This window comes from Chamaea fasciata, unplaced genomic scaffold (assembly GCF_029207755.1).
Source record: "Chamaea fasciata isolate MVZ Bird 193981 ecotype frontalis unplaced genomic scaffold, bChaFas1.0.hap1 SCAF_1, whole genome shotgun sequence".
In the NCBI taxonomy this organism is placed as follows: Eukaryota; Metazoa; Chordata; class Aves; order Passeriformes; family Sylviidae; genus Chamaea; species Chamaea fasciata.
Window position 1 is genome coordinate 11,559,135 of NW_027094086.1, and position 287,512 is coordinate 11,846,646.

At 42.3% G+C, this 287,512-nt stretch overlaps 5 protein-coding genes across 25 annotated transcripts; 3 read left to right on the forward strand and 2 right to left on the reverse strand.

The window, feature by feature from the left end:
• The first annotated feature begins 32,609 nt into the window (after window positions 1–32,609).
• On the forward strand, window positions 32,610–159,088 carry MTSS1 (MTSS I-BAR domain containing 1). 14 transcript variants are annotated; one of them, XM_066176130.1, is made up of 16 exons: window positions 32,610–32,973; window positions 33,145–33,281; window positions 49,652–49,713; window positions 52,460–52,533; window positions 124,390–124,474; window positions 125,897–125,988; window positions 127,674–127,748; window positions 138,710–138,867; window positions 140,118–140,225; window positions 141,213–141,310; window positions 143,285–143,495; window positions 150,951–151,070; window positions 152,058–152,252; window positions 154,317–154,481; window positions 154,835–154,997; window positions 156,138–159,088. In XM_066176130.1, the coding sequence occupies exons 2-16, from the start codon at window positions 33,210–33,212 to the stop codon at window positions 156,827–156,829; spliced, it is 2,370 nt and encodes a 789-aa protein (XP_066032227.1). In that variant the 5' UTR covers window positions 32,610–32,973; window positions 33,145–33,209; the 3' UTR covers window positions 156,830–159,088. The 14 variants fall into 14 exon arrangements, with proteins under 14 accessions (XP_066032227.1, XP_066032289.1, XP_066032254.1 ...); XM_066176192.1 differs by having other exon boundaries at window positions 156,285–159,088; XM_066176157.1 differs by having other exon boundaries at window positions 143,288–143,495.
• A 2,631-nt stretch (window positions 159,089–161,719) lies between these two features.
• Window positions 161,720–165,031, reverse strand: NDUFB9 (NADH:ubiquinone oxidoreductase subunit B9). The gene is made up of 3 exons (XM_066203499.1): window positions 164,822–165,031; window positions 162,800–162,913; window positions 161,720–161,851 (listed from the first exon to the last, which is right to left on the reverse strand). Exons 1-3 carry the CDS (start codon window positions 165,029–165,031, stop codon window positions 161,720–161,722), a joined length of 456 nt encoding a protein of 151 aa, XP_066059596.1.
• TATDN1 (TatD DNase domain containing 1) lies at window positions 164,705–182,186 on the forward strand. Of its 5 annotated transcripts, XR_010719414.1 has the most exons (13): window positions 165,153–165,355; window positions 167,049–167,114; window positions 167,655–167,704; window positions 170,549–170,612; window positions 171,823–171,966; window positions 172,068–172,110; window positions 175,868–175,953; window positions 176,059–176,099; window positions 177,498–177,574; window positions 178,258–178,328; window positions 179,201–179,327; window positions 179,819–179,885; window positions 182,073–182,170. XR_010719414.1 is itself a non-coding variant. In XM_066176311.1 (12 exons), exons 2-12 carry the CDS (start codon window positions 167,075–167,077, stop codon window positions 182,173–182,175), a joined length of 846 nt encoding a protein of 281 aa, XP_066032408.1. In that variant the 5' UTR covers window positions 164,705–164,779; window positions 167,049–167,074; the 3' UTR covers window positions 182,176–182,186. The 5 variants fall into 5 exon arrangements, 4 of the variants coding, with proteins under 4 accessions (XP_066032408.1, XP_066032379.1, XP_066032390.1 ...); XM_066176311.1 differs by lacking the exons at window positions 165,153–165,355; window positions 179,819–179,885 and adding an exon at window positions 164,705–164,779 and having other exon boundaries at window positions 182,073–182,186; XM_066176282.1 differs by lacking the exon at window positions 179,819–179,885 and having other exon boundaries at window positions 182,073–182,186.
• RNF139 (ring finger protein 139) lies at window positions 180,816–190,117 on the reverse strand. 2 transcript variants are annotated; one of them, XM_066176267.1, is made up of 2 exons: window positions 189,779–190,117; window positions 180,816–184,908 (listed from the first exon to the last, which is right to left on the reverse strand). In XM_066176267.1, the coding sequence occupies exons 1-2, from the start codon at window positions 189,957–189,959 to the stop codon at window positions 183,098–183,100; spliced, it is 1,992 nt and encodes a 663-aa protein (XP_066032364.1). In that variant the 5' UTR covers window positions 189,960–190,117; the 3' UTR covers window positions 180,816–183,097. The 2 variants fall into 2 exon arrangements, with proteins under 2 accessions (XP_066032364.1, XP_066032355.1); XM_066176258.1 differs by lacking the exon at window positions 189,779–190,117 and adding an exon at window positions 188,343–188,859.
• A 38,604-nt stretch (window positions 190,118–228,721) lies between these two features.
• Window positions 228,722–258,365, forward strand: TMEM65 (transmembrane protein 65). Of its 3 annotated transcripts, none has more exons than XM_066176327.1 (8): window positions 228,722–229,146; window positions 231,812–232,051; window positions 249,738–249,782; window positions 251,858–251,925; window positions 252,686–252,740; window positions 253,927–253,969; window positions 254,603–254,708; window positions 256,218–258,365. In XM_066176327.1, exons 1-8 carry the CDS (start codon window positions 228,828–228,830, stop codon window positions 256,308–256,310), a joined length of 969 nt encoding a protein of 322 aa, XP_066032424.1. In that variant the 5' UTR covers window positions 228,722–228,827; the 3' UTR covers window positions 256,311–258,365. The 3 variants fall into 3 exon arrangements, with proteins under 3 accessions (XP_066032424.1, XP_066032432.1, XP_066032441.1); XM_066176335.1 differs by lacking the exon at window positions 231,812–232,051 and adding an exon at window positions 236,135–236,215 and having other exon boundaries at window positions 228,726–229,146; XM_066176344.1 differs by lacking the exon at window positions 231,812–232,051 and having other exon boundaries at window positions 228,729–229,146.
• The last annotated feature ends 29,147 nt before the right edge of the window (window positions 258,366–287,512 follow it).

A 287,512-nucleotide genomic window follows, 5' to 3' on the forward strand; every position in this document is an offset into this window, starting at 1 on the left:
CTGTGTCACACTCTCCTAGCATGATGCCAAGGACTGTGCCCCAGTACGGGCAGAGCCTTGTTTTCCTCTCTACTCAATTTTCTTCCAGATAGCAAAAGCAGCTTTGCCAAGGTTGCTCTACAGCTTCTACTGCTGCCAGTAATCTGGGTAATCTCTTATCTCTTCTTACTTTGCTGTTTATAGCCATGACAGCTGAACCCTAGACAATGTGTAATGGGTGAGTTATGTTAGACATTGTCGAGCCAACAGTGACCTGGAGCCAGGGCATTGCAAGCTGTGTACTAGAGCTCAAAGCACCAGGGGTGGAAATCAGCAGTGGCAAGTGATTTGAGAAACTGCTTTGTCCTGGCTTCAGTTTACTCATTCGGTGCACAGTCTACTCCTTGGGACTGATGGAGAGTTTTGCCTAGAGGCAGTTGAGTGTTACTAGTTTAGAGAGACTCAGCCACAACTTCAAGCGAAAGGCTTGTTAGTCATCTTTCTTTCTATCTCTTGTATCATCATGGTAATAAACCTCTCACAGCTGCCATTCAGGATGCTGGGAAGTTAGGCTCTCTCCATTTGAGCCTTCACCATCTTGGGGTGTTCCCTGCACATTGTCTGTATTTGTGCTGGTTAGGACTGACTGAAGTGAATCTCCTACAGCATTTGGAAAAGATACAAAGAAACCCTATCTTTCCTAGCTGAAGTGACTCCTGAGTTTTGGCAGGACTAAGGAACTCTTCAGTCACTATTGAAGCTGCTAATATAATCAGTTACTCCACACAGAGCACCATCTTTTGCATGTAAACATATTTGTACAGTCCCTTTCTGAGTCTTAATGACTAGGTGGATCTAAAGATAAAAGCGATTAAAAAAATTCATCAGTCATTAACTGACATCCTTCTGACATCAAAGAAGTAGATCCACATTTCTATAATATCATGAAACCTTAACACAAGCTATCACTGTAGAATTGGTGATGCTGATGGTCTTTCTTATAATAAATGGGGAACAAGAATTCTTTTAAAGACCTGATCTAAAGTTAACCTGAACATCTCATGAGTTCTTTCCTGGAAAGAGCTCAGTACATTTCTGATCAGTGGCTGAAAGAATGATGTACTGTGAAGACAAGGGTCTGGATGTATGAATTTTCTCAGATACAGCCATAACCACATCCTGAGTTAGGACACCATGTTTGCAGTCATCTTATCATGCAGCCCTTGCTGTTATCACCCTATCAGTGACAGCAAGGCACAAGTGTTGAAGTAGAGAGAAAGATAAAGGAAAAATTCTATGAGCAGCCAGCTGGAAAGACAAATAATGGCTTGCCATAGCTGGTTGTTCTCTCTGTGTGGGAGGGTCCCCCCATTATAATGTCCCATAATAACCAAACAGTTTTAATCAGGAACTGTTTTGGGGAAATTTGTGTTTTATTCCTGCTCACCATGCTGTTAGGATATCCATTTGACCAGGGTGGGTATTGCAGGCCTGCTGGTTGTTAATCTGATTAATTTTGGGTATCTCATTGCAAGATACCCCAAAGAGGAAGAGAAAGGGTGGGCATGAGTCTCATCCCAGTGGTACTTTCTCCCCTTGGGAGAACACCTAAAGAAAAGTATAAGATTGGTAGGTTCAAGGCCATAAGAGTAGCAGCATGGGAATAACAGTAGTGAGAACAACTGACAACAGAGGAAACAACCACTCCAGAAGTGCTGGGAAACATTCCTGTGGCATCCTAGGAGGAAGGGTACAAAGCTGCAGGTGAGAGGCAGGCTGTGGAATGGCAGCCTGAAGGCCCTGAGGGTGACATGGGCTAAGGCACCTACAGCACTGCCACAAGGAGGGGGCTGGCAGCCCAGAATGGGGCTCACAGCATCGAGAGTTCTGAGCAGGACATTGTGAAGAGAGACTGAAATGTGAAGAAGTCAGTCCTGAAAATGCTGTCTTTGACTTAGGTATTTATCTGAAAGCTCAGATCAGGTGTCAGTTTGGGACATGCAGCTGAGTGGCTGCAGAAGTCGGATGATCCACAGTTCGTAGACCTCCATACAGACAAGCCAGGAACTGGCTGGGGCAGGCCATGACTTCCAACACACACACCCACATCTTCTTCCCATGAAATCCAAAGAGTGGAAGAGAATGGAAGGTTACTACCCACCTTGGTGTCCCCATGGCACAGTCAGGATGTGACAAGGGCAATCATCCAGGCTGGGGATTTGCAGAGCACTCCCACACATCACCATAATCCTCCCCTTGGCTGGAGATAACCAGGTGGCTCTTTTTTTCTTCCTGAATATACCTGAAACAGGTATTTCTTTCTTTTTGTAGAAAAACCTGCTAATTCAAGCACTTGACCAGAAATGGCAAGACGTGAGTTTCACCCTCAGCCTGAGAGATTGCAGTGCCTCTGCTTCCCTTTCCACTTGAGCATCCTCACAGGTTTCCTGAAAGTCAACGAGAGAAGGAAATGTTCTGTACATCCACTTCCCTAATTGTATCTGATCTATTGTCTATCTTGGTCTTTCTTCATGAAGGTTTCAGCTCCAACAGAGAGGGTAAGGAAGAGTCCGTCCTGTTGTTGGGGTGCTCCCAAAGTTGGCAGCTTTGGACCTCCCATTATAGTCTTCACTCCTCAGTTGTAAATTTTTCTAGACAAAACTCAGATTTTTTGTGATGTGTCTATAAATCATCTAGAATACCACTGCCAAGCGCCTTGTTATTATGTTGTTCCTGTCATTAATTACCTAATTAAAGCCAGTCATGATATGTTAATGATAAACCTCAGCTTGATTTCTGAGGAAAACAGAAAATTGGCTTAGTTTTCCTAGCTCTGGTCTCATTTAAGCCTCATGCCATTCTCATTATAATAGGATTTTCATTACTTAATCCATTATTTACTGGAGGGAGAATCTGAAATGCACAGAACATATTTACAATGCAAAAAGGCTACTTGAGTACTGGTCTTTGAACCAGTGGTTTTGTACAAGGAATTTCTTTACAAGTCTGTCTTGTGGCTACTTTTAAAAATAATACTATTGAAAATAGATATTTAAAGGATGAGTAACAAGTCTTGGCTTTGCAAACGCAGACATTAGATCACAGTGACCCTCTGCCTCCTGGGAACAACTTCCCTCTCACTTCCAAGCCATCAGATAATGTGTGTTGAGTAAAGTGAACTTAGGTCAGAGAGCTACTCACATACACTGCTAATTGGTGAACTCCTCATTTAGTGTTTTAAGGGATCTGGCACCATGCAATGTTTCAGCCTAACTCCCCAGAGGACTCCTTGATCCTGTTGAGCTTGCTCTTTATTATTTTTCATTTCAAAGAACAAGGTTTTCTCCACAGAAGTCTTAGTATCCACAATCCAAGGTGGTTTTTTTTCTGTTTCATTCAGAACATGGTACCTTGACAAGCACTGTGTTTTCCCATCTCTGTGATGGGTTCAGTGGTGACTCAGAGTGACACGCAGTGAACAGTCAGCGCCGCTCCCGGCGGTGTCTGGCCATTCTGAGAACTCCCTCACCTCCCATACGTCTTAGTGGTTTGAGAGGTATGACAAGTCTGCCATCAAAAGTGGAAAGTTCGGAGAAGCCCAACGTTGTTTTGACATCAGTCATTGGTTTCAAATGCCAAAGCACAGAGAAAGCAAATCCACAAAGATAGGGCAACTGCAACACAACTGTTGCCAAGGTAAATCAAAAGCATGGGGTTTGCAAGCTCAGTTTTTCCTTACAGTCTATCACAACGTATATTTATGAGGATGCCGTAGGGGAAATGGCACAAGAATTCCCTTCCTTGTGTGTACCCAGTGAATGGGCCACCAAGAGCCATGTCTCTTGCTCTCAGCAGGAGATGTCTGTCATGCCCAAGAGAGATGGAAGGTGCAGGAACAATGTCAAACTCTTTGTCAAGCAGGTCCTCAGGGGACAGGTGAGCAGGCTTGAAATCTTTTAGCAGTCCTAATGACCAAGCTTCCTCACAGCCACTGCCCTCCTGTCCCTGGCATCTATGGTTAAATCTGTGGATGTTTGATATGCTCAGAACTGATCAGCAAGAGTCATACAGTCTCATTTTGCCAAAGAAAACAAGTGTCCCTTATCTTCAAGGCATCACATAGTTTCCAGTGCCAACCTACTTGAATATCAACCCTGAAGGTTTTTTTTGGTCAGATGCTTAATGCCCCTGAACTTCACAGCTATAAAAAGTGTTATGAAGCACCATGGTGGTTCAGTGTTTGGGAGGAAGCAGATGCCTGGAGTTAAAACACACCATTTGAGGTAGTCTTTTGAAACACAGGGGAAAGGCAATCAGCTGTTGTCTTTATGTAAAAGGAATAGGAGAGAACAGACCAAATCATATTGGGTCTTTGCCTTCACCTTCAAATCCAGCCATTCATGATGCCTTCTTTTTACTCAAAAATGCAGCATGCCTTGAGATCTTGCTATCTGCTCTGTTTCCTCAAGGAAAATCTGCTTAATTTTACCTCCCTTAAAAATGAATATCATAAAGAAGAATGCACTTTGCTGTACTGTGTAGGAGTACACCAGGAGACAAAATGACCCCCAAGTCAATATCCTTGACCAAATTTGTAATATCTTGGCATGGATGTATTTATAACCTCTAAAAGGTATCCACACCAAGTGATTAGTGGGCTGGAGCAGCAGTGCCAGAAAGCCACCTCTCTGTGCTGAAGGATCATCTCTCTTCAGGGAACTGGTACTGTGGGAACATTAATAACTGCACAATGTTATATATCAAGCCATTGCCTGTACTTGCATGCGGTATCCCAAAGCTTCTGCCCCTTCCTAAAGAGGAAGAAGGGATGACTTCTCTCCAGTCATGGAAATCCCACCAAGAAGAGTCTCAGGTTATGTGCTGAATGCCTGGATGTCCCCATCTGGCCCACAGGTCTGCTGAAGGTTTGGTAGAGGCTGGAGTTTAGTGGTATTTGGGACAGGACCCACAGCATGGTGTAGACTGGCAAGTTATAACCACACGTGTTTGGCTGAGGATGACATGAAATGAAACATGGAAGCAGGAGAAAGAGGAAAGCAAATGCCAATGTGGAAGTAACCCTTCACCACCTCTTTCCTCACCCGAATTACAACACCAAGGGGATTTCTGGTAGAAAACAAACCACCTGCAGTGAGGAAGCTGAAAATATAATTTGAAGCAGGGAGGCAATGGGGAAAACCAGGATGGCACAGTCATAGCCACATATAAGCCAGCATATAGAGGTGTCTCTCAAGCTGCTGCCCAGGCAGGACATGGTGGTCAGCAAATTCTCAGGAACAAGAGGACAGGGCAAAGATTTCAAGATGGATTTGAGTCTCAGCCAAGATTTTGTGGCAGAGATCGTGGAGATATCATTTCATGCTCCAGGTGAACTAGAGAGAACTGAGTTATTTGTATGTGATCATGCCAAGTGTCCTGGACAGTATGAGAACACCCCCACTGCCAGCAGGAAGAGGAAACCCAGCAGTGAAGAGGTGTTAAAATTCTCCACACCAGCCTCTGTGGAAGTGAACTGGTATTTGGTGCAGTAAAATGCAATCAAATATTAATCCAAATGGAACTTTGGTTTCTTTTTGTAGGGCCTGATCTCATGGTGTTTAATATAAAAAAGGGAGGCAAAGAAAAAAAGAAAAAAAAAATTGTGTTTGATTTCCTGATTAAAACTGAGCTCCATTTGTTTTGAAAATTTTGTCTCTACAACAATGACTCATAAGCTGCAAGTCAAGAAGAAAAAAAAAAATTATTCACAAGGGAAGGAAACACAAAAACAAAACCAAAAAACCCATAAGCTCTTCAGCTCTATGGGGCTGAGGGAATGAGTGTGTATCTTGTGATGCACTTGGCTTTATGCAAGCGGTTTTCCTCCTGCATTTTCATCTCAGTAAAATTAGAGGTTGGAGTGTGGGGGATGTGAGCTCAGCTTTTGATTCTCCACAGCTTCCTGTGAGGCATAGGATGAATTTTCAAATCTCTCTGGGTCTCACCTGTAAAACACTAATAACATTCTTTGTCTATTTAAATTACTTGTTCTTCCTATGAGTTTCTACTAGGCTTAGAGTAACAGGCCCCTAATGTATCATTAGAATCTCTAGCTGCCACTGTGCTATGAATAATAATGTTTATTAATCATAATAAACATGTCAGTGCTCTCAGAGTATGTGCATGGAGCAAGCAGAGCAGTGTCTGACAACCATATCCTGCCATGTAAGGCTTGGGGTGGAAAATAAGTCTCATTTTGCAGGCAATATAAAACCTATGAATGGCCAAAGTCTTCCTGCAGGCAATGCTGGAGGAAAAGAAAAAGGTCATGTTTGTTCTAAAAAGTAATGCAAGGGTATCACAGTGTCCATCTCTAAAGTGCCAAGATAGCTCCCCACATTTCTAGACTGCAGTACTGAGGGATCCAAGTATTCCAATCCAAAATATATGTAACATAAAACTAACTTACATATTGCAATTTCCAAAATCTATTTCTTAAATCTTCCCCCCACTCGCTCTCCTCCTCTTCCTCCTTTATCCAAGTCTCTGTTTTGGTGAAGAGGCAATGAAGGGCAGAATTCAAGTCATTCAAGACAGTCCTACAGTCATTCAAGTGATCCAATGATCTAAGTTACTGGTCCCTCCACCTGTGTGCCTGCACGGAACAGACCAGGTCTTATTTCTGACTCACCATACTGAGAGAAAGGTGGGATGGCAGCCCACCTAGGAGAACCTCATACTTTGCATGCTCAAGAAGCTGATCTTACAGTAAGGCACAATTTTAAGTGGGTCAGGTTATCCCAAATTAGACCTGGCTTACCAGAGTGGTGTCAGAAACAGAGATCATTCCAAAACCAGCTGGGGTAGGATCCACCCTTGCCCATATGAAATCATTGCTGCTGCTGACAGCAGGGAGGTCAGCTCAGATTTTGGATTATTTATATTCAAACAAGATACATAAAGTCTTTGATGCTCCTGGAGTTACTTGAGAATCCAGCTGGTGTAAAGGAGGTTAGAACCTGCTTCTAGGTCCTTTGATTGCATCTCATTGCTTGATCTATGCTGGAAATACTTGCTGCAGGGTTAGTCATCCTTGTGTCCTGAAGAGACCTCACAGCACCTTGTATTACTCAGAAATACCTGCTGGAAGAAATTGTCTGGTGAACTATAGGACTGGAACAAAAAAAAAAGGAAATTCTGTATATTGAGAAAGAATCTAACCAACAAAAACTCTGTAAAAATGGTGTGCTGTGAAATGGGGAAACAGTCTCTGTCCTTGCTTGATTGCCTGTGGGTAATTACTGTGGCTGATTTATTCTCCCCTGGAGCACTCCTGGTCCCTTGCTCTGGTGTAATCCATCCCTGGCCACTCCTGCCAGCCCCACCATCTGGGAGCCAGACAGGCCACTGCCACCCTGCATCTACCAACATGAACCTTTGACTTTCAGCGACAGCATCTTCTTGGTGCTGCAGCCCAAGCCAGCAATCACTGGTCTGAACGGAGGAAAGAGCATAGTTGCCCATTTTCATATTAAATTCAAATATTAATTGTTTGTTTTTTTAAAAGCTGAAAGGTGCTGGGCACTCAAAACTCACTGAAAAACTATAGGATCTGAAGACCCAGCTCTCTTTTGTTCTTTCACAAATTCGAGCTTCAGAGGTGTCCTGGTATGTGAACTCAGTCAACACATCACGTGTGACTGCCTTTATAATTTTCTCATTGTGGCAGTGCCAATACCTTTGTGCTTTTGAATCACTCCCTATTTGTTTTGAAACAAACATTATTTGTAAAGTATGTCTGCTCAAAGCAATTCTCAGAACTGTTGACACTGTGGGCATCATCCATGCCAGGAAAATAAGTGTCTCCATGTAAAAACTAACTGTGCACCCTAACTTCCCATGCTCAGCCTGTGGCCCAACACCTCCATTACACCACAGGACAGTGATGATGTATTCACTGCTGTATTCTAGTGCTGACAGGCAGCAACAACCACAGTGAAACAAAAATAGCACTTTTACTTAACCCATGTCCTTGCAGAGGACAGTCCCTGGAATTTCCAGCAGTGGCCACATCATGCCAGGCTATTGGTACACCTTGCTAATTTTCCAGCACCAGCATTTCTGCAAGGCAGGAATGTTTGATACAGGCAAGAGGACATCAAGAAAAACAAAGCCTTGCCCTAAGCTACCACCTCAAATCAGTGGTGGAAACTAACAAACGCCAGGAGATTCCCAGTCCCTTGTTTCAGCCATGAGGCCAATCCTATTTTTGCAGTGACATCAGTAGCTCACTAATACCTCTTGACTGCAGTATCCAATTCTTTTTTACAAGCTTTGTGGCACTATGGTTTGCCAAGGAATCTAGAGTGAACAATGCGGTGGTTCAGTGCTGCCTTCGGAGAACTCGTGTCCCGTTCTCCGGCGAGCTCTTGCACCAAGCTCGCATTAAAGATACAGTTCAGTAGGCTAAGACACCTTCTGATCCAGTGGGTCTTTGTCTTGGGCAGAAGCGTGGTGATGGTGAGGAATCAGGAGCGGACTCTTGTGGGTTTGAACAGGGATTTATTCACCAGACCGGGAACCCACAAAAAGCCCCTTTTCCCCTCTGTTCTCACCTTAAGTACCGGGGTGGGGATAGGAGAAGGGTACAGCTTGGAATCAATCTCGAAGGAGAGGGGAGTGACCCAGGACAAAAGGACCATCAGTAGAACAATTAGATACATGGAAAGAGGAGTGGGAGAACTGAGAACCTGCCGAATCACTCTACAGTCTCACTAGAACTTTCCAGTTCTCAGGGCGGGGCTGCAGAGTGATGGACAGGACTCATGACTCGGGAAAGACCAAAGGGTTTATCGTAGGGTTATAGGGAGGAACCATTTCAAGGCAAGGAACAAAAGCATGCAGAACTTGGCAAAACCCAAAATACACCACAATAGAACCATAATTTACAATTGAAGCATTTTGCAGCTGTGGATATTAAAGACATAGGTGACTGGAAATAACCCCACATGGAGCATCTGTCATTTTCCCACCATTTTCATTGTCTTTGATGTGGGAGCTGCACCACTGTGCCCTCCATGTCACTACATCTTCTAATACATTGTTTAAAGGGTTGCTGAAATGTCTATACTAAAGAGTGAAAACATGTCAGCTTATGTTTTATTTAGACTGACAGCATGAATGTTTACTCTGCACTGCCTTTGGGAGAAGTAGCCATGCCCAGGACCAAAGCTGTGGTGCCACCCAAACCTCTGCTGATCCTGAGATGTCACCCCTGACATACACGTTTGAAGATGCTATTTCCCAAATGTGAATGTGAAAAGGGTGGCACTGGTTCAAAAATCAGCCCCCTGCCTTTGTTGACTGTATGAAATAGCTGTGAATATGTTTAGAAGCAGGCCAGGTCCCTTACAGCAGGCTGTAAAACAGATAAATCTGGGCTAGGAAGGAAACAATTTAGAAAGAGGTGAAGAGGCCTGAGACAGGGAGAAGGGCCCTGCCAGCTGTGCCAGTGACTGTGTGTGAATGTGGTATCACCATGAGATGAACTCACTTCCTAAAGCATCCTTATTTGAGGATTAGCTCTGGAACAGCATCATCTGTTCTTGATCCTTTCCAACCTGGCTTAGCTGCCATTTGGCTCCTGCTCTCCCCATGCTGAGGGCATCTGGGAGTCACACAGATGGAGTGGGAGCACTTACACTGGCACCTCCTTACAGACCATGCTATAGGGGCACTCAGGGCCTGACAGCAACATAGGCCAGTTCTTCACCACCACGTACCAAGAAAACACCAGACATCCCTGACACCCTTTTAAATAGCATGGAGGGAAGGTCTGTTCCTAAAGTATTTCCAGATCCCAGCTTTCCAACAAAATAAATCACAAGCATGAAGCACTGGGTTAGCCCCCCTCCTCTTGGAAGCATCATCCCACTTGGCCAGCAGAATGGGATGACACAATAAGAACTATTCTGGATGATCTATGTGACAATATTAAGCATTTCTTTTTTCTTTTCCCTTTTTTTTTTTTTTTTTTTTTTTTAATTTTATTTTGGTGCTAGATGAGATTGCTTCTGGGATGCTTCTGTAGCTTTTGGCTCTGGCTAAATAGGAGAGCTCCCAATAGCAGGAGTCATATGACCATGCTCTTGTGCACTTGTGAATGGAAAATCATGTGTCTTCATAAATCACAGGGATATAAAGACCAGATGTGATATTCAGAGCTCCCACATATTCACACGAGAATGAGCCAGTGCTAGCAAAGAAATATGAAAGGTGAATTATCTGCACTATGTATTTTACTTTGCTTTAATACTGAATGTAAGTGGAGAAGGGAAAAAATACAAATAAAAGAGAATGTCAAGAATAATGAAAAAAAAAAAAAAAAAAAGTGTGTTCCAGGCTCAGAAAAATTATTTTGACACCAGCTTTCACATTTTTTATTATCACCCCTTTGGGCAAAGTCATTCAAAAGAAGAAACAGAAAATCATACCTCAGACTAGGATACAGAACCTACCTCTCTTAGCAGACTGGATGTGACAGCAGGAATAAGACCCCAGGATCCAAGCATGGTGGAAAATGAAAAGGTTATTTTAAAATATTAAAAAGATCCCAGGATCCAAGCATGGTAGAAAATAAAGAAGTTATTTGAAATTATTTTAGTAAGTGGGGAAGTGCGGGGTGAACCCTCTGTTATTAAGAAGGTGATTGCCTTACCATTACCTTACCCTATTTTTTCCCCAGTTTTAATACGGGCAGATTGAACCACCACATCCTGAATGTGATAAGCATCTGCCAGGATTTTTTACAAAGGGAAAAAAATTTAAGGGACATAAACATTGTACAGTTTAGGTTGGAAGGGACCTCAAAGATCACCTAGTTTCAACTCCCCCAAACATGGGCAGAGACACCTTCTACAAGACCAGGTTGCTCTGAGCCCCATCCAACCTGGCCTTGAACACTGCCAGGGGCAGAGTATCAACAGCTTCTCTGGGCAACCTGGACCAGTGCCTCACCACTCACACAGTAAAGAATTTCTTACTAATATCTAATCTGGATCTGCCCTCTTGCAGTTTAAAGTAATTCCCTCTTGTCCCATGCCTTTGTTAAAAAGTCCCTCTCCAGCCCTCTTGTAGCCCCTTTACATACTGGAAGGAGCTCTAAGGTCTCCCTGGAGCCTTCACTTCTCCAGGCTGTACAACCCCAACTCTCTCAGCTTGTCTTCATATGGGAAGAACTCAAGTCCCCTGATCATCTCCATGACCCTCATCTGAAGTCATTGCAACAGGTCCATGTCCTTCTTGTACTGAGAGACCTGGAGCTGGATGCAGTATACCAGGTAGAATCTCATGAGGCCATCACCTCCTGGGGTCATTTTTTTTTGAGAAAAATGTGCTCCAGGGGGTGCTGTGCTGGCTTGTCTCTTGGAAGAGCTGTTTCCACATCCTGTTCAGATTTCCCTCATGACCTTTAGTGAGCTATTTAGGACCTGATCCTCCAGGCTCTTAAAACTTTGGAATGCCTGGGGGATAGGATGTATCTATTTTGCAGAAATATCAGCTGGATGTGCAGCCTGGGATTCAGCAGGGGTTGATTTATCTTGCTGCAAATAAATAAGGGAAATTGTGAACAATTTTTTTTATTACTTTAAACCAGAGATTTCTGTTGTATCTCTACAATACTGCTGCCATTTCTTAATTGTAGATACACACATAGTGTTGCTGCAGATATGCCAAGGGACACATGCACTGAAAACTGGGATATAGTGAGGGGATTCACAGAAATTAGCACCAGCCAAACAGGGAAAAAAAACCGGTCATGTCTGGAAATAAGATATTGCTACACCGCAAAGGAAATCAGCACTCATTTGCTGGGGAGCAGGGTCAAATACTGGAACATCAACACTGCAAAAGCTCTGGAGTGGTCTTGGCCACGACTATGGCCCAGGACAACCAGCAGTCTCCTCAGCAAAGGATTTAGCTGGACCAGGGACTAATAGTAGTAGTAGGAAGTTTGCAAACTTGTTTGGGAAGCAAAGCTAAAAGCAGGGAGATGGCCAGATGATGCCAGCTGGCCCCAGCACCCAAGGGTGGGCACTGGCACCAGTTCCTCAGCACAGGTGTAGCCAGGAGAGGCCAACAGGCCCCACAGCCATCAGCAACTTGGCACTCGCCACTGCTGTTCATCAGCTACTTGGCCTCGTTCTGGGCTGTAATTTTTTTATGCCCTAAAGAGCAGCTGGCACCTCCAGAGAGCCAACAGGTTTCTGCTCCACCGAGTATCTGTTAAGGTGTAAAGGAGATGTATCTGGGCCAAGGATGGAGGATGAGACACAGAAGGATATCACAAAGCTCTGAATGCTCAGTCTGAGTGTAGGCATATTTCAGGTGAATAAAAAGTGATGGTGCACAAACTGTGGGCAAAAACGTGTAAACACAGCCCAGTGAACATAACAAGGAAGAATATTAAAGAATCTCAGTAAGTATTTTTGCCAAGTCCATCCTGGTTTCAAAGTGACTGTGCCCTGCACAGACTGGAGGAGTAAAAGATAAGAGAGTTTTTAATCCATCTCATTACATGAGCTGTGGGACGACCAACCAGGTCAAGCTAGCTTTGCACACGAGAAGAAGAAAACCTCTGTGGAATCTGGCAAGGTTTAGACATGCGCTTGATGTCTACAGAGGCATTTTTGGTCTCACCCCAAGTCACACCTTGTGATGCAGTAAAGAACTGTGGTTCTAGGTTATCTCCCCACCCTTTACCTCACTCGCTGTGTCCCCCTTTATCACTATGTTACATCCCTCACCCAGAAGGTACCTAAAAACAGAAATACACTTGAATTCTCATAGATGAGGCCTAATATTTTGACTTAGATTAAAATGTCCTTCATAAAGAGAGCTAATTTTTTCCTTATTTTCCAGTGGACATGTCACTGAGGTGTATCTTTTAGGCGCACCTCTGGGTACAAGGCATCTATGTAATAATCTGTGTAATAGAGGAGTTCTGAACTCACAGCTCTGCTTAAGCATGGCCAGAATCTTCAGAATGAAGCCTCTGATCTGCATGTTGATGATTATCCAGAGAAAACTGAATGGACTTTGAAACATTTGCCAAGGCTCACAGTAAAGATTCAAGGGAAAGGATGATTCACAGCAAGAATAAATTTTCCCAAGCAAATCACCCCTTCCACCAAAAGACACTTTTTGGGAACATGGAATTGAAGTTTAAGCAAAATACTTTGTTAAAAACAGTTATGAAAGAACTCATTTAGTGCTTGAAATATGTGGCCTTGCTGTACTTTCACCAGCAGTTGGGCTGTATCAGCTGCAGGTGATGGTTTTTCTTGGTTAAATCAACTTGATTGTCTTTGTAACACTGGCCTCCATGGAAAGTGTGAACAGACCCTCAACAGAGCCAAGTATCACAAACTGCAGCAAAGTGACACTTAGGTCTGAAGGGGGACAGGGAAATGGAAAAATATGAATTTGAGGATAAAAAAAGTACTCATAAGCTCATGTGGCTGTATTCTTAGTTTGAGTCCTGTTTGGGGTTTGTCATTGTTAACTTGAGTCCTGATTTCCCTGTGTAGAAATATGATCCAGAAGAGAAATTCTGGTTTTGAAGTTTAGTCCCAAGAGTAATGCATGAACTTTTCAACTTAGCACTGGTTTTCAAACGCTAACTGCAAGTTTGCAGTTTTTCATCAGAACCAAAGGAAAAAAACGAAACATAATTTGCACAAAAACTGTATTAAGGCTGTCACAGTGGAGTACATTAGGATGGAGTTCCTTAGCCCCACACTCACAATGTGAATGATATTCACATTACATCAACAGTGAAGGGAAGTGAAATAGGGAAAAAAATAATCTCTGCATCAGTGTGCAACTGTGCTGTATTTTATAGATGAATGATGATGCTTAATGGCTTAGAATGAAGCAAGGAGCTCAGGGTCTCCATTGAATGTCACCATTTAGGGCTGTAGTTCTATATTTTTGATATAATTCGAATCTGTGAAGGTCTAATTCACCCATGCTTCAGCCCCTGAAGTGAGGAGGAGCATGAGTAGGGTCACAGACAGAGTAAGAGCAAGTCAGTGAATTTAAAAGAAAATTAGTATCAGTAAATCAGAACATGGGTTTAGTCTAAAGATCCTTATGAACGGTTCCTCTCTCTGCAGCACTCGAGCTCAATGGATTCACAGATGTAAACTGCTTTCAGATTTCAATGGGAGAGGAAAGCAGGTGTCAAACATTGTATTTACACTAAGTAATTGCACAAAGAAAATCCCAGTATTAGATCTTTGTTCTACATTCACAAATGTACTCCCTTAATGATTTCTTTTCAAGCATTTCAAGCTATAAATAGGTTTTTAAGTTTAAGAGCTGGAAATAAGCCATCAGCAATTGTGACTGGGTATTGTGAGAAAGGTTTCTTAATTTTGTGTTGGGGGAAGGAGCTAGGCTAAATCAGAATGAAGCAGATATGGTGAAACCAGCCTATGCCTGTTGGGAAGGAGAGTATGGGCTAGGATCCACTGAGGAGAGGGGGCAAGGAATGAAGGGAATAGTGAACAAAAAGCAACACAAAATAATCAGGACTAATATGATAGTACATGTTAAGGTTTTTGAAAATAAGCAGAGATAACAATGGAAAGTCCTTGCTTAGCTAAAAATAGTTATAGGTTATGCAAACAGAGGAAAAACACAAGCACATAAGAGTTATGCTGTAGGAATTTCTTGATGCAAGTGGCAAGGGATTCTGTTTCTCACAGCTAAAAAAGTGTTTCCCCACTAGACACTGTCTTTGCAACAATGGGCCAATGTAGCCGAGCAGGAGCAACATGTGAGAAGTGAGTGGCTGTGATGGAAATTAGGGGAAGAGGGTCTGCTAAAGGATCTCTTCTCTCCCCAGCAATTTGTGAGTGCTCTGCTTACCTTGCCAACTCCACAGACTCCAGATACTAAATTCAGGATATCATCTGCTGAAGATCAGCTGGAACAAGCCAGCACCTGGAAGGAACACAGCAGAATCCTGAAGCATACAGCATACTACTGGTGCTTCTCTCAGGAGTGGTAGCCAGGCTTTGGGCTTTGGACCATTTTACCCCTATTTGACAAAAGTTTTGTAGCTCTTCAAGGTCACAATTCTGGTGCTACTCATTGTGAATTTAGTAGAGACTAATCAGCCTTTCCCCATGCAGGGAAATGTTTGTTCTCATGTTGTAACTCACAGAACAAAGAACTGAGTAACTGTGTCACCAAGGACATTTTTCAATGAACTGTGCTAGCAAAAATAACTCTAATAATCTCTGGCATCTTGGATGCATACATTTCTCTGGCCGAAAACTGTCTGAAAGGGACTTCAAACCCATCCTCCTCCAGCATTGCTCACAACAGTGGAGGGCTGAGGTCTGCAAAATGTCCCAGACTCCACAGCCAGTGTGACTCCTGTTGGAGACACCAAAGTAGATTTAGTGATGTCAGTAGGAGCCTTTGATTCATCATCCACCTTCTCTGTCTTTCAAAAGTATTTTTAATGAAATTTGCACTTAACTATCAGCTCCATGATAGAGTTCCCTGTGCATTGCACCAGGATTCTGTCTCACAGTGGGACAATGTTGGGGGTTAGGTTTGTTCCTTCTTTCTCTAAAGAATTTTTTCCCCATAAGTTACCAAGGAGACCAAGTGTTGGATACTTGAGAGTACTTAACCGAAACAAAGAGGTGGACAAAGGTGGAAGGGGGAGATAACGCAGGTAAAAGACAGAGCTTGAGGCAGCTGGGGGCTCTTCTTTTTCTGGCGTTTGGCGTTCGGGGAGAGAGAGAACGGCTGTTGCTGGCTGGAAGAGTTTCACTGTGGCCAAAGGGATCCAGTCCTGGGAAATCTACTATCACCGGTTCGGCCTGAATCCTGAGTTTTCTCCGCCACCCACGGGAGCTGGGCCGGTTCTGCCTCGCCTTCGGCTTCTTCGGCGCTGCTCCTCTCGCTACAGCGTGACCCTGCACTCCCTGCGCTGCCGGGACATCCTGCCCCTGCCTGCCGGGACACCCTGCCATCCCAGCTACCAGCCCGGGACTTTTCCACTGTTTCAGCTTGGTGCTCTGAGGATCCTGCAGGGACACCGAAACCAAACTGCCCTGGGTTTTGTGAAACAAAGCCCTCAAGGTTCTTGGTACTGTTTTCGTTTGTTATTAATGCTGTAGTTGTTTGGTGGGGGGGGGAGGGGGTTTTGTGTGTTTGTTTGCTTTGTAATACATACTGGTAAAGAACTGCTATTCCTATTTCCCAAATCTTTGCCAAAGAGCCTCTGATTGTAATTTATAATTGGAAAAAGAAAAAAGAAAAGGGGGGAGGGGGTACACTCTCCATCCCAAAGGAAACTGCAGGTTTTTTTTTTTTTTATTACCTGGCAGATACCTGTCTTCCCAAACCAAGACAGACAACCAAGTTTGTTTCTTGTGCTAAGAGATATACAACGGCCCAGGGAGACAAGTAGAGGTTGTGGGGATTAGATAGCAGTGGGACAAAACAAGGGAAAGAATTTTTTTCTAGTTTATTTTTTCTCTTCCCTTCTGGCAATGTTCATAAGATCAGTTCATAAGACACTCTTGACCAGGCTCTTAAGTTATTTTAATCTCAGTAGGTCAGTTGCTTTTTTAGCCTTTAAATACAGAGAACAGAGAAGATACTTGCCCTTAGAGCCTCATGCAGTGAGTCCACAGCAGAGGTGGGGATGTCTCTGAGCATCCTGCTCCTGCACAGCCAGTCTGTTCCCCAGTCCCAGAGCACACAGCCAAACCAACCTGAAGCTGGGTTTGGGGGTGACAAAGCAGTGCAGAGAGCAACCTCACTTCATCACATCACCTCTGTGTATAAAATGTATAAAAGCTACAGTCCCATCTTCTCTCAGAGGCTTCCCGAAGTGCTGCTGTCCCCCGCTAGAGCTGAGGTCTGCAGAGAGACACAGGTGCCAGGCAAGCTGTGAGACAGGAAAGAGGCAGGCAAAGGATCCTCTGCAGCAGGCTGAGAAAGGATTGCAAGGGGAGATCCACTCTGGGTGCCTGGCTGCTGAGGGTGGTGCTACGTGGGCACACATGAGAGACTGGCAGTGGAGGCAGATGTTGTGTGAGGAGCGGCTGCCATTCCCACTCTCCGAGCAGACGTGTTTGCACACACGGGCTGGTTACTCCCTCTCGGAGTCGTTGTGGGAGGCTTGGCTGGAAACCACTTCTCACTGCTGAGTCACCCCTTGCTGGTGATACACTCCCCAGTCCCAGGCCTCTTTGAGGATGGTGGAACAAATGTTCCAGAAATGCTTTTGAAAGGTAGAGTGGAAGTGAAGAAATCAGTCTGAGTTCTTCTCGGAATGTGAAAGGTAAAGGTCAGGGTGAGGAAAAAGATAAAGCCATTGGACTTCACAAATTTGGGTGGTTCCTTGTTTGGATCCAGCTTTTGAATCACCAGTGTCTGGTCTCATTTGCTGAGAAGTTAAAGACCACCAGCTTAAGATCCTCAGATATTTGAATACCTTGGAAAATCAGGCCAATCGCATCAAAATCGATGTGCGTTTATGAAAACATGGGCTCTGCACATTACATTAGAAGCCTGTTGTCAACAGACCCAGACTTACACTTACCAAAAGGAAAATGCTTGTGCTTTTTCAATCATTAGAATTATATTGTAAATTCAGAGCTACACTGCTATTGGAAAGAGCATAGAAAGTGAAATATAGCGTACATCCCACTGGGTAACACATTCCTTAATGGTATTTTTAAAGCATTTCACATTGGCAATAAAATACAGAGAGAGGGAGAAAAGAGCATAGCCTTCACTGAACATGGAAGAAGAAAAAAATAATAATCACAAGGGCTTTTCACTGATGTGGGCTGTGGCATCATGCTATCTGCTTCTCAGAGCAGACAGTGTTTCCAAAATATACACAGCACAAATCCAGCGGAGCAAAACTTGAATAACTAGTCATGATCCCCTGGATTTAAATAGGTTGCAAACTCCCTATGGAAAGGGACACCAAAAATAACTAAATCTGGATCACTGGAATATTCCAGTTGTCCCTCAAATAAACAACCTCTGTAGTAATATGTGCTTTCCAGCAGTTTCCCACTGAAGCTACAAAGGTCTGTTCATGGTGTTCAGTGACATATGACACTGTTGATCCCATTTTCAGGATGAGTAGGGGGCATTTATTTGTTGTTACCCCTGAGAGGAGGATGTGATTTATCACAAAAGAATGGTGAATTTCACAGGAGGGTACCAGGCTCTGTTCAGCTGTGATAGAAAGGTCAGCATTGAGCAGGCAGTGCTTTTGGGACAGCCCTGGAAATGTTTAAGGACAGCATTACAACAAGGTGAAATTCAGACACCATTGAAGTTGATTCCAAAACTCCTCTTGACTTCACCAGAGCTAAGATTTCCTCAAAAGAATCCCTATGAATATTTTAAGTCCCTGGAGCTTTACTTTAATGGCAATGGTCTCCTCATGGAACTAGAAAATACAGAGGGAAAAAAAAAAGGAAGTGAAGGCTTGTGAGAGAAAGAGGAATCAAAGCTTCCTTTCCCCACCTCTTTCATGGGACGATGCTCCTGATTACCCTCAGAAGTCCATAGCTCTCTGCTCTCCTCTTCCTTTTGCTCCTACAGGCCTCATCCATTCAAAGCAAAGGAGCCCATGGGCAGCCTGAGCCTGGTAATGCTCCACTGCTGGCACTTCTTGCTCCGTGAGATCAGCCAACAGCTTAACAGCATCCTGCTTTCTTGTTCCCCTTTTTACTTAGCCATAAAAGGTTGACAAGACAGAAATGTGATGGCTTTACTGCACCACAAGTGAAGAAAAGACAATGACTTCTTCTTTCAAGTGAGTCCTGCTAAAGGTCCAGCTTATAAATGGGCCGAAGTGGGGCTTTAGCTGAGGTACCTAAGACTCCTCACCAAATTCCTCAGTGTGTTGTAGGGTGTCAGTGCTGAAGAGAGAAGAAACATGACAAGCTGTATCTATGACAGTCTGTTTCTCATTAATGTCTTACCTTTAATTACAAATAATCAGAGCCTGACTTAGTCCCCAATGAGGAAACTTCTTTCTTCTTTTCAAAATGTTATTTATTGCAAGCTGTGATTAAATGGCCTTGCTACCTATAGAATTGGCAAAGTCTCTGATTTGATTCCAGAGTCAACCTACAGCCAAGCTATCCACAGCCAAACTCTATGTGAAATAAAAACAATTTCCTTATTTTGGTGAAAGCTATTTGCTATTTCAGTCACATGACTGATAGTGCTTTGAGAGTTTGAGGATGGCAAACATCAGAGAATGTTTTGCCAAGAAATCACCCATCAGAGAAAGCTGCTTGCAGCAGTACACCTTGCCTCTCCTCCCTTTTTATCTTTTTTTAATCTATTTTTTTTTCCAGGAAGTCATCATTCCCCCAGCCTGGGGAAGGAGGGAGTGCTGCATTCATAAGACCAGCAAAGAGCTCCTGCAAACACATTGCAGCAGATGAGCAGCAGCACTGTCTGTCCCTGTGAGCAGATCCCACCAGCCAACTGATGGTGATTTCCTGCTTCTGGGACAGGCTGGAGCAATTGGTTTGTAATCCAATTGAATTTTGGCCAGAATGCAGCCCAGGAGACTCACTGCTGAACCATTCCACTTTGACAGCTGGCAACGATTTGTGGACCACAGCAACGCCTGCTGAGTTCTCTGCTCGGAGGTGGATGCAGGCTTTCACAGGGCTTGCCAAAGTGAGAGACACCTGCTCCTGCCTCCCAGCTCCCACCTGCAGATAAAACACTTAGTGTCTCTCGAGACAGAAATTTTCCTATCACTTGTGAAATGCAGGAGCCCCTGGCATACAAACCATCCCTTTTTCTTTTTTCTTTCTTTATTTTGGCCATTGCAGAAAACAATTTTATAAAAGTCTGCTTTAGTTTCAAGGACTTCATTAAGTTTAGTGTCTTAATGCAGATCAAGGCATGTCCATTAAATCAATTAAATAATGGAGTGCTATATCAACAAAATCCTCATTATCAGATTTCACATGCAATACGCCTTTATCACAATAGACAGTTCCTCCTCCCAGCATTTTTAAGTGGGAGACTTGCCATTAGCACCAATAGAAAGTGCATTGAATACTGAAGAAATAAAATAGCAGCCTGGCAAAATAGGGCTCAGGCATTACATAGACTGCAATGGTATAAATAAACACCCGCATCTTGAAAAATTAATGCTCCAAAAGCTCTGTTTTATTGGGATATCAGAGAGACAAGCTGACACAGTGTTACAAAGAGCTTATGCTGCAGCAGCTGTGCACATACTGTGCCCTCTGTGCTTGGTCCATGTGGGAGCAGGAGGACCAGGCTTCTCAACACAGACACAAACCATCGTTCCTCCTTGGCACACTCAGCTTCTTGCCTGGGGTGGAGGCATGGGATGGAGAAGGAAAGCAAGCCCAATGAGTGATCACAGTGGGAGAGAAATAACAAAACCTGGAAGCATATTTCCTGTTTGGTACCACTATCTCAGATTGCATTGGCAATCAATGAGTGATTAATGCAAGGGAATATTATTGTACTCCTTTTAAAATTACTTCATGTAGCTGCATTAAAATAAATTCATAAATAAAAATGGGGGAATGGAATATATCTATTGTGCTAGCCCTGATAAATATTTTAAATGCAATGCTTGCCATCTTTGCATTTACTTTATTACTTGGAAAGCTCAGTACCTTTCAGAGTAAAGTTGCTGAATTCAACTGAAAGTTAAACTCGTGGCAGGTGACAGAAAAATCAGCTCACTGACTTCTCACACTACCTTATTTTTAATCCACTGGTGCCTCTGCAATGCTATGCAGTGGATTTTGAATGCAGAAATAAACCATCTACGCTTTTCAATGAGGTAATCAATTCAATAATTTGAATAGAACAGCTTCTAATAACATCCCATCCCTCAAAAAAAAACAAAAACCAAACAAAAACCTACAAAAAACACCAACAAACCAACAACAACAACAACAAAAAAACCCAAATATAGTCTATACTGTTAAATCATATATGCCTGCTTAAAACAGCCTCCAGACCTACATCTCTGATTACATTGCACTGTCTGCCTTTGCAGCCCGGGGACGATGGGCCTTGCAATGTGCACTGAGAGGTGGGGAAGGCAAGTCAATTCCCAGCTTCAGGAGCCCTTTATGAGAAAGATGGAAACAAGATTCAACTCATTTGTCCTGGGGCAAGCTTCACATCAGTTTGGTTTTGCTCAGCTGAAATAAAGCTCTGTGGGCATTGGGCAGCATGAAGCCTTTCCCCAGAGTAGTGGAGTACCAAACTTTCAGAGCATTGTCCTCTGTCATCTGACAATCTCCACAAAAGTCAGCTGGGCACTGGCTTTCAAGACTGTCAGTCTTCCTTTGACGGAGTCCAGCCTCAGTCCCTAACCACACAAGTGCTCTGAAGTCTTCAAGGAATGAGAAAACATCCTGTAACCACTTGTTCCTTGGGGATCTAGTCGCAAAACCCAATCCTGTTGCCACACAGCTTTTCCATCACTCTCTCCTGCCACCCAACTTTGTTACTCTGACTCCACTCTGCATTTGAGGATTTGGTTCTGGCAAGACTGTGGATGTAGAAGAAAGATCAGAGGTTAATCAGAGGTTAGTGAGAGAGGAAAAAGAAGTGGCTTGAGGTACAAATGAGGCTGACATTTTCCCGGACCAGTCCTTGTCACAGTTTCTCCATTGGCAAGAGAACTTCAGGAAACACTGCTTTTTTATTATCTCAAGAAGAAAAGCAGCAAAGATTGTATGCCAAGGTTCTCAGAGCTCATATAGTTTCAGCTTCCCCCTTCTTTAGGAAAAGATGTCTCCTGAAGTTAGGGAATCCCTCACTTTTCTTGAGATGCTCATTTTTTCAGCATTGGGTTTTTTACATTCTAAGAAATTGTCAAGCTCCAAAGTAGTATTTTTATATATCTCGGAATAAGGCTGCATTGTTTCCCCTGGCTTCTGCATTATTCACTTTGCCCTGCAAATCCTGCTGAGTGGATTACAATGTTTATTGCTCTGCCTTGCAGTATTTTCTTCCAATTTATCTGAAAAATCTTGTCTGCAAGAAAACCAGTCAATAGTGGTCTCTTCTGTCCTATGTGGCTGAACAACCAGTCCATCGCTTCATGCCACAAAACACGAAGCCAAAACCATATTGTCCATCCTGCTGGACAGAAACCACCACAGCTCTGGTGCAGCTCTGAGGAACCTCTGAGGCTGCAGCAGCATTCTAATGAAGATAGGAAACCAAGGGATGGAGTTTGAGCACTCTGGTCCGGATGATTCATTTCAGGACACACGGAAGTGGCATGGAGGAGCAGGGAACCAAGCCTGTGGCCCCACATGGCTCAGAGCAGAAAGGAGTGCAGGGATTTTATTCAGAGCAGTCAGTAGTGCACCAGGTTCAGCCAAGGAGTCTCCAGGCCCAGGCAGCTGTACTCTCCTTGTACTACCAAGGTGGCAAGGAAGTACAACACTGTGCTTCATCCTGCTGCAACATGCTGTGTCTTCTCAAGGTCTTGTGCTGTCACATGAAGTAAACCAGGAGGAGGAAGTTTGGCTTTTGGGGTCTTCTGCTGGTGTTGCCCTGTAGTCCTCTACAGGAAGACTACAAAGATGAACATTCCCCTTTACTGGTGTTCCCAGATATATCTTTATACCTGTAAATTTTTTAGAGAAAAAAATTAGATTTGGCAATGTAATTTGAATCTAGTGAAATTTCAGAGGCAAGTAAAGGTTTGCTTTTTGGCTTTTTTTTTCAATTCCTCTATAGTAGAGACTAGCAGCTATAAAGACACTTTCATATTATCCACTATACTTCTTAAAATGTCAGAAGCATTAAGGTTGGAAAAGACATCCAAGGTCATCGAGTCCAACCTTTGACCAACCACCACCTTGTCAAATAAACTACAGCACTAAGTGCCACATCCAGCCATTTTTTGAACACTTCCACCACTTCCCTTGGCAGTGCACTCCAATGCTTAACAACCCTTCCCATTAAGTTCTTCCTGCTGTCCAACCTGAATCTCCCCTGGCAAAGCTTGAGACTGACCTCTTTTCCTGTCACTCATTGCCTGGGAGAAGAGCCCAACCCTCACCTGGCCACTCCTACTAGTAGTTGTAGCAATAAGGTCTTCCATGAGCCTCCTTTGATCCCGGCCAAACACCCCCATTTCCCTCAGCTGCTCCTAGTGTGACTCGCTCACCAGCTCTGTTGCCTTTCTCTGGACACACTCCAGCACCTCAGTGTCTTAAAGTGAGGGGCCCAGAACTGGACACAGAACTCAGGGTGCATCCTCACATGCTGGCCTGAGTGCCCTGTTAACAATACACCCCTGGCGTGCAACGTGAACATCTCAGGTGGCTGCTGTCAGGGGCCCCGGCTAGCCAGAGCTCTGAGCTCCCCTCTTCAGCTCATAAATTGCTCTCCCTGCTCTCTGTTGACATACTATGGCACACATGGAGGAGATGCAAGGAGAGCAGAGAATGGAGATGGCACATTTCTTTTCTCTTAAGGACAGCGTATGTTAGAAATGTGTCAGGATTCCTGAGTTAAACCAGCATAATGAGATGTCAGGGAAGGCAAACAGAAGGGGAAAATGAAGGCAACAGATTTCCCTGGGAAACTCTGTTTTGCAGAAAAATCATTGGAGGCAAATGCTATTCTGATTAACATTAATTTGTCCCTTTTTTATTAATTTTTATTTTATTTTATTTTTAATTTAATCTCTGAGGCAGGATATAGGGCAGAACAGAGACCAGGGAAATGGCAGCTCTGTCGCTGAGGCAGCGCTGCAGCAGAGCTGATGGAGTATCTGGGTCAGCGTGCAGCAATTCTTCGCAGATGACTGAGATCTACAGAGCCGAAGGCCAGCCTTGGCAGTAGAGCCAAGGGCTCCTTTTGTAACTGAAGGGATGTAAAATCTGCTCCCCCTTTCAAGCAGCATTTGCAGGAGGGAACCCCACACTGCAGCCCCCGTCAGCTGGAACTAACGCCCGTCGGCTCCGCTCACCCATCCCTGCTCAGCAGAGCACAGGCTGGGAAATCAGTGTTGCCATGGGATTCGGCTACAAAGGCCAAACGATGTGGATGTCAACCAAGTACCCAGATATACAGGGAGGGTATTTTCCACTCTAAAACTAAACCTGATGTGGAAGCTCTTCTCTAAGAAACAACATTTTTGTATTTTAAATGTCCTCACTTAGCTTTGAAGATCTTTGTGTTTCAGGCAGGTTTTAGGAAAAGCGCATTCATCGATTCAAACATTTGGCTCCTTTTTCCAAATATCCTGCTTGGCCTAATGAGAGACATTACTTTTGCTGACAGCTGTAGTGCCCTCAGAAGAGATTCAGCTTTGGAGACCAGCACACTGCCCACTGAGCATACACAGATCATGTATCATGGGATCTTTCTCCTTTCTGCTTCTATGCCTCAACCCACTGGGACAGGAGCATGAAAGGATCAGTGCTCTCCTTATATATCATCCCTGATCATCAGTAAGACTGGCAGCTGACTCTCAAGATTTGTGCTAAACCCTTTGTTAGAGATTGATTCATGCAGCCACAGCCTTCAAAGTCAAATGGCACTGCTAGATCATCCTGTCAGGGAGCACAAGCCATCAGGATTTGTGCTGATTTGTGTTTTGTTAAAACATGTCCTTCAAAAAAGTGTAGTCCGCTCTTAATTTGACAGAAGAGGGAAGTTCTGTTATTTCCGTGTACTAATCAAAGTTTAGAAAGTCATTCAGGAGGTTTTTTTTTTTCTCAGATGTTGAAAGCACCAGGAGAATTTTTCTGATGATCTTGATTCCTGGTAGAATACATCAAGTTTCGTGCTCAGGACCTAAACTGGTAAAATGTGATGCCAACCAGCTAAGTGCCTTGTCACTCAATGTTTAAGGACACAGTATAAAAGAAGTGCCTGATTTTCAGCAGTAATGTTGAGGAAAGGTCAAGGCCAGAGGAAATGTTTGTGTTTCTAGGATAAAGGCAGCTGCTTCTGCATATGCTTAAAAGGAGGGTGGATATTAACACAAGGATTTTGAGTAAGTAGCTATTTACTACTGGAATTTTGGATGACAGCTGCCACATTATAGGTGTTTATCTAATAATATTCACCCTAATTCTGGTATGCTTTTTCTGAACTTGTCAGCCTAATGCAGATGACTCCTTTGTTTCTGCCATAGCAGAACTTGCTAGAACAGCATTTATTATGAACATTTCTGCTTAAATCCTTCATGTTCTGATGCTGGATAATTTCCTCTTCAAACTGATAATACAGGGCAAAAGACAAAAAGATCTGGAGCAGAAAACACTTAATTTAGTGAGTAAATAGTATCATACTCTTTTTATGTGGACACACAGAGGTACAGCATTTGACAAGGCATAAGGATTCACACCAATCTGAGACCTGTCCATGCACTTTTGCCTTGGTCCATAGAAATGACCTCATAAATTAAATGCAGGGATGGTTGTTCACAGTCTGAGTGATACAGAGACATGTTCTGAACAGCACATAATGCACATTTAATTGTATTTATTTAGTGGCCATGGTTACAGAGATGTGACTTCTGTACTTTTTTCACATTGTCGACATGTTACTGTCCATCACTAGCTCCTGCATAGGTATATACCTGTGAGGGCTTAGCAGAAAATAAGAAGGCAGGAAGGACTTCCTGTAATCTCTGCATCCTGCTGAGGCTTCACACATCTGCTTACTAAAAAAATAAAGGCTTTTATATTCCCAGACATGTTAACTCAGAATCTTGGTGAGTCAGATATGGGTTTTACCCACACTCTGAGGGCCAGCCTGGCAGAAACGTGGCTATAATAATGAACAAGACGGCATGATCGAAAGTGCCTTGAAAAATCAAAAAGGTTTTAATAAAGAAGGAAAATAATACAAAAACCAAAACAACAAGCCAAGCACAGCACAGAGACAAACCTCTTGCTCGCTAAAGCACCTTTAAAAAGCGTGGAGTCTCTTTGTTCTCTCACTTTAGTAATTAATAGCTTAGGTGGGCTTTTTGGCCCTCGGCCCAATGAGTATTACAACAGACTTTGAGTTACAGTCCCAGAGTCCAATCCACACTTCTGTGCTGGCTCCGAGCCAATTACAATGAGAAACCCATAGAATCTTCTAGCTAAACTTCCTAACATGTCAAAGGTAAATTGAGACTCTTTCCCTATTTGAAAGCACCTGCTAGAGGTGTAGGGATTGCATTACCACAGTCAGGCCTATTGCAATCCATGTGGTAAAACTGGTATAAAATGTTGCTAATCAAAGACTTGGAAAGATGATGAAGGGAAAAGGGAATGAAGCTGTGATTGCCCACTATTTTGACTGCTGAATCCGGACTATTCATAGTAACACACCAACTGTATCTATCCAATTGCAGTAGCAAGTGATAGCTCACAACTCAACAATTATGTTTTCCTTCCCCACCTCTGCAATTAAGGTCATAACCTTTTCTATTTACTTTTGGGATGTGGTAAATTAGAGCTTTGGCTTCATTACAAAAATTAATTAAAATAGTCACACAATGGCACCATTCATGGCTGTGCTTGTCCTTCCCTGCAGTTTGTCCTCATGTCAGCTCTCATTGGTTTTAGTCTTGAATTCCAGTACGTGCTAGTCTGCCTCTATTATCTGGATCAGTAGACTAGATTTTTCTTTTCGTCCATCTTCTTTGATTCATTGGAAGAGCTCTTCTTGTTTCTAATCCCTTTGTTTTTTTTTTTTTTTTTTTTTTTTTTTTTTTTTTTTTTTTTCTTTTTTTTTTTTCTTTTAAGAAAGTGTACACTAGCAGGCTCTCAGCATGATCTGATGTCCCCAAAATGCTTTCTGGCCACAGAGTTTGCAGTAAAGCTTTTAACTTGGTCTCACAGCAGAGACCTCTGCCTAACAATTTCCCCTTGCTGACATCTCAGGTGTCTAGGTCTGAAAAAGAGGATTAGTGCTCTTTTCCTCAGAATTCCATAAACTAAACAGAATTACAGACATAGGAGAAAAAAAGCCTGACTATTCCCTGGTTAAACAGAATTGGGAGTCTACCCATTGAAATAAGGTGTTTTTTTTCTAAGCCATTTCTTTGTGAATGTAGTGCTTGTTTTAAAAGCTGGATTTATGAACTGGCAAAAAATAATATTTTCTTTTGTAAGAGAAAGTGTTGCATTATGTTTCACATGATCATGTCCTGAGGTGGTTCAACATACTGAGTTCTGCGCATACCAATAAATACAGATCTTTGAGATTTCAGGAGTAGTGATTTACAAAAAATTATTGCTTGATGGGAAGTACAAAAGAGCACAGATCCATTTATATAAAATCTAAAAGGAGAAATGGCCAACAAAGGCTTGGACTAATATACATGCTGGTGATAGAACTCAACAGGCAACTTTGATACATAGGTGTAATTTTACTGAAGTCAAAGTTGATGTTGCTCTGAAGATGAGGACATGAGATATTTGCTAAAGTGACACCTATTATAGGCTTTATTTCTTCAGAACATTTAAGGATGTATGTAACTGGAAGTATAAGTTGATTTTTTTTTTTAACTTACTGCTTGACTACATAGATGCACTCAGGAAATTGTATCCAAGTTAATTTAGGGCATGACTTCAAGATGCATCTGCTGAACAGCTTTAAAATGTAAAAGGGAGGCCTGGTTTTGTGAAGTGTCCACACCAGAACCTGATATAAGGTAATGAAGCCAGTGTCAACATGGGTTCAGATCAACAGTTCCATTTCTAAACGTGTATTGGCTGCAGATGAGAAACAAGAAGGTATCTACTGGGGAATGAGCATGGGAAGGGTTATACAAGCTGCCACTTCTTTGTAAAACATAAAGAGGCAGGGTCCTCCTCTGGGCCAAAATGATCTTTCCTTGTAGACTTAGTTTTCAACCAAATCATGTGTGATCCATCCCTTGGGTGCCTGAGCTGGTGCTGGTGGCACGAGATGGTGCAGGAAGGAGGCCAGGGATGGAAGGTGACTGTGGAAATACACTGTCAGTGCTACTGCGGACTTCCAGGGGGTGAAAGCACCCATGTAACCTTGGCTATGGAATCCCCTTGGCCGTGGAACCTCCTTGGCCTTTGACTGAGGTTGATCATGGGGGAGATTCAAAAGCAATGACAGAACCACTTCTTGGAAGGAGGTGATGGACCTGAGCTCCTTTTCTGAATCTACCAGCCTCAGATGGCCCATGTGAGCAAGGACATCCCACCTTCCCACTATCGCAAAATGTGGCCTCTCTCTAAAGCTCTTGATATAATACACAAACCCCAGTTTTCAGATTTTGTGTCTTGCATGGAGATAGCTGGGTGCAGAACTTTTTTCCCTATTTGTTGGTGAGGGGGAAATGGAAGACAAGTTTAGTCCCTTAAAAATAAGCATCTTGTCCTCTATGTGCCCTGAATAAATGGCATCCCGTGGTGAACTTTGCTGAAAATGCTTTTTTTCCTTCTGAGAAAAGCCGAAAATGAGACTGCATTGATATTTTGCTGCAGAGTTGTTGCCTGTAGGTAGGCTTTAGATGGAGCTGTTCTATGGAAATCAATCCTGCTAAAGCAATAACAGCTGTTATTTTGCCAGCACACAGCAAGGAGAAACAATTGCAGAGGTAGCCCCACTACAGCAACGCCACTTGGTAGTTAAAAAACAATGCATGGCATAAAATAACCCGGATAAGGCTGGGAAACCACAGCATTGTTATTTCTCCTGTTCTGAAACCGCAGACTGTAAACACACACTCATGAAAAAAAGGGAATTATCCTTCACCTCAATGTATGGCCAGTGAATCATATAAAATTTATAATGCTGTTGGGACAGCTGTGTGAAATGGATTCTGTTTGGTTTGCTCCATTTTTCATCAATTCCTTTTGTCACCCTTCTGGCCATGTTGCCTGCCATCCTACCTCTCCATCCAATAAGGCACTGTAACGTGAGCTCATCTGCTTCCATGGACAGAGCAGGATTGTACCCTGTGAGCACCTTGAGGACTGGAGGGATGTGAGAGACTCCATTTCTTGGAAGTTCTTGGGCTCTTTTTTCTTAATCTATAAATATGAAAACACCGCCATCCTTCAAAATATAAATCATTATTAGAAAGCCTCAAATGGAGACAGAATACACTGGTTTCAGAAAAAAATAAAGTATTCATTTGTTTCTCAAGTTTATTGATGTATTTTATGAAGGCTCAAGGATGAAAGATTCTGAGGCAATATAATGGAGTATTATAATATTAATTTGCATAAATTTCTTAAAGAGATAATTCAATTAAATAGTTCAGCATTTAGCAACCTATTCTTTTAAAATCGTATCTCTTTTTGAACTGTCAACCACTTGAAGGAACAGCCCTTGATTCTTTCTTGATTGTAAGCTAGATGAGGCAATTTTTCCTTGGGGAATAACATTAGCTAAATTAGGAACACTGTAATTTAAAGGTGATTAAGTACCTTTTGTGATTATTGTTCTGCGACTTCAATCTGATAACACTTAAGTGCATGTGTAATCTAGTCTTCCACAGGGCTACTCTCATTCATAAGTGGGTTTAAATCCTCATAAGATCAGGACCTAAATAAGTGCCACTGTTAAACCTTCTATGGCACATTGACAGAGCATGTATTTGTTCTGATTGCAATGACATTTCACACTTGTGCTTGGTGCATAAACAGTAGGAATGCTTTTGAAAATTGGGATTTTCATTTTACAGGAGGAGAAAGCAAGAAACAGGAATGTGAATGGATAATTCTGGTCATAAGGCAAGTCTGCTGGAACACCTGGGAACACACTGTGGACTCCTGACCGTCATGCATTTGTGTCCAGCTTCACTCCAGCTGTACTTTGTGCCTTAGTGCTGAGCATGGGAGGAGCAGCAGGAACCATCCAGGCCAGGCAAAGTGACCAAGTCATTGCTCAGCCTGCCCACTTATGTATTCTTGGGGTTTCAGTGGAATTTTTTGCCAGCAGAGCACCCAATGTGTTGATGAATATCAGAACATGGGCTACTATTGCACCATTGACAAATTTAGGGTTGACATCTGTTGGGGGCTGCTGAGCAAGATGCACTCAGCTGACCCATTGTCAAGAAGTGGTGCTGGCATTTGTCCATGCACCAGGATATTTTACAGAATGTCATCACTTGGTAATGAAATGCTCCCCAGTAACGATGGCTCACAAACACAGAAATAGCCTTTGCCCATAATAAAGTTTTGCAAATAATGCTTTCAGGAAGTGATTTGCTACGAATCAATCAAGCAGATCCCAGAAATAATGCAGCAGATGGTAACCCGACATTACTGCAACATCACCAAACTACTTCTTACTCACACTTTAAACAACCATTTGGACTCAGGTCTTTAAAGAAAAATGTTCACTCTCACTCTACAGCTGGCTGAAGCTGAATTGTCACCCCACAGAAAATTCTATCCTTAGAAGTCAGTAAAAGGCAGAATAAGATTAAAAGTCTGAAATGCCCGTCAATGCAAAAGAAAAAAAAAAACAGTTATCAAGACTCTATTTTTATGCCTTCAGGCTATGTGCCCTTTCTTTATTTTTAGCTATGCTAGGCTACAAACAAATAATAATTTTAAAAATAAAATGAACAAAATCTTTGTTCAATGTGATATATACAAAAAAAATTAACAAAATAGACTTGAAAAAGAAAATGCTGGAAAGAACAAACACGGTCCTGTTTGTGTTTTGATTTTTTGTCCTATGAATATAAAAGTTTGTTGAAATCATCATGTCTCCATTTTTCACACCCTAGCACCTTCTGAAGAAAAAAATACTCCACCTGAACAGTTTTAATTAAGTCTTTCTAGGTTGTGACCGGGTACACTGGAGTTACAGTGGTTTAAAAAGTTACTCATCCTAATCAGTGAGGTGTACTTCCTTAATTGCAGGGTAAAACTCACTATCTTACATTGTACGCCTAACTTACTTGTTATAACTGAGCTTTAAAACTATTAATTCATTTTTCTGTTTATACCTGCATATTCTTTCATCACTGTATGAAGACTTGTTGCATGCCATAGAGCAGGCAGCCCTAATTTATTTACTAAAGCATCAATGGAGTCCTTAAACAACAGCTTTACTTACAGAAGGAGATTTTTCACCCTCCTCTCCCAGGTGCATCATTGCACTCTGAAACCTTTCCAGAAATGAGGTTAGCCAAGCCACTGTTTGCACTAAAACAAGGATCATCCCAGAAATGGGGTGGCTGAAGAAAGCAAAGTAGGCCACCAACTTTCCCTGCTGGATTGCTGGCTGCGACTCTGTCCCACAGGAACGCTGTCACACTGGTTATGTGACAGCACCTGGAGCTTGGCATGAGATGAGCAGGTGTCATTATCACGAGCTGCTGGGGACATTTGCTGGGCTCATCTTTGGGAGTGAGGGTCATGCAGAGCTCCAAATGAATCGCCTGGTCAGACCCATGCGGGTCAAAGCAGAGGGAAATTGCTGCCGCAGCCTGTGCTGCCATGGCCCTGCTGGAGACAGGGCACCTGTCCAGCCTTTTCCCTCAGAGATAAATTAACACAGAGGATGCAATCCCTCATGTGCACCTATCTAGGTACTGGCTGAAATGAAGCCAAACGCACTGGCACAGACACTGTCTCTTTTTGGGCAGAGTTTGTAGGCTATATTTTAACAACTTGAATCCCTATATTTCCAAATCAGCCACTGTTGCTCATGCACCACTGTGTGTATGAACGAAAAGACAGACCCCTTGCACCTGTCTCAAGGTCTAAGGCTTATTCTTCCATACATCCATGTTCCTGGTTCTACAGCAGTCTCTTACTAAAGACACGTAGCAGCACAGCTCGCCTCCCTCGGTGTGCAACTTCCCTGGGATGAGCAGCAGCTGGACCTTTGGAGCTCTGCACCCCAACCCACGCGGGCAGCGCTCCATTTCCACACACGGAGGGTCCCGTACCCTCGCTATGCTCGGCGTGTGCTGCCTGTGCCGGTGTCACACACGTGCAGGGTGTGAGCCACCGCCCGTCTGCGTGCGGAAATAGAGCATTTTGACCACGATGTTTCGTAAAATTTGGCAGAGTTAATGTGCAAACTGAATTACTTTAAACCCCCACGTTTTATACAACCCACTCTCACAGTCTTGCCTATCGTCTGGCATTTGTGGGAGAGGATGAATGAGCAGCCTCGCAGCTGCTGCCGGCTGCACTCCTCAGGCTGCAGCTTTGCTGACGGCTCTCAGCTCGGTATCGGGGGGCTCAGCTAGACACTTGTCACCAGAAACAGCCGAACTTCGGCCATTTCGGCGAATGTCACCAAAATAAAACAGTTTTCTTCGTCGAATGCTAAACACGCAATTTAGCTTCTGCCCTGAAGAACGGGACCAGGGCCAGCGAAATCCTCGGGGCCGCCCCGTCGGCAGCGGGGCGCGAACCCGCGGTCCCCGGGCCACCGGCCGCGCGGGGCCAATCGGCGGCCGCGCTGGTGACGCGGCGGGGCGGGCGGGGCGCTCGGCGCGGGGCCGGGCGGGGGCGGGCGCTGCCGCCGCGGGAGCGGCACGGGCGGGCGGAGCGGGCTGTTCCCGGAGAGGGCAGGCAGCGGGTCGGGTGGTTTGGCGGTAGTCTGGTCCGCTGGGGTTGCCAGAGACCCCTCCAGGCTGCTCCACGAGGACCGGCTTGACGCTTGATCCCGCTTTATAGAGACCGATCTTTTTCCCCCTTGTTTTTTCGGGGAGCGCTTCGCCCGGCGGCGCCCGCTGCCCTGAGCGCTGCCGTGCCGGGAGGCGCGGGGGGCCGGGGCCGCGATGCGCAGAGATGGGGCCTGTGGCTGCTCCCGCATGGGGTCATAGTGCCCGCTCGGCGCTGAGTGCCCGGGTGCCGGGGAGGTGCGTGTAGGAGAGAGGCGCTGGTAGCGCTGGATTTTATCCCGTTGTAGAGGTGCAGGCAGACAGGGGTTCAGGTGTGTTGGGGTGTGGTGTTTGTTTTTTTTTTTTTTTTTTCCCGTTCGTTGCCTATATCGGCTTGTTTGCCCCTTCCCCCTCCGTTTTTTGGTTTTTTAGGTTTTTTTTGGGGGGGGGGTTTTTTTTTTTTTGGGTGAGGTGGGAGCCCGGGGTGTCTGATTTTCCTCCAGCTGAACAGTGCAATTGCGGTGGTAGCGGTGAAATCCTGCTCCTCCTGTGAGCTCGAGCCAGGAAAATGGAGGCTGTGATAGAGAAGGAATGTAGTGCACTCGGAGGGCTCTTCCAGACCATCATAAGCGACATGAAGGTAAGAGGCTGAGGGGTGTGGGGCAGCACACGGGAGGGGAAGCGTCTTCCCACCTGGCCCGGCGAAACTTGGCCCCGGGCGGTGCAGCCGCATCGGGGGCTGGTGGCGGCGCGACCTCCCCGCGGCGCTGGGGGGACGCTGCCCTGGGGCTGGGTCCGCGTCCCCGGCGGCGAGACCAGCCTGGCAGAGGGGCTCCCTGGCTTCACACCCAGGGTTTGGGGCTTGCGAGTTGGTTGCAGGACACCACCTCTCCTTCCCTCCTCCTTCCCTCTTTTCTCTATTTGTCCTGCTCAAACATGCAAGCTGTTACCTTGCACCAGGGTCAGCGATTTCCAAGCCTGCCTCTTTATTTGACAAATATTTTTATTCTCCTTTTTTCTCCCCTGGTGTGGGCTGTCACATCGGTAGCAGAATGAATGCAGCGGGGCGGGAGCGTGGTGCGGAGGAGCCGGGCACGGAGCATGTCAGCCGTGGGGTGGGGCTGGGAAGGGCAGTGTGAGTATTTCGGTGCCAAGCTGATGGGCGCGATGGAAAAAAAAAAAATCTCTGCCTGGAGATGCTCAAAAGTTGATGTGTGCGTGAATTAAAATTGCGGCTCAGTCCGTTACGTGGTATTATTTTCACGCTGTGTATGCTCGTGGAGGTGGCGTTTCCTTCTTTCTGTGAATGGATGCAAAGGTTTCAAGTCCCCGGGTCTCTCCACCAGCCTCCAGAAATCTGACTGTGCTGATCCCGTCTCTGCCAAAGGGTCCCTTTGAGAGAGGCGCTCCCGTTCTATCCTTGGCAGCCAAGGGCACTTCTGCAGGGTTTTCTTTGGGTGCGCGGGTGCCTCCCACCCTTCTCTCGTGGAAGTAAATAGCGTAAAAGCGTTGCTGTGTTCTGCCCGTCATGTCTCCCCCAAACCCCAGGGCTCGAGGCGCCCAGCCTCCGGCGCACGGCCGTACTGCAGAATACTGCAGTGTTCCCCTGGACAAGGGCAGCTTGTCTGCCTGCCAGGGCCGACTGGGAAGGATGCAGTTGTCGGGAGATGTTGAGGGACGTGTCAGATAATGGGGGACTGCCGTAATTTAAAGGCGGCAACCGTGCAAGCTGTGCTTTTCCCAGCCCGGGCACGGGATTTCTCTGGTTGTTTTAATCCGTGCAGGGCTGGTGGGCAGGGAGGACTGCAGGAGAAAGAGCTGCCAGGTAGTATTGGAGGACAGGATCTGCTCTAAGACGGAGCCTGGCAGAGGTGAATGGCTTCTAGTGTGTTTTTTGGGAGGGTGGAGAAGCTGTTTGCACTGGAAGTTATTTTTTGGCAAGTGTTCATATGCACTTTCCTCTCAACAGAGCTTAGGAGACATTTAATTAAAAGCGTGGCTTGTCAAGAGCAGGCAGATTGCAGAGAGGAGTGGGGAGTCTGTGTGTATCTGTCAAGACAATGCTGCAGATCTGGCAGTGGTGGTCCTCAAGCTCTCAGCCCTCTTGGATTTTTAATAATAACTGCACTTTAAAATAAAAGATACCCCCCCCCCAAAAAAAAAAAAAAAAAAAAAGGCAGGAAACTATCACAAATCCTGGAATCATTTTAGTGGCCAGTGCAGGGAACAGGCAGGAGATGTTCTGTTCCAGATGAAGTGTGGTTTTGGGTTTCCTCACAGAGGGACACCGAGTATGTTTATTCTTTCCTTCTTTTCATAAGTGATGCATTTGGTTTTTCTTGCTCTTAAGCCAGTGGGCCTCTGTGTGGATTAATTTTTTTTTCTTCTACACATTGCTACTTGCATGGGAATGCTGCTCATCAGAAAACATGTTGACATGAGCATATGGAGATGGGCACAGGTGTGAATATTTTTTTTTTTAATGCTCCATAGTAGCGGAACCTGTTTTGTGAACTGGCAGTTACTGAAGGGGGAGGTCTGGAAGGAATCGCTGCAGATCTTTAGCAGCATGGTAGTTGTTACGGTTTAAAAATACTACTCATTATTTAGCATGAGTAGAACAAAGAATTTTTACCTGTAGTTAAATTTGATGCAGCTGATGCTGTACTACTGATGAGATGCACTAGGATTCTTTGTGAATTGTGCACAAAGGAGCACAACAATTTCTAGGGAAAAGTAGCTATTTTTTGATAGTTAACCAGAACCTTTCTACTAATCATACCTTTAGTAGTAAAGTGAAAATTAGCATGTTAAGTGGTGTTTCATGTAGTCAGATCTGTGTGGGCGGGCTTCTGGCAGGATCTTGGAGATACTGCGTAGGGGTCTGCCCACGCATACCCAAGTGCACTATCTGTGCCTATTTCTCATCGCAGGCTGTGATCAAGGCCCCACATGCCCTGCAGTGCTGAGGGATTTGATGCAGCATCTGCCTTTTTTTAAACTAAATGGTTCACAGGTTCTTTTATCATATGCATTACTCTGCCGTAAACTTTGTTATAAAGATGTTAGGGTTAATCAACAGCTTAATTACTCTGAAGTCTTGCCAGTGGTGCAGATGGGTGCTGCAGCTGAGGTGATGAAGATACAGTACATGTGGACTGATTTCTCTTTGTTCACAGTAACACAGAACTGGTTCAGGTGTACCTGTTGTTAATTTTGAGCTCTGCCTGATCTTGACAAGGTTACAGAAACTGGAATTATGATTCTGAGCAATGTGATTGCTTCCAGTTGTCTCCATATACTGTGTTAGATTTGAAACTTCATTTGGGCAATCTATGTCTATGTGACTAACACATCACAGTTTTTGACAGCAAGATTGTGTCTTGCTGGCTGAGGTCTCTTGAATGACATTAAATGTTTTCTCCATATACCCCAAATTTCTCCAGCCTCTACAAAAAATATTTTTGTGGCTAATACTCAACAAAACCTGCTTCAAAACAACTCGGCATAAAGCTAAGTGATTTGAAGAAATGATGTTACTGAGTAAATGTAAGAACAGTTAATAAACATCCCATTTGTACTGCACATTATTGTACGTCACAGAGTCACAGAATTTTCTGAGTTGGAAGGGACTCACAAGGATCATTGAATCCAGCTCTCAGCACTGCACAGGACACCCCAACAATCCCACCATGTGCCTGAATGCTTCATCCAAATGCTTCTTAAAATCTGTCAGGCTTGGCGCTGTGACCATTTCCCTGGGGAGCCTGTTCCAGGACCCAAACACCCCTGGGGTGAAGAACCTTTTGCTAACATCCATCCTAAGCCTCCCCTGACACAGTGTCATGCTGTTCCCTCGGGTCCTGTCACTGTCACCACAGAGAAGAGATCAGTGCCTGCCCCTCCTCTTCCCCTCCTGAGGAAGCTGTGGACTGCAGTGAGGTTGCCCCTCCAGGCTGAACAGGGTATCTGGAACTTCAGTCCCCTGACAAGGGAATGTTTTCCATGCCAAATAAGGGTCAGATTTGTTGAGTAATATGGTGGTGTACATGATGACAGGTTTGTTTGTGTAAAGTCCACAATGGGAACTGTACTTGGCCGTTGTGCTCTAGAATTGGATTTCTGTGCTTTGAGATTTCAGGATCTGATTAAAGAATCATAAAGGTGGGAGCATGTGTGCCCATCCCATCCTTATTTTGATCCATTGTCACAGCCCTGATGTTTCCTATGGTACATAACTGAGCATGTGGCACTTACAATTTGTTACACCCTTATGCAAGATCTTTCTCAAAGCAATCAAAGTTTATAAAAATAAAATGTGCATGTCCCCTCAGAGGAGTAGTCTTGTGTGCTACGTGCAGGTGCTGTGTGACTTGTTTTTGAATGTGGCGAATTTTCTGTAGCTCTCCGTGGGAATGGAGTATTTGATCTGAATGGTTTGTAACTCATTTCTTGCAATTGAGAAATGAGATGCTGCAATGTGCTGTTAATTTCAATATCTCTTCTAGTGCAAAGCAAATGATTGCAGTTAATTTTTGGGAGGGCCTGTTGCGGATGGGTTTCAAAAGAACTTGTCTTCTCATGCAGAGCAGATTTTCTTTAATGCTTCTTTTCCTTCTGAGTTGATTTTACATTCCTTTTAATCACATTGTTCTCCGCTATCCTGAAGAAAAAAAAAACACCTCTGAAGACATTGAAATTGGCTGTGTTTGTAGTTCATCATTTGCTTGATGGTGTTTCTTTGGCTTTTAGGATTCTCTTTATTTGTCTTGCCTCTTCTGCCTGCGTGTGTTTTGACACAGCAGGGGCTTGCTGTGTATATACAGCACTTGTCACCTGTGGGGTGGGCATGGGTGGAAGATGAGTAATGAGCAGTTGTTGAACACAGGTTGTCTGTGACTTCATTTATACCAAGTCAGAGAATTTACTAAATTTTTATGGGTCAGGCGTGTATTACCAATTAGTCGAATTCATCTCCCTGCATGTGAGGGGTGAGCAGGTTTTGTTCTAAAACAAGGGTTTCAGTAGATGTCTGAGTTTTTGGGAAAATTTAGAAACTCTTTTATTGTATGTGTATGTGCCTTATTTATATTTGTTTAGCCGAAAACTCAATAAAATCAACTTTTTGCTTCTGGCAGTAGCCTCTACTTTAATACTCTAGAGGAGGTGCGGGGACTCCTGGTCTAGGCAGTGGTGCACTTTTTCTTTCAGCCATCCAAAGCTCAGAAGCAGAAGAGAGAGAGACATAAACATATAGGCCTGAGAAACATTTATGTTTTTGCAGCCTCATACCTGCTTTTAGAAAGTGTTCTGTGAGAGGCAGCATTTTAATCTTGCTTTTGTAGAACTTGGGACCAGGCGTGGCCACATCCAGGATTGAGAGTTGTTTGTTGAGTAGCCCTGTTTGCTTGCAAGGGATGGCCTTGTGATATTCACATAAATAATATAAACTGAGGAAAAGTATTTGACGGAACAAATAGAACTGCTGAGACAGTTACTACAGCAAGTACAGCTGCAGGTCCTCAGCGTTTATGTTAATCCAAGGAACAGCACACGTGTACCAGAGAACCTGGGCAAATTTATTTTACTGTGACATGTCCTAGTGCAACAGCTCCTCCCCAGATGTGCTTTATTTGAAGCTTGAGATCTCTGTGGAGATTAGGAATGTTCAGTTGGATGATTTTAAGGGCTAGTTTCATTCCAGCTGTTAAGGATGATAACCACCGTAAGGAAAAACAAATGTGTCGTGTATTGGGACTGGTGCTATTTAACATCTTTGTTGGTGACATTGACAGTGGGATTGAGTGTTTCCTCAGCAGGTTTGATGATGTCACCCATCTGGGTGGTGCAGTCACCATGCTGGAGGGGAGCAATTCCATCCAGCGGGACTTTGACAGATTGGAGAGGCAGGGCTGTGTGAACCAGGGAGACCTTATTGCACCTTGAGTACCAAAAGGGGTTTGCAAGAGAGTTGCAGAAGGACTTTTGACAAGGGCATGTAGTGACAGGATGAGGGAGAATGGCTTCATTAAAGAGGGCAGGGTTAGATTAGATATAAGTAAGAATTTTTTTAGTGTGTTGAGAACAGATTTTCCAGAGAAGCTGTGGTTGCCCCTCCCTGGAAGAGTTCCAAGGGTGGGTTGGATGGAGCCCTGAGCAACCTGATCTAGTGGAAGGTGTCCCTGCCCATGGCTAACCCCCCCGTTAGAGCTGATGATCTGTAAAGCCCCTTCCAACCCAAAGCATTCTGTGATTGTCTGTGTAACAGACAAGTAGGTAGGTACAGGCTTGGAGAGGAAGCACACCTGCCATGTCTCACTGGCATGTCCCTTACACAACAGTCTTCAGGACAACTATCTATTTCAAATGTAGGAAACTGGTCTTTCTTCCCCTTCACAAGAAGTCTGAAATGAGTTAATTTGGAGCTTTTCTTCCCACTTACTTTGTTCCTCAAAGGTTTTACCACCAAGTCATTTGGATCATAGCTGGCTGCTCTGAATTCTTATCCCTCTGCCTCCCAACAACCTGCTTGCTCAGGCAGTTGGTTTGTGTACACTGAAATTCTTGCCTTTTCCAAGCAGCTGCAGTATCTTCCTGTAAACATCTTGGAGAGGGAGGGATTGACATGCAGCAAAGGCTGAAAGATGACGCAGGAAGAGAGCCACTGCATGCCTGCTAGACTGGAGTTCAAGCAACAAGGCACAGCTGGGAACATACCTAGTCACAAGTAGTTTGTATTTTAGGGACACGTGCTTTCTTGATGCAAATACTCTTGTGTGAGTGTTAATTTATACAACTGCTGAACATTTGCTACAGAAGTGTGTACGGGGCTGCCTTATCCTGTGACATACCCAGAGCAAGGATTTTTAATATCTGTTAAGAGTACTCCTTTTGGACCTGGCAGGATACCAAGAGCTGCACAGTAAGGCTTATGAGGTTCTAAGTGTGGAAGGAGTTGTGCAGTGCTGCATGAAGCACAATTGACTGAACAAATGTTGGAGAACAAGAAGTCTGTGTAATTATGGGCTTAGTGCTGGTTAATACCTAACAGAGGGTGATACTCAGTGAAGGTTGCTGCTTCCTTCCTGAGTTCTCAGTGTGCATGAACTGAACCCAAATCTTTTTTATAAAATACATGAAAAGCTCAATTTTTTTTTCTCTTTTTTCTTTCTTTTTTTTTTTTTAAGTATAGAAGTTGCAAGAGTTGATGGAGTATTCTTGTGAATCTGTGAATAGTATCTTCTGCACAGCAGTCTATGTGTTTTCAGCTTCTGCAGAACATTTTTAAGGTTCGTGATCTACCCAAAGACAGTGTGGTCTTGAAGATAAGCAGAGAGCAAAATAGGAACTACATCTAAAGAGGCTTTTTGTCTACTTCAGAGTGTGCGAAGATGAGTACAGAGAAGTTTGAGTTAATATCATAAAGAGGCTACTCTTCAGAATAACATGGTCTCTTCAGGCTACATATATAGAAATGCATTTTCCTTTTTAGTGGTACGTTTTCAGTTTGAGAATTACATCTACCTTGATGCTGTAAGGTGCCAAGCGCTGCTTTGTTTGCTGGGATCTATGCTGACCTTTAAGGACATTGATTGTCTTCTTCCTGCTGGACTGAGATAGCTTGAATGCCAAGATGTTTGGAAGGATTGGAGACAAAATGTCTGGTAGCTTTGTGGCTAAGACCGTAGCAGCTTTCATCTTCAAAGTGCTCTCTACGTGACTTGGCTCCAAAGAATGGCTCCCATTTTACAGAAGGGCAAGCTATGGCTGCAGGTTTAGTGAATTCTACTCCCTCCCCCTAGGACAAGAAGAAATTGGGTGCATCTAAAACACGTAGTTACTGAGGGGATGCTGTTTATGCTCCCAGTATAATAGGTTTCTATCTTCACATACTTTGTTTTTACTGATTAAGATGTGTTGCTGTTCACCCCTGTGATAACCCGGTGTTTGCAGGCAGAAGAGATGACATCTAAAAATGACTGATAAATTCCCAACAGAAGTGTCCCGAACTCCCCTCCTGTAACTGAAACTACAGGACCTCTCTCAGTTTTTAATGGAGAAGCCTGACTGAAGCATCTTAACCATAAGCTGGTTGATCATAAGGAATTTGTGTCTTACAGGGCTTTGTGTGAGCTCTGTACTTCTCACTCTTTTGGTCAACAACCATAAGTGATACGTAGTTGATTTGAATTCTAGGACGCCGGCTGGAGTACAGTCATCCTTTAACAAACGATTCTTGCAGGAATGAGCTTGTGTTGGTGTTACAATGCTACTGATGAGTGTGTAACTAGAGACACTTGGTTCATGGTACAGAAAGGTTCACATTTGTTCTTATTTTGTCTTCCTCATAAACTGCCACCATGCTTCTCACCCGAGCATGAGACGTGTCTTTTTTTCTTTTCCCCACAAAAGTCACATGTATGCTCTGTAATGTCTCTGTGTAGAGGCATAATTTGGAATTTTTTGTTAATAAAGCTGTATTTGTGATGTCTCCTAACACTACCATTCCTAAACAAACCACATAGATCCTCATTGCCCATGAGCAAACCAACGGTCTGATTTGGAGCTTGAAAGGAATTATTTGTCTTTTCATGAGTAAAATGGAAAGAAAGTAGCCTCAATAAGCATACTTGCACTTCACTGAATGTCATGAGGCAAAGTTCAATATGCCTTAAAAACTTGGGTACCTGGCTTCTCCTTTCTCCCAGTAGATACTTTTCTAGTCAGCTCAAGTGCTTGTTTGTAGTTTGGGTCCTGGAGATTGTTATGACTGCTTGTGGGATGGAAATTGTGTTGAACGGATGGTCAGAAATTAGGGTTTCTGCTTGCTTGAAAAGAAGTGATGAGACCCCAGTGGTGTTGGTGACATTACCAGCACAGGGCTGTTGGCTTGAGGCTGTCCTGTGTAGGTATTAACTTGACTGACTGCCGCCTGATATTTTAATTATCTTCATTTTGATCCAGCTGAAATATTGTGGGTTTAGAAAATAGCTGCTGAGTATGCACAGTGGCCGCTTAATGATTGAGTGGATGAAAGGCGGTATTGATGAGTCTCTGAGGAGAAATCTGCTATTCAGGCTTGCAAACTTGTTCAGACCTGCAGTGAAGAATGTGTAACTAAATGCTTCCTCTGGAAGACTACTTAATGTCCAGCTTTTTTAATGTGGCATGGGATAAAAGGTCTCTAGAAGCTGTGGCTAGTTGTTTCCCACCGCCCCCCCATGTCTTGTGAATAACTTCCTATGTTTAGAGAAGGAGAGACTGTATGTCTATGCATGATGTATTTTCTCACAGTATGAGCCTAACTTTTGTTTGCTAATTACCCAATCTTGGATTTAAACCATGAAGTGGCTGCTTTGGAGCTGAGTTTCTTCGTCTTATAAACCATGAAACTGAGCTGTGGATAGTACAGATTTGACGTGGTTCCTATTGACATAGAAGGAGGGTCATGAGTTGGATTTGTAAGCCAGGATGAGTTTTAATGGGTCCTTGCTGTATTACAGTTTGGAGTCACAGCCATAGAGCAACTGATCCTCCACTGGGGATGTTTAAGCATGGGCTAATGCAGTGCAGGTGTTATTATAATACAAATTAAAGACTCTGGAGCTCTGACAAGAGAATGGTACCAGACTTAGGTTCCCTCCCCCTTTAAATGGTTAGTGAAATCTAATAAATATGTATGTTCTTGCAAGGTAGTGCTGCATTTCAGTGCTGCTAAGGGAAGTGGGCATTCTTTACAGTTCTTCAGGTGGTTTGAGAATGTAGAAAAAATGGGTATCTGTGGTGCTGTTGTTCGGGTTTTTTACCCCAGTGGTGTGAATACCCTTTTCTGGACTTTCCTGACTGGATTTTAGTCTTGATTTTTTTCATGTCATTATCTGTTTTCTTCATTGTCCTTATGTACTACTGCAACTAAAAACTAAACAGTTTTGAAAATACTAAACGTGGTTCTATGATACACAGAAGAAATACCCAGCTGACAGCTTTTTTTAATAGCATGAGATGTCTTCAGTAGTGTTTTGTTGCGTAATTTTCGATGTTGTGATAATGTATCACCTGGAAAAGCAAAGCTTGGTATGCCTGTTTATACTATGCATGCTGAGGGAAACTAGTTTCTAATCCTGCCATTCCCTAAACAAGAGGCAGAAATAAAGGAAGTAAATGTATGGATACAAGACTATGATTTTAATTACCCTGCTTTCTTTCCTGAAGGGTAGTTACTGGTTAAATGACATCTTACTCTGGTCTTTGAAGTGCTTTTACTTTCACCTGCATGCAGTATAATCTCTCAGACCCTGCATCTGTACCTGTCTGCTCCTCTGTTCAGTAATGTGTGTGCTCAGCTCTTGCTGTGAAATCCCGTGAAGTTCATGTCTTTTGCTGTTGGTGCCTTTTCACTCCTGACCCAGCACAAGTTGAGAGTCCCTCTTGCTGATGCAGCTAAGCTCAAACTTCCCCAACGCATGGCAATACCTTTGTCTTAGAAAGGAAGAAGGGACTTTGAAGTCAGGTGATCCCTTTCCTTGTCTTGTGGGAGTATTTCTGCAAGACCTCTATACAAATGTGTTACTCTTCCTGAAAGAGTTCCAGTGAAAGGAAGCTGCCCGACCTTTCAGAGTTGCCTGTTCCCTGGTCTCATAGTTGAATGGGTTGCGCAATCTGAAACTTCTCTGCTGAAGCCAAACTGATTGTTTCTTGTCCTGCATCTCTGGAAAAGAGATGATGGACAGCATCAGTCTATGGGATGCTCTTGAAATCAGTATTTGGACCTGGCTAACTGAGTTTTCATTCTGAATATAAGAAATAGGGAGTAGATAGTATAGACTTAGATTGGACACAAATTGATTTATTTTACAGTGAAAAAGGTCCCCCAGAAAAATTGTGGTTTCTCTGTCATTGAAAGTGTTCATGTTCAGTTTGGATGGGGCTGAGAATAACCTGATTTAGTAAAAGGTAGTCCTTATCATGGCAGGGGACTTGGACTAGATGGTTGTTAAATGTCCCTTCTAACTTAAGCCATTCTGTGTATTTGAAATGAGGTGGGTAAAACCAAAGGACTAATGGAATAGGTTGGAATAGGTTTCGTATACACCTCCGTGTCACTATACAGAGTGAAGTCTCTCTTGCCAGCAAAATTCCTGTTTCAGTGTGTTGAAAGATTTGAGACTTTAGATGCAGCTTAGAAACATTAATGAGACAGGCTCTTGGTACTTTTCAGAGTAGAAAGAGGCAAAGCCAACTAGCAGAGTTTTTTGGATGAAGAAGAGCAATTATGAACTTCAGGCAAGATGGTTTTGTGCTCATCGGTATGTTGCAAGACTTTTTGTGTTTTGTTATGGGTCTAGGCAGTCCTATCCGTGAGTCGTGGACTTGGTTAAATGAGTGGATTGTACAGAGGATGTATTAATGTTTGGTAGCACTTTGTAATTATTGCAGTTATGGCCAAGTGCTCTTTCATCCAGGTGACTATTGATTCTTCTAGAAAAAAGGAAAAACTTCTAGTGGCAAATGTTACCTGAGGAGGGAAATTCACTGTGAGCCATTGTGTCTTCCAATGTGTTGAGACATCTGTGGCTGGAACCTCTTTTTTTTTTTTTTTTTTTTTTTTTTTTTTTTTTTTTTTTTTTTTTTTTTTCCCCTGCCCCTCCTTCTTTTTATTTCAGGCTGTTATTTTTCTCCTGTGCTCTTCCCCTCCACTCTTTCCTGGTTCTGTCTGTTAAAGGACTCTGGAAAAGTGGTAGTCTCTATGTGCAAACCGTGCTTGTTGATTGCCATTTGTAACATCTGTGACCTTGTGTGGTGTTAAGCACAATAAAGTCTCTTTGCTACTTGGTGGTAGTGTAGCAAATGCCACATAAATGAGACATTCATAATAATCCTTGTGATTCTGTTATCTGGTAAAAATACAAAAAGCAATCTTTTGTTTCCAGCATAACTTACTTTGGAGGGGTAGGAGGACACATGCACAAGCCAAGTTACAATTTTTATTCCAAAAATAGATATACGGCATTTGGATGTGTTACTGGGGCATGGAGCTCAGTAACACTGTTGTGTGTGTTGTGTGTTTGGGACTCAACTTTTTAGCTTATCATAGCTGAACAACAACACTAGGGTGGAGAAGTTCTAACTTCTGTAGCCTGTATAGTTGGGGTTTTTTTTTCCATTTCATTGAAGTCTTGCAGTTAGTCATTGTTAGTACTTTCCTGGAAGGCATACAGCTCTCGGTTTGATAACCCTTGAGAAAAAACTGAGGCACTGCTCTTGCCTGGTTCCTCTCTCTGTTACCTCTCTAGCTGAAACAGCCAAAATTAGATTCTGGATTTGCTTTACTGAAGAGCACCTCTCTGTCTCTTTGCCCCTGCCCCAGAAGTTTAGATGGGTTGTTGCTGTGAACAAGGTTCCAAACTGTTACTGCTGCTTTTGTACTTGATGTCCCAGCAAGAGCTGGTAATTGGGCTGCAAAGCCTTTCTGATAAATGAAAGCACTTAAAACAACACTGTCAAGGGTTTTTGAAGATGGAATGAGTCTTATCTGTGGGAATTGGGGTGCATGGAAATAAATTAATAAAGTAAGCATCTTTTTGCTTAATGGGAAAAGAAGAATTATAACTTCTTGGCAAAAAGAGTGACAGAACATTTTAAAACTGTCAAGCTGCTGATACTCAAGTTGTAATCTTAGATACAACAATCTGGGTTTCTATTTTTGTCATTAGATGTCATCAGTAACAATTTCAGTAAATAGGATTCTTTGCTGCAAGTCTACCCTTCGTTTTTTTGAGAAATCATTGAGTTTCTTAGTTTCTCATGTGTCTCTTCTCACTCCTGGTGTGGGATCTACTGGCCTGAAAGGAAGGGAAAGACTATCTTCTATGAATCTTTTGTAGAGTTGTGTTTGTGTAGGATGATTGTGCTGGTTCACAAAAAAAACCAAACAAACAAAAAAACCCAACAAACAAACAAAAAAAACCCCCAAAAAACCACACCACCAACCGTGCAAGTCTTAAATTCTTTTTCCAGGCTGCATCTTGGTGATAATTTCCTGCTCTTCCCTGGTGTGGTGGGCTGACCTTGGTCAGCTGCTTTTTATCTCCTCTTCCTCAGTGGGATGAGGGAGAAAAAGCTCAATGATTGAGACAAGGACACAGAAGAAATCAATTTACTAGTTATTGTCACGAGCAAACCAGACCTGAATGGAGAAGATGAAATTTATTGCTAATTCAAATAGATGTGAATGGTGAGGAAGGTGGACAAAAATAAAGACATCTGCCCATGGCTGTGGGTGTTGGATGGGATTTCACTGGGTGATGGTGGTCCACCCTTTTCCCGGTGGCAGTCCAGGAGCTGTGGCTTCAGAGGACTCCGCCAAGGTCTGGGTGTTGGTGTCTGGCACTTCCAGACGCACTTGCTGTCCCTGAGGGGAAGTTGTTTCATGTCTCTAATTGTGGACTGGCTACCTGAGGGACAGGCGCGAGGCACCGGTTTGTTTCTCAGCCCTGAGGCACAAAGGTGTTTTCCGTGTTTTCCCTGCCTGTGTTCTGCATAGATTAGCTGGAGCTGGGCTGTGGGATCAGGTGACTAATCACCTCTAAGCCCACTAATTAAGCAGTGGGGTAGGATAATGGCATGCTGCAGCTTACTGGTGACATGCTGGGCGGGCAGCTGAGCCCCACTGAGGAGCTCCGGGTGCCCGATGCCATGGCGTGTCATATGGCTGTGGGAAACACCCATTCCGTGGACGACAGGTCAAATTTCTTCCTTCAATGATGAAGAAATAATTGGACACGAAGTTATTTTGGGGAAAATAGTCCTTGGATTAATCCTTTAACAATTTTTAAGAAAATTATTTAAACAAACCCTCGCTGTAATCGATCCCTGGCTTAATCCGTGAGGAGCTAAATGGGAATTTGTGACCCAGAATCCTGCCCTAGCTCTTCCCTAAGCGTGGCTGGACCTGGGGGAGGCCTCCTGCTTTCACAGATAACACCAGGCCTGACATTTAAAAGGGGAAAAATTATTTTCTTTATCAACCAGCTTAAATTGGAAGTTGCAGGGGGAGCAGAGGAAACTCCGGGAGAGGCAGCATTAAAAATACGGTGTTATTACTCTTCAGAAGAGGCTTTGTGTTGCAAAAGCATGTCTTGGACAAAGACATCGAATTCCACCTGCTGTTTCTTTGTGTTTAAATTGAGAAAGTAATACATGTGGAATCAAGGATGATGTGTGTGTTTTCCACCAATGTTGACATTTCTCTTGACGCTGCTTTGACAACAGCAAGAACAGTTGCTGGAGGTGAGACACAGTAGGGCTGCCGTGCTCCAGGTGGCACAGGAAGAGGTCCTGGAGAAGGAGTTGCTGCCCAGGGCAAATTCACAGCACCAGTTCGATTCCTGCCATCTCCTTGTTTTGTCCCCACAGGCATCACTTAAATGGCTTCCTTGCTTCCTAGATGCTGGATTTGGGATAAACCCCTGGTTATTTGGTCTTGTGAAGTGGTAGGTGTTGAGCACTTTTGCTGTAGGTAGGAATGAAGGATGTTTTGGTTTCAGCAGGGACGTGGTGGTGGAAATGTTCTTTGGAAAAGCTGAAAGGAATGATGTAATTTAGTGCGTGACTTCGTGATCTGAGGGAGAGGTGAGCTTGTGGATGTGGCTTCAGGGAAAAGAGAGAGCAAATTATTCTGGAATCCAGATGAAGTCCATGACTCTTATTTTCAGCTGAGTTTGTTAGCGAGATGAGGATATGGCAAGCTGAGCAGATAATGCAGGACTTCATATCCCTAATGTAAAATTGCTGGAAGGTTTTCTTTAAAAATGCAAAAACAAGCAAAAAAAGAACTTCAACAAAATCCACCAGGAAAGGTATTAATTCAGTGACATTAAAAACCCCCAAAAGCTCAATTTTTCTACCATCTGAAATGAGATCGGGTGCTCTTGGTCACTGTATAGGGATCCCAGGTAAACAAACTGCATTGATTTCAACCAAACAAATATAGCAAGCTATTAAATAAAGTGAGCTGTTGCAGCTTACTTGAGCAGACTTGGTTTGAGGAAAACATCGTTTTTATAGACAAGAATTAAACAGTTGTGGAAATGTTTGACTTTTCCAATTTTGCTTTCCAGGCTGACCACAAAATAAAAAAAAGGGGGGTGGGATTTCTTTCTGAGGTGTGTTTTGATAGGAGTGTCTTAAGCTTTCCTGGGAAGCAGCTAAACACAGGGCTGGTGTCAATCTCCTGCATGCCATCAGGTGTGTTTAGCTGGATAATGCGCCAGTGAGATGGAAACATAATCAGGCTGCTTTGGTATCCTCTGCTTGCCGGCTTGCATTTTGCTGGAGAATCCCGTAAAGCCTTGGGCCCTGCTGGTGATTGTCAGGGCTTTCAGGGCTCCTGGCATACACATGCATTATGCATGCACGGCGTGCAGGTGACAATGAGAGACGGGGTTCAGAGGAGGGATTGCAGTAAGACTAATAGGTTTAAGGAAATAGCATTTTTTTTTTGCCTTATTAAGGAATCAGGTTTCTTTCATTTTTAAAATGTCTGACAGTTTTTTGCCTAGCACAAAGCACTTTCTAATCTAGGTCTTTCTATGCAGATAACTGCTATTCTCTCTTTCCCGTTCTGTGCTTACCACTGGCTCTGTCATGTATAGGGTATAACAAGGTTTTATGAACACCTGTTTTGCATTGTTTGGGGTCTTTTCCCTCTTTTTTTTTTTTTCTTCTAGCAAAAACCCCACAAACCTTGCTGAAAAATACAAGGAGTAGAGTGCCGATAGGCTTCTGAGCAGGTGTCTGGGAGCTGCCTTGCCAGGGTGTACTGGGGAGGTGGAATTTGTCTGACAGATCTTGGGGAAGGGCCTGTCTTTGCCCTGAAAACAAAACACAGTCTCTCACAGCAGTGTGGGTTGTGGATTTTGGTTTACTTACAAAAAGCAGACCAGTTTATAAGGGTGGATTGAGTTTGCCACAAGCAACTGCACTTGCTTGCGACCTCTTCCAGTCAGAGCTGGGGTAATGTTAGCCTTGAGCATCTGCCTTATCTGGGTTTTATTGTGTTGTTGCTCTGGTAACAGCAAGTCTTATACCTTTATTAAAGGAAACAGGGATATTCTATTTTACTCTCTAGGCTCCAATCAAAGGGAAGTTTTGAGGTTTCTTTCTACCACATTTTTGCTGTTAACAGAAAATTTTTACTTGCTCTGCAGAAAGCAATTTCAGTCTCAAAAATCATCTTTTTGTTTATTTTAACTTGGCAAATAAAGATCAGGACTTGCAAGAACACTTTGTGTCCATATTCTAAGTAAAACCTTGGTTTTTAATCCAATTTTAAAAAACAGGGAAAATTCTACAGGAAGCTTGAGGTCAGGAAGAATGAAACCTTCCTAAGCACTTTGTATACACTCAGTGCCATGCTGTTTTATCAGCTTCAATTCATAAATTGTCTCTAAGGCTTTCTACTGTTTTGGAAACAGGTCTTGCAGTGACAAGGCAGCTGTTGGGAAACGTGGCTGTCTTGAACTGTCACTGTGCTTTTCTGTGTCTGACTACAGAGTTATCTTGAGGCAGTGCTTGAGGTGGCCTTTTGGTCAAGTCACACTTTTATTTTACAGGCTCTGAACCTGGAAAAAACACAAATGATGATCAATTAGTAAAGAACAACTGTAATGCTACCTTTGGTTTTGGGAGCTTCTCTGTACATGCTGTTGCAGAGTACTGGTGCCTCGTTTTGAATGGGCTTAGTTTTTGCTGTATCCATCCAAAGGAGGGCATTTCTTTTTGCTGCTTCAGTTGAAATCCCTCTTGCCCAGTGTTTCTATTCAGAAAAACTGTAAAGCCTCATCCAGGACTACTGGTTCATCTGGATTCAGAAGCAGTCAATTTTGGGGTTCAGATTAGGATTTAGTACAGTTTTAGTTAGTGTTTTACATCGAGTTTAATTTGATCTGTAGTATTAAAATCAGAATGCTCAAATTAAGTGTTCATTGTTGTGTTTTGTTTTTCTTGCAGGGAAGCTACCCAGTGTGGGAAGATTTTATAAATAAAGCTGGGAAACTGCAGTCTCAGCTTCGGTAAGTTTTTATGTTACACAGTCAAGATCCTCTACAGTTCTTTGGTTGTGCAAACATTAAGATTAAATGCAGCTTTTGCAAGGATAATTTTCTGAACAAGTCCTAGTAAGATTGTGCATATTTCTTAGTCAACACCTGCATGTAATTTTTTGAATACTGCTACTGGTGTTTTAATGTATTTAGGAAAATTCACAATGTGCCACCAGCTATACATAGTAAATATAAAATGAGCTAAATTTCATGGATTTTGATGAAAAATTGGAAAGATAGTTTATTGTTGTTTAGTGAGCACACTTTTGGAGTTAGGTCTATGTTGCCCTTTTTATTAGTGTAGAATACAGAGGAGGTTATGTTGGAAGATGGCTCAAAATGTTACAAAATCTTTGGTAACCTTAACAGCATTTTCTTCAGACTTAAAAATGAAGGGAATTTCTTGTTGGACCATATATTGGTGATAATTAAAATTTAAGGGTTTGGGGTATACTTGGAAAATGGCATTCTGGTTTTTTTAAGATATGGCAGAAGTATCACACTCAGACCAGTTCTACCTCTAGAATTTGTTCATTTGTAAAATTTTGTTTCTGCTGATACAAATACAAGCTCCATTTCCTCACAACTCTCCCCTAACAACATTCTCCTCTCTGCTCTACAAAGCACCAGGTTTTCTTCCCGAGCAGCTGTAGCAGTAACAGGTTATTGGCAGTCTGGTTTGTGGTTCTGTGTTGCATTATGACCCATTCCCAAAAAAGCTGGGGGTTAGCTTCATTTGCCCTAAACAGCTGAAATATGCTGTTCTGCTACACCTTGCCTAGCAGGCCCCACTTGCATGTGGTTTTTTTTCTTTTTCCAGCAATCATGTCACAGTGAGTATGGAAGATGCAGAGGAAGTAGAGAAAGAAGAGAAATGGAGAACTTTCCTAGCCTTTTATACTCTTCAAACACAGGCCTTCTGGGATGGCATGAGGCATAGTTTTGTTTATTCCCCAATCCTGTGGTATTGCATTCAATCAGTGCAGTGCTACAGGAACATGCAAGCAGGCAGCTTGAAAGCCTGTGTTCGAGGATTTGCTGTTTGTTTCTAGCAAATGTGAGCCTTTTGCTGCTGTTTCATTTCTATGTGCTCTCGTAAAGGACAGCAGATGTCATTTGAGCTGGAGCCAGGTCTTTCTGGATCTTGTTACTGGGGAAATGGAACTTTGTTATTAGCAATATAATTAATAATTAACAACATAGGACATGAATAACACTGTGACCCACGAGTTTGGAAGATGAACATCACAAACAGTGTAAAGGAAAATTTTAGAAAAGATTTTCTGGTTCCAGGGCCCAATATTGCTAGCTAGCTGTCAGGGTGGGGGGTTTGCCCTCCCTTTAATCTCCTGGGCATGTGGAGAGTCCTTATGCATTTGCTTGGTCCTCTCACGCCTGGGGTGTTCTTTTCTGTGTGTGTTCAAATCTTTTGTGCTGTCAGTAGGCCATTTACTACACTGCCAGTTATGTCCTCTGTACCTTGAGCATATTTGGAGTGAGACTTGCATAAAATCTGACCTAATTAAGCAGTCCTGTGGTCTTTCTGGCTGAGGATCAGCTTCCCTGCAAGTCTGCCGGGTTTTTTGAGGCTAGCAAGGAGCTCTTGAAACAAAGTGAATATGATAGTCCTTGTTCTGAATTTTGCTTGAAAAGGCTCACTGACACCATCAGGAGAGAAAATCAGAGTTGCTGTTAGAAAAGATGTGCAGAAACAGAACCATGAGGTAACTGTGGAGAGGGCACAACTGTGCTTTACCTGTAGAGCCCTGGCCTATTTTTTCTTTAATTGGGTCAACCAGACTATAAACCTTCAGAAATCAGGACTGACCTGAGGTGTTCGGGGCTCTGGGGCGTGCTTATCTAGAACAAACGTGTCTGGAAAACTGTAACTCACGTTTGCTGTCCACTTGAACAGATGAGTGGTCTGTGGGTGCTTTCCAAACACCCACAGGTAGAGGGAGATTGGGCGAGTGAGGTTGATGCTTTGGATTGTGAAGTCTGAGGTTGCTGGTGTACCAATCAGGAAGGGTCCTGCTTGGAGGAGCACTAGATCAGAAAGGGGTTTTGTTTATTTTGGGGGTTTGTGGATTGGTGGTTTTTGTGGGTTTGAGTTGTTTTGTTTTTTTTCCTGAACAATTGAGGGTTTTTTCTTTTTTTCCCACTTTTCCATTTGTCCAAGAACTCCAGACCAGTCTGATTTCCAAGAAATTGTCTGTTTCAAGGGATGCTCATGCTCCCCACATGAAAAATGCACAGAATTGTTTGGCCAAGATCCTAGATAAAAGGAAGTTCCTGCATGTTTATTCTTAAAATATGCATGTTCCCTGAAAATAGGAGTTGCTGTAATTTGTTCACTAATGGGTGAACTATAATGTGTGTTAGATTTGTTTTTCATGTTTGAATGCTTAATATTACTTCATCAGAGGAAATCAGCTAGAAGGAGGGTAGCTGTGCTCTTTTGAAACAGCACCTGTCCTGTGCAATTCTCAGCATGGAATTAGTGTGGCTGCCTCCAAGTCAATAGTGCTAGCACAAAGCAAGGAAGGGATTAAGAAATGAAGGAGGGAGAAGGCTAAGTTCAGATATAAAAGAGAATACTTTTTGTGGCCTCTGCAAGTTCACAGTGTTATTCTTTATAAGCCTAAATGTTTTTGGCAGTAATTAAATAGGCATCAATGAGACACTGCTAATGTTTTGTTATCTGTATGCATTTCAGGACTACAGTAGTAGCAGCTGCTGCCTTTTTGGATGCCTTTCAGAAAGTGGCTGACATGGCTACTAATACACGTGGTAAGCAGATGTGTCAATATTGAGTTTAACAGAATGCTGTGTGGTTTATACCATTTGTCGTAATAAAAAGAAGTCTTAACTTGTTACATTGACAAGCAGATCTGTGAGACATCTGTTAGATGGACTTGCACTTTGAAAAAGTGGCACGTGAAAAAGGAAGTTGTCTTTACTGAAAAAAAAAAAGCTGGAAACCTGTAATTTAAATGTGTCATCAATCATGTGAACACTTCTTAATTACCATTTGAATTATACGTTGATGAATAATATTTTAGAAAGCAAGATTTACAGAAATCTGTATTCACTGATGCTTCTGTACCTTGTGTAAATGTGAAAGGCTTGATACTCAGCTGGAATAAATAACCATGGGGCTGCTGGAGACAGAACAGATACTGGCTGATGCTGTGGCCTTTGGGGTCTGCCAGTAATGATGACAGTGACGTGTACTTACATCTTTGAGCAAAGACTTTGCTTGTCCTTCCACCTTAAGTCTGATGTTCTTGGTCAAACTGAATTTTCTTGGGCTGTGGGCTTCTCTGGGTAGCAGTCTCAGCTCATTGGTGTGTATAGGGAGCCAAAATAGTGCAGCTGGCATTCTTTCCAGACTGCTGAGCTGGAAGGAGACAAAAGGCTGCTTCTCTCTGATGCTGGATGCCCAGTGACCAAAGCCTTGTGTGCAGATGTCCCTGCAGTGGTGTAGGGCATTTCCCATGGTCACTGTCTTGGGCTGCTGCTGAAGAGTAAATCCAGAGTGCAGATAAATCACTGCTGAGAGAGCAGCTCTTGGTCACCTCTAACCCTAAAGGTTTTGTAGCATTTTTTAAAGTCCTAATGTGCTGTTGACGTTTGACTTGGAGAGTAAGAAAGTAATATTGCTGACATGAAGGATGTTCATTCCCATTAGCAGAGTGCAGGTTCAGTCAGACTTCGCTTACCTCTGGCTAACAGGAGTAGTAGCAGCTGCTGGAGTGAGTACCAAGTCACAGAATGACGAGGGAAGAATACTTCTTTTTCCTGTCTAAAGCTAATATTTACATTCTGATGAGAAGTTCCTCATTATATGCATAACTACTGTAAATTATAGGTAATCTACTCAAATAAAATAGTAAATATGACAGAAAGTGGAATAAACTAAGGATGAGACCCAAGGCAGAATTTAACTTGGATTTCTAACATCTCCTTCCTTCAAGCATGTTCTCTTCTTTTTCTTCTGCCTTCCCCAAGGGGAAACAAAGTAAACTACCAAAATCCTTGAGTCTTGTCTTCTAGCTATGCTGGCAGGCTTACAGGACTTGCATTGAGATACCAGGATGACTGAAATTTTCCCACTCTCAAACAAAAATTGCTTGTGTGGGTTTTTGAAGGGTACTTTACACTTTTGCTGTGTCGTGTCTTGTCTCTTATCTCTTAGAGCACATCCTTTACAAAAGGAGCTCTGTGAATCCAGGCATGCCAAATTTGTATAGCTCCTTTGTTCTGTCTTCTGCCTTCCCTGACTGAAAGTATAGAAGGGAATTTTGGTTTTATTTTTAGAAAGTGATGTTCTGGGCAATGAATCAAAACTCCAAGTTAGCTGGTGGTTCTGATCTGCCTCCCAACCCAACTTCTGTTTGTGCCCATTCAGGTTTATCTCTGAGGTTGCACCTTGGTCCTTTAACAAATACAGATCATTCTACCTTTCTGTGGACAGGAATAAACACCTGTCCTCAGAGAAGATGATGGCAAAAATTCCTATGACTTACGAGGGCACAATTCAATACAAACGTGTTTTGCCATCAATATAAAGAATTCTGTTCCAAAACTGAAACAGAACAAGCTTAGTGTTTTTCTTCTCTGGTGTGGGATTTTTAACAGGCTCTCAGTTTTCCCTTTAAGGAGTTACCTAAAGTGAAAATTTCTTTCTTAAATTTTGCCTGTTACTTACCCAGTTTATGAAATGATGTATCTGATTGTCTAATCAAACATCTGGCTGTGTTTCATACTGTTCAGAGGGTTAACAGGTAAACCAAAGTTTACAGTTAACAGATTAACCAAAGTCAGACAAGTTCATGTTCAGTTGCTGGGGATATACGAGATTTGTGTAGCATTTCCCATGACAAAGGCAGGGAGGTTGGTATATTTTACATCATGAAGTTGGTTTATCACTGCATAAGCCAAATGCTTCTTCTGGGAACTAACTGTATATGAGAATGCTGAAGCAGATGCCTGCTCTGGAGGGACAGCATTAGTGCCTTGTAGGATGACTGAAGTGTTGTGAAGCTGCGTGCTGCCTTTAATTTGTAATTGCTTGTAGCTCTACAGAAACTGGCCTGTTATTTTAAGACTCACTGATCTAGCTGATGAAAGTGTTTTATCAGTCAGCAGAAGAACTCTGGCTACTCTTTAATCTGTTTGCATCAGCATTAGCTTTGAAAGAAGCAAGTGTTTGCATGGGTATACCTGTCCACGAGCAAGGGGATACAATCTCCTTTCGGTCACCAAGTGTTCAGGAATGAGAGCTTACTCCCATCATTGCCAGTCTGTGTTCCAACTGGTATCCTTACCTTGTGTGCCATTGCTGCTGTTCCCAAGCACTGTCTTTGCTCTTTTGGTGCATTGTTCTCTCCATGCCATTTACTTCCGTCTAATCCTGCGGTTGTAGCAATGTTAATCTTCACGTTCCTATCTGGAGCTCAGATTGAAAGCATAATTGGAGCTCTGCCTGTGGTAAAACCTATGATTGGATGAGTCAGATAACCTGTACTTTGCTGTGTTTTCTTCCCTTTGTAGCTTCTAAAGTAAGAAAAGCTCCAAACGTGAAGTACCTGATGTTTTGTGGTGACTCAATACACAAATAAATTTCCCAACTGGCTCATTTCAGCTTTTGCTTCCTCCTTTGCTGTCTCTCCATTTAAATGTGCATCGACCCAAAGTTGTCTTTTTTTTCCTTAGTTCAGTTCCCTCGGTTCAGTGCTTTGGTTTTAGCCTGACAAGGGGAAACACGGGGAAAGTAGTTCTGGTGCACGTATCACCAAAATGTTAGATTTCTGTGGATCTGGTCATCTGAGAATCATCGTTTGAATGGGGCAGATTGTCAAGTTATGTTGCTAGTTTAAAGTAATGCTAGCTGTATTGCAGTGTGTGCTGTTCTTGCTGGTATCAGAGATTTTTGAAAATAAAATTCCTTCAGATGTTTTGATTTTGAGCTCTGACAAAATAGAGACATTTATGTAGCAGTTTTTGTTATTCAAGCTGCATCTGTTTGGCGTACAGCCCAGCAGAAGCCGGTAGTCTGCAGTGGAATCTGTATTATCTCTCACTATGATTATTAAAGAGAATGCTTACAAAATACTAAATGAATGAGGTATTTCAGAATACCTTTAAATCCTGAATATACCTGAAATAGTGTAAATATAACTCTTGAGTACCTTAAAAGTGAAGTCTCCTTTTTGGGAGATGTTTGCTCATGAATTTTAGTTCAGGCTTTTCTTACATGTTTTATTTCTTTTGATATTTGAGATTCTGAATACTTTTACCTGCATCAATTCTAACTGAAGCATGGAAGAAATTTAAATCAAATTTCATTTAATTTCTATATACCTGATTATTTGTGCAATAAAAATACATTGTCTTATGAAGACAAGAACTGCGCATCTCAAACACTGTGTGTTTATATGTGATCTATGTTTATAAATTGGCTTTCAACAGTATGTAAAAGGATGTGTGTAAATTGCTTTGCTTTTTTAGTTTTCTTCTGCCTCTGCTGCATTTGAATGTCCTTTGTAGATAAGTACCAGAGCTCAGGAACTTGAGAAAGTAGATGTGAAAAGTACCTGTGCTCCTGGTGTTATGAGGGAGATAAATATGAAGATATGCACGCTTCTTCTCGATCCACTTAATACACCATCAGCAGCTTCCGTGGATAAAACCCTGTCCCAGTCTTGCCTACCTGCATCTGCACAGGTGTAAATTAAAATTTATGGAAAGATGATCTAAAAGCTTTGATTTACCCAAGCTTAAAATTGATCTTCAAAGTGAGGTTTAATGAGGCAGCTGATACTCAAGTCTTGTGGTTTTTTGTTTTTCATTCATATTGAAGGGTTTTGCATATACATAGGTGTGTTTGATATTAGCAGATTAGTTAAATCACTTCAAGAGGGTGTCAGTGTATCACGCAGCTTTCTCTGGCCAGCTGGATTCCATGGATTGTAATGCTGTTTGAAGTTCCCTCTTGGCAAGTGCTACTAGAGGTATGTTTCCCCTGCATTTGGTAATTCTGACATCTAGTATGTTTTCCTTCTCTTTCATTTTACAAATGTCTGAGAGGATTTTAAGACGATGCAAAGTTGCAGGAGATTCCACTTGAGTGGGAGATCTTCTCTGCTGGCCTGTGAGGTTTGAGATTGGGGGGGATACTGTGGATAGTCAGCCAGCTACCAAGGGGCACTGAGTAGATTTGGAAGCAAAACTCAGCCTGTGTCTGCATGGCATGCAGCAGCAGCAGCAGGGTACCAAAATCACCACAGTAATTTTAATGTTACCCTTTTGAGGGGCAGGATATATTAGTATGGAAGAAGTGCTACATTAAAGTGCCTGCACTTTTTCAGGCCTCATTGAATTTCAGCAGCAGCACACAAAATTGTAAATATGGTTCAACACTTTTACTTACAAAGTTAAATTTGATTAATATTTGTGAGTGTCTACATCAGGTAGCTCTTCTATGGCACTACTCAGTGACTGCTCTTCATGTTTAATAAGGCTGCTTAATATAGTACCCTTACTGCCGGTTGGTGCTCCTGGGCAGACTGCATCCATGTTGCACCAGGTAGTGTGTAAGTGCCCCTTCAGACAGTCCTTAGTCTGGGTGATCCATTTTTATTTTGGCCAGAATCTATATTGTATGTATTGAAGTGGTTTTCCAAGGTGACAAACTGTTGCAGGGCTGGAATTATCTGTGATGTCCCAAGTAAGTGTGTTTAGGCTTCCTGAACCAGTATCTTGCTCACTGTAAATATGGCAGAGTGTGAACCAAGGTAAAGTCTTGGTGCTGCAGCAAAATGTAATGAACAATACTGAAAGGTGTTTTTTATTGATTTATTTCTTTTCATGGAGGGGGGAAAAAGAAAAAAAAAGATGAGACAGATGGAAGCCTGGGGAAGGAGTTAAGACATCACAGTCTACAGCAGTAGACTTAAAAGCTGTAAAACATTTTTGAAACAGACTGCTTTTCTCCTGGCTGTGGACTGGGGAGATGTGATGGTGATCTGTGCCTAATTTCAGAGTGAAAACAAAGCTGGTCACAAGAGGAAAGGCATTCTCATTTTCCAATTCCTTTGTCTTTCTGACTCCTCTTCAATTTCAGATGCTCATACTCAAATAGCAAAACCTTTGTTTGCGCTTCCTCTCAGTTAAGATATGACTTTGTAATAAATACTTAGTCCTCCTGTGGAGTCTTCGAAGAAAAATAATACAGTCCAGACGTTTTCTTTGTGAAAATTGGGAAGAAAAGTATTTAAACGAACCATTCAGTCTTCAGTTATGTTTTCATGAAGATGATTGCAAAACACAGGAGGAAAATCAGAATCACTGGCAGATAATCTTGAAGCTAGATGCATATTACTTATCTCTTGAGTTTGGAGAAGTGGGACTTGGATATTCTGCTTTACAGCAGCTAAAACTCCAAGTCACAAAGTGTGCTGTGTTATTCGCTCTTTCCGTGTTCCCTTCTTTCTCTAGACCAGTAGCAAATGTCAGTCCACGTCTGTCAACTAGTGTGTCGCCTTGAGAACTCTGCTTCTGATGTGAGCTTGTTTGGCTGGAACAGTCAAAATGGGGTGAATGTCTAAAATGCTCAAACACAAGAGAAGTGGTTTGGTTATTAATGACTAGATTTTATACTCAGGGGCTTGAAAGAGCTCTGCTGCAGGTAAAACATGGTCGTTGTCTTTTCTTTGTGTGAGTGCAGGCATTGCAGCATAAAAAAATATTATTTATGCCTTATTTTTTTCTTTGAGGTCAAGACAAAATCTAGCTCAGGGTCATTGACAACATTTGTGCTGATTTGTCCCTACCTAAGGAGAAATATTCAGGGCTATAGACAAAAATAATTGCTATAATGACTTACATAGTCAGATGCCCCTTGGTACAGTGCAGAGAGTGATGCAGGAGTGGAGTTTGCATTTGCCCTACAACCCAGTGTTTTTTTTAGTTTGCTAAGGTGCTTACTAAGAGACTGAAATGTTGTTAGGGAAAGGGAGTAAAGCCACCAGGTAATCATGTGTGCTAAAGAGAAAATTTGAATGCAAGACGAGCTTCTATGAAGGAGGAAAAAAAAAGATGAGGGAGGAAGAAGCAAACAAACTCCTTTAGTACTTCGTCCAAGGAGTGGGCAAGTGTGTTAAGATAGGAGTGGCTGGACTTTTTTACAAGACTGAATGTAAGCCTGCTCACTATCATCTGAATTGGAAATCTTTGGGAGTGTGGGGAGGGGGAAACAGCTCAGAGTTAATTTTTTCATACACTTGGTTGTGGTTCTTTCTCTCTCCTTACTTATACAGCTGTGTTGATTTTAGGAGGGTAGAGTATCAGATCCTGGTTTTTCTGCAGGCTGGGGATGGATGGATTGATTGCTGTTTCCAGCTACACGATGAATTTATATCTCTGTGGGCATCTTCATGCAGAGCCCTTACGCTTCAGTAACTAAATACTGGTTTTGTAGCTGTAAAGAATTTTCTCAGTCTTGGCAACAGAACCAAACTTTTAATGTCTTAAGCATCCAGTTTGGGAAGTAATGAGGATAAATCATAAGTGGCTTGCTCTAGGATTTCCTTCAGATAATTTATTAGTTTAGAATCAAAGATGCAAAAACATCCTTTTGATGATGGGATGTGGATTTGAAAGTGGAGGCTGAGGTTTTGGTTGGCGGTTAGTTTTCCCAGTGTAGCACATGCTTCTGTGGTGGGAGATCCCCTTTCAGGCTAATTCAGGCAGCCTTTTGATGTGATAAATTACTGGTTGGCACATAGTTACAATCCGGTAGTAATCACAACAAGAGAGTTGTTGCAGCTCTTACTTATTTATTTTTAATCTGTCACCAGTTTGGTAACAAAGGTAGCTGAAGATCTGTTCACATTGAGTTTTATTTAGTATCTTTTTTATTTGCCATACCAGAGAAAGGGAAGTTCTGTGTGGTGTGGGAAGAGAATGAGAAAATCAGTTCAGTCTAACCAAGGTTTCTGTGTAGTAGGGTAGTGCTTCTTGCCTCGTGGGCCTTGCCCGTAACAACCTGTGGAGGCTGCAGAGCAGCTTCTGTGGCCTCATGCTTTGTGCCTCACAGCTGCCTGGAAATGCAGGTTTGGGGGTTGTCTGTTTCTTGATCACCTCAATGGTGGCTTCCAAGAAGATGTGCTGCTGCAGTATCAGATTTGGTGCTGGCTATCAGCTGGGTTTTTGCGAACTTGCCAGACCTCTAGGGGTGTGAGTGTGGACCTGACTAGAGTCCTGCAGTTAACTCAGCCTCATTGCACCCCAGTCCACGTGTCCTTGAACCACTTGTGAAGTTCCTTTGTGTCAGCAAGGCAATTTGTGCAAAGGCTGTGATATAAAATGTGTGCTTTCGTTTGGAGTGTCTTCTCCAATTCCCTCAGTCTGTTCCTACCCTGGCTGGACAAAAACTGTGTTTGTTTCTAATGACATAAGAGAGCTATACAAAAAGTAAAATTACAAGCTGCAGCAGACTAATTGCAAGTGGAGTGTCCATAACAATGGACTCCATCTAATCATTAACAAAAGCAGTAACAAAAGTAAATTTCAGAAGCAGCAGTGACATTTGCATTGTCTAACAGGTTTTTTTTTTTTTTTGCTCTCCATAATTCAAGCTGCCTCCCAGAAGGATGTTCTTCCACACATTTTTGTAGGTGTCAAGGCCATAGATCGTGTATGTTCCCTCTGTGTGTGTCCATGCAAACGAGTGTTTTACTGCCAGGTGATTTACTCGGCGATATGATTCATCTCATGTTTGCATACCTGCTGCTTCTCGGGAAGCAGTGCATGCTCATGGTAATAATGAGGTCTTGCTTAAAAATAGACCAGCTTCCTTCATTTTCTTGTCCTTCTGTTTGCTTGATGATTTGTCGGGTGTTGCCAGCACAAATGTTTGTCCCTGTTGCTGTGCAAGCTGTTCACCCCTTCCCTCCTCCTTTCACGTTAGTTTACTTCAGTGAAGCAGTTCCCTGCTCTTTTCTTCCCTGGCTGATGTAGTAAAACTTGCCCTGTTGATGCTTATGGGCTCATTTTGAGACGTGAGGAAGAAACCCCACTGGTTCTTGAATTTCAGTCAAAAACTGAGGTCTGCCTGGGACAAAAAGTGCATTGTGCTGTGTGTCTTCCTCTTCCACTCCCACGCGTGATGGAGTCCAACCTGTAGAACTACTTCTGAAAATTTAAAATAATATAATTACCTCATTGTTTCATTTCAGGGCTCGGAGTCCTCCCTCTTGTCTTTGTGCTTTCTGCAACAGTTTTTTTCTAGAAATTAATCTGTGACCTGCCCTCCATTCAGATTGTTTTTTTAGACAGGGTGGAGAAGAAAAGGAGGATGGGCTGTTTCGAAAGGAGCCCTGGGTTGTGACCTGACAGTACTTCCTGTAAAATGTTAGGACTCTCTGTACTTACATACATGCTTAAATCTTCCTACTGCTTTGCAGTTTGTGCTTGTTTTGTTTTCACGTGGGCTTCTTGCATGTAAAAGCAAGTACGCTTTCCAGTCTAGTGAAGCCATTGAAAAATGCTACCACCTTTCCAGCAGCTATCCCAACTCAAGCTTTGTGAAAACCACTTCAAAACTAGGAGCAGTGGCAATTGTGTGTGTGGGCACGTTCATCCGCAGTGTCGTGGGGTAGAAGAGGTCTGGGATTGTACAATCAGCCCCTGCAATTGTTGTGAAATTCTCCTCTCCCGCAGCATTTATTACTATGTAAAATTGAAATCTGCATGATTTCCTGCTGTGAGCGCCTGTGCCGAGGGACTGGTTTCTATAGTAACTAATATCAAGGCGCTGGCTGGGACTTCAGTTTGGAGCGGTATTTGAGCCTATTTTGCAGTTCGATGCAACCCTGTGTGAGTACTTGATGGATGACAAACAAGCAGTCATTTTTGTGGCTGCCATTACTACAGTAGTAGTGCTGTGCACCTCGGCATGTACGCTGAGGGCTAAAAATAGACATTTTACAAAATGGAGTTGGAGGTGAGGAGGAGGGATGTCTTTTTCTCTAACACCACTCCCCTCCCTTGACAGAGCTGCCAAATGGAAATGCTGAAGAATACATCAATGTGTGTTTGTCCTGAAGTCACTTCTACCCACCCCAAAGTAAAAGATATGCCTGGGAACTGGGTCCGTTTTCTCCCAAGAGTAACAGCCATTGGTATTGCCATTTTTTCTGTTCTGAAGCAGAGCTGGTGTTTGTTCTGCTGAGCATGATAAATAGCATTGTTAATGTGTTTTCATCTGCAGGACCAGCTTCTGCCCTTACTTAGACACACCTGCTGAATGTATTTGGTTTTGCAGGGTTAAGCAGGGGTTGGAGTGTTGAAGCTTGGCTTGTAGAGACTGTAGGCTTTCAGTGTGCCAGGCAACATGCAAACCTGGTTTGCACCATTTGCAATTAGTCCAGAAAGGCATAGTGGGGTAAGGTGCATAAAAATGAAACCGAATCTTCTGTTTAGGCTGACTTAAAAAAAACTTGAAGCATGTGATGGAGGTGAGAGGGGAATGCAGAACAGTGCTTGCTGTCCAGACAAGTCCTCTAAGTACAGAAACTGGACTTAGGCAGGCAGCAATGGTTTGGTCTCTTTTTTTCCCCACCCCAGTAGTTCCCCAATTGTGATGAGGTCAAGGCTGATCTCTAAAGTAAACTTGGGGCATTGATTAAATAGTCTAAAGTGTGAAGATGTCAATTTGTATGACTGAAGGTTGTTTTTCCTGGCTGTGCTAGGAAAGGAGATACTAGTCAAATGTGCTTGTCTTCTAAGCCCTCTTCCCCCAGAAGCCAAGCCTCTCTGAGGAGAGGGCAAAGTTGTGTATCTTGTGTACCTGTAGATATGGACATGTGTGTGCACACAGGGAATGCCATTTTCTCAGCGAGCTCAAGGGGAGCCTTGACTTGGCCACCCTCAGAGCAGCCTCTTACTCATTTGGTATTTAGGGATGCTGGAGCAGGCTGAGGAAAGTGAGTGTAGTGAGGAAGAAATGTATAGTGGACTAAGAGGAGCTGGGTGTGTTGTGCTAAGAAAATTTAGGGGACATCTGGTACATATCCATGAAGAAGCGAGGGGTTTTATTTTTAAAAAAAAATCTATTCAGACCGGTCGTTTTTATACTCACTGTTTACGTATGCAAGTCCATAGTAAAAGTATTACAGTGATTTTAAAAAACCCAATAAATTACTGGATTAAACTATTTGCGTCAGGAGAGTAATGATGCATTTGAATAATCTGAGATAATTTGGCACTGAGATATGACCAGATTAACAGTTTGCGAAGTAGGATTGGAAACTATCATTTAAGAATATAGTGACTCGTGTTGCTGAGAAATCATCTTCACCTTTGTCCTTGAGTAGAAGTAAAAAAAAAAAAAAAAAAAAAATCTTCCTTTCTTTCAAGTTGGTACTAAGCAGAGTGCTAAAATGAGAATCTTAGAGTAAGACTTTGTTATATTTACATAATACAGTGATGGAAGTCCAGAACATCGAGTTGTTATAAATAAATGAATTTCAGAGTACATTTAGTAAATACTTAAAGTACATATTGTGATGGATTTTCCCTGTTTTTAATGCTTGTTCATTTTCTGCTAGTTTGCAAAATCACTGGAGTCCGATAGAGCACATTTCTGTTGGATGTTGTTGTGACTGTGTATCCATTTTGAATCTAGGTTGTCTTGCGTGGAGAATAGCAGCTCTGTGTGAGTGTTAGTCACTTTGGTTCAAAGGTAAAGAGTTCATGTGTAGCTCTTATGGAGCTGCTGCAGAGGCTGGAGCCTTGGTTATGAATATAGTCAAGGGAATGTTTTAGCTATTAAGCTGAAATGTAGCTTGCTGCTGGGGAAATGAGTGTTGTCACTGAGTGTGTGCCGTGATGCAAAGCCCTCCCCAGACTGTTGGGTTCAAGTGCACAGTGTGTGCTCAGGACGGATAATTGATTTAGACGAACAGATCTTAATCTTTCATTGTAAGCTTGAGGCCGGCTTCATTCAGTGCTATAAACTCCATTTTTCTCAAGCTGCACTTTCACAAGTCTTTTAGCTGTTCTCTCTGAAGTGGCTGCCTGTTTTCAGAGACTCTTTGTTCTTCACAACATGTTTTCTTTGTTGGCAACCTTACTAATTTAACATGGCTTTCAATATTAGGAGTGGGAGAAAATGCCTTGTTCATGTATGTTCCCAGCTAGGGTGAAAGTGCTGAACTTGTGGTGTGCATCTCTAGAGACAATGAAGAAGCTGATTGAGATGTTACTTTAGGGTGACTTTATGCACAGTGTAATTAAGCTTAAAGTTCAGATCTAAGTATTTTAAAGCAAATGTACTTGTTAGAATGAAGCTTTCTTATTAAGGCTTTATGTTAGGGTTAAAGAGGTCTCTCACAGGAAAAAAGCTAATGCCTTCAGAAGAGCACACAACCACCCATCTGCCCATCATGAATATTGCTAAGGGTTTTTTGAGCCTGAGTGGCAGGAAGTCTGTCCTGTCCTCTTAGGTTGGTTAATGAAGACTAAAGCTTGGTCAGTTTAAAAAATTCATCTATTCAATATCCTTTCCAAAGGTCCTTGTCTCCAGTGTTTTAATGGTTGCCTAATCTGTTTAAATTGGTCTGAATTTCAGTCTTTCTAGAGTCCAATTTTTGAGGTCGTGATCGTCATGGATAAAGCAATGTATGTTTTCTTGTTAATGCTTAACCTTTGTTTACTTCAAATTAGTCACAGTTTGGTTTCAGCCTATTTTCTCATGTGATTTTTTTTTGGGGGGGGGTGTGGAAAAAGGAAGCTGGACTCAAAATTTGTGCCCTCTAGGTGTACCCATAGATGTAAATAGGTATGAATGTAGAAGATGAAGATGTATGTATAGCTTTCTTTAAGAGAAAAGATCTCTTAGATGAAACATATTCAGCATATAAAAATCTTCTTGTGACCAGTGGGAGTAAACATTAAACATTGATGATGCAGCTTTAAGTTGCATGGAAACAAACTGGGGCAAGTCAGTTCATTTTACCTTTGATTCACTGCTTCCAGCCGTTAGGAAAGGTTGAAGGGACACAAGGCAAACAGGAGTCTCTTCCTTTAGCTTTTTCTTGTAATGACATATTTTGCCTCAAACAATAGTTTCAGTAACTAGATGCATAAAATTCATAATTTATAAAATTTAGATTTTTTTCTTTTGTTTCTTAAAAGCAAGCAATGCAATAACAGCAATTTACATAACTGCTATGATTTGTAGTTAAACGGAGATCTACTTCTGTTTATTGGGAGAATAAAATAAAGACTTTAAAGAATAACCCTGGATTGTAGAGGTTTTGCCATCCCTCAGGATGGAGGTGTGAAGTGGTAGTTTGACCCCAAGACTTGGATGCCAGGCACATCTATTTTGTATGACCTGTTTATAGCAATGAGAATTTCTTTTGGTCCTAAGGTCTGCAAAGTTTGTTCAGGTTACTTGGAGATCTAGGGTGAGATGCTGCTTTAGAGATCAGTGTGAGATGCTGTGTAATTCCTGCAAAGCTTCTACATTAAAAATGGAGGGTCTGTATTTCCTAGTACCTAATTCCTTCAGTGATGTTATTTAGGATCCTTGCTATGCTACTTCACATGCCCAGAACTATCCCAAAGCATTACTGGGACTGGGCAGGTGGGACTGTTTACAGGATCCAGTGGGCAGCTAAAGTTTCACACTCCCCCCACTTTCTTTTTCTTTTCCTTTTCTTGAAAGAAGTCTGGGGTAACTTGTTTCCTGGTGTTTTGTGGCTCTGTCTGAATTTCCCTCTCTGGCTGACTAAGTTCTGCTTTGGAGAGGGCATTGTTTGTTTTTATTGGAAAGAGGCTTACCTGTGGTTTTTTGTTTTCATCTTCTGTGGGTTTCTGTGCTTTTTTTTCTATCTGACTGTGTCCCTGCATGTTTCCTGCAGCATTTTCAGCATATTTGCAGTAAGATGGAAGATTCGGAAATATGTATGTAGAACAGCCTTATTTTGCAAGAGGGTTGGTAAGAACAAGAGGTAAGCAAGATGCAGTTTTGGTTGGTTGAATGGGATTAGGCCTAGCTGAAGTTATGCTACTCTTTTCTTGATCCCTGAAGACTTCAAGTACTCCTCTTGCAGCACACACAGCCCTTTCTCAGTGGTTGTAGAGGAAGGATTAAGGCAGACAAACTCGTTTCTGCCATGTAAAGAAGATGTCAAACTAGACAATCCTGAAAGCCTTGTTTTTGAGGCTTCACTTCCCTGGCCATATTAGTTCAGGGTTTAATTACACAATAATAATATTTCTTACATGCAGTATATTTGAACAAAGACCTCTCCATGTAACAATGAACACTTTGTTTGTAAAAATTTACCTTCTCTTTTGTTTTCTGTTAATTTGTTTTTGATTTCAATTCTGTAGGTAGAGCTGCAACTCTTTTTAGGATATTTAAAAAGGGTCTACTACAGGGAGTTTGCTTTGTGGGAATAGTTGTCAAAGTCTTCTCACTAGTTTAAACTATAATGAAACCCATTTTAATATTCTTACAAGGCTATTTTTAAACTCGTTTATGCTGATGGAAGAGTAGGAGTAGAGTCGCTTTGGCACAAACACAAGGAATACAGACATCCCTAGGTTTGATGGATATATTCTCAATATAATTTATCAGCTAATTAATTCTGTTTGGGAAGCTTTCTGTGAAAGCACTAAACAGTGATGACCTTGCATGATTTAAATATCTGTGAGCCACTTTAGTATGGACAACTGGACTGGTCAGTCTTGGAGAAAAAGCAGCCTCTAAGCATAGAAAAAGCCCCTTGGGCTATCCTTGTTAGTAGCCATCTAGTGCATAATTCAGAGGGATTTTTTTAAAAAATCCTTTATAAAGTATTTGGGTGAAGCAAGATTAGAGGATTATTCAGTTACCTGTGCAAGAGGCAAAGTTTTGCCCACCTGTTGTGAGAACTGTTCTTTGATAAGAATGTCTGAGTGAATGAACAGTGAGGACCAGTGGCTGCCATTTTAGGATTTACTTATGGAAAGCATCAGGCCAAAAAGCCTCTCACGTTCTTTGTCATCCTACCCTTTTGTTTCTTAGCCAACTGAATGCCTCCCTGTCCCACAGACAAGAGAGTAGCCTGTTTGGCTTCACCTCTCTTCTCTGGTCATCTGCTTCACCTTGGTTTTGAAATATGTCTGTGCTGCTGACCACAGAAGTAAAACTTGGCTTTGATTTGAGTTTCATCTTGCAGTGGCTGGTCTCTGCCTGTGGGAGAAACTGGACCAGGGCTTCAAAGCATCAAAGTGATTCACAGCTAATTTTCTTTTTAAGGACCAGGAGGACCATTAGATCATCTAACCTGATTATCTCTGGAGGGCTGGTCAGGGCTTAGTCTGCTGCAAGCCTTATGCTGGACACAGCCGTGGCTGGGGCCCTCCAGCACAGAGAGGCGTGGGAACAGGCAGTGCTTCTGGAGTGCAGGTGTGCTGGAAAATGCTCTAGGTGCATCTTCTTTTTATAAATATATATGTAGAAAAAAAATTTAATCAAACTAATACCCCTAAGAATTCTTTCTTGGATTTCTGAAGGAAATACAGACTTTGGATTTGGGTTTGTGTTTGTCTGTCATCTCTGGGTTTTGCATAAAATTCTCAGACAGGGGGAGAGATTGTCTTGCCACGACTCAGAGTGTGCAAGAAATCATAACCACCTTCTACAACATGACTGTCCTGGTGCTCATGGATTCTGTCAAGCCACGGCCTGGAGTGAAATGTCATGGCCAGGAGAGAGTAAGGTGGTGTGGAGAGGCTGGCGGCTCCCTTTTGGGGGTGGTTAGCTGCCAGAGTTCAGTGTAGCTGCTGTGAAGGGATCTGCCTTTGCCCTCGCAGGGCTCATGACCTGTTCAGCACAGAGCTCCCGTGGCTCATGCTGGTATTGGTGACTGAAGTCCTCTTCAGAACTGTCAGTTTTGTATGCCCTTTTTTTTTTTTCCCCCCTTCCTCTTGTGGATTGGAATTTCCCCATGGCAAATGCTTCTTTGCCCAAACTGCCCGAAGGTTACCCCTGTGAAATAAGCAGAGCTGTGTCGGTGGGAGCAGAGCCAAGAGTAGAGGCTTGCATCTCAATTTCTTATGGACTTAGTTCATTAATGAAATGGATGGTGGTAGTGGGTCACTTAACACTTGTGGTTTTTGCAGTTTTTGTCAGTGAGAGGAGACAAAAAGCCCAGCTGCAGCAGCGGTCATGGAAGCTGCAGGTGTGAGCTTGGCTGGAGAATGCCAAACTGCCATCTGTGGTGAGGCTTTGTGGAGATTTTTTTTTGCAGGCTATTTGCCTAGAAATGGGAGCAAGAATACAAAATAACAGGACTAACTGAAGATAGTTTTCCTCCAGTTTCTGCCACCTTGCTGGTTAGCCAGAAGTCTGTAAAAATGTAAGAGTTGAAATTGCATCGGGCTCAAGGGATGAATGTAGGTGGTTCCCTGCCAGCATGTTCAATCTTTTAGGTACTTTTTTCCCATATTGCTTAAGCAGGTTTGTCCTCTGCTGTCTAGAAGATGTGGAAAAAGAGAAGTTGCAGGTGTTATCTGCATAAAATACATAAAGAGAAGAAAAGCAGCAGCATATTGCATTGCTTGCTTATGTGGTTAATACTCATTTTTGTGCCTGTGCTCTGACATTTTAAAGCTAGGTAAGTACAGTAAGTAACCTTAAGCATTTTAAAACAAGAAAAATAAAACGTGATGTTTACCATAATTAAGTCAGTGATGTCCTGTATGCATTTTAAATTCCTAGTACCCCCTATGCTGTTAATCTTTTTTGTCTGTTATGCAGCATGTCTGCTTGTTTACAAAATGCCTTGGAGCTGCATGGATTCCCTCTCACTGCGTGCAGAGTGGTTTATAACACTTAGGCATGTGTTGTTCTGACCAGGGAGATGTACTTGGAGCTGTGCTTTGGATTGCACACGTAGCGGTTTCCAGGAATGGTCATGAGGATCAGCAGGAGGAGCTTTGAAGAGTGCGTGGGTGCAGCATGATCTTTGGCTGAGGGGAAGCCCTTTGCTGGTGGCTGGGGGAACTGATGCTATTCTGAAATGCAGAGCCTGAGTAGTTATTTTTCCAAACAGCTTCCTGGAATAACAGAGAGAAGGAATTTAAGCATGCTGTCTCTCCTCCCTTTTCCTTCTGATTTGCACTACAAGAAGGAGTTAGGCAGTGAGGAAAGTGGTTTTCTTTTAAAGTTGAAAACATTTGCATAGGGCAAGTTACGTTCACAGCTGTCTACTTTTGAGACTTTTTTTTTTGGAAGTAGAGGCTTTAAGCAGCTGTAAGACCAGAAATGCAGCACAATGCGTTAGCGACTGTATTTGTCATTCTCATCTAGAGAGAAAATGTGCTGATTACATTCATTTCTTTTTTTAGCTGGAGAGAAATGAGATGCTGGTCTTTATTCAGCTAGCTTTGTGTATTTGCAAATTGCAATTTCAACTATCTGGGCAAAAGTGATGGGCACTTAACAATATAAAGAAGTTAATATCTCACTATCTCTTCATAGAGTTGATTGACTCGTCTTTTCATAACAATGAAATTTACATATTTATGAGCTGGTCTTAGAGTTTGGGTAATTTTTTTATTGCATTAAATTTAATTATATCAACTACTCCTAGAGGATTTTTTCTTTTAGTAAAGGCTGAGAGATCTTCTTTTTGACAGGACTTGAAAGATTAACAGATGATTTTGCAACAGCTGTCCAGCAGCTTGTTACTTGGGATTTTGATTTGCTCTCTAGACTACTTCAATTGGATGTGTCCACTATATCTGGAGTAAACAGTCTTAGCCTTTGCAGACTTGCTCGTGCTTCTATGCAGCTGCCAGACTGGCAGGGAATACTTTCATTATATCACATTTGCAATAATGTCTTAAGGTTACTTGTGTCTCCTGCAAACCAGTCTCATAGTTATTCTCTTTAGAACCTGTCTTTAAGTGGTAAGCATCATATTTTTGGGGTTAAAGCAATAACAGCTTCAACAGTAGATCTCTGGTTTGTATCCAATTCCTGTGACCTGGGCAGTTAGTCTATACCACGGGCTGCAACCTTCAAGTGTCTTCCATCATACATTTCCAATGGGTCACAAACCTACAGGTGGTATGACCTGGCATCTGCTGTAAAGGGACTGAAAATGAGCTATTCCAAGGCTTCATTGAAAGGATGTATAGCTTCTGCAAGTTAGCTGATGGAATTACCAGTGTGGTGCCTTCATGGATCTGCTGGATTAATTACTGTAATAAGCTGGAAAAAATGGTGGCCCAAGACAGTATGTAAAATGGGGAGGATTGCAACATAGCCGTTATCCAACTATTGTCCTTCTCTGTGTGCGAAGTTTGAGGAGACAATTAGGAGGTATGATCTTCATCCATAATAAGCCACTTCTGGCATGCAGGGTCCTCTTTGGCAGTAAACTGTGGTCATCCTAGTGAATAGAGGAGCTGGTTGGGCAAAGATGGAATTGTGCAGGTCTACGGAGGTTTAGGTCTCAGGATTGAGGCTCAGTGTTTTACTTTAAATGGGATGCTCTGCAGAAAGTGTTAATGCTAGACCCATACATCTGCCCTGCTTTCAACTTTGCCAGGGCACTGATCTTGTCAATTGCTAAATGTCCTGAAAACAAGATGAGGCTAGACTGTATTCAGAGCTGGATGAGGGGCATGGAAGCTGAGTGACAATACAATTGCAGGTCAGTAGCTGCAGGTTATTAGTTAACAGTATGTTTAATTAACTTTCTGATTGCAAGACTCTGAAACATTGTGATTGCATCCTCAGCACTGTGTGTGGATGGGATTATCTTGGAGGAAGGAAAACTTTATGTGCCTGGTACCATCAGAATAACAGCTTGAGAACCCTTCACTCCTCCAATTTCTGAGACATCTACACCATGGAAGTAATCAAAAGCATATGAATTTAGTCCAGAGTATGGTTTCCTTTAATCCATGACTTTTAAAGCATCACTGTTTTGTTTCTGTTAATGCACTGCAAAACACGTGTCTTGCAGTTTTTGAGTAGTTCTTACTGGTACAAGCATCTCGAATAGCTCAGACATATGTCATTCAAATTAAAATACACAGGGGCCTGTTTATAACCTCCAGAACCAGGTTTATGGCACAGACACTGGCTGAGGCTACTTGTTAATTGTGAGAGTGGACTGGATATTTAGCTCTTAATTCCTATGAATAGAATTTTTTTTATAGCTAGCCTCATTTGAGTGGAAGTGGGAGACTGGGGGAGAAAAAAGAACTGGGAGAATGTTCACATTTGTTGGGCAAATATTTTACAAAACCCCCAAAGTTAAGTGCGGTAAATTATACACTATAATTCACATATATAAGGTGCATTTTTGTAGTTGCTGGAATAAACACAGATGGCTGTGACCCTTTGAGATGAATATTGCAATCCTAAATTTAGCACTTCCTAATTAAGGAACCTCCCTTGCTAATTTATACCGCTGAGAGGAATAAGGGCTGTGCATTGAAAATGTATTCCTTAAAATTTTGCAGATCTGTTTGTGACTCTGTGATGATCTGTGATATTCTGTAGAAGACTCAAGTGAATCAGGAGGGTTTCTGGGGCAGCATCCTGGTGTTCAGAGACATCCCAATGCAAATTCTTGAATTCATCATACTTTTTGATCTTTGTCTTTGGTTGTTGTATATTTTTCAGTTGATGGCAAATAGAATTTTCATGTATGCAGAGGAAATAGTAATGTGGTATATAAATGAAAAATTATAGGAAGGGAAACTTTATTGGTTGCTTTATGAAGTATTTTCCCCATAAACATTATTGGCAGAAGGTATTGCAAACTTACAGCTACAATAAGGAATTTTACTACACCCTCTTTAGCATACTTGGAAGCTGTTTTATGGCATGGCAAGTCAATTCCTGGACCTACTAATATCTTCACTCGTATGGAGGACAGAATCATACAATCATTTAAGCAGGAAAAAAACCTTGGATAAGCTAGTCTAACCATCATGTTCAGGTTTTGTTTAAATTTTTATCTCTCTTGAGTTCTGAAGACAGGATGTGTTGTTTAAAAGTGACAGTGCTTGATTTAAAAATAAAACAAACATTCAACAAAATGGCTACCAGGCAGATAACGTACAAGTCAAAAGCAGGGCACTCTGCTAATTCAGACAGGGACAAAATACCTTGTTTTTCAGCTTGTTTAATGAAAATAAGTTTTTATTGCTGTTGACTTCAGAATCTCTTCAGACAAATGATGGTCAGACAAAATGTAATGTAAGTATTTGAGTGAATCAACAATCTGCCCCAGTAATAATACAGCACATCCTATCAGTTCCATGTTTGTACTGCAGCAACTTCAAGTGCAAAAAGGGATTTTTTTTTACACTCATTCTACACGCCTTTTTCCAGATCTATGATTTGATACAGCACATCTGTGCTACTTGAGAACAAAAAAGTATGAAGTCATAGTCCCATAAATAGCTTGTAGGATGAAAATGCTGAAGACAGCCTTCTTTTCATCTCCTGTGGGTTTCTTGTACAGGACTCTGGAATCTTGGCTTTGATTCTTCATGCAGAGTCTTCACAATATCCACATCTGGGCTATGAATGTAGCTGAGAACAGATCTGCTTTAGATCTTCATGGCTAATAATAACTTCAAGAAACAAATGCTTCTAGCAGAAGAATGTTTGTGTGGTCTCTAAAACAGACCAAGTTAAGACTAAAAGGGGAATCCAGAGCATCCAAATAGCATTGAACTGGTATCAGATGCCAGAGTTGTACAAGCAATTTTCTCTCAATTGACAAAGAATTTATTTTTTAACTTCTCAATAAATCCTCTCTGTCACAGTGAAAATTCCTATCTCATCATTCTTTTGTGATATCTGCATGCTCTCCCAGATAATCTATGTTGTATTCAGTACAGTCTCTCTTTAAAAAAGGGCATTTTGCAGAGCTTATTGTTTCCATTGTTTCCTTTTTTGTAATAACATACCCGGTCCTTTTCACTAGCATACATTTTTAATCATATTTTCTTGGAAGCAGGATGTTATCTATTTAAATAGCACTGTTCAGTGTTTCTTAATAACTGGTAAAAGATCAATCTGTTTTTAATTGCTAATTACTTTGACTACACCTGCATCTTGAAAAATACCAGCAATACCTTAAATATGACTACATCAGGCACAGGAAAACCTCGTAATTTAAATATTTGAGTAAACATATCAAACACATTTCGGGTGAGAGGAAGAGAAAATTGATGGTTGGACATTTTTATTTTTAAATGTCATGAGGGTTGTGCTTTATTGTGAAAGTGTCTAAAAATGAGAGAAGGAAAAGAGATTGGCAACGTTTCCTCATTCTTCTGAGAGGAAGCAGCATCGCACAGCTGACCTGGGAACGTGTGCCAAGGGATGACATGAGTGTCTCGGATTCATGCGAATGCCGCTGTGGTCTTTGCACTGTCTGAGGGGGTAGGGTGAGGCTGGGAGGAGGACCTCAGGATTTCCAGTGTTTGAACAGAACAGGAAACAAGATTCAAGTGAACTTTCGAATGAGAGTTGAAAGAAGTCAAGGTGACAGCAACCTCGCTGCAGGTCTCAACATTGACTTGCCTTGAGTGCGAAGTTCATCCTGGGTGCCTGAAACAAGAAGAAGAAATGCTATTTGAATTTGAAGGTTTTGCACTTCTACAGTTGTGCGGTTGAGGGGGTTTTTTTTGATTTTTTTTTTGTTTTTAACTGCAAGAGAGGAAACACTGGAATAGGCAATGCTTATAATAGTCTGAGGTATTTAACATCACACAGTCCCATCAGCACTGAAAACAGGCAAGTTTGACGGTAAAATCATAGCTTCAAATTCATGGAAGTCCATGTGCATCATTCCAGGCTTGAGAGCTGCTTGGCAGAGCAGGACTTGGGGTGCAGGCCGTCAGCAGCTGAACGTGAGGCAGTGTGTGCTCAGGTGGCCAAGATGGCCAGGGGCATCCTGGCCTGGATCAGGAATGGTGTCACCAGCAGGACCAGGGCAGAAATTGTCTCCCTGTACTCGGCACTGCTGAGGCCACACCTGGAGCACTGTGTCCAGTTCTGAGCCCCTCAGTTCAGAAAGGATTTGAAGGTGCTGCAGTGTGCCCAGAGAAGGGCAGTGGAGCTGGTGAAGAATCTGGAGAGCAAGTCTTATGAGAAGTGGCTGAGGGAGCTGGCTGTGTTTAGTCTGGAAAAAAGGAGGCTCAGGGGACCTCACTATCTACAGCTGAAAGGAGACTGTAGTGAGAGGGGGATTGGTCTCTTCTGCCATGTCTCAGGTGAAAGGATATGGCTAAATGGCCTTAAATTGTGCCAGAAAAGGTTCAGATTCCATATTAGAAAAATTTTTTTCTCTGTAAGATTGATCAGACAGTGGAATAAATTACCCAGGGAGGATGTGGAGTCATCATCTCCAGAAGTGCTCAAGAGCCATCTGGGTGTGACACTTAGGATTGGTTTAGGGGGTGGTTGTGGTGGTGCTGGTTGATGGTTGGAACACATGATCTTGAAGGTCTCTCCAACTTTGATGATTCTGTGAAAATCAAGTCTGGCTCAATTGGTTCACATGTGTTTTAAAAAAGTTTGTAAGTAAAGATTTAAAATTCAAGCCTTGGCGTGCCTTTTCCTGGGTTGAGCATGAGCTGTTGCCAATGGATGTAGCCACTGCGTGTGAGATGTGGCCTTTATGAAGTCCCCCTTTGAGAGCATGCCCTGTTGTTGCACCTGTGTTTGCTAGTGCCATTTTTAGCAATAAATGACAATCCATAAAGCAGCATGAGTGCCCAGTATAACATCCTGTATCTTCAGTCTTTGGAGGAAATGCTGTAATTTAGTCTTTGTGAAAGTAAAAAGTAAATCCGTAATTGTGTAATTAAACTACACGGATGTTTTTGGCTTCTCATTCCCTACATCTGCCCAACAGTAAAAGCTCAAAACTATCAACATTTTAAAAGAAGGAAAAGAGGGATTGAAAAGTTTCATATAACCTCATGTGGGGATGGAAGAAGAAAGTTAAACAGATATGTGAATTTTATGGTATCAGGGTTTTTCTAAGAATTAAACAGCTTGTTTGTTCTGCCTTACTCATTTAATTACAGCAGTTGTATTAAACTTCTTATTTGCAGTGAAATAACCGGTAACAGACATGTTTAGGTTACATTTTTTTCCAGAGACAAGTCCCTGCAAAGAAGTATATTTGCTATATTTGCACACCCACGTAGATATAATAGCTGTCTGTTTTTAGTTTTGAGTACTTGTTAAACAACCAAAAATAGGTTTCTGGAGTCTGTGACACATCTGAAAACCAGAGCTTGAAGGGGAGGCCAAGGTTCACATCAATCATGCACGGCAATGAATTTGTTATCCTACTGTATGACAGAGAATAAAAATTTGGGGGATTACTTTGGAGGCTCCCCAAACATGTAAAAGCAATGTTCAGTCCTTCTACTTAAATGTAAACTCTAATTAATTTGCAAGTTCCCGTGGAACTCGGTCTCTTCCGAGCCTTCACCTCAATATTCTGTTGGATCTGAAATCCTTGATACTTCAGTGAAGAGGGACTTTGGCATTTGAGGTAGCTAATTTTCAGTTTCTGTTCTTCATTAACATTTTATCAGAGCTAAGGTAATGCTGAGGTGGCACAGTTAGTATTAAGAAGGGGGGGGGGAGGGGGCTGATTAGGGTGCAGTTGAGATTTTGCTGTCATTATCCATTTTCACATGTTGCAACCAGAAATGTTTGTGCTTTCTCTGCCAAGAAGCATATTGGTTCATATTGCTCCAATTGTGGAATTAAATCTTCCATTTTAAATACTGCATCAGAAAGTTCTGTTTCACTCTCAGGAAAACTTTCTTCCAAAGTATTTTGAATCTGTTTCCCACAGAAAAAGAATGGGAGTCAAGTAGATATTAAAACAAGCAACATCTGAGTAATTATTCAGACATAGTTAGTCACCCAGGCCTCAAATAGAAAGTCACTTGGAAGCTTACATTTTCTTATTTAATTTTCAAGCCAAACAAGTGTCTACTAACAGCATTGATTCTGGAATTTGGAACTATTTTTTCACTGCTATAAAAAGGTACAGTTGATAACCATTGATACAGTTGTAACTATTCCAGTAGTAATTTACTGGAAAAAAACCCAAAACCTAAAAACAACGCTTTTTTTTTTTTTTTTTATTGCCCAGTTAGTTAATTTGTGAAAGAGAAGAACTATTTTGAGTATCTGAAAAGGGAGGGTTCAAAGAGGTCTCCTGTTTTATGAATTAATTGCTGAATATCCCTTCAGTTCTGAAAGAGCAATTTATTTTCCTGTGACTATTTCCAAGAGAAAAATGAACTCCTGGGAAGGAAGCTGTGGAGAAACAATGGGACACACAGAATACATTAATCTAAATGTGAGTGCATAAATGGCATAAAACGTGTTCTGGAAGATATCCCTTGGATGGAGGTAACCTGCACTTGCTAGCAGAAAGCTGCATCCTGTTGATGTCAACCAACTGTAAGGAAATGCTGTTGGATTCTTAAAATAGGATTAAAATAGCCTGTATGGCTTCCATGAAAGTGTATCATCCTTGACTTGCTGAGACTGACCACTTCAGTCAGAAGAGCCCAGAGAAAATCCTTGCCCCTCTCCAAGGAGCTCAGCTTCGGTTCCCCTAAATGCATAAGTGCGGTTGCCAAGTGACTGATGCCAGCTGTCTGCAGCCTGACTTGTCCCCTCCTGGGAGGCTCTTAGCTGGTGAAACAGTTCCCAGTTCCTTTAAATATAGCAACACCATGAGTAGTGAAACTGGAGAGCATGAACTCACCGTGTTTAGCAAGAGTAAAGCTTTGGTATCTAACTGTCTTATTTGCTTCCTACAGACTGGCAGTGTTTGATTCACACATATTAATGTATACCAGTGTTCTTTCTTGCACTGCCTAATTTGCTTGCTGAAGATAAATGTCTGCTTTGTAGGGGGTGGTGAGTGTGTCTGGTGCATGCACTTACAGCAGTTAATTTCATTACCTTTAACTTTCAAAAATACATAAAATGGAGCTGCACTTGATTAAGGAGATGGCTTTAGGAAAAATACCTGTGGAGTGCCTGATCATAGATAAACAGATATGGTACCATGGCTTTATTGACAATCCAATGTCAAAATGGTTTGTGCTAGGTACCCGTAACCTCAGAGGGACAGGGAAAAGGCTTAGAAATCTGGATAGTTCTCATGTGATTATATTATCATGGGTGTATTTACATCCAAAATAGAGAAAGCACCAGAATAAATAGCACCAGTGTTTATTGCAGAACTTAGTGTTCTGTTTGTTGTGCTAACACAGCAAGCAGTGTGAAATAGTAGTGACAGGGAAGTGAGTATTTATGTAATTAGGTGATTTGTACAATATTATCTTTGTTCTTCTCAAGCTACTGCACTTGCTGCATGAGAACCCCACCTCGTGCTATACCATGTGCTTTTATTTATTTATTTATTTATTTATTTGCATTCTGGCATGAATTTTGGTACTGAAAGTTGTGTTGTAGTCACACTTATGAATGATGTTGTTTCTCCTGACCAGATTTAGCAAATGGTTTCTCTGTACCAGTGACTTTAACATCTCCCATACAGGACCTGAAAAACAGGAGCTTTCTTATCTTCTTCCTGGGGAATCACCATTTTGGCCTCTGTGGTCTTTGACATTATGACTACTAAAGCTTGTCATAAGAAGTCACAAGATATGATATTCCTGATATAGCCCAAAGAAATAAATAGGATCTCTTCACAGAGGTGAAATCATTGGAGTAAATGGGGAAATCCTAGCCAAATCCTAACCATTACATGTGCCATTTTCCCGTGGCCTCTTTCACAGGACCATTGCAGTACTATTTACCATCCATTTTTTTTAATAGAAGTTTTGGCCCATATACTAGAGTTTACGTTGAGGTGGGGTGATAAACAGGGAAAACAGACTTTCCACCTGGTCATTCAGGGTGCCTCTTTGCATGATGTTTTATCCTTAAGATTTTCACTGCAGCTGAAGTTGGCATGTAAGAGAATGTCAGGATGGAGTTGCTTTACTTGGGTTTAACTCTGTGGTGTGGTGCCCATTGTCCCTGCAAGCCCCTAACTCTGCTTCCCTGGGTTTCTTCTGTGCTCTCTGTTTCTCAGCCCTGGTGGGGATGCTACTGGCTTGGTGAGATGAGTATATGCAGAGGTTACAAATGTGCTGCATATTCTCTATATAAACATTTTGGTCTTGTTTTTGTACTAGTCCTGGTACTGTTGCCAAATACTATTATCATAATTGGCCAAAGGAAACAAGGGGCCCAAGCTTGTACCAGAAATAGCAGCTCTTGTTAATGTACAGTGGTTTGTGTTGTCTGTGTATCTTGCTCCAGCGCTCTGGGAGGCAGCTGGTTGTGCTGCTTTTTGTTCTAATGTTTGCATCAGAACTGGTTTTGGAAAAAGCAGAGTTCACTCCTGGTCTATGCTCCAGGAAGGTGCTACTTGGTTAACTGGTAAGGGTTTGTATCAGAGGAGGGCATTTGTATGATTGAATTTGATGGGGAAAAGAGACACTGGGAGTTTAAATAATTAATCCCTTTCTTTCAGTCACTTCTTTTCAGGTGTGGTGCGTGTCTTCATTAAATCTTGCATGAGTGCTGTGATGAGAGAAATGGGTTCCTGGCATTTAGAGGCAGAATGCAAACTATTTGGGATGGTAAGTGACCACAGCTGGATGTAGGGTGCCGTGGTAGCAGCTCTGTCTGCCCCATTCCAGCCCCTGGGAACAGCAAAGCTCAGGAAGTTCCTTCAATGAGCAACAGCACATAAGCCACCCTTGCAACAGGGCTGGAAGGATTTGAGAATTATTAAAGTTCACAGTTTAAAAACCACTTCAGGCTCCATTCTGCCTGTTGAACACTCCATAGAGTGCTATAATTGTGTACCTAGTGGGTCAGTCTGTCTCATCGCAGTCTGAGGATTCACCCCAAATGCCTCTTTCCTTGTGGTTGTGGCTGACAGGAAGGCCAGGTTGAGACTGTGTTTTAGATTTAGTTGTAAAGCTGCAGTTTGTGGTTGCTCTCGGCTCCTCTTGAGCCGCTTGTTTCAAATAAGAGCTGTGGCCTTTGTGTGCCCCAGTCAGGAGACTGTTCCCACCAAAACTGGAATGTTGTGGATGGCGGTGGGAGGCAGAGGAAGGTCATTGCCAGCCCACTGAAAGGAGAAGGGTGCCAAGCAAAACTCAAACCTCTGCAAGGCTCAGTTGTATGCCATAAACGTGCAGTGGAGCAGCAAGCTGTTCTGGGGTTTGGAGATGCTTCCAGCTGTGCAGTGATAGGCAGCAAGAAGTGTCTCTTGTATTTGAAGATGACTGTCACCGTGCACTGAAATGCACTTGAATTTGTTGGTCTGAAATAGTACTGATGTGAGCAGCATTGCATCAGTGCCTTCACATGACAAATGGCATGGAGCAATGGCTAATACTTTTCACTTCCCTCAGAGGTTTGCCTTTGTCTACAAAATAAAATATTAAGAAATGGAGAGACAGTTTTTTCCCCTCTCATTGCCCCGCCCATGCCCCAAAGGGTGGAAGCAGTGATCCTGCAGACAGAGGCAGGGGTATTGCTTTGGGGCTGTATGCTCCTGCATGGTGACAGAGTTTAACCCTTTGGAACCCGCTGAGCATATGGCCAAACAGCTGTTGCCTGTTTGTGTCCTACAGCAGCTGCCCTCGGCCCTCCCTTCCACAGCACCAGCTGGTTGGGAAGCCACAGAGAAAAGCCTCTGCACCCACACATTCCTATTCCTCTGAACTGCCTGTGGGTTGCTGGCTGGCTGGGAGTCTTTGTTGCAGGTTATTAAAAGAGTCTGCTGTGCCTGAGAAATGCACTGGTGTTTCTGTGAGTGGTTGCTTTAAAATTGAGGGGAAAATACAGGTGCTGTATTTATTACAGTCAGCTTTTCTGTGAGTGAAAGGGTTTCGTTTGCAGGTAACCATTCACATGAGCAGAAAAGTTGGTTTTCACTCTGTTTCATGTCCATTTGTCACATTCTCCATGTCTTAGATGCTTTGCTTGCCCTTTAATCCCTGGAGCCCGACCTGGCCCAGGAACTTAAAATCATTTTTTTAAGTTCCTTTTAACCCCCATCCATCCTAAACACTGCATTTTTATTTTAAGCACATGAGAATTAAGTAGCTGAATCCAGTTAATGAAGGCTGTTCCAAATAGCTCCTGGTATTCCCTAGCTCAGTGTTGAGGCTTGGTTCCTGTGTCTTGGTTCAAGTATGGCTTGATTCCTGTGTCTGCAGGGAGTTTCTTTCCGTATTAAACACTGAACAAATACTTTCCTCTGCAGAGTCTTCTGACAAACTGGTGAGAGGAAGCCTGGTTTCACTAAATCACAGGAGAATGACCCACAGTGGCAGGGCTTTGATGTGGTGATGCACTGGCACAAGGAAGCTATTGAACATTAAATTGTGCCACTGCTGATTGGGATCAGTGAGCTGCCGCTTAATACGCTGGTTTGGTCATGGGACAAAACTCAGCAGTAGAAATCTGTGTTTCTTCACTGCCATTTTAAAATAACCCAAATGAAAGAGTTTGAGCTTACTTGATGTGCAGATCCCTTTGAGCCGGAAAAGCAGGGCTGCGGCTCAACTGAGCAGGGACTGGTGCTCTCAGCAGGGCCACAGTCCTGTGACTAACGCAAGTTTGGGATATTTTTAGTGTTCTTCCTTGAGTTGTTTGTCTGGTCCTCTCTGCACTTGGTTAGTGCTGTGAAGGTCACACAAAGATAATAGACAGTTGTAAAGAGTGCTGAGAGGGCCAGCTGGTCGGGATGGCACTCCACCAGCAGTGCTCTGCTTTTGAGATAGAGGGATTGGGAAGGGCAGGGAAGTACCGGCATGCTGCTTTCAAGATACCAAACCCAGCTCTCTTCACACCTCTAAGCTAAGAAATAGGTATGTGCCAGGAAAAAAATCCAGGCATCAGAAAAACAGTGACCTGGTCAGTGTGTCTGAAAGGATTAGGGAGTAATGTACAGCCTGCAACCCAATAGTCAGGATCTCTTATCTTGCATACTTCCCATTCAGCAGGGAGTAGCAGTACCCTCCCTGTGGAGGGGAGGGAATCTGCCATCACTGAATATACTGACAAAGGGAAATGGCAGGAGACTCCCTTTACTGTTGGACTCTCTTGTAATCAGGTTCTCCCAAGTGTTTGTTTTTCTGCTTCTTACCTTTCATCTTGCATTGTGAGTATTAAAGTTGCTGTTGGTGGAGGGTGAAATTAATCCATCCCAAGGACTGCTGCTGTCTTTACACAATACTGCTGTTCAGGTTACTGGGGACTTAATTGTGTGGCCATGTCTCATGAAAGAGACCCTAAAACTCACTAAGGAGATCAGGACTGAAGGGAAAGTATGGTGCTGAAGCCATCTAAGACTGTCTCTCAGGAAAAGCCCCTGGGAAAAGTGGGGGAGAAATTCATAAAATAAGTCACCAAAATAACACAGTGGTGTGTTACCAACACCTTTCTAGCCACCAGTGCAAAGCACAGTATAACTGGAAGGAAAGGATATTCTTGGGAGCAAATAAGAATACAAATACTAAAAATATTTTTTCTGTGTGTATTAGGTATTGAATGAAATACGTTGGACTACCTTCAAAGCAAGAACCATGAATGAATTGTTCTAATTTACCTTAGAGTTTTTTTCCCTATATCCTCCGCCTGGAATTGCCTCATTCAAGGGACATTCAGCAGAAGCAGGCCTTGACTCCCAACTATTCCCTCGGCTTCTCCTCCTTGTTTGTTCTTCTCTCCATTTACCCAGGTTCTCTTGAGGGATGAGAGATGCTTCTCATTTTTTGGAAACTTCTGGCTGTGCTGTTTTGTCTGTGGTTTCCTGAGGAATGGTTGTGTAGGGTTTCTGAACAGCTGCTCAGGGCAGACCCAGACTGACGACACACCAGCCTTGGAACTCTTTCCATTACACTATCGGCATTTCCCCTGAGGCAGGACAGCTATCTATCTAATGGAATGACAGATTTTTCAGTGCTGTCAGTCCTTAAATATCAAGTAAGTGAATTAATAGAGAGCAGGTGAATGTTTCTTCAGAAGAAAGTTTAATGTCATGTAGCTGTTTGATGCATTGCCTCTGGTGCAACTGTCTTGTCATAAAACCTGACATCATTTGTTCAGTTGTCTTTCAGAATTATTTGCTGCTTTTCAGGTTTGTTAATTATAAGTGACTTTACACATAGTCTGATATGAGCTAGAATTACGACTTGCAGATTGACTGCACAGAAAGAAAGCACATTTCACTAGGAGACAGTGCAGCCTTCATCAATGTACCCGTCTGTTGATTGACAAATATCTGAAGGAATGACTTATTAGGATTGCTCTGGCTCCAGCGTTCAGTACAAATAGGTCTTTTTGAGTAGCATGGCACTGCCACAGGAGCCTTTCATCAAATGATTTGAACGGGCTTTCTGCTGTGTAGTCGCTGCCTTAATCCAGTGATGCACGTGTGAAACCACGCTGCAGACTGAGGAGCTGCAGTGTTGTGAAGAGGCTGGTGCTACTAGGCTGCTGTTGGAGCACGAACCTGTAACCTTTATCCGAGCACTGTTTCTCCCAGTGAAGCTTTTTATTCCAAACTTAAAAAACGCAACAATGAAAGCCCAACACCTTTCCCCCACAGTAACAGTTCATAGTAGTGGTGTGAATCCGCTGTTCATAAAGTATATCCCCAAAATGCTGTCCTTTAAACAGGAAGAAATGGGTTAGAGAATCAGATGTCAAATAAATTGATCTCTAGACAGAAGCAGGGACTCTTAGGAGCACATGCAGTGAGATAACTGCTGACTGCAGTTGAGGGTGAATGCAGATAAATATGCTCTCTTGCTGTAGCTTGCTGCAGGATAAATGGCTTATTAGGGCATAGATGCAGCAGTGTAAAATGTGGGCTTGCAAGGAGTTCATGTGGTTGTCTGAGAGAAGTACCATGGAAAAGGGAGTTGTAGCAATTTCTGCCTGTCTCCTCTACTTGTTAAGCCTCAAGCTTTGAAGACGGCTCAAAAAATCCAAAAGGAGATGTCTTGATCATTGAGCTGCCCCTGTTGGGAAAATCTCAGTGTGTTGAGCAGATAGTTTTTCATATATCACAGAGAACCTTTGTCCTGCTGCCTCTCCCCCAAGACTGCAAACATCAAGTAAATGCATCAATATAAAATGGAGTCCTTTGCCTCCCACTGAGGCCAGTGTTCTTCCAGTGTTGTGCATGTCCTTCACCTTCAGCATGCTTTATCTGGACTGCCTGAGTGTGTTTATATGGTGGTGCTCTATTGCATTCTGTTTTCCAGAAAATGAACTATCAAATACTTTTCCCTATCTTTAAGTAGGTCAACCGTTAATCTAATTGATTAACTTTATAGGTACTCAATTAAATTGATTTACTCATCTATGGGGGCCGTATTTACCCACTGTATTAGTGTAACTCACTATGTAGTTTTGTATAGAGGGGTTGTGAAGAAAAGCTTTGCTGGTCAGAACCTCAAGGGGAAAACCCAAAACCTAATGGGGAAGGCATTGCAAATAGCAGTTGAACACTGAACTGTCTTTTAAAACCAAGTTCAAAGATGTTTTTGCCTGAAATTTCAGACTGTCTGCTCACAGGTATCTTCATTGAATGGTGAAAGTTTGAGGGTGTTACAAGGCAGTACTTTGCTGGAAACTAACCCATGAAATGCCCCTCTGTTTTGACAAAGGAGTCGCTGAAAGATAGTATTTTAGAGAATAGTTCCTTTGGGGAGTTCAGCAGCCACTGCACTTTGATACTGGAAGCCTGAAGTAGCTGTTACAGCTTGTGTGTTGTTGAGGAATGGACCATCATTCAAAAGCTGCCATGAATCATCCACGGAAAACAGCCCTTAGATAGGAGCCCCTTGGTGGTTGGTTAGTATAATTAATATAAGCATCTTGCTGCAGCTTTACATTTTGGTTTAGCAAATTCTCAATTTGAGAAGAGTCTTGGGACTGCCTAGATTTCAATTATCTCCCTGATGCTGGAGGTGGGGTTTTTACTTGATGTTAATTACATTCCTCAAGGGAAATGCAAGACAGCCGGCAGTGGTTAGGGTTGTGCAGACAGCATAGCTCACACCAAACATCTGAACCTGAAGCAAATGTACCATTTAGGAGTTAGAGTGCTACGCTATTTGCTTTTTATTTTAGAAACCCCTTTTTTTTTAAGGTGGCCTTTGTTGGATGTAGCAAATATGGAGTGTTACTGGGCTTGATTCAAATCATGTTTTCCCTGTTTGTTCATTTTTTTGTGACTCTTACTAAATACTTGATTAAAGGAATTCCAGTACAGGAGAACATGAAAACATGAACTGAATGTGCTGTAAACACTGAAAAGCTACAAGACAGCTCAATTTATTTACCTGTAGTACCTTTTTACTATTGATGTTGGCTGTGCTGTTGTCATGGTACACAGGTAAGGCTTTGCTGTAAAAATGATGGATTAATAAGCAAGGCTGGGCCTTTAGCTCAGTGCTCTCTCTTTGGGCACATGCAGCATGCAGGAATTGCCATGGAACAAATCTCTTGGGAAACATCTCAGGTAGTGCTGTCCAGAAAGAATCGTGTTCAGTTTGGAGAAAGACCAGCTAGAAGATGGAAGGGAATTTGAGAACAGAGCAGACAGAGATCTTTCCTCTAATAATCAGAGGCAACAGCTTCAGCTAGACCCATGGTCACAGATGAAATTGTGAGGGTCATCTTGAACTCTGTAGCACTCCCAGTCTCAACAGGGCTCATTTGTCCAACATATCCCAGTGTTCTATTTAGTGATCCTGTGAATTACTGCTATTTTCTGTTCTTGGGAAAGAAGTGATGCTGGACTGATGACCTGGAAGATACAAACACCCTTGGTACTGCTGTGAGGGGAGGCACAGAGGGATGGCTGCATGGGGGCTACTCTTTCATAGTGGGGAGCTTGTAAGGGTGGAAAAAGGGAGGCAAGCAGTGCTTGGCAGTTGGGAGTTAATTCAAAGAATGCTTGGATTTTGTTTTTCTCTTTTGTCTGACAACACAGCCTTCTCCCAGCTTTCCCACACAATTTCACAATTAAAAATATTTCAGCACTGGCTTCTGTATGCATTTTTGCAGTTTCTGAAGGTAGATGTGCTGAATTCTGTTGCTGGTTTTTTGCTTTAACATGGTCCTTCATGCTGAATAGGTTTTCAGTTTTCAAAGCATGGGGTATTGGGATAAGGCTTAGCTCTCTTTATATGAACAGCAAAGCGTACACCCTTCTGAGAAACATCTTCATTCTGTAAATGCCTTTGCTTTCACAACCTGTTAGAATATGGGTGGATATTGATATCTTTTTATAGATGGAGCAAGTCAGCTTAGTGTGCTGGCTTTATAGCTGTTCTTTTGAGAGGGGAAATTGAGTTAGTGTTACCATGACCAGGCTTTCATGCAAAGCTTCCATTTGCAAAACTCTTTCTCACTTGTTTTATCAGCTGCACCAGATCTTATTAAAACCCAAACAGTAGCCAGCTCTGACTATTGGCTTAATGGTTTAATACCAGCTTCTCCATAAAGTAGAAGCAACAGGTTATTTAAAACATGTAGGTCAGATTTGTCTGGTGTTTTCCAGTGAGATTATGTAAACACATTATTATTGCTATCAAAACTCTCAAATGTAGGAGATGGACCTAATGCAGGACCTTTTTTTGTGTGTTTTTCTCTTTGCTTCTTGAAGTTGTATTGCAGAATATACTGTAAGGAGATTTTTTTGCCTTTACTTCCGAACCTGATATTAACGCCAAAGTATTTCTGCTAACTCTTTTGCAATGGTAGTGTAAACATTCTACTACAAGTTTAGGCGCAGGTTCAAAATTAAAATGTTTTCCTGTGAGAAGTCACATCCTCCTTCTGCAGGAGGGCTGCAGTGTGAAACAAAAAGTAAACTGAATGCTAGGTAGCCAGCCCATCTCTGTTTTTTTGGTTATCAAGGCTAATAGCAGAAAGTAAACTGCTTAAAAGATTTTTAATTCTGCTAGAGTATTGCTTACAATTTAAAATCCTGAGGTTTTTTGTTGGTGTAAGGACAGATAACTATGTAATATAACTTCTGCATTATGGGAAAAATAGACAATTTGTAATAGACTTCGTTAGATGTACAAATAGATGTTTTTGAACATTTAGGGCTATTTGCTGTAAAACTCAGAATGGATCCATAAATATTTAAGGCAGCCTTCTTCCTGAGACAGTAAAATCCATAGATGCCTTCTGTAGGAAGTGAGGAAAAGGGCAATATTTACATACAGAAAGGAGGCAGATGCTCATCTCCTGGAATCTCAGCACTGCAGGAAAGGTACCATTTACAATCTGTTGTAAACTCTGATGTTCAAAGGGCAGCAGTAAGACTCACACTCAGCACTGAAACTCAAGTCTTTCTACAAATCTGTCCCTTTGCTTAGTTGTTGTTAATTGGTTTGATAATTGTTGTGACAGCTTTTTGTGGAAGCAGCAAACCACTGCATTCTGGAAACAGCTTGGTAAGTTCTTGTCATTTTAACTGGCTGGCTTTAATATTACCAGTCCACAAAGAAAGGGTGGGCTGGGGAAAAGAGATTTTGGTGTTACTCAGAGAAGGTGGAGACAGGCAACTGTGAATTTTATCAATCCAAGCAAATGACATCGCACAGGCAGGTTCAAAATTCATAGCCTTCTTCAAAAATAATTCTTATTATTCACAGAAATAAAGTCTTTTATTTGTGTGTGTGTGTGTGTGAGAGAGAGAGAGAGAAGAGAGCGAGAGAGCGAGAGAGAGCAATCATGGAAAACTGCAGCACCCTTGGAGGAAGGAAACAGATGGCAGGAAGAGCTTCCAGATACTTGACAGGCTGCAACAGACTTAAATGCAGGCAGTGATAAATGGGCACGAGATTGGGTTTTGCTGTAGCTATTGTTGTTTAGTGTTGTTTAAATGCCTGATGTGCTCAATGTTAGCAGTACCAAAGTTTTATGTTCTCTCTGCTTTGGTGGTCCTTTGTTTAGCTGCTGTGGCCACTGGGGTGCTGTGAATGGGAATGAAGATCCAGGCATTTCTATGAAAAATGAAGTTTCTACATAGCAGTAATAGCAGGACTTAATGTTGAGTAACAGCAAGGGAGAAGTGAAACTGAATTTAATTCCTGCATCTAGGTTGTTCCAGTCTCTCTGGCAGAAATGGCCATGTGAGACTAATAATTTTAAAAAAAAAAGAAAAGTTTTTGCATGCATTTGAATGATTAATTCCTCCACCATCCTCAAGTGCTAAGTTACAGATGCTGTTAATTTCTTATCTTGGGAGCTTTATCAGCAACAGAAATAGGTAGCAGTTGATATTTTATACCTTGCTCAGGCTGCTGGGAACACTGGAGAGCAGCCTGCTGTACAGCCAGTGTCTGTCCTGTAAGCCCAGTGCCCAATTTCATGTTATTGATTATAACAGTTAATAGACCAAGGCATACTGAAGAAATCCTGTGGCTTCTGATAGGAGCTACCAGTGTGGACTTCTGTGAGGCTATTTGGACCTGAGTGAGTTCACACAGCATCTCCTCCTTTTAGGTATGAGTAGAGCACAGCTGATTTTCCTTCCCAGGTTCAGCCTGCAGTTGAGCAAGAAGACAACTATGCTGCAATGTAAGGCTAAAACCGTCAAGCCTCAGCATGAGGGTAAAACTCCACAGGGTTATTTAGGCATGTGACTTCTCATTGCTTAAATCCTGTAATACTTAACAGAAGTTTCCTCCTACGAGTTTGCAAAGTGGTTTTATAGGGCAGTGTAGCCTTTTCACTCTGGATGCTCTTTTCCCCTCCACTAAACTCTCTTGTGGCCTGTCAGACCTGTGTGAGTTTGTTTCCAGCCGTGAGGTGAAGTGCAGTGTTACTGAGACTCAGCTCGGGAAGGAGCTGCTTTCTTTCCAGGCGAGGCGGAGCGTGGGCAGGGAGTTCTGCTGGCTGTGTACGTGACTGAGGACAGCTAAGTAAGCAGGTACTTAACATGAGCAAGCAGTAGAAGGAATGCAGGCTGGGACAGATGGCTTTGGGGCAATCTGAAGAACAGGGAAGGCAATTAAGTTGAAAAGTTATCTGCCTGGGCTCAGGAGCCTGTGTGTTCTTACAGCCTTGGCTTTCACTGCTATCTGGATGGCTTCTCAGCGATGGTGCAGTGCTGCCTGAAGTGATCAGCCTCACATCCACCACTTAGCTGTGTGCAACCAGAGCTTCAGCTGTGTGCAGCCAGAGCTTCTCAGCTGGTAGCATTTGGGCTGAGGCAAAGCCAGGGTATGTATAAAGTTCTGAAAGTTAGTTCTAGAAAATATGGCCAGAAGGAACTGTAGCCAGTCTGTTGTGTACTGACTCTGAGAATAAAAACCTCTGGGTGAGGTGCTGCTGGTTCCACACTGAATACCCAGACCCTGCTCTGCCCAGGTAGTGTAGAACTGCCCATAGGGGATGTCTTTGAGACAGCCTGGTCCTGGACCACTTAGCGCTCAAAGTGCTTCAGATAGTCAAGTGTGAATATGGTGGCCTCTTTTGAGCAGGGAAAAAAAAAAGCCCTAAGGAATTGGTCTTCTTTTGCAGAGTCTCAATTAAAGGAGAAAGTCAGATGTCTGTGTCCTCACTTGACTTGCTGATGTAATATTAGACTGGACTGTAGGAAGTATCTGATAGAGCAACTCTGATGAGACCAATGATCTGTGATAGAGATAAGTTGCTGTGTAGTATCTGATTGAAAAGGTCACAGAATAAGATTTGGTTATTTGTGATCTGCATTATTGCTTGCTTCTCTATTTGCAGGTTTAATGGTCAGATTTAATGTTAGTCTGAAGTGATTGTGTCTTGTAGCAAAATAACTTCAAAAGATTGACTGTTATATTCAGCATGCTCTTAAAGCAGCCCTTTCTAGCAATGGTTGCCTTCAGCCTGAGCTTACAGTTTAGCATGGGTTTTTTGACCTTTAATGACAATGCTTCAAGATTGAGGTGCTTTTGTTATGGGTGCTTTAATGCTATTTGCGCATGTTAGGTAACTCAAAGGACCCCCTGCAAAGAGGGCTCCCTTCTGCCTGTGCCTACATCAGCAGATGGAGATGCTTTTTAAGTGCATGGCAAAAGTTCAGTTGGAGCTGAGGACTACAGAATGCCTTTTGTTGGGGGGAGAATATTAAGGATGCGTGGTTTGCTTTTTAACTTTTTGGTAGTGGGATTACTCTTTTTATTAATGTCTTGACAGTTATTTACTTCAGCATCTGTCCAAACAAGGGAAAAAAGTAACTGACTGTTGTGTAATAGGGCCTAAATGTATTGCAGTCTTTTGCTGGCCTGGAATAGTGAAAGAAGTAGGGGTGTCCTTAAATTTTCCTTCATGGGCAATAAAGATGGCAAATAACATATTTAGTCACACCAGGATTATGGTTAATCCTGTAGGTCACATCAAAAGAAATCTCTATCACTGAAGTTGCATACCCAGGTTTTTGCCTCCAAGGCTTGTCCACTCATGGAGTCTGTGATCTCCTGGCATAGTATTTATTAGGAAAAGCTACCTCCAGGAGCTGCCAGCCTGCCCGGTGTGAAACAATTAAAAAACTGAAAAGATCTGGCGAGTGTCTCCCTGGTGAGTCATGGGCAGAGGGAGTGCAGGGCTCTGCATCATCCTCCCCAGCCTTGCCAGGTGCTTCACTGCCTACCTGAGGGTACAGACACTTAATTTTTAAGAAGTGAAACCGCTCCTTTGTGATCTAGGCACAAAACTGCTGTCGCTTATGCCAAAATTGAATTCCTGCCTGGTTTTGTTTTGTCTCCTTTGGTGTTTGTATTGGCTTGGCATTTTCATATTTTGTATCCAGTGTCAGTATTTGTTTCTGGGAAGAAAGTTTTGCTTAAACTTTAATTTCTGCAATTTGTTTGTTTAAACTTGTTGGCAACTTTGAAATGCTGCAGTCTGCTCCATATGCTAGTATCAGTGTTGCTATTAGTGACTGCCTTCCAAAGAAAAAAGCAGCAATTAGACAAGGAATGTTTTTTATGAAATAGTTGGGAGTATTCTCAGTTATAATAATATTTGGGAATATTTTTGAGCTATTTTGTGGCTAGTTTTTAATAAACGTAGGGTTACTTTGCGGCTGGTATTGAGTCAAGATTGTACAGAGCTGAACCCAGTGAAAGTTTTTTTTCCCCCACAGACTTGCAATGAATATGATGGAAATATTCCATATATATAATCATGATTACAGTATGGATATGATAGGCTACAGCTGACTTGAGCACAGCAAAAGCTGTGAGGACTGACAGACATGTGTTTGTATTTGACAGATGAACAGTGAGTTCATTAGAGGAAAATCATGATGGTGTGTGTTGTGGCTTACCAGGTTAGCTGTGACAGCTGGACAGGTTGGCCAGCCAGTGACTGTAGCTGACATTTCAATAGCTCGGTGTAGTCAGTGAAGGCTGAAATAGCATAAGCTTGATGAAAGGAAAGAAGTTGTTGAAAATCAGAATGCAAGCAATGATTTTAAGAGTCATTGGTAATATTAGACTAGTGGAAGGAAAGCCAAGTCTGAGCAAAGCGACAGGACACATGTATCAGACAAGGAGGTATTTGCATGACCAAAACCCAAACTTAGTTACGAGCGTCAGTGCTCAGAGGGATGGGAAGAGCCATCTTTGCTGCTTTCAGAAGGAAAATAGGGATCTGGAGAAAGAGTTGAGAAGCAGAAAGCAGGTCCCCCGTGGCTGGGTCTGTCAGGTGGGTGGCTGTGTCTCCAGCGATCAGGAAATGGGGCTCGAGGGGACTTAGTGACCTTTTTTCAGCAGTGGTTCACTTAAAGTAATGCCTGAACCTCATTAAAAAATGGAAGCGATTCAAGATGTTAAAGACAGGGAACAAAACTGAAGAGCTAATTTGAGTCATCCACATGAAGTTGTTTATTTTATGTTTACATTTGAGAATACTGAAAACACAGATACTTTATTCAGTGGTTGAGGATGCTTCACTCCAGCTGATCAAAACGAAAGTATTTCAGTGGGAGTTTGGACCCCCAGGAGGAAGCTGAGCAGAGTGCAGAGAGCAAAAAGCCTGAGGGATGGAGCCATGTATGACTCCTGGAAACAGCTGGAGCAGGAAGAGAAGAAAAATGGGTGAAGACTAAAGCACAAGAAACAAACGAACGGGCAGTTAAAAGGAGGATCCTGCTTGTGCTTAAGACAGCTGGCAGGCTGGGGAAGAAGGGAATGGGTTGCTGAATGTTGTCCAGAGAAGGTAATTATTTCTAGCATTGAGTTCTGGCTCTGATTCATATAATATTTAAGGAATATATTTTTCATGATAAGCAGCCTGAAAGCAAATGCTGGAAATTTGCCATCTGTGGAGAAACTGCTTTGGTGTGGATGTATACCATGAACGTGAATGGGGCTGAAGTAAAGTCCATTAAAAATTCCTCTTTTTATGGGAGTAAGAGGCAAATGCTCTGGACCAGTTGAAATATCCAGTTTAAAAAAGTGCTTAACTGCTGAATTCCTTTCCTTAAAATTAAGTAGCATATGCAGATTCTTCAATACCAAAGTCAGTGTACAACTAAAAAAAAGATGTTGGAGGAAGGCAGTACAGGATGTATTTTAAAAGTTATGGTTCAGATGCAAGAAAAAGAGCAATCATACTTCATGTTGGATTGTCCTACTATGATAATAAATGAGGATGGTTGATCTTGCTGTGAGTATTTCATTTTCCAGTTTTGCCTTCATTTGGGCTTACTCCGTGATCTCAAGAGCAATCACTACATGTATCCATCCATAGTCCTAAGTAGATACATTAACTTTTGCATCTATTCAGAAAGCATGTATATTTTGAGAAGGTTTTTGAAAGCACACTGTCTCTTTATCTTACCTGATCTCTTGCTCAATTCAGACCACATAAAAATTTCTGTAATGAGATATCCCTGATTTGACTGGGAAGCTTTTGTGCCCAGAACATTTGGGAAGGCCGTTGAAATCTCAGATTTGGAAACCTGAGTGGGGATGAATTTATTGCTTTCCTTGGTACACTGGTTAATCTGACCTAGCTCGCTTCTGCTAAATAGAACCAAGAAAGCAAGACTTTGTAAAAGTAACTCAGATACTTGTTTACACTGTCATTTGGGAAGAACACTCTTCTAACAAGCTGTTTGAATAAACTCGGAAGAGAGGGGGAGAGTTGGGGTGGATGTCTTCAGACTGCACTGCACAGTGATGAGGACACACAAAGTCACGTACCACGGCATCGTCATTCGGGAGAATGAGGAGCAGCCTGGGCTGCAGGCACGGCATCTGTGTTAGGCTGTTGTACCTGCAGCTCTGAAAACAGGCTCTGCTGTACAGGGACACAGGGACTACCAGCTCTGCAGTGCAGAAGTCTGAAATGAAATACTTCTCTGGAGGGCTGTGGTGGTGTAGCCACTGCTCTGATCATGACCCTTAATGTCTGGAGATAATTTTGGCCCAGCTGTTATAAATTAGAAACCGCATTAGACTTTATTTCATCTGTCATGCAGTCAGTGATTAAATTTTACTTTTCTATATTAGTAACTGTCTGCAGGAGGCAGTTTTTAACCCTACTTTACTGCTTCAAAATAAAAATGTACATGCTTTAAATTGCATGTTGTGTACAACCTGGGTAACAGGTTATAGGATTGTGCAGCTTCCTACGGAGTGACACTTTCAAATCCTGAGCATTACCACAGAAAATGGTTCCTGGGGACTATTCAGGATGGCTGAATATACAGTAGATTTGTAGTTTGTTGAAAATATCTGGGAGCAGTGTCTCATATTTAAATGTATATATGTTTGTAGTGGGTTTCTGTGGTTGACTCTTTAGGATGCAGTCATCTTCTGCTAACCTGAAATATAGTGTCTGAAACATAACTCCCCCTAAGCAATATTTATCTTCTGTCAAGTATGACTGTCAGTTGGATTTTGTATATTAAACTGGTTTGTTTCCGGTTTTAAATTTGAGGTTTGGATAGGAATATATAACCTTGTCTAGGGAGAAGTCCTTAGCTATGTGTTTGCTTGGAGTTTCTTAGAAGAGCAGGGATAAAGCTGTGGTGGTACTTGCAGGTTGTGCAGAAAGCCCCTGTAAATCGTTTATCTTTGAAGGTGCCACATATGAAATGTGAAGGTGTTGGAAGCTACCCAGGAGAGCACAGCACAGAAGATAAAAAGAGGGTATAAAGCCCTTCACTGGAGGCTTCTGGCCTTTAAGGTCTTTGTGCAGGAGGGAGAGCTCATTTGAAGACTCCACCCAAAAGATGAGTGTCAGCAGCAAGGGGAGGGGACATTCAAGGGGCCACTGGAGAAAAGCTGCCACCACTCCCCACCCGCCCCCCTGCCCATCCTTTCTGAGTCTGAGGTGGTGATTCCAGGTTATGATGGAAGAAACCCTGGTGAGAGAGATTTCTGCTTTTGCTGCGTGGCATGTGAAGGGGGGACTTCCCTTTGCAAAGTTGCTTTTCTGGGTCCCATCTCGTGTTTTTCTGAATTCTGTTTTTAAAATCATCTTCATGTGAAGAAATCTTCTCTTGTTCCTTAATAGCTTCAGGCTGGTTTTTGAACATTGAATTTTTACTTACACCAGATTTAAATGTGTTGCATCAGATTAAGAAACAGCATGGTATTGGCGGGGCAGCCTCTTTGCACATCAAATGGTTGTAGAGGGTGGCAGATGCTGTAGCTGGGAACTGTGTAATAGGAACAAAGTCTTGTCACACTGAGCTCTGGCATCTGGGGAGGTCTGGATCCACACTGTGTGGTATGGAGCTGACTCCAGCAGGGAAGCTTAATTTCCTCCTAATCTTTGCCCTGACTTGTAGTGCTGCTGCAGCAAAGCTAGAGGGGCCACACAGGACTGGGGGATGGTTTTTGTGTGGATTTGTAAACTTCACTGCACAGTCACCTGCTTGAAAGGAAAAGATAATTAAAGAAAATAAATAGGGTGGGTAGGCTGTGGAGGAGACCTTTGGTTTTTCTGTGGCTCTAGAATTGACAATTTTCATATTATTTAGGCCTTGTTAAAAATGTTTTGTTCTGCCTTTGTTTTATATTGAATCCTCTGTGCTTGGTTAGCTTCTTTTCAAATTAAAAAAAAAAAAAACAAAACAAAACCTCCATACATGGATTGAAAGCTTTATCTGTTTATCTCCTCATTAAAAAGACTGTCTATGAAATGTGCTGACAGGGCTTTTACTCTCTTGCTTTCTATTCTCATCACATTTTCCACTGAAAGCCTCCCCTCTGCTATTTCTACTTCCATAGTAAATGGGGTTTTCTGGTGGTGGAGGCTCTGGATGCTGTTCCTGGCTCCCACAGGCTGTGTCCATTGCTGTGTGTGGGAAACCTCAAATGTGCCGTTCAGGGAGCAGGGAGGCTGGTTTGGTGCATAGGCTTGATCCCCTGAAAGGCACTTCCAACAGCCTGGAGGGGTCCCAGTATCAAATGTGGTGGGAAGCACGTCACAGTCATCTTCTAGGTGGATGTTTAAGCAGAAGGCCCCATTCTGAGAAGTGTGTGTGAAGTGAGCTGCTGAGGCTGGGGATGGAGGGCCTCAGTGGAAGCAGAGCTTCTCAGGAGATGGTGTCAGGACTTCTGGAGCCACTTCAAGAAATTGCTGAACAATTTCCTCGAGGGGAAAAAAGTAGGTACAGCAAGCATTTTACCACTTGAACCACTTTCTAGTGGCTGAGTATCCTTGCAGCCAGAGCAATTTCTGGTTACAGAAGAAATTGTGAAGAATAACTTTTGGTGTAAGCTGTATTTTTACTACTGTAATTGAAATTCTCACAATAATAAGTGATAAAAATGGGGATTATTACCCCAGATGTGAAAATGTAGACTCTGTAAAGATCTGGTCTTAACACTGAACCAGTGATCTCCAGGCTTTGCTGATCTCCACCGTGGATATTGGTCATCCATTGCTCTTTGCTCTGGTTTGCCTATAACTTGTGTTGTACCTGAGCACTTTTGGAGAGCTTGGTGGTTTGTGAATGACCACATCATGCAATTAAAAAATAAATGCATTTGTATATATGTCTCTATATCTGAGGGTCTATCTTGTTTCCATTTGCAGATCAAGAAGTTACTAGATAAAACCAAGTTAATGTACTGTGTGTTTCACTTCTTTGCAGTGGCATCCCTTGTTCTCCACTGTGAAAAAAGAAGTTAAACAAAAAGAATAAAAGGAAAAAAATTTCATTGTAATAAACAATTGCAGAATTCTTTGCAAAAGATGTATCACAGTGTTCATGTGACAAGTCTTGCAAAAGACAGTTGCCTATGGAGTGAAAGCATAGTCATGGACGAGCAGAGTACACACTTTGTTCTGGTTTTTGCACTGCTTTCTCCTGCTCATCCCTTGTAAAAAAAAATCCTGTGCAGCAACATGAACTTTGTGACATCTCATATGTAGAGCAGACAGCTGCAGGCTCAATTAATTCACCCCTCTGATTTTTTTCATAGTATTTTTTTTCCCAGGAGGCTGTAGTGACTTCCAGCCCTCACGGATGAGTGGTGTTTATGGCTTGTTGACTTTGATTGAAGTGAAGTGCAGAGTGCTGTTCACAACCAGAGTGAGTTTCCATGTGAAAGTCTTCACTGGGTGTCTTTTCAGGTGGATGGCCTGAGCTGGTGGGTACACACAGCTTCACTGGCATCCCTCTTGCCTAAAGTAAATGAAATTTTGGGTGGTGGGCGCAGGATGCTGAACCTGCCTGGAGTTAAAGAGAGCCCTGGGAGGCAACAGCAAGAAGCTGGCTATGGAAGCAGAGAGGAAAGCTGAGTATGGCAGCACAGTGTGTGCGTTTGAGCCACGTGTGCTGTGAACACACCAAGGAAAAGCTGGCAGCTGCCTCACCTCCCCCTCACCCACCCACCCGTGCAGTCCCCTTTGCCTGCTCTGGGTGAGCAGGAGGAGCAGCTCCCTAGTGCTCTCTGCCAGTGCACACACCTGTAATTCAAACACGGTGGCTGTGACAGCCCCATGTGCCTGGTGCTGTCTGACACTTGGGTGCTGCGTGGGAGAGAGGTGTGGGGGAGGAACAGAACCAGGAGCAGGGCTGGGGGGACTTGCTGCAGAGCCCTCACCAGCTCCCTAATAACCATGTAGGAGAGGGAAAAGCATGGGGCAGTGTGGATTCTTTGATGAGAGAAAGTGGTAAACCACCGGTTTCTGTCTATTTGTCTGCTTTAGAAACTGCTCTCCTTGAATATGCTTCATCTACATCCATGCTAGTGGATCTGCATAGTTTTTGTAGTCAAGAGGATTGTGTTATTTTTGTTATATTGTTTGGTTTGGTTGTTTTGGGTTTTTTTACAATAAAAAGTGATTAAAGGACAGGCTGTGCTAGACTGACTGACCATTCCATTTTTTTAGTTAATAAATTAGATTTTGTCTAAAGCACTGTCTCCCCTTCCCCAGCAGTAAAGCAGCATGATGCTGAATATGTGCCTGCTTTATGGTACCCTTTTTTTAAGCTTCTGGCTTCTGACATAGGTGACTGTGGGATATTCTAATGAAGCTGAAGTTATTAAAAAAAATGAAATCTATTACATTTCAGGGATGTTTGGGCTTCATGCTTCAATGGTGCTAATTAGATATGTGACCCATTTTCATTCTGCTTTAGCTCCTGGGGATGGTGGAGTCTCGTTATAAATAGAAGGACAGAGAATGCCCCTGTTCCTTACTCTAAATAGCTTCTTCAAAACATGCCCAAAGGGCTTTAGGGTGTTTTCTGTGTGGGCATTGTTTATGTTTTCTTTTGCTTTAAGTGAGGAAATGGGACAAGGGGAGATTTCTCTCTCCAGAAATAAATAATTGAATATTTTTTTCTTTCATTTGGAAAAAAACCTAGTGGCAAATCACGGTCCTCTTGAATTTGAAGTTCGCCTTGGTTTTATTGACAAGGGAATAAACTTGAAATTTTTTAAGAATAAAAATGTGTTTAATGTTGCAGTAGCTTCCCATTAACTGGTATTTTTAGCTCACAGAATCTATGCAGCTCGTGTCTTCGTGGCATGCAGTGAGTGGCTGGCTGGATGCTGACGAAAGGTAGCAATCATAAGAAGTACTTGTTGAGAAACATCCTGACAAAGTGCTCAATGTGACGCAAAACTGAGACTGGAAGGAGCAAACAGCCCATTCCAGAACCTGTCCTTGGAAAGCCCTTGTGTTCTGTGCTCTTCTTGGCAGAACTCAGTTGTTTCCAGAAAATCTGTAGTAAAGAGACACCCCCAATGACTGAAAATGCTGAACTCTCTTTAGAGTGAACCCTGGGTGAGACCTGGGGATAACTGTAAGTGTATTAAAAATAATACAAATGAATAAAAGATAACAGAGTGTTGCCAGGCAACTGTCAAAGGAGCTGTGGCTCCTGCATCTCTGGGCTTTGCTGAAATGACCTCTTATATTTTGAGCATCTTTCCTGCCCATGGATGAAGTGATTGTTCTGAACTTTGCCGATAACAACTTACAGGCAGCAGTTGAGCTTGAGTGCTGCTCTGTTTACTGTTACAGTGCTAATGTCCCTGCCCTATCTATCTGTATAATTCAAGGAATTAGGGTAAAGCTGAGCTGGATACAGCTCTCAGAACAGCACTCATTTATGAGTGAATAAGTACATTTTTGTGATTTAGCTGTGTCAGTGGGGTTAGTGTGAAAGCAGGCAGAGGAAGGAACTCTCCTGTCGCTACACTGTTAATGACTACACTAAACAAAAAGGTAGGCTTGGTTTTACCTCTGAATTTCCTGGTCTGAGGACTTATCCATAAACTGTAACTTGGAGGCTTGCTGTTAAAATTGAGTCTACTAAAGAAGGAGGCTGTGACAGAGGAATTTGAGGCAGGTTAGTATAACACTGGTTTTCTGGGCATTTTTCTGGGATCCTCCAAGAGGTCCTTTGGTGCAGAGGAATATAGGGCTGCTCTCTGCAGCTTCTTCCTTTGCATGATAGTTTGATGTGTGTGCAGCAGATGATGAAGTTAACCTTTTCTGTTTGCAGAGGAGGAGGGAAATAACCTTTTCAAAAGCTGTGTTTATCAGTATAAACATAACTTTTTACATTGTAAACATGAACAGCATGACTAGGTTTTGGGTGGCTGCTTTGTTGCTTGTATCACGTTCCCATTTGGAGTATGTTAGGTGCTGTCGTGTGTCTCCACCATGAGAAAACTGCTGTCTAAAAATTTCCAGTGTACAACAGGATGAGAAAAATCACTCCCACAGGGAGTCTATGATGGAATCTTACAGTTATTTAAGCTTAATTCACTGTAGATCTGTAGGACTAGACGAGTGAGTAAAGGTTAATGCATTTACGGGGCTTTGAAGATCAGAAGAAAACTTGATTTAATTTCAAATTTGCGTTACACTGCACGATGCCTCACTGCTAAGTATTTCTCTGAAGATGCTGGTGGCATGTTACATGGCTGTTTGCTCTGGTCATGGGTGATTTTGCAGGTTTTTATCACAGATCTATTTCCTCATTTTGCCTCATCTTCAGCACCTGTTTTTCTTAATTCTGCTGTTTTCATTTTTTCTCCTGCATATGTTATTTTCAGAAATTTTAGCTCAGTTGGCTCACTGAAGACTTAGAAAAGAAAAAAAATTCTTACTGAAAATCAATTCTGAATATTTTCCCTGCACAGAAACATTGAATAGAAGCTAGGTACTGCCAGGGCAGGGCCTACAGCCTCGGTGAACTAACAGCTGACTGCGTCCTGTTAATTAATGTTGTACTGTGCAAATGTACAGTGCTCCACAGCTGTTGATCAGCAAGCTTTTCCTTGCAAAGAAAAAGTGCTCATGAGGTGGTGATTCGGCCGAATGTTTTGAGTGTATGTACCCAAGCCCAGCTCACTCCCCAGGAAAGCATCCGAGGTGGTGGCGCTGCGGTGGAGGTTGTGTTGCCGGCGTGCTCCGGGAGGAATGCGGCTCCGTGCCGGCCCCTGCGTGCCACGCTGGTGTTTTGCATTCCACTGGAGATAGTGCCTAGGACTTTCTCTTGAGAAGAAAACCAGAAAACACCTGTTACTGTTGGCAGCTGGTGCCTCAGCAGCAAACAGACAGACAGACCAGGATTCCTGCATTCCTGCCTACCAAATGTATAGGCTTGGAAAGTCCTACTTGGGAATAAAGAAATGATGTCTTAAAGAAAAAACTAGTGGTGTTTTTTGAGTCTAAATGGATTGGACTCGCTATGGATCTGTTTTCTAGGAATTTTCAAGGAAGCTGATGGACACATCCCAGAGGTGATTTTTTTTTTTTCTCCTTTAAATTAACTCACCAGTATGTTGAAATGGTGAATATATAATTGATCAAAGCTTTCTTGTTTGGTGCGGCTGAAGTATAAGCAGATAAGCAAAGGGTTGTCATGAAATTGTAGGTAAGTATGCAGAATTTTGCTACAAAGATCACAAGGTCTAAATATGTTCTCAGACATAAGTTACAAAAAACCCCAAACTAATTAATTTGTGTGTTTAGTCTCTCAAAATAGTGTGTCAGGCTGGATGAAACAATTTTCAAACCCCCTGCATTGGACCCAACAGTAAATACCTATAAATAGCATGTTCCCCTGCAAGTGCTGCATTTTGCAACGAGGCATGCAGGGAAGGGATGCAGACTTTAAAGCATCTGAACCAGGTTTTGTTGTTCCACTGGTTGAAAAAGAGCTGAGGGACCACGATAAACACCTGGGGAAGCTACTGGTGCATGTTAACAAGTGTTTGTTTTTGAAGACTTGGTGTTGTTACAGAAGAAGCATTTGAAGAGGTTGATCTGTAGAAGACGCTTTGTTCTGCTGTCTGGTTCGATGGCTGGGTGCCTTCTCCAGCATGGGGATCATGATGTGCCCATAATTGCAGTTAAATGAACATGGCTGGCTCTCAGGCAAATGAAACCTAATTTGTCACAGCTGTCAGAATGATCATGTCATGTTTGTTGCCTTCAGGAGCAGTTTTAGGCTGCAAATCCTGTTAAGGTCACAGCTTTTTCTTGTTAAATATTGCACAGCATGTTTGCTGACCCTAGGATTTATCTTGGTGGGGTTTTTTAAAGGCAAACACACCAGTTCTGTCTCTTACATAAGCTGGGGTTGAACTTTTGTGAACCTTAGTCATGTGGGCTACAGCTTGTTAATTTGGTGGTCTTCAAGGACTTGAACATAGCAGTAATTTGAGGGTTTGCATAGAGCAGTTGAGAGATTTGCTCACAGATTCGTATGACCAAGAGTTTGGAAATCATGGTTCAACTTAACTTTTAAGGAGCAGCCCTCCCAGGCTGGCTTGAACACATAGTTACACTGCACAACAGCAGCAGCAGACAAAAGCAGCACAGCAGCTTTGAATTTTGCATTTCTGCCAGCAGGAAATATGGTAGAATAAATGTAAGAGTCTATGTAAGAGTCTATTCTTAATATCTCAGAAAAACAGAGTAATGCAGGCTTCTTGAAATCCCCTTTAGTCATAATTTCAATATCTTTTATGCTTTTGTTTCTAGATTAACAGATTGGGTTGAAATTGAATAGAGCAAGTCTTGTTCTGTAAAACAAACAATTGCTAATTTTTGGATGTCAAGCCTGGGGGAGCAAAGAGCTTTACTGCCCTATTCTTGTAAAAAATGGAAACAAGGTTTCATATAATTACTTGGATCCCTAAAATACCTGAGGCTAATTTTTCCTTCCTCTGTGCTGGTGGCTGTAGTAGAACTTGAGAGAGAGAGTTGAAGGGTCTGTGCCTGTAGATTGTTAGCGTGCAGGGCTGGGAAATGTCAGCAGTGTTCGTGGAACTGCCCAGAGTGGGAAGAGCTGAGCTTTTAACCGAGAAATCATGCAGACACATTGCTCTTGATGCAAGACTGGCTGCCCCTTGCTTTGGTCACTGCTGAGTCTTGGGGACATGGCCACATGTCTCCTCGGGCTGCAGCTGCCCCTTTCAGTGCACCTGCCCCAGCCTGTCGGGGAGGACATTGGGGCACAGCTGTCTGCATCTGCCATCAGCTGGTGTCCCAGAGGGATGTCTGCAGGGCCATCCTTTTCTTCCTCCACCCTTCTGCCTGTGCCCAGCCCTTGGCTTTCCACCTTCCCAGCTATTTTGGGGCTGGGGAGGGAGAGCACAGCTGGCTAGGGGATGACCAGTGCTGTGTGCAAGGGAGGGGGTAGGAAAGCAACTGCTGACCCTAAAAAGCTCCTGCTTTTGAAATGAGTCTGCCTTCTTCCAGGCTTTCTGCCTGTCCTGCTCTCATGGCAGGAGTGCCACGGCTCACAGGACTTTCCTTCGTTGCTGAGGAGCCTGAAACTGGCTCTGCTGCTGCCTTTACCTTGTATGTATCAGACACTTGGAAATGTAAGGATGGAGTGTACCAGAAGAAGAGTAAATGAGGGAAAAATGGAGCACAGTTGGTAAAAATAAACTCACAGAACTGCCTTGTTAATGAAGTTTTGGGCACATCTAGCTGCTGGATCATCAGCAGAAGGTGAGCAGTCTCACCCTCAAAACTTCATTTGCATATATTTTATCGCCAGTTAACTTTTTCAAAATACAGATTGGCATTCAAGTATCCATCCCTTCCATTACAAGAAACTCTAGTCCCTGATGCTCGATGCTTTAAAAAAAAAAAAAAAAGCTTCAATCTTTTGTAATAATTACATGAGAATTTAACACTTAATAAAAGAAAAACAAAAACTTATGCATCTGCTTTTGTAGATTGTGAGGACATGACATTGCAGATAAACATTATAAGCTTTAGCTTAATGATTTATTGAAGCTCATTTTTTCATTTTATTGTAGCTTTCAGTCTCTTACTATGTAGCTGTCTGGTTTCCCCAGAGAACAGAAGACTTGCTCAGAGATATAAATCTCTGTTAATGATTTTAAATAGCTATCTATCTGTATATAACACAATTTTTTTTTTCTTTTGCCCTGGGCATTCAATCATGGGATTAGGAGAGGATAATCAATAATCCTGAATGCACAGCAGAGCCAGTGTTGGTGGTGAGGGCTCAGAGCTGCTGCAAAATCCGCTCTCTGCCTTCCAGGCCTCTCTCCCTGCTGAGCATCGTGAGATTTCTAGCAAAAATGGTCTCTCTAAGACCTTCAGCCTGCATGCCAGAAGAGTTCACTGTTTTCCCAGACAGCTCATGTGAGCTGGTCACCTTAACTCTCTTGTACAATGAGAGAAATAAAGGAAGAGCTGTGCTGTAGCTTGTTGGGAACACTGTGGGGTTCCATTAAGTTTTGTTTATCCTCAGCAAATGAAGGTTGAGTGAGGTTTGTACAAGTAGAACAACCTGTTGTGAAATAAGAGATACTGCAGGCAACCGAACTAAGGAACATGCAGTGAATGTGAACAGACCCCTGGGCATTAGCCAGGACATTCCTCATCTCCTGTAGTTTGTGTCTGAACCAGCCCTGGAAGGACCCTTTTCATCATGGAAAAAATATGTAGACCTTGGAACTAACATTTCCATCTATTTGTTTCCCCAGTGATCTCAGGCAAGTTCCTGCAATTGGGATGCAGGACCAGCAAATACCAGGTGTATTCGAAAGGGCAGGATTATTATGACTTCATATGTTTTCTTTTGTTTTATTCACATCAATGATGTATCAGGAAAATAGTGATTTAAGAGATGATGTGTGGCTGCAGGGCCATTTAGCTGTACTAAAGCACACTGATTGTGACTGAGTATTGCTTCACCTTCAAAGCTCTCCAAAGGCTTGTGCAAATAAATTTGTTTACTATCCTTTTTGCAGTGGACATGCTCCCAGCAGAGAAGCCAGCACCAAAGTTAGTGTTAGATGGAAGTGTCTGCTTGTGAACTGAAGGTGTTGATATCATTTTAGGTCAAATACTGTGGTGGTGTTGATTCAAATGAGTAGTACAGAGGCTTGTGAACCACAGCAAACAAGCTGTGCTACTGCCTGAATTTAGCCTTGAAGCCTGGTTGTACAAAAGGATGTGGGGTAGTGGTTATGGGACCTCCTTAGAAGGTCACTGTCCCCTGTACTGGATATATAGAGCACCAGAGGCTCGTATGTGTTCTGTAAGGTACGAAAATCTTCTATAGCCTCGAGAGGTGGTGATCCTGCCATGCAGAGGACTCTGGTTGTGATGGCAGATGTGTAGTTTTATTTTATGTGGAAAACAGGAGGAAGAGCAGACCAGCCACTGATGTCTTTGTGCTCTGAAGGCTCTTTGTTCCCCTCTTTCACTTCCCTTATTGCTCCATGTTGTTTCCTTTGGTCATTTACCACCAGTAATAAGAGTCCTGCCCTTCATGGCATCATCTCTGTGGGCTTCTTTGTTGGCCCTTTTGGGCTGCCTGGAACAGCCCATGTTCCCCTCCAAGCCTCTTTGTCCAGCAGTATTTGCAGGCTGGCTCTAACAGCAACACTAGCATCCATTTCTGTAATGTCTTGATTTTTCAGGGTTCAGATCACAGTTTCCAAATAAAAAGGAGTCTGTCCTTGGAGGTAAGATTATGTGCTGTTAGTGTTCCCATGATCACTGACTAACTCACATGTCTAATGTGCATTCTGAGATTACTGGTTGTAGTGCAGCACTCCCAGCCTGGCAAATTGCTTGGCAACCCTACCTGCTCACCAGCTTGTAGACGCTGCAGGATTTCATTTTTTCCACCAGTTTTTGGCTTAACACAAGTGAATTAGGAAGGGCTAGAAGTAAAACCACTGCAGGTGAAACTCTTCATGAGTTCATTGTTCCTGTGCCAAGTGATCTTTCATCATGCCTAAAAGGCATACATGGATAGCAAATAGGGCATCATTAGGATTTGTGGTGCTGTTGCAGCATGAGACCTAATAAATCTTATGTGTGCCTTGTACTTGGTTCATGTACTTATTTTGACCACTGGGATTTATTCTTAGCCCTGGTTTTTCTTCAGGAATTGCTGTTCCTTCATTCAAACGAGGACAGACTGTCTGATGTGTCAGACTCACTTGTCTCAACTAGGCACAGATAGAGATGGGAAATGCCTTGGAAAATGAGAGATAGGTCAGAGTCAGTTGGGAAGTTGGAAAGGGCTGGATCTGATCTCCTTTTACTTGTGGTTTTTTTCTTGAACCACTTTTTACTTTCTGAGTTAATGCCCATTTGCCATTTTCAGAAAGTCAGTAAATACCCCTGGCAAGAAGACCTACCCATCTCCTACCTGACCTGTCTGTCACTCCATATTTAACTCTTGTATGAATCTGCTTGTGTTGTTTTACATATTGAAGTCTAAGGAATATGAGTACTTAAACCATTTACATAAGGTAAATTAATGTTTTCCTTGGTTTCTGTGCTTTTGAGTTTGCAGTGGTTGTGTGTACTCTGGGACCTGTGTTCACAAATTTAAATCCAGGAGACGGAGGAACATTAGGAGCAACTGGAGGAGTATGTGTTGGGATTGACACTGTTGGTACTGCTTTTTGTCTGTCACTGAAATGTTAGTAACAGGTTCTTACTGACTTGAAAAAAAGATGCATAGCTCCTGAGAATGGAGGGAAGCACAAATAAACCAACCCTTCCTACAGAAACTAGTTTGACGTGTTCTCTATTCTCTTTTCACATGAGAGGCAATGTATGAGTTTCACTGCCATGGCTCAGTTTTGTATCAGGAGAACCCAGAGGGAGCTGCACTGCCTGGTGATTTCTGGCCCTCCTCCGACCCGAGTTTTGTTTTTGAGCTCATAGTTATATCTTTTTAATTTCTTCTTCTGATCTCTCTATTTTGTTTTGATGCTGATGCAATCCATCCAAGATGGAAACAGTGATGCTGAGTTCTGTGAAAATGGTGACCGAAGTTCCCTATGCTGGCTTTTTGTGGAACTGGTTTAGAGGGTAGCAGGGTTAAATCCAGCTGGTACAACAGGAGCTCTTCCATCTGCTCTACTCTGGTGTGCAGTTGCACAGTAACAAGCCTGATCAAGCTGGTGGCGTGTGGAAGTTAAGGCACTTGCTGACTCATTAGCAAAAATACAGTGGTGAGGAAATCCTCTGCCTGCCAACTGACCGTGTACTGTTACAGTCACTGTGGCAACACGGTGGTGCTGCCTCTCAGGGATACCCAAGGCCTGCCCTATTTTTTTTTTTTTTAACATACAAAAAATTAGAAAGCCCTGAAATGAAAAGGGAGAAATGTTGCAAAGCTGATTAAGGCTTCTTAAGGTGGTCTGTGGGAAGTAGTTTTGGAGTGCAGATCCCCCTTGTTTCAGCCTTCTCTGCTTTTCTTCCATGAGCTGCCCAGAAGTTTGGACAAGCCCCCCATGTTGACACAGACTAAATTATTCTTCTCAATCGCTTCTCCACTGTCTCCTGTGCTAATTACTGCTCTGCAAATCTGCCCTCTGGTCTGATTTCTAAATTCATCCAGGAGGCTGAGCAGCTCGGAAGATCTGCTGTAAACATGACTTATCCGGCAGGCAGTAAAGCTGCTCTCGAGCCCTCCAAGGAGAATTAAGCCTGTCTGTTGGGCAGCTGGTTTTATCAGTCTGTGTTGCAGATTAAAACATGTTTCAATGTCTTTTCTATCAAATCAGGAAGAAAAAAAAAATGTTCTTGTTACCAGGTCCCTTGCTGCATGTTAATAGAGAACTAATTGACCAAATGTCAATCAGTTGTGCTCCTTGAAGGGAAGGACCATCTCCCCTGTGCTGAGCATACATGAGCACAGCCCGTGCCTGTTCTCAGGCTGATGGTGATTTTTATGTTTTTACCCACAAGAGACAGGAACTGCTGAAGTTACAGAGTGCTGAGCCCAGACTGCCAGGCCAAGGATATATCTGTTCCCACGCTCCTGGGACTTGGGATGTGGTGTAGAGATTGCGCTGCTTTTAAAATGGAAAGGTTTAGGGCCTCTCCTAGCCTAGCTGTCAAACATACACTTGTGATGCCTGGGGCATGCTTCGTTTCAGCAGAAAGCTCTCTAAGTCACCAGTTCAAGTTTTGAAGGCATTTATACCATCTCAGAATTGGCCATTGACTGGTGGGTAGATGTAATCTCGCAGGTAGAAGAGTTTCACAGCTCTGTACAGGTCACAGGTACTTGGGCATTTTGGTTGTGTGTGGTGATTCACCAGGTTTTTCTTGTAGGAATGCTGAGGGATTGAAGCACGGAAAGCGATTTTAGTTGAATGCAAAGATCATGGTGCCTACATACTGCACCTTTATAGTTACTGTGCAAACCAAAGTACGAGATTATAACAGCACATAAGAGACACAGTTCAAGGCCTTCATAGAAAGAAAGATGAGATTTTGGATTTAAGTATAAATCAAACAGATTGCATCTTTCTTGCTTTCTAGTCATGAGGTTGATACATGACTTCACTCTTCACCTGCTTTTTTTTAGCCAGTTATCTTCTTGCTGTGTAAGATGATTTTTTTTTCTCTTGATTCACTTTCTATTACAGGGACAAAGTGTTAGTTTTTTACCCCTGTAAAACAAAATATCTCCCATTCAAATAGGTATAGATATCTCAGACATAAATCTTCTTGCCATAACTAGTTCTGGAGCCCTTTTGCAATAGTGTGTTGCAAAACTCTCATTAGGGCTTCCCTGTGTCATAGTAATATTATGCCCATTAAGCAGTAACCCTGCTTTGACACCTCTGTGAATAACAGTGCAATGCCTAATGAAAATGAAGTTTTACTGGGATGAAAGTGTTTATGTTAATGAAGCTAAGTTCATACATGCTGGAGCTTACGGTACAGATATTTTCTTTGCAAACCCCTGAGTGATATGCTGATAAGACTCTTGGTGAGTCTAATCTGGATTAAAAAAATATGTCCTATTCAATGTGGCCTTAAAATACAACCAGGGTAGGTATGAGGTAAAAATAAGACTTTCCATTATGCAGAACACTTGATTTAAAAAGTGGAAGAATATTTAATAACAGGCTTTGATTGAACTAAATGGAACAAAACGTTTCATTGCTCTCTGAGAAAGCTTGTAATTTGTTTTTTCCTAATTGTTACAACTGTACAACCCAAATGAATGGACCACAGCACTGGAGTTTGAACCCAGGATTTCTGGATCAAAACCCATGACCAGATGTTTTGTAAGGTTAAGCACTTACCTATTAGCTTGCAGCCAGTAAGAAATTCCTAAGCGTTTTGAAATGGTCAGTAACAGGTGACCAAAGGTAATTTTTAAATAAAAACTTGACCTGTGTGCCCAATGGTAGAGGCTTGGAACAGGAAATACTGTGTGTCGTTCAATTCTCAGTAAGCATGTTCCATAATGGGTTGATGAGAGAAACATGTATTCTTCCCACTAATTTCTATTTGTGTTTTGGTAACCCTCTGGACTGTGAGCAGAAAAAGGGGCTGGTCCTGCAAGCATGAGTGCAGTTTGAGTACGCTGTGCTATCCCTGGGCTTGGTGAGCTCAAGTGCTGAGGGAAAGTGAAACAATTCTAGGGGTCCAGAGGCCAGCAGGGTACATGTATACTTCAGGAGTTTGCTGTTGCTGACTCAGCTGTGGGGAGGAGGGACGTATGTTTTTCGTTTTCAGAATTGCTTATCAAGTTGTTGGGGAAAAAGAAACTACTCTGGAGAAGTGGAAAAATCTTTGTCTGTCAAGAAGGCAGTTTGAGCTTTATCCTTTCCTGTATAACTTCTGAAATCCAGGTGTGGTTGAAAGACAATGAAGTTACATGTTACATATTACATGGGAAACTTTTATTCAGTTTCTACAGCAATTTCCTGATACTATAACAGCAGCTGAGGAATGGATCAGGCAGATGGTGAGGGTGGGTAGGTGTTCATACACTGCCACGCTGAAGCCATTTCTGGAGATGTGAGAGGATTCCTTAAGAGTGTACTGGAAACAGCTACAGAAGAAAGTGAAGAATGGTGTGTCCAGTGTATCTGAAGGATAGTGGATAGCCTGAGCAAGTGAAGTACATGCATCCTGAGGTCAGTGAGAAGGAGAGGCCAGGCTCTCTGTTGTAGCTTGCTGAAAGTTCACAGCTTGTATCCAGGCACAAGCTCCAGACCTTCTCCCAGAATCACAGTGCCTGCTCCGGAAACAAGCCTGTTTCTTGGAACATCTGGGAATTTCTGTGAGGCATCTCCTTCACTCTAGCACTGACCTGGACTGACCCTGCGTAGCTTGTGAGGCAAAAAAAAAAAATTGTATCTAGGGGACGACAACTCTAGTAAGCAGATCCCAAACAAAATTGAAGGCTGTTAAAATGTCTCATTGAATTATGGTGGTACAGGAGCATAGTGACTCATATTGAAGCTAATCACCTGCTGCTTTGTCTTGACTGCAAAGAATAGATTGCTAGTTAAACATTTAAAGGTCATAATCTTAGTTGTATTAGTGTTGCTTTCCTCCTTTCCTCCTCCTCGTTAGGCCTAAAGTTACTAGGGGAAATCAAGCAGATACTCTGGAGGTCTGTGTTCTGAAGGTGAGACTCAGCATGTTTATCTTTCAGGCTCACACTGCAGACCTCTACATGTTCATTTATGAGAGAGACTATGCTGAAAAACATTGCATTGGCTCTGCATAAATTTCCCCGAAACATCACCAGTATGACATTGGTGTTCTGTGCAGAGTGAAATTTTAAGTCATAGATATTTGGGAGTTCATTCTGTTCATCACAGGGAATTCCAGGAGTGAAACTGGAGCTCAAGTCCCTATTCCCACAGCCAGGCAAGTTCAGTATTTTCAAATTAATTGTGCTTTGTTTTTTATTGGGCTGAGAGCATCTTAAAGAAGACAGAGTTCTCTCGGTTCTGCCTAAAGGAGCTGTAGACCTCTCTAGTTGACTGGGAAAAGAACAGACTGTTTCTTTCTGGCATTAACTTGTCTGTCTGGGTGAGCAGAGGAACTGTGTCACTTTGACAGAACCATCATTACTGTCCCTGCAGTTGTCCCCAGCTGCAGCAGCATTGTGTCAGGAGGGTTCTTTAGAGGGAGGACGTGGCTCTTTGCCTGGTGGATCTTCCCATACTTTGCTGTAAAAGAGCCTTCCAAGTTGATGAAGGTGATTCGCTTTTCTATCAAAATGCTGGTCTAGTTCTTCTAAGTGATTCATGCTCCTTACATCCAGTTCACTGCTGTGAGTCACCAGGACAGGTAGTGTCTGACTTGGTGGCTCTCCTGGAGAAGCATTCAGATGGTGGTGGTGGAGAACTTGCAGATAAAATAACAGGCCATGCTAAAGCATCCAAACCTCTAGGTCACTTCAAAAGTCAGTGAGTGCAGTGGATGTTACCAGCAATATCAGCAGAGTGTTAGCACACCAATTTAAATATAGATTTTGAAGGAAGTATATAATATTTTCTGCATATGTATGTTTTATGGCAGGAAGTGTATCCTGCTATAAATTACTCTGTTTGAGAGGCTGCATTAAAGACTTTTTGTGACTTAAGCCTGGAAGTTTTTCCTTTCAGAAGTGTGGGCTGTACTAAACTGATAGACCACTGGCGTGTTTTAACGTGACCATTGCCTTACTTTGGACTGGGCCAGAGAGAGCATGGTGTCAGAACAGCATGTTCCCCATCAGCTGCCAAGTTTTTGTTCTTGTAGAATGATCCGGAAAAGCTGAATCAATGGGCCAAGGCCAGTGGTATGAGGTTGTAGTGGGTCTAGTGTGTAGTCCAAAACCAGCACAGAGGTTCAACAAGGTGAAGTGCTGGATCTTGTACTTTGGTCACAACAACCCCCTGCAATCCTACAGGCTTGGGGAGGAGTGGCTGGAAAGCTGCCTAGCAGAAACAGACCTGGGGATTATGGACCAGGGCAGTGGGTGTCCCTTGTACTCAGCACTTGCCAGGCCACACCTCTAGTCTTGTACCCAGTTTTGAGCCCCTCACTACAAGAAGAACAATGAGGTGCTGGAACATGTCCACAGAAGGGCAGCAGAGCTGGGGAAGGGGCTGGAGCACAAGTCCTAAGAGGAGCAGCTGAGGGAGCTGGGGGTGTTTAGTCTGGAGAAAAGGAGGCTTGGGGGGGACTTTATAGCTCTCTACAACTCACTGAAAGGTGGCTGTTGCCAAGTGGCGTTTGGTTCCTTCTCCCAGCAAACAAGTGAAAGGACAAGAGGAAATTAACTCAAACTACACCAGGGAAGGTTCAGGTTGGACATCAGGAAGAATTTCTTCACTGAAAGGTTGGTTAAGCATTGGTACAGGCTGCCCAGGAAGATGGAGGAGTTATCCCTGGAAAAGTTAAAAAAATGACTGGGCATGGCATTTAGTGCTGTGGTTTCGTTGACAAGTTGGTGTTTTATCAAACATTGGACTCAATGATCTTGGAGGTCTTTTCCAACCTAAGATTCTGTGTTACCTTGGTGGTCAACAACCTTGTGAAGCAGTCTTGTGAACTGAGGGAAGATGGACCTTGGTCTGATGTTGGTGGGGCGTTGGGAGGTGCCCTGTGTTGGTTTTTGTCTTTATGCCCATCTTTCTAGTGTGTCTCCTCATCTATAGTGATTCTTATTTTTAGGAGGGATCCTTGGATGCCCTAGTGGGCTTTTCCAGGGTTGCAGAATTGCTGTTGGGAGACACTGATGTAAGTAACATAGAGACAGAAGGGCCCAAAACTTCTAAAGGAATAGGGTGGATAATAGCATCCTACTGTACATCCAGAGATCCCCATTTGTGCCTGGGTTTGCAGTCTGCCTGAGGCTGTCCTTGGCTAGCCTTGCTCGAAGTGCACGACGTCACTTTGCCCAAAGAGCCAAAGAGCTGGCTTAGATCCTGGGCTCATCAAACGTGTGCTGCTGGCTGTAGGGAAAAGGGCCCCTCACTTGTGAGGGCTGCTGGCTTGTGCAGATTTTGGATTGACCTTTGACCTCACTAACAGATGGCAGAATAAATTGATGGTGGATGTATTTTTAAATGAGCAGATTGTACTTTTGGTCTTTGCCTGCTTGTCAGAATATTTTTTCTTGAGGTGTGCCTTGGCAGAGAGATTACTGAGGTGGGTGCTTACCCTGCCTCAAGCATTTGAGGTATCCTCAGTTTAGAAACAGGTCAGTGTTTCACACTGACAAAGCCCGATAGCATTAAAATTTTTTGAAATGTGTCCAGTGCAACTCTGTTAACAACACCCTAAAGCAAAGGTGCATTTTTAAGAGTCAACAGCTACATTTGGCTAAGGAGTACTTGTCCATGTTACTCTGTGGAGTGACTCCAGACAGGGAACAGGCTGAAGGAAGGGGGTGCCCTCTTGGAAAATGGCTTCTGCTGAAAAGTCTCTTCACCATTTTTTTGCAAGTTGGTTTCTTTTGATGTTTTTTATTCTTTCTTTTGCAAAAGGCAGTCAAACTTCAAAGGAAGCTGTATCATACCATGTTCTCCATGCACTTCAGGCTTAATGTGGAGTCTTCACACATTTGGTTATAGGTAGAAAAAAATGTCCATGGGGATCCTCTCCCCCTTCCTGACCATTGTGACTGCTGATTTGACTTGCAAGAGCTGCGTCTATTAAGGGGCAGTCATTGGATGGGTAATTGCTGATGCTGATTTATACCTGTTTTCTCTTAAGTCACATTCTTAAGTGCTTTAAAATAGTATTAGGTTTACTTTGGTTTTCATAGAAGATAACTTGCCGTGTCTCTCTTTGGCGCTCAATACATTTTTTAATTGCTTCGTGCCTAAATCTGCCCTTAGCTCAGCTGTATTTAGCAGTCCTGGTATAAAGCTTTGTTAATAGATAAACTGGAGCTCCTTCAGTGTGATTCTGTTCTTACTAATGTTTACAATTCATTAAGTCCTGTGAAATCCTGTGAGTCTGCCACAGGATTTTTTAGTGCTTCCCACCTCTGCTGCTGTAGGGTTTTGCTATATCTTCCATAGAGGAAAATAATGCATGCCCTGTGAGTACTGGTGGTTCATCTTGGGTTGACAGCTGAGGTACCTTTTTCTTCTTTTATCATCTGACCTGCAAGCCATGCCTTTCGTAGCCTTTTGATCCTGTTGGGAATGCCAGATTAATGGGACTAACTGCTTTCTTTGGACAGATTTTTTTTCTTAAGCAGAGAAATACTCCTTACATCAAGACCCAATTATACTGTCCTTACTCCCATTTCAAAAACCAGTTCTTTGGGGGTTGTCTTTTTAATTGAATCATTTATTTTACCTACTTTAAACAAACCGTTCAAAAAATCTAGGCTAACGCCTATTGCAAGCAGTTGTATCTGAAATGGATTGCAGCTGGACAGATTAAATGTGGCAATTATTTCTGTGGAAGGCATGCCCTTGAGTTCACTCAGGATGAGTGGCAGTGCTGCTGCTGCTGCTGCTGCGGAAGAGGAATTCAGAGATGCTGGTGGCCTGTGCTGGGAGTGCTGCATTGCAGTTTCTGTCAGCTTACGTCACAAGCAGATACTCCGGCAGCCCAGGGGCTCGTCGGGAGCCTGAGGGAGCATGGCTTTGGTACCATGTAACAACAGCTCTCATGGTCTGTGTTCTCTGTGCTTCTTGGTCTGTATCTTGTGCCTTCTGTGCAGGGAAGCCTCCATCAGCAGCTCTCCGTTCTCCTTAATGCAGTGTAAAAAGCTGTGAGTGCTTATCCCTTTACAGCATTTGGGTTGGAGGGCTTTTTAGCCTCATTTTTTAATATATGTTTAGAGACTTACACATGTCATACTGTGATTACAGCATTGCACCATTTGAACCTGTCTGTTTTAATTAGCAATTGGCATTGCCCTATTTATAGATAGATGGAAAAAGCACCAAGCTAGCCAGTTTGCAGTGCAGAGTGTATTTTCTTCTGTTGGCAAGTAGCTGGTATCCATTTTTCCATAGCTAAACTGGCTTGGCAACCTGCAGGTGTTGCAGGCATCGGGTACTGATACTTGAAATGGACACTGAAAGAGGATGTGGGATGGGGAGGAATAAATCAGAAACTGCTGTTGCATTGGAAGTCTATTAAGACTGATGATACGACATGCTTACCAGAGCATAACTGCAGAAGTTGACCACATGAAAAATGAGCACATTAAAAATATATATATTTTAAATCTTGCTTCTGTCACATTATTAAGGTTCCTTTTCACTTTGGCATGTTGTGGTAACAAAATTAGTTACCAGTACAAGTGTTTGGCTGTCCAGCATGGTGGGTGTTTGTACAAGCAGAAAAAACAGATGGATTCTTTCTGAAGCAAGTTGAGTCTAGTCTGTAAATGATGTGAAAAGTATATATGTTTTTCTTTTTAACTGCAACTTTAAATTTGCAAAAGTTCTGGCCTGTGTTGACCCTGCAGTGCCCAGGAGACTGTCACGAAACCAGAACAGCATTGTGTTATTAAACACCCGGGTGTTAGCTGCTCCTCAGGAACTGTCTGCTGATGCACTTTACTCTGGGGAAAACAATTTGAGGCACCTCTGACCTCTTCAAGAAGCTCTCCTTAAATAAAACCATTAATTACTTCTCAATGCAGATGCTAAATACAGGCACAGGAGTGTTGTTGAGCAGCTCACATGGCAGTTGCTGGGTACAAGGTGAAAAATGCATTGCTCTGTACAGCATTTGCTTGCAACGATTTCAACACAGTTGTGTTGCAGCCTGGGCTTTGCACGGCCTGTGGACTTGTGGTAGGGTACACACCATTGTCTTGAAAAACACTGCTCATGAGTCAGTGCCTTAAAGCATTACTGCCTACCCATGAGGGGAAGGTAGGCAGTTCAGTAACTCGCTCTTTCCTGCACACCTTTTCAGTGCAGCTGCATCCTTATTCTGCAGCCTGTATTTTTCATTGTCATACAAGATTTCAACCTTTCAGTCTAGGACCAAACTGACCACTCTGGTAGCAGCAGGTGGACTTGAGTCAAACTTACACTTGGTGATTTGGGACTAGAGCCCAAGACTGAAAGCTTCCAAAACCTGGGGGTTCTCACTTCGGTTAGCAGACTAAAATGTCGTCATCTCTGTTGGCTCTTCATTTTACAAACTGCATTTGAGACCACATGGCAAGAGCTGAGTGATCCAAGACTCTTCTCAGCATGTCCAGCACAGTAACACAAATGTGGGTTTCCTCAGATGCACTGTTACTGTGTGCATGTTTATGTGTGTAATTTCTGAGTGACCTGTCCTCAGGCTGACTGTCTTTGGGAGAAGAGCTGCTGGAATTGATCCTATTTCACATGGTTGAGCAGGATGCAAGTAAGGGGAAACCTTTCATGTAGCAATATCACTGTGAAATATTGGAATGTGGGTTGCGTGGTGCTAAGTCAGGGTAATCTGGGGGAACATAGTTAATAAATTCTAAATAGGAGGTGACCCCTTCTGAGCACTTGCTCTACACCTGTAATTTATATACTAGTCCTGTGCATTATAGTGCTTAAAGCCTAGGTCAGAAATCCTCCATCCAAATTTGTCGCCTACTCTTGTCTTTAATGGCGAAATTAATAGCAGTAGGTCACAGCCAGCTGTTTTGTAGGTGCAGGTTGATGAGGTCTGTTAGAAGAACAAGGGAGCATCAGAGCGTGTGAGGCATTGTGAGGTTTAGATGGATTTCCTGCATTACCAGAGATGTCAAATAACCAGATGAATGTTTCTCTGCTAAAATCAACTTAATTGTAAGGCACTGTTCATTACTTTTTGGAGAAACCTGAAGTAATGAAGCAAGTTAGCAATTGGGCTGGCTGCTTTTTGTAGGTAAACTTAAATTGGTTTTGTGTAATTTTCAAAATGCCACAGTCTTCATTTTTTCATAGACTGGGTTGTGACAATGCTGCTCTGTGTACTTATAGTGGGTGTTCACATTCCTTTGATATCAAAGCTTTTACTTGCATAAAACAAATAAACACTTTCCACATATATTTGCTGTGTGACATTGACAAAGCAGTGCCAGGGGTGTTTGGAAAACTGTGTGTTTGAACTGCTGGGACAGTGGACCTTGGATTTTAGGTAAGGAAAATGATTTTCACCATGGCACTAACGAGCAAATGGAAGAGAAGCCCAGGAATCTCCACCCCTAGAGACACTCAAAAGCTGAACTGGACAGACCCCTAGGAAGCTCATGAATGTTGGCCTTGCCTTTAGTGGGCAGTGAGCAGACCAGACAGCCTCCCAAGGTCGCTCCCAGTCTTGTCTCTCTGGTTTTTGCTGAGTGAGATACTGGAAAGGACTAATAACCAAAGGTGTTAGGTCAGTGTTTGGAGGGGAGCAGGGACTTCCCTCCTCTGGAAGGAGGGGCATCCCCTAGGATGAGTGGTAACATGTTTACATGCTAGGCTAAAGCCTGAGGAGCACTCTGTGTGTGGATTGCAGCCTTGTTTAAAGCTGCCCAGCCCCAGCTGGTCTAGTCATCAAGGACTGTAAGATGAGCAGGATTTGGCTAGAATAGTAATAGTGCTCTAAAGGCTTGTCCTGCGTGGAGTGTAAGGTGTGAATACCCTCCTGCTCCTCTCCCTGGGGCTGTTCAGTGAGAGGAGGTTCTAAAGGTGTTCTGCACTGTAGTTAGAGAATGGATAAAACGATTGAGAAGGATAGCTTCTGCTCCTCTTTCAAGGTTTAAAATTCAGGATTTGTAAAGCCCTGTTTTTAATTAATCTTTGCTTTTCTTCTGCCTTTTGATTTCTAGTCTTTCTCATTGATTCAGGTCCTGGCTTTCTGAAGCTTCTTGCAGTTGTTCTCACTACTAAGGGTGATGGAGAGATATTTCAAAGCTTGGCCTTCCTGCCTAGGTCTTACAAACCTGGTGTGTGTGTGGGTCACAGAAGGCAAGTCCAGCCAGATTAGGTACCTCTGCTGTTTCAGGGGTCGAGGTGTGTTCACTGCAGTTCAACAGAGCTTGTTTGCAAGAGGAAATGCAGTTATTCTGCCCTTGCAGAAAGAGATCAGCACAACCTCGGTGTTCACGTGCCAGTCAGCGCTGCTGAGTGTCCTGCTGTACGCTGTGCTTGTCATGCTGTACACCAAGGCGGCTTCATTTGAGCTTTTCTGCAAATGTGCCTTTTTCTTTTTGTGACTCAGGCAATCGAAGCTTTTCTCCTGCTGCACTCTTCTTGGTTTAAGCAGGCACACTTCAAATGCAGCCTGACAGCATAGATTGTTTGGAAGGATTCACGGGATAAACAGGAGTTTGCCTGCAGAGCATGTCAATCTGCATTCAAAGCAGCCAAAGATCTGGTGAGCCCAGCCCTGTGCTTGTAAGATGTCTCACCTCTGCGTGCAGCCTTCTGTGAACTTCACTTGCTGCTTACAAGGAGAAAATGTACTTTTTCTAAATTTGAAAGTTCAGAGTTTGCTGTGTTTTTAAGAACATGTGTTTATTGAGTTTCAGGCCAAAAGCACAAAGACCTCTAGTTCCTCTGCTTGGAGATGGCTGTCCTCATTTCACTCTCTGTAACAGGTGGAATATATCTTTTTTTAAAGCTGGGTTCACTGTTGTGTTTCAAATTCCATTGTACTGCAGGCTCAAACAGCCAGCTAGTGTCAAACCCATGTGGTGACAGTCTCCTTTGCCTTTGTGAAAATTCATTATATTTTAGTAAGGCTGAGGAAGCTGAAGTTGAAAATTAGTGGGATGCAGCCAAATATAAAATAAAAGCAGCCCATCAATGAGGACAAAACTGGTTAACTGTTCGAGAGCTGACCTGATAAACAGCTCAACTGTCCTTATACCAGTAAATACGAGCTTTGAGGCAGTCTGGATAACTAAACATTAGTGTCCTGGATTCCTGCTACACTTTTGCTATCTGCCACTTGATTAAAGAGGTGTACAGGTTTTCCATGTGCCTGCTGCAGAGTCTTCTGAGGTTTAGAGAAGAAGTCTGCAAATTCAGTGTGTTTTTAGTCTCTCATACCAAGAACACCTTTGCCTTTACCAAGCCATGTTGAAATGAGCTTGGAGTCACAGTAAAAAAATCAGTGAGGATTAAGTTGAATAATGGGTATTTCAATACATATTTGAGATTATTTTAAATGGCCTTTGGAGCACACAGAGCAGCTGCCTTGAGAAAATACCAAAAAGAGAATGCATGGCCTTTTGAAGCACCACCAGCATCCCCCTGTATGGGTGGATGAGTTGCAGTTAGAGATTATTAACCCTGAGCAAAGGCATGAGATTGCCCCAGGAGAGTAAACCGTGTCCCTAAATGCCTGGGGCAGGGACAGAGCTTTCCCTTGCACCCAGAGCATGAGATGTCGCACTCAATGCTTAGGTGTGCATTGAGCCTTTTGATGGGTTGATGGTGATGTATCTCAGTACAACTAACTGAAAAATAACAGACATACTGCAAAATGTCTTGAACTGATAATTTCTTAAGGTGGTTTGAATGATTTTTACCTCCCTTTGTACCCTCATGATCTTTCCCTCAGTTCACTAAGGAAGTGTGCTCTGCTGGAAGAAGTGACAGCCTATAAAAATAGCACTGCCTTATTTTGCAGATCTGCTTGCTGTGGGGTTTCAGTTAGATCTGCTGACTTGGATTTAAAAATAAACTTTTCTTCTGCTTTTTGCACCTGCTTGTCCTGGCAGTGCTTGATTTTGTGCTTCAGAGGCAGCAGCCATTTGGTGGTAGCTGAAATCCTTGCTGGATTGGGATCCACAGCACAGGTGTTTGGGAGACCTGAGTTAAGGGGCTTTTGGGGCCAGAGATGTTTGTGAGGGCAGTAACAAAACATAAAGGGGAGAAAAACCTTGCAGGCTTTTTAGGGCCTCTGTGGAAGTTGTCAGTTCAAAATAAGCAGAATGTGTTTTGCCAAGTGTGCAGTGGAATTGCAGTTAGTGTTCCAAGCCATTTGCTCTAAGTGTATTATCTCTTCCCCTCATTGAATATTTCTGTAATCTAATCACATTACATCGCAGTTCATCGCTGGGCCCAGGCAAAATAAAGAGCTGTACTTCAAAAGACCATAAGTATCTTGAGTTACTGCCTTCTTCACACATCAGGCTGACATTAGGTGTTCATTTAGAGCCAGATTCGTGGAGGTATGGAGATCAATGAGTCTGGCTATCTAAGTAGGCCTGAACCAGACCTCCATCTCTTCACTGTCTGGAGTGTGCAGTGGAGTGTGGTCCTCAGTGCAGTGTCCCTGGCTGGTGGAGCTGGCCTTTACATGCCCTTTGGCTGCCAGCTCAGCTCTGGGATTCTGCACAGGTGACGGGCTACTCCAGATTTGCACACACGCTTGGCCTGCTGTTCTTCCGCTTCAGGAATTGTTTTCCTTACAGAGTTCTTTTTATTAATGTGTGGTGGTTTTTATTGAGAGCACCAGGTTGGTGACTCATGTCACCTCCTTTCCTTGAGCCATTGATGGATGTAGCAGCTGGAGCAAAGGAGTTGGATCTGCTCAAATTAAGACTGTTAGGTTTACTGAGCTATGCATAGACTGTTTCTGGACTTCCATTTTGCTATAAATCTAAAAAGAAATGGGGAAAAGGTATGGGCAATGTTAGCGGACAGCTCGATTGTAAGTACAGATACTTAGCAGACCCTGTATGTTTTCAGTACTGAAACTGTTTGTATTCTAAAGAATAAAATGTAAATAATGGAAAACACTATTGTGGCTCTTCTAAACAAATCTGGTTTTAATCATGCTTTGGTTTTGTGGCATTAAAAACTTGATGCAGAATTCTAGGTTCATAAAAATGAACAATAGGCACCTGTGAGGAGGAATGGATAATAATTCTTGTAAGAAATCACCAGAAGCAATATTCTGTCTGTGCTGGCAACAGCATTTGTGAAAGGGAGAGGAGGAGGTAGCAAGCCAGCTTGCATTCCTGACACAAACACCTCAAACTTGAGCATTTTGTTCCTGGGAAACGCTTCTGCCTGGACTTCTGCTGCTCTCTGACAGGATGTCATGGTTCAGTGATGCATTTTGTGTCTCTTTCCAAGTTCGTGAATCAATGACAGGCTTAGTTTCACAGAAATTTAACTGATGCATCCTACGATAACTTAAACATTCCCAAAGCACTTTTATCCACCTGTGTGTGTGACATCCTCTTTCCAAGCAGAGGGCCATGGGTGAGCTTTGCATTCATGCACTCACTGAAGGCTGGCTAAACCCAAACTGTCCGGAGATCATAGCAGGGCTGGTTCATGACCATGCTTATATGTTGGATGGACTCTGTAGTGACCTGTGTGTGTGTGGGTGAAATTCTGACTCTGCTTCTGTAATGGCAGTGCTTGTGTTAACTCCCATGGGGTGAGGATTTTGCCCAGTGCTAAGCTAGAAGAGCTAAAGTGAGCAAAAATGCTGCTCACTGAATGAACAAGCAAGATCAGAAGAAGTCCCAAGACCTTTCTTGTATGTTCTTTAACGAAGTGACTGGAACATGGCCAGTGTATTACAGGGACTTCGGAATGCTGGTGGTTACCAGGGCAGGCTCTGGGCTAGGGTTGGCTCAGGTTTCCTGTTCCTTTGGCTTCTTTGCTGCTTTAACTAGCTGCCACTGCCACTCTTCTCAACTCCTTTGTCATCTAAGATCAATGACAATGCAATTCAAGATGCTGCTAGTCCCATCCATGAACAAATGCTAGATTCTTCTGCAAATGAGAAAATAAGCCACCCACTGCATTTTCCTGTCAGCTGGAATGTGTGGGGCTCTGGCAAATGTGACAGAGAACTTCCTAGCAGGCTTCTGTAAATATGTTTTCCAAGTATTTTGCCCAAAAGGGCACTCGACCAAACATTGCAAAGCAATCTGTTCCTTTGCAATGACAACTGCAGAGGTGCGGTATATGACAGCGGCCTGCCAGAGCTGTTTTATTAAACTTGGTTAATCTAAAATTCATAGGTGAGTTTGACCTTGAATTTGCATTTGTTGATCCAGTCTTCACTGAGAAATGTCTTAAATTAAATTCTTTTAAAAAAAGCCTCAGGATTTTTTTTTTTTTTTTCTGATTTTGAACAGCAGCTTTCAGAGACTTTACCAAGTGCTTCTCAGAAAGGCTAACAGCTGTAGGGATAAGGGCGTCCTGTTTTCTTTTCCTGCCTGCTTCATGCTGAACAACATCTGTCTGTTATCTGCAATTTTCGATGTGTTTTTCCAGCTTACAAGCCTTACCTGGAGACTGTTGACACCCTGAACATAGAGAGCTGCCATAGCTCCACTTTCAGGTTTCTGTCCCAGTAGTAATACCCGTGCTAGTCAGTTTTAAGCAAAAGCTGTCTTTTTTTCTCTGTTTGCTGTAACACCATGGAACTGATCTCATCCTCCTTGAGTTTCATGGAGGCATCCACATAAAAAGTTTGGCAAGATCAAGGTCTGTGCCCCATGTAATCAGTGACGGAAACTGCTTCCTCTTCTAGCAGCATGAGTTTGGATAAGGGTTGAGTAAATGGCCATTAGCTTAAAATGTCCTGCTGTTAGTCATTTGTCATAGCCTTTATGTTCAGAACTGCATTTAATAATCCAGCCTCCATTCTGCTCCTGCTTTAGTCAAAAATGGAGACCTCTTCGATAACTTCGAAATTACAAAAATGTTACACCCATTTTTCATCATTCTCTCCCTTTTGGGAAAGAGGGGAAGTGGCTGGCACATTTGGACTATGGCCTTGAAGATAAAGGTGAGCTCATTAGTAGGTTGGAACCTTAAAAGCGCTTCCTGAAAGGCAGCATCTTCTGAGCCTGCTGGAGTTGCTCAACAGTGAAGTGAGAAGAGGAAGATAAGAGGTTGATTGTAGCAAGTTGTTTGGAGTATATAGAGGCCACACAGTTGTACAGCTGCACATTTCATCAAATAATCATTTCCTTGATATATGATCATCCTTAAATACAAACATAATGACTCCCATAAAACAATTGAGTCTCTTTCCTACAATCTCTCTCTGTTGTCTCTCTGTGATGCTGAATGACAAGGAAGCATCGAAAGAGATCATTTATGCCTTTATAGTGGACTCATTGTAGTGTTGTGGTCCACAGACTTCTGTTTAATTATCTCACATGAAAAAAGTTTGTGGTCTTTTACAGGCTTAGGCAGGAAAGAGAAAAGCAGGGAAGGTGAGAGTGAAAGCACGTTTTGCCTTGCAGAGTTGCCTTTTACTTATGAGAAATAAGGCTGATGTTATCACCCATTTTCTAATCAAATTTGACAGGAGCATTTTGTTAAGCCACTTTCTCTGAGTGGGAATTCTGATGAATACAGCTCTCATCTCCGGTTTCAAAGTATTACTTTACGCTGTTCCCGGGCATTGTTTGCCTTACTGGATGAATTATTATAGGATGTCAGAGAAGCAGATAATTCAAGGCCTCATTTTATCAGCTGAGAGCCCAAAGCACAGCAGTTTGACTTGCAGAGCTGCAGGGCAGTGAATGGAGCCCAGGTCACCCACTCAACATACTCTTGGTCTGGTGAAAAGTTTGCTAGTGTGGCCTCTACATTTTGGGAAATTGCAGCTGCTGGAGGACGTCATGACTTTGTTCCAGGGACCTGCTTATGAGTGGAGATGGACAGTGCATTCGGTGTATTCCTGACATACTTCTCTGTCAGATCCTCTTTTTGCCACCACATCTGTGGGTTGATAGAAAAAGAATTTCTCTCCACTGGTCTTTGGCTGCCTGGCTCATGGTTCCATCCTTGAGTCAGTAGGCAATTGGTCACTTACGGAGAAGGTTTTGAAAAGACAAACCATAAATTAATTTGGAAGCTGAAGAAGGTTTTGTGTGACTGTGGCATTGCCCACTGCAGTAAAATCGTTACTTGATTTAGATTGCTCAGGTGCATAGCCAGTAGCAGGACTTGCACACACATTAATGCTGCTTGTAAGGTCCATCTCTGTGTGCAGTGCACATGTTGGCCACCTGCTCCGGCTGTGAGTAACCAACTCATCAAACTTAATTTATATAAAGCAAATGTGGGTCCTGTTCACTGCAGCTGATACTGGATAAAAGAAACATATCCAAATTACCCTCCCTTGTTACATTTGGATATTTTCAAACTGCTGCAGTGGTACAAAATGGGTCCTTTCTGCCAGTTTGTATAGCCAGCTGATCCCAGACATTTGGAGACAGGAGCATCAGTGCAGTTCTGCTGGTGGGAACCAGCCCTCACAGTAACCTGCTGAAAGCTGAGACAAACCCTTTGCACTGTGGGTGTTCCTGGGAGAACAGCTGAATGCATTGGTGATGGCCACGGTCCTCCAGCTCTATAAATCAAGGGGTGGTGAGAAGCTTGTATTTATTATTTTTTTTAAACTTTCTCAGGAAGCATTTATATCCTTGACAGTTAATATAATTTGGAACAGGGAAGTAAAGCTCCCTGTGTTTAACTCCAGTGCTGTTGGAGTCATTCCTATGTTGAGAAGCAGTGGAATTCAGGTGTGGGACAAGGTGGGCTGGTACTGTCCTTTGCTCAGTCTGGTGACCCTTGCCAGCCCAAACCCACTCCATGCACCCCTCCCTGCATCCATGCTGACCAAGCAGAGGTGCTGGCTCAGCTCTTCCAAACTTGTCAGCAGCACCCCTCACTCTTCTTCCCAAGCAGAATCCTCAACCCATCTTCAGCAACACCTTGTTTCCAGAAGGGACATCAAAGATTTCTCGAAACCATTTCTTTCCTTTTTACCTTCCCTTCATTAGGATAGCCTTCATTCACAGAATAAAATTAACACCTCATCCTTTGATGTTCTTGTAAACACCTATGGATAACATGAAGTTTCAAAAGGTGGGAAGAACCAGTAGCCCACTCATCACCAACCAGTTGCATTGGGGTTTTTCCATGGAAAAACCTCTTTATTTCAGGCTTAATTTATTTTGTTGTGGCTTGGTTTTGTTTTTTTTTTTAACTCTGAACTTTGTTTGGCTGTTCTGCTGACCTTGGCCATCCATACTTATGCTTTGATTGATCGTGTTTCAGTTAAAATTCTGTTACCTTGGAATTTAATATAAATAGTAACTGACCCTTGTTTCCTAGTCTCCCCAAACAGATGGTGCCTTATTTCCTTTTTATTGTTCTGATACGACCCCTCTTTCTTTCATATAACAAACTTAGGAAAGCAGTGTCACTTAACCATTGATGGTCCTTAATATTCCAGTATTTCAGTGAGTTTTCAGTCTTAAAAAACCAACCTTTTACTTAAACTCAGTGCTGGTAACCAGGGAAGTTTCTGGTTCATTTGTTCTTCTCTGCCATTGCAGTTGTCTACCACATTAGGCTCTGAAACAAAATTACTTTTATTTGGCAGTGGATCCAAAGAAAAATGCCCATGTTTTGGGACAGAGATCTTTGTTGGAGATGCTGTCCTCTTTCTCCACTTGCTTTCTCTCTGTTACACCTCTCCCCATCTTCTGTATTGCTTTTTGAGTTACTGGAGTCTGTCTCAGCTTGTGCAAGTGCAGCATCACTGGAAGAGATGGGTACAGATCCAGCCTGGAGTCCGTGTGCTTTTCCCACCTGTATGCAATGAGGCTGTAGATCTTTGATGTTGCCAAATAATAGTATTTCAAAAGCTCCTTATAAAAACATGAGTAATCAGGCAAGAGACAAAGGACTTTGTTTATCTTTTTGAACAATACCAAACAGCCACAATTTGTTCCAATTATTTAGTGTCTTTGTTCCAGAGCCATTGCGTGGGCACAGGATTTAATTCTGCAAGAATCCAGGAAGATGGTGAATTGATTTCATGTTTAAAAAAAATCAAAATGATCAAAAATGTTCACGTTTCTTAGGAAGATTTTTCTTTTAACTTGAACAATACTATTTTTAAAGCCTAGGAAAGATTTTACTCTATGATACAAGTCTAAGGTTAATTTAATAATCAAATAAGACTTCTAAATAGACGCTGATATATTCGCTGTTCCAGAGAGAGCACCAGAGTTTGGAAACAGTTCGTAAGAAGGTTGATGTTCGTATCCTGAAATAGTAGATTTGACTTGCAAATGGGAACTAAGCAAGTACCAAAACTAACCGTAACCGAAGCAGAGTTTTATCGAGCTGTGATAGGCTGCTGGGAGCAGGTGTCGCTGCTGGCAGCGGGAGGGAGGGAGGGAGGCTGGGAGGGGGCGGGGGGCGGGCTCGGGAGGAGCCCCGGGAGCGGCGCCGCTTTTGTGCCGCCCGCGGGACGGGCGGGGCGGCGGCCAACGGCGCCACCTGCCGGCCGTGCCGGGAGCGCGCCGGGCGCCGGGGCCGGGCTCCGGAGCAGCCGAACGCCTTTGAGACACTGGGTCTGAAGAATCTAGGGACGGGAAATTGCATCGGATCCCCTGGGCCTATTGCTGAAATGTGGAAATAATTCGTTCACAGATGCCCACTCCCTTGGCAGCTGTGCTACTTGGTTTTTGACATCTCAAACCCTTTCCTTTCAAGTCTTCTGCTTGAAGGATTGAGCCTTCTGCTACAGAGCTGAGCCTCATAGCACAGAAAGCTGCCTGGAAGAACTGTGTTTTAATTGTGTTTGGTTGCTCAGTTCTGGTCTCTAGGTGAATAGGAATTAATCTCTTCTTGGGGTGGCAGATACCACTGAGATCTGCCCCATTAATAACCTAGTTAATTCTACACTTACTATTAATCTGTTTTGCAGTCACTCTGGAAAACTTGGTGTGACACTTGGCAACCCCCTCCTGGTTGTTACGCCTCTACACCACAGGCAGGAATATTATCAGGGGTCTCACCTGCCTTTTGGCTTTTGTTTTTCAGGTGGTACCAGAGAGATTGGGTCTGCTCTCACCAGGATGTGTATGAGGCACAGAAGTATAGAGTCCAAACTCCGGCAGTTCTCAAGGTGAGTGGCTCCATACCTGGCCCAGCACTGGAGGTTCCTCTTTCATGTGCTGCTGGGGAACATCTAAAGCTGTTCATCAGCATTGGCTTCTCAGCTGACTTCTGCCCATGTCACTGAGAGCAGCAGTTGTTTTCTCCCTGCAGCACATTAGGTGCTGTGAACATGCAGGGCTTCACTGCACATTTATGGGGCCGGGCCAGTTCACCTCAAATCACCTCTAAATGCTGCAAATTCCCACTGTCAGTCCCTGTTGCTCAGCGCTGGGCAGGCGGCTGCTGATGTGACCGACTGACCTGTCTTTGTTTCAGGACTTTAAGCTTTGTCACTATGTTTTAAACAAGCAGCAGCAGCAGCAGCAACTGTTGTGCTGCTTCCTCAGCTTACTGCAGAGCCCAGATAGCTTGCAGCCAAGTGAAGAACCTTCATCAGAGCAGTATAGGAAATGCAAATTCTCTCATCCTGTTTTTGCAGTTGAAGTTAGATTGCAGAGGTAATGAGAGAGGATTAACTCATATGCAACCTGGGTTGTACAAAAACAACCTACTCCTGTAGTCAGTAGAAGTTTGCATATGTGCCTTTTTTAACCAGAGTTAAAAGTTATACTTGATGTTAGGTAAACAATAATGATGCTTCACCATTTGCCTGATGACCTTCTGTGTTTTTACCCTTTTTCCCCCATCCTTGAAAGTGTTCAAAGCCAGGTTGGATGGTATAAGCAGGCTGGTCTAGTGGAAGGTGTCCTTGACCACGGCAGGGTGGTTGGAACCAGATGACCTTTAACATTCCTTCCAATCCAAGACATTCTATGATTATTCTGTGATTACTTTAAAATAAAGTTATTTATGAAATTGGCCATGAGGAGACAATTTTAGTCTCCAGTTACCACAGACTTAGCTGTTTAAATGGTTTGATCCCAGTCTCATTAACTAGTGGAGCATTACTGCTGAATCATGGACTCCACCAGTGTGAGGTGAGGCACATCAGTGAGCAGGATATTGTTCTCTTGTACAGCTGCTCTGTCTTGTGTATATACATGTGCTATTTAAGTTTATAATCTCCATGGCTGCATGAACCTTTCTGGTCTCCAGATTCCATTTAAATTGTGTGACAGTTGAGTAGGATCTGTTTACACTGAACTGTTTCAGGTCACTTCTTTGCTTTACACTCTGTTCCTCTCTGTCCAGAGCTTTTGTAATTCTGGTTATCTTGTGATGTGGATTTTTGATTATTTTTTTTTTTAATCTGCTTTTTTCTTTTGCTTTCTCTAGTGTAAACGTTTTTATGTTCTGATATTTACATTGTGACACTGGTAGCTGTCACAGCAAAAAGTAAAAATACTCCAGTATTGACCTTGGCTCTCTCTGTAAGAATAGGGGCATCTGCAGGACTTGATTGCTCTTTGTGTTTTTTCAACAAAATTAGTGCTTTAATTGACTGTCTGATAAACCCACTTCAAGAACAGATGGAAGAGTGGAAGAAAGTGGCCAATCAGCTGGATAAAGACCATGCAAAAGGTAGTTATAGAGGAAAAATTCTTTAATAGGAATAAGATTATAATATCAGTTTTGCTTCCTCTTTTCATGTTTGTTCTGGAAAACTGAATGACATGCTTAAATATGTATAGCAGTTTTTGTCTTCTAAAACACTTCTCTCCCAAAGTGCCTAACAAAATTTTAACCCTTGCCATATGCATTCTGAAGGTTTAGTTTTCTGGACCCTCAGGAGTGGGTTGTTTTTCTAGACTGATAAGCAGTGACTGGGTTTAATTCTGTTAACCCACTCTCCCTGTATGAGCTGAGGATTGGAGATGCCACATCTATCCCTGCAAAGCCCTGGGGTGTCGTTAAAAGCAGCTTGTAAGATCATGTTATGCCTCAGCTAGAATGTCCTCCAGAGAATGCGCAGCCCTGTAAAACACTGAGCATCCTTATTTTATACCTGATGCCATACAGAATGTGCATCTGGGGAACAGGAGAGCTCTGCTATGGGACATGGGATGCCCAGGGCTGCAGTGGTGATGATGGCTCCAGAGGCTTTCCTGGAGGAATGAGCAGCAGGCAGCCAAGTCTTACACAGCAAGCAAGATGTTGGTAGATGCCTTTGGCTTTGCAAAACTTGTGCTGGAAATGGTGGCCCTTTTTAGCACATGTGCTGAAAGCAGGTTGCAGTTCACCACTGACTGGCCCTTAGAAATTGAAGACTTTTGTTATGTCTGGAAGAGGCAGCAGCACCATGGGAACTGATGGGAAGGAGTGGGCTTGACCTCCAAAGGAGGATTTCCTTCTTGCCCTGTTATTACTGTGGTCAGATAGAAGCAGTTGAATCAGCAGCTCTTGAAAAACTTCCTGCCTTGTGCTGCCCAAAGTGTTAAGTATGTAGTGAGCAGGAGAGAGGAATCACATGGGGTCATGCCAGTAGGGGTAACCTAGGCCAAAGTGGCAGTGAGATTTAGAGTTTACTGGGCAGACTTGGGTGTTAGGAGTGCAGTTCCTGTGCCCGCCATCAATCTGCTTCTGTTTTTCCATCTGCAGAAGAGTAGTAACACTGATCTCCTTGGATAAAGTGTATGTGTACATGTATATACATGCATACATGCCTTTTTTTTTTTTTAAGTAACAGTTTTCATATCTGGTACCTTTAGTGTTCCTGCACTGGAGGTTGAATTTGGGATTCTGATTCTCCTGGGATGTGCAGCTCATTTGAAAATGAGGACAAGTGCAGTGTGCTCCACTTCATCAGAAGGAGCTGGCAATGTGACCTTTCCTTGGGCAGAGTTTTAGCACCCTCTTCCTCTGCCTGACTCTCATGCTGGAGAGGGATCACAGGATATTCTCTGCTTTGCCATTTCTGGATAGCTGTTTTTTGAACACAGATGTTTCGAGAAACCTGTCATCTCTGTTTTCCATTCCTGAGAGTGGATGAAATGAAAAGCACTCTAATTTTGTACTGTCTTCTCAGTTGTTATTTCTGTAAAGGCTTTGTTTATTTGGGAAAGATTTTGGTATGTGAATGTGCTCACACCCTAAAATGTTATATTAAGCCAAATGTATAGGCTTTACAAAAATGTGAATTCTGAGCTGCTTTGTTTAACAGTAGCAGTTCTCTGAAAGTTTGTAGTCTTTAAATGTAGTCTTTTCTGTGAAAAACATTAATTTTGACATTGATTATATTGATAATAGAGGTTGTGTGTGTTTTTTAGAATACAAAAAAGCCCGCCAAGAGATAAAAAAGAAATCATCCGATACACTGAAGCTACAGAAGAAAGCAAAGAAAGGTAACTTGCTTCCTACTGTACTGTTAATAGCCTTCTGAGCTGTGCTCATTGACAAAGACTGACCAGCTATAGGACTTTCTACTGTAATAATCCTGCCCCTCTAATGTATTCCTGGTACTTGGGTACCAGGATACAATTACTATGTGTCATTTACATCATGTTCCGAAGCTGCTGTCTAATGTTCTTGTAGAAAAGCCTAAAAACTATTTGTGCAAAGTCAATCATGTTTTAAAATAGAGCCCTTACTGCTAACATTTTCTTTTTAGGAACACTGACATTCTTAACGTGACTTGAACAGATACCCGTAAAATTCTCTAGAATCTTTTGGAATAATATTAAAAAAAAAGCCATTATGTAAATGTTCCTTAACTATTAACATTTCTTACTCTTCTTTCTTTCTGCTACTCTTCTCTTTCTTCTTTTTTTTAACAGCCTGTGATCTCCTAAACATTACTTTATCAATCAGACTGTGAGACAGTGGCATGGGTTGTTTTTTGGGGGGAAGGGCACTTGGCTATCATAGAAGACTAAAGATGAGTGAGAAGAAAAAGGGAATTGTCCCGCAAGGCAATTTATCTTTTTTAGCAGCTATATCTCATGCTCCTGTTGCTCTTCCACCTCCACCTTGTCAAAGGGGTTTCATCACTGTTTTGATGGAAACGTGCAGCACTGCTAGCTGCAGCATTGCTATCACTAAGGGTTTTACTTGGCCAAGTGCAAACCCCACCTGACTTTGGAACAATTAAAGGGGGCTTGTACAGAAGACTTCCTGGTTCCCTTTCCTGCACTCGGGCTCATCCCAGCTGGGTCTGAAGTGTGCTTTGAGCAGCTCTCAGTCTGCATGCTGAAACTTGTCCTTCCCCACCTGCCTAAAAACTGTGAACCCGGGGACAGGAATAAATGCTGGTGTGGGGAGTTTCTTGAAATTTTGAAACTCTGTAAGTGTTACCCAGAACAGGTGAGCTGTCTCTAACTGTCCTTCCATACAGGTGAGTCAGTAATTACATTGGTGGAAAGCCAGATGACTGGAACACTGCTCTTTGATGTTAGCTGACTTTAGATAAGAGGTGAGGAAAGGAGAGATGAAAGCCAGCAAGAAGAAGCTTAGCTCAGTAGGTTCTGTGTGTCTGTTTGTCAGTTTAGTGTTCTAAATCAGAATGGTGATCATTATGGGAACGTGACGTTTTAAGATAAGATTTTATTTTTGGGTGATGCAAAAACATGTTTCTCATTTTGTGTGATGAAATGTCTGACTTCAGACCAACAGCTTTATAGAGTTTGTGATTTTTCTTCCATGTCTCCTCCTGTCTCCCCCACACCTTTTCTAGTCTTATTTCTTCTTGTCCTTGTGTGGTACAAACAGCCCATCAGTGCATGGTAGGTAAGCACTGAGAAAAACCTAAAAGCATGGGATGGTTTGGGTGAATGTCTGTGATCTGTGAAGAAGGAGCCATTTTTTTGAGCCTGTTTCTATGGATTGACAGCTGTCTGGCTCAATCTCCCCTTTATCCTGCTTCTGAGTGTTCAATAAATCAATCTGCAGTATTGAAGGAGGAGACATCATTTTCTGTAGAGTGTGAAGAGGAAGGAGAAGTACTTAAAAGCTGCTGGAAAAAGAAAACCCACTGTGCTCATACTGCAGATGCCACCTGCATCTGTCAGCAGTGGTTAAAGCAAGCAGACTTGGTCCTTGGGTTTTCTGCTTTTATATCCCCCTCCTCAAATCTGAGCCAACTGTCATGATCAGAGTCAGGAAACTGGTGTTTTGTCCTCCTTCAGGATTAAACATCTCTGAGCAAGGAGTGGAACAGGCCTCATTTCGCCATCGTTTTTATAGCAGCCATGATGTTATTGAAGTTTTGGGGTTTTATTTTTGTTTTGTTAATCTAATTCCCTTGCTTAATTTTGCTGTTATGATGTTCTTTTGGAGTTTTGGTGAAGGTGCTGTATTTCTGTCCTATCCCCCTTGGAACTCCTGTTTGGTGTTTGCTCCAGAGCACAAAACCAAAGGGAATCAGTGGGGGTTTGAGTGTGTGGGGCAGATGGAAGAGCTGAGGGCTCACAGGTAGCCAGGTACAGGGAAAAGGAGGAGCTGCAATATTTTTGAGGAGCTGAGAGTTGTTCTCATGGCCCCTGGGGAGGAGAATTGTGGGGAGGCCTTGGCTCATATGGCTGTGAGTCTGAATGCCCAAAGCTGTTGGCCCCAGCATGATAGACAGGGGATGGAAGGAAATTCTTTCTGCTTTCTTGCAAGTTACCTGCAATGCTTAAATGTAGAAGAAAGAAACAGGAGCAGATGCTTCTCCTCCTCTTATTTGTTTGATCCCTGTCTTGAGGAAATAAAGCTTTGGTCTCACTGCACTGTCAAATGTTGTTATGAAAATGTTTTTGTATGTGCCCCTCTTGACAAATCTGTTCAATGTCCTGTGTGGTGAACTATGTTGCTCTTGCTGCTACTGAGGGATAAAAAAATCAAGAAGGGGTTTATTTCGTAACGTGATAAAGGTGCAGAAGTGATTCTGCTTTAGGACGCAAATGAGGTTTGAGCTGTTGGAAAACTATGCTGGCAGGCATGTGGCTGAGTGCATGAATGTCTTCCTGTGTCTTCAACTCTCCTGTTTCTCTGTTTTTCAGATTATTTTTTTGTTCTGTTCTTCCTCAAGCAGGACTTGTCCCTTTAATTTTTCTGTAAAGTTACTGACTCACTTATTGGAACTCTAAAACAACCAATTCATTCCCTTCTTAGCACTTGTAAGAATACTTTTGAATTAACTTTATCATCACCTGTGGGCAAGCGGGATGTTTGCTGAATTCTGGATTTGCTTCAACACTGTGAATGCTACTAAAAAGGTCCTTTAAGCTTACTCTGCTATTTCCCATCTGACCTTATGGGAAAGTGTTTTTCTTCTGCTTTGGGCAGCTCCAGATGGTGGGCTCAAATATAACCCCCTCCTTTCCTTGTTCACGTCATGGCAGTGGTGTCCCCTGGCCCTGGCTCTGTTGGGCTGCAGAGGCGCTCTCTCACAGCTGCAGCATGCACAGCAGCTCCTTGCTCCTTGTCTGCATCCCAAGGACATTTAGGAAGGAGGGTCGTGGGCTGTGTGGCTTGTCCTGGCAGGAGTGCTGCAGGTTGGGCTCCCTGCCTTAGCTCTGAGGGGCCAAATCCAAGGGGGTTTGCCTATTCCATGGCTTGTGCGTGGTCTATTTGTTCTCCTTCCATGTGGCCAAGTTGAAAGTTCAGGCCTGGCATTTAAGATCACGTGTTAGAAATTATGTTTGCAGAGTAAGTGTGTTAATTGCAATAAGGGTATTTCCAAAGATAGAAGTGATGGGGAAACCATCATGCTTTCTAAAAAGAGCAAAAGGAAGTCCAGGGTGTTTTCTGGAAGTTTGCTAGGGTATTCTTAGTAAAGTGACGTGACTGTGAAATGAAAATCTTGCATTTCAAACGATCTCACAGACAAATTTTTTGCTCCATTTCTTATCTTTAACTATACAAAAAAAAAAAAAAATCCACCTGAAGCTAAATCTGTTTATTCTTAAATAGGATCTTGGTGCACCTCCCAGATCCATGCAGTCCCTGAGGATGTCATGGTGATCTTCAAGGTTCATTGTTTTCCTCACACCCTTGTTCCTATGGGGAACAAGCTCCTAGGGCTTGTTGCCCACCCCAGCATTGACACTTAGCTCATGTCTGAACAGATGAAGTTGTGTAGTGCATGGAATTGCAGACATCTTCTGAATTGCTCTTTGTCTTCAGACAAACATTGGTCATCCATCAGAAGTCACCCAGCCAACCTGAGTCAGCAGAATAATTATGCATATACTTAAAATAAATTCCATGTTTAGGGTTCTGCTGAGTCAGGGCCTTGTAAGTGGATCCATAGCTGCTAGAAGCTGTTGATGCTATATTGAATCAGGAGAGAGTCAGCAGCTGTGGCTCTGCATGTAACCATTTGGGCAGGTTAACAAAATACATGAGTCTTGCAGGAAAAATAATCAAGTGATTAAATTAAAATATATCTGAATGTATGTGTAAAATCTGGAGTGTATGTTGGGTCTATTTTCTGTATTTCAGCTTGGCTATTAATGAATAAATAGACGGATTTCCCTCCTGCCTATAACATGACTGGTAGGTTTCATTTTCAGGTTCTTCATGTCACACTGTGTGAGCTTTGAGGAAAATGTTTAAATTCAAGTGGATGTGTAAGAAGTTGTTGAATGTAATGCTCCAAATAATATAACACATGTTAATAAGAAAGCTGAGTTTTATCTGTAATACATGTAGAAGTTTCTGCAGAATTCCCGTAACATTCAGTACAACATTTCTTCTTGTGTCCCATCAATGCTGAGTATCCAAACTGACAGTCTCTCCTTTAGAGTATGCAGCAGTTTTGGAAAATGTTCTGTGATTATAATGAAATTTGGAGAACAGAACATGATTTTTAATTTACTGTAGAACATGATTATTAATTTGATGTAATACTGCCAAAAGTGCTTTTTTTTTTTCTTCCTTCTGGTTAGCAAAGATGACCTCTTTGTGTTTTAGAGCCTTTTTACCCGTTCTTGTGTTATCCTCTGGTCTTAGTAATATTGTTATACTTCTCTCAAGGATGGTTGTGCAAAGCCTGTGACTGTAAACTAAAAAGCATAAAGCTCTTCAATGCAATTATAACTGAAGAATGTCTCAGTTCTTAAAGCAAGTGCTGACCTTCTCATTCAAGCACTTCACACTCTTTCTGTACATGGCACTTGCCCCATCTGGAGTGGCAGGCTGGGGAGGGAGAATCCCTGGCCAGAGCCTTCCTCCCCCAGGAGGTAGTCTCATTCCTCTAAACTGATCACGTGTGGCACCATGACTGAAGTGAGAGCCAAAACTCTGTGAAGTCAATAAGATGCAGCTCAGAAGGAGGGAAGCTAATGAGCAAATTATCCTTATCTCTGTCAGGAAAAAAATCCTGTGTGGATGAGGCCCTGGTCCCTTGAGGGCTTTTTGGTGTGTTTTGTTGTTTAGGGGTTTTTTTTTCCCTGCAAGCTTTTAGTGTGAGCTCTGCTTTACAAAAATGCAGTGAAGACATGTTGCTAAATCAGTGACTGAAGACATTTTTTTGATTTACTCTCATTCTTTGAGTTTTGAAGGCCTCTTGATAGTTCCCCTCTTTTTGACAGCAAGCCAGTTTTATTACAACATTTTATTATATAAAGTTTTTTAATTAAAATACTCGTATCATAGTTAATCTTTTTGATGTTCTTCCACATTGCATCAGCAATTAGGTTTTCATTTAATTAACAATCTGTTAATGTAATTGCAGTAGAGAACATGAAAAAGTGCTGTGGTTACTCACACAGCACCCACCTAGAGTTCTGCAGGTGAGTTCCCTCTTCCCTGCGAGGGGATGAGCTCTCTGCCGCTTGACCAGGGTCTGGTTATCCGTGTTGTGCACTTTCTCTGAAGCATAGGTTTACATGTTCTCACTGAGGAGTCTAAACTGTTCTAAGTGTCATAAAGTAAAACTGTGTGGTAAATAACCAGGGGTTTAATTTGCAACAGCTCACCAGGATGCAAAACTAATGCATTTGTCTTTACCAGCAACAGAAGAAGTCAAAATAGTCTGGTCCAAACTGCTCACTCTCTTGTCTTGGCACTGATGATAATGTCTAAATTCTAGGAATGCTGGAATACCAGTTTGACTTTTTTTATTTTCCTTTCTGTGTCAATTTTGTGTCCTGCAATTTCTCACCATGCGCACCTGCCTGACAGCTGAGGCTCTGGGTAAGTCTGTGCCATGCTGTGACCCTGGTGGCTGGTTTATTGTAGCCCTTGCTGTGGCCTCTTTATGGTGTCTGGTCTCCACTAACTGCCTAGACTTTAATTTCTAATGCAACTAAAATATTGCCTAACCTTAATGAACAAACCATCTTTTGATTTATTTTCTTTTGGCATCTAATTGGAACACTGTAAAAGAAGAAAACCAGTATTGTAGATAAACCTCTGGTTTATTTTAGAAAGGGATTAACATGGACAGATAAATCTTGTCACAGCTAGGAGAGAAGTTAAATGGAATAGACATGTCATCAAGGTGGTGTTTAAAGAATTGAGTATCTTATTGTTAATATGACGTTTAAAGTCTAGAGCCTAAAGTCCTTAATGTTGGTCTTTGTAACCTGTGATCCAAATTCCCTTTTTTTCTAAAAATCGCATGCATCTTTCTTACCTGATAGATAAGAAATCACTATATTTACTTCATGCTGGGGAAAGGGTTGGAATTCAGCATCACGGTTGTCTCCTGTTGCCTGATCACATCTCAAATATGTTTAAATTGGGGTGCTGTTCCAGCTGTTTTGCAAATTTAAAGTAACTGCCTTGAGATCCCATTGTGAATGAAGCATGGTGTTTCTGAATCTGAGCAAAACACTCACAACCTGCACTTGTAAGTGATGTAGGTGTTGCCTTTGGGAGGAGCCTGGATTGATTATATCAGCAAGCTCTCAAATGAGCTGCCTCCACCAGGCTCCTGGAGCTGGGCCTTGCTGAGCCTGCTGCTTCTCCCCATTTTTTGAAACCACACATTGTGGTTTTCCTGGTTTGTAATGCAATCTAGAAATAACATTTGGCAATTTGTAACTTTTCTGTTAAGGCAAAACTTAGCACTTTTGAACATGAGCAGCTGGCTCAGATCTCCAGTAGCCAACAGAAAGACTCGGATTTGGTTTCTGAAGGAGTCTGAGGTTAATCCCAGTTATGAGGTTTTTCACCTTTCCATAAATGGTTGCAGAACTCTTCTGTTCTCAGCACAGATCCATGTTAGTTGGTTTGTTGGCTTTACTGTGCAGAACTTAAAGGAGGTATTCATTCTGGCAGCTGGAGCAGGTGTGCTCTTGTAAAGAAGGTGATTTGGGAATGACTGACTTGGAGCCTGCTTTGGTTTTTACAGGTAGAGGTGTACTCAGCATTGCCTCATACCATGTAAATTCTGCCACTCTGTCAAGTGTCCAATATTGAATATTCAAGTTCTGTGCAGATGCTTAAAAAGATGGAAGGGAACGATCTTTATGTGAGAACATGGAAAATAGTAATTTCACCATGCTTTGCATTGTCAATAATAGCATTAACTTTAGCAGTCTGACTTGCACAGAGAGAATTTAAAAATTATTGTTCTACTTTGGTGTTGCTGGGAGTTTTTCTGGTTTAAGTTGTCTTATAAAATATAGGCATGAAACTGGGTTGAAAATTAGATTTGTCTTTTCCTTTATCCCTAATATTTTTCCTTTACTAAAGTTCTTTTTGAACAATAGTCGTTTAAGAAGCTGCATGAGGCTTTCAGCCAGGATTCACACTAAACACTGTAAAATGCAAGTTCTGTTGCATGTTGGTCCTTTGAAGGCCTTGTGTGTCATGGTAATGATGTAAAGCACCTGCTGTGAGGGTAACATATTGAGACTGTCCTTGAAGTAGCAGCTGATCCATGTTACTGTTGATGAGAAGCTGTTCAGCTCCCTGCACGATTACCTGTCACTTGCCTGTGTCCAGCCACAGGTCACCAGGCTGCTGGAGCATGATATTGTTGGAGAATTCAGTCCTCAACCTCTGGTCTTGCATTTCTGCTCCTCTCTGCATCATCAGAGCTCCACTTTGAGAAAGGCTGGATTTGAATTCCTCCTCAGTGTTTATGTTGTTGACTTGTACTTCTGGGTGCAGCTGGACATGCTCTGCAGAACCATCCCTACCACTTGTTCATGTCAGGCTGGTTGCAGACCAGCTGTGACTGCATTGGATGCTTTTGACCATTGCTGTTGCTGATTGCTGTAGTGGGTCACTCAAACCTGCCTGTATGTGGGGTAGGAGTGTCCTTCCCAGGTGTACTTTTACAGTTGCTGCATGATGAGACTGTTCTGGAGCTATCTTATGTCATTGTGGTAGTTGTGTTGGTTTGGAAGTGTTTTGGAATGCATAACCTAAAGGCCAGAGAATGTTGGCTGGAGGAAATAATCACTTGGTAATGTTCCTTATGAAAGTGTGCCTTGTGACCACAGCAAAAATCCTGCAATTAAAAATACTGCCTTGGCCAATTAACCTTCTCCTTGTTGTTTCAAGGGAGAAAAGAACTGCATTGCTCTCCAGGGGTCGATATTCCCTTCTGAGACAAGTAGCAGATTTGAATCAGTGGAGACCTCAGGTGTCTGAGGAGCAGGGGTGGTCAGCAGTTGGCCTTCACACCTTTGGTGTTGTCTGGGTGTAGGAGCGCTGCTGAGGGGATGTGCTCTGCTCTGCTTAGCAAAGGAAACTGGTTCAATTAGGCCAAGATCTCATCCTTCAAATATCCTGAGATGAGTGCAACTGGCGATTCAGGGAGTTGGAAGAGCTATGCCTGCTTTCAAAGACTTTCTAGATTGATGTCTGCATTGTGGAGCTTTCAAAGGATGTTGATAAAGCTTTCCTCCTCCTAAAAGATGAGTTCAGAGAAGTCACCAAGAGAGAGCTGTATTCATCTGTAAACTTCTGGCTTCAGAGCCTCATCTAAATGATTCACCTAAGCTTGTTTCCTGCTCTGAGTTATACCTGAGACAGGTTGTGTGTTTTCACAGACTGCTCAAATGCCCCTGAGCATAAAAATGGGTCTGTGAAAATACTGGTGAGAAGCGGTGTGTCTGTTACTGTACTGACTCACTGGAAGAAATAAAATGGGAATTTTGTAGAGTGGTGCAGTTTTACACATGCTTTGACCAAAGGGTTAAGATACCAGCCTGAACATTATCTTCATAACTTTGTTGAATTGAGTGAAATTACACAAGTGCAAACAAGGTTTATTCTCGCCCCAGGTTTTGGCTGCCCTTGTTTCTCTGGTCCAAGATGTCGTGCTCTGAGGTCCACAGAATGTTCCAAAGTTCACTATAATTGAACCCACTTTGTCAATGGTGTCTAGTTGCTTTTTAAGTGTGTCTGTTCTCACTGCATAGGCAAATGCATTTAACAAGGATTTACTGTATTATGTGCATGATTATGGTGGAGCAGCTGAATGTTTATAGCAATTCTCCAAAGCTGAACTAATGAGTGTTTGACCTAGTTTGCAGCTAATACATTTTGCATTTGGTACATCCATGGTAGTGAGCCAGTATCTAGACTTGAACAACAGGTGGTTATTTTACCCATTGTAATTCCAGGCAGCACTCAAAAAGGGCCTGAGCAATGATGCAAGTTTCTGTTTCCTAAAGAATTTGAAAGAACAGTTCCAGAGAAGTATGAAATGTTTAACCACTGCATCTGATGGCAGAATATGGGAAGGGCCTGAAATGTAGAGAATGGTCTTGAAGCAGGAAGGCCGAGTTTGTCTCCTGAGGGTGAGAGTCAGAAAGGCACAGGACCTTCAGGGAGGTGCCCAAGGCTCTGCTATAACTTGTTTCTAGTAGATGCTAATTTCGATGGAGGAAGCAGAGGACCCTCAGACTCTGTTCTTCTTAAAGTTTATTTACTTCCAAAACAGTTTTATGACCATATTAGAGCAGCCAGACTGATGTGCAGGATCAGACACTGGTGGAAGTTTGGTACCAGGTGGCCTTGGTGGTGGCCGTGCCCATGTTGCACTGCATGTGATTTTTCCAGGATCCATTGCAGAGCTCTGCATGTGGATGTCAGTGCATTTCATCTGGACTATGTCTAACTCTGTACGGAGGAGATTTGGATCTATGCAGCCTGTAATTCCCCTAAGCCAGTGTGATTCTCTTTGCTTCCATCACTGCTTTCTTTTCCTGCAGCTCTGGCTCTGTATCAGTGCAGGGAGGCTGATGGCTTTGCCTTGCTCTGGAGTATTAAGGAAATACATATGATAGTAAGGCAAAGGTTTTTCCTTTGTAAGCCTGACATTGAGTCATCTGCATTGTCTACTACACACATAGACTTTTTTCCTCTTGCTCGTAGCTTTAAATCCTCTATGCAGAAAGGTTATCATCCAAAAAACTGATTTTGAGTGGCTGCTTGTAACTCACCCCCCATTTTTTCAGTGTTACCTTCCTGGTAGATAAATTGCATGTGATGACATTTCTAGGAGATTGGCAACAAATTTATACAGCTGAGGTCCTTTAAAATATTTAGGGGCGTAAGCTGCCTGAAAACATCTTGCAACTGCAATCTTATTGGTTATAGTATATCTAAGCAACAGCTCTTAATTCCTAGGGGAATATTTTTTGACATGATGCAGGGTAAACAGTCAGTGCAGAATAAGGTACTTAGCTGTCACAGAAAGTTTTGGTATTATGAGTTGACTGTAGTTAACACAGTGAAGCTTTTTAATTGCAAAACATTGGATTTCTGTTATATCCATTGACATATATTGGACATATATATACACACATATATTTGTTCTATATATATTTATATATATAACCCCTGTTGAGAGGTTTGGTTTAGTTTGGACTCTGGAATGAGGAAATTTTCAGCAATTGGTTTGTGCAGAGTACTTGAACCCAGCGGTCCAGTGATCAGTAACATGTCTGTAGTAGCATTTTGCATAGGAGATTGATTCATTCATTTAGTGGCTCCACAAAATTCTCACTAGCACCTTGTTGAGCACAAATGCAGGAAGGAGGAGGAGTACACCTGGCCTAGTGATTTATAGTCTCCCAGTTAGTAGGATGTTGGTTTCCGGTAAGGATGATGTGAAGAGTTTCTACAGCTAATTCTCTGATAAAGTCCTTATTTAAAATGCTGTCTTTGGCTTGTTGAAACCTTTTGAATTGAGCTGGATTTCTATTCTATGCAAAAGGGGAAAAAATAAATACTTTGAAATGCTTGATTTAATTGAGGGGGGAAACATCCTTACTAATTTGAATTAAGGGAAAAATGCTGGTTGAGACTTGAATGGCAAAAGCACAATCCAACAGCAGTGCTGGCTGAAAATAATGTTGTTTTCTCTGGAGAGGCACAGTTTTGACAATATGTGCTCTTGATTGTTTCCTGCATACAGGACGGGGTGACATTCAGCCCCAGCTGGATAGTGCTTTACAAGATGTCAATGATAAGTACCTGCTGCTTGAAGAAACCGAGAAGCAAGCTGTCAGAAAGGCTCTGATCGAGGAGCGCGGTCGGTTCTGTGCTTTCATCTCGATGCTGCGCCCTGTGATCGTAAGAGCTCTTTGTTTTCAGTCAGTACAATTCACAGATTAGATAAGTGGCCAGAAGCCTCTGAAGAGAGTATCTAGTTATGTCATAGGAATTAATTTTTAGAGCCAAAATCCAGCCTATATCTCTGTCTAGCAAGTGGTGAGAGTTGGGACCTTTCTTGTAGGTGTTCGGAGTAATTCAGCAATGAAAAACACTGAACACCTTCAAGTTGGCTGATGGGTAAACAATGAGCTCAAAGACTGAAGTCAGTTTGTGTTCTTTATACATTCCAGCCTGAGACATTGGAAATGCAGTTTTTTTCCACTGCTTTCCTTCTTAACATCACATTTTAATATAAATCCTCCTTACTTCTACTCCAGTGCTAGGACTGATAAATGTTTCAAGACCTCCCCTGTGTATATAATGACATTATCTGACAAATTGCAGGCTGCTTCCATGCAGTTTTCTAATGGCTCCTTTCCTTCTGCATGACAGGTTTTCAGTTCATTGGAAAGGTTTGAGTAAATTTGCATCATCTCAGGTAGTCTGAAGCCTGACAAGGAATTGTTCATGACTTTGTGCAAGCGAGGTGCATTTCTGAAGGGTCACCAACGTACTGGAAAAATGTTCCCAATGCTTGTATACAAAGAGCATCAGTCTCAACAGAAAACCATAGCTAGGGAATCTTAGGAAAGTCGTGGCTGAGCAGGAGGGGATGAATTCCAGTCTCAGAGGACCTGGAAGAATTGGTAGCTAAGGAATTACTGTGGTAGTTTACAGTGCAGGAATCATTGTCTGAGTTAGCTGTCAATGTAATTTGAGCCAGAATCAATCATAGATGTATTAATGCTCTGTATCTGTATAATGCCTTTAGCTTAACTGTCAAAAACTATGAATTTAACCCCTGTTTACACACAAGCTTAAAATTGTTAGGGTGCATTAGTGAGTGTACATAGAACAGTTAGGTATTTGTCAAGTGTAGCAGAACTGACATTCTTTTTCTGAAGATGTCACAAAAAGAAGGTTGAGACTTATTTATCTTGTTGATGAGAGAAAAGATTTCTGGGCCTTAGAATTTATAGCAATTCTAAAGTAGTTAAAAAACTCTAAATTAATATTTTCAACCTTGTGAAACTACTTAGTGTGGAAAAATGCGGCTCCACTGAGCATCCCCACAGTCATCAGCAGAATGATAAGAGTCATATACTGTGTTACAGGTCCGATTTTTTAAAACCAAGGCTATGGTTAGCCTGGCTTGTTTCTCTTTTCAGGAAGAAGAAATATCAATGCTAGGAGAAATAACCCATTTACAAACCATATCAGATGACCTGAAAAGTCTCACCATGGATCCACACAAATTGCCATCCTCGAGTGAACAGGTTAGCTCTTGTTACCTGGAAAACATTTTATTTGTGGTTTGCACCACTTTCTCTTTTTTGTTGTGAGGAATATTGTCTACTAGTGTTAGTGGCTTAATGCGATGTTTTGTAGAAGCTTTACAGCAGCAAGGTCATTCTTAACATGAGCAATTAAAAAAAAAAAAAAACAAAACTGTTTTGTTGTGAAAATTTGTTTTCAGGGGCTGAGTGTCCCTAAAATATTTGGTGAGACCAGAGTGAAGTGGTAGCAGTAACACTTTGAAGGGCGTGAAGATGCCCAATTTCTGCAGAGAGTGTTTGAGAAATGAGTGTCATCTCCTTGCCCTACGTTTGAGCATCCCTGTCACTTGTTGCTGAGCATCCCTGTCAATTGTAGTCACACAATTGCTGGGGTTGTGTAGCTTGATGGAGTCTAACATTTGAGCATTTTTCCATGCTGTCCTTAAAATGCATAGGAAAATGTGTGTCAATAAATGAATCCAAAATAGGACATTTTTCTGCAACCCTGCTGTGTGAACTCAGTTTTTTTGTTGTACTTCATAATCACCTTGTCATTGACATAGAAGTGTAAAGCTCTGTTGTGGTTGAATGCTAAATCTTCAGTTAATTGTTTAAAATGTTACAGTACTTCAACTCAAAGGCTGTAATAATTTTTTGAGTCTAAACAAACAAAAGAAACAAAACCTGGAAAAGCTTCCTTAATGCAAAAAATATATCTCCAGTTTACTTTTAAAAGTTTTTTTCCATTCAAATCTGAATTTTCTTTCTGTGGTGGAAGCCTCAGTGTTGAAGTATGATAGTACTGGGAAAGCCAAGGATGAAACCGACTCTCCTGTGTGATACAGCATAATTCTTGGAAGAGAACTGAGACTGAATTGGCATTGAAAGAATGTAGCAGGGATGAATGTTGTATGACAAGTAGATGCTTTCTATTAATAGGGCGAAAATTTTTCCACATCCTTGATGCTATTGATTATCTTTCATCAGGTAATTTTAGATTTGAAAGGTTCTGATTACAGCTGGTCTTACCAGACTCCTCCATCCTCTCCCAGTACTACCATGTCCAGAAAATCTAGTGTTTGCAGGTAAGTCAGTTGGTAATACTTATTTTTAACCTGTTTGGGGGCAAAGGGAGGCAAGTTCAGACTGTGAAATGGATTTGTATACATAAATCTTAAATAACAAGTCTTACTGAAACAGTCCCTCATGGTCTTTACTCTTTTAAGTGCGTGCTGGGAATATTAAAAAGAATGGGCATGACTGAAAAACTTTTGAACTCAACACAACTTGAAGATGCTTTTGATTCAGTTCTCTTGTATCCATTTTGGATCAAAGAGCAGACTGTACTGATCTTAACTCTGAGATTGTCCATTCATAATTTCCTTTTCTGTTTTTCATGTGGTGACTTTTTAGATTATTCTAAGTAGCTGTTACTAATCAGTAAGTTAAACTGTTTGAAAAGGGAAAAGCCATCCTTGACAATTGCCCTATGAGTCTGGTAGATGGAAATGCTTTTTTGATACAAGTTTTTTTGACTGTTCAATGCTGTCTAATGCTGTCCTGAAATATGTTGAAACACTGGATTCTGTCTATGCTTTCTCTGTGAAAACTGTTTTCTCTCATAAAACAGTTTATTAGCATGTTGCCCCCATATCCTGGTGTCCACATTTACTCTTTCCTTTCACTGAAAAGGAAGATACCCTGTTGTGTATTCTGCTCAACACCTCTCTAGCTGCTCTCAAATGATTACCTTTCAGTTTGCTTTATGAATAATGTACTACAGGTTCCCTGTGTATGAGCAAAGTTACCTACAGCATGTCAGAGCAAGTGAACACACAACTTCTATGTACCTACTTGTCTCTGCATGCAGATATATATAAAAAAAGTCAGTACTTTTATATATATATATGTGAAAACGTGCATATTTAGAGCAATGAGCACAGGCTTAAAGATGCAATATCCTGAAGCTATAAAAGAAAATGGCAAACCCCAAAAATCTCTTCCTAATCGATTTCATCTTCTTGTATGGTAAAACCTGCGTGGCACAGACTGATGCGTGTGGGTAAAATAAAGCAGAGCTCCTCTTCCTCCACTCCACACTGACTTGCACATCTTCTTTGTACGTGGCATGGGTGCACAGGAGGTGCAGGCTCACCCTTTGGAGCCATCCCTTAGGCCAGGCTCCTGCCAATGGAGTAGGAAGCTGCGACCAGATTGGTGCATCCTGCTCGTCCTGCTCAGCCGCCCCAGCAGGAAATTGCAGTAGCTCCCACATTGTGGCTGGCGTGTCAGTGCTGTCATCCATGGATTCTGAGGATTAAAAATTAATCTCTTTCTTTGAAAAATCGCTTTGGTTTGTTTTCATGGATATTAATTTGGGGGTTTAATTCTCTGGTTGTCCTTGTTGCTAACTGAAGCTCCATACCCAGTGACTTGGCTTCACTCCATGTGCTGTCATGTGTTTTTATCTGCTAAGAAGCCTTCAAGTGAGCAAAATGTGTCCCAGGTACTCTGAAGTGTGGGGGTTTGGTGATGCTTTCAGAAGTCTCACACACTGTCCTGCTGGCTGACTACAGCAGCATGCTTAGAGGCAGGCTTTTAGATGAACTCCAATGTCTTTGGTCCCCCTGCTACAAATCCCCTTGAAAATCTGGGCCAAGTGTAAGTCGAAAATAGGAGAGAACCATCAGCAGACACTTTCTGAGCAAGTGCTGTGCAAATTCATGGGAGGGCATGTAGCAATTCTTTCATCCCTAACCTGAGTTTGAAGACTGAGTGGTTAAGATTTGATCATTTGAATGACACTCAAGATAAAATGCCATTTTCTCTCTGGTCGCCAGGGATACTGCAGCTGCTTATGGTTCTTTACTGATGTATATGTGCATATATATATATATACATATATATTTAATTTGTCAACATTTTTCTTTTCCGGTTTTTGCTGCCTGTTGCTAGAGACATGTGGAATGTTAATTGTACTGTATATGGGTCTCTCCCCACCCCACCCTTGTGTCTTTTCCTCTCCCCTTTCCTTTCTCTGTTCCTTTTGTCTCTCACAGCAGTCTGAACAGCGTTAACAGTAGTGATTCCCGGTCCAGTGGCTCGCACTCGCACTCACCTAGTTCACACTATCGCTATCGCAGCTCCAATCTGCCTCAGCAGGCACCCATGAGGCTGTCCAGTGTGTCCTCCCATGATTCTGGATTCATGTCCCAGGATGCTTTCCAGTCCAAATCGCCATCCCCCATGCCACCAGAAGCACCTAACCAGGTACGTGCAAGCATGAGAACAAAAACCTGAGTGTGAGCTGGACTCTGTAGCTTGGCTCACCTTTCAGAAAAAGGATCTGATTTGGTTTTGGGGTACCTTGGAGTCAGTTTAAACATTGAGGGTAAGGGTTGTCTTAGTGCATTTCGTTTATCCAAAAGTTGGGCCTCTGGCTGGAGTGATTTATGCTGCTTTTGTGTAAAATGGATGAGTCGCTCTTGGGCGATACAGTTTTCCCTCTGGTCCTGGAGGGAGCCTAGATGCCTGACTTTGAGATAAATACAGACCACAAAGAAGTCCCACCTTATAGGAGGGAATAATATTCATTTTACTCACTGAGGTTACCAGTTAATATCCTGCACAGGTTTCAAGTGGTTAATATCTGGTGGCTCCTTACTGTTTAATGGGCAAATACTGATGCCAGAACATCCTTTTGACAGCCATAGTACTAATACTGGTGGCTTTGGCATTAGAGAGACTTCCTTTTTTCCTCCTCTGCAAAGGGTCTGGGATATTCTAAATGCTACCAGCATTACATACGTAATTGTTTTTGCCATTTTTTATGACACCCATTTCTGTGGTTAGACTTAAAGTTTGGACTCTCAGTTGAGCACCTTGCAGAAATAAAGGTTCTGCATGAAAATGTGAGGTATTATTAGTTCTTAATGGAGCTCATAAGAAATGAGTGTTTGTGTAATCATATATAATAACATCCTGAAGCCAGTCAGATTAAGAGGATTTCACTATAAATATAAGGAAACTTTCCCTGAGCATTTTTGGGTCTGCAGAAGGAAGCTGCTAGTGTAGTTGTTCATGGCATCATTCCTCTAAAAACTCACTGGCCTGCAGGCAGAGGTTTGCAATGCTCCGTGGCCTGTATCTTTCAGCACCTGAATTCTCTTTGCTGCCTTTTTTTTTTTTTAAAGAAATCCCACAGCAACTGTAATGTTTTTAAACAAGGCTGAATTGCCTTCTCACATTCTAAATGTCATTGAAAATCTTAGCTACAAACTGAAAAGGGCCTAACATCCCATTGTTGAGTATTACTTACTTTAATACACCCTGAAGTCACTGAAGAAAATTGACTTTTATTTCAAAAATGTAGCTGCACTCCTTTTTACGTGTTGGAGAGTAGGTACTTTTGTAGGCATGGTTGGGGAGTGTTAATCCTCATAGTAAGCAAGTGTTAGTGGTTATCAAATGTCACCTGCCCATATAAACTACCCTAGACCACCTTTGATAGCACACACACCCTTGCCTTTTGCAGAACATTTAGTAAGTAGTACCCTTAGTGGAAATTTTACAGTATCATCCAAAACAACACTGGTTCATTTAGGCTTGGAACACGTTCTCAAGGCAAGCTCAATGGTTTTTAAATATATTTCCTTCTTTCATTTTAATAGAAATGCTTTCTTTTCAAACAACACCTCTTCTGTCCCCAGTCTGGACACATCAGCTTTTTTTTATAGATGACATCCTGAAGAACTTTGTGCACACTAATAAAATGAATGTTTTGTTTAGATTGGCTATGGCTAACCTAAGTGAAATGCAAAAAAGTAAATGAGCAATAATAAAGTAAACTGGAATAGTAACAAGGTAAGGAAGTTGACTTTTAAGATACATACATCAGTTACATACGCTAGCATCATCTTTGGTTTTCACAGTATCCACTGCACCTGCATAAAAGGGCAGTAAGCCACATGATGATGCTGTGTTTGCAGACAAGGATGTAACTTTGCAATTGCTCTTAGCATGAAACGAACCAACACCTCTCTTTGCAAATTCCCCTGTTAACCAGAGGAGAGAACTTAGGCTGGTATCAGGTGGCAGAACATCCTGAAAGTCGATGGGAGTCACGCTGATTTACACCAGCTAAGTTCATATGCTTTCACTTCATTTTAGAAACTGTCCATAAGGTTGCAAACTGATCCAAGCATCACTTGAGCTTTTCATGAGCTGTGGAAGGCTGCAGCATTGTGACAAGTGTAGTGTGTTGGTAAAACAAATAGGTATGTGCTCTGTATGTCTCTGGTTCTGTTTACCTTTACTCAGAGGAAAAGGTAACAGATCATTGCCTGGCTGCTTCATCTTTGCTTAAGTGTCTTGCTTTGTATGTTCAGCACTAAGTAAATTGTGTGTGTTGTGCTGACAGGTAACTGTGACTGTGAGCTGAGCAGAAGCTGTTCAGTGGGCAGCCTTACCCTGTGTTGTGTGTCTCTAACAAACTGACAGATCTCCCTGTGGGGCTGTGCTTGGAGCATCCTGCTGAGTGGGAGGAGGCTGCTGCTCTGTCTCAAACACTGATGACATTGTTTCTAGTAGTGACACTGAGAAGGCAGAAAAGCAAACTCTGGAACCAACGAAGGAAATTAAAAGCTGTATATCATGTGCAGGTGGACGCTTTGATGATGTTTGCTAGCTACACACTGTGGCATATGTTGGATTAACAAAGCCCTTTTTCTTTTAATAATAAGTTTTAGGAAAAAAAAAAGTAGAAGGGAGCCATGTAAAATTCCCATATTATAGGAATGTGAATATATGAGTTATGTGAAGCTATTATGTATATAAGCTCATCTATATTTCAGTTAAGCAAGTGTCACTGAAAACTAAACTGAATTTCCTCAAAATCACAGATAGGAGCTGGAGAGTTGGTGGGAATCTCAAACAAAGAGTAACTGGAGACTGAAACAGGATACAGAGTATACCAGAGGAGAGATGTCTGACAAATTGAAGACTGCTTTCCAGCCTGTAGTTGTTAGTAAGAGTAGTGAGTCTTTACCATTATCACACTTTGCATAGAAGATAGAAAAAGGAGCAATTATAAAAACAGACTTCTTTCACTGGTGTGTGAGGATCACCTTTCTGCAGCATTGCTGGGAGTAAAAGTGTTAGCCTGTAGCACATGGCTGTACATGTGGGAAGGTCACTGTAAAAGGCTTTAATCATAATTAAAGGGATACATTTGGGTGTGGGTGAACAGCTGGAAAAGCATCACAGGTCTCTTTCTGGAGTGGAACAGTTTTTTTAAATGCCAGGTGTAAGGTTAGACATGGCCAGCATTGCCCATGCCACACAGTGACCTCTTACAAAGCCCTTCTGACAGACCTGGAAGCACAGAGTGGCTCTTGGAAGGATATTGGATGTGGCTGGTGCTGTTAAACCCACACATTGCCCCATGTGGTAGGCAGATTGAGGCCTGGGAGTATTTGTGATCACATTATGGGATAGTAGTACTGTGATATTTGATTTAGGGGATGATAATAGTGGGACCCACTGGATTTGACGTCAACATGTGGGGGGAAGCACACAGTTGGATTTTATAGGCTGCTTGTGACTTCATGGAGATGAAAGCAAAGGGAGAGAAAGAAGCAGATGAAGATAAAAATGGTGATGTGCTGTCAGAGAGTAGAGAGATAAATTTTTAGTGTTAGAATGCTCTGGAAAGCCCTTTCCCTAAACAGTGAAGTAAGGGGAAACTGAATGTGAAGTTGCTTCTGCATGTACAGGTTATAAAGCTGGAAAGAGTCTGCTTTTGAGTAGATTCCATTGCTTGAAATTGCTGCAAGTTGGAATAGGGGAAATATATTGTTACAGCTGTTCAATTTTGCATTTAAATTAAGAAATGCTTCCAAATTCAGACCTTAAAAAAAAGAAAAAAAAAACAAAAGAGAACAAAAAAACCCCACCAAAAGCAAACAAACAAAACAAAACCCAAAAATCAAGTCCAAACTGAAACGCATCTGTTAGTTATCACCAGATACTTGTTTCTCCTAAAATTCCTTTTCTAAATTGCTTCATAATAGTTTGTCCCTGACTAGAAAGAAGAGTCAGTAGAGGCAGATTCCTGGATTTTAGACAAATTGAGGAGGTGACCTTGAGCCAGTATCCAGAGCTTTTCTAAAAGTAGCTGATACCATCTTCCACTGACTCTAGAGGGACACTGGACCATGCTCATCATTAGGATTTGGTCTCCTGGGAAACCCTTGTCCAGGAAGCCCTGTCTCATATTTGAGAAAAAGAGAAGGTTAAGAAAGCAATACTATGTTTGAATAGAAAACATAGCTAACAAAGGATGCAAGTAATCCAAGATAACTCTGGTCGTTTTATGGGTTAGTAGGACAGCAGATGGAAAATGTAATTGTACAGTCCAGTAGCTAAAAAAATCTTTTTTTTTTTTTTTAATCCCTGCTGGAACTCGTACATACCACACCAAGCAGCAGGACACTATTCAAGAACAAGCCATGGCTCATGTAAGAGACCAGAGACCAAGCTACACTTGTACAAATTTACATTTGGGGCACTGCTTGCCACTGCAGAGCATAGTTCTAGCTTTATATGGTTAATTTTAAACTTTTCCTCAAAAGAGATAGTTTTAGAACAGAGCAGAACTGCCATTAATTGCAGCTGTGGGAAAAAATAGCTAAAATGGGAGAACTGATTTTAAAAATTATTCAAACAAAACAGTCATTTTAAAAAAGGAATCTACTAAAACGAAGTGAAAAAATCTGATAGTCAAATTTCTCACACCGTGAGGTGATGAGTAGGAATTGCTCTGCCCTATGTGTGTGTGCTCCCAGGAGAGGGTGTGCCAAGGCTTGTGCATCTAGAAGAAGCACACCAGTCTGGACACTGTTTGCCCAGGCAGTAGCTGTGCAGTTTCTGTTTCATGCTAGAAAGTCTGTGCTTCCCACACCTGGGTGCAGCCGTTCAGGACTGCCTCTCCAGTCTGATCCAAGCATCCCTTGACCTGCTGCCAGTCATATTTTTTAGCAAGACCAGAGATTCCCTTTCTCTGTGCCTTGCAAGTTTCTGAGGATGAGAAGACCCTGTTTCTGTATCACCACCTCTTGCATTTCCATCAGCTTCCAGAATGTTTTCCCCATGGCATCTTGGTTCAGCTCTGTCCAGCTTCTCTTCCTGAAAACAGACACACTGAATTAGTGGGAGAGTCCTTTTTGTCATCCTTTTTTCACTTTGGAGGAGTAATTTTATTGCAAAAACAAGTTCACCAATTCTTGTCTTTTTCCCCCCATACTTTGCATCTTCAGAATCTGCATTTTTGACCTTTTTTAATACATCTTTGTGGTAATAAACCTCATCTGTGAGCTCTTTCTACCGTACTTGACATAACTTTGTGAAATTTCTGTCTTGTAGACACAGTGTATTAGATGTAAACTCCAAGTTCTTACTGGTCATCCTTGGGGCATCTGTAGAAAACAAGGTGGCATGGGAGATGCCGTGCTTGGAACTCAGACTCTTCACTGTCTCTTGTGCATGTGCAGAATATGCGGACCCAGGAGAGTCATTCAGGCCATATAAGTAGGAGGTTTCAGAAAGCATTTTCTGTAATTGCATTTTTCTGTCTTGTTTCTCTCCTGACTAAACCATAACAGTAGTGTGAGTATTCTCATGAGGCTTCTTTTGCTGAGGTAACTGGAATGTCAGGTAGAACTCCGGAGTTTAGTGTAAAAGCTAGTTTTCTATAATGTATTTTTCTCTAGGGATAGAGGCAATAGTCTCATCTCCAGTTAGTGCACCATAGTTATGACTGATGGCAGAGTCAACTGCAGCTCGTCTTTATCAGTGTTCTTGTTTTTAGAGGCTTTTCTCCTGTAAAAGGAGTTGCATTAAATCAAGAATGCGACAAGTTCCACTAAATATCATGCCACTGCATCATCAGGTACCCCACTTTCACTGCTGTCCTTAACAGCTGTTTGTCATTTGTTGCTGTTTCCTCTGATTGTACCTTCACCTCAATTCTTACTTTCCTCAATACAAGCCTTGTTAGCTGAGCCATTTTGAATACAAGCCTTGTTAGCTGAGCATACTTGCACCCTAAAGCACATTTGACAGGTCACCTGCAGATCACCTCATGTCAGCATACGGTGGGATGAGTGTTACTTCTATAAAATACTCCATCACTCTACATGCTTTTTAAAATTTTAACAGCCTTTGCAAAATTCCACTTAAATCACAGTTTACCAGTAAGCTGAAGATGCTGATACCGCGTTGTCTTCTTAGCTGCCCCAGCAGTCTTCACCAAAATCCTGGTGACAGTGACAGACCTACATCTCCTTCCAGCCAGGCAGCTGTCTGCACATTACCCATCTGTAGCTCCGGGTGAGCAGTGAGACAACTTGTGGGTTTTAGGAGTAATTGCTCCTCTACACTGTCTCATATCCAGCTGTCCTTCTATTGCAAACTCACCCCAGATCTTACCTAAGGTTAACTGGTGAAATTCAGTTTCAGGGGAGATTTCCCTTCCCCTTCAACATGTCATTCCTTGAAATCTGTCATTGCTACACAAACTTGATACAAGAGCACATTCTCTCTGCTGTCATGAAGCACCTTAGATAGACTTGTCTCACAGGTCCTTATAGCTCAGTACTGCCCTGACAACTCTGCCAGTATTCATGACCATGTCCATGCTCTTGGTTGGACCTGGACACACATCCCTACAGAGCAGGATGCCACTTCCAAGGGGGAGGTGTGGAAGAGCATTATAGTTGGTAAAATGGTTCATGTGGTTATTCCCCTTGGCATTTGTGTAGTTGAATTAGATGCTGTTGTAGAGGTTTGACAGCAGCAAAGGTACATAAAGGTTTGCACTGAAATTGGAGAAGTTCCTAGGTTGGAGCAAAATGTTTGGTGTGTTCCGTGGACATTTTGTGTCCTGTATTTTCCTTTACTCTCCATCCAAGGCCCTGGTATTTTCTGCCTCTGCTGTTAGGAGAAGGCAGGTGGCAAGCACATGCCGCCACTTCTGCACTCAGTAGTGTGCATGTACCTTCCTGGCTGCTGGGCAGGAGGGTTTGAGTCAGGGTGCTTTTGGTGTATGCATCCTACCTGCAGAGGCACATGCTTACAGGTCACGCACTTTGGAAACCTCCAGTTTCGGTAAGTATCACTTCTTTCTCTGTTCCATCATACTCGAACTCAGATGGGCTTTTCACAAGCACTTTTGCAGATCAGGATGTATAAGAACTTGTGAATGTAAGTTATGTTTGCTACTCCATGTTTTAAATCTAAACTTTGTGTCTTCGAATTACTGATGATCTGCTTTTCTGTATAAATCAGTTGTCTCAGTATATTGCATGTTTGGACTACAGGTGCCCTCAGCTCCTTCAGCTTCTTGCTCTGAGACAGCAGCAGAATTGAGACGCTGAAATTGCAATGAGGAGTTGAGATTGCTGCCTCAATTCCCTCATTCCTAAGCAGTATGGCAAGTTCTCGCATTAAGCAAGTGGCTTATTTTTTTTTCCATAGATTTCCTGAACATGAGCAATAGTTTTGAGCAGTTTCTAATTGATTTTTAAAATCCTAACCCTTTGCTTCTCTCATCCCTCTCTCCTGTGTGTCTCTGTGTATGTGCTTTTTGTCTTTTTGTTTGTGTTTTTTTTTCTTTTCTGGTGGCTTGTGTATCCTTTCCCTGCCTTGCGGTGCTGTTTTATGCTGCAGAATTCGTCCAGCTCTGCCTCTTCAGAAGCCTCTGAAACCTGCCAGTCAGTGAGCGAGTGCAGTTCCCCCACCTCAGTCAGCTCAGGCTCCACCATGGGGGCTTGGGCCTCCACAGATAAGGTGAAAAACTTCATCTCCAAGACATACAAACCTACTAGCTCGTTATCCAAACCCTGCAACATTTGGACAAAACCCCCGTGCATGGGATGCAGCCAGGATTCCTCTTAGTGAGGGTGAGATTAGAAACTGCTGCACGCTCCCTTAGAAATCAATATGTTTTAATAAAAATCACAATTGCCTTTGAACTAGCTACTAGGAGAAGCTACAAGTTGGGCATTTTACAGAGATCATTTTCTAAGAAAAGGTCACTTTCCAGCTTTTCTGCTCAAAGAGATTGTGGAATGCTGCCCAAACCCAGCTGGTTGCCTGACAAAAAGCACCTCGCCCAGTTGTGATCTTTGTGGCTTCTCCCATCTCTCCCATTAGGTAGCATACATTACACTGAGTAATGGGGGCTGCTTTTGACCAAAAAGGAAAGCAGAATACACATGGTTGGAATAAATTATGTGGGATACACTCTGAATCAGGGAGGAAGTGCTAGCAGTCTCCTTTCTCATCTGGTAAATCCTTGCTGTTGGTTTTTGTTGTTTATTTCTTCCATATCATCACACAGTCAGAATATGTCATGTTTGAAGGCTTTATGCTTTTCCTCTCTGTCCAGCTACACAGACTAAATGTCACCAATGCAAATGCCTTCAGGATTGGAAAAGTTTTGTGTCCACAGTCTGCAGGGTACCTAAATTGAAAAGGCTTTTTCACAGTGTGCTGCTTTCATGGACAGAAGGCAAAGCTGCTCAGCCTGGAGACAATGACTGCTAGATTGATGCCTGAAATCTGTTATAGATAACAATTTTCAGGTGATCTCACTTGTGAACCAAGCATCATATCAATTTTCTGTTTTTTTATTTGCAGCGATTGAAGAACTTCTTTTGTTTTAAGATACAGAGATTTTCTCCCTAGAACATCAGTCACAGTGTATTTTCGTATTCATTCTGTTTATATTAATTTCTCTGTTTTTGTTTTTTTTTTTATTTGTTTCATTTCCAGTTGTCTAATGGGTTTTATCACTGTAGTTTATCAAGTGACCCATCCGTAGCTTCAGTTGGTGCAGGTCCTTTCCCTCATTTCCCGCCTGTCTCCCGCGCGTGGACTCGGGCTCCCTCAGCCCTTCTTCCAGACTACGTTCATTATTACACCATTGGGCCAGGCATGTTACCATCATCTAAGATCCCTAGCTGGAAGGTTTGTGTTCCTTTTGTTGTGGCAGTCCTCACCTCCTCATACCAACAGCATGCACACAGCAGTTGTTGCTCCCTTTTGGTCCATGTAATTACTGGTTGATTTGCTCTGTTTGGTGTCACTCGGAATGGGCACTGCATGGTGAAAATCAGACCTGAAATCTGGTTGTGGGTATTTCTGAATGACCTTGTGTGTTCTGGCACCAACTGAAACATACCAAAGCTGACAACACCTAGGTAGGAAGGAATAGTTTAGCTCGGAAACATTGGTGAAAACACTCTTTTCACTCTTTTCTTCGGGGGAAGAGAGCTTCCTTAGCACTGTCAGAGTGCTCACATGAGCAGGGAAGGGCATACAGTTGTCTTAGTGGGATCATACATTGGACATCCTGATGTTCTCCCTGTGGCTGGACCCATGCCTGTAGGCAGGCACGCTCTCCTAGATCCAGCTGGAGTGGTTTAAGAAGGTGCTCAGCACCAGGTAAACCCAAGTGTTGAGTGAAGCTTTACTGCGACACACTGGGACTGCTCACCCAGCTCGTTTTGCTCTCTTGGGGAGACCACCAAAAAAGAGCGCAGTAACTTCTCTTAGTTGCTCCAGCTGGATCTGCAGGGATCTATTTTACTTGGCATCAAAACATGTCTGCTCTGCTAGAGCCTGAAAGTCCATCCCTGCCAGGTGGTTCCCCTGGGAGACTCTGCCCTAGAGCAAAGGGAAAAGGTCTCTTGTCTGTTGCTGTGGATCCTCAGCAAGGCGCATGTGCAGTCAGCAGTAACTGTGCAGATTTTAAGTGCCTGTGGATGGTTATATAATCCTGCATATGCACCATGGGACCTGTGTATTACATCTAAATTGAGATAACTTGCTACAGCTGCCCCTACTCTCTCTCCAGCAGATGGAGACTGTTGGGATACATAGTGAGTGGCCACAGTGGTCCTGGGGCTTCAGGGTCATTTGTTGTGTCTCTGCTAGAAGCACTTTGCCAGTATATTTCACAGCAAAACACTTGGAGCAGAGACACAGCTGTCAAGGCAAAGCAGAGTTTCATATGAGTTAACAAAACCAAAATACCTGTCTGTACAAGGGGGTGTGTCGGTTCAGCTGCCTTCAACTTCTCGTTCCTTGGACTGAGACGCCTCAAGAAACCCACAGTGTGATCTTAGTCCATCATTAATTGTCTGTCCGAAGGCTGTGGGAGGCTGCCCAGCAGGCAGCTGTGAGGGTGTGGGGCCCATTATCATGCTCAAGTTGTTTCTTTCATTTTTAAAGCAGCCTTTGTCTCATTGAAGGAAAACTTCTAGGATTGGGATTGCCCTTGAAGCAGCTGGTGTTGGGGGAGCTGCTGCTTAGCACTGGTTCTGCATGCCAGCACAGGTCATGGATCAGTCAAGCTCTTTGTGTGCAGTGTGTGGGTTTTTGTCCCCCTATTTGCTTAATAGAGCCCTGAGTGAATACAGCCCTCATGGCCTGAAAAGTTTCTGTTCCAAATTTAGCACCAGTAATTCAGAGTGAGCTTAGTCTTTCTTCAGTACAAACTATCATTATAAACTAGATTTCAGTTAGTAAGTAAACTGAGAACTCAGAGTAACTTGCTTCACTACTAATGTGTATGAAAAATCTGTTCAAGCCTAGTTTTTCAGAACTGAAGACATCTGTAACAGCACATAATACTAGAACCTGTGTACATCTGGAGCAGTTACATCCCTGATTGGACATTTATCTGTATCTGTTGCTGTGTGACAGTGATTTTTGTGCTTGAAATTCTGAAAATGTAGGCTTTAACACCATGGAATTTACTTTAGATAAAACTATAGTATCAAAATGTTAAGTACTTTCATATAAGAATGTTTAGGTAGAATGGGAAATTTAGATTCCTTTTAATAAAGGAAATAGGTTTAATAAAGGAAGATTTTTAATAGCCTCAAAATTTATTTCTCAGCTATTCAGAAAGGCATATCCAGTTTGATACACGATCTGTTGCATTAAAATTGCCCTTTTGCATATTTTTGCCTGTGATGAAAGCACAGTTTCTGATGAAAGCTGTCCCTAACGAGCTCATTCCCCTAGGACTGGGCCAAGCCAGGCCCGTACGATCAGCCCATGGTGAACACATTGCAGCGCCGCAAAGAAAAGCGGGAGCCAGACGTCAACGGAGCAGCTCCGAGCGGAGCCCCCGCGCCCCCCGAGGAGGCCCAGAGACCTCGGAGCATGACGGTGTCAGCTGCCACAAGGGTGAAGCTCTAATTTCGAATATGCTGTTTGGTGTAAAGGAAATGGCCCTTACACCAAAGTGCTGGCTCCTGCCAGTACTTGGGATGCATGTTATGTTGTGTTTGTCTGGGAAGTGGTGCTGGTGTGGTTGGTGGGAATCATGGGGGCAGGAGGGAATGCACCGTTGGGTATTGACTTCTACAGAGCAATGTACTCCAAAGAAGCATCCGTTCATAAGCCCAAGCAAATGGCTGGGCACAGTCCTGTTGGATTATGATGGTGACAAGCTCTGATGGGGAGGAGAGATAGCTAAAAGTGGGTGAAGGTGACTGAACCTTCCAGGTGTAACGAGTTTCTCTCCTGTGTGTAAGCAGCAGGGTGAGGAGATGGAGGCCTGTGAGGAGCTGGCACTTGCACTCTCCAGAGGGCTGCAGTTGGACACCCAGAGGAGCAGTCGGGATTCCTTGCAGTGCTCCAGTGGCTACAGCACCCAGACAACAACTCCGTGCTGCTCAGAGGACACAATCCCATCTCAAGGTACCCATTCAGATGTTCCTTTTTAGAACATTCCCATCCTGGCCATCACACACTCACCCCATGGCGCCAAGGAGCAGCTATCACTTGCTGCCTTTGTAGTCAGCTGAGGAGGAAGGCTGGCATTGCTGTTTGGAAGATTCTTCCAGCTTGGAATGCAGCCTGGATTTATTAACTACACAGAAACCTGCATTGCTGCATAGTGTACTGAACAATTGTATTTTCTTATGCCCTACTTCAGTGAGTTTCAACGTAAGGATGCCACCATTTTAAAAAGGATCCTGGAATTATAAATGACACTGGTATTGCATCCAGTACTTCTTGGGTCCTTTCTGAGCTGTTGTCCAGCTTTCTCATGAACTTTGCCATGTTCCATCAGTACTGTCAATCTGCTCTTGGTTTCCTTTGGTGACCTTTTGTTTTCCTGCCTAAGCAGAAATGTTGTAATTGGAAAAAGAATCCATTGGAGACTTTAACTTAGGCATAGCTAGGAAGCTGCAGAAAGGTGTTTGGTTTTGTGCCCTGTTTCAGAACCAGCAGCAAGCTGAGAGAGACCAAGCTTGGTGTTTGCAGTTCAAGCCTTGTTTGCTCAGCTGTGGTGGTTGTGCTGTGCAGTCACAGGAGGCGGCAGGGCTTGTGGAGGGCGAAGCTTGGCTCAGCACTTAGTGGAGAGGAAGGAACCCAGTGCGATTAATAAAGCTGAGGCTGAGTTTTCAGAGCTGACAGCTGGGATTTACTTTGTTTGCAAAGTAAACAAATTTGCTGCAGAAGTCACTGGTACACGGTCCCCTGAACCCACTTGCCTGATATAAAGTATATTTTTCAAGTATTTCTATCCACAAGTGGTGGCATGTGGCTTGTAGGATGCTGATTTCAGTATCTTCATGTTGGTGACAAATACGGAGCTCGTTCTTTTTCACAAAAGCCATGGGCCCTCTGCAGCTGTAGGATTGGTCTGCTGTGATGCTTTCAGGCATCAAATCTTGGTCACAGAACCTTGGACTTTCTTCCTTACTAAAGGTGGAAACTCTCTTAATTTTTACTGACTCCAGGCTTTTTTGGTTATCTACACATACTTCAGACTTACTGACGTGACTCAGCTGTCTGCTCCAGCTTGATCCTAACTCTGTCTTTTGGCATCAGTTTCAGATTATGATTATTTCTCTGTGAGTGGTGACCAGGAGGCAGAACAACAGGAGTTTGACAAATCTTCCACCATCCCAAGAAACAGTGACATTAGCCAGTCCTATCGCAGAATGTTTCAAACCAAGCGTCCTGCTTCCACCGCAGGTCTGCCAACCACGCTGGGACCGGTCATCGTCACCCCCGGCGTCGCCACCATCCGACGGACGCCTTCCACCAAGCCTTCGGTCAGGCGCGGCACCATCGGCGGAGGCCCCATTCCCATCAAGACGCCAGTGATTCCCGTCAAAACACCGACTGTCCCCGATATCCCGGGGGGGCTGCCCGGTGCCCTCGCCGGCACAGAAGAGAGCCCCGAGCAAAGTCTGGAGTCTCCAGCAGCAGGAGATGGTGGGCAAGCCGTCACCAGCATGCCCTCGTGGAGCGGGCAGGCGTCTGTCAACCCTCCGGCGCCGGGCCAGAAACTGGGCGCTGCTGAGGAGCAGAGGCAGGCGGTCCCCGAGAGCGAGGGGGAGGAGAGCGAGCGGGATGGGGTGGGCGGCCTGGCGCCCGCGGGGCAGGCGGAGCCGGAGCCCGGCGAGCTGAGCCCCGGCGATGTCCCGCAGGGCGAGGATATGCTCAACGCCATCCGGCGCGGGGTCAAGCTGAAGAAGACGACCACGAATGATCGCTCAGCGCCTCGTATTTCCTAGGGGAGGAGAAGCTGCCAGACTACTGAACGCCGAGAAGGAACTGTGAGAAAACTAATTTGTCTCTATCCATTCCAATGTGTAATCAATGATTTTTTTAAGATACTCGGTAACAGACAGTCTGAAAGTACTCTAAAAGAGAAAACAAATGAAAGAGCATAGTAAGACATAATCTTCAGTGGTGTTTTAATTTGTAAATATCAATGATTTTGTTTCTGCATTTTTTTGATCTAAGTTACACTTTTAATTTTTTTCTGAAGGTGCCAAATCCCATTTACCTTTTTTATAACTCTCTTTGTAAAGTTTTAAATCATAGAAGAGAAAAAAATTGTCGAGTAGTAAACTTCAGCAAAGGGATTTAATGAAAATTTGGCTTTTTTGCAAGCTTTTGTAGAGCGCCTTGTAATAGTGAGGTTAAAAAATAGAACAATGGGACTTACTACAGTTTAAGTCAAGCTATATGGAACGGATCCTCATTTAAGTATTTAAAAAAGTTTGAAAAGCAGGAATAAAAATTGACAATAAAGCAATATATAATGCAAGGAAGAAACCTGCAGTTGGTAGAGTTATTGGGGGGTAGTGGGGGGAGGGAGATGCCATCAAAATAGCAGATGCTGTTGCACAAAAGTAGCCTAGTAGGATGAATTACTAGTAGCTTCATGGTAAATGCATCAGAATAAGCCATATTGGATTGCAGTGTTTTGTTTCTGTAGGGTGTTTTAAAAACTGGGTTTTTCCACATTTCTTTTTTGACTGCACAGCAGCAACTCTCAGTCACATGCATGCAGCCTTAACTGTGTAGGCTTGGTTCTTCCACCTTCATGTTTTGTTCTACTCATCCTTCCGCTGAATACAAACAAGGACAACAGGCTTAAGGCAGTTATAAATGTGAAAACATTTTTAAAATGCAAGCAGGGAGTTCTTAGACGTTATCAAAATGCCTTTTTCTGACTGTGCCCAGCAGGCTGGGCACCTTAGAAAGCCCAACTATTTTGAGAAAACGCTTAAAAATTTGACAGGTGAAACCAGCTTGTGATCTAATAAACTGCGAATGTTTCTTTCCAATACAGGGGCTTGTTTTTCTTAACTTCTTTTAAATAGCAGTTGATTGGCTTTTCTTAAATACTGAAAAGAAAAGGGGTGGGGGGTGGGGGGTGATACTGGTTTTTTGATAATACTGGGAGTCTGACCACTGTAGTCTCTTTTTTTGTACTTTTAAGTAATGTTTTTTGGAACGCTATTGATAGAATCATTAAGAGTTGGATTTTTTCCTTAAAGTAAAAGTAAGTTATTGCTGCAATACCCGTCTCCTAAAGCTGACAGAAATGTGCAGACCCCTTGGCATGACACGTGTTCCAGTCAGACAATCCAGAAGGATGCTGTCTGCCCACCCACAGCAGACCCACATGTGGAGGGACACCAGACTTGCGGATCCGGGATTGTTTAAAAATGCACCAAATAACACATGTAAGGGGCTGGTTTCCACCACACACTGCAGATTTCTGTTGGCTCTAGACTTGCCTACATGACCTCTTATGCTTTAATACATAACTGCATTGGGTGTGAAACTTCTAGTAACTGTGTAGTCACTGTGTTCTATATGACATTTTACACTGCTGTGCTTGCTAACCTTTTTTTTTTTGTTATGGCTTAAAAGCAAAAAGTAAAAAAAAAAAAAGCATGATTCTTAGAAAATATTAAACCTTCCTTTCTTTGAAAAACAAGCTCCTTATTACAGAATATAATAAACAGTAGTGCCTGTGGTGTAGCCCACCAATCTTGATACAGTAGCTGATGCATTGTGCAAATGAGGCTTTGAGATGGTTTTTGCATAAACAAAAACTGTTAGGAGATAATCTCAATAGTTAAAAGTGTTATTTAAACCTTTGAAATAAATGGATGTAACTGTACCCAAGTACAGCTTTTCACTTGTTTAGTTCTTAAACGTTAGTATAATCAGTAAAATTTAATATAAAATGTTGCCAAATTCAATGTAGAAAGAATGTGACAAAACACTTTGGATAGTTCTATTGTTTGTGTTTTTGCATATTGTAAAAGCAGTGTCACAGCTGAAAAATAAATTGTTTCTAATGGTAAATTATTGTGGTTTAGTTGCTAGTTTGTACTGAGAGTTGACCTCTCCCTGTGCAGTTTTTTTGTTCTAAACTGGTATAAATAATTGCTGTAAGTGTGTCTCCCTTCTACATTGTAACGATTGCTTAAGCCTACATTATAAATAAAGAACTGCTGAAAACTCCCGTATTTCGCTTCTTAAAGACTTTCTGCTTCCAGAGCATTGAATATCAATGGTGGCCTTCCTCAGGCATCTCAAGATCATGCAAGTTCCATCTGTGTGTAATAGAAGCAAGAGAGAATTTAAAACCAAGTAAATAAAATTGCATATAGCTGTGTTTTACTGATGGGCACCAGCAGGGTAGCAGTGGAGCAGAAGGGCAGTGTTATTGATGGAAATTCCCATTAAATAGTAGATGACATTTCCCTGCACCTTGCTGTTGTTACCTGGCCAGAAAGCACAGATGACTCTGCATTTTTGTGCCTCCACCTCAGTGCTGGACCGCAGTTCCGTAGGCGAGAAAATTGCTGCTGTCAACACTGCCCGTGCCACAGCCAGAATTTATCAAGCACAACACCAGCACCATCTCCCACAGCTCCCCCAGGGACTGAAGAGTTTCTTTTGTTTAGCTTTCTCAGCATTGAAGGCAGGTGGGGGGAGGATGGTGCTCCCTCTTGGAGCTGCCACACGATGGCCCAGTTTATTTCTTTGCCACTGCAGTGATTTAATTTTTATCTAAAGGTATCCATTTTCTCACTGCACTGGGCTTATGAGGCCAGGTATGGGTAGCAGGGGGGTACAGGAGTGGCTTCTGTAAAAGGCTGACAGAAGCTTCCCCCATGTCTGAAAGAGCCAATGCCAGACAGCTCCGGGATGGATCCACCAATGGCCATGGCCAAGCCCAACAGTGACAGTGGCAACGGCTTCTGGGATAAAAGATTTTTGAAGGGGAGAAAGTTTCTGTGGGACAGCAATAGCAGGTAGGGAGAGGAGTGAGAATATGTGAGGGAAACAGCCCCACATACACCCAGCTCAGTGAGGAAGGAGGGATAGGAGGTGCTCCAGATGCTAGAGCAGAGATTCCCCTGCAGGTGATGCAGCTATGCCCCCGCAGCCCATGGAGATCCATGGGGGAGCAGAGATACACCTGCAGCCCATGCTGGAGCAGGTGGCTGCTCAAAGGAGGCTGAGAGCCCATGGAACCGTGTGCTGGAGTAGGCTCCTGGCAGAACCTCTGGACCCCTGCAGAGAGGAGCCCATGTCCTTAGGTCAGTTTGGGTCAGCTATCCTAACTGTCCCCTCTCAAGATCTTTCCCACCCCCAGTCCACTGGTGAGGGGGATGCCAAGTGGACACCGTGGATGCTGTGGAGCACTGCTTAGCAGTAGCCAGAGCACTGGGTGTGCTCTTAACGCCTTCTTGGCACTATGAGGGCTGCTCTGTACAAAGTTAACCCATCCCATCCCAATACAGTCAGGAAGATTAGGGAAAACCAATGTGCTTTGGCTGGAAATGTCTCCAAAAGGATCATGGTTTCATTCCCCCATCTCTCTGTGGCTGTATTTGAAGTACAGCTGAGCATCTTGTCTCACTCAGGTGTCAGTGCTTTGCTCAGCTGTTTCAATACTGAAGGCACTTGTTCCAAGTCACAGCTCCAGCCTGAGGTGGGGCATGTGCTGAACAGCTGTGCTGGAAGAGGGCACACCTCAATTCCACCACTACTTTTGGACTAAGCAAAGAAAACAGATCCTGCCTCCTGGCAGGAATGAAAATTTCAGCTGTGGAATACATGAACATGTTTTTCTGGAGTTTTATTTTCAAAACTCATACCTATTTTAGCATGCAGACTTACTGAAAAGGGGCAGATTAAAAGTTTCCAAAAACCAACCAGATTAAAGCCTTACTCCTGAGCTACATATGTTTAGTTCTTAGAAGTGCTGAAGTTCATGCTTTGCCATCTTTCGTTCAATTGAGGTTCACAGAAATATTAAGCCTTAGGCTTAAACATGGGCACAGTCAAGTAACTTCTGTAGAACGGAAGTCAGATTAGGCAACCTAAAAACCTCTTAGCCCTAAAAACAGGGAAACAGCTGAAGGGCCAGGTTTTCCTAAGAGCTTTTGCTCAGTGAGCGAATCCCATCTGTTCTCTCATAGGGCAGTTAGTGAGTGTTAGCAGAACTTCCCATGTCTTGTATCAATGCTCTGGGAATGTGGCCAGAAGTGAACAGCTTTTTGTCCCATTTAGTGTGTCACACTGCCAGAACCGCTTGTGACCCCTGCATGGGCACACAGCCACAGTCTTCAGCAACCCCTGTATATTAACTGATACAGCTCAGTGGTTATCTGGGATTCAGTTTATATGAGGATCAACTTTCCTCTGGTGCTCTACAGGACTGGTATCCATGCCATGAAGAAAGCACCATGTTGTATGGAAAGTTTATGTCTTGTGAGATTTGATACGGAAGTAAAAAATGCAGCAAAGGGCCTAATGAGGGAAGGGAAGGAAAGATGTCTTTATCCTGCAGCAAGGTCAGAAATACCCTCATTACAAGAGCACCCAAAGCCTGTGTCTGCTGCTGTCTGTATCTTTAACTCCAGCTTTAACACCTTGCCTGTATTTAGTACCACATTCCAAATTATGGGGCTGATATGAACCGCTGGCACAAGCTGGCAGTGAAGTGTCAGTGTGCTAGAGAAGAGCAGTGTGCCAGAAAAACACCTTTTCTGTTATTTTATTTGGCTTTATTCTATAGAGGAGCTGGTCACCGAGGTGCCACCTGCCTGCAGCACAGACTGCTGCCAGTCACACCCACGGTGGTCTCACATGGGCTGTTCACGAGGTCGAGTGACGTGATGCCACCACATGGGGGGCAGATGCCCTTCCTTACGAGCTGGAGGCAAAGCTTCAGTTCTTGGACCATCAGCTGGAGTTTCTTCTTCCAACTGCTTAATCTAGAAGACATGACACAGAAGTGCTTTAGCACATTAACACACATTCCCATTTCCAGTGCCCAGACAATGAGAAAAATAAGCCCCTATTTCCACACAGAAGAACCAGTGGTAACACCTTCAGCTGACAGGTTTCATGTTTCCCAACATTAACTTCCATTCAGTCATCACTGTAGGCCCATACTACCTAATTAAGAGGGAATTTCTAGGAGCAAGAGGTGATTCACAAGAGAAATTTCACTTAAAAGGTGAATTATTTCCATGTAATTCATGTCTACCATTGCTGTATCAAACAGGCTGAATTGTGCTGCTTTGGAAGCTGACAGATAATTCCAAGTCCGGACCAAGTTTCCCTGCAGTCAGTAGGAGACTTCTGTTCCTGCACATCACCAACAGCCCCTCACATGCTTTCAATACCCATTTCTTGAAGCAGCACAAGTGCTGGTTGTCCCTGTGTCAATCCTGCTCAGAGTGCCATGCTCCATACAATTCAAGTGAATCAAAGGAACACCAACTTCTTCCAACCCAAGGCTCAGTTTAGGATGACCAGAAATTAGTCTCAATGCCCAACTGATAACCGCTGCAGCAAATCACTTTCAAAGGTGTAACCAGAAAGTGTCAGAGCTCCACAGCAGCAGAAGAGGAATTCTCTGGTTGTTAGTCTCCTTTCATCCCACTTTGGATTTTTTTTTCACACAAAACTGCTCTAACAGCTCTCACCGACACAAGGCTGCAGGTTCAGCCTTAACTTCAAATTCCCTTCACAACCCTTCAGAAGCTATGACAAATGTGTAGGCATTTTAGGTTGTTTCACACTGACAAGGGCTCCAGCACTGAAGAGTCTAACTGAGACTGCAGTAGACATTCAGTAATTCTTCCAAGAACACATCTGTACCACCCAGGATTCTTGTGTGCTAAAGAGACCTTCCTTTGTACAGGGCAAGCACTGACCTCTCTCTCCCAGCTTTCCCGCTGCAGCTTCTTCCACTGCTCTCGTTTGGCAAAGTAATCAGGATACATTGCCTTCTCAGAAGGGTGCCAGAAATCCAAGCACCATTCAGGAATCTGTTGAGGAAAAATATGATTTAAAATACTATTTTTATATATGAAATCACATTTGTACAAATATGCAGAAGAATGAAACACAAAGGCTGAAGCCAGTCTTAGTCCCTGGGGGTTTGTTTCCATTTTGAAGTACTACATAAAAACACCATATAAGAACTGCCTGACTGTCTCAAGGCACGTGGCAGAGATCAGAACTTTTCACACATTATCCTAATCCACAGGAAGAAATCACAGTGACTTTCTTAAATCACAGCACTCCAGAACAAGTCCCAGGTCATCTCAGTTTACTCTAAACGTCTCAAAACAATTCCATCTGGTAGAGGAGAAGATCTGATTTCTTCCCTTCCTTCTCTCAAAGGCTGCAGGTTAGAGGAGTATTTCTTTCCAACTACTGATTTATTTTACTTGACAGAGACAGAACATTACAGCTCATTTCTGCTTATCTACAACTACTAAGAAATGAGCAGTTTCTTAGGCCTTTAAGATCTTGAGAATGGTCTGACCTCTAAGACCTGACAAAGGAAAAAAACCCAGAATTTAAAATTTTGCAGTGATTTAAAAAAACCCCAATTGTTTACATTTTAAAGAGAGGAACACTGATTAAAGAATGCCAATTAAAAAAAAAAATTAAGAAGTTGCTCCAGTACCACCATATATATTCAGTGATATTCACACTTTTAATTTCCTGCTGTGATTCTCATCACAGAACAAACCTTTGACTGAATGGAAATAGCACAGCTGCTGAAGTAAATATCCACACACGGCAAACTCCAATTAAAACCATCAATCAGCCAGAATTCTAAAAATTACATTTTGGAGCAGCATCCACAATGGACAGTCACAGATACACAAACCAGCCAAAGCCTTGTGACAGCCATTTTGTTAAGACAGTTTTTAGCCCATCAAACTGGAAAAGGAGCACATAACCCAGTTTGTGTTTCTGTATGAAGACTAATATTCACCATTTATTGCTCAGCTGTCCTTTTTTCTGTCCACATTTCCTGTCACTATTATTTCTACTACTGCTCAGGCCTTTGACCTTGGCATAAGCTTAACTAAATCCTTTTTTTTTCACTCATATATTCTTTATTCTGCCCCTGCTAAATCTATGTCATATTTTTCTATTTACGTGGCTTAATATGCAAAAAGATCTGATCAGATCCAGTCTTGTGCCAGCACTTTTTTCAAATTCACAAGGAAATGGCTGCATGCAGTCTCTAGGTCAGTATTAACTTCTAATACATTAAAAAGATGATGCAAACGAAGCAAAGTTCCTGTGTTTTTCTATGAAACTTCTGCTCCTAAATAAAACAATCTTGATGGCCAGTGCATTTAGAAGTGGCTTAAAGAGTCTAAAAATAAGGCTTCTATTTCCAGGCAGTGCTCCTCTCGCACAGTAGCACACAAACTGCACAATCTGGCACTGCAGCATACGAAGGGAAACGGTAACTTGTACCATCACTCAAAATGCTGCAAGAACCATAGGAGTGAGAGAAGGGAAGTCCCCGGCAGCCAAGGTGACACCTGAGCTCGCCGGAGGAACCAAGGCTGTGCTCGGGAGGCAGCAGAGCTCCCCCGGCGCTGTTCACCTCCCCAGCGCAGCTCCAGCCCTTTCCTGTGCCAGCCTGACCCCCCACGGGGCCGACTGCGCTTGGCAAAAGAGCAGATGATTACCCCCGGGAACAAAAAAAAAAAAAAAAAAAAATCCCAAAAGAACAAGAAGCGGTGTTCAAACTCATCAAGAAACTCAATTTTCAAGGACCAGAGCAGCTCCTCCCACGCAAGCAGCAAGACGTCCAGCGAGCAATGAAGCGATACTGCTGAGCCAAGCTGCGGCCCTGTCCAAGCCAACTTACGCAAAACAAGGTGAACGCAAGAGCAGCAGCTCACGGCATTACCGGCACTCACCTTGTATAACTCGTATCTCTCGTAGGCCGTGCCCCCGGGGGAGTCGGGGAAGATGTACGGCTGCGGGTGCTGGCTGGCCCAGAACTCCGCCTCGCCGGCCTTCAGCAGCTCGGTGGCTTTCACCATGTCCTTTATATCCTTGTTCTTATCGAAGCGGTCCCTCAGGAGGCAGGCGAAGTAGCGGTACTTGTCCCTACGGACAGAGGTCATGCACAGTGAGGAGGAAAACAGCCAACCCTCCCCCCCGGGCCCAGCCAAGCGCGGGGCTGGGCGCCCCGATGTGATGGCGGCCAGCGCTCCCGACTCCCAGCTCCCCTCGCCCTCACCGATGGATGCACCAGGACTCGAGGTGCCGCAGGGATTTCTTGTACAGCCGCAGCACCTTCTGCTGGTGCGTCAAGAAGGCGGCCATGGCTCCGGGCTCCCCGCGGCGCCGTCCCCTCCGCGCGCGGGATGCCGGGAGGGCGGCGCGGCCCCGCCCGCGCCATCGCCGGAGCGCGCCCGGAGCCGCCATGAGCCGCGCCAAGTTCGTCGGTGAGGGGGCGGCGGGGAGGGCGGCGGGATTCTGTCCCCGTGTCTTCGACCCCAGGCCCCCGCTCCTCGCGCGGTGCTGGGCCGAGGCGGTCGCCGCCACCCCGCTCCGTGAGGGGCCGCGCACAGCGGACGGGGCTTCGGGCTGTGCTGTGGCGGGGCTTGTCCCAGCCCTTCATCCAGTGCTGGTCGCCTCCTGCTCCAGCCCCATATCCAGGGTTTGTCCCAGTCCCTCAGGCTTGTTACGGTCTCTTAGGTTTGTCCAAGCCCCTCTTCCAGGGCTTGTCGCTTCCCGCCCCAGTCCCTTCGGCAGGGTCCCTCTTGGTGTCCCGAGGTCGGGCGGCCCAGGAGTGGTTTGGGAATGTTTGTCCTGTGTCTGGGCACTGGGGCTGCTGCTCCTCGGTTACCCCCCAGCTCCGGGGTTTCGGCCGCCCCTCCTTCTCTGTCCTGCATTGGCAAATTAATCGCGGTTGTTTCTGATTGTATGGAACTGGCTTGGGTGAAAATGTTAGTAGTTTTAGGGAATTAGACGGAGAGTGTGTAAATAACTTTAAAAGGTCGGTTCACGTGGAAGCCCTACGTGTTGCAGAGCAGCTTAATGTTTCCTTGGAAAATTTCCCTTCCTGCTAGAATCCCCGCTGGAGGCGCGGGCGCTGGCAGCTGCGGAGGTTCCTGGGGCCGGTGCTTCAGGCCCTGCCTGGCTGCGGGGCTGCAGCGCCGGGGGAGCCGCGGGAGCGCAGCGAGGCGGGCTGGGCTGGGCTGGGCTGGGCAGGGCTGGGCAGGGCTGGGCTGGGCAGGGCTGGGCAGGGCTGGGCTGGGCAGGGCTGGGCTGGGCTGGGCTGGGCAGGGCTGGGCTGGGCAGGGCAGGGCTGGGCTGGGCAGGGCTGGGCTGGGCAGGGCAGGGCTGGGCTGGGCTGGGCTGGGCAGGGCAGGGCAGGGCTGGGCTGGGCTGGGCTGGGCTGGGCTGGGCTGGGCTGGGCAGGGCAGGGCAGGGCTGGGCAGGGCAGGGCAGGGCTGGGCTGGGCTGGGCTGGGCTGGGCTGGGCTGGGCAGGGCAGGGCTGGGCTGGGCAGGGCTGGGCAGGGCTGGGCTGGGCAGGGCAGGGCTGGGCAGGGCTGGGCAGGGCTGGGCAGGGCTGGGCAGGGCTGGGCTGGGCTGGGCTGGGCAGGGCAGCTCCAGCCGGGACCTGCATTGCAGGTGCCCCGTCAGTGCCCTGGCAGTGCTGCCGGGCGGTGGGATGGCCCAGGGATGGCACTGGGAGGGATAACAGGCAGCTCTTAGGAGGCATTCTGCTCTTAGGAGGCATTCTGCTGTTCCCACCTGTGCAAGGCTGTATGGGAGATACTGCATTTTCCCTTCTTTTATGCTTTTTTGCATAGATTTGTTTTCATGTGAGAAGCGGATTTGTTTGCAATAAAAAGCGTATGTGTATTCACTTTGAGGTTATGATGGTGTGCATAATACACTCACAGAAAGTCTGAAGTTGCACAGAGGCAAAAGTTTAATTTTTCTGTCACTTCTAGTAAGGAGTAAGTTTTCAGGTTATGCAAGCAAGATTATGCTTAAGCATTTTATTGCTTCCAATGTGCTGGTCCAGGGTTTATATAGGGTTTCTATTGTCTTCCCTAGCTTATTAATGCTCAGAGTAAAATGTAGAACAACTATAACTTCTAATTTCTATCTTTGGTTTTCCACAGATATTGGTATTAACCTGACAGATCCTATGTTCAGAGGAATCTACAGGGGAACACAGAAACATCAAGGTAAATATTTATTTCTTGCATGTCAGAACATGATGTAAGGGTTTCCTTCTTCTCCTCCTTATGTACTTGGGCTTAAAAAAGAAAGCTTGACTAAATAAGTTGGGTACCCTAACCAAAATGTATTGACTTAATTGCTGCTTACATGCAAGTAACTCTGCTTCTGGAGCAAAATGGACAATTGCTAATCTACTTGGGATTGCATTGTAAAACTGATACGAGAATTATGAACAGTGGTCTGTCCAAGTATTGCATTCCTGAATCACAGTTGCTAATTATAATGTGGGGCTTTTTGCTCTTGCGGCCTTTGATATGGATGTAAAAGTGGAGAGCCTTCTAAAGCATGTGGGAAAACTTCCACTGACTTCTTGGATTTAAATTTGATCTCCAGTTTTTGCGCTTTGTTATTGTTTTATAAAGATTAATTAAGTATGGTTCAAAGATTTCATGATAAGAATTTTGACTGCATGAAAATTGGAAAGTAGTTAAATTATGCTGTAAAACCTCAAGTTCAATTTATGACATTTTTATGAACTTTTGCAGATGACTTTCTGGATGTAATAGAGAGAGCAGTCAAAGTTGGCATTAAAAAGGTAATTTCTTATAATGAAATGGCTTTATAATTTTAAGCTGCTTTCTAATATTTGTTTTTTTTAGTGCTCTCCCACTAAAACAATGTTTCTGGGGCTCAAATGGAAAATGCAGTAACTTCCTTCAATAGCACAAAACAGAAGTGTTCTGTGCAGAGCATTGCACAGATCATTATTGAAGTTGACTGTTGAAGTTCAGTGATATTGTAGGTAATGTGGATGTAGAAGTTATTTTGTACAGTTTCAGCAGAAAGATGTTCTCCTTTGACCTGCTGTAATGAAGTGGTACAGAATTTTCCATGTTGTCTTATAGGCAGCCATTCCTTTTGTGTTCAAAAAACATGACCTGTGTGACTCTCAGAGAGTAAATGCTGTCAGGAGCAGCTGTGGGAGCTGGGAGTTGTTCAGCTGGAGAAAAGGAGGCTCAGAGGAGACCTTATTACAGTTCCTGAAAGGAGGCTGTAGTCAGGTGGGGATCAGTCTCTTTTCCAGGCAAGAAGTGACAGGACAAGAGGAAATTACCTCAGGCTCTGCCAGGGGAAGTTCAGGTTGGACATCAAGGTGGAATTTCTTCATGGAAAGGGTGGTCAAGCACTGGAACAGGCTGCTGAGGGAAGTGGTGGTCATTGTCCCATGGAGTGCATGTGGCACTCAGGGCTGTAGTTTAGTTGACAAGGTGGTGGTGATCAGTCAGAGGTGGAACTCAGTCGTCTTGGAGGTCTTTTCCAACCTTAATGATTCTATGATTCTTAATCAACAATTACTGCAGAATATCAAACTCTTCTGATTGAAGTTTTCAGATATTTTTGTATATAAAGGAAGTTGGTAACTGCAGAGGAGCTGGGAGTGCCCACAAACTTGCAGAGTTTAGACATCTGCATGTTTGCTGGTAAATACTGGCTTGCATGTACTGAAACAGCATCATCAAGAGAGAATTTGTAACTCTGAACTTGAAACTGGTGTTTTCAGTGTGCATCGCATTCCATAGTTTAGCCTGCCTCTCTTTCTCTAAACTGAATATATTTTTGACAAAAATATGGATTACCATAGGATACAATGCATACAGTCACAAACTGTTCTACTGCACTGATAAGGCTACTGGATTAGAAATAAAGAAGTAAATGCTTCTCTAGCAGAGGAATGAGCATCTGGGGAGTTTGTTGAAACACTCTCCTCTGAAAGGAGTGGGAAATGCACTGGGATTGCAAAAAAGAAAACTGGTGATGGAGAAGTTACCTCACTGCAGGAAATACAGGAGTGAGTTCACATTTATATGTGCTGTATAAGTGCTATTTAATTTTTAAACCATCCTCTGAAAATAAGTGACTGTTTGTTGTAGTAGTTTGAAGGCAAAACAAATGAGAGGCTTCAAGTCAGAGATACAATTTAATAGGAAAAAAGAAAAAAAGGAAAGAAAGTAAAATAAAATCGATGCAATAATACAAAAGACCACTGACAGAGTCAGAATACAACCTGAGCGTAGTGATGGAAGCAGTCCAGATGAGGTGGTCTTCCTTAAGCAGTGATCCTGTAGAAAGGTCTGGTAGCTCGGGTCCTCTGGGAATCCAGTGGGTAAGCGCCCCTCTGGTGTTCAGAGTCTCAGTTTATATCCAGGCTGGAATGCTTGGTTTCTCCCTCTGGGCGGAGCATCCCACAATGGGATGGTGAGTCTTGTGATAAGGCCTGATGGGCCCATTAACAGGAGGTAGTCCAGGAGGGGGTTATCTGTGAGCTGTGTAGCAAAGGTGCTGATGGCCCATTAACAGAAGATAAGCCAGAGTGGAGGAGGCAGGGAGCACTGCCTCACCTGGTTTCAACAGTTCATGAAGATGGTGATAGAATATACTTCAACCCAGGACATTTGTTTTTCTTTTTTCTTATTTTATCATCAAAAATAGATTACCTGCATAACTTTTTCAAGATGCATAGTGGATTAAGAAATGTTATTCAGGAGTTCCTGCCCTTAGCTGTTCTCAGCCTTGCTACTGGCCTGTACAGTGTCAGAAGCCTATACCATCACAGATTTTCCCTGCTTGCCTAGAATCCTAATGTGCTTATGAGAAAATACCTTTATTTTTCTATACAGCTGCTGCTTTATGGTAATTTTCTGTGAAGTTTTGCTCTGTGTCATGTATGCACTGAGCCATTTTCAGCTTAACATTTCTTGGTGATGTCATTGGGATGTGTCTGTCTGTCATGAGCACACTGCAGGAATGTCAGAGCCTGCTGGATAGCGCAGACAGGGAGAAGAGTTGTCCAGAAGCACTGTAGACGTGATTGTTACTGCCTAGGGTGAAATATTCTGCAAGTGATGGTTAAAAAGTACACTGTAGGCAACAATTCTCATGTGATAACTTTAAAGTAAAAATAAAAGGTCAGAGATGAAAGTTCTTAAATTTATAATCCCAGCTCTGATACAGACTCATTTTTTGGTTTAACTACTTATGTCTTGTTTTGGATCTTTGGGAGTCTATACTTTACCCAGCTGTATAACAGGAAAAATATTACTAAGTATCATTTCTCGAGTGCAAATACAGTCTTCAGTCATTATGTCAGGAAGCTAATATTGCTGCACATTGAAGTATTTTATTCCTTTAGTGATTTAAATACTTAGTATACGAGACACTTGATGAAGGGAAAAAATCATATTGTGCTGCCTGCTGTAATTGCCAGCTCCTGAGGACCACTGATGTTTATTGCTGATTTATGAAATCTTGTTATATATATATTAGTAATTGTATTCTGATGTTCTCTGTCAAGATCCTCTCTTGTATCTGAGTGTTTTCTTAAACATTCTGTTTGATGTTCAAAGAACATCCACACTGACAGTACTTTTCTTGTTTCAAGTTTTTGATTACAGGTGGGAGTTTAGAAGATAGTAAAGATGCATTGCAGCTGGCACAGACAAATGGTATTTTCACTTTAAATTTACATTGTCAGTCAAAAATATAACCTCCTATGCTCTCAGAATTGAGTTCAAAAGGACCTGCCTTCGAGGTGTTTACAGAATCTCAGATTAAAATGAGAAATTACATTTCAGAGTGGGGTGAATGCGCTGTGTATGAGTTTCTGTGTTGCTCTTTAGATCCCTGATGTTGGAAGGAATCACTCTTTTCCTGCATGTTCTATTTCTAAATAAAAGTAGAAGTTACAGGAAATCTCTGGAATAAAAATATTGATACAAGTTTCTGACCTAGAAATAAGGTAAAATGCTTACATATTGTGAAATATATTGGGTTTGTTGCCTTTTTTTGTTTTTTACTCATCAATCTGTTATGACCAGCTTGATGAAGAGAGGTATCTTTCTTTTGATCGTTCCCCTGGCTTTTCCTTTCTTTCTGTGAAAGGAGAATGGCTCTTCTCTTTTCTTTAAGCAAATTTCATTCCACTAATTACTTTAATATGTATTTGAACTAAAACACATGATAAAGTACTTTTCACCAGCAGAAACATGAAGTAATTTTGGTTTGAATGAACTCAAGGAGATAATTTGGTCCAACTCAGTCCACCTCCCCACTTCCCTTCAGGAAGGCAGGACTGGCTTGAACATTAGGGCAAGTTGCTCAGGGCCTTATGTTTTTTCCCCTCCCCAGTGCTTTTACACTTAGCAGAAATGTTTGTTTTGGTAAGTTAATCTAGATCAGAAACTTGGGTAAATCAGGCAGATGTGACCTCTGAAATTCTCTCAAAGCTTATGCAGGGGCACATGAGGGAAGTGCTCTCTGCAGTTCTTACAGCTGGGATAACCTGATGCACTTTGAACAAGATATATTTCTAAATTATCTCAAGAGGTCTCATCCAGCCTCAACAATTGTATGATTTATTGAGGGCTGCTCCACCAGAACAGTTCAACTCTAAGCTGCAGTTTTGGAGTACACCAAACAATGTATACTAAAAAAAGGCACATGCACACACCCCCACTGGAGATGCTGTGTGACATTTTTAAGGCAGAAAATGTCTGTCTAATGAAATTGTCACTAAGATAAATCTGGTCAAATGGAGTTTTCTTTTTAAATTGTGACCAATAAAAAAACCTCTCCAGAGGCAGATGTTGTCTAGACCTTAAATAAAGTTTCTTTTTTTCTTTTTCCTTAAAGCCCTCTAATTCTCTCTTGCTTTAGACTTGTTTTTCAGTACAGTTGGCTGTCATCCTACCCGTTGTGGAGAATTTGAGCAGACTAGCCCTGAACAGTATTTATCTGAATTAAAAAATCTGATTGAAAAAGATAGGACAAAGGTAATAGCAGTTGGAGAATGTGGCTTAGGTAAGTGTTATCTTACTACTTCAATATTTATTTTTTCTACTCACAACTAAAAAAAAAAATCCTAAAATACTAAATGGGTTTTTTGTTCTTTCTGTTTGTAGATTTCGATAGATTAGAATTTTGCCCAAAGGACATCCAACTCAAGTAAGAAATTTTTGATGATTGTGAGTTGACATGTAGCAATTTGCAGGAGTGTTTTTTATCTTATGTTCTGCCACATAACATTCTGTCACATCTAGCCCTAAAAGTTACAGGGTTGGGCCCAGAGTTTTTTTGGCAGAAATGGGAATTTCAAGAAATATGCCTACATTCAAGTAGTGTAATGTGCTAAATTCTGCTACCTGCCTGGTGTTGACTTATGTCAACATGTCTTATGTCAGCATGTCTTTTTCTGTAAAACTTATCAGAAATTGTGGATTTCTGGGTGTGATAGATGTTCATTCTTGCTAATAGTTAAGAGCTCTAAGAGACTCATGGGAAAAATAACATAAATGTAGTGTGTGAAAGAATTGGGTTGTTGAGTGAAAGGCATGAGGAGGGGAACAGAGCTATCAGAAGCATAAGTCAGCATTGGGGGAAAAAAGCTTTTAGTAAGGAAGGTGTTAGCTCGGAGCAGATAATGGAGAGCTGATGGTAAAGGTAATCTCAGGAGGTGGAGAAGTAACACATGCAGCACAGATGCTGAATGGAAAGAAGCTACCACAGCCCCTAAAATCAATCTGCATTCTTGTATTGAGAACAACTCTTTGCAGAGGGAACTGATTGAAAGATACAGGTGATAAATTCAAATGAGTGATTAATGAATTACATTTGCATGTTACTGTTTTGAGTAAATTAGTCACTGGGGGGCAGTGGTTGGTTGTGTTTTTTCTCATTGCTGCAGGTTAGCAGCAAGAGGAGTTAATTTCTTCGTAATTCTCAGCAAAGGGAACAGGACTTTTTTTTTCCTGGTTGAATTCAGTGTACATGAAGGTCAGCAAAGCACACCTTAGAGCATAACCTGTTTCCTTTCTGTGGCTGATACAGTTCTAAAGTACTGATGGACTATCAGATTTTAAGATCCTTAAGTGCCTTGATGTTATAGAGAAAAAAAAAAATATATATATATATATATATCATTTCCTTGTCCAGTGGACTGCAGCTGAAGAGCTGCAGTGACTTTTGATTGGGTGCACTGAAATTGAGTTGTAAGGAAAGAGATGACAGGCCTGATCAGTGAACTGAAGAGAGGAAGGCAGAGTGTGAAACACATGGAGACACTTCACTGGTTTTCATCTGCTCCAGAGTTCAGGTGCAGCAGTCATGGGGAGGGCTGGCACGCAGCTTGCACATTTCCCCCACAGAAGAGCAGTGTGTTTGTTTCCCAGGAAGGATCAGAGCATGACCTCTGTTTCATTTAGTCCTTAATCAACATTTTTCTGGTTAGCTATGCTGTGTTTTCTTTTGGATAATTTTCCCCTGTAAAAAAAGAACATTATTTTTGATCTTTTTTTGTTTTTCAGTTTAAAAATTAATAAAGATAAGAATCTAACGAAGATGAAATTTCTTTCTTGTAGTGTTCCTAAGAACTTTTCATTTCAAAAATCTTCCCTATTCTCAGAACTTTTCCAACAGAAAGCAGTGTTGTGAACAGTAGTAAGATGAAGGTACTGCCTTCATATTATTGTGAAAGTCATATTATAAATGGACTGGTAAGCATATAGAAGTTTCACATCTGCTGTATTACTGGGAGGGGTCTGTGGCGTGTGGCAACACAAAACCAGGAGTTTTCCCAACCAAACTGGGGGAAGTGAACAATATCACGTTTTGAACAATATCACAAAATGAACAATATTACTCAAATTAATTCAGAAGTGTTTGTCAGAAATCTACCTCAGCAAGGCCAGTTTGCTTAGCTCTTTTAGTGTCTTGATCCTGTAGCATTTGAATGTGATGGTCAAAACTAAGTTTGCTCAAAGGAACAGGTTGTTCCTTAAGCACTAGAACTCATCAGGGTTAGTTTCCTACTGAGTTATTTTGTTATCATTCCAATCACTGTATGTCTGGTTTCTTCATGCTTTTCCAGGGTTTGGGTTTTTGGTGTTTTTTTTACTTATTATTTTTGTCTCTTCAATAACTTCCCCATCCACCTCCCCTTTCTCTTTGACAGGCCAAGGAACAACAACATGTGTTGGGCTTTGTTGTTGCTAGGAATGGAAGAAGTTTGAGTTTCATTTCCATTTGTAGGGGCACTAAACTTTGTACTTTCAATGGCTCAAAATTAGATTGAAATCGGCCAGTAGGTTACTTAGAGAGCTTATTTGCAATTCTGTCTCTAAAACCACTTTCCCATATGAAACCAGTATTCTTTTAAAAGAAAACCCACACCAAAATGTAGCTATTTAGCCACAAGGGCAATCATGAGTTGCAATTAATTTATATTTAGTCAAACAAGCTAAACTAAGCATGATAGCTAGACAAAGAAGATTCAAAGTAGGTGTAATGCATTCTCATGAATTTTCATGTCAGTTTTCAAGGTTACAGCTGATTTGTTTAACCTGTTTTATCTCAAGGATTTGCACTGATTAACAGGGAGGTAACTTTGATCTGAGAAATATCAACTTGTAATATACAGAAAACAGTGAAAATGACATTAAATTAAATGACTAGCTGCATATTTGTTTAGGGTCTTTTGTTTGGTTGGGTTTTTTTTAGGAAAATGTAAATCAAACTAATGGTTTGCTGCCAGTGTCCCCAGTTGATAAGTGTCTCATACAGAGTAGTGTGTGATGACTGGAGTTTCCCTTTGAAATGGGCATGATAACTGATGGTGGGAATTTCCCGATGACCTGGACTGTGTTTTAACAGCAACACCTCAAGAAATCCAGTATGTGCACAGAGCCCCAGCCTGCTGGGAGGGGCAGTGTTGTTCTGCTTTGCCCAAATAACATCATCTTTCAAAGGTGTGTGGACACTGAGTCACCCACGCCCTGCTGGCCTTGTGCCATGCTTCAGTTCCTCTGCTGTGTTCCCTGAGCATGGGTGATTTCGATGCCTGAGTGGAGTGGGGCAGCAGGGATGTGGATTGGTAATTGCAGAGCTTGCTGCTAATGACAAGCACTGGTTAGTTCAGCGCTAAGTAGTTTCCTTTGGCAATTGCACTGGGGAGCCTGGCTACCTCCCTACCTTCCTTCTGCCCACATTCCAGTGCCTCTTCACAGGGTGGGGCCTCGCTGGTACTGCCCCATCAAGGGCAACTCGAGGAGGACAAAGTTGGAGAGGGATAAAAAGGAGTGAAAAGGAAAGGATGCAGGAACATAGAGGAGGGAAGGGAAAACAGGTAAAGACAGAATGGGGCAGAAGTATGATGTCTAATCTGATATTTGTTCCACCCCAAGAGAGGAAAGACTCATCTCCATGGATTATTACTTAGAGCTCAGCAGCTCTGATGCAGTTTGGCCACTGGAGGCTGTAGAAGCCTGCACAGTGCTTCCCTGCTCACCCTCACTGTGTTTATGAGTGCTTCTTGAAATAGTGGCCTCTGTGTCATCCACACTCTCCCATTCCTGACATTTCAGAACATTGTGGAAAGAACAGTCAGTTCCTCTTCCATTAAAAATAAATAAAAAAATGAACTCCAGCACCCACACTATGCAGAAGTACATGCTCAGCATATACACATATACATTCTGCAGTACTGAGGCTCTAACCTGTCTTCAAACATGGATCACAGCTGTGGCAATACACACGGGAAAGAGGTTCTTCTTAAGTTCAAATAAGAACTTTTGAAAAGAAATAAGAACTTGGCAAATCCATTAATTTTGTCTTTAGCTCTGAAGGACAGAAGCTTGGGAAAAAAATCTTTTACTCTATATTTGCTCTTACACTGAGTTTCTCTTTAAAGGTGAATTTTATTTTACAGGTATTTTGAAAAACAATTTGACTTGTCAGAACAGATGCGGCTGCCCATGTTTCTGCACTGTAGAAACTCACATGCTGATTTCTTAGGTGGGTTTTGTTTGAGAATTTCATATTTAGAGCAAATTCTGAATATGAAAATCTTCTATATTCATCTGTTTTAAAGCTGTATTACATTTTTATTTCATTTTATAGACATAATGAGAAGAAACCGAGATAGAATTGTAGGAGGGGTGGTAAGTATGGACTTCAGTGTAGCTTTCATTTTTCCATCCATGTGTGTGAATATTATTGCTTAATATGCAATTTCTTGCTTGTCATAGACTCTGGGTAGGCTTCCTGTTATATTATTTAAGCTGTTATTAACTAGTAAATTTTCCAGTCCATTTTACTATTTTTATGTTCATTGCTTATTCAACAGGATTTTTGCAAGGTAAGAAGATGGGCTGAGTAAAAGCTCTGCAGCTGATGTGAACAGTTTTTCTTGGCCTGCCAGAAGGACAGTTTAAGCACCTCATAATTGACATTGGCCCTTCCCCAATTCCTCCTCAGTGTCTGCAGCTGCAATGCATTCAGACCACAGATAATTTAGATGTGTGTTCCCAGTGGAAGCCATAACCTCAGACATTTGCTTCTGACATTAGACATTGTTTTCAAATTAGATCCAGATGGAACTCTTGATTACTTTAGGTCTTTAGATATTCAGATCAAGTTTTTTAATTCAAAAGTCTAACAGGAAAAGCTTTGGGTGAAAGGGTCAAGGAAGTCCAGCAATGCTTTTTCAGGTTTTCATTACGACTGGATTTTTCAGAAGTAATAAATGCTCATGATTCTAACATGAGACCACACCTCCTACAAGAATATCACAGTCCCCAGGTTTGTCCTTTGTTACCACAGAACCCTTCCCCACCCTCAGTGCATTGCATGTTCTGCTCCAGTGTAATGCTGTGAAGGCTCTCCTTTCTTCTCCACTTTCTTTTTTTCCTGCACAGCCAGGAAAGAGGGGAGAAATGAGCAGGTATCTTCTGCAGCTGCCTGTCCCTGTCACAGCATGGGGAGGCAGAGCAGACAGTGTCTTTACTGCACTCAGGCTGAGAAGATGCAGTTCCCAGCTGCATTGCACTGTGTAATTTGTGACCCTCCACTTTCCTCTCTGGAATGACCAAGTCCCTGGAATGACCAAGCAGACTGTCTCACTAGTTCCAGTGGACTAACATCTGTAGAGAACAGAATGCTGCTCTTACAGTGGCCCTGGCAATGCCCTGAAGGGAATACTGAGGAAAGAATCCAAAAAATCAGCATGCACAGGATTACTTCCTGAGTATGATCTCCCAGTTACCAGTTCTCCCAGTTACAGAGAGTTCCAGGGCCAAGAGTATTACTGGATAGGCCTTTTCTACCAATATTTATCACTGTTAAAGTGTGGTAACCACTTCTAGTGACTTCACCCTGAACTTTGCTCAAATTTAGAATCAACTGAGCCATGTTCCATCTTGATGTTTGTAATGATGTGTAATACATACTGTTGAAGGTATTTGAAGCTAATAAAAGGTAATACGTACTTGAATCATTAGAGTTTTATTAAAAGTGCGTATGTATTTTTATGTCTGTGTATCTATTTATATGTGTGCTAGGTACATTCTTTTGACGGCACAAAGGAACAAGCAGCAGCTCTGATAGATTTGGATCTTTATATTGGAATAAACGGCTGGTAAGTTCTTCACAGGAAATGTAACTGCTTTAAAATGGCAGCTGTAGCGAACTCATTGCTTTCTTTAAACAATGAGGTCAAGTTTTCAAAGCTCACTAGACCCTTAATCATCTGACAGATTTAGAATTGCTCTCACTAGTCTGTTAGCCATCAAAGCTCTTCTTTTGCCATGCAGCTCAGTGAGCTAATCCACGTCCACTCTACTACCCTCAGGACAATCCTTGTTTGTAATTAAATAAGGTTGTTGAGTGTGGAAAGATTCCTTCCGAGGAGCATTTAAAAAACAGCCTGACTTCAAGCTGCCTGTCAAATGCTAGAGCAATGTAAATGTAACCTGATTGCCTCATCTCCTGGTCCTGCAGTTTGGATTCTCAGCAGTCACCTGGCCAAATGCCAGCCAGCACCACTTTGTAAGGCACAGAGGCTGTCACCAGGCAAGCAAGGGCCAGCCAGAGGGGTTCCACAGCTTACTGGGGTGAGATGGCTTCTCCCACTAACTAAATTTGCTGTTTTCTGCACAGTTTTAATTTATGGGCAGTATTGTTAAAAAAGGAAGCAAATTTTGTTTATGAACAAAATTATTTAGGAAGCTGCCTTTGCTACAAAACACTTTTAAGAGGCATAGTAATTATTTTTATACACTTTTTATAGGGTTTTTTTTAACCAAACTCTCAATTTTCTAGTTCACTGAAAACAGAAGCCAACTTGGAAACACTGAAATCAATTCCTAGTGAACGATTAATGATAGAGACTGGTAAGATTTTGTATCTTGGTCAGTTTGTGACAATGGGCAATGAGATATACTGGTGCAGCAATCATAAAGCAGAATCAAGACCTAAAGAATTCAGAACAGTGGCTGTTTTCTCTACTTGAGAAAGCTGTTTACAGTACTCATTTCCAGCCTTCTGCTGGAAGGAATAAGCTGCTGTGTCAGTTCCTGACACTGCAGGGGAAGATGAAAAGGACAAATTGACAACTCAGATTTTTAAATGTACCAGAATCCTGTTAAGAGTATCTTTTGAAATGAAGCTTGCTGGAGATGTGCCAAGCACAGGGCAATGGCTATGAGTTAGCCACTGGCAGCAGCAATGGCATTTGGAAACAACTGCTCTTTAAATGGAATAGTTGGAAGAATGCTTGAATTCCCCTCTCAGCCCACTGAGCAGTCATTTTAATGGACTGACTAGGGATGCTGTGTTTTCTTTTCCCATGTTCAGTTATCAGTAACTGACAAGTTACACATACAGTAATTATTTTAATTTCTGACTCTGAGAAAGGAAAATCACAAACTGCTAAATCCTTAAATTTATTTGCACATGAAGTACAGACCTGTTGTACAGGAAGTTTCTGTGGAATGCATGCAGTGTATCTGGCTGTCTTTATCATGTCAGAGCAAATTAGTGTTACATATTATTACTGCTGATTTTTTCAAGTGTAAAATCCGGAAGATAATGGTGTAAAAATCCAAGATGTTAAATTGCCCAGATGTCGTAAATTCCTTTTGAGTTGGAGGTCGCTGCTAGAAAGAGATGGCAGGAATTTTTGTGTGTAGAAGTAGTTGATTAAACTATCTCATGCTACTCTTAAACAATTGCACTTCTAATTCTTTTTTTCAAATTAAACTAGATGCACCTTGGTGTGGAGTGAAAAATACTCACGCTGGATCAAAATACATTAAAACTACATTTCCTACAAAAAAGAAATGGGAAAAAGGGCACTGCTTGAAGGATAGAAACGAACCTTGCCATATAATGTAAGTGTACCACTGTACTCCTATTTTAAATACTTCAACTCTGACATGGAAAAAAAAAAAAAAAGAAAAATCCCAGTTCACTAGTAAAATATAAAATAGAAATTAATTCAAAATGTGCTGAAACTTGTGCAAGGTTTTGCTTTATAGGCTGTGAAAAAAATTAGAAGTCTTAATTTTCCTTCTGCAGCAATTCTGGATGTAACAGTGCTCCCTGAAAGTGAAACCAGTGCCGTTTTTATTTTTTCACTTGATAATTGCAGAAGGTTAAACTCTCTAAAGTAACTTGACTTGAATATTCATTTCACTCACTGGCTGTTCAGGTAATTTTTAAAACTGATGCAGCCTTGGGGATCAGTGGCCAGTCCCACAGGTGGGACAGTGCTGAGGCACCAGCAGTGCCTGTGACGTGAACTACCACAACATGCATTTTGTCAGGGATGTTTCTTCCTTCTGCTGTTGTGCTTCAAAGAATCTGATCCTGTGAAATTTAGGTATGACTGACAGCAGCCAAGATACAGAGTAGTGAAGGAAAACTCCAGGGGCTTAAGTACAGAATTGGTAAGCACAGACACTGTTTTCTGCCTCCTTTCCACACAGCTCCTCACAGAAGTGTGAAAAGCAGTAAAATGTGTAATTGTTTTAGTGAAAATATTTAGTTACCTGCATTAAATACCATTAATAGATGAAATGCTGAATTTTCAGAATTCCCTGTCTAGATTTCGAAATACTGCTCAAGATCATACTAAAGATCCAGGTATGCAGCAAGGTGTCTAAACAAGAGTTTATTTGAGAAGTGAAGGGAATTCTGTTGCTTTTTGAGACATGAAGGAGCTTGGAAAACCAGTGATGATGTAAAAGCACAGTTTAAGCTTACATGGTGACATCTCCTAGTATTCAGATATATTTAATGCAATTAGGTAAATTGTAACACTCATTGGGGTTTTTGGGGGGTTTTTTCAGGGGGGTTTTGGTTTGGGGTTTTTTTTTGCATTTTAAATGTGAAGAGGACACATTAGCACGGGGAAGGGTTCCTTCAGTATTTTAAGACTTTCTAGGGTCAGCTGATGATTTTGGAGTGGGGGAAGAGATCAGTTGAAAACGCTCTTCTGATGACAAGTGAAGGGCCTCTAACATTCCTATTTCAACCAACCCGTATGTCAACAACACCCCACATATTTGTCTGCTGCCTTACAGAAAGGTTTCAGAAACCCCCTAACTGCAAATGCAGAGATGCAGAGTGCACAAATGCACTCAAGATCATTACACAAATGCTGTGCTTTGGCTTTTGCCTACGTTTATGAAAAAAACCTTGTTTGCCTCAACCTTATTTTGAAATTATCATCCCAGTAGTGTTCATTATAACCACTGGAATTTCAAGAACCTCTTAAACCTTAAGAAAAATTAAGAATGGTAACTGATAATTGGTATCTTGCAACTTCTCAAGTAGCAAAATCTGGTGTGAGGGAATGTTGCTCAGTCCACAAAGTGTTTTTAATGTTTAGGTTTAATATATACAGTTTAATACAGATCAATTGGCAGGATGAATTTTCCATTTGTCTGTTTTCAGTGGTGCTGGACACCTTTCAGTTTTGATAGTGATATTTCTGCTTTATATATATATATATTTAGAACTACTCCCCTTGGAAGCTATTTTTTAAAAAATTCGGCCACAAGATTTCTCTTTTCACCTCAGCAGTTTCACGTACACAGTGTTACAGTAACATACAACCTTCTACTGCATCCAAGTGAGGAGAGATAAGCAAGCCCTAAGTCTTGGGTGAAATTCTTTGGTATTTGTTACTTATTTCTGAGTAAGCCTGATCTCACTCCATCTCATCTGGAATATCCTCTTAAATCAAGAAGCTGTTTGGCCAATCCTGCATCTAGGAAAGTATTTGCAATAAAGTAATTATTAAGAGCAACTTTTCCTACTTGGTCTTTCACAAAAAGAAGTTTAGCAATTGCCTCAGTTTAGAGGCAAAGTCCAAAGCCCACCAAACCCTACTACCAAGCTTAAGCTTCTTACTCTTCACAGTGAAGTCTGAAGTTTTTTACTCCTACTGGAAAAACCAAAGTCTGATATATCTGAGGAAGGGTACAGACTATTACTTTAAGAATGACTGAAAAAATCAAGAAAGCAATTGCAGAGGAAATGTTGTGGCTTGGTTTTAAACATGTCCATCCCATTTATAGCCGCCTCTCCCTGGCTTGTATCAAGGCCCTGGGCCTTTTGAAATTTCTCATTTAATATTTACTGCAAATACCTGATCACATTAATCACAATTAAGCTAAAGAACAGGGAAGTAGGAGTAAGTTACTTTGGCAGCACTGTGCTCTGATAAAGCTGTATCTGGAATTTAAGCTTTACCATAAATCAGTCATAGTGCACCTTTAGCCTTGGCAGGCTAACGAGTTTTTGTTTGAAAAATGAAGATCATTGATAAAGACACCCACAAAATGACACTTCCTTCAAAACAGAAAGCTGTTTAATTACCTCCAAACAAGAGTCAAAAGACCAAAGATGAATCTGTACCAGTGAGCAAACCAGTGTTCAGTGTAAAGGAAATGGCAGTTAGTAACTTAAAAGTGAAGCTATTTGCATATCTGAGCACCCTGCCCTATTGCTCTTAGTGTAGGTTTTTATTCCAGCTTAATCTTAGTGACCTGTACATACATATGCAGCAATCTGAAGTACATTCTGAAGTACTGGGTTTCAGTCTTCTAATATCAATCTTTCTTTTTTAGTCAAATACTGGAAATAATGGCGGCAGTAAGAGAAGATGACCCACTTGAGTTGGCCAATACTCTATATAACAACACCATTAAAGTCTTCTTTCCAAATATGTAAAGTTGTTTTTCTTACATTTATTCAGTATAACTTCAGTAAATATATTGCAAAAACTTAAAAATCATCATACCTGCAAGTTCTAATCAATGGAAGTCAATATGTTTGGGGTTTGGGGTTTTTTTAATGGTACAAGATTAAAGCTGCTTTTGAAAAGGTGGTCTGCATTTGTGCAGTTTCTCAGCCCTGTTCTCCTTCCATCAAAATTCAGGATCGACTTCAAGGCCAGCCCATGCCTGTAACTCCAGCTGGCAGTGGAGGCACAGGATGAGCACCAGGCTGCTGCATTCACATATAAAGCACTTCAAGCTACTGCTAGCAGTTCAGGAGGGTCGGACACGTCCATGGCATGCGCTTTGCTGCTTCACCAGAAAGCTGAGCAGTGTCGCCTTTTGTTCCACATACGCAAATGCTATAGCATTAAGTCTACCAACCTAAATTTTTTATTGATTTTTAAAAACACAGCTCACTAGTTTTTTTGCGATAAAGCTCTGCTAATACTGAATTTGTAAGTAAAGCTGCTTTGGCTCAGGCTTTCATTTCCGAGCTGACCTGCGGAACAGTCTGTTTTCCACCAGTATTTTTCATTTGCATCCAGAAGACATTGATTGGGGATTACTGGTATACAGTCTTTGGCACAGCATTATCACTACATCAATTAAAAGAGTGTTTTTCCAACCATCTTAAAAACGTGAAAACATTTTATTCCATGTACAATAATGTACATAATTTTAAGGTGGTCATGAAAGAGACCAGCAAAAATTAAGAGGTATATTTACAGTAGCACACACCACAGTAAACAACCACCATTCACAGACTCAACATTGAGATACTGCTGTTGTGCTTAAGTACAATAACTACAAAGTGATACTTTTATTCTGAAGTCAATCTTGAACAAATACCTCACGGCTTAGTAAAGGACATCCTAATCACCAAGGGAGTTAGAGTCAACATTAAGAGTCTCATTCAAGTGCTGTGCCACACAGTCGCCATCTTCCTCATCACTATCAGAACTGTCATTATCTTCATTTAATTCATTTTCAGCATCAGCAGCTTCTTCTGCAACCCGTACAGGATTTTCATTTGGTGCTACAAACCCGTTATTGTTAGAGATATTGGCATTTTCTTTGTCCTCAATATATACTTTCTGATGGCACATCGGGCATGTGTCCTGAATGTACAGCCACTTCCGAAGACAAAGTGCGTGAAAATAATGGTTGCATGGAGTAATGCGCGCAGAGGTGGTGAACTCGTGGTAGCAGATTGCACAGACGTCATCAATTTCATGTAGCCGAGCTCCTTTCACCTCTGGAAGCGAGTTGATTTTCTTCACAGCAGTTCGGCGGTTGATAAAAGTCTTCCAGCCATTCTTGGCTTGCAGGTAGATGTTGAAATACGCGTGCAGACACATCATGCAAGCACGAATCTTGCTTCCCGATTCAAAAACCATTGTGTAAGCTCCATTTCCAAACATGATTACTCCAAATATAAACTCAATAATATTGCCAGTTGAACGAACATAATAGACATAATCATCAAGTTTTTCCCATAGCACATTATAGTAGCCATCAATCATAAACAATATATAAACAGTGATAGAAACTATTACTTTTAGGCAAAGCTCTACACAGAACGCTGTGACTGCAAAAAGCCAAGTATTTAGTGCATAGTGGTGCCAGAGGATGTAACTGAGCAGAACTGGAAGAATGAAAAGGCAAGCAGAGACAAACAGTACAGGAAAGTGTCTGCGGAACGATGACACATGGGAGGCACTGAGAGACATCAGCACGGGGTCTGTCATTCCATGGATAAAATGCAGGACTGCCGTCAACAAAAGGCACATGTTTCGACTCAGGCGAACTAATCGTTCCTCTGGTTTCAGTCCACTTAAACCAGTCTGCAGAGCCAAAATGAAAAACAAGACTGGTGCTACAAACCCAAGCCTTTTGTCATCCTCATCAGTTGATCCAATGAAGGCCAGGATACCAAGTCCCAAATAATGCGCTATTGAGGAAATGACGGCACTCATGCCCAATACAGTTAAAGTCGAGTCACACCCACTTATGATCAGGCTGCAAATCAGTTCCCAACAGTTATCCCATGATATCAAGAAAAATTTTTCTTCTGTGTTGTTTTCAGCCATCTTTACAACATATGTTAATACCACAGCTTGTGCTGTAAGTCTTGTTAGCCAAAAGACACGCAGAACAGCTGGAAACCGAATCCTTTTCCATGTATCTTCCATCAATAGCTGTAATCCATAAATACGATACATGTGCCTCACCAGCAGATAGACGTATCGTACCGAATAATAGAACCACTTAATTTTTGTAACTAAAATGGCCGTGGTATTTAGTGTCAGAACTAGGCCTGAAATAAAAACAAGTACTTGCCGGACATTTAAAGGTAATTCAACAACCAAGCCAATTACAGGAATCAGTATATCCAGGATGATGAGTTGAGAGTATATGGACTGCATGTTTAGCAATGTAACATATCCGATTCCAAACGTAAGCTGAAGGATGGAAAGTGCCATCCATAGCGAAGGTCCTTTATGTGGGAAGATCTGAATTCCAAATGCAGCTGTGTAGTAGGCACTGTGGAAGTTTATGTGCAAAGCAGCATAGTAATTCACCAACACTGAAGTTGCAGCCAGCAGAAACGCTGAGGCGATCATGTAGAACTTGAAAAGTGCTCGCTGTTGTAAGACCAGAACAACGCTGGATACAAAGACACCTAAAACCAGATTGAAATAATTTAGTTCTCAACAGAAGCTGAACAACAGATTTCAACCCATTAGCTTTAGAGCTACATTTATTTAATGTATCACTTCCCCATTAGTCACTTGTAACTTTGCATTACCAATGGTGCCCTTTTCAGAGAACAGGCAAGAGGATGAGTTAATCTCTGCATTTAACATCTGTGCACTACAGCTGTGATGCAAAGCCACTGCAAACCCTAAATCACAATTACTATGAAGTTCATAGCAGTTTTAGACTAGAACAGTGACAACTTGCAGCCTTTCAGCCTTAGTAGTTCTAAAAATAAACAAAACCCCAAAGACAGAGAGAGCATCACCTTTATAACCAAAGCTAATAAAGAATAAATGAGTAAAATTTAGTAAGTCCCCTCATTCACTTGAACAAGGTACTCACCTACAGCTGTCCAAGCTGGAGTACTAAAGATAAGTAACTCTTTAATGGGAAAATAGTGAAAAAATGCTGTATTTTGATGTGGGGAAGGCACTCCTATTTCCCCTCAGTTTGCTTTTATTTATGGTGACAGTGGTGACAAAAGGTCATGGGAGGGAGACCTTCCACAGCATACAGGTTTTGTGCACAGAATCCAAAACTGCACCAATTGCCTCGTTGCCAATGCCAGTGCAAACTTGCCTGTCTGGTTGGAAGTCAGATTTAGGCCTTGAAATTCCTGTTTGCTCACCTCTCCCTCATATTGACCATGACCACATCCTGACCATGCCTGGGAAGTCTTCCCTCCCGTGAGAAATCCTATCAGAGCAACTGCAGTAATGGGAGTTTGGGATTACATGTCCCTGCAGTAAACTAATGTAGTATAATTTATTAATTCCATCATTGTGCCCTACATAGGTAAGGGCTTTGCCCTAAGAGGTGTTAAATTAAATGGCACTTAGCACTAGATTCACTTCCTTAAACAGTTTCTTTTTCAGGAAACACACTGCCTTGATTTGGACTTTTCAATCAGCTACCACTCTATGCTACGCTGCTTTCTCCTCCAAACCAGTTTGGAGAGATTTCTATCTGTACAACTTATATTTGATACTAAGTTGCTTTCAATCTCTGCACTAAAACCAATGAAATCACCAGTAATCCTCTTTCTGCTGGAGGACAGCATTGGTCTTTTCTGACAATTGTAGTTTAGGTTGTCCTAAATCCGCCATAAACAAGTGTTTAAAAAAAATTTAACCCACAGTCTCCTGATCATGAGAATAAAATCTTTGAAATAGCATTTGGTTCTACCAATAGTGTGACCACTGCTTGTATAAAGAAAAACAGTAACAACCAAACCAAAAACAAAACCAAAAAACCCTCCAAAGCCTGGAGGACTGAGAAGAAGGGAGAGGATCAACATGAATCAACTGCAAAAGGCAGGCTACAAATAAAGTTATTAATATGCCTGAATAATATTCCTTGCCAGTAGCACTGGCTGATATAAACACATTCTCCTTAACTAATCATTCACCTTGTAACCTTGTGGACTGAGGAAAAGCCTCTGTCAGTTTTCAGAAAGCTCCTTGCATTGGTAGCTCAGTTCTTTCAGGAAAAGATAAATATTGGTTACATGCAGCACTTCTTACAAAATAATCTTGACAGTTGTCTTGCAATTTTAGCCACCACAAACATCTTTAGGAAAGTTAATACTGCTGACAAGTTAGTAGCCTTTGTCCTTTCTCACAAGTCACAGAAAAGGCTCACATGCCTGTACAAGGTCGTTATTTATGTAATTCTGATCATTTGAGCCAACGGAGATGCATTTTGCAGTAAGCAGGCTGCTCTGAAACACGCCTTAACAAAACCTATTTTTGTGCCTTGCAGTGGCAGTAACGGGCCTGTATTTAGATACTGCAGGTCATCTTAAAACACTGACGTTTCACATGCAAGACACATCTCTAAAAACAGTACAACAGTGAGTCAATAGAGCTTGTCCTACTGGTTCCTCTGAAAAGGGACTAACAAAAACGACAGCATATCTCTGTTAACACTTACTGGAAAAACGTCAGGACTCACTGAAGAAGTGTCTAAAGACCCTAAGAGGTAACATGTCTCAGAAGAGGCATTAAGCACTCCTTTCCCCCATCTCCATTTGTGTCACTTAGTCTATCTCAACATGAGAAGACTTTGCCCTGCCCTGTGCCCATCCCCCTTTGCCCTCCAAAACATTTAAGTCTTTTTCCATTTTCCCTCTGCTAGGAAATGCTGCAGTTCCTCCTTTGATAAGGTTTGTCTCTCTACTCATCTTTACTGTTTCGACCTGTGCCACCCCATTGCCAACTGTCCCAGTACAGCTTCCACACACAGCACTGAATCAAACCACACTGCACTTACTTTTAAAATAATTTCTTGTGTTACAATGAATGTCTCCATCTCATTTTTTTCCCCTTAAATCCTGAAATTTGTCAGCATCTTTACAGCAGCCCAGTACTTAGGATTCGACTTTCCGTCATGTGCAGGGGACAGTCACTTTTACACATCAGCATTTCATTCATGTGGAACTGCCAAACTATCTTCAGCTAGCTCCAGTCATTCTATTTACTTCCACATCTTTCGGCAGACTCAAGTATTTATAGTACCCTTCTCAAAACTCAGTGTCCTCACTGAGGAGGGACTGCTGTCTGAGGTGACAGTCACACACTCCTGGGGGTGGTGGTTCTGCTGGAATTGAGATACCTAAACCCAGTGCAAAGATATGAAAGGTAAACATTGTGCTGGGGACAAAGCAAGGTTAATCAAAAACATGAAAGAGAAAACGTGCTCTGGCTGTGGAAGTTGGTTCTGTGCCGTGTATAACTCTCTTTACTTGCATAGAAAGTAATGGAAGAATCAGACCAAGGAATCCTGCTGTAAAACTTTGTAACACCCACGCAGATCTCTATTAGCATTCCTGAAGAGCTGTACTCCCAGAATATTTCAGAACTGCCTAACATCACCCCCCAAAATCATCAATCTCTCCAGAGCTTCAATTTTTGTATCTGGTGGACAGGTTGTCTGCTTATCCTGTGCTATTGTGCTACAGAGAAAGTTTGGATCAGTACTTCAAAGTCTGCAAATGGTAAGTAAAAGGACATTTTCCCACTGTTTAAATACAGAATGATCCAAAATAACTGTATCACTTTCCAGTGACAAATAACAATAGCAAAAGCCCAACCCTGCAATCCTTCAATTCAGATGAGAAAGAAACAGATGCAAAAAAGCACTTTGTTGTCTGAACCACATGGAAGGTATTTAGGATCACCTTTAGGTGCCTACATTTTAATCTTCAATTTTGGAAAGCCAGGAACCTCAGACCCCTTTTCTAAATGTTCAAGATAAGTTTCTTGGCATAAAACATTCCCAAAGCTTTTTTGCAGAAGGCAAGAATTACCCACTTCTTCCCCCAACCCCTTCCAGAAAACTGTTCATATAGATGCACACCTCAAAAGTGGCTTGATCTGTTAATCCCAGTAGCACACACTTAAGGGACATCATTGAACAACACATCCACCACTCTCATTTACACAGGTGGATTTAATTTCAAAGCTCTTCTTACAGCATCTGGATCACATGATGAAGGACTCCTAAAATTAAGTTGGTGAGGCACTGCAATGTAATTTTTTTTTTTTTAAAAATCACTCTTAGCAATTCCATAAGTGTTGAACAAAAGGTCAAGAAAATTGGAAGAACCCCTGCTCCCCATCCCAGAGCTGCAGATACCCGTGGCACAGCAGGCGAAGAAGGAAGCTCAGGGCCTCCTCAGCATCACTTCTCATGTGAGCAGAGACTTCCCCTGGGACCCTTAATCACAGTAATAAATACAAAAAATATAGTAAATGTAAAAAACCAAAACGCCTGCTGCATTTTGTTACCTCCTCCCTTTGCTCTCCTCTCACCTGCTGTCTTGCTAAAGGTTGATACTTTCCCCCCCTCTGCTCCTCGACTCACACCACACTTCTCACTGTGCACATTTCCTTTAACTCTCTCTTCTCTGCTTCCTGCCGCAAAAGTTGTACTGCTTATTTCCTTCCTGTTTTTCTTCTACAATAAACGTCAAACTTAAAATCCATCTCTCTGCAAAAAAGCCCAAACAACAACTTGATTCGTTTTGTGTTCTTCCTGCCTCAGGATCACCCGCTGCACAATGTGATAAACAGCACGGTATCACCTGTACAGCAGTTCACTGAACGGGACTTCCACCAAGCTGAGGTTCTATGTAAGAACCCAAGTTAACGATGTTGAAAACAGTATCACCTAGTTACACCAGTGACTTTCATCCTTCATGCAGGGGAAGAAAAAAAAAAAGAACATTGGCAAGTTTCAAGAGGCTTCTCTCTTTCCTCTGGGAACCAAATTCCGGGCATTTTGGAACTGCTGTTGCTAAAACAAGGCTTTAACAGCGTGTTTTAAGAAGACATCACACTATCCAAAGGGCTTTTAAAAAAACCACATGAAAACCCTATACCCACTAAGTCACATGTCTTCCGCCTTGGAAGGCCCCGGGGGGGGACGGGGGGGGGGTCACAGTCCCGAGTCCTGGCTGGGTCCTTGCACCGCTACGGGGACAAGAGGCGGAAGGAGCCGGGGACAGATCGGGGCGGGGGGCGTGAACCAGGCCCGGAGAGAGACACGAGGGGGAGAGGTGATGGTCGAGCCCGGGCGGCCGAGCAGGGGCTCGGGGGTGGCAGAGAGGACCCGCTGGGGACGGCGATCAGGGACGGTGGAAGGGGAGAGACGGGCCGCGGCAGAGAGCAGCAGCCAGGCGGCGGGTGAGGGGCGGGGAGCAGCGGCGGCCGCGCCGAGCCCGCGGCTGTGAGCGGGGCTGGCGGGGCACGGTCCGTGTCCCTCGGGAGGGGGAGGAGGGGAAGGTGTCTCACCCAGCAGCCGCAGCAGCGCGCCCAGCAGCGCAGCGCTCACGGAGCCGCCCGGCAGCGGGGCCGAGTTGAAGATGGCGTCGATGAGGAACAGGCTCGGCACCCGCAGCGCGACCTCCAGCCCGGCCCGCAGCCGCGGGCCCAGCCGCAGCTGGGGCAGCCGCGGAGGGCCCGGGGCCGCCATGCCCTGCGCGGGGGGCAGGCGGGCCGCCTCTCCCGCCGCTGGAGGAGCGGAGGGGGCGGGAGTGAAGGAAGGGAGGGCTGAAGGGAGGGAGGGCGGCCGGGAGCCGCTACCGCCCCGCGCCCGCCGCCCGGCGCGCCCGGCTCTCCCGCGCCGCCGCCTCCATGTTCCTGCGCGCGCCCGCGGCAGCGCCGCCCGCCGGGCCGGGGCCGGGGGCGGGGCCGCGCCGAGGGGGCGCATGCGCGGCCCCGCCCCTGGGACTGCCGGGGCTGGGGGAAAGCGCGGGGCTGCCGGGGCCGTGACCGGGCCGCGCCCTCAGAGCTACAGCGCGGCGCTGAGGGCCGAGTGCGCTTTGGTTAAATACCTCCAGGGACCGTGACCCCAGCGCTTCCCGGGGCAGCCCATTCCAATGTATAATCGGCCTTTCTCTGAAAAACTTCATGATGTCTTACCTAAACCTCCCCTGGCCGTTTCCTCTCATCCTGCCGCTGGTTTCCTGGGAGAAAAGACCGACCCGCGCGTGGCTACAACCTTCTTTCAGGGAGTTGGAGAAGGCCAAAAGATCCCCCTTGGATCTCCTTTTCTCGAGGCTGAACACCCCCAGCAACCTCAGCTGCTCCTGGCGCTCCAGACCCGTCCCCAGCTCTGTTGCCCTTCTCCGGACACACTCCAGCTCCTCAATGTCCCTCTGGAACTGAGGGGCCCGGAACTGGACACAGCACTGGACACAGTGGAGAGGTTGTGACCGCACCACTGAGTACCAGAGGACAGTCGCTGCCCTGGTCCTGCTGATCACACTGTTCCTGATACAATCCAGGAAGCCATTGGCCTCCTTGCCCACCTGGGCACACGCTGGCTCAAGTGCCAGGATGGCCGCGGGCCTGGTCCCATGAGCGCTTCGGCCCCTCGAGTCCCTGAAGTGCCCCTAAAGCCCAACCTCATGACAGGAATCCTCTGCCAGCCATAAAGAGGTGCGTTCGTGCTGCAGCCCCTCGGGTGGGGTCAGCCCCGTGTCCCCCATCCCGCAGTGCCTCTCACGGCTGCAGCTTTGCTCCGTGCTGTCCAGGAATGTTGGAGCGCTCGGTACCATCCAGGGCTGTCAGGGAATTGTGCAGCCTGAAGAACTAATGGGCTTTAATCAGATTTCCCAGTTCTCTTGAGTGGGATGCACAAGACCTGTCTTAGCCAATGCATAACCATAGAGAAGGGTCAGAAGAAAAAATATATTCTCCTTTCAAATCCTTTCTCCTTCCTTATGCATTATCACAGAAGCCACAGATACAAGGACAATCGGAAACTTCAAGCTGCCTTAAGTTTTCATCAAGAGCTGTAGTGATAGTACAAGGAGTAATGGGTACGAATTAAAGGAGGAAAAATTTAGGGTAGACATTAGGAAAAAATTTTTCACTGTGAGGGTGGTGAGGCACTGCAACACATTCCCCAGGGAGGTTGTGGCTGCCCCAACCCTGTCAGTGTTCAAAGTCAGGTTGGATGGGGCTCTGAACAACCTGGTCTAGTGGAAGGTGTCCCTGCCCATGGCAGGGGAGGTCTGGACTGGATGACCTTTAAGGTCCAATTCCAACCCCTTAACATTCTGTGATTGTACGATTTTTACTAAATAAAGAAATGATTACTAAATTGAAAGCAATGCGCAACAATGTTAGCCCATCTGAAACTGGGACATTTTCTATCCCATCCCTTGTGGGAATTAAAAGCAGGTTCCAGGGCACAACTGAGATGAGCTTGAGAGCCTGCTGGCATCTGCCACGCTGCAATTTCCCACCAGTGTCTGCTTCCTGCTTCACCTGCTGGGGCTCAGCCTTTGCATGAACCTCATTTGTCCATAGCTTAAGCCCTTGGAAGCCTTTCTATTGTTTCCAAAGGGGTTTGGATTAGACCACAACAGTATTGCACAGGAATTTTCCTAAGCAATGCCCCAGCTAACAAAGCTAGAAATGTTGCCAGATTGCTAAAGGATTGTATTACAAAATCCATGGACATGGACAAAGTGCGTGTTTTAATCACATGCTGAAAGGCGTAACTCTGACCTAGTAAGTCTCCCCACACCAAATAATAGAGGTCAGGGTTTAAAATGTGAAAACATTTGAAGATGGCTGAATCACAGAGATTTGGACTTGCCTGAATCATTTTACTCCTCAACGTAAAGCTGCTGAATGTAAATAACAGTATTTGATTTGAAATGAAAAACAATATAAATCAAGCACATCAGAGTACTTGATAATTCCCAGTAATCCAGTAATGAAAATATTAATGTCTATGAGGTGTAATTTCAAGAAATTAACAACTCAAAGCACTATTTATGGAAATGGAATTTCCTGACCTCCCAAAGCCCTTTCAACTTCATTTAATATTCTCATCTATAAAGAGGATCTTAAATCTATTTTTGCAGTACAGGCTCCTGGATCAGAGGCAATGCTGTAGTACATATTTATATTGCTTTAAAGACATGTGGATTAAATGGAACCCATTAAATGGATTTTCAGGTTGAAATACATGCATTTACTGGCATATTTTACAGATGTTATTTGCGCATGTGAGTGCAGTCACGGATATCTGCAAATTACTTTGTGCATGAACACTTTGAGGTTGCAAACATTCCAGAAATCTTAGTGTTAGTAAGGAGTATCACATCAAATGAATATGTTTTACACAAGTTTTTCAGAAAACTTATTTCTTTTAGGACTCCTACTTTTGATTTCAGTTCAACTAAAAAAAAAAATGTAAATCTTAATTGGATTGTCAGGCACCTGGGATGCAAGATGATGACATCTACTGGATATGTTTCATTTTGCAATTTGCACTACCTAGCTTCAAATGTGGAATAATAAACCAAATTGAGCGTTGTTACACAAGCAAACTTCTGCTGAATTCACTTCAGCCATAGACACAAGTGTAGGAAAATTTTGCTTATAATTTTGAGAGTTAAATGCAGTGTCAACTTCTTTGTCTATTTGGGGGTTAAATACTATTCCCAGTACATGTCTATTAATACACAGAAAAAAGTTTCCTTGGTTGAGGAATTCTTCAATTTCTCATTCATAACTAACATACAAATTAAGACTAAAGCTGCTTTATTTGTCTGTATAGATGAATTGTTAAGGGGAAATAGTCCTGGCTCCAGGTGAAGGTTGTTCCCTGTAGTATCACTGGGACTGGGTGTACCTGCCCTGACTTGGTGTCAGGTGTCAGGCCCACACCCAGGACACGGCAGCACAAAAGAACAAGCCCTAGGGAGCTGTTGTATAATAAATATGAACGTAATATTCAAAAATATTTTTGGAATAACTTAATACACCTCCTGTATGAGGCTGAGTCAGACAGATGCAGATCAGTCTATTTTAATAACAAGTCACAGGAATTCTTTGATGTTCTTTACAGTATGTGGCAGAAGGTTGGGTTTTACTCTGTCACATAAAAATGATTTTCGATAGTTGGTCAAAATTCATATGATTTTTTTTCAAAAGCTGTTAGCATTTTTTCATCTGAGATTTTTGGAGCAAGAGGAATTTCATAAATACAAATTATCAGCTCTATAAGTCACATGCCTTGAATTAACTGGACATAAAGGAATTTTTATTATCTTCTGGAATGATAGAACAGCCTATTTTCTATGTCAGTCTGCTGAGACCATGCTTAGGGGCTGTGCCCATACATTATGACCAAACCTTAACCCACTTTTTAGCAGAACAACTTTAGACTTCTTGAAACTCCCCCATCTGCTTAAATGCTCTCATGATCCCTTTGAGCCAAAGGCTTTATTGGATTAATGCAAGTGCTCACATCAGATAGTGAAAAATCACATGGTCTTGCAAAAATCACATTTTTAGAATTAAAAAAGACTAAAAATGCAGGGAAGGTTTTAAGAGGATTAGCTTCTTCTTTTTTGTTTTTTTTTGGGGGGGGGGTTTGGGGGTTTTTTGGGTTTGGTGTTTTTTTTGTTTGTTTGTTTGTTAGTTAGTTATTTTGTTTTTTGCTAGATACAAGGTCCTGAAAAACTAAATGCACATGATACCTTTGCCTTGAAACACCCTGTGTAAATTTAACCTGATTCAGTAGGAGTAATTTTTGTAAGAATGAAAACAGTTGTCTCCTAAGAGAAACAGTGCAAGTGTGCATGTCAAAACTGTGTTTTAGTTTGCAATGTATGAAGCAATACATTAACTATTCCCAAATTTCATTTCTCCTTTCCATTTCTCCTTTGCAGTGGATTCCCTGATACCCTGTTGCATTCCTTGCTTAAGAATAAGGCTCTGTAGAATGTATCTTTTTGTTGTAACAGTTTTTCATTCTGATCACTAAGGATATCTATATTTTGGACTAAAACAAAAACCAAAGACTCATGAAAGGAACCTAATGTGGCTTTTCTTCTCCTAGGATGATATTCTTGCATTAAATAGACTGCTCTGCATTTTTAAAAAGCCAAATGTCAGTCTTTTATTAACGTGGGCATTGGTGGATTGAGCAGGCAGCTGTGCCTTGGTGAAGCAGCTCTGTGCCTGCTGCAGAGAACAGCCTGTGCCCCAGCTCTGCCCAACTGAGGCCGTGTCCTGGCGCCCGTGGTGTGAGCGCTGCTGCCACAGCAAAGTGCCCGCCCAGCACAAAGGTGCACAGGCTCTCCTACATCTCTTGTGTGCAGTGTACACAGACTTGCATATGGGGCACTGCCAATGCAGTAATGGCAAAATATTTAAAGTTGAACCAACATATTGCTGCTTAAAGTTCAATGGAAATGATTTACACTCATGTGAGTATTTTTAATATTACTATTAAAGACACCAGTAGCCTTTACCCATGAGCAGTTTATATCTGTGTCTTCTGAAGAGAAAAAAAACAAATCAAAGTGACATTTTAAAAGCTAAAGTAAGACCTGTAAATATGGTTATTGACCTAGGGATCTTCTGAATATTTTAAAATTTTCCCTACAAAAATTATTGGGGTAAAAATTATTTATTAAGTTTTGGTTTTACTCCTTCTCTACAGCTAAATGCCATGGCTTAGATAGCATGTCTTAAAAGATGCTAACAAAGCAGAAAGAGATTTACTTATAGTTAACATGTAGCAAATGTAATTGCAATAACTTTATTGTGTGAAGGATTGATTTTGATTTGTCATCTGCATGACGTGACAATGTCTGTAACATACGAGCACTGCATCAGGCTCTGGGGTCTGCAACACAGGAATGACATGGACATGTTGGAGCGAGTCCAGAGGAGGCCACCAAAATGATCCAAGGGATGGAGCACCTCTCCTATGAGGAAAGTTTGAGGGAGTTGGTTTTGTTAAGTCTGGAAAAGCGAAGGCTTTGGGGTAGCCTTATTGTGTCTTTCCAGTACCTAAAGGGAATTACAGAAAAAATGGAGAGGGACTTCTTGAAAGGGCATCCAGTGACAGGACAAAGGGGAATGGCCTCAATCTGAAAGAGGATAGTTCAGATTAGATAGCAGGAAGAAATTCTCTACTGTGAGGGTGGTGAGGCACTGACACAGGTTGCCCAGAGAAATTGTGGATGTCCCATCCCTGGAAGTGATTAAGGTTGTGGGTCTGAGCAACCTGGTTTAGTGAAGCGTGTCCCTGTCTGCAGCAGGGGGATTGGAACTTGCGTGAGCTTTAAGGCCCTTTCCAACTCAGGCCATTCTAGGATTCCATGGTTCTATGACTCTGTTCCCCTTTGTGGAGCATGGTGTTATTATGCTATGGCATTACTATTTGAAGAGAATGCTCACTTGGAAAGTTTGAAGCAGCCAAAGATTTTTCTGCTTTGATAAAGCAAGGCAGGTGCTGGAGAGTCAAAGCACACGGACAAGCCTTGGGTCATCACTGGCAGGAGACAAGAATAACCGACAAATGCATCATCTGTATGAGGAGAACCTCTTAATTCTGTAACTTTCCCATAGTCCTTTAATGACAAATTTTTCATTCTCTTTAAAGTAAATGGTTGCTAAGAGATGTGTTAAACCTTGCTGGTTATGGCTTTACAGTTTTCTACTGAACAAAACTGAGCAGATAAAAAGGCTTTGGCCTTTGCCTTCTGTGCAAATAAAAAGGGGCTAGGGGAAAAAAGTATATTAACACTTGCTCATTGACAGATCTGTCGCATTTCCTAACTCTGACCAGCATACTTAGCAAGGAGACGAGAAAGAGAGAGACAAGGCATATGTCTCAGGACTGCAGCCCCCTTCCTGCATCTCTCCCGCTCCGGAAAGGATGTACAGGTGGACAGCTCCATGTGGCTCCCAGCCAGGGCCCTGCCCGGCTCCTGCCCGAGCCACCATGCTCAGGGCAGCGTTCCTCTCTGTCTTCTCGGCTCCACATCCCCTCTCTGTCGGGGCTCTGGGATATGCACCACTTAAGATCGCTTCTCCCAGATCCCTCCTGATCCTTGTTGTTGTTCTTTTGTTTTCCAAGCATTACACAGAGAAATGTCTGTCTTTCCTAAGTCTCCATACACACATTGCAGCTCCTGCTGCAGAGATTTGCCTTCTTTCCCAGAGCTGCTGACTCTATATTCCAGGCCTGGTTTGAAAACATTACTAAGTAAGCAGAAACCAAAAGAATGAATAAAGATCCTTTTTTTTTTTTTTTTTCATTATTGCCTATGTATTCCTTTATCTCCTACCATTGTTTTTGAGTGTTTGAGAGCATCTTGCTTGAGACAGGCAGTATTATGAGCTTGCCTGTTGCATATCATCCCCTTTCTTAGTGGTTTTCCCAGCCCCCAATCCTGTTATTAATCCATAGGAGAAAAGACAGCATGCTTTCCTACAAATTGCATACTCAGTAAAAACAGGTCTAGAATGTTAAAGTAGTAAAATATATTAAAAGTAGCTCAGACCAGATGCTAGAAATCTGTGGTAGGAATTAATATTCATTATATTTCTAATATTTCTATATTTTAATATTAGTTTCTGTTCTGTCGCTCTTCCTGGCTGTTACTTCTTGTAATAAAAGTTCAGTATCTATTTGTTCAAAGAAAAACGTGTCTGCTAAAACAGGCGGGAAGCTGGAACACTCTGGCAGCTGGTGCAGCACATTTTTTCAGTTGCCAGACAGCAGCTCAGAAATGGCGCACCTGAGAGGGAGAAATGGAAATGATATGTGGAGCACATGGAAAAGCACATCCTGCCATCACAGCATTTTTTCTGACCTCAGCCATGCTTTGTGTTAGGTAGCTATAAATGTAAGAAATAAAGTGCAGATCTAGTGTTAATTTTTAAACTCATTAATGAAAATTTTCCCTTTGAAACATCAAATTAAGTAACAGCTGTACACATAGAACCTTGCACTATATGTTGTATATTGTAGCTAAGGAAATTAATTATGCATTACACTCAACATCTTTCCCCTTACAAGGTGATGTGTGGCTGCATGTGGGGAGTTTGCATCACTGAAGGCAAGATCTGCCTATTCTAATTTAATATTTGCTCAGATATTTAGTAACATCTGGAATGCAGTTATAGAACTCTCGATTTACAAAGTGAAAAAACAGAGGGCAAGGCAAGTTCCTTTAGCTTGGGGCTCAACGTTCATTTTACCATTCGTGCTACTTGTTTTGTGAAAGACAGAAGTGGACAAAATCAGAATTTTACTGGAAACTGGCCATGCCACAGCAGAAAATGTGGTCTTCCTGGAAAACCCTGCCTTACAGAGGAAATGCCGTCTGTGAAACAGCAGTCTCCCTGTCACCCCCGAGCTGAGACTTGCCTGCCAGGGCTTGCCTCTGCCTTGAGCTTCACGCTGCAATTCCCAGTCTCACCAAACTCCACTGTCAGTACAAAACCTTGGCGAAAAAAATCACAGTGGAAAACCTGAACTTTCTGAAGTCACGTACAGGACAACCCTGCCCCTAGCTCCCCTGTCCTCTGCCTACACAGTCCCAAACAGGAACTGTTTGCCAATCTGTGGGCTGCTAAATTTAGCTGGTTCCTGATAGCTGAAAACAGCCTACAGACCAGATTGTACTGCTGGTCACCAGCACCTGTAGCCAGATAACACCAGCTAGCTGATATAAAACTAGGTGAAAACAATTGACTGTGTCAGCTGGTCTCTGTAGTAGCATTAAAATAATAGTAATAATAACAATAATTATTATTTTTGTTATTGTTATTACATACTGGAAAGAATAATTTTTATACTTTTGACTGAAATGATACACCTCTCAGGATGATTTCAGTCTTCAGAAGAGTTGATCTGGGAGATATGTGTTCATAGACAACATGAGAGAGGCAAAAGTATAGAGAAGGCAGAATTATACAGGAAACTAGATCTGCCATGGCAGAAGATGTGATCTTCCTGAAAGATCCTCCCTGGTTGAAGAGGATATCAAGGTGAATATCAAACTCCAGCACTGGCTTTAATTACAGCCACACCAAATATTTGTGTTGGAACCTGATACAATATGAACTTTGTTCAGCCTCACCTTCCACTGCAAGGTTAGTGTTTAATAACTATTAATGAAAACTGTAATTCCAGTTTTGATCAACACTAGTTTCCTATAGAAGCCACTGAAACTTGTGGTTTAAATGCAAAAGCAGCATAATAATACAGACTTTAGGCTTTGAATAAATGAAACTTGGGATATTTGCAGGTATGAAGACAGAAGCAAAAACTCATGCAAATATATGACTCAAGAAAGATAAATTTTGCACAGCATGAAACCTAAATTCTTCTTGATAGGGGAACTTCCCAAAGAAAAATTTCACTTCAAACTGCTTGTTTGGGTGGATGTGTTAAGAGCTGGGAAAGCCCGTGTGGTGTAGACACTTGAGAGTGCATTTCCAGCCAGCCTCGTGATGCTTGGTAGCCTGGCCAGAAGATGGCAAGCGTGCTTTGTGGGAGAACTGTGCCAGGCAGACAGGTGTTCTGGTGGTGTAAGAATCAAACAATTCACAGTCAAGACTAAAAATGTTAACATTATTTGCATGATATTTGTAATGCTTGAACTGTGAGATAAGGAAAGAGACAAAACCTGTGATTATTTACAGCTGCATATCCACAGGGGGAAGGGGGAAGTGCTCAGGGAGGCAAATCCCTCCGATCCCACTGACATGGGATGTTCTCCTGAGGGATGCAGCAGGTGCCAGCCTTGCACCTCTGCTGCCCCACATTTAGTGTCTGTCTCTGTAATAGCAGTTCTGAAACAGACACAGAAGAATTCCACACAGGTTACAAATAGTACCCAGCATCTCCTCCCAGCTCTGGGCTTTCTGACCCGGCATCCACCCTCGCAACTGGCAGGAGATCTCTTCTCTTGCCTTATGAAGTGACAGTGAATTACAATCTTCAGTTAATTATTTGCTTTGTTCTGCTATTTCTTTCTTTCCTTCCATACCTTTGGCATGGGGAGGGGCAAGGACAGGCATGAAGTTAATTTAGACACTGCTTTACAGCCTGGCACTTCTCTCTCTCAGCTATCAAAGACTGGCAGTTCCTGAATCCTTTCCAGAATGGGAAGCAGTCCTTTTACTTCCTTAGAAGTCTAGTGTTCCAGCCACTGGTAACTGGACAAAGCTCTTTGTTTATCAACTCATTTTTGAGTTGACTGGAAGTATAGATTGGAGAAAGCAAAATACCTTCTTCCCAGTAGGGGCTGAACATTCAGAATATACAAAGCTCCTATTCACTGACCTGGCATTCCCCCCTGTGGAAAGAGTCTCTGTAGGGAAGACTAAATTGAAGGGATACATTTACCACTTAGGGCAAAATGTCACGATGCTCATAATGCCTCTGAACTTACTGGAGATCATGTCATAGTTTTGGACCAGGACTGCAAGAAGTGTGACTTTCTAGACCAGGGAGATTTAGTGTAGTTTTAAGATACTCTGCTCTAGTAGAGAGCTGAATTGCTGACACTGATTTTCATTTGTAGCCTTTAGCTGATCTATCAGATATCCTGGGCACAGGTCACTGGTTCTCCTAAGGATCAGGACAGAGGTCTTGAACTTAATTACACTCTGTAGAATGAACTGTCATAGGGAGCAAAGGACTGGGCTGTGAAGAGATAGGGCAATATTACATAGATATCTGTCAAAGGTTTTAGGCCAGACATGTTGTATAGCTGTGATCCAGCTGATTCAAAGGCACTCCAAAATGTTTCCCACTGCTGCAGACAGTTTTAGGGGAGCTGTCGGGGGCCTCAGACAACATTTTAGTCCACAGCAGTGGCTGAACAGGATGGCTCAGGTGGGTGGGGTTTGAGTATTGATAAGCTTCAGTTGGATTCATTGGGACAGATCATGAGGGGCTGCATTCACTTATGGACCAGAGAGAAAATGGATCCTCTGTAAAATGTTCCATTTTCTGTCATTGCACACAGTGGGCTCAAACACTAATGCTGTCCAAACACTCCAGTCACTTTGGTCACAATGATTCAACCTTTATGATTCTATGATTTTATGACTTTGCTTGCAGTGGAGCTAAAGGAGTGGAAAAGAATTTTGGGGAAAGAAGGCTGATGCAAACAAAATAGAACATACCAAAAAGTGGATAAGGCTTTTTTCCATTATGGTTGACTTTTGCTAACCTGATTTTCATATGCACATTCTGAGCAGCTAGGAATGTCATGAACAGGGAATGAAATAGGAATTTTGTATGTTTCGGGAGTCAAAAATGTGTGTGGAAATGATATAGGAAGGATAGATTTCTTCTGCTTATTTGAAAATACTGTAGCTTTGCCAGAAGTTACAAATATTCCTGACAAGGATGATGTTATATATGAGGTTGACAAAGAAGGAGTTACCCTCTCATCTCCATTTTTTCATTTAAGATAAGATGTATTTCTTCTGGTTAAAAGCATTGCAGCCTTCTAACGAAAACCTATTCATACACCAGTTGATTTTTTGAGGATGAAATGACCAGTGGTGATCACATTCTCTCCATTACTTCTGAACGCAGGAAAAAGGTGGAGGGCATAATATGCACAAAAAGATTATTCAATTAAGTATTACAGAAAGCTTTCCATCTCTAAAGGCAGCTCAGCACAGTGATGAGCTTCCCAGTGAGCTGTGGAAATTCTACTATTGATGGATTTTATAACAGGAAGGCAGGGAAGTAGTTATGACGATTTATTTTTTTTTCTCCTATCAGTGTATTGATTTACAGAACATTCATAATTAATTTCTATATAAATGATAGAGTGTTTCTAAATGATGAAATGTTTCTAACATTTGTTTTGTGCCACTGTGATGTCCTCTGTTCTGTTCTATTCTTTTTAGCTGCACAGCATCTCTTCAAGCTGCATTGAACTTTAAAAGACATCCTGCTGGGAAAAAAATCTGTAAGGAAAAAGTACTTCTCTTCTACTGGCTTGGCAGTTCCTCTGTCCATCTCAATGTTTCCACACAAGCCATGTGCCAGGACTGCTTTTGAAGAAATGTTCCTGGAATTGCACCTTTAGTTTTGCCCAGTCTGGCATGACAATTCTTACAGAAGAATTTATTTGCACTGTCAGCAAAAAAATATGGTGTATTCTCCTTTCTGAGAGTCAAATTTTTGGTCCCTACACAGGATCTGACAAAACACGATTCACTCCATGTAGCTCGCTGCTGTGAGAAACCTTTGCAAAGTTGCAGTGGATGATTCCCAGATGTTTTGGCCAGGGTGTTCACAGTGCTACTGTGAGGCACTCTCTCTCTGCTCACCCATCTCTGAAATCCTTCCAAGAGGAGATAATATGGAGGGGTCACAGTGGCTTTAGCAGGATTTGGATCAGGCCATATGGCTAAACTTCCTTGATCTGTTTGAAGCAATGGACTCCTGTGTCACTGGTAAAATGGGTGGTCCCTGGTTTAATCCTTGTCCTCCCTTCATCCCAGCATGGAGCTTTATGTGGCTTCACAATGAACCAGACTATGGACTGAGAATCCTTTTTTCCCCAGATTAGTTCCCTGATTTGCATTATCCCGTGAACATGCAATTGCAATTCTACCCTGAGGAAGCAGATGGGATCACACACAAAAAGCAGGGATAAGGACAGATCCACCTGTGCCAGATCCACCTCACTGAATATGGGTGAACATCCTTTGAAAACCCGTTTATACTCCTTTTCATTATCAGTGTCCCAAAACCTTGCAGTTCATATATTGTAAAGATTGTAACTATAGGAACGAGGAGCTTTAGTAGCTTTTCCATTATCTTTCTTTGACTGGAAGGAATATCTCTTGGGAGATACTGGCCCTTAAAAAAAAGAATATCAAAATAAATTTAAAAAAAAACCCCAAAAGCAAAAAAACAACAACAAAACCAAACAAGCAAAAAAACCCCCAAACAAACAAACAAACAAAACACCTGAAATCTCCCAGTAATCCCTTTTGGTGAGGCTCTTCACAGGAAAAAATTAAGCATCATATGGTCTGCTTGGCTCAAACGCCTAACCACATAGGCCAGTGGTAATTGTGGGAGAGAGGAGAAAGCCATGGAAAGAGCTTAGTACATTAGACCTCAGAGTAATGCTTCTGACTATCCAGGGCTGAGTGGCCCATCCCATTATTATTCTCTCTCTTGCTGCAGATTTTTGTAGCACTTTGGTTTTGGGGTTTTTGTTGGTTTTGTTGTTGTTGGTGGTGGTGGTTTTTTTGTTTGTTTTGTTTTCCCTAAGTCATTTTAAAAAGAGAACCTATTATAACTGGAATGCTTTTCTTCTTGTGTTGGAAGACAACAAATTAGAAATGTGCCACTGGAAAATGATGCATAGGTATGTGTGTTTTGTAACTGTATTTATGAACTTTGCATTTTTCAAAGCCAAATTAATCTCTAGAAAATACAAAATAATTGTGCCTGTTGCCCAAAGTCTGTTATACAGGGACCACCTATAGTGTTGGTATCATTCCATCTTTGTTAAACGTTCTTAGAGACATTTTGAACCACCCATTCCTGTTCCCACCAGGTTATGTTGACAGATTTAATCAATATTTCATTTCTGTCAAGATTTTTGTCTCAGCAACCAGCCTAATACACTGGTTTTACCTTTTCTTCTTTATGATTTTGTGTATTTGAATAACATCCAGGATTTATCTAAAGGAATAACATTTAGCCATAAAGACAAATTGTCAGCTATTCTCAGATTGATGAGCTCAGTGGCCTGAAGGAAACCAGCCGAGTCTATGACAAATGGGGAAAGTTTCTCCAGAATTTGCATTATTTCTGTTTAATGACACAAAAATCAAGCAGAGGCATCTAAATATAAATGTTTTCTGTCAACTCTCAAGAGAAAATTATTAGAACTACAGCCATTTACCTTGTTTCTTCTACTGTAACAGCAGGCATTGCATTACTAATAGTGATTTGTATAAATTCCAGCAATACTCTGGCATGCACTGCAATCAGTGCATATTCAGTTCATTTCAGATGAAAGGTACCTGGGGGTGATTTCACCTTAGTTGATGAAAATTGCCTGATCTGAGGGATAGGATTTGAAGCTCATTTTATTTGAAATGAAGCCTGAAAGGACTTTATGTTTCTAATATAAACATTATAGAGACAGGTGACAAGCATTACTTAAGCAAGATAAAAATATGTGCATAAAAGAAGCTGTTTTTCTTACCTGTGGCAGTTCTGAGCCCTCAGTGCTTGTGCTGTCCAGTGGAAACTCCACATCTTTCAACCGATTTCTCCATTTTCTGAAAAATCTCTTACTACAAGCCCTCCTTCTCTTGTTGCATTCATCATTCCAGTCACTATCAAATCTTAACAGCTTTTTTAAAGGAAGGAATCACAAATATACATGTATTATACCATATAATATAATCAGATTTGAAAGCATTTTCTTTTGCAGCTCCCATATTTCACTGTGCTCTTTCTCATTATACTTCATATAACTACACTTTTAAAATACGTTGCGTGCAGCATGTCTTTCTGTGAGATCCAAGATGCACACTGTGAGCTCTCTGACAGTTACAAAAGGCAGCAGAGTGGGGAATTACAGGTCATCTAAACCTGGCTGGGATAAAAGTGTTAACCAGTAGCACATAGAGAACATTCCTAGGTTGGACTAGGGGGATTAAACAACATGAGCTGATTATGCTAATTTTCTTCATCCCCTAGTGTCTTTGGATTTCTCCACTGAAGTTGAAAGAAAAAATTCCAGTGATTTATGTATAGACATATTTCACCCTTCATTTCCCAGAAAGATATCTGTTTTATATGATAAATACAAGATAAGTATGTGTCTTGGTTTAGGAAGACAGGTATCTGCTAGGTAAAATTACAATCAGAGGCTCTTTGGCAAAGATTTGGGAAATAGGAATAGCAGTTCTTTACTAGTATGTAATACAAAGCAAACAAACACAAAAAAAACTCCCCCCCCACCAAACAACTACAGCATTAATGACAAACGACAACAGTACCAAGAACCTTGAGGGCTTTGTTTCACAAAACCCAGGGCAGTTTGGTTTCGGTGTCCCTGCAGGATCCTCAGAGCACCAAGCTGGAACAGTGGAAAAGTCCCGGGCTGGTAGCTGGGATGGCAGGGTGTCCCGGCAGGCAGGGGCAGGATGTCCCGGCAGCGCAGGGAGTGCAGGGTCACGCTGCAGCAAGAGGAGCAGCGCCGAAGAAGCTGAAGACGAGGCAGAATAGCGGCCCAGCTTCTGCTCCGCGGGCTTTGCGGCGGCTGAGATCCTCGAGGAGCGGCCGACACGCGTCTCCCGAACGCCGGAAGCCAAAAAGCACGCAGCTGCCTCAAGCTGTGTCTTTTACCTGCGTTATCTCCCCCTTCCACCTTTTGTCCATCTCTTTGTTTCAGCCAAGCACTCTCAAGTATCCAACACCCGGTCCCCTTGGCAACCCGTGGGGAAAAAATTCCCCAGAGAAAGAAGGAACAAACCCAACCCCCAACATTATCCACCCCGAATTTTTTTCCCATACAAACATATTACATTGAGTTTTAACTATTAAAAATACATATATATATATATGCAAATATGGATGCAGCCACATTGTCATGGATAGTTCACCCCAAAACAAGGTCCCCTTGAGGTATGCATCTGGTCTCTCCATCCTTTTGCATCACCCACCAGGTGCAACCTGGTCCCTGAGCGAAGACAACCCCACGGATGGGATTGTCTTTGCTGGAGGCAGGATTAATCCAAACAGTTTTTCCCAGCATACCTCTCATGTGTACCACTGGAACCTTATCTCCGTCTGTCTTTTGCAAGGGCTCAGATTGGGCAGGACCTGCTCGGTTGGTGGAACCTCGAGTGTTCACCAACCAGGTGGCCTTTGCTAAATTAGTATCCCAATTCTTAAAGGTTCCCCCACCCAGTGCTTTCAAGGTAGTTTTAAGCAGGCCATTGCACCGTTCAACTTTCCCGGCCGCTGGTGCATGATAAGGAATATGGTACACCCACTCAATGCCATGTTCTCTAGCCCAGGTGCTTATAAGACTATTCTTGAAATGAGTCCCATTGTCCGACTCGATTCTCTCAGGGGTGCCATGTCTCCACAGGACTTGTTTTTCCAGGCCCAGGATGGTGTTCCGGGCAGTAGCATGAGGCACAGGGTAGGTCTCCAACCATCCAGTGGTGGCTTCCACTATGGTTAGCACATAACGCTTGCCCTGGCGGGTTTGGGGAAGGGTGATGTAGTCAATCTGCCAGGCCTCCCCATATTTATATTTGGACCACCGCCCACCATACCATAAGGGCTTCACCCGCTTGGCTTGCTTGATTGCAGCACATGTCTCACAGTCATGGATAACCTGAGAAATACTGTCCATGGTTAAATCCACCCCTCGGTCTCGGGCCCACTTATAGGTGGCATCTCTGCCCTGATGACCCGAGGCATCATGGGCCCATCGGGCTAGGAACAACTCTCCCTTGTGTTGCCAATCTAAATCTATCTTTGACACTTCTATCTTGGCAGCCTGATCTACCTGCTTGTTGTTTTGGTGTTCCTCATTAGCCCGACTCTTGGGAACATGGGCATCTACATGGCGGACTTTCACAGGCAGCTTCTCTACACGAGTGGCAACGTCCTTCCATTCATCAGCAGCCCAGATTGGTTTTCCTCTACGCTGCCAGTTGGCCTTTTTCCACCTTTCCAGCCAGCCCCACAGAGCATTGGCTACCATCCACGAATCAGTGTAGAGGTAGAGCTTTGGCCACTTCTCTCTTTCAGCAATGTCAAGGGCTAATTGAACAGCTTTGAGTTCAGCAAGCTGACTTGATCCCCCTTCTCCTTCAGTGGCTTCTGCAACCTGTCGTGTGGGGCTCCATACGGCTGCTTTCCACTTACGGTTCATTCCCACGATGCGACAGGAACCGTCAGTGAAGAGAGCGTAGTGTGTTTCTTCTGCTGGCAGTTGGTTGTATGGAGGAGCTTCTTCAGCTCGTGTCACTTGTACCTGCTCCTCTTCGTCCGTGAAACCGAAGTTTTCTCCTTCCGGCCAGTTTGTAATTATCTCCAAAATCCCAGGGCGATTTGGGTTTCCAATACGGGCACGCTGTGTGATGAGGGCAGTCCATTTGCTCCATGTGGCATCGGTGGCATGGTGCGTGGAGGGAGCCTTTCCTTTAAACATCCACCCCAGCACTGGTAGTCGGGGTGCCAAGAGGAGTTGTGCTTCTGTGCCAATCACTTCTGAGGCGGCTTGAACTCCTTCATAGGCGGCCAAGATCTCCTTCTCTGTGGGAGTGTAGTTGGCTTCAGATCCTCTGTAACTTCGACTCCAGAATCCCAGTGGTCGGCCTCGGGTCTCCCCTGGCACCTTCTGCCAAAGGCTCCAGGACAAACCGTTGTTCCCGGCTGCAGAATAAAGCACATTCTTCACATCTGGTCCCGTCCTGACTGGGCCAAGGGCTACTGCATGAGCAATCTCCTGCTTGATCTGGGCAAAGGCTTGTTGCTGTTCAGGGCCCCAGTGGAAATTGTTTTTCTTGCGGGTAACCAGGTAGAGAGGGCTCACGATCTGACTGTACTCAGGAATGTGCATCCTCCAAAAACCTATGGCTCCTAGGAAAGCTTGTGTTTCCTTTTTGCTGGTCGGTGGAGACATTGCTGTGATCTTATCAATGACCTCAGTGGGGATCTGCCGCCGTCCATCTTGCCACTTTACTCCCAGGAACTGGATCTCTCTGGCAGGTCCCTTGACTTTGCTCTTCTTGATGGCAAACCCAGCTTTCAGCAAAATCTGGATGATCCTCTCTCCTTTCTCGAACACTTCAGCTGCAGTCTTTCCCCACACAATGATGTCATCAATGTACTGTAGATGTTCCGGAGCCTCACCTTTCTCCAGTGCAGCCTGGATCAGCCCATGGCAGATGGTGGGGCTGTGTTTCCACCCCTGGGGCAGCCGGTTCCAGGTGTACTGCACGCCCCTCCAGGTGAAAGCAAACTGAGGCCTGCATTCTGCAGCCAGAGGAATGGAGAAAAATGCATTGGCAATGTCAATAGTGGCATACCACCTCGCTGCCTTGGATTCCAGCTCGTACTGAAGTTCCAGCATGTCCGGCACAGCAGCGCTCAGCGGTGGAGTCACTTCATTCAATGCACGATAGTCCACAGTCAGTCTCCATTCTCCATCAGACTTGCGCACAGGCCAGATGGGGCTGTTGAAGGGTGAGTGGGTTTTGCTGACCACCCCTTGGCTCTCCAGCTCACGGATCATCTTGTGGATGGGGATCACGGCGTCCCGATTTGTCCGATACTGCCGACGGTGCACTGTCGAGGTGGCAACAGGTACTTGTTGTTCTTCTACCTTCAGGAGTCCCACTGCAGATGGGTTCTCTGATAGTCCCGGCAAGGTGTTCAACTGCTTAATGTTCTCTGTCTCCACAGCAGCTATTCCAAAAGCCCATCTGAGTCCTTTAGGGTCTTTATAATATCCATTCCTGAGGAAGTCTATGCCCAGAATACATGGAGCCTCTGGGCCGGTCACAATCGGAAGTTTCTGCCACTCCTTCCCGGTCAGGCTCACCTCGGCTTCAACCAGAGTCAGTTCCTGTGATCCCCCCGTCACCCCGGCAATGGAAATCGGTTCTGCCCCCACATGTCCTGATGGCATTAGAGTACACTGTGACCCAGTATCTACTAAAGCTTCATATTTTTGTGGCTCTGATGTGCCAGGCCATCGAATCCACACAGTCCAAAAAACCCGATTTTCCCGTGCCTCTTCCTGGCTAGAGGCAGGGCCCCTCTAGCACTGGTTATTATTCCCTTCTTGGACATACATGGTAGAGGTTCCTTCGAGGGAATCTGACACAGCATTCCCACCTCCGTAATACCTGGAAGCTTGCTCATGGGAGGCTGAGGCTACCTTCATTCTAGTGGAACTCCCTCTGTTAGCGTTTCTCTCCTTGAGCTCACGTACCCGTGCTGCCAGGACAGAAGTAGGTTTCCCATGCCACGCTCCCATGTCCTCCCCATGGTCCCGCAGATAAAACCACAGGTCAGCTCGAGGGGTGTACCCTCTCTCTCTCGCTGGGGGATGTTGGGCTCTGATTCTGGGGCCTGTGACTCGCACCGGTGCTACATGGGAACTGTTCCTTCTCATCTCCTCTCTCACCTCCTTTATCTCCTCTTTGAGTTCCTTCACCACCGCAGAGACATGAGCCTGCATTGGGCCACTGATCATACTTTCATAATTTCTGAGCTTGTTGGCAACAGAACCCACTGTCTCTCGGTTATCCTCGGCATTAATTGTTGCGATGAATGTGGCGTATTGGGATGGTCCATGAGTTGCCAGATTCCACAACATGTGCCCTGTGCATTTAACCTTGTCGGGGTCATTATCATGCTGTCCGGTCCTCCCAAAAAGTACTTCCAATACTGCCACTTCTCTCAACTGTTGGATTCCTTCCTCAAGGGTCTTCCATCGCATTCTATTGTTGTGCTCTTGCATTCTGTCTCTGTGGACAAATCTCTCTCTCACACTCATTAGAAGTCGTTCCCAAAGGGGAAGGGGCCTTTGCTCTCTTACAAATACCTGATTTATACCTGAGTCCTGGGTCAAGGGTCCCAAATTCCTTGCTTCAGCACTATCCAGTTGCACACCTGTACCCATAAGGTCCCAGACTCGAAGTAGCCAGGCTGTATAAGCCTCACGTCCTCGTCGTGCAATATCTTTTTTGCAGATTACGTAGACTTTCATATGTCAGGGACTCAGTGATGATCTCAACCTGTGGCTCTTCTGTGGGCTGTGAGGACCCTCCTTTCTTACCCTTAATATCAGGATCTGACGATTTCACTTTACACTTCCTTGTTTCCACAGGGGCGACTGCTGCTGGCTGTGGCTGCCCTTGTGGTTCAGCTGGAACCTGGACAGTTGTAACATCTGTGGGTTCCATTGCTGCACCATCAGTCTCTGCCTTCTCGGGGCAGGGGGAGGGTTTTTCATGAGCTGGGGAAATGTACTCCCTCAGCATCTGGCCCATCTCATGCATCTCTTTTACCAGAACCTCAACCCAATCCGGGTGGGTCCTTTCTGAGGCAGGCTGTGGGGCAGAGTCAGGCTCTGGGGTATCATCCCTATTCTGTGGGCTAGGTATCAGGGTGGTTATCCAGGTCAATCTTCCCTTATCTCTGAATGCTAAACAGAATACGCATATTAGCAGCACCAGCCATTGTATGATATCATTAGCATTCAGAGAGGATTTAAACCCTTCAAAAACTGGTGGGGCAGACCCAAAGAGATGGGTAAAGGGTTGGGAAAAAGAAACTTCCCCCGGTGTCATTTCCTCACAGTAGGTACCATTGTTAAAGTAACTCCAAAAACACACAGTTAGTGTACGATAGCCCTGAATCCATGTGCCTGCCTTCCAGAGGAAATTAAAAATCCATGAGTTCTTCACCTTATTAAGCCATAAAATAAACTGGATGACAGTCACAGTAGCCTTAGTTATAGGGCCCATGTTTAGATAAGGGCCTGCAAATGGAAGGAATACAGCCACAACCACATGCCACCCAAACCAGGCTAAGTTAGACCACATGATGCAGCCTAATGAGGTTTTTATATCCAACGCACACAAAAGAAAGTACTAGGTTAGTTAAGAACTGCTATTTCTCTTCCCTTTTCTTTTCTCAGTGCCCTCAAGCCCCACGTTGGGCGCCAAAATCTGTCTTGGTTTAGGAAGACAGGTATCTGCTAGGTAAAATGACAATCAGAGGCTCTTTGGCAAAGATTTGGGAAATAGGAATAGCAGTTCTTTACTAGTATGTAATACAAAGCAAACAAACACAAAAAAAACTCCCCCCCCACCAAACAACTACAGCATTAATGACAAACGACAACAGTACCAAGAACCTTGAGGGCTTTGTTTCACAAAACCCAGGGCAGTTTGGTTTCGGTGTCCCTGCAGGATCCTCAGAGCACCAAGCTGGAACAGTGGAAAAGTCCCGGGCTGGTAGCTGGGATGGCAGGGTGTCCCGGCAGGCAGGGGCAGGATGTCCCGGCAGCGCAGGGAGTGCAGGGTCACGCTGCAGCAAGAGGAGCAGCGCCGAAGAAGCTGAAGACGAGGCAGAATAGCGGCCCAGCTTCTGCTCCGCGGGCTTTGCGGCGGCTGAGATCCTCGAGGAGCGGCCGACACGCGTCTCCCGAACGCCGGAAGCCGAAAAGCACGCAGCTGCCTCAAGCTGTGTCTTTTACCTGCGTTATCTCCCCCTTCCACCTTTTGTCCATCTCTTTGTTTCAGCCAAGCACTCTCAAGTATCCAACACCCGGTCCCCTTGGCAACCCGTGGGGAAAAAATTCCCCAGAGAAAGAAGGAACAAACCCAACCCCCAACAGTATGAATTTGTTCTCTACTCAGCCAAATACTTCGCAAGAATTCAGAATACAACAGTAAATGTTGTGTTACACAGACCTGGTTTTAGCTCTAATCAAACACTGTGACAAAGTTTAATATACTGTTACTTTTGCTAGAACCAAATACCCTGCAGCTTTTCACTATGATGTGAGAGCAACAAAGTGAGTAAATTACTTTCCTTGGCTGGACATTTTCTCATTCAGGCTGTTTTCAAACTCATCTAGTTTTCACATTACTTAAGCAATTAACCATATGAAACCTCTTTTTCTCACTTCTCTGTCCCCAAAATGTAATATTCCACCAGACAAGCCCATTAAGTCCCCATTCTGCGGCACATTATCACCTCTGCTGCTGTGTACACAGAGAGGTGGTTGGAGCAAGGACCAATTTACTGTTTTCTAAATGTTCCCCACTTCCATATGTACTTAGACATCAATAGAGATGGCAAATAAGGAATGAAATAAGCTGAACTGTCACCAGGAAGAGAAAGAAAGCCTCCCTCTTTTCCATTAGCTGCTGTTTACCACCGTCTTCAATCTTCACATGTAAAGCTGGAAGATCATCTTAAGCAAGCAGTTACAGCAAAACATGGGAGCCAGCAGATTTTTAGGATTAATTTATCCCGTAGTGGGCTATTCAAAGGAAATGCTGAGCCTCTCCTAATCACTTTAAGAAGATATGGTCCCATATGCAAGTGCAATGTATGACATCTTGGTCCCTTGAAGTAATGAGAATTTTGCAACTGAATTCACTGGGGCAGGATCTTGTGTTAATGCCTCCATTCCTACCACTTCTTTTGCTTGCTGGAGGCAGTTCTAGGATGGCATGTATTTTCTGGGAAGGTGGTTCTCCTGCAGCTCTGGCTCTTGCTGGTGCAGTGTGGTTCCATGTCACTTGATGGATGTGAGCCTTCAGAGCCCTGCTCTTCTTCTCCACAGAATAATGGCTGCCACACAGATCTGTGTCAGGGGAGGTTTATGTTGGATATCAGGAAAAGGTCTTGTCCCAGAGGGTGGTTGGGCACTGGAACACGCTCCCCTTGATCACAACATCAATGTTGTCTGAGTTCAAGGAGCTTTTTGACAATACCCTTGGGAACATGGTGGGACTCCTCAGGTTGTCCTGTACAGGGCCAGGAGCTGGACACAATGGTCCTTGTGAGTCCTTTCCAACCCAGGATAAGCTATGATTCCAATGCCTCTCTTTCACTGTCTTTGTTAACTTGTCAGGTGTTGCAAAAACTGTGATGGCTGAGGATTGTTGAGGAAGGAAAACCAAGCTCCTACTGAAGCTTTACTTGCTTTTAAAGTAAAACAGAGGCATGGGAACATGCTGAGTGGCTCCCAAGTGGGGGTGCAGAGGCTGCAAGGTGCTGGATCCAGCTGCTAATGGGTGCAGGTACAGGCACATCGCTCTGCAGCTGCACCAACTGTGTGGGCTTTGGAGACTGGGGAGAGAAGCACAGGTGAGAGCTGTGTCATGAGCTGTGTCCTCATTGGTCTGTTGGACTCTGAAGGGCAGCCACCTGCCTGCACTGGTCACCTTTAGATATGTCCCACTCAAGCTTCTGCATCTTCTTAGTCCTTGCCCAGTCTCTTTGTCTCAGCTACTTCAGGCTTGGACTGGGACCTGAAAGGCCTCCAGCTGGAATGCTCCTTGCTCCTGTTTCTCCAGTGCCCATCCAGGATCAGAACTGAAATTATTGTACACAACAGCCTCAGCCTCCTGAGATGATTGAACAGAGCAGATTGGACTTTCTCCCCTGTAACACATGGCTGACCCTAACACCATGGATAAAATTATTACAGAAAATCACCTGACAGCTTCACCTGCACTACAGATATCTTTAATGTAGCATATTTCAGTTCCTCTGAAAGTTGCTTTCCCAGAAACAAGTGGAAACCACCTTAAAGCAGTAAGAATAAATTTGTATAAAATCCCACATTTTCAGATTGCTTTAAAACCATCTGAATTGCTAATATGATATGGACATGACTTGGACACGAACTTCATTCCTGATAATAGAAATTTGTAGTGAACTGATTTAGTATGGGATATTTCGGTCAGTAAACAAGCAGGAGAACATTCCACCAATTTATAATTTGTAAAACTGAATGTCTACAGCAAAGGCTGAGAAAACTGCTTTCTTCTTTCCCCACAAGGGTGTCTTAAAAACTAACAGAACTATGATAAAAAGTAACAATCTCACTTTTATGTATAACCAAAATTCCTCTTCTGGGATTGAATTCAGCTGAGGCACTAACAAATTCCTCCATAACATCAAAAATTAAGTCTGAATAACTGCATTTTAGTGGAATCTTTCTGACTCTGATGAGAGAACACACACACACACACACACGCAAAAAAAAAATTGGCAGTGTCAGTCCAAGGTTAGAATATATTCCAGGACAAGAAAATTTAGAAAGCAGCAAGTCTGAATCCATCACACAGTACTAAAACTTCAGATTCATAATAACTAATTAAATATGCATAAAGTTATATGATTCCTTTCAGCTCACTATTCACAGTAAAGTAATTATTTTAAAATTAAGAATCGTTTAAGACAGTTAATGGTAAAGATACCATGTATCTTCACAGGAAGAATATTGACAGTAGGTTTCACTCCCCCTCACCATTTTCCCTCCTCCAGAACTGGCAAAAATAACATGAAATGCCAAGCACAACATCAAAATAATTCAAGGGTGATTTGCTGTTCCTAAAATATTTATAGCCACATAAAGCATCGATTTACACATTAGTGCCTGCACATGTGTCTGGCTGACTGTGAATGCAAGCCAAAGCATATTCCTAAATCCAGCTGTTTCTCTTGATGCTGCTGGCCAGAAGTGTGAGTGGAGGGGCTCATCAGAGAAAGGCCCTGGTGTGCTGGTGGAGTTGCTTCGTTAAGATTCAATACTGAGTCTTGAATTGTGAGAATGAAAAGACACAAAATAATTGGCTAAGTCAATGAATGCAGGAAGAAGGGGAAAAGGAAACTAATGGGGCTTCCTGCAAGGTTGTGAAGCTGAGAATGAGAAATGTTATATTAATGAAGTTGATGGTGAAAAGGAAGTGCTCAAAAAAGGAAGAAACAAATGACACCCAGTTTAGAAAGCGTGGGTGGCAGGAAGAATAATGATGCCATTAGTCACAGATAAGAGAAGTCAGGGGACAGGAATGTTAAGAAAGATGCTGAGTTCAAACACTGCGACTATGCAGCTATGTAAAAACCAGTCAGTGAAAGGATCTTCTTGAATATCAAGGAGAGATAACTGTGTTCATTCATAAACTTCAGAGGTTTTGGAGAAAAGTTTCCCTATTGCTTACACATGCAAGATGGTGTTATATAGCAGGAACAGATGATTCTGGGATAAGGTCACAAAAAAGTGAATATCAGTAAATATTACATTATATTATATTGAAGAATAGAGTAGAATTGAGCAGAGTAAAATAGGGTAGAATAGACAGTTTGGGTTGGAAGGGACCTACAGTGTTCATCTAGTCCAACTTCCTGACCACTTCAGGGCTGACCAAGAGTTAAGGCCTCTTGTTAAGGGCTTTGTCCAGATATCTGACTGGTACAGACTAGTTTGGTATGATAATCCTCTTGGGACCTAGAAGAAACTTTTTAAGTTTATGTAACTGATTTTTCATTGAAATGACTTCTATTTTTGCAATTTTATTAAGTAGTGCAAACTTTCAGGTTTGCTATTTTGAATGATTGCATAAAGGTCTAGGTGTTTAATGGTCAAATGTTGCTTTAATTTGAAATTAAAGAAGAATATAGAGACAAGCTACTTTGGCAACAAAATTTGACAAACAGTTCTGAGCTTGTGCTTCTTTAGCTGTAGTGAAATGCCAGCATTGGCATGTAGAAGCATTTGCTCCTTGTAAAATGATACAGATTTCTCTCTCATTTGTTGAGGATATGATTTTCTACAAATAACATCACATGACTACAGAATAATAAGCCAGTGGAAAATCGCTATTAAGAGTTAAGAACACATGTTCTTTGTCCCAAAATCTTCCTCATTATTATCACAGGCATTACATATGACAGATAAAGATTTTTAAAGTAAATGGGGAAAAGAAGAGGGGATTTTCCAAACTTTCATCAAAAGTCCTGGCTGTGCATGTCACTGTTAGGCATGCTGCACTCTTTTTGTTTATTTGTGAACATGCATTTTCTTTGGACAGGGCTGACAGCTTTTAAGATCAGGATTTTTCTGTGCAGAAAAACAGTGAAGGTGCTCCTCCTTTGCCTGTATCTGTCCCGCATGGGATTCATTTTGTGTACTCCACATGAATGAAAGCACTAAAACACATTCTTCTCTGTCACCCTTTCCCCTAAACTCTGCTTTCCCCTGCTGGGCTCTGCGTGAGAGCTGCCCTTTACCGCCTCCAGAAGGAGCTGTGCTGTCACCTACCACACTTATAAGGAAAGCCCCACGGAGTTGTAGTTGGGTGGCTGCTTGAAGGTGGACTTTAGAACCACATTTGCTACAGGATTCTGAGTAACCAGATGATTTCAGCAAAGAGGTAGAGACCACATTGTTGAGACCACTCTCGGCATGCACAGAGAATGTCTGCATGACCAGAACAATTTAACTCTCTCCAAGGGTGGTAAAAAAGACTTTATGTGAGTTGTTCATTGTCTTAGGAAGTAGTTTAATTGGCATATATAAAAACATAATTTATATTGATACATAGTTTCAAGAACACTTAAATAATGGAAATATTTTGAAATCTACCCAAAACAAGATACTGTATGTTTGTGCTCAACACCTTTATTTGCTATTACAGAGAGATGATGGTCTCTAATGAACTCTGTATAGGACTACAGCAAAGCTGAGGATTCAGGGTAGATATAATTGCTACTATTAACTTTTTAAAACCTATTGCATTCTGGGGAAGTGCTTTGTCTATTTTAAACTCAGCTGGGGCTATTGGATGGACAAAGCTTTAGTGCCTTGGAGTCTTTTTACTGAATTTTTAACAGCCATTTTTAGAAGGCTTTAAAGCCAATTCAGGCTGCTTGGCACATGACCTACAGTGGGACTTCAATGGCTTTGAAAGCAGGGTTAACTTGTCCCAGTCTGGGCTGTATGCCAGTGTGTCAGATCACACAGCAAGGTAAGCCTGCATCGCGGTGCAAATCTACAGTTGACAACTTTGGCTTCTGGAAGGGCTGGATGGCATTGGGCACTGCTGGGTGCAGCCCTCAGCTGCAGAGAGCAGCTCATCTGCCCTCGCAGCAGCTGCAGCTGGGAAAGGGCCATGGGATCCTGCTGGCAAATGGACCACAGCACCCAGCGTGGAGAGCAGGAGCCAGCAATGGGGCTGCACAGCAACCTCCCGACTCAGAAGAGCCACAGCAGAGGATGATGAAAGGGAATCAAATGAGTCAAGTCTCACATGCAGTGGATGCAACTGGGCAGGTTTTAAATCACTGATTCACTGTGATGTGTTTTCACTGCTTGTAAAATAAGATGGAAGTACCTTCTTCCAGAGAGAATTAATTTACTGGTGTTTATCTGCCTGTTCAGAAGTATAAAGTGCTATACAAATATGTTGCCAGAATGGGAGGAAGAAAATTTACCTCTGACTCCTTGATTGCTGTGTATTCTTGTCACTACCATGTCATAATGGTTGGATATCAAGGTTATCAATAGGATGGTCAGTGCCAGACTCCTTTGGCACAAAGCTCTCCAAGTCAGGGCCCTATTCTCTTATTTCCTCACAATGTTTGCAGCAGCTGCGGCAAGGAGATTTCCGTGGAGACTTTGAACTAGTAAAATAAACAAAAAAAACACTGCTTGTAATTTAATCCACACAGATGATTATGTATTAAATACTCATGAATATGTGTATGTTCTCCCATACTTCAGCCTACAGAATTTTACCTACTGGCATTAACTCTATACTTCTGTGTAATTGGATCCTTATAGAACATCTTTCTACATACTGAGCCAAGATTTTCCTCTTTCATTTTATGACTATAAAGGAATCCTACACAGGTTTTTTTGGTGTTTTTTTTTTTTTTTTTGATTGTTAAGACTGCTATTGAGCAACTCCCTTCCTGATTATTTGCTGAGAACATGATGGAAAAAGAGAAGTTTCAGTCAGATCTTCCAAAACATGACAGAACATGCCCAGAGGTAAAGTGCATGCACAAGTAGAATTTGAAACAAGTTCTGTAACATACCTTAGGCATAATTTCATATCCTATATGAGAAATGCAAATTTCTAGATAATCTTGGCTGCTTGTGCTTCAGTTGCAGACAGCTCTTGTAAGAGCTCATGGAGATTCCATTAGATCTGTCTTAGATCTGTATTTTAGATTAAACACACCCAGAAATCCATTAACATGGAAAGTTTCATTATATAGACAGTTCGGAAACCTGGCACAGTTTGTTCAAAACACTCCTAGAAATCTTAATGTATTCATTTGACTATAACCAATATTTACAAATAGAGATGTACAGTCAAAATTGGCACATGGCACCAGGCTACTCTCTAAGTACCTCTGACCTTCAAATTAGAGTACACACAGCCCTAAATTTCCAGTGTCTCACCTGCTGTCTCATCTTAGATGTGCTGCAAATCCCCCTAATGTCATTTAATTTGACGAGGTAAGCAAACCTAAAAGCTATTTGCAAGCAGTTTCAATCACCCTTCCATGGAGTAAAACTCTGATCTGGGCAATCATTAATAGTTTTAATGATTCTCATGATAACAAGTGGGGCTTTTGAGAGCTCAAGTCTAAAGTTTACACAATAGTTCTTTTTTTCGTAGTTGTTGCTTCATGTAAATTTCTTGTCATTGTGACTGTTATAAAAACCTTTAGAAAACTGATAGAATGTTCTTTAAAAGCCCCAAGCTCTCCAAGAATTATAAAAGCACCATTAAATAACCTAAATGGTGTTTTGTAAAGATGAAGCACTACAACTTCATAAGGGAAATTCTGACTTCAGTGCAGTCTGTGGTCTCATTTTAAAGTGACCAGTGTCTTGCATTTAGTGAATGTAAGCAAAAGCTATAGGTAAGTGGAAAAGGAGACAGAATTGGAACAAAAAAACACACAACTATTTTGATGCAAATTCTCTGAAGCAATTTCCAGTTTACTGATGTGTTGAAAAATTGTTTTTCTTGTATTCTACCCCGCAAATCAATTATCTGTGTTTTTAGATCTCTCTAGCTAACCACACTTTGGTAATGAAAATACACAACCAGGGAAGCAACAACTTCATCTTTTTGTGCTATGGAAAACCAAAGGCAATTTCCACTGTTCAGAAACTAACATTCTCCTGTTCTGAAGCTCTTCATATGCGTTTTGTGCTATCTGATATACACTGTCAATTTAACAAAAAACGACCTTTTCTATTACTAGATGTCAGATTGCATATTCTAAAAAATCATCTCATATCCTGGTTTTATGGGTTATGTACAAGGTTAAATTGCAAAGTTTCAAATTGCAAGTTCATTTGTTCCTGTGCCTTGGGAAGTATTTATTTAAAAGTGAGTATAGTAAGCTCATAGAACTGCAAAGAGGAAGAGGTAATATACACAACACAAGTGAAGACAGTGCATCTTTTGTCATACATTTTGAAGAGTTTGTTCTTTCTTCTCATATAATCACACAGTTATCTCGCATTGGGAGGGACAGAAATCAGGAAAAATTGTGTTGCATTGACTGGTATAACCACTACTATGTAACTGATCATTTACTTGGCTTGTAGCAATACCAGGAGCAAAACTTCTGCTCATGATTCCACTTGTACTTTTAAGTGGCCTTGCAATCTCCAGTTTGGAGGCTGCTTCTCTGGGGGACACCATATTCCCAGTACATCTACAGATGAATATTTACTTCCAGTCCTTAACACTGTATCCAATTACCATCTCTATTTGTCAAACACAATGTGCTTTGGAGCCCTCCACAGCAATAATTTTGTAAACCACTTAAAAATCATATTTGTGAGTGGCAATACAACAGAAAATAACAACGCTTGGTATCAACAAATTGCTCCTCTGGTGCATCATGACTAGAAACTCCTAGAAAAGTAGTTGTTTCTCCCTCAGTTGCAGTTCATGTGCAAATACTATTTGTTTCTATTTCTCTCCAAAATAGATAATTTTGAGAAAATACCAGTTGTTGTTCAGATAATAATTTGTACTGGCAAGACCAGTTTATATTCCAGATTAATTTGAGAGTGAAGAGTGTCAAAGAATGGGGTAAATATGGATGAAGTTATTCTGGACTGTGGGATTTACCTTCTGACACATCTGGTAGAAGATGCAGGTTCCCTTGTTCTACACACATCAGCTGAGAGCCCATGCACTGAGCTCACGTCCTGCTGTCCTTTGGGTTTATTTCCTGAAGAGCAAGCACTCTGCTGAGCAGGTTTAAAATCCTACCCAGGGTTTGCAAGAGAAAAGGCAGTCAATAAAAGTAAAGTAGTGTCTGAGGACAAGTAGTATCTGTGCTTTAAAGGTGGTTTTGACTAAGCCTACCTGCTAAAGCTTATGCATCTGGAAGTTAAGCATTAAGTCATAGTCACTTCCTTTGCAGTCTGTGCAGATACCCAGGTACCAGTAGAGGGTGATTAAGCTCCTTACTGAACAAGCCTTTAAACTAAATCAAGTGAATTGCCTTCCAGAGGTGTCTGCATCCCTCCCCACCAATACTGGGAGGCCAGACACCTCCGCACAGACACCTGCACTTAGGTGCTACCTACCATGGATATCTGCAAAGTTAGGAGCATAAATCTGAGCTGGTTGCTCTACTCTCTCTTTATAATCCATGGAAACCTGAAGTTCAGGCAGTAAAGCCCAGAAGGAAAACTGCAGATGAGCCAGACTGAGGAGACTGATGGAAAATATACAACAGCAATGCACAGTCAAAACCGTAAAAATTTGTGTTGCTGCTCCAGATCACGTAGGCTGCAGGGAGTAAGAGGTGAGGCAGCACAGAGCTGAAATGCAAGAGACAGATACTGGCAGAGATCACTGAGGTCAGGCAATACTGAAGCAGAGTAATAAAATAAAATCAATAGCTACTTGGATTACACAGTGGTTAAGAAACCAGGCAGGACAGACTCTGTCCTTCCTATGGGCAAGCAGTCTTAGATATTGAGCAGCATTGTTGGGGATAAGGTTTTTTTATCATAAGATCTTTATTTCTTGTAGTTATGCAAGCAAATCAAACAACAGTGGGATAAGGCAAATAGACAAATAAAAATAGAAATATTATCTTGCAGATCATTTTGCTGTTAAAACTAGACTATAAAGTGAATGGTTATGGAGCATTACACTGAGCGATAGAAGTGTCATAGCTCCACTGAGCTTCTGTACCTCCATGCACCTAAAAGTTTGGCTCAAGTCCTCTGTTTGTTTATCAAATATCTACGTAATACACAAGTCCCTATAAAGGCAATTTATTCTCTGCCCATTTGTTATTTCTTTTAGACAAAAAATCTTCTGGAAAAGAATTCTTGTGTAGCATTAATGTACCTGAGGAAAAAAGGTCAATAAATCAATAAACATATTTTCAGTTGTTATAGGACCTTTTAAGCCCAAATGCAAATTTTGTACATTTATTCATCCACTGTATATAAAGGTGGTAATTCTAGGACACTCTGCTGTAGACTGAGAGCAAAATAGATTAATTAGAGTACAATGGTGGCCTACTGTGTTGGTAATGAATGGACGCAAGACTGATCTGTCCTCTGTTTTATTTAAAAAGATCAGAGCAATGAACAATTCAGCCACTCTTAAAGTGGCACTGCTCTGTCTGAGAGAGCATGGGTCAGCAAATTTCACCACTACATTCCTCCATGGGTTATGAAGGTGCAGGAAAATTCAAGTTAAATATAAGCAAGATAAATCCCTGGATTTCACAAGTGAGATTCAGTGGCAGCAAGCATTCTCCTCTATTAATAGGACTGTTTGCTTGTGTATTCACTCTAACATCTTCCAAACAAATGGCTAAGGATGTGAGAGAATCCAGAACCATTGGTTCTGCCATTGGTCATGTGGCCTGTCATCCCTCTAGTTCACAAATCTCTCCTCTGACAGTGATTGCTATCTGACTTTAGAAAGAATGCAAGAAACCCACAGCAGGTAGGTATGGAATAACCATTTTTCAGTTTTCCAGTTTTTTCACATTTAATTTTGATAACCATTCTGCTAAATGTCTCATCTTGTTCTGACTCTTCTTTAGCTTCAGAGCAGTTTTTTAAGGGCTTGCACAGTACAAATTTCATATTTTGCATCGTTTTATAACAGCTCTCCCAGCAACAGCCCAGGGAAAAAAGGGGTGAGGACATCAAGGGAACACAGGGAATGGAGCCAAGATACAGTGCCCAGAACCTCATACTTTGTTGCAATGAATATTGGAAGTTTTCTGTTCCTTCCTGTGAGATTAGGAGAATCCCTTCTGTCAGCTGCTTGTCTAGGTCTCCTGGATAAGTCTGTGTACCCAAAATTTGGGAAGGAAACCAGGTTCTTTCTTTAGTTTGCTTTAAAAATATACTAAAATTTGTTACCATTATCCTCTAAAGCACTAAAACATCACAGATACTAACTTTTGCAGAATATATGCTAATATTATAACAGACTATTATAATAGTCATTCCTTACCTGTAACAGCTGGATATCAGCCTCACTGGGTCATTTGGAATTTAGGGCCAAGACAAGATTTCTTTCCATGTGCTACTGCTCTGTTCACCCACCTGGTACAGCAAGCACTCTCAGGGATTGCCAGCAGTGAACCCTCAGTGACAGGGAAGCAGCACATCAGGCTGTGCCTTGTACCCAGCCAGCTGCCCCTGACAATTAAGATTGTTTCTAGTTTGACATAAAATGCTGTTGTTCAGGAAGGAGCTCAGGGTATTGAACTGCCTGACACACTGCAAAGCAGTGGCTTTTGGTCATTACTGATTTATTTCACATTTGCATCTGCTTTTCTAGGGATGAAGATGTTTCTCTTTACGAACAAATTCTTTGCCTCCTCTCGTATCCAATTTGATATTAGGTTCAATACAATACTAGAAACAGTTGGCTGGAGTAAGTAATCATTATTTACCTGCACAGGAGTCAGTCATGCAGGCATAACATGCACATTCCAATTCTTTGCTGTGAGTGGCCAGTTACTGTAAAAGTTCTCTACCTTGTAACTTTTATCCTTAGGAAGTTATTTTCTTTTTGCTAAAGGAAAGAGGAATCAAGACTTGCAAAATTTTGATCTTTATTAGTCCATACAGAAATTAAGTGGTTAATTAAAACCACCATGACATAAAACACATTAAAAATGCCATTTGATTTAATGGTGGATTTACCATCTCACAGTCACTTGCACATTTGAAGATTATTATATCTCTGTAGTTATTATGAACTGCCTATGGCCTTTTTTCCCAATGCTGAATGAAATATTAGTGTAAACTATCCTAATGATCTTACACACCATCTGTTTCTGCTCCTTTTATCATCTTTCTGTGATCATACATCTTCATATTTTAAATAGATTTATATGTCCTCTACAAACAATTAAATAAATCTTGTAGGCAATAGAACTTTTGATGATCTCACCGAAACAGTGGAAGTAGTCTGAAATTTAAACAGACAGTAATTAAATATTCATTGCCACTCTGAGAATGAATTAATCCAGCAGTTAAATCTGCACAGCAGCTATTCAACAGGAAACATCTAAATGTGGATTTTAATCTATTCTGAGTATTGGTAATTTTTTTAATTTGAGGGGATATGCACATATGACCCCATTCAGGAAAGAGTTCATTCACTGGTTTAGATGAACCTCAAGATTCCAGACAATGAGGATACAAATAATTTTACAGTAAGACATTGCAGTTTTTTGCACCTCACACCTCTTTATTTCCTTTTTTTAAACTATCTAGGTGATAGAATCAGTCAATTGATTGGCATCCTAACTTATATTCATAGAACTCATCTTGTGATTTTTAAAAAGGAATTTTCTTTAAAGAGTTCAGACTATGAAATTCTACGATTATTGACAGGGGCCATTACATTATCATGGTGTATAATCAAATTTGCTTTTGTATAACAAGGCAGCTTCAAACAGCAACTTAGTTATCAAGAAATTAGGGAACAGAAATTGAAAATTGCACTGAAGACTTCAAGACAAGTCGGCATGCTTACTTCTGGAAAAAGAGGGGACCAGCAAGTAGCAAGTGGACTGGGGAAAGCCTCCAAAAAGCAGCCACGGGCCCTTCTAAAGTAACGGATCAGGCACAGCCGGGCTGAGTATGTTAACAGGGTAGTGTGGGGGGAAGACTTCTAGAGTAGAAAGTGAGAGAGAAAAAGAAAGAGGCTGATGAAAAGGAAAACCAAGGAAAACAGAGAAATCCGTGCCTGAAAACCTCTGTGGGGAGGTAACAAAGCTTTTGCTCATGACCTCTTTCATTGAATGTGTAAACAGGCTGAACAACAGCTTGGGCTGCCCTTTCGGTGGTATTTAATTCTCATCTCCTGTGACTAATTAGCTTTGCTCATTAGAAGAAAACAGGATTAAGGGGCAACATGGATAATGGTGACTGGGATGTTCTATAAAGCATGAGGGAACAGCAGCCTCAGACACAGCGAAACATTATCAAGATGGGGTCACTATAGGTCATCTCATCCATTTTACACCGCCAAGTGGTAGATGTCTCCAAGGTCCTAACCCAGCTTGTTGTACGGCGTTGAGACCTTTATCTTCCTTTCATGTTTCAAAGGAAGGCAATGGTATAATATCCTTGGTGTGATACCACCCCAGAACTAAGCAGCCAGAGGCAGGTGGCTGGGAAAAGGTGTTTTACAGCATTCACGTGTTCAGCTGACTCCAGAGCTGGGCAGGAGCTGCTCATTCCTCACACCACATCAGCCACCCAACGCCCTGCTCAGCATTTTTATAGACCCAAAAATCAATCTTACACACCTCAAAGAATGTCCAAGTACCCCCTGATGACAGTCACAGTTTTACACTGATGTTGGAGACCCTCTGTACAGCAGAAATTACCAGAGAAATTTTGGACCACCGAGTCCTTTTTTGGGAGAGATAAAACAGAAAACAGCTCAGTTAGCTCAACAAATGTAAGTTATATATGTTGCTTTCCTCTGACATTTCTGACCCTCTTTTGGAACATTTCTCTTCTTTGATACATTCCCCCTGACATATTTGAATGCAGTTTACTAACTGAAACAGTTCAGTGCTCTCACCTTACCCAATTTACTAACACACTCATCTTTTTGATCTCAAAGGATGTACTGATCTTTATCTTTTCCAAGTAGAATACAAATGCTGGAAAACAAAGGGCAAAATTTTCCATTATGTTTAGTGTGAAAATCTCCAGGACTCATTTGAAGAAATGTTGGGAACCATATATTATAATTGTGGGAGAAATTACAGTAAACACCTATATTTGGCTTTTCAAAGTCAAAAGAAGAACTAAGAGATCATCTAAGCAGAACTAAGAGCTTGACTAAGATAAGACTTACTTAATTATTATATGAAGCAGATCCCATTCTGTAGAAAATTACCCTTCAGAAAGTTGTTTCAGTTATTATTTTCACTGCTAAAATAAAACTCTGACTAGTTTTGGCTTCAAGATTTGCCGTACATCAATATACATGGATGGCTGTGACTGTACCGTATAATTTTTTTGTGTGCTGAAAATGTTGTTTAATAAAGCAAGTGTCTTAGAGACTATGTTTATGTTAAACTCACAAACTTCCTATTGATAAAGTGAAGAAATTTACCTTTGAACACTCTTTTTAACCAGCATTTTCCCAAACCTTTACTAATTTTCTCAATATATTTTTAAACTATGTGTAATTTATCTTAGACTGGGGACACTGTAGCTGAATACAATATTCTGAAAGCATTTACCCTGAAAGACAAACTAGATAGAATATGTGCAACTTCACATCTTGTATTTGATAACCCCATGTTTATAATTTAAAAAACCTCACTATCCATTTCAGGCACAGTGTTCCAGAGGGAGCTTATTCAGTGATTGTCTACCGCGATCTTCAGGTTTGTTCAAACCTTACATTGTGCCTTTTGCTTCCTGCGTGTTAAAAACATGGAATAATTTACATGAGAAAAATGAAGAGCAGAAAAGATCTTGACACTGTGTAAGCACTGTTCAGCAGTAACTAAAACATCCCTGTGTTATCAACAGTTTTCAGCACAAATCCCAAACACAGCCCCATACCAGTTACTGTAAAGAACTTTAACTGTCCCTGACAAAGCCAGTAGAGTCTAAGTCAAAAAATTGTCTTCAAATCGTTAATAAGTGTTTATCAATATTATAATGCATACGATTGTACAAAGCTCTACAAGAAGGGAAGTGGTGATAGTGAGAAAGATCCTCTGGCTGCACTAGATCTCCGATAAGTTCTTAAGTTGGGAGAGCAACTTTTTTACACGGGCAGTTCATGGTAGGGAAAAGGGGCAATGGTTTTAAACTTTTAAAAGAGGAAAGATTTAGATTAGATGTCAGGAAGGAGCTCTTTACTCAGAGGATGGTGGGGCACTGGAACAAGTTGCCCCGAAAAATTATGGATGCCCCAACCCTGGAAGTGTTCAACACCAGGTTGGATGGGGCCTTAGGCATCTGGTCTAGTGAATGACATCCCTGCCCATGACATGGGAGTTGGAATGAAGTGTCTTTCAGGTCCCTTCAACCCAAGACATTCTGTGATTCTATGATTATTATTCTAAGACTACTGCAAATTCTTCTTTTATTCCTAAATTATAAGATCTTACTCTTTTTTTGCACTATTGCAATAAATAATGGTAATTTAACCTCCAAAACTTGTCTTACATTCATATTTTAGACTGCAGATAGAATTTTGAATTTTAGAAAATGGTCAGTATATTTCAGGGCTCCTTTTCTGAGTGAACATTTGTGCGTCATAGTCTGTGGATTCTTCCACCTGCCAGCTACAAAGGACTATAGGGCCAGCCCCCAACTGGGCTAGAAGGACCAGAGGAGCCACTTGTTTTTCAGAAATGTGAGGCAAAATAAAAGTAGCTTGTACTCTCTGGGGCTATTTATTTGTAAGTTTCCTAGAAATTTTGACCTGCATAGGTCAAAATATAGTACTTTATATAAATATATAGTACTTTACTAGTAAAACATAAACTGTGCATAGTTGATTATCAACCTTTAAACCTTGGTCTCACCTTAGCTAACAATTTTCACCTTTACACTGGGCAGAGAAATCATCCTTAATAGAAAGTTCCTTCATTAATATTATATTACTCGACCACATAAGAATATAATTATTAAACATAGACCCATTATTTATATAGGATGAGGGCTGCAAAGTATTTCCTGCCAATATCCACAGAAAGACTTTTCTCTCAGCTCTGCAGTCCCTAGAAGGCCTTGCAGAAATCCTGTTAAAGATAGTTGGCATTTTTCTGCTGCTTTTTACATAAACTGCCTTCCAGTTTTTAAGGCTGAACTTACCTAACGTTCTGTGTCACATTTTTAACAATTTCCTTCAAGTCCTGTCAGTTGGTGTATGAGCCATCTCTATTAGTTTGGTCACTCATAATATAAATAATTTTAGGAGAAAATAAGGCTATCAGCAAAAACCCTAAGAAAATACAGAGAAACTTCTGCATTTTTCAGAACATCGTGAGAAATATGAATTTCAGCAGGTTCTCAAGCTCTGCTGGAGTGTCAGGGACTAATGAAAGTTACTGTACACCACCCACTGAACAGAGTTAAGTAGACAGTCTGATTAATTAAAGTGTCAGTTCAGCCAACGTTTTCAATTTCCCTTTTTCAGAAAATAAAAGCTCCAACCAAAAATTATGGAAAAAACCTATTAGGTTATTTAGGTAATTTCCCGTCCTTGCAGAATAGTCCCTCCAATGACATTTTTATTCCAATTTGTTCAATGCAGTTTAAAGACTTGGAAAGGTGTAAACCACAGCTGATGGCCACAGAAGAATTTGCTGTCTGCTAAACCCTGACCTCAACCCTGACACACAAGTACTGACTTTTATTTTCATAACAGTGTTGTATATTGTCTAATTAAATAATGTCCTTACATATCTCTATAGAGTGAATATTCCTATACAACAAATACCTAAAGACTACACGAGAAACTTCCTGCTCATTGTCCTTCAGTGTCTGAAAAGACCTGCAATGTTTTGGGTCCTGTCAAAACACCCCAAGAATAATCCAGATGCAATCACCTTTAGTAATATCTGTACAATGTGGCATGGGCTGCAGTGGTGGGAAAGGGAGAAAGTCTCTTTTCTTGTCAGAGACCTGTGCTCCTTCTTTGCTCTGTCTCTGTAGTTTGGTGCAGTCCAGCTGTGTGAATGTAAAATACAATGTAATATATAACACAACCAGAAATATGCCAAATTGAAGCATCACAGGTTTGGCCTCTGGAAAGTTTGGTTTTTCCTTATTTTTCATCTGGCATTTTTTTTCAGCCCCACTGCATGTCCTGCCTTTCCATGTGGAAGCATGTATTATTACTGTAAAAGCAATCTGGTTATGAAAATTTTAACAGCATTTTTGAACAGATTTATGAATATTGTTTTTACAGTTCTCTGGGATTGAAAACTATTACTGATTCCTATATTTCACCCAAAGAGCAGCAGAAGATTCCACTTTTTGAATGAAACAATTGGGAAGCACAGTTCTGAACACCATTAAAGGCTTAGTGGCTCTGGACCAGGAGTATGCAGAGAGACAGAATTGAAAAAAAATCTCTCCTCTCAGAGGCAGGCTTTATTAGATGCATGGAAAAATGGCATCTAAGTGAAAATAGTAGCCTATACTCCTCTATCTCTGCTATTTAACTAACAGGGTGAGAATTAAAATATTACACACCCAGGCCTTTACAACTTTTCTACATTTCTGCACTCACTTTCTGCTCCCTCTGCACTGTACATGTAGGATATATAAAACACCCATAGTTTTGAATGCATAGTCTAGGTAAGGCACCTCTGCTTATACTGAGATCTTTGTCTTTATACCATATGTTAACTCTGCAGCCATGGAAATGGAAAGAAAATGCTGCTTCTTCATGCAAAATTAAAACTTTCTGTTTGCCTTCCTCCAAGAAGGCAGCAGATGCCCCTGGCTGAAGAAACCACCTGGGTGGACATCAATAGGTCTGCTTCCTTTGGTGTTAAAGAGCTGCAGCAGTAAATTCTAAGTGCCTTCTGAAGTCACCTTCATATTAAACAAGCTAGGCATAAAATATGTGAGTCCCAGGTGGTTGTTTAGGTTCTTTGCAGTCTAATTACAGTATCTAATACAATCTGAATACAGTGCTTTGACAAAACAGTGAACAATTGTGGATTAACCTTCATGGACGGTATTTGTAGCAGCAAAGCTAAGAGAGGTCTAAAACCCAACCTGATTTTAAAGCAACCTCTGTTCCCTCAAGACATAAATTCTGTCCTGAATGGGGTGGCGTTTCTTTGATGTGGTGGTTGTTTGTTTGTTTGGTTTGTTTTGGGGGGGTTGTTTGTTTTTGTTTTAATAACTGTTCCGGGTGTGTCAGAATACCTGCTAATTAATTTAAAACAATACAACCGCTATATGCAAGCGAAGTGTACTAAGCCTAAAACTGGATGATGCAACACCACAATACTCTAAGGCAAGGCCCTGGAGAACGGGAAAGACAAGCAAAACCTCATTTCTGTAGCCCTGCTAAGCTGCTGGAGCCTGACGCTGCGAGAAGCCCTGGGAGCTCTCAGGCACCGTGACAGCGGGTGCACCGTGCCGGGTTCGGACGGCAGCGGAGCCCCGCGCCGCTCGGAAGCCGCCGGCTGCCGCCGACCCGCTCCCCTCAGAGCGGCCGGGCGGGCGCCTGCGCGGGGCCGCCCCTCGGGCCCCTCCGCCCCGCCCTGCGGCCGAGGCTGCCCGAGCGGAGCGGGGCTGGGGCCGGGGCCGGGGCCGGGGCGGGGCGGCGCTGCCGCCGCTGCTGGCGGGAGCTCGGCGGGGCGGTGCCTGGCGCGGACCGCCCGGCCCCACTGGCGGAGCAGCCGTGGGAGCGCGGCCCGGGCGACTCGGCCGCGGGCGGTTCTGGCGGCCCGAGCGCCGCGCCCTTCCCCGGCTCCATGTCGGCGTGGCTCGGCCGGGCGGCGCTGCTGCTGGGGCGGCCGGGGGGCCCCGCCGCCGTCGCCTCGTCCTGCCTGGGCTCGCTGCGGGGCCCGCGGTGCTGCTGCCGCCGCCGCCTGGGCAGCTTGCGGGGCGGCGCCGAGGGGCTGCTCTTCCCGCGGGGATCGCGGGCGCTCGGCACCCACCCCAAGAAGGAGCCGATGGAAGCGCTGAACACGGCGCAGGGGGCCCGTGACTTCATCTACAGCCTACACTCCACCGAGCGGAGCTGCCTGCTGCGGGAGCTCCACCGCTTCGAGTCCATCGCCATCGCCCAAGGTGAGCCGCGACACACCCCGAGCCCGGCTGGCGGTGGGAGGGCCGGGCCGGGGCAGGGGCTGAGCCTCCGAAGTTTGGGGGTCCACCCGCCCTCGCCCAAGCGACTGCTTCGGGCGAGTAGCAAACTCCAGCAGGAGGAGGCATCGAGAGCCGCTCGCCCCTGTGTGTTCGCGTAATTGGGTATAGGTGATGCACACGACCTGACATTTAGTTTCCAGAAGCATCCGCAGCACCTTTGGAACTTAAATCGGTCCAGTGTGCCAAATCCTCGGAGGGTCTGTCATCTCACCGGGTGTTTCAGAGAACCACGGGTGGCCATTTTTCGGAATGGGAGTAGGAAAGTGTGTCTCATGAAATCCTCCTGACACCAGGGCAGCAGTAAATTGATTTCAGACCTCTTAAGAGACGCCGGGCTGCTGCTGCTCTGGGAGCTCATTCATGAGTTACACTTCCCTGCACGGAGAGCTGCCGGCGCTGCTTCTTGGAAGTGTCGGTTCTCATTCGGGAAGGTGTGTGTGTGCTGGGGAAGTTTACGGATCTCCCTGAATACAGGGCTATGCAATGCCAATTACAGTAATTCACAGTGATTTTTCTCGTCTGATCCAACTGTTCTTGCCAACTTGACACTGTTCCTTAAACAAATCAAAACCTGACAAAACCAAATCCTCTTAATTACAACCTCCTTACTTCTAGTTCTGATCCTCAGCTGTAATTTACAATCCCTATTGCAGCGAAGATGATAGTGGGGACTTAAGAGATCAGTGTGCATTTGATCTAGGCCTCTTTGTGACTTTCGTAGTAGCGTGCCCTTGGAAAGGGCATTTCTGTGCCTTGTGGCTCCTCTGTAGATGTCTGGAAAAATTTTTGGGTGGGCAGAGAACAGGTCTAGGGGTCAGCTGTAAAAGTGTTGCTTTTGTGAAGAGCCAGAACCGTTTCAGGTATCTCTTTGGTTTTGTTTGTAGCACACTTGCGTATAAACACTAGTTTCTAGTCAGAGTGAGAGTAGTTCGCTTAAACGCCTCGTTTTGGGAGCAGCAGCGCTTCTCTCTTGCAGTGAATCAGTTTTGTTTGTTTCACAGCAGAGGGTAGAATGCTTTGAACTGGAAGTTGACACTAACTTTTGAATACTAACAACTAATACTCTTCTGAAATAAATCCTTCTCAGCTTCTGAAGGGTTCTTGCCATGAGGTTTTTGAGTGAGTTTCTGTCTCATCGGCTATTGCTCAGGTTGAACAGAATAGAGCTGTGTACCTGGAGGATTGTGTGGTGTATATTGAAATGAGACTTTAAAATTTCAGTATGGCATCTCAACGTTTATACAGATATAAGTCAACAGATGGTTGTATTTAATATCTTGTTGCTCAGATGCTGTTAGTTATAACTGAAAGTCTGTTGTGTAAGACGCTGTGACTTTCTGATGATTCAGGATTTAGAAACAAAGTAGCAAAAGCATTAGTTTGAATTTAGGCATTTTACTGCATGGGAGGTTATTAGTTGGTTTTAAGTTTATTCCACTAGTGGAAATTGCAATTCACTTTTGCCTGAAACTGTAATAATTAATCTTGCTGGAGAGATTGTTTCAGCCAAATCTCAGTTGTGGGCTTAGTAGTCTCATAGGTAAGGGCTGCATAAAGGGTTGTAGTGCCATCGGACCTCATCCTTGGAGTCAGATTCTTGATCTGCCCATCTAGCTTGATAAGACTTTTTTTGTAGATAACCTTTTCCTTTAGCCAGCAGCAGACTGCAGCACGGTAACAGCTGTCAGCTCTTACCTATAAGAAATTCTGTTTCTTCATGTGTTATGAAAAAAGAAGAATCATAAAAGGGCTTCTAGTAAGTCTGTTAAGTAGGAATTGGAGGGGAAAAAACCTATCTTGAATTTATTGCCCATAGCTGTTTTCTAGAGGATTGCTATTGAAAGAATTCAGATTTTGCGAGAAGGGCAGAGAGGTGTAGGATATGTATCATCACTCTCAACACAGTGGAGTGCCAGAAGAAGACAAGATGGATAGAAGGGCTGCACTTGGGAGAAAATTAGAGACTTTTCTGAGCTAGATGTTTGTATTCTGTATTTTAAATGCTTTATAATGTTTAGAAAATATTTTGAATGAATGCTTTTTCCTGCTGTTGAAATGGTGACTGTGTAGCAATGACCTGAATAGGTACGCAGGTTGTGAGTAGCAGATGAGGGGAGACTATTTGTGCCTTGCTTTCTAGGTACTTTCTCCGATTGCCTAGTGTCACTTTTGATCTTCACAAATCATGACTTCAGTCAAGACAAAACTGTTTTAGAGATGCTGGGCTTCTTATCAATCTTCTCATTTGCTGGCAGCATGCTGTAGCTCCCAGCAGCTGATTCTTCAGCTGAGGTCACTAATTGTACTTTTGTGTTCATTTCCAATGAAAGTGATACGAATGCAGCCTTCAAATTCTCTTCTTTACTGCTTGCATAAATTCCTGTGTTCTGTTTGAGTCTGAAAAATCAGTCTCTCCTTGATCATGAAATGCCTGTGCAGTTTTGCTACTGTGCTTAAGCTTGTTTTGTGCCTGTGATCTTTTCATAATTCTTTATGGAAAGGGAGGTGTTAGTCCATACCCTTCTTAACACAGTCCTTATTGGGTTAAGTTTTGACCTTCTTCACTACCTCTTCTGTGCCCTAACAGACCCCATATCAGCTAGGGGAGGCTGTCAGCAATATGGGGAGACCTGGGCACATCAAGAACCAAATGGGGCAAGTTCCTCAGCCCATTCCCAGGCCTACCATCAGAAGGATGCAGTTCCACCAGCTAATTGCCCTAGCACGAAATATGACAGGACACACTATCTGTGGCCTCCGCTAATGGCAGAGGCTGCGGGGAAACCCATCCTTTGCTGCGGCTGCTGCGCTGAAGGACGGTCCTCAGGTAGGTGAGTTGTAGCTGTTACCTGTAAGTTAGATGAGCCTCTGAAGCGTTTTTGTTACTAAAAACATCTGTTTGTGCTGTAGTCACAAAAAATGCAGGTGGGGAGAGGTTTGTGATTATGTTCCTGCCTGCCATCACCTTGTCGCCTGTATTACTTGGAGGTTTAAGGAGCTTCCAGATACTGGGCAGTAGAGCTTGGTTAAGCAGTCTAGCTTATGAATAAACACTGACTGAAATTCTGCTGTTTGTTTTAGTGCTTCAGTAGACAGAGCTCTTAGCTGTGAGCTTGTGATGACTGAGAGCTGAAAGCCTGAGTTTAAATTCATAGATGCTTTTTGCATAGTAGAAGCTGGGGGGAAGTCTGTGAAACTGAGTCTTGATAGAATAGTTCTCAGAAAATATTTTGAAAACTGTCCTGATTTAGTCTATAATCTGTATCTTACTATCTTACCATTTAGTCAAAACATCACTGAGCTGTTCTTTCTGAATACAGCTGCAAATCCCAAATCCTTTCTCACCTAGATTTAGTTTTTCTTCTGCGTTGAGGTCTTTTAGTCTTTTTTTTTTTTCTTTTTTTTTTTTTCTTTTCCCTTTTGAACCTTGGACAAATGAATGAGGTGTCCCAATTTCCCAGGAAGAACTTTTAAACAAAGATTTTAAATTTTAGCTTGTGTTTCTTGTAAGCGTATGGGCCACACCCAGCCACACTAGATGAAGATGGTACATGTAGAATTGAATACAAGTAATTTGTATATTTCTGTTTTCATAGTTACAGGAACACTGAAGTAGCAAGTAGGCTGATTTCAAATGTAATTGTCTTGCTTTCTGTTTTTAAAAGTGGCGCCCTGTAATCAAGGCTTAGTTTTGATGGCTTCAGATAGTCAGATTTCTGTTGTTTCTTTCTTGCATGATGGAGATGAAAGTGTAAAATTTTTCAGAAAATATGGAGAATGATTTAATGCTTCTGACCTTCTGTAGCAGTATTCCATTGATAAAAGTGGTGTTAGGAAGAAGATGGATCTTCTTTCTTAAGGAGCTTATATTTAGGGTTTCTACCTTTAGTTTTCAGTGTATGAGATGAGATGATTCATGAAAGATGCACTTGTAAGCAGTGCAGCAAGCCTGGTAATGAGGAGGGAGAATACTAAAGGGTTTGACGTTTTCAAGTAAGAAATCCTAAACTTGGCATTTTTGCTGTGTCTTTATTGCTTCCTAGGGTACTGTTGATCTTTTATGTGCTGCTTTGCAATATTCTTCAGCCCAGATCTAACTACTTTTCATTAATATTACTAACACAGTGATTATCTAGGGCCTTTAAGAAATCTCAGGTCCTGACAGTGAGAGAATCCTTTATTTTTCCATCTTTTGTTGCATAGATGGGAAAACAAATCCTGTTTTCCTGTCTTTGTGTACATACACATAAAATATGTATGTGTGTATATAATAAATAAAATAGATGCTTTTAGTATATAATGCTTGTACATTGAACACAATTCCTTGAAAGCACCCAGTTGCATTTTATATTTTTAGTGGAAGACTTTTGTGATATCGTCACTAAATAAAAGACTTTTTGAAGTGGAATTTCTTCTTCCTCTGCCTGTTGAGGTTGTGTATTACCTGGAAGACATACACAAACACCATAGAAATGAGTCTTGACAGCTGGTTTTGTCATTTTATTTGCAGGTTTTGGAGAATGTGGTTTCTAGCTAGATTCCCTTTGAAGGCCCTGGGATGTCATACCATACATAATAATCTGAGATACATAAATAATCTGAACAAAATGGTGCATTGTGATAGAAAACTGTTCATAAGTTCAAGTTATTGCATTTTTTTCTTGTTAAAAAACTCAAAAAAACCCCCACAGTGTGCAGGTAAAGGGCTCCACCTCCTTGCATTCAGTTGGGCTGACAGCTGGTGCAGAATCTCTCAGGGAATTTGCAAGGTTTTAGCTTTTGTTGGGTGAAATCTTACTTTGGTGTCAGGAGAAACCTCACTGGCCTATGTTCTGGTGTTAAATTTATGAGCTCCCCAGTTTACTGGAATAGCTAAGGGAGTGTTTGAGCCTATGTGCCTCTACTTCCACAGCTTTACAAAGAAAAGGTAATTGAAAAGATGCAATGTCATCCAAGACAAGTGGATTTCACTGAGGTTTTTAGACACTTTAAACAAGTCTCCTGTGAAAAAGATTCTATTGTGTGTATCAAATGCTTCTTGCTAATATGAACAAATTGGTTCATCTGCCAGGGTGGTTTGGAACCACTTGGATTTTAGTGCCTCTTTTTCCTAGAACTGAATCTCTGTTAACACGCCAAAGCATAGTTCCATCCTTTGGAAGTACTTGTCTGGTTTGAAGAGTGGTTTCACAGTGCAAGTTTGAGGTTTGTGGTGAGGACTGCTCTCAGCCCACTGAGCTGGGAGAAGAGGAACATTTCATGCTGTTGTGCTTTGACAGGTATCGTGGCACCTGGTGGGGACGGTTCTGTCTTCCTCTCTCCTTTACAGACCCAGCAAATGCAGGTGAATGCCATGCTGTGTGTGGAGCAATGTGATCTACTTCTCTCTCCCTTGCTGTGACCTAGGTCAATAATTTTTTTAACTCTAGTGTTTGATTGCTATTCTAGGAAAAGATCTTCTGGCAGACTGCTGGCAAGTGTCTAATTCACAAGTTTGACGTTATACCTGTCAGGCTGGTATAATGACAAACTCTTGCCAGCCTGCTGTGTGAGTTCCTTTATGCTCTTAGACCATTGCAGCCTACACCAGGACTGTTACTCATCTCACTGCTGAGTCAAAAGTACTAGGTAGTGAAAGAAATACTGTGTTTCGGGTGGAAGGATGTGCTACATTTTGCTTTTGAAACTTTTTTTTGTATTCCCCCCACCTCCTGCCCCGAGTCTTGGAGCCCTCTTGTGAAGGCAGAGTGCAGAAGGAAAAATGCTGCTGAGGCTCTACTGAACATTTTGATTAACAGCTGAACCTCAGGAATCACAGAATCACAGAATATCCTGAGTTTAAAGGGACCCACAAGACTCATCGAGTCCAGGTCCTGGCCTTGCACAGGACACACTCAAGACTCACACCATGTGCCTGAGAGCATTGTCCAAATGCTTCTTGAGCTCTCTGAGGCTTGGTGCTGTTACCACTTCCCTGGGGAGCCTCTTCCAGGACACAACCAACTTCTGGATGTGGAACCTTTTCCTAATATCCAACTTCAGTCTCCCCTGACAACTTCAGGCCTTTCCCTTGAGTCTGCCACAGACAAGAGATTGGTGTCTGCCCCTCTGCTTCTGTGGGCTGAATAAGTTCAGGCTGTTCAGCCTGGAGAAGAGAAGGCTCTGGGGACACCTTGTAGCACATTCCAGCACATAAGTGGGGTTTTACAAGTGTCCTGGAGTGGACTTTTCACAAAGACCTATAGTGATAGGACAAGAGGGAATAGCTTTAAAGTGAGGAAGGGTAGGTTTAAATTAGCTGTTAGGAAGAAATTCTTTACTGTGGGGATGGTGAGACACTGGCACAAGTTGTCCAGAGGAGCTGTGAGTGTCCCTTCCCTACAAGTCCAGGTTGAATGGTGCTTGAAGCAACTGGGTCTAGTGGAAGGTGTCTCATGGGGCTGGAGCTAGATGATCATTAAATCCCTTCAAACACAGATTATTAGGTAATTTAGGGGCTGAGGTTTAATGTTATAAACAAGTAAATTGGTGCATGGTCACTCACGGTAAAGCTATTCTGAAACTGCTCTCTGAGAATGTCAGCTGTAACTGTCTGCCTTTGTACCACCTCTAGCAAGGTAATGTTTTATGAAGTTCATGCTTTTGCTGTTGTGGTTTCGTTAGCTTCCATATTCTGAAATTTTACTTGCTCACATAACTTAAAGCAGGTTCTAGTCTGCTTAAATGCAGAAACTTTGTCGTATTTTTTTGCAGAGAAAACGCTGCAAAATATCAAGTGGAATCGGTGTAAAACCCACAGAAATCCAGTCTGAATATTTATAAAGGATCTTTTCTTGCTGGCAGATGCTCCAGTATTGATTGGAAGATTTTAAATAATGACTGCTATTTTGCTTTTGAAAACTCGTTATAGCATGCAGGTATCCTAAACCACTGGTACCACTTGAGAAGCCAGCAGAGGAGGTAGAGTCACCAGAGACGGCCAATGCATTTGGTACAGTAGAAAAAACCCAAATGGAAAAGTGTGTTTGTTGACATGTGCATTGCATAAGGCCAGCAGGCTGCTGGTTTGACAGACTGCCTGCATGCTTGTTTTGATGCATTTGGCATGTATTGCTGCAAGAAATAAAAATACACAGTTTTTGTTCACATTCATATAAAGTCTTCAGTCTCAAGAATTTCAGCAATCCATATCTTCATTTACTTATGCTTAATTTGACCAGGGTGTTTCTAGCGTAGGTCTTTTGGAAACTGCTGCACTGTACTATAGTTTATAGTTAATACTTCAGAGATTTCAGATGATGAAACAACTTCATTTTTTGGAAGCAGCTCAGTGTCAGCTACCTTATGCATTTTTCTTGGAAAGTGATGTACATTAAATTACAAGGTCCAAATATAATGCAGAAATAATACTAGTATTAAAAAATATTATTTAGTTATCTGCCTTTGCTCTTTCCTGCCAGAGGTAAAGCAATTAATTTAATTGCTTCAATTAAAATAAAAGATTGCTCCAATTAAAATTTGTTTTGTCTTTTGCATGTGTTTAAGCATGTGATGAATACAAAATAGGTGTCATGCACAAATATCTTTTAAATCATGAAACAGAAAAAATATCTGAATCTTAAGGCATTGTTCTTCAGCTGGGTCTTTTTTAAAATAGTACCTTATGGAGCTAAAAGGAAAATCTGTCTCCTAATAACTCTCTTGTCCAATACAAAAGCTGCTTTTGATTCAGGACTTTTTACAGAAGATCACTTGAAATGCAGCTTTTACTTAGGGTGCAGCTTAAACCCTTGAGAGTGATAGATGCAAAACATTTAGATCTTCCTGCAACAGGCATGAATGAAATAGATCATGTTTATTCTGTGAACACAGAAGTTCCAGTGTAACCTCAATTAAAAGAAAAGGAAGTCTTCCAGTTTCTCTAAGAAAGAAATTATTTAAAGCTGACTCATTCAACTGAAATCTCTTAGCTTTAGTCAGCCTTATTTATTATTTAATCAATCCAAATATGAAACTACTGAGGCATCTGTTGTCTCCAAAAAAAAAAAATTCTTTCTAAAAACAACAAGTGTATGGAAAAATAAGTATATCATGCAAGCAGAGTACCTAAAGAAGCTGTCTTGGGTCCCTGTGCTGTTGTTTAGACTGTTTGACAAAAATGGCTCATTTTGGGGAAAGTGGGACATGAATATGTGAGCTGCTTTGTGCCCCTCTTCTACTTTATCCTTAAATTAGCATGGTGATATTTCAAATATTTTAAAAGCATGCCTTTTTGCTTCTGTTTTGTTGCTGTTTGTGAGAACTTCCTTTAACAGTGGATGAACGTGGAATTTTTTGCGATGTGACTAACTCATGCCTGTAACACATGCTTCCTCTGAAATATGGGAAGCATTTTGAGGCAAAGCTCGCAAAATATCTTTTTCAACACAGCAGAGTGCATGTTTCATTCAAAACTATGAATATAAAGCCATAGCTTTTTTTTTTCCAGTGTTGATTTACTTAGAATTCTTAGATATTTATATGCTAATTGTTTATAAAATACCTTCCCTTGCAGCCATAGTACATAGTGATACTTGCTGTACTTTTTTCCTGCATCAGTTGCTGGTTTCCTTTTGTATGTGGTGGGCTCATCATGTTCATTCATTTTTGGGTATCTTTTGAGTTTTTATTAAATTTAATTTAGACTGAGATACTTTTGGCAAATACCACCAGGTCATTCTTTTTTTTTTTTAAATCACAATTATTTTCTCTAGATAATAAAAAGGGAAAATAGGAACACACCTAAGACTTTTTGAGATGAATCGTCTTCTGTATCAACTCTCTTATTGGCTTAAAGCAGTCATAAGAAGCAGGTGGTTTGTTTTATTATCCCCTAGTGCTTGTTTGTAGGGATCAAACCTTTCCTCAGTGCTCTTAAATACTTCATGGTTTTTAGGCATTTCCAGAATCAAAACATGCCTTCCCTTTTGGCAGTGGTCCTGGTGAAAGGCTCCTGCATGACCTGAGGGGAGGACACAGCTTTGAAAAATCTTTCTAATTTCAGGAAAAATGGAAAAGTTTGACACAAAAAGGTTTCTACAGTGAGACCAACTTCAACTGAGAGGAACTGGATGCAATATCCACAGTGGCCTGGCCTTAGGTTCCCAAAGCTCAGTTCTTGGAAATAGTTTGGGGCCTGTTGTCTGGGCATGAGCACTTTTGAATCATTCTGAGAAACCTTAAGGAGGGAGGGTTAGGAGACACTCCCTGGTATGTGATTCTTGTCTGTGCCATGGACACAGGTCTGTGCTTCGGGTTGTGTTGTCCTGTGGAAAGTTGTATTGCCCCAAAGCTCAGGTCCAAATGCTTGCTGGGAACAAACAAGTAATTGCTGCTGTACTTTGCCCTGCTACATTTTTCTTTTAGGCATTATTGGTTTCTGGTTATTGTACTGTTACAGTAACTTTTAAAACTATTTGCATTTGATAGCATTTGACTTGGTACAGTGATCTATCCCTTACTGCTGCCTGGTTTGCAGTAACTTACCTTACACTGGAGGTGTGAATCATCAGTTTCCATGAGGATATTATCCCATCTTTCATAACAATCTGAATTGGTAGAAACGGTTTTATTTGCTTTGTTTAATTTTGTGGAAGACTGGAGAAAAATGTGCATGGAACAAACCAATTTCTTTAGCCAGCTGCTCTTTCAAATACCATCAGCTTGTATTTTCAGATTATAGATAACCTCTTGATCCAGTTGTTTCTTTGCTTCAGTCCTGGCAACAGGCTGATTTTGACAAAGTGCAAGTAAAACTGTGATGTTAAAATGTAAAATTAACTGTTTTGCTCAAGACTGAGATGTAAGAATTTCCAACTAGATTTACAGCCATTTTGTCTAATAAAGATTTTTGCCATAAAGAAGAGATGGGAGAACAACTTGAAATCCACCACTCCTTCTCCAATTTCATTAACTGTTTTTATTATTTTATGGAGTAAAATAAATCAAGTAAATAGGTAGCTGCAAAAGTGACGGTGGTGTTATAAATAATCAGCCTGGTGACCTTTTCGTCTTGGAAATATCTGACAGACTTCTGATTCAGTGTCCCGTTTCCTGAACAGAAGAAATGTACCAATGTGCTCCTGAGTTCTGATAAATCACAAATGGTCCAGGCTGAAAAAGACTGTTCTCATTGGGAATTATATGTGACCTTTTATAAGTTTTTTATTCATTTATTGGATCTGGTTTACCAAAACAAAACAAAAAAAAGTCTTTGGACTTGTAAAATTTTGACTGTTGGATAACATCTCAGGGTCGGGTGCTAGGAACCTATTGGATCTACCTCATTTCCATGCTTACATCAGTTTTTGCAGTTGTACATTACTATGTCTGAGTTTTACTGTGATTTATGTCTGATTCTGTGTTAAAAGCTCAATTAAAACAAAAAAAGCCCACTTTAATTACATTTTCCCAGCCATAGAGGAAAGGCATTCTCCTGGGTTTCCCACAGTGGGTAAGAGCAGGCTTGGATGAGCTGTGGATGAGGAAATGTGTAGTAGATGTGACTTGGCCACATGGGTGTGGATTCACTGCTGCCTTCACCTGTGTTGTTGTAAAGACTGTTCTGTTCTTTCCCTGTCCCAAAAACCTCTGGGTATGAAAGTCTCAATTCTGCTTCCCTTGCTAGCACTGCTGGTTTTTGCTGGGCCTGGCTGTGTACTTAAGAACAAGTGCCAGAATAAAGGAGAAGTCCCAAATAAATGATCGGGAGGGAATTTAGGGACAGGAGGAAAAGTATCAAATTACCCCTTGTTTTAGTGACTTTAGATCACTTCAGGGTGCAGTTTTGTATTTGACCTAAGGTTCTGCTTTTCTGTTTTCTCATGGGAAGTGCCAGCAGGGTTTTTGTGCCTCAGGCAGGAGTCTGTTCTGGGATCCTATGTCACTAACAGCACGTGGTGACTTGCACTAGTGAGCAATACCTGTTTCATCTCCCAGGTTACCTTTGCAGTTTTGGCAACTACTTGCAATTGTATTTTTTTACCTCAACATTTGTCTTGTGACTAGGAAAGGAGCTGTCTCTCCTCTCCCTTCCCCTGGCTCTCTGTTTAGGATTATTCATCGTGGTCTGAGTGGCTGCCCCCCACATCATACAGTACTTTGCTTTTCGGACTACAAAAAGCAACCTCAGCCTGAATCTATCACCTTCCTTGCTGCTGGAAAAGGAGCTGTGTAAACATTGCACAGATTTTGCAGAAGCAGAGGGAGGAGAGAATGAGGGAGGGAAGGATGCTGGAGGCACACTGTGATCGGTCTCCACTGCACAGCGTGAAAAACTATAGGGGTGCATATTTCATTAAGATCCCCAGTAAATAGTGGTGTAGGCAGTGCCACAGCACACTTCCCATTGCAATGGGGAGAAGTGTTAAATGCATGAGATTCCATATTTCCTCTCCTGTGGAAAACAAAACAGGCTTATATGCACGCAGAAAACTCTGAGCCAAGGATTTGTGTTAGTACTTCACTAATTCTCAAGCTGATTAGCAGAACTGGAGGTGAGGGTGTAATTTCAGTGCTCACAGGATTCTTCTGCTTACAGTGAAGCTGTGACAAAAGAACAGGTTATAAAAACCTGTCAGCGGAAAGGGAGAAATGCATAAAGTTGAAAACAAAAACTGTCCTAAGTAGCAAAACTGTGTGTTTCATAAACTGACATTGGGTAGTTTCTGGGGAAGTTAAGAAGCATTGGGACTAAATAGATGGACCAGTTGTGCAGCTCTTCGTAGAGCAGAGGTTCTGAAGAACTTGCGAGGGAGTGTGTGCACAGCTGGCACTTGCAGGGATGTGATGGGAACTGAAGCTTGTGTTGGTTCTGCAGCTGGAAGCTGCAGGGATGCATTTGCAATTAAATCCTCTTGAGAGAGGCCTCATGCTTGCCAGAAGCTGGAGAAACATTGACCAGGAGGAGGATGTTCCTTTTTGTGTTTTGCAGAATAAAGGCCATTGGTTGAAAGAATAAAAAGCGAGCTTAGTCAGAACTGTTCACTTTTAGGAAAAGTAGAGCACAGTAGGCTTTGACTTCTGCTTCTTCCTTCTCTATGACTTTATTTACAATGCTGCAATCTTAATACTTCAGATAATTTTTGTGAACAGAGTGATTTTTTTATTAGAACTTAAAATTCACGTGCTGAATAAATTGTTACGTAATGCATCTGCTTAACAACCCAGTCAATATTCCATACTCCTATAACATAAAAGCTAAAAGAAAATATTTTAGGGTCATGTTCAATGTGAAGTGATTTTATTTGTTTTTATATTATAATCATTCCTTCAGCTGTTTGCCAGAGGAAGCAGCCATTGCAGCTTGAATTTGACTATGCAGGGAGTCAGACTTGTTTCACAAATGAAGCTTTGCTAAATTACATGGGAAAGGGAAGGGGGTATCAAAGTGATCAATCCACTGTAGTCCCTCTAGCAGCAGGTGAAGAGTTGAGAATAACGTCATTGCTACTGCATTTTGTATTCATTAGGCATTTATATAGAGAGGCACAAATTACTTGAGTGTAATTTATGGTTGGAACCTAAATTGTCAGTGGTTTCTTATGGTGTTCCTTTTGCTGATAGGAATGGATAGATTCTTAAGGACTTCAAGGCAGCTCGTACTTTTGTCTGTAATGCCCAATGCAATGAAAAATTAGGAGGAATATCATTACATTTAGTATGAGTCTGTAACAAAATGTTTGATGATCATTCGGCTTATCTGTCCTCTTTGTCTCTCTTATTTTAGGTAGCTCTATTAAGTTTGAGACAGATGAAAAGCAATAAACTCAACATATATTTAAAGTTACTTCAGACAGAAGCTTGTTTCTGCAGTTGTACTTGCTTCCAAGGTCATCCTCAGACAGGGAATGGAACTTTCTGCTTACAGGAGGGCTGGTACTTAGTGGTGTGTGATTTAATAGCAGTTTGTCTTCGGCTCTCTGTAAAGATTGTAGTCGGGTTTTCTCAAAGGAAAAGAATAATCCAGCCAAACACATTTAATGTGCCAGCCCCCTGCCTGGTACTCCTGTGCTGCTGCAGCTCCCTGCAGGTGGTAGTGGCTTTGGGAAGGGCTGTTCTCTCCGAGTGCAGGTACTGCTGGTGCCAGGGGCTGTTGGGCAAGCACAGCTGTTACTGTGGCTGAGGCACAAACCCCTCGTGTTGTTACACTCTCAGTTTTGTGCCAGGGCAGCGGAGGAGAGGGTGCCCTGCGTTCCCCTGTGTTCTGCATTGCTGTTGTCAGTGAGCTGTGTCCTCTAAGGGGTTCTGCTGCTGGCTTGCAGGTACCAGACCTGGGCTTGACCTGAGCAGCCAATGCTGTTCCCTGTTCTTAAAACCATTTTCCCACTCACTTTCTTTCCTGGGGAAACAAGTATAGTTTTGTGCAGGAGGGAAAAGGGCATAAGGGGGAGGAGGGACAGGAAAAAACAAGCTTTTCTCTCATGAGCTTTTCAGATTTCTTGTTAAAATAGGGCCTGGGGGGAACATAAATGAATAAAGGATATTATAATTGTACAGATAACTCCCTAGATATTTCATGAGCTCTCATGTTTAGACATCAGTGTTGCCTAACACAACTCTATTTAAAGGTGATGAAAGTCCTCTAACAGATCAGATCTGATTGTGCACAGAGAGCTGATAAGTTTTGTTAACAAATCTTCTGTGGTGTCCCACAGAATTGCTTTTTACAAGAATGTACTGCACTCTGATAATGCGCAGATACCATGGTCTTGCTTCCAGTTCAGCACTGTTGCTGTGTTGCTGCTCTGCTCAACTGCAAACCTATGAAATGATGGATAGATCCCTGCCTCAAACAAGAGTGCTACTAGGAAAAACCATGCTGACAGAAACGCCAAAACCTCACCTTACTGAAACAGTTAAATGAATATATTTGGATGAAATTAATTCCACTCTGATAGTCAGAAGGGCTCATCTGGTCTTTTTCCAAATGTAGTGGAGAGGTTGTTAATAATCCCAGGCAAAGATTCATTCCTTCAAAGATGGAAGAGTTTGCTATGCCACTGGGAAGTGTCTCTCCTCTGGCTCCCAGGAACTCCTTGCAGTCCTCAAGCATTGAAATAGAGAGGGTGATGAGGGAAGGCAGAGCCAACCTCCTCTTGGAGGATGAGTATTTGGTTTTTTGAGGCAGAGAATTTTAACTCTGAAGATGTTTTTTTCCAGTTAGGGAATTGCTATAGCAATTTGTTTGTTTGTCGGTTTGTTGAAACTACCAAGTTTTTTTCTTGGTGGCTCTCAAGTACCTTCTTATCTTTTTTGTTTTGTTTTTAAATGATGATATAACCATTTACTTCTGGAACACAGATCAGAATACCTCATTCTTGTTCCTGTTTGCTCTCCTATCAGTGTTAGTATGTTGCTGGCACTCTCCTGCAAACACTTCAGCTGCTTTTTCTGACATTTTCCATTTCTCTCTGAAGGAGACTGCTGAAACACTCTATTTCTGTCCTATGCTGCATCACTATTACAAGCTGCAAGTCCTTTCTGTGTTGTCATCATTTCAGCTGATTAACCCCCTTGAATCCCGAGGCAAGCATCTTAACTCTAACTTTTTTTTCCAGCTGTGGTTTGAGGCCTTTTCAAGCAAACCACTGCAAGTACTATTTTGGCATGAACCTTCTTGAGTGGAAATACTGATTTGCACATTTATAAGGCACTGATGGAGATTGGGATTAGGTCAAGGATAAAACCCTCTTAATGATGAGGACAGTGATTTGAGCCTCTGGATACCTGGATGCATTTTATGCTTTCTTCTACATTTCCAGTCCGGGTTTCCACCTAAGGTGTCTCTGTTTTGTCAAGCATCTTTAAAAGGATATGAATGCTGTGCCGCGTTTTTGGAAGGGATAATAAGTTAAGTGTATTGTATACTCACTACAGGGGATCACAGGAGTGAACTAAGCCTAAAGTCACTACTGGGGTTTGTTCTGAAGGGAGTTGTTTGGCCTGGGAGCACACTGCATTCCTGCAAATCTTGTTCAACTCTTTGTCTGGCAGATGTAACAAAAGTTTCAAATAAAGGTGATAATCTCTTGCTACTTCAGTGGTTTTCAGGGAGGGTTATGCAACATGATCACTGTGTAATTCTCTACAATGTTACAGGGAGTATTAAAAAAAATACTATGCTCTTTCTATTTATGCAGAATATTTATTTGGACATTGTTACCTTCTCCAGAGTAGTAGAGGAATTTTCTATCACCTCCTCTGTCTATTTGTACCAGAGCTCCACCCAGCTTTCCCTGTGCTGGGCATGTGACCGAAGGGGCTGACAGCCAGGTTTATATTTAGCACTGCACAAGTCAGCATCCTTTAGTGCCTTAATTGCTGTAGTAACAGGAAACCACTTGTGAGTTATAACAAATGATGCAGAACTTTTCTTTAATGTCAACTCATAGATTGTTGTTTCCCCATCTGGAATACTCAGGGAACCCAACTGAAGATCAGTGGGACAAGGTTTTTCAATTTTGCTAGATTACAGGTTGGTGAAAACATTGAGGAGGAGAAAAGGACAATGAGGAGGTGCCTTATGAGCTTATTCCATGAATGAACTCATACATCAGAGTCAGAAATTCGTTTTGAAGATCCACCTCTGAACAAGGGAATAACACATCTCATTTTTGGGCTCTAATCTAGAATTTTGGTTGTAAAGATCCTCTCATGAACTCACATGCAAAGGAGTACCTCTTTTTAGTAGACGTGACAATTGCTCTGATTTCTGTGGAACTAATGTTTTGGCTGTTTCAGTGATGTGTATCTGAATGATTGGCTGAAATGATCTGGACAGGCATTTTGGAGGGAATAGATTGACAAATTCAAGACAAAACCCTCTGTAACTTCTAGATTAGATGCCTTCAAAGCCTAAAATGATGTTAAAATAGGTCTAGATTATTAATATTTTTTATATTCCTCTTCTTGATACTCATTGTTTAATAATTAATTTAAACAATTAGATCAATTTTAATAATCTGTAAAGCACTGGTCATATTTTTGTCTCAGGTATGGCAATATTCAGCAGTAGCAAGTATTTTCCTGAGGTGGCTCTGGCAGTAGTACCTGCATTCAGTCTTATTGTTTCCTGCCCCTGGGTGACAGCAACAAACTCAGCTATAAAATTTTATGGTGGTGTTAGCTGCAATTCGAATAAAACATAATACATGCCTCTAGGCTTGCAAGTTCTCTTATATGCCAGTTCTTAAAAAATTGAAAATTCAGAAACTAGTGATGGCAACTTGCTGGGTTGTTTGGGGATTTTTTGTTTGTTTTGGTTAGTCCGTTGTGGTTAGTTTGTCAGCTAAGGATAATAATTCTAAAACTAAATTGCAAGTACTTGGCTGCAATTGGCATAGTGACTTTAACTTGCTGGGTTTGGATCAAGTTGTGGATGATGGTATTATTTATGTTGATGGTTTTATATTTCACTCCTCATCCCCTATGCTCCCCCCAGGTTCTAAGTATTTTTTAAAATAGTTAGAGAAAAAGATGATACTATAAATTTTAAAAATATCAAGAACAGTTTTAAGAAACAGCAAATGTTTTTCTGATTCCCAGACTTGGCTAATTCAGGTCTCATGACATGTATTGCACTTGAACCTTGGTTTGTAACCTCATTTATGGTAATGAATGTCAGTTAGAAAATAGCAATTCCTTTCATTTCATTTCATTTTATTCCTTCTGCAATAAGATGAATTCTGTGTCTTATTGAGTGCTGTGGCACAGGATGAGCTGGTGAATGGCCATCGTGAAATGCGGTTCTGGAGTACTTTAGAGTTGTTTTCTTTCCCCCAGTCATTTAAACTCTGAATTGTTTGATTCTGGCTGAATTGAGCTCTTTAAATAGGATTTGCCATTTTTAGTTTTGCTTTCCCTCTGGTAAAGCAAACAAAGGACACATTTCCTTTGCTGTAGTCTCTGAATATTTTTATTCTTTTTTTTTTTGCTGAGTCTTGAAAATTCAAATAGTCAGAACAACTTCCTGTGAATAAATACCCTATTCTGAACTATATTTTGCCATCTAGAGTTTTAAAAAATCTGTTTAAAATTTTTTTTTGCTCTCAGTGCTTTCATATCTTGCAGAGTTTTAAAGTATGTTATGCTTTAAAGAGGTGGTATTGGAAGTGATTCTGTAAAATGGTTTTTTGGCTTTCATGCCGCAGTGGTTGAGGGTTTTTTTCTGGTTTAATTTTTTTTCCTTCCTCGTCTCTCAGCTTTAAACCAATCGTTGGCCTCTGCAAGTAGGGCTGAGCTGGAGCAGCCCTTTCCTGCGGCAGGCAGTGCTCTGTACCTGGCAGAGGCAGAGCATCAGTTCTCAGGGAAGTTGCCTTTGTGCTTTAGAGCCTTGTTTTGGTGCTCCAGAGGGGACAGCTTTTTCCATGAGCCTGCTCCTACAGGTACCACGTGACAGGATCCTGAGCCCCCGGTCTGACTTGGGCCTGCTTTGTGCTGGGCTGGGATGAGATACTCTCTCAGGCTCTGTCCTGCCTCAGGCAGAGGGAGCTGCCCTGTCCAGAGCATGTGCAGGGTTCACCAGCACCAGTTATCTGAACTTCATCTGGCAGACCTCTCCTATCCCTGTCTCGTTAATGTGTGTAATCACAGATTTTTTTCACTGATTAATTTTTATCTTGATGATGAGGTGAGCTGTAATGCTTGTAAAGCAGGCATGCTTCCACATCAGTTTACAGGACTTCCATTTATAAAATAAAGTTCTTGCATGTGGAGCAGGAAGATGCCGTTACTGGCATGAGCTCCCTGTGGCTGATCAGGAGCAGTCTGGTCTCCAGAGCATGGTGCCTCCATGCTGTCCCCAGTGACCTTCTTGCAACTTCTGCCCTGATAGTGGTGAAGGACTGCTTGATAAAATGCCTATTTAGCAGGAATCCCATGCTACTGAAACAGATTATGTCAATGATTAAGTGATTTTTGTTTATATTTGATCCCTCTATCTTGCACTAACTTGTCTTTCCTCTCACCTCAAAGTAGTGTCCCTCAGTCTCCCTTCTTTTAGAAACATCCCAAGATAGTCCTTGATATATGTTCTGAAGGAGGAGCTGATGTTTTTTTTTTTTGTTATTGTAACTTGGAACTCTCGTTATTCCTAGATGTAAGACATTTTTTATTTTTCCTTCTACCAAACACCCTTAATTCTTCCTTTTGGTACAAAATTTCTAAAACCAATTATGCAGTGGGGTTTTCTTAGCTTTTTTAAGCAGCTGTCTAGCTAGACTGAATAGAATGTAATCGTGTAGACTGACAGGTGCTATCAAACTCAGTTGTAGTTAAATCCAGAGAACTGATGTTCTAGAACTTTGTAGTATTTTGTGACAAGCTGAACAGTCTTTTGTATTCTGTATTGATACCCAAAATAGATGGAAATTATCTAATCTAACTGGCTGTCATCATCAGGGAAAAGTGTGAAAAGATGTCTTCCTCAGAAGTAGTGTTTCCTAGAAATTTGTTTATGTTGTTACAGTTTCTTATCACAAAGTCCTTTATATGGAGACCTAGATCTAAAAACTAGATGGGCACTGCGGCAGGGGTGGTTTCAATGGCAGTGCCACAGGAAGCCCAGGAGCCACAGTGGTTTGGTGTGAGGAGTTTCCATCAGAGCAGAAAACCATGGAGGGCAGCACTCTGTGACCTCCTGTGCTTGTGTTTGGTTTGGGGTTTTTATTCTCTCGCTGGCATTCAGCAGGATGGAGCAAATGAGCTTAGGGAAGCTTCATCAGTGATGTGATAGTGTTGGGTGTTGACTTAGGTTGCCTGGCCCTCCTCAGGGCATCTGGAGCTTTTGGAAACAGTGGCCTCAGCTAATCTCTTTGTTTTAAGGTGGCTCTGATTTTCCCCAGCGTTGTGGAAATTTACTGTCTCTGAGAAAAGCTGCCCAAAGGGCAGTCCTGATGTATATAGGTAGTCTTTTCTTTGTCTACGCTTCTGTTAAAGGATTGCTTAACCTGTGAGAACAGAAGGAGACCATATGAAAATGGGTCCTCTCCCCGGTCTGAGCCTTCCTGAACACAAGCTGAAAATTTTGGTCTGAGGTTTTCTTGCTGTTGATACTCAAGGCTTCAGAAGATTGACTCTCACAGGGACCCCCTCTGTTTACCATGTTCCTCTTCCAGCCTGAGCTTTGAATCTGTGAATTCCGAGGTAATTTTTAGGGAAGAGCAAAATAATCGTTATTTCTGTAGTGTTTGGGCTATACTTGTCCCATTTGCATGGTGAGCACATCTGGTGTTGGTGGAGCCTAGGTAGTGTTTGTATTAGGCAGAGGGAGGAAGCACCTCTTCAGAAACTGCTCGAGCTTGAAAGTTGTTAAAGACCTTCAATTAGTGAAATTATTTTGACGTTAGTGTCCTGGTTGGCTGAATACTGGTATTATGATCTAACTTTTATTCCTCAGAGGTACTTTAAGTGAATATTTTAATTTCTTCTTTACAATAGCTTTGAATATGAGTGACTTGGATGCAAGAATGCACACACTAGTCTGCAGTGCTCAGACATAGGCTAAAATTAATCACAGTCTATGTTTGCAGTATTATCCTTCCATGTATTTGGCTCCCCCAAGTAAAATTTGAATACTTGAGTGTTGTAGGTTCCACATTTTCAACCTGTGTCTGTACAGGTTACCTCAGGAGAAGTATGGAAGCAACTTGTTAAAACCTCTGCGTCCATAATTTTGGAAAATATTGGGGGAATGATTTTTTTCTGTTTTAAAAAGGAGGTCTTATGTGCAATATCTACATTAAAAAATACACAAGAAAAACAAGCAAAAAAAGTAACTAGGCTTTTTTTCCCTTGCTGCTGTTAAACAAGTAACTTGCTGCTGCATTGTGCACAGCATCTCTGATCACAGCCGCATTGGTTTCCTGTAGAGAAAGTACTCTGTCTGGTTGAGGAGTGATGTCCTGGTCCTTGCTAATTCTTAGTGATTTGAGTCCAGGATACCTGAAACATTCACCAAATGACCAAACTTAATGTGCTGTTACTGAAATCAGTGGTCTGTATTTTTCTTTTGTTTTTATATTGCTCTGAAAAATACCTTTCGTGAGACTATAAATGGTAGGATTTGTTTTGCAGATTCTCTGGGGGAAAGAAGGTTGTCTGCTGCATGTTTAGAAGACCTCTAAAAACTCCCCATATAATTGTCTGTAGAAGATCTGATTTTTTAAAATTTTAGTGTGGTTTTGTAATTTTCTAATGAAGATGGCTGTTGGACTGCTTCTGAAGTATTCTGTTACTTTGCATAATCACTTACACTACTGTAAGCCTGTAATATTCTAAGACTTTTTGGCTTTTAATACCATATTATCTTTCGTAAAAATAATAAAATGTGGGTGTGAAGTATTTTTCTTTCCCATTTGAAAGCTGTTAAATAACATAACTGCTTTTTTGCCTGCTAGTAATTTGGTAAAGACTTGATAATAAACCGAATTTGTGATGAAGCAGCTAACTTTCTCATTTCATTTTGACTTCTCTAGAGAAGTTGGAGGTTGCACCACCATCTCCAGGACAACTGAGACATGGTAAAAGAAGAATGTTTGTTGAATGTGGTTCAGTATTTGTGCAGTCTCTCTTTGAACTGGCTTCATCTTTGTTCCACAAGTGCTGGTCTGTCCTCATCCCTGTTGTGTGGAGTAAGAGAAAACCAAAACAAGCACCAACACTCACCCTGCTGCCTTTGTTTCATAACACCTCGGCTGGAGAATGTGCAACACTTAGTGAAAGTAGGACAGAAAGCCCAAATGAGAGCACACTGTTCAAAGCCAGCAGCATTGTTTTTCTAAGCCAAGCAGTGTTGGTGCTGCAGTGCCTTGTGGAGGTTTTGTATTTTGAAAGGACTGAGAAGTGGTATAAAATTGCAGAGAAATTGGAAACAGATTGTATATTTATAATACCATGATTCAAATTCTGATTTAGTTTCCAAATTAGTGTATTTTTGTGGTTTTGTTCTCTAGAGTGAGCAAATTTATTTAGGCAAACATTTTCCTTTTCTAATTATCTACAATTGCCTACATTTTTTTCTAAATCGGTTCCTCCCCCCCCCACCCCCCACCCCCCACTCCTCCCCCATTGTCTCTGGGGTTCTGTTTGCTCCATGAATTCAAAAACTCTGTCCATTTTGCTAAGAAGTTGAGGTCCCACATTTTGAAAATAATGGTCATATCTCCCTGCTTTTTTTGTTATTTATGTTTTGGTGGGTTTGTCCTGTGATAGTTTAAAATAATTGGCAAGTTTCATACATTTTGTGCTGTAGTCTTTTATCTGTGCTGTTTAGAAGATAGGTGTATTCTCACAAAGTAGTTACAGATGTCCATTCACGTCCTAGTACATAAGCATGAAAGATCTTGAATGTGGCTTTGGTTTTTTGTGTGGTCATGTATTCATGCTATCTGCAGAAAGGAAACCCAAAAGGTACTGGTACCAGTTTCTTTTCACATGACTGTGAGGTTCATGCACTCTTCTTTCATCCCTCTTCCTAGGTTTGCATCTCTTTAAGTTTATAAAACGTAGGAATTATAGTCCAACGTGTAGTGAAAAAAAAACCAAACTCCAACCAAATCCAAACTGAATATCTGCTGTATTTTCAATGGTAAAAATGAAAATTTTCAGCTGTATTTTTGTCCTGTAGTCTGTCCTCATGCTGTATTTAGTCTTACGAAGTGAGCACCTTGAAACTCAGCTGGAGACAGCGCTGTGCAAATTCAGTCCCACCCCTATCAAAAGCTTACAAGCTAAAACCTGAGAGAGAAAATGAAGCAGGACTAAAAGGAATGATACAGTAGCACTGTGCTCATTCTTAGAAATTACTCAGACCAGCATGTTTCAAGCTTCTGCAACAGAAAATATTTTCAGAAAGGATTTAATGGGTTTCAGAAGTAAAAAAGAAGAAAATGCATAAAACAAAAGGTGGAACTTGGTTTGTTAAGCAGTTTGTTAAGGAGCAGCTACAAGTCTGACTTGCACTGAGGATAGTGCACAAACAAAATCAAGATACAGAAGTTTTGGTTGAAATGGTGAGATAATTAATATATGACACACTAGTGACACCCACCTCAGCATTTGCGGATTTGGCTGAAGGGGTTTTGACAAGAATTGTCTAGCTCCAGACAATGCTTTTAAAATACAAAATTTTAGGAATGTGTGAAGAAGACGGAGCTCTTGCAGAGAAATACTAAGGGACTCACAGAGAAAGGGCCTTTATTTCAAGGAAGAGAAGAATGCAGGGAGTCTGGTGAGACAGTTCGGTGATGTTCAGTGATACTGCAACATCGCTGTAAGGTCTGTAAATAATAGCAGAGTTCATGTAGTTTTAAATATTTCTCTTATGCACTAAGCAAAACTGGCTTTCTAATAAGAAATTGTGCAAGTATTTGCAAAGTAGGTTAGTTAGCTGGTTCTTCACGAGGCATCAGTAACATTACTATGTGGCAAAGGGTTTTACCACACCTGCCAGCAACAAAAAGGTGACCAGTAGGAAAGGAATTTTGTGCATTTTGCCTTTCTCTTAAAACCAGTATTAGACATTTCAGTTATTCCTGTGCACTAGTGAACTCTCTTATAAATATCTTTTTTTTTCTTTGTTACTTATTTCTTTTAGTGTTCTTCCACAACGCATTACCTTTTGTAGGGTTTGGATTTTTGGATAACGCAATTATGATTGCTGCGGTAAGTTCACTGTTTAATTCCTTGATCAAGTCTGCAAGATTCATATTTTCCAAGAGAACAGAATACAATGGCCTGTGAGGTCTAGTCTAGAAAGTCCCCCTGCTCAGGACCTTCTCAGGGTTTCTTGTCTAACCTCCTGCTCAAAGCAGAGCCAGCTGTAAGATGAGACCAACTTGTTCATGGTTATATCCTGAGGGACTTGAGAAGTCCAAGGACAGCCGGTGTGAGCAACCTGTTCCAACGCTCAGCTGTCCTCATGATGGAAAATGTTTTGCTCTATCCAACTGGAACACGTCTTGTTTTAGTTCATGCATATTGTCTCTCATTTCTTGACCGTGTACTGCTGTTTCATAATGCAGACCGTGTGGTTTTGTTTCTTCAGCTGAAAACATAAGGAACTGTGATACTGTGTTTTATTTGTTTGCTTGGTATTTGTAGAAGTTTCTGTTCAGAGCTCTACATTCAGCTAAGAATTGCAGTGGGGAAGGTGGTATGCAGGGATAGGGGTTGCAGATTTGCCCGCCAGCTGGCTGCTATAAGAGTTTGAAATAATAAAAGACTTTCAGAAGTAGGCCCTTGCCTTAGGGGGAAATACATATGCCAGGAAGATAGGATCTCTGTGATCTAATAGAAGAAATGTCTGTTTATCCTTTCACTTTTAACATAGACAAGCAAGAAACAATACTTCTGTCAGTTGTATCAATATAATTTATTTTAACTCCAAATCCCTCAAATAATGAGAAAACTGTTTATTTTTCAGGGAACCCAAATAGAATTGTCAATTGGAGTTGTCTTAGGAATTTCAACTATGGCAGGCAAGTATTAAAATTGCAGCACATTTAGACTAGTATGGCACATTCCTATATTTTAGGCTGAAAGTAGCACACAGGGCTGGAAATGGCTCTTCCTCACTCTTGCAGCTGCTTTTCCTAATAAAGAAACAACCTCTGGGTGAAGCAAGGGCATATTCCATTTGCAGAAACAGAATTTCAGTTCAAATAGCTTTTGAAATGCTTTTTGTTGATTTCAACCTATATATTCAAGTTCTGGGTCGTCAGTTGGGAAAGTGTATTTGCATTTCACTAATGGAACTGCTCTAAATTCCACAGGGCCCAGTATCAGTGTATGTCAATATATGTGTTTGTATGTTGCTGTTTGCTTGCCGTGCTAAGTGGAGGTCAGTGTTGGTGTCTTTTTTGCTGCACTTCTTGGTGGCTCCTCTGCCTTGGTGAGATACCGCAGGAAGGTCAAGCAGCCACCCTGCTCCTGCACTGGCCAAAACTGATAAGCTCTGTTGAACAGCTTTGGTGCCTCTGCAGTTTCAGAGGGTGCCCATGGATCCACCAGCTGCAGGTGCAGCTTTGCTCGAAAGCACAAGGAGGGAGAGCTTAACTGAAAATGTTACAGCAGAGTTAAAGATTTGGAAATCTGCAGGCCTTGGTTCAGTGTGAGACAGTCACAAGCTAGCTTATCTTAGTAAGGTCTGCTGTGGAATCGTGTATTTTGTGTATAACTTTGTTCACTTGTGTACAGTTTTTCTTCCAAATTGACACAGTTCATGGATATGTTGACATGTTTATCAAAGCTGCATACCTGAGTGACAGCTGCTATTTCTAGTGCTCCTGTGCCTCTTCAGGCACTGGAAAGCCTTGCTTGGTGTCCAGCATTAGCTTCCTGGAGCTGACAACCATGCAAAGCTCTTCTTAACTCTGATCTCAAAAGTTACGTTGATTTCTGGGTGTTAGTGTTGTCTTTTTGTATTTGTCAAGATTTCTCCATGTAAATTGAGAAAAATAGTTGTACCTCTTACTAATTCTAGTCTGCTGCTGTTATTAAACTGTAATAAGGTCAGAATAAAAACACTAAAATATAAGGAACTTAGGTCTAGTCTTTAATTCTATATGAGTTGAGTGTAAGCAATGGTCACTGGAGGGTGGGAGCAGGTTGGTTTTGTTCAAAGCTAAAATAATACCTTTTTCTCTTCCCTCTTCCTCCCTCCAGCTGCAGCTTTGGGAAACCTTGTTTCAGATTTAGCTGGACTGGGGTATGTATGAACTTGTATTAAGTGCATTCATTGAGATGCAAAATGGAAAAATAATTTTCTTTGTAATATAATATAGCTCTGTCTAATGTACCTTCTCAGGTTGTTATTCCCAGATCTGAAGAGATTTCCTTCTTCTCAGCTAAAACAATATCTCTGCAAATGTCTTCAGGTCTAGGCACACCTTTTGTTGATAAAAACAGATACAGCTTATTTTAGATTTTAAAGGAAATTTCTGCATAACTGCTGAAAGTAAAGCTGTTTGTTATGCCTGTTTTTCCCACTTTCCCTCTGTTTTGTTTTCTGCAAATTACAAGGCTTGCCACTAACTAGTCTGGGTGTGACCTTTCCTCTGGTAAAGGTTACTTTAAAAGCTCTGCAAAAACGCATTAACATTCACACCAGTTGTGTTGTAGTGCATAAAGTTTTTTGGAAATACTAGATTAAATCAGTGAGATAATTAACTGCGAAGTGTGACCTTTAGAAGTTTGAACTCTTTCCCATAGTTTTCCCTCGATCACTTTATTGGTATAGTGAAGGAAAAGCTCTTGATTTTAAGTTCAAGTATTTCAAAACCTGCACTAGAAGATACTGTGAGATTCAAAATCGTTTGTTCTTATTTTCTTGTTCTTCCAGTCTTGCAGGTTATGTAGAAGCTTTGGCTTCACGACTGGGTCTGTCAATCCCTGACCTGACACCCAAACAAGCTGACATGTGGCAGACCCGTCTCAGTGCACACTTGGTGAGTATCTGTGGGCAGCACTGCTGGTGTAGAGCTTTTTGTGTTTAAACTAGCTGATAAATGCTTTTTGTCATGTTTTCCATTTATTCCTTAATGACCCCCAACATTGTGCATGTTCCCCAGAGGGTTTAGTTTTGAGCCCATGTCAGGGAGAATCAAGAGATTGGGTTTTTTTGAACTTGAGTGGGTTTTGTTTTATGCAGCAAGCCCCGAGTAATGTGGCTAGTCTCTGCAAGGACTTTGTGTATGCTGTGCAGAAACCTGGGTTGAGCTCTGGCTATGGTGATAAGATAATTTACTTGGAAGTTATGACCCCTTAGTAGTTTACTCCTATACATTCTTTGTCAAGTGCTTGCTATTCATATACCTGTGCTGGTATGTACTAATTTCTAATATTCTATAATTAGCTTGGATATGAAATTAGCTTTTCTCTGGCCAGACTTTTAGCATTTGAGTAATATTCACTGCCTGTGTTTGCAGTTACAGGACACTCATCTTGCAGATGCATTTTCAGGGTGATTACTTACTTAACATTTAAACATTTGAAGTGGTCCCACTTCAGCAGTGAGAGCAATGATTAAAGAAACAGGTTTTCAGAAACTGAGTAAAGAAACAGATACTTCACTTTGCCAGAATGAGCCTTCATTGGGAAAAATACTTTTGCAGATTTAAGGGAAGAGAAATAGCACTTACTGAGGAAAAGTTATGGTAGAAAATGTCAGGTTTTAGCAGTGATAGATCGAAGCACAGAGCAGTGAAGAGTTGGCATGTTGTCAGGGGACTGCCCCATAGTCTTAAGAGTCTTCTCAGTAAAAGCTGAGCCTGTGGCAAAACCCTGTCATTGCACTCTGTTCATATTCCTTTTCTGCGAAAAGGCTTCTGTGCACCTTTGCTGTATGGTAGCAGTTTTTGTTTTTTTTTTTACCTGCTGTATCAAGTTTTTCAACACTATCCACCTACTGCTGTTGATGTGGTTTGGAGGCTGCTTGTCTTACTGTATTTCCTCTCCTCTTGACTTACACATTCAGGTCATCTGAAATGTTTTCGAGTTTTTGTTGGTTTTGCCTTGTGCCTTTGAAAGCCATCATGTTTGCAAGGAGCCACTCATTCCTTTGATGATTTGCAGTACCAGATACAAGCAGATGCATTTATAATTGCACCTAAAATGTGTGTAGGTGTTGTTCTGTTGTGTTTTTTTTTTTTTTTCTGTCTTTCTGGCCATTCTGCTAATTCTTTGAATCCCTGTTTTTCTCCCTTACCACCTGTGCAGCTCTTCATGATCATTGCCCTCCTCCTTTTTCAGAATGGTCTTTTATCATAGCAAATACTGTTTCTAACCTTGTCATATCTGTCCCTCTCTCATAGACTGTCTTTCTAATCTGCATGCTAAGAAAAATGTGTCTCCCAGCTGAAAACTAGAACAAGGGGTGTGTGTTCCTGGTTGTGGTGCATGGGAAATTAATAACAGCTGATCAGTGAAAAACTTAATTTTTTTCCCCCTTTCTTTAGGGTAAAGCTATTGGAGTGACCATTGGCTGCATTTTAGGAATGTTTCCTTTGTTGTTCTTTGGCGAGGAGGAAGAAAAACTGGAAGAAAAATAATAATCTTTTTACAAGACCTATACAAATGTAAACTACTGTACCTCAATTATTCAATTATGCTGTCAATATTTAGGAATTAACAGACAGTAAAAAAATGTATAGACTTGGGAACAAAACCTTCAGCATGTCGTTTTATGGAAACACTAATTTATTGTGGCCTTGTTGTGTTCAGTACTTCTTTTTATAAAATATCATCTAACTTTTTATTTAATTGTAAATTTTTGAAGTGTTTTCACTTTTAGCAAGATGTTTACCACTTTCCCCTTTGAACTTATTCTTTAATGGATTATTACTTCAATAATCCACCATGGATGACAGTATCACTCTTGAGTTGCATATTGGTTGCTTAACAGTTGTAATTGCATGACAGAAATATCACTGGTGTTCATCAGGTCCTTCAGTGCAGATTATTAAGAAAATCAGTGATGAGTAATTTGAAGTCCCTCACTTTGCAAGGTGACTGGTTGCCCCTCACCAGCCATCATTCTGCACTGCCTTAGATTAGATATTTCAGTGATCTTTGACAGTGTAGTTTCCTTTTATTCATAATTCTGACTTAAGTGTCTCTGAATTGTCTTCTGAGATGATCATGTTGATGCTTTGACAAGGTAAGTGTTTCCGTGTAGGCTCTCTACCAAGTCCATTTTTAAAGTGGTGTTTTAACACCACCTGTACTTCCATATTCGTGCCTCTTTTTTCCTTTCTAGATAATGTTTTGAGAATTGAGTTGAAATATCCTTAAATTTGTCTTCCTCTGGTTTGAGTGTGGTATTAAAGAATTCAGACCAACTGTTTCAAAACCACAAACAATTTTTAAATTGTTCTGCGTAAAATAAGGTATGAGTAGATGATTGGGTAGATGAGGCCAGGGAACAGTTCAGGGTATGAATGAATGCTGGCATTGCAAGTTTGTAATGAGTGGTTCAGTTGAAATGTTAAGTGTACCATCAGTCTGGATTAGAGAACCTGATTTGATGATAATACCTTTGTGTTCATCGTCAAAGATAAAAGCCTTTGCTACTTTTTTTTTGAGACAATTAGTTAAAAAAACCAAGTAACAAAAATAGGAGAATTGAGGCCTTTTTACTTTTTTTACTTTTATTTTTGCAGTCTTACATGGCGTATTATAGACCTGACAGTGCAGTATCATGTAACTGTGCTTTTTTATATGGTTATAAATAAATTGATGACAACTGTTGAATATTCATACTATTTCAGGATCTTACTTGCCACTAGCATAATGCTAAGCTGCTAATTGTCCCTTATAGGAGAAGGTTTCTTACTTGTTTGAGTATCATTTGGAGAAGCCACTAAAAAGTGGCACAGCCAGGGCACTTTGAAAATTTTATTGCTGAAATTGCTAGCACTTCTGAAACCTAGAAAGAAATGTTGAAAAAAAAATTAAGTTACCTGATGATTTTTATTTGCTATAGGAGAAGTCTTATTGTATCGTGTGTGTTTTACAGAGCTCGTTGCTTACCTCATTGTTATAAATCTGACTTCTGTGTTCTCATTTCTAGAAGCCCTTTAACAGCAATACTGAAACTGACTTTAATGAAGGTGACACTTTTATCTGTTTCTTGAAAAGCAGATGTCAAAAGGTTGGAGTGAGCAGTCCTAATAGTATGTGCTGTTCTTTGCACATTAAACCATGAAAATCTGGACCAAGCTGTAAAACTGAATGAAAGCTCAGCCAAGCATCAAACACAAACACAGAGAAGTTTCAGCTTGTGCTTCAAAGATGGAAGCTTTATTAAAATAAAATTAAATAAAACAACAAACAACAACAAACCCCACAACTCCAACAAAACAAAAAAAAACCCCAAAATACCCCAACCCACAGAAACAATCCAGAAGGGTAATGGTAATGGTGCACTCTTTCACCAACAGATTGCTGCTGGTTTACAGTACTTCAGTGTTCAGAGGTTTTTTTACTCATCCACACATTTGTCTCGCCTTAAACTTTCAATTTTTTTTGCCTCTGCGTGCACTTTTATTTCGGTACAAAACTGTATGTATTTTCCATGTTTTTCTTAAACTGAAGTACAAGTTAAAGCAGTTTTGCATAGCTTCTTTTGTCGCCGTTTTTACAATTATTTCAACACTGTTTCCCATTGCAATATTGGCATCTTGATCAGAATCTTCCAGCAGTAGCCAAATCTCTGTTCTTTGGCATTGTACCATCAGAACACTGTTTCCATCACTCTATTACAGCTCATGAGAACAATTGGAGGGTTGTGCCAGCTGTCAGAGCAGTATTTGTTTTAAAATGGCGATAGGAAAGACTGTGTACTATTGTTAAATAGCTTGTGCATGTAAATTGAGTACCTTTTGTTGCTGTATGTCAAACTATTGTACTGCAACCAGTGCTTTTATTGAGAATCAATGAACTAAAATATCTTGAAAGAAGTTAATCATGTGTCGTCTTGTTAAACTGTTCAGTTGACCACAAAAATGTGGAGGGCAAGTGACACATGGTAAGAAATATTGGGTATTTCAGTCTGATATCATGAGGAAGGTGACTTCTGGGGTTTCATTATTTGATAAAGGTGAACTTGTGGTGTGAGAGGATTAGTGGTGCTGCTGGAGGCTCAGAGAAGATGCTTGTTGGGGCCAGTCTGCCCCTCTGAGAAGCAGGTAGTTTCCTTTGGCTGTGGGATCCACGCTTATATGAACGTGGCACTGCCTTGTGTGGAAGGAAAGATCTGTGCCTGATCTGTGCCCTGTCTCTCCACAAGGAGAATGGGTTTTTCTGGGGTATATGGATGAAAGTAATCCCTGATGCTCTGATCACACTAAAAACTTAACTGAGAAGACAAGAGTCCCTTTATTTTCTGGTATCTTCTCCCTCCTTGATAAAAGGAAAAACAAAACACTGCAGGCTTGTTCAGAGACTTCAGTATTGCTCTAATTTTTAAATTTTTTTTTTATTCTATCAGTTTGTCCTGTGTTAACAGGAATTTTTTGCCTTGAAGGGCTGGTAGACTCAAAATTGTGTTTGAAATACTGTCTTCTATTGTAATTTAAATTATAAATGTATTTTTGACTGTATGTTATCTCTAGGAACAAAGAACATGCATCTAATAATAGGGTTACCCAAATCTTCTTGCCAGTGTTTTCTCATGCATGTACTTTCACATAAATTATTTGAATTCAGGCAACATATTTTGTATTGTCTTTAATTAAATTGTTGAACTTTCTGTAAACTTTTGTACTACAGCAAAGCTGTTCTGTGTTTCTTTACTAGACCAGATGCTGGAGGAGAAATGTTAAAAATATCCTGTGGGTATTCAGCCTCAGTTATACAAAACAGGAATTTATTATATTATATTTACGTTATAAGCAAGTGGTCCTTTGTCACTGTCATAGGAAATACCACCATGGAGTGGTACTTCTGTCTCTTCATGCTCGGAAGAGAGCAATTTAAATAATTAAAATGTTTGCATGGTAAACTGGTGGTGTTTGTGATTAATATTAATCAGAAGTTCACTTGTACTTGAACTTTTGGAATTAACTGAGGGTTTTTGTGTAAACTAAACCTTTTTTGAACTTTCCTGGACTTTGGAGCTCCTCAGTTGTTTTTTTTTTACTCGTTGGTCAGTCCCTTTTGTGGATGCAAGAAGGGCTGTGAGTAAAACATCTGTCCTGGAAGGATGGTCTTGTTTAATTTTGAGAACCTGTACAGGCTGGCTGTTGTTTTATTCCATTGTGGTTGCATTGTGTAGTTGAGCTTCATTCATGCTGTTCAGAGAGTCTGTCACACTTATACTCAACATTTCCCTCTTCTTGGTCTGGTGTTTTACATGGCTAATGTCAAGCTGACAGAGCAGCAGTGTATAAACTGAAGGCCTCAATAAAGTATGGAGGAATTGTTACCCTGCTCTGAGAGTCTTATGCCTCTGGAATTTTTCGATCTAAAATATTAAGAAAATAGCTAGACCTCATAACGCAAATTCAAGCTCCCATTTTAGAGTCTTTGTTAGATGTTAAGGCTTTTCTTGTCTCAGTGTTCAGGACCCTTGGCATCCAGTGTTGCTTCAAGATGGTGTTGGGCAGGGCAGGAGCTGTGGGCCAAGGCTTTGGGCAAACATAAAATTTTGAAGCCAGGCAAGATAAATGCAAAAGGAATTTTTTTATTTTGTGTTGGAAGATGTGTGTGTTGGAGTGCTGATGTAATACTTCTCCTATAAGTAGGTGATGCCAAGGTAAAGCCTTTTGCAGGCAGGGAACAGTTCTGACTTAACAGTCTTCAACAGTCTTAACAGTCTTCAGTGGACAGTAGGTGCACAAATGCCTTAAAAAACTAGATGCTGCTTCACAGTCATGAGTTACTCCTTCTGTGTATGTGTGCAAGGATTAAGCTGCTGTGAAATACCAAAATTATTTGAGACCTTAAATTAAAGCATTTTTTTGTCTATTTTGTGTTCTGTTCTTAAAACTGTGCTTATTAGAGTGTCTCAGTTTTGTCTGTCGATATGAAAAGGACCTTATGCTTTTGCCTGGAAAGCTTAAGCACTTCCAAACATGTGAGTATTGATTTATCTGTTAGGAAATAGAGTATCTTACTATGGAATATGAAGTGTCCTGAATGGGACCGTTCATTGTTCAGAAAACATGGATCCAAAGGGTAAGATTTGCCGTATGGGACCTACTGCTGCCATTCCTGTTGAGAAGAGGGTTCCACTGAGCAGTACCATGGATTTGTAGAATGGTAACAGAGTGCTACCTTGTCTTTGCACAGCACTGCTGCTTGCGTTTGGCAGGGTGGTCTATTTGCATTGTGGTGTTTCTTTATAGTTTTGCTGAAAATGAGTTGTCTGTTACTTCCAGCTAGTAACAGGAAGGAAAGTGAGGAGAATGAGATTTTTCTCAGTCATTTTTCCTACATAGGGATTCATAGGGGTCTTATTAAAAGAGGAAAAAAATCCTGTTATTTTCATTCATGGTATTTCCCTGCTGTTCTCTGTGCCTTGAGAGTGCTTTTGAAATGCTGGAACATTGAAAGATTCCAAAGGGCTGGTGAGGTTTCCCTCCCCCAGACTCGTTTCTCTGCACATCTCAGCTCTTGAATCATAGAATGAGCCATCAAAGGAAAAGGGATACAAAAGATCGCACCGAAAGCCAGTTGGATATGTAAAGGGGAACAACTTCTTTTGGTGAAGTTTCAAGTAGGCTTTCATGAAGATCTGTGACTGGTTTTTTCTCTGCATGGTTTCTGCTATTAGTTACTTGCCCCTTTGTGTAGGAACGCTGAAGGGTATCATTTTCCTTCTACACACTTTGCTCCCTGAGAGTTCCACAACCTCTAAGGAATGTTAAGACTGGGGAAGAGTCTGCAACCAGGGCCATTGTTTGTGGGAAAACATCCCAAGAAGAGCTCATGCTGTCACAGGCAGTCTCATTTTCATTTATAGTCCTCATTTGCATTGTTAAGGGAAGCAGGCACTGGGATAGTTTTTCTGGGAAAAGAAATGGTTTTCTTGGATTGTATTAATTTATGGCAAGGGTTATTGTGCTGACATGCTGAGGAGCCGGGCAGTCCTTCATGTGACTATTAAAGAAAGAAGAGATTCCTCCTGACCCCCACTGGAAACCTTAGCATCTCATAGGATAGTGCTCTCCTTATCTCTGCAGTAGGTGAATGGCCTGGCTGTATGATTCGGCAGATTATGAAGTCCTAGGAAAGCCAAAAGGAAGTTGCATGTCATATTTCTATAGGTCACCAAGATGACTTGTGAGGGGTTTGGATACTTGTAAACTCAATCACTTGTGGATATCCTTCAGGCTTCAAGGCTCAGTTTTCATGTTTTTAGGGGATTCTTGAAAGAGGATTTCCCTGCCTAAATGTAGATTTTCCATGTTGTAACTGGGCTACTCCATCTGTGTTGTATATCTCATGACCCCTTTTGTATATGGCAGAACCAGTCCTGCAGAGTGTATTTTGTCTGATGTAGTTGTTGCAGTTCAGGGTGGGATTGCTCACATGCTGCAGGCAGGAGGGAACTGGCTTACAGCCTCTGCACCAAAAATACTGTGCTGATGTTAATTCATACAGTCTTCTAATATTCTCTAATCCATGGTGAATATTTGCAGTGTAATGGAGTTTCAGCCCTGTCTTTCACCCAGAGTTTGAACAGATTATGATTGACCTGCCCTGTGCCATATTGCTTTTGGTCAGTGAAATTACAAATTGTGCAAGATAGCTTGTTCCATGAAATGGAAGAGTTTATTTGCCCATGAAATAACTGACTCATTGGATGGAAACTGCTGACTGTTGTAAAGCAAACTGACCTTGTGAGTGGAACAGCTTGGTAGCAAAGAGGGGTGACAGGGAAACAAATAACTTCCTTAAACTGTCCAGCAGGGAAGAGCTGTTCCATTCTTAATTGCTGTTCTCTCTGACACTCCGTGTCAGCAGCAAATTACAATGGTTTTTTGTTTTGGTTTTCATTTCAGCTGCTGTGACAAGTGATGCCAATGTTCTGTGTTGCACAGCAGTGGGGATGTCTGTTGTAAATCGCTTTGCATGAAAAATGCAGTCTGCTAAAATAAACAGATTGTCCGCCAGAAAAGAACTTAAAGCATATATGAGGCAGCTCCCACACTTTGTGCCTGTAAAACCGGAGACCAGAGGGCAAGGACAGCAACTCAGAGGCTGGAAAGCTGCTGCCAGAGGCACCTGTTGAGAATGAAATAGTCTGCTGCAGAACAAGTCATAGGTGTCTTCTAACATACCAGGGGTGTCCTCTGATAAACTCTCAGTATGCACTGTGGTTTTTGCAGATTTTATCTCACATCCTCATCTAATCTTATTCTGGGTAAGGTTTGCAGGTAGTGTCCTTTAGTTGCTGTGGCAATTTCTTTTATTTCCTCCACATTGTAAGAAAGTGCAGAGGGAGTGGTAGTGCCACAGATGGTTGGAACAAAAGGTGGGGGAGTTTCTACATTTCCTAAACATGCTTTTTTCTTTGTGTGATATTGACGCTATTTCTTTGACCCTCTCGAGATACGTGAATGTTAGAAAAAATTAAGCATCTGTAGCTGTTGCTGTCCATAAGTGACTGTCCTGCCTGCACCTGGTGGCAATGTATTAGATGTTGCAGACATGGTGATGCTATAGCTTTTTTACAAACCATGGTCTACAGCTTTAATACATTTTGTTTTCAGTTGTGTGGAAAGTTTCCTCCTAACCTTCGTTTTTAAGTGTTCTCAGTTTGCTGCTTTGAATTAGTACTCCTCAGTGTGTCATTCCCCCCCCATGCTAAGTGTATATGCATATTGAAAAGTATTCTCTATTGGAAATAATATCCATACTTTTAACTACACTTAGTCACTGTTGGAACATAACCACTCTTTTCTGTATGTCCCATTAATCCCCTGTAGCACTATTATTTCTGCAAATAAATAAGCACCATTTTCCAGTGCTTTAAAACACAGCATGAAGCGCATCAGGGATTGTCACAAGAAAGCTATAACAAATAGGAAAATCTGCTGGAGTTACTTTCCCTTCCTCCTGATACTCTTGTCTGTGCAGTGAAAACTCTATCAGCCTTTATGAGTTCACAGAGGAAATGTCCTTCATTTTCACTCACCTTTGGCTTTCCAACCCTGATGACTCCTAACACTCACTGGTTGTTCCCAATTTCTGCTTGTTATTTTGTATTTAAAGTGTCTGAATTTTCTCCTAACCTCTTTGAATCCTTCTGACAGTATCACACAATCCTTCTGACAGCATACACTCTGCCACTAGCAGAGTGTAAGCAATAGTTAAGGGGAAAGTGTATTTAGTTATTAGCATGAATATTTTGCTACCTTCAATATTTTCCTTCCTTCTTCTAAATGCCAGTTATGTCAAACTGTGCTTATTCTCAACATTACTTACTAACCATGGAAAACCAATATTTTTTGCTGGCTTTCTCCACAATCTGTCTCTTTTTCTTCTCCCTAATTTTGAAGAACTATTAAATTTTCAACCCACAGGAGCAAACTCTGGTTTTGCTGATCTTAGTAAATCAATTTTTAGAAACTGGCAGTTTTGTCACTTAATAATACTGCTGTGGGAATCTACAGCATGTCAGCTTGTCATTCTTTTTGCAGGGTAGTATTTGTCTCACTTAACTGTGGCTGTCTAGAAGTTACACATCCCTCTGAGTCATGCAGGGAGTCAGAGAGGCACCTCTGCAGGATGTTGCATCCCCTTGCTTCCAAAGAGGAAGAATAGCTGACTAATTTTAAGTTATGCTCAAACTTTAGACTTGTGGGTAAGCTGAGGTAAATCCAGTGTCAGCATTTTATGGTTTTGAACTGTGTGTAGTTTCTGGGTCCTTGGGACCAGATCCTGTGCTCATGGCATATCAGACTGTGGGGCTGAGTTTGAAGATTTGCTGCCCAATCTGAATCCTGGGAAAAGATGAGCCAGCAAAGTCTATTGCACATCCTAATGGTGGGGTTGACCTAGCCCAGTGAAATGGGCATTTGCAGATGTGCTGCATACCTCCTGGGGCTGTCCTACATTAATTTCTGAGTCCTGGGACTCTTGACTGTATGATGATTTTGATACATGGCTTTTAGGGTCTAGAAGGTGAGTCACTTTTGCAATCAGTGAAAGTGTAGAGAAGAATAGTAGTGGTGGATGAGAATTTAACATGACTGTCCTCCACACTTGGAGTAAACTCAAAGCTATAAAGAAGTCTTTCACCTTCAGGACTAGACACTACTGAATTCAAAATAAAGGCATTGGTTTTGGTTGTGGTGTGGGATTGGCAGAGTGGCATTTCTGTTGGCAGATAACAAAAGGGCTGCTGTCCTTCACTGGATGAAGAGGGAGGCTGTCACATTCTTGGCCTGAAAGAAATACAGTGCCTCATCCCTATTGGAGACTTGCCTTAGGGTCTTAAGTGACTTTTAGAAAAGCAGCTCAAATTCTTTGCTAAACTGCATTCACAGCCGCTAGTTCCCTATTCATCTCTGGAAACTTGGCAGAGCAGATTCTGACAGGGGTATGCCACGTCTTCTAGACAGTTTGATGCAGATTTGACAGGGCTGTGTCCAGAACACAATAGTAAATGGAAGATGTGCAAAGACTTCTGTGAAATTCAGTGAACAGACAGCAGGACCTCTGTCCAGTGGTTGCTGGTCTGATTTTCCAGCAGGTGAGATGCACAGATCACTGTGGGCGTTGTTTGTCTGTATAAGGTGCATGATGGTTGTCTGGGAAACTGGGGAGGCTCCTTTTCCAGGAGCATAAGCTCCAGTTAAATTTGAGCAGCTGCTACAGGATAAGCACCTATTGAATGCACAAGACCTGGGGTAAAGTCATGCTGTGCTGAGGCCACTCCAGTTTACTTCTTGTGATGAGCCCTTTAGTTAAAGTTTAGTTGGGCCTGTAAGATCTGTGTGTAGGTGCAGAGCATCTAATCATAAATATAGTGCATTCCTGCCCTCTGCAATGCTGTAGGTGTATTATTTGTCAATTTAATTGGGCTTTTAACACCAAAGTACATATGTAGCTACTAGGATCCAGTCTGGTGAAGCTGGAGTCACTCAGGTGTGGAAAGTTACAGTTCAGTGTCTCCCTGCAGACTGTTCTGGGTAAAAGGTTCATAGTATCTGAGGTACAGCACCAACAGCAAGAAAGGTGTGAATGTCTTCAGTCTAGAAGATGAGGACTAACTGGGCACAGGATTGTTTTGACCAAATGATTTTAAAAGTTTCTCCTTAGAATGTGGAAAAATCGGGGGGTTTGTGGTCACAAGTGTGGCAGATTTTGTAATGACATTGAGAGAATTCTTCCATCCCTGTTGTCTCTGCCTGGGTCACTCACTTGTCCTGTCATAGCTTCAGCCCCCCTGCTGACCTGATGTTTGGCCTCTAGTCATGTGGATGAAGAAATCTGCTAAAGGAGGAGCTGCTGACAGACAGCATCAGTGACAGCAAAGGGTTCCAGCCAAGTCTGGCACCAGGAGAGATTGGGTTCGTACCAGCAACAGGGAGATGTTGATCCATTTAAAAGACAATTTGGCACTGGACACAAAACCAGCTGTCATAGCAGCACGGTGCTAAGTCCAGCTAATACTGAATGCCTGGTGCTGCGGAAAAGAGGCCTAAAAGATTGTTACAAGCTCACAACTAGGAAAAAAACCCCAAAACCGTGGAGTCAGTGAGGAAGGAGAAACAAGAGGAAAAGAGGAAAAGTAGCACTGAAGCCATGGTAGTTTAGATGGGATGTAAGCTTATTTGGACAGGGATGTGATGTATAGGTGAGGGATGCCTGCTGCTGTGGAACTTTACTTAAGAGTGGACAGAATGGATGAGTCAAATAGGGAGGTGTGAGAGAAAACAGTATTTGGGTGTTAAAAACTAGGCTGACGGGGAGGGGGAAGTGATGTGTCAGTAGGACAGAAGGCAGATAAGTGAAGGAGGGATGAGAATTCACTTCTAAGAAATTGTTAGAAATAAGGAAAAAAATTCTTCAAAATGTTAGCAAATTAACCAACATATTAAAACTTCAAGGGCATATGTGGACTGTTGGGGATATTAAAGCAGGCAGCAGGAATACACCTTGCCAGTATTTTTTGGGCTCAGATAGCGGGTTTGAAAATCAGAGATGCTTTGGTTGAACTTGAGAGACTGCATTTTGTTGCTCTGACTAACCTGCTTGAAAGGATTTGCCTTTGCATGGTTTCCCTTATGATCTCAGGGTTGTTTTAGAAATGTTTAGCATTTTGTTGCAATTCGGCAGAGATGTGCAGTTTTTTGCATTTCAAAATAGAAATTGAGTAAACGGGGGGGGGAGGGCAAAACTGTATAGCTCAGTAGCAAATGGAAGTCAAGATATTTCCCTCTCAACTGGCTTCAAACGAAGCCATCTTCATTAGCATGCATATTTCAGAACACATACTTACTCTTTATCATTAATCTTAATATAGATCATGAATTTAAGTCAAGAGGCAACAAGAACAAGTCAGGATATGAATGGCTGTGGCATATTCTTTTCACTCAAGAACACATCTTGATGACACCTCTGCTGGAGCTCTAGCAAGTGTGCTTTTCCTGGGGAGATATGGGAAGAAATAGCTACTTACCTGACTGACTGTAATACAAACCTCACTGATGTTATAAATTGGTTATTCTTCAACAAAGCAGAAATGTGTGTTGTTCTAGATAAGCATAAAACTGAATCACAATTCAAGGATCATCATTATTTAAACTTTGAAATAAAGTAATTTGTCCTGTGTGTCACTTCTCTCTAGTTCTAACTGAACTTGGGTACCCTTCTGCAGAGATGATGGGCAGAGTGGTCAAGTAGAGAGTGAGTGATGGATGTTGTTTGTCCTGCCTTTAGTGCATGGACAGTGAAGTGGACTGACAACTGCCTGAATGTCTGGGCACAGAGCCATGTCCAGCCAGAGGACAGTCGCTGCTGGTGGCCCAGGGGTTGATACTGGGGCCAGAACTGTTTAATCTCATTGTTAATGAACCTGGTTGATTGTGCCACTGTGTCAGCATATTTGCAGATGATATGAAACTGGGAGGAGTGGCTGATACACCAGAGTTGTGCTGCCATCCAGAGGGGCCTCGACAGGCTGGAGGAATGTGACAGGATCCCCATGATGTCCAGCCAAAGGATATGGCAAGTGCTGGCCCTGGGCAGGAGCAGCCCCATGCACTGCTACAGGCTGGGGCTGACCCCAGAAAGGCCCTTGGGGTCCTGGTGGACCCCAAGATGACCATATGCCATCAACTGCCCTTGTGGCAGAGGTGACCCCACATCTGGGACCTGTGCCAATGGGTAGGCTCCTTGTTACAAGAGAGACATGGACATACTGGAGCAAACCCAGTAAAGGGCCACAAAGATGGTTAAGGAATGGAGCATGTGTCATATGAGAAGGCTTCAGAGAGCTGGGATTATTTAGTCTGGAGAAGGGAAGGTTCAAGGGGACCTTACCCATGTGTGAATACTTGACTGGTGGGAGGGTAAAGAAGAGAGGTCTAGTTCTCAGTGGTTCCCAATGTTGGGACAGGAAATTCTATTAAAGCATAACAAAACACCCAACATTTTATTGTGGGAGTGATGGAACACTCGGATCAGGTTGTCCAGAGAGATTGTGGAGTCTCCATCCTTGGAGATACTGAAAACCTGACTGGATGCAGCACTGAGCAACATGCTATAGGTAACCCTGTTTTGAGAAAGAGGTTGGACTAAGCCATCTATAAAGGTGTCTTGCCACCCCAGTCATGATATGATTCTGTGGGTAGGATATATTTTTGTTATCATGTGAAAAAAAAAAATCTTCACTGGAATGAAACTGCAATTTTCAGATGGTTTCAGGAAAAAAATTGGAGTAAAAAGCACTGTGTAGCTAAAAGTTCGTTGATAGTTAAAACTTGAAAACATTGCTGTGTTCAAGTCCATGTTTTGCTTTTTACAGGATTGTCAGTTCTTGTCAGAGGATTTCTGTGCCTCCCTGCCAGCAGTAAACAGGACCAGGATCTCTCTATTGCTTTTTAAATGCATCTGATTTGTTGCTCACCTCCCTTTTTGTGTGTTTATTCCCAAAGGTGTTGGCTTTCTAAGTTGGTTGGCTCTGAGAAAGCTGGGAGTATAACAGCTGCAGGGTCTGATCTCTCTGGAATGAGTTTCTTGTGAGAAATGCATTCTAAACCTTCAGCAGCTTGCAAGCTTGGCATGAAATTGCTCTTGTGGGTCCCTTCCAACCCGAGGTATTCTGTGATTCCCTTGTGGGCCAAGTTTATCTTTGTGCAACCACTGAGCATTATCCATACCCTCTGGGCTGTTCTCCCGAAAGTCATTATTTTGTTATCAAGCCTGGAAAGTATTGATCACTGGAAGAGAAAAACTTGGCAGGTTTTGAGGGCTCTGCTTGAACTGGAGGTGGCAGCAGTGGGAGTGGGCATTTCTTTGTGTCTCTAGGGGAGAGAACAAAACTGAGGAATTTTATTCTAAACTATCTTTGGTATTAATGTGTGGTTTAAACAGTGGCTGGGGAGGGGATATCATTTGCAGTTGACTGGTGGTGGGCATGAGGAAAAGGCTGATTGTAGTGTAGGTGAAAAAGATGTTAGCAACAAGAGCTTCTGAAGTACTATCTGCTGAATAGCAATCCTGGTTACAGGCACCCCCAGTGTATTTAGGGTGTGAGTGGGCTGTGGGGCTGCAGCTGGAGTAGAGAATTTTCTTCTAAATGTGTTTATCATTGTGAATTAAAAAAGTGGAGAGGAGGTAGAGTTTTTTATTAATAAAAACTGTTGCACATCATCAGCTTCGTGCAAAAATTAAATGAGAGAAATGTCTGCACAATGAGATGTAAAAGCTGCTGGAATAAAACTTGGAAAACATAAAGGCTGTTATTTAATTGCAGATCAACCCTAATTTTCCCTGATTAGTTCCTTTTCTGCTTTATGTTTTTGTGCAATCTGGGGAAAGCCTTCAGACAGCTTTGCTGACAAATTCTGGTTAAACTGTTGTACCCTGAGCCAGAGGGTGACCTTGGGCAATGCATGAGCCTGACATGATGGAAACATGTTTCTTCCAGGTGTCTGTGTTAGACTCCTGGATCTCAGGTTTCTTTTACAGTCAAGACTTTAGGGCCCATCTGGAAGTAGTGTGAATTCACTATACCAAAGCCTGCATCCGTACAGAGATCCTGCAGTAACCCTGTACCTTGGGAGTATATGAAATGATGCTTGTTCTGCAGGATTTTCCGGGTAAGCCATAGAAACTTTATGCTGTTCCCTCTCCCTTAGGGGATGAAATCCTGCTATTCCTGCATGGACAAGAAGTAGGTAGGACCTTTCTTTTTTGACCCTTTCTTCCCTGCCTTTCACAGTAGTCATGGCAGAGTCAGGCCCTTGACTTTTTCCTGCCCAGCAGCTCCAGGGGTGAGTGATGAGGAGTCATTTCCAGTGGGACAGAAAACAGATCAGGATGGGCTCATTTCCCAGTGTTTCCTCAAACTGTGCTGATGCTCAAACCTATGGCACCATCTCAGTACTTAGATAACATTGATGCTCGTGCAGAGCTAGTGAGAGTTGTTGTCTCTGGACTCAAGGCTGGACACTGGAGGAGGCTTTCACCAAGCACTGGGGCAGGAGGCAGGGAAGAGTAAGGTTTGAAAATACACAAGAACAGAGGATGATGAGACAGTCAGTGATTGTTGTGAATCATAGTTGGCCTAGTGGAAGGCCCACTTAGGATGGGTAAAGGTTGGATCTGGAATACTTACGGATACCTGCAAGGACCTAAACTTAAAATTTAGAGGAAAACTGAAGATTTTCAGAAATTCTGAAACTCAGAGGAACTGCAGCTAACAAATCCTTCTGTGCTTATCCTTAGAGTTTCCCAGGGGCCATCTGCATCAGCAAGAGCCTCTTTCAGCAGCCACAGCCAGAGGTGGTACTTGCTCTTGGTGATTTCAAGCCCGTCTTATGGGAGCTGAACTGCTGGAGAGTGCTCCTTTCCCTTGGTATCTGAGGGTGCCTTGGACTCTGAACACTTGAAATTCAGCATGAAATGAGGCTGGACTTTTTAAATGCAGGGAAGTTGTTGCTGACAAGTGTTTGTGACAATGTGTAAACAATCAAGAGATAATAGGGAGCAAGGAATATGTCTGTGGTTATAAAAGTAAATGTAATTAGGCTTAGAGAGAACCAGAATTGTGTTGCAATCAGTTCTCCAGGCTGTTGGTGCCTGCCATTTCATGAGACTTTCCTATTTGGGGTAATCATTTGCTGTGCCTTTGTACAGAAACTTTTCAGGCTGAACCTGACCCTAATGCTGGTCAAGACCAAAAAATGCAAAGACCAGAGATGAGCAGATCCCCAGAAGTGAGCCTATGAGACCAGTAACATTACAAAGAAACCACAAGCAGGATTCACCCATGTAGACATTCTCTCTCTAATAAGGATGCTGATAGAAAAAGTATTTTATTCTCTGTGGTAATTAGAAATGAAAATGGTGAGGCTTAGTTGCCATTTGAGAGAAGATTGGCAGCCAGGGCAGAGAAGTGTGCTGGTACTTGTCTGCTGGGGTTGGGGTACAGCCTGGGCTTGAAATCTGGGAGAACGAAAAGGAGCCAGGTCAAGGGAGACCTTCAGAGATTGCTTCAGAGCAGCATGTTTTGGACAGAGAGAATGTCTTCAGTGCACTGTAAGACCAAGCACAGACATGCTGCTGAGTTAAACCTGCAGCAGAGATGCCCACAATGTCATTTGCCTTTTACATAACATGGACATGAGAACAAATGTAACTTGGAGGCAGGATGAGGACTATGCAGTTTGGTGAGCAATTAAATTTTATTTCTATTTTTTGAAACCTCTGTATGGACTGCTATAAAATCTTGGGTATTGCCTTGGAGTTTCTGGTATAAACATGAATAAATGAGTAGCAAACAAGAAGGCAAAATGAAAATCTGTGAACCATTATCATAGCTTTGGAAGAGAGAGCTGTCTCCTGAGTTTCACTAACAGGTTCTCCTGGAGTACCTATTTGCACCAGGCCTGCTCAGCAGCTGAGCTCTCAGGACAGACCCACAGTGCACCTGCACATCTGATGTGGAGAGTCTCTTCCATGTTTTTGAGAATAACGGGCTGGTTGCATTGGTATGATCCAGGTGTTTCCTGCATTTGTGCTGCAAACCAGTCATTCCTCACAGGTGAATGACCAGGACTAAATGGTCATCACCTACATGTAGGCATTTTAAATGTTTTGTATTTTGCAGTATTTCACATGAGCTAGAATAAGTTCAATCTTCAGGTGGAAGATTTTCCCAGCAAAGAGTGTAGTTTCATCAAAATGGAAATGTTTGCCTGGTACCTGCTGATTTTTATGGGTCTTTAACTGGAACATTTCTTCTCTTCCTTTGAAATGCCTAAGAATTTCCTTTAGGAAACTTTCTTCTTTAGGTCTGCAAAGAGCTTATTGTATTCCCTTTGGTGTAACACAATATTCAAACTTGAGTGAGTGGAAAAGATGCAAATGAAAATTGCCAGAAGGACAGAGAGAGACTTTGTTCTGTAAGAAAGGTGTTGAAGTTTCTTGTCAGAAGCACTACTGGCATTGTTTGTGCTGATTAATAATACATTTTTTAGGAGAATTTATTATAAATAAAGTGTACCTCAGCTGTGATAATGTTTGATCTTAAGGTATGGTGTATTTAGGGACTTCATCAATAAGGATTTGGAGCAGTTGTGAGATTACTTAGTCTGATCTCATAGACTCCTGGAATTTAGTTTTATTATTCTTTTCTAAATTCTGTATCTTATTCCCTTAGACTGACACTTGATGCATTGTGTTGGAGCTTGAATAGAGGTGGACTTTAATGTCAGATAAACCCTGGGCACAGAGGAAGAGAATGAATGAATGCAAGAGGTGAGAGAGGTGTTGCATTTGGAGGCTGGTGCTTTTCTAAGGCACGGGGGAGGAATCTGGCACACGTCCCAGAGCTCCATCTACCTCCTTCTTCCTTTCCGTGGTGTAGAGGGGATGAGTGAAGGGCCCCAGAGCTCCTGCCGTGGAGGTGTGGTGCAGAAGGTGTCATTGCTGGTGACTGTCTTTCCACAGCCTCCAGCTCCAGCATTTCTCTGGACCGCCAGCAGGCATAGCCTGGGTGCATGGGACCTGACATGCCAAGGGGCAATATTCTGCAATCAGCCCCAAGCAATTAGGTTTGAAGAGACACTGTTGTTTTGTAAAGATGCCAGGCTCTGGATGGAATCAGGATGTGGGTTTATTTATTCAGATTAATTCACTTGCTGGCAAGCAGGAGAATTCTCTTTCCAGGTGCTGCTGCTCAGCACTAAGGTAAACCAAACCCCTTCAGGGTTTGTGTAAGGCCCAAAAATCTCGCTTGATGAGACATTTGAAAGGACTTAGTTGTTCATGTACTCTGAGTTAGACACATGGGAGAAATACTGATCATATTCTCAAGAGTTCAAAACAACAAGAAGAACTTTACTGGCAACTTTAGAAAATCAAGGAACTTCAACAAAAGACTTAGAGCAGCATTCAGTCGACATAAAACACTTCTCAAAGTATTAACTTAGCCCATTCAACTAGCAAACTCTAAGCCTGTCTGATTTTAAGTTTCTCAAAATCCCAAGATGAGGAAATTAGAAGAAGAGGAAAGTGAGAAAGACACAAAAGATATAGAAAAGAGCAAACGTAACTACCACTCCTGGTTCCAGCAGTGTTCAGCTGATAGAAATTCTAAGAGAAGGTAGGGTCAAGACATGTGTTTGCCTCATGTCTCAGATTAAGTAACCTTTGGCTTTCCTGGGCCCTTCCCCGGTGTGGAACTTCCAGTAATTTGGCAGCTCAGGAGCTGGGCTAGGAGCTCCAGAGATGGGTGTGGAGTGTTGCCTCTGGTGTGCCAGGGATTGGCAGACACTGCAGAGCTGGGAAACAGGCTTGGGGTGTGGAGTGTGCAGGGCAGGGCATCACCTCACCAGAGCCAAGGCCAGACCTGCCCCTTCCCCAAAACATTTCTAGCCTGAAATGTTTTGAGCCAGCAACACTTCCAACCTCTCACACCGTGAGGTGCCGCCCTCCCCTTGGCAGGCACGTGTGAACACCTGTGTAGGGCAGGGTGCAGAGAGGTGGCCCTGTCCTGTCCCACCACAGCACAAGGGCTACATGAGGGATGTGTCCAGCCCCACTTGTGTCCCAGGTACCTAGTGTAAGGCTGGGACAAAAGCTGCTTCCTTTCACAGTTGTATCTATTTCCATGCAATCTTCTTTCTGTTCATATTTTTTTTACACCTTGACTTAGCAATTTCTGTCTTTCATCTTTCTCCAAAATTCAGTTCTTTTGACTTGAATGGAGCAGAGGAATGAATAACCTGAGGAAGGATGGAATGATATTATAGCCAAGGCAGCTGAGTGCTTTGTTTAATATATTCATAGAAAGCTTCTGGGAGCAGTAAAAAAAGTCAGACTATGTGTGAAGAATTCAAGAAGAATCTTTGGAGGCAAAGTGACTGGGCAGAAAACCATGAGATTTCACTATTTATAATTGTACAGGAATATATGTGGTGAAAACCAGTCCTAACATCGTGTACAAAATATTTGGCTCTGAGCTGACCGTTGCCATTTGGGAGTGGTTTATCTCGGCTGTGATAGCTTGTGTGGTGAAGACATTGTTTTGGTTGCTCAACAGTGGTCAAAAAAATAAGTCAGGGTGCCCAGGAATTAGCAGGAAGAGGACAGGGCAGCAAATCCTGTGACTCTTGAGCCATCTCGGGCAATCAGGCTAACAACCATCTCAGGATATGGAAAACTCCAGTCAAATGTATCATGGAAGCATTTAAGTAGTGGTAAGGAGGTGTTATTCATAAGTGTATGGCTATACTGGAGTACAGGTAAAACAAATTTATACCCTAAACCCATTAGACGTTTATCTGTAAGCATCACTGCTGGTGGTGTGCCTGGCAGAAAATTCAGTGATGCAATGCAAGTTTTTACTGACTCAAATTCAAGACTGAGTACATTATCCATAAGAAGCAAAGGTACCACTGAATTATTCAGGGATTGCTGAACAAGTGTTGAAAACCAGCAACACCACACTAACTTAAGTGTTTTTTTTTTCTTTAATTATACTACAGCCTGCAAAGCTAGGGCCCTCTAGTTGTTGCAGCTCTTTCTCTACAGGCTTGATAGGGTAAAACAAATATGTGATGCATAAAAATATGCATATGTGACATCAATGGCTTTTCTTGATCAATGGCTTCATGATAATGTATTGCAGCTTGTTTGCACGCTTCCAGCAGCTTGGGGAGGATGTCTCAAAGTGGTGTGGCAGGTGCTGGTAGCTGAGTTGGCTGCAGAACCACCCTGCTCTGGCTGTTCAGTAGATTTGTGGAGGAAAAAATGTCTCAATCCTCTCCTCCTGGGAAGGCTAAGACACCAAGACAATCTTCCTGCTCACACACATGCTGCTCCCTGCTCTTTGCATCCCGGGCAGAGTGAGCCCAGTGGCTGCTGCCAGCAGATGCAGGTATTGCTGCAGAGCAATAAGGAACTCTCATTTCCAGGGATTGTAAGATATGTCTGGTGTTTGTTAAAGGCTGAACATTTTTTATCCTGCAAATGAGATTTATAGAATTTTAAAGAGAAACTCTATGCCTTTGGGGGGGGAGGGGGGGGAAGGATTTAATGTGTTCTTTTCAGGGTTACTGAATTTTTAAAGGTTTCCTTAGAGAGTGGGTCACATTTTCATCTGGCATAAATATTGTGCAACTAATGTGAAGCCTACACTGGCCTTTTGCCAGGTGAGCATCTGACTTTTTTCATGTAATTTCCCAAAATCCATTGTAAAAATGTTTTCTTGTTTTTCTCAGTGCAAGGATTTTCTTGCAAGGGGGGAAGGTAACTGGCCAATTATGCACACAACATTGACTAAAAGACAACATAAATAATGAAAGCAGGTTAAAATGTGTATCTGCTTTCTCAGAAATCTTGGCATGCTCTCTAACTGCACAAATACACAACTTTAGGTCAGGTTTCTGGCTGTTTGAACTGGCTGTTGATGTAGAAGGTATTGCCTTTCCCAATATTTAGAGGCATTAGAGTGCAAGCTGTCAAACTTGGAACTGGTGGGAAGAGAGATGGTGAGGTGGTCAGATGTAAAAGGTTTCTTTGGGAAAACCACTGCTAGCTGAGAAAATATCATTTGTAGAACAAGACAAAACATTGTATCTTAATAATTTGACTGAACAGGGAAATAAAAGCACTCTTTTGATGGTTTTTTGCTTTTCCTTTCTGTGTGAGACAGTGATAGTACTACAGACTTCAGGCTGTTCTAGTTCTGCTTCCCAGAGTGAAGCCCACCCTGCTATTAATGGGTGCCATCCAGCTTGCTGAGAAAAGCCACAGCAAAAGTCTGAATAAATTCTGTTGAGTTCATTAAAGGCCTTTGCCGACCTGCACTGTCCTGTTCCTGAGAGGTGATGGGCATCACACAGGAAGCCTCCTGTGCCTGCAGAAGCCCCCAGGGTTTTCTGTGTCACTGTCAGCTGGGTTGAGACCAGCACAGGTAGTTGGCCTTTCTCACACTGATAAGGTGCTGCACTTATCTCTGGCGTGGTCTGAATGAACAGTGCTAAGTCTGTACTTTTTAACTGACTCTCCAATGACTCTGTCAACAGCCATCTTTCAAGGCTCCTCAGTATATTGCTCACATCCACCTGACAGCTCTTAGATATTGATTTAAAGATCTCATTGCTCAGCTTTCAGGGGCCATTTGCCCAGCAGGACCTTGGCCATTTTGGGAAGACCTCAAAAGGACCTGTAATTTCACAATTTCATTTTCTCTCTGGTGAAGGTGACCTTAAATGACCTAATATTCACTGATTCAAATCTTCAACTCTGAGCTAAGTGCATTATACTCTGAAACCATTCCAAATAGTCAAAATAATTTTCTCTATTTCATTATAAGTTTCCCTGGCTAGCTTTGTCATGTGGGTTCTAAACCGGCCATTAAATAGCAGAGCAAAAACTATTTTTATGCCTGTAGGTTAAATGCAGGTTAGAAACATCTCACAAATGAAATTTCCAAACTAAGTATGGATATACCTAATCCATTGTAATCTGGCTTTTCTGTGGTTGCCCATACAGATAATAATTCCTATTAAGTTATCGGATTTATCTCTCTTTCCAACCTTTTCAGATTAAACAATACAATTTTTTTCTATTATGACTTATTATTGTGCCATTAAAAATTATGGGCACACATTAGATTTAATCACCTCAATGTTTCAAAGGCAAAGTTTGCTTGTTGGACTCCCAGGACAACTTCTCTAAATACTAAGTTCTTCATCTATCTTAACATAACGTATTGTCATGACACATTTTCATTAGGCATGTAGCAGTTATTTGGAAAAAAAAAAAAAGTGCTCTTGAACATCTTATCTTCAGCTTTAATTTCTAGGTCTGGGTCTGAATGTCCAGCATTTTACTTGTTAAAGCAATTAAGTCTATTGTCCTGAAAGGTCACATTTGCTTTGGTTTAGCCTTTTGCTTTTGGTAGTTCAGTCTGCAGAACTTCTGTAAGTAGAAACCATCCTTGTTGGTGATCTAATCAACTGATTTAATGCTTGAAGCATGTCTGTTATAAATTATTTCCTTAAATTTCATTCTTTAATTCCCTAGCCTGTTAAATAAAAGTTATCTGGCTGGTTGAGGTGAACGGTGGTGAGTCAGAATGTCTTTTAGGTATAAATCATCATTACATCGGTAGTAATGACAGCAAAATAGTACTGCCTATAATTTAAAACTTGAGAACAATTGTAATTTCTCCTATTTTATGCTGGAAGCCACACTGGCCTATTAAATTTGTCAAAGCTATAGGACTGGCTGAGGCAGACAAAGCAATAAATGGGCCAATAACACCTTTGATCAGTGCTTTTTGCTTTTTCAAGGAAGATGCTTTTCAAGCTCATCTTGCTGTTACTAAAAAACATTTGCCTTTCTGTTGCAAGATTTTTAAAAATTGAGGGTAGAATTAGATGCACTGTGTCTAGCCACATCAAAACCCCTGATCTCCATTTAGTGGAGGAAGGGAGACCTCCCTAGAGATGAGCTATTACAGCCACGCAAATCCCTGTGTTAGGATGGGCTTTGCTTGTCTTTTGGAACAGCTTAATGTTTAGAATCACACAGAAAAGCATTTTACTTTAAATGGATTCAGTTATCATTTGAATTCTCTTAAATATCAGAAGTCTAGATTTTCTCTTTCAGGTGTGTATCTGACATAAATATTTTATTGACTTCAATCATATGGGCTCCCTTTAAAAATGTCTCCATTTTATTTCTGTCAGACTTTCACAGGGAAATGGATGGACTTTAAAACACCATACCAGTACTTTCTCTTGTATATTTTTGCTGTGAAATTAGTTTGCTTAGTAACATAAATCCAGCTGCTCAGATTGGGAAATATGTATCGGTGAGTCCTTCTAGGAGGCTCTAAAAATATTACAACTAATACTTGACCCCCCCTTAATGATCTGCTTTAGGATCTGATTTGCTAGGCAAGGATGTAAACTTTATATCCCCCTGGGTAAGTTGAAAATGCTTACCCTGGATGGAGGATAGAGCCTTTGCCTTTTCATAAACATGGGCTGCCAGAATTTGTCAGTTCAGCACCAGGAACCAGCGACTAGTACAACTGAGAGAGGTGAAGGAAACTAGTTAATGTATGGCTCACCTGATTGCTCACTTGATGAAAAATCATCAATTAGCCTGATTAATGTGATGGTGACAATTCACATCTGTAACCTAAATGGGTTTGTGCCCTTGTCAGTGCTGGGGCAGCAGAGCAGTCTGACAAGCCACAGCTGCTCTGCTTGAAATAGGAATAGCAGAAGGCAGGAATTGTCATCTGTACAGAGGGGATGTGACACAGTGAGGGGGCTCAAGCACAACACAGATATGAACAAGCACCTGGTGCCTCAGGGGCTGTCCTTCCTAGGCGAGCTTTTCCACTTCCCTCCTTGTGCAGAGCATTAACATCATAATGCAGGTGCTGAGGCATCACAGCAGGAAGAGGTTTAGGAAGGAACTGAGGTGAGGTGCCTGTAAATATAGATGAGTGTTTTTCCCTGGGCAGATGGACTGCAGTTAATGACAGCCCGGGTCCTTCTATGAACAAAAGCATTTATGTCTGCAAATGAAATGGCAAAAAAAGGAAAAAAACCCCATGCTAAAGTAGCTGTAGAATCCTTGCACTAGTGTTGAGCACTGTAAAGGTTTTTTCATCACGTGTCCTGTGGTGGCAGAGAGAAGCCAGTTGTTTGCTGCAGGAGTAGCAAGTATCAGCTGCACTCAACAACCCAAATCTGTGTCAAGTGTCATGATATGCTGTGCTAGAAGCCAGGAGGAGCAGTGCACTGGAAAAATGAATAGAAAAATGGAATGGGCTTCTGATGGGTCAGTCAACAAATATCATAGGACATCATTCCATCCTAGTATAAGAGAATTTTTTTGTGGGAACAATCAGTCACTGAAACAACCTCCTCAGGGATGTTGCAAAGTCCCCATTGATGGAGATTTCAAGGTGTGATAGGATATGGTAATTTCATCCAGGCTCCCCTTTCCACAAAAGGTTGCTTCAGGTGACCTTTCAAGGTTCCTTCCTGACCTGGTCTATGATTCTAAAAGTGGTAGCCCTAGTGACATGGGCCTGGATGTGAGTATGGAAGAGCCATGAATTTGTTCTTGGGATCCAACTATGTGTTCTACTGATAAAACTTACCTGAGGAATTGGCACTAAACTTGATTAGGACACAGTTGCTGCTGAAAGATGCCAGCAAGAGACATTCTGCTTCAATATTTGACTGCCCATACCAGAATGTGTCAGAGTAACTCTGCTTGGGCAGGACAAGGTGAGTCAAGAGTAAATACATTGCTGTTGTTCCTGTGCAGGAGTAATTTCTACCTTATTTGATAGAAATCGAAGTGGCACAAATCTTATCTGCTTCCATCACTTTCCCCACTTTGGTTTTGCACTCTTCAAATTCAATTTTCCTTTGGTTGCTTCACACCACCAGGTTAACACATCATTAATGAAATCAGAAGCATTTTTTTTCCATCTGAAGCCCTCATGCATTGATTAGTTGGGAAGTGGCAGAAGAAGAAACAAATGTTTGTATATCCCATTCCAAGCAGCTAAAGCACTGTGCAGGTTGCTGATTCTCATTCCAAACACATCCTAGTGTTGCATCCCACACCAGGGATAGCACACCTGTGACGGAGAGGTGCTCAGGATAAAGATCAGCTATTCATAAATTTTGTATTTGTGAGCTAGTGAGACTGCAGAGTCATCACTACAAAACTCCACTTGGTGCATCAGTGTCACTGAACATGTGTTGCTGCAATCTCCTTTGGGAAGTGGAAAACAGCAGGAGAGGCTTTAACCAGTCCTAAGGTGTTATGATTCTCCTTGCTGAGCCCTTCCTCACTGGGTCTCACAGCAGCCACTCTAAGTACAGATTCTCTGCAGCACCAAGGTGCTGCTAGGAAAGGGCCAGGGGGAATCCCAAGAGCTCACTGGAGACCTGAAGAATAGAGTGATTACCTGAGCTCACCCAGACCGAGATGCTTCTGAGCACACCCAAGCCTAGGAATATCTTCATTCCCATAAACACTAGTACAGGATTCACTCAACACTTCACCTGATGTCAAAGTTGAAACCCTCATATTTTCTACCATTATGACTCTTTTCTTTCCTCCCTTTATATTTTCCATTCCTTGTGATTATTCAGCTCCTTTTGATAGCCCACTATCTTCCTTCTAATCTGTAAATATTTTGATAACAAAACCAAACCTGGAACATAAGCTAGGATGCAGATTATTTTCCTTTTGTTAAAAAAGATCCAGACAATCCCAAACCATTTTGGGGCTGACTCATTTGTTACCATTTGATGGACTGCAAGGTATCCATAGCATCCAACTTCTAATTGTCGAGTTTGTAAGCTTGTTTAATGTGGAAAATCTGCCAGCTCCAGACTGCTAACAGACCTCAAGGGCACATGGGTCATCGTTTAAGAACTACTGCAATGCAAAATAAGACCAGTAACTGTGTGGCACTGTTTAGCAGATGGTGACATTGTCATTCAGTTGTGGCAGAAATGGAGCCTGCCATATTCATCAGTGCTGTCCTGCTGCAGGTTGGCTGTGATAGGGAAAGAAGTGAACTTGCCTGTGCAAGGCTGATGTAGAAATGCTTCTTCTCTGTGCGTACTGGGACTGTGCAATTACCTCCTTTGAAGCCAAACAGTATGTCCTAGTGACCCCAGCACTGTGTTCCGCCAAGAAAACTGGAGATAGCTGCTTTAAAAGCAGGGAAGGTTTGCCCAAGACAGATCCATGTCTCTTTATCCTGCTGAAACCTCCTACAACTCTAGGAGCAGGCTGGACAAGGATGCGCACTTTCCCCCAAAATCGAAGGATTTGATCTAATCTAGAGGAGGGGAAAGCATGTCCTCCATTCCTTCATCAGGCTTTGTGGGTGACCTTCAACAGCCATTTCAGCTCTGTGCCTCAAATGTCCACATCTCAAGAGGTAATGGCAGCAACCTGCTTGTCTCACATGGGTCAGAAATATCCAGAGAGGCTGGATCAGCACCAACAGTGCTTGTGGATGGGAAAGCTGCCAGTCTCTGGTTTCTGGTGGCCTGTGTGCCAAATCCAGTAGCAGAAGGACAGCTCTTCTGTGTGTCTGATGGAGAATTGAGATTCTGGCTAATCTGGAGAATTAGCCATAATTCTGGAGGACAATGGCAACTTTTGACAGCTTTGTTCAAAATCATGCTGAGAGCAAATGATCTGGTTTACAATTACTTGTATAGGCTTGGTTAAGAGGTGAGGAGAGCTATGCCTTCGTCTCCTCCTTTACAGAGCAATGACAAAGCATCAAATGACTGTGAGAAATGTCACTGCAGGCTGGAAGTAATGAGCTGCATCAGCAGGATGCAACTCAAAGGGGCAGGGGCTGAGAAACCTTTGCAAGGTGAGCAGATGAGTGGCAGTTGTCTCCATATAGATGCTGCTGTTTTTCTCACAAAAATGCCCAGGATGCTTAAGAGGTTAATCAGAAATTTGTGAAGGGATGCATGGCAGCTGGCCAATGAAAGACAGCAGCTTCTTTAAAATAAATGAGGCTGTTAACTAATCACTGGTTTCTTGGCATATAGTTATCAACATGCATAGGCAAATCAACAAATGAATAATAATTTCATTAACTTATTCACAGTGGTTTATGCCCAATGAATGCTAATTTAAGTGTCAGTAAAACTGTGAGGTTAATTCTGGCAGATCTAATTATAACATAAGTAGGTTTTACTTCTTACTATTGAGATACGCAGCTAACATCTAAAGTGAATAAAATGACTGTGGAAGCCTCCAGTACCCTGAAGAGTCTGCAGGAGAAGAAACCTCACACTTGCTCATGGACTCATACCTGAGGCTGAGGGCACTGTTTTATGCCCCACCTGCCCCACAGAGGCAAGCAGAGGCAGGATGGGTGGGAGGTGAGCTGGCAGCTCTCAGGAATGATGTTTCCTTCTGTCCTGCATCACGGATTTGGTGGTGATGCAGCTGATGCAGCCCCGTGCGTGTGGCTGAGCTGTGCTGGCACTGTATGAAAACACACCAAAGGGGAGGTGCAGCTGCAGAGTTTGAAGTGTGAGTAAGTGGGATAGGAGGAAGAGGAAGAATGTAAAGCTGCTGATATTTCCAGGCAACAAATGAGATTTGAAGAGGGATAAAAATGCTTTGCGTAAGTCACACAAGGCAGTACCACTGAAGCACTCAGCTTCTGCCCCCTGCACCCCAGCCCAGCATCTCACATGGGTTTTGTCTCTTAACTTGCTTCCCTTGGTGGGGGAAGTCCTTTTTCCTCCTCTTTTTTTCCTTTTTTTTTAATATGGGGATATTTTTATTTGAGCATATTTTCCCATATGATCACATCCAAAAGTAGTGGTGGATGGTTGGTTTTTTCCGCTTTCCCTGTGGTTACTCATGAATAAAGAGCTGCAGAAAACTAATTATAGTAAATAAATGTTGATTGCAGTGTCAGAGTGAAGCAATGAATTGTGAGGGTAACAGTTAACTCTCTGATTCATCTCCCTTATTTTTGCTTTGTGAATATTTTAAAAAATCCATAGCTCATCAGTAGGAATCTGTGAGTCAGGACCCAGGCTTTTCCACAGAATATGATACAGTGGAGAATTTACAGTCAGAGGTCAATGGGTGAAACCCTTTACCTTCTCTAGTCCCATGGGGATCCTCAGAAACTACTGCTGGGTGTGGTCTGGGCCACATGTGAGCAATGCTGCAGGCTTACAGCCTGTTATTAGAAATAAGTCTGTAGCTGGATTTGAAGAATTTTTTAACAATATGTAACTTTTTCTTTGGATTCATATAAGAGACAAAATGAGCATAAGCACATAGAGGCTATCCTTAAGGAACAGCCTGCTTGAGAAACTTAGTTTGTAAATGCTTTTACTGAAATCTCCCTCTGCCTTCCCCATACAAGTCAGGATTTCAGGCTTCCTGTATTGATTTCAGCTCCTAAATGTGCGTTAGTATTACAAGAGTTCCATGAAGAGTTTAGCCCAAAACAGCAAATTAAATACTCAGTTCTATGCCAAGAATTATTATCTCCATAAATGAAGAAATGTTCCAGGATTGATTGGATATAAATAAAAGCAGCAAATAGTAAAACATCAAATTGTCTCCAACAGCAAGGAGGAGAACAGAAAAATGTCTCGTCAGCTTTGTGCAGAAGCCAAGATATTGCTGGAAAAAGATAAGTAGAAAAACAATAGATGATTATACTGTTTATTCTTTTACCATAACAGGTGTGTGAGGAAGGGATATGAAGAAAATGCTTTTTTCAAACCCACTATCTGCAGCATCAAATCAATCAAGATTGTTAAGAGGAGAAATGGACTTGAATATTTGTAAGGCAGCAAATGTCTGAGTGTGAAAAGGACAGAGGCAGCCGGTCTGTTTATCAGAATGTTTGAGGCAACAGTGATTTTACAATTGGATATTTCTTTTGATTTGTATTTGTTCTGTCTCAAGTCTTATCATGATTATCTATTCTCTTTGCTGTGTTTTATGGTGGTAGCCTGTTCCTTTCTCTGAGACTCAGATTTACTGAATGTTCTACAAGTAATGCCTCCTAAATCTGGAAGAGGATGAGCAAAATCTGTCAGGTAGAGATTGGAAAAATAATTGAATTTTACCAAGTTGAAATGAGCCTCTCTGGAGCAGATCTTTGGCCTGTATTGAGCTAACTCTGATTTCTTTGAACTCAATAGGAGTACAAAGCCTGTGTAGGGCACTTTTGAGAGTCTCACTGACTTTATTTTTATAATTATCCTGAGAATACTGTAGTCAGATGGCTCTGGCCTGAAATCATGTTTTTTTCAAATGCTTTTATGTGGCTTAAGGTAAGGTATCTGATATGGTCTGTTGGAGAGGATGTGTGAGTTGGTAGATATAATTTCTTGGCAGACTGTGGTGCCAGAGGTCTTGGGGTGGGGAACAGCTCACCCAGAGCCTAGCAGAGAGCAAGGAAAAGATGCCATCAGCAGAAAACTTTAAGCAACAAAAAAAGTATTCCAGAGTTGTTAGATGTCCTATGGCATTTGCCCAGCCATTAATCAGCACCACAGAAATGCACACACCCACTTACGTGCTTGCTGGCAAAGTTGAATTTGCTTCATGTGATTCAGCCTTCTCTCAGGGTATAGAAACCACTTGAAAGCAAACAAAAAGATCTTGTTTGCACCTTCGTTCTATAAATATTATATATAAACTGTCCCCATGTTTTGCTGCCTACACTTCACTCCATCATCTACTTTCTGCTCCCTATAAACAACTCCATAGGATCCCAAAAGATAGATTTTTTTTTTTTCTATACATTCACTCAGAGAGAAACCCTCTCACTAACTGCAGTGTGTTTTGATTTGGGTTGTAGGCAAGTGATAGAGAAGATACAAAGTCAGGCTGTTAGAAAACAATAGCATGTCTTGTATCTTTGCTACTGTGCAGTTGTATGGGATTTGTTTCAAGTCAGCAATGAAAACACCAGTTTTCAGAACAGTTTCAGGGAAGAGTGATCTTTCACAGCTGACCTGTTACTTCTTGTTTCAGAACAGTGAAGTAGCCAAATTCCTCAAAGGACACTTGCATATAAATGGTAATTTACCACAGGTCTGCTGGTCTTCATCTCTTAAAAATGAAATAATATGCAGTGTCTGCCTCTACTGAGAGGGGAAAGATATGTCTGATATTTGCAGTAAACCAGTAATCTTCTTTCTATCTCTCTATACTTTTGTTTTATTCAACTGTAAAACAATTTAAAAATTCTTGCCCAGTGAGCCTATTTTAAACATAATATCGTCAGAAATGTATTTTGAACTCTGAGCAGAAAGTAATTCTTATGCTAAATGAAGAAGAACACTATATTTCAACTTCAGATTTCATTTTTTCAGCAATTCACCACAGTAGCGAATTTTGACAGTCTTGCATAAACAAATTTTCTATTTGGATTTAAATAATTCTGATTACTCTATGAAAATAATTGTTAAATGAACCAATAAACAATTGCTACACTGTTTCCTTGCACTATATAGAAAACATTGAGTAAAATTGTGATGGAAGAAATTGTTTTGCTAATGACAAGGTATTAATAAGGAATACCCATTCTTAATGAGAAATTCAGTGGAGGTGATGGGGATGGTGTTCCTCTGTGCAGAGCACCATGTCTGCCATGACTGATGTTGGCTTCAGAGCTGGCTGGTGTGTGTTGTGCTGATGTGCCACCTGTAATTTTGTGTGGGTTGTGATTACACCCCATTCCTGCAATTCATGCCACCAACTGCATGTCTGTATCTGAGCAATCCACAGTCTGTGGGGGAAAACTGACAGTCTCACAATTGTACTCATGTCATCCTGTAGTTTTAGATTTAAACTACATTTAGAATTACTTAGAATGAAGCATATGTAGAATATATTATTTAGATAAAGGTGCCTATTGCCCTCCATTTAGCATAAAGACAGGCCATGCTAACCAGCTAAGAAAGAGATAAAATCTCAGTGAAGTGAGTCTCATGTTGTGCTGATTTTGGCTGGAGTAGAGTTAATTTTCTCCATAGTAGCTGTTTGGGGCTATGTTTTTGATTTGTGCTGGAAATAGTTGATAAAGCACTGATGTTTCCATCATTCCTGAGCAGTGCTGACACAGGGTCAAGGCCTTTTCTGCTCATAACCTCACCAGTGAGGAGGCTGGGGGTGCACAAGGAGTTGAGAGGGAACACAGCCAGGACAGCTGGCCTGAGCACTGGTGCCTCCTTTCTGCCATGCAGCTCCAGACAGGGCATGGGCTCCTGGGCCTGGTGTCACAGGGAGGCCAATATGTATTTGGTAAACTGAGATGAAAGAAAATTGTATTCTAAAGGCTTGCCCTTCATTCTCACCATGGATTTATGGATGGGGTATTCAGTAGCTAGGAAAGACAGAAAGTTGTGATGTCCACTGCCAATAACTCATTTGAAAAGGGCATATACTTCCTTGAAACATGAATTTTAAAATACTGCCTGGAATACTTTACTTTTTTCCCAGTAATTTACCTACAAGATAAATATTCATGATGATTTCATTGCATGTTATTGATTATGTCATTTGCTGATGTGGTCTACATTATCAGTCTTGGGAAACTTCCCTTCCATTAGGAAAAGAAAGAATAAATAGATCAAATCACAATTTGGTTAAAAATGTTGCTAGCGTAAGACCTTTCTTGTCAGTTTAATGTCATTCCTTTGAGACCTTTGCAAATCAAAATATTGATACTACGCTCTGTGTAGTCAGAATATCTTTTCTGACCAGCCTGTGTACTTTCGATCTTGACATCTTTTAAGCTTTTAATTCTCTGTGTTACTTAATCATGTCTGTCAAAAACTCCCCACAAATCTTTTGGTGTGGTGTATGTCCAAGGCCATGTATTTCCTGGTAGTGTTGGGGCAGTTATGGTGGTGAGAGCTGAGACAGGTGCCTGTGCTGTGCTCCTCCGGCTATCTCAGGAATGTCAAAGAGGACATTCAGTGGAGCGTGTTCCCTCAGCAGACCTCAGCCTTCAGACTAAAGTTTACAACAGGCTGAGGAGTATTTCTAGCAGCTGTAACTTTTGTTCTCTGACACCCAACAGATGTCAGCACATTTTTAATGCTTTGCTGTCAAAGAACCATCGATCTCACTATGCTATGCTTAGAAATGTTCTTTCTTTATCCAGTGTAAAGAGGCTGGTTTTTTAATGAAGTTTCCCATATTCAAATGAATTCTTTTAAATTCTGGCCATTTTACCAAGTAGTCCAGATCACTTTGAAAAGTAAGACATTCTCTTGTTTGCTTGCTAGTTGCCTGATCTTGTAATCTGCTGCATATTTTCACAGCAAATTTGTCACAGTCAAAGCATTTATTTAGTGCTGGCTGAGAGTCTGATCTTTGCAGGAGTCTGCACCAAACAAGTCTCCTGTGGCACTGTTGATGCCTGGGCGCACTTGAAGACCTATATGTGACCCAGCCTTGAATGTATCAAATCATTATCACAAAATCATAGAATAGATGAGTTGGAAGGGACCCATCAGGATTATTGAGTCCATCTCCAGGCCCTGCACAG

Excerpts from the sequence above, each read along its gene's own strand:
- MTSS1 (XM_066176130.1), top strand. The coding sequence starts at position 33,210 with ATGGAGGCTGTGATAGAGAAGGAATGTAGTGCACTCGGAGGGCTCTTC. Across the intron at positions 127,749-138,709 it reads ACAGAAGAAAGCAAAGAAAG|GACGGGGTGACATTCAGCCC; the intron begins GTAACTTGCTTC and ends TCCTGCATACAG. Across the intron at positions 154,998-156,137 it reads GGACACAATCCCATCTCAAG|TTTCAGATTATGATTATTTC; the intron begins GTACCCATTCAG and ends TTTTGGCATCAG.
- NDUFB9 (XM_066203499.1), bottom strand. The coding sequence starts at position 165,031 with ATGACCTCTGTCCGTAGGGACAAGTACCGCTACTTCGCCTGCCTCCTG. Across the intron at positions 162,914-164,821 it reads AGAGATACGAGTTATACAAG|ATTCCTGAATGGTGCTTGGA; the intron begins GTGAGTGCCGGT and ends TTTCCTCAACAG. Across the intron at positions 161,852-162,799 it reads GGGAAAGCTGGGAGAGAGAG|ATTAAGCAGTTGGAAGAAGA; the intron begins GTCAGTGCTTGC and ends CATGTCTTCTAG.
- TATDN1 (XM_066176282.1), top strand. The coding sequence starts at position 165,154 with ATGCACCAGGACTCGAGGTGCCGCAGGGATTTCTTGTACAGCCGCAGC. Across the intron at positions 170,613-171,822 it reads GCAGCTGGCACAGACAAATG|ACTTGTTTTTCAGTACAGTT; the intron begins GTATTTTCACTT and ends CTCTTGCTTTAG. Across the intron at positions 171,967-172,067 it reads AGTTGGAGAATGTGGCTTAG|ATTTCGATAGATTAGAATTT; the intron begins GTAAGTGTTATC and ends TTCTGTTTGTAG.
- RNF139 (XM_066176267.1), bottom strand. The coding sequence starts at position 189,959 with ATGGCGGCCCCGGGCCCTCCGCGGCTGCCCCAGCTGCGGCTGGGCCCG. Across the intron at positions 184,909-189,778 it reads CGCGCTGCTGCGGCTGCTGG|GTGTCTTTGTATCCAGCGTT; the intron begins GTGAGACACCTT and ends ATCTGGTTTTAG.
- TMEM65 (XM_066176327.1), top strand. The coding sequence starts at position 228,828 with ATGTCGGCGTGGCTCGGCCGGGCGGCGCTGCTGCTGGGGCGGCCGGGG. Across the intron at positions 249,783-251,857 it reads TCCAGGACAACTGAGACATG|TGTTCTTCCACAACGCATTA; the intron begins GTAAAAGAAGAA and ends TATTTCTTTTAG. Across the intron at positions 251,926-252,685 it reads ACGCAATTATGATTGCTGCG|GGAACCCAAATAGAATTGTC; the intron begins GTAAGTTCACTG and ends TTTATTTTTCAG.